The following is a 204,944-nucleotide window of genomic DNA, read 5'->3' as shown; positions in this document are numbered from 1 at the left end:
GTCCCCGCGGGGCCGACGGCGGCCGGAGCGCTCCCGCGCGCCGGGGGATTTCCTCCTCTTCCTCCTCCTCCTCCTCCTCCTCCTGCCCCTCTTCCTGCTGCCGGCCGAGCCCCGGAGCGAGCTGGGGCAGAGGCACCCGGCGGCGGCTCCCGGGGCGCAGGGCCCCCCGTCCCCCGCGCCCGCGCTCCGTCCGCGGGGCTGCAGCCGCCTTCACTCCTCCGTGGGGTCAGTGGCGCTTCCAGCCACCGCTGAGGCGCCTGGGCCGCAGCTCCCCGGCGGGCGGGCACCTACTAAAACTGCCTACCTGTCCGAAAGGTTATTTCTTTCTTTATTTTTTTAGGCGCAAGTAACTGTTCTTCTCATCTGCGGTTTTCTTAAAAAAAACCTGGAACACCCTCCCTCCCCCCTAAGTCGGGCTTAAATATATGCCAGCGGGCCCTGTAATAACCATGAAATCGAGCCACCTCCATGCCATCGGGGTTGCAATGTATGTGAAAATGCCAGCCCCGTCGAGGGTGGATGTGAAATCTGATCTTGCTTCGGCTTCAACCGAAAGACCAAAATGATTCATGCTTGACTGTGTCTCCCTGATATGTCTTATTTCGATTTTTTCCTGCTTCCTCCCTCTTGTCTCCTGGTGCACACTCATTCCAAGGGGTCCTTCAAACACTTGAGGAGTGTAAGAACAATGCTATATGCAGTATTTCCTTGAAGGTTTTATTACTAGGCTATCTAGAACGAAAACAAACGGCATTTCGCAAAACACCTCTTTAAAAGAAAAGCAGCCGGCCGTTGTTAGAAAAGGGGAGGTTACACGGCAAGCCACTGGTGCATTTAATATTATCCTCTCTTTCCTTCCGAGCCGCATGATATTTGGTCTTTATTTTGAGCAGTCGTTGTGAACGGCCGATTCCTGCCTGCAGTTTTAAGAAGTTTGCTCCCCAGGTGACGGACACCATTTTTGCTAGCTGGAGTGGCACCACCGGTTGCCCTCTGCCAGGTGTCTGCCACATCTGCCTGCAGGTGAAGGGAGCCAGCGCTTCGCAAAAAGGGCCGTGGGCTTGGGAAAGCCAGACCCCGGAGAACCAGGGAGAAGGCCTGTGACTGTGGAGCGCGAGAGAAGGAGGGATGGGAATAACGAGCGACGAGGGCTTGGAGGGAAGATTGAGGATGTGGAAGGAAGGGGTATAAAGCAGGCAGTAAGGAGGGGAAAGCGGACCAAGTGGTCACACGTCAGGAGAAACTGGAGGATGCTGGGAAAGGGAGCTGGCTGCAGGAAGCAGGTGGCTGATAGGGGACAGCATGAAGGTGGACCACACCTGGAGCAGCTGACTGCCTTTTCTAGGAAGTGAAAAGTAATAGGAAAGCAATCTGCTGGCTGTTCCCCTCACTGCAGGCGATAGGAGACGTACAGTGGAAGTCCGCCTCTGAACAGCAAACAAGGAAGCTTGCTTTTTTATGTGTGTGTTTAAGGTTGAATTTTGACCCCGAGCTGACGTCATGCAAATCAAGGGTTGACTGCTTCCCTCTAAAGGCAAAAGAAACCCAAGGAATCAGGTTAAAATGAAGAGTTAGTAATGTTTAAATATCCCCTGGTTTGGGGTGTAGGGAGTGGCTGACTCAGGGGTTTCAGAACCTGCTGTCACCTTTGCCAGGGGTGAGGAATAACCACGGCTGTTTATTCGCAGTACGCACTAGGCCCTTTATAAACCCGTGGAAGGACAGTCAGTCCCTGCTGCTGCCGCACCGTGCAGCCTAAGGACTTGCAAGATAGGATCATTAGGTGTTTCTTGGTATTATAATGTCACAGTGTCTCCAGGTTGGTTTAAAGCATGTAAGAGCATGTGGAGCGTACTACTGCAAAAGTTACAAAGCTATAGGCAATAGAGACTGGGGTTAGATAAGGGGCTGGCTGGGTGGAGCTGGTGAACAATGCACGAAAGTGCTTTTCTTTCACTGATCTTGGTTCAAATTAAGGTTAAATTCCAACGGGGGTGTGGTGTTTTTTTTTTTTTTTTTTTTCTCCAGGAAGAGGTTTTGAAGGGCATCATTTTCAGTTAAAAAAAAAAAAAGTCACAAAGAAAGATACATGTTAATACAAATGTAGCATTCCACAGAGGGGAGCTAAGAGCTGCTGGTGTCGCACCCACAGCTTTTATTCAGCCAAAGCCAGTTCAGCAGTTTCAGCACCTGGCAGGAGCAGGATTGATCCTGCTGTCAAGAAACGGCTGTAGAAAAAACAAGACCGCATACAAGCCACAGAGTCTATACAGAAAAAATGCTGATATATAGGAGTGGAAAATGGGATTATGAAAATAATACACAGAATTCAAGTAATTTTTACTAAAATGGCACAGTTCTTACTTTGTATGGCTTGGAAATCCATACCTTTACCCTTGGAAAAAAGACAAATTAAAATCTCATCTATGTGAGTATATAACAGAAGGAAATAGAATATGAATTTTGCTATTAAATTGACAAAATTTGGTGTTGTATCTAAAGGAAGAAGGCAACAAGGCTTCCAGCTAGCTACTCTGAGACCTGCTTTTGTTGGGGGGGGGGGGGGGGGAGGAAAAAAAAAAAAAAAAAAAGTTGGATCAGCTTCTTCACAAAGCAAACTTCATAGAATTTGTTTTGCAACCTGTCCATCATTAGTTTTCTGCTTTAGAGCCAATGTTCCAGGGCACTGTAAGAATGTGCAATAGATTCTGTGTCCTTCCAAAATCTGAAAGCAGTCATGCGGTCTCTCCTGTGATAAGAGCTCCCCAAAGTGCAGGGGCAAAGGTGGCACACATTTAATGCTGGCTTTTCTTTGGTATGACAAGAGCTCTTGAAAATCAAAGGGGAAATCTGTGGTCTTGATCCCATGAGATAGTACGAGTTTGCTATAAGGGAGCTCTTGGCTTTCAAAGGAGTCCACAGGACCTCCACCCACCCACTGCTCTCTAACTAGAGGGGTGCAGTCAGCTCCACCATGCTTAGGGCCATTCGTCATCCCTACGACTGCTTTTGTCTTTTAAGATATACAAGACATCAAAATATGTTATATGCCAGCACAAACTACCATTTCCCCCTTAGTAATAAGACTTGTCTGCCACATACACAGTACATCCTACAGAAACACAAAACCCCAGCCTTTCTTTTCTGAGCTTTGTCTCTTTTCCCCCATCAAAATAAAATATTTTGCCCCATAGGTAAAATGAGTGCTCTTAATATTGACCCTCAGTAGCTCCTCATTACCATAAGAAGGCTGCAGCACGGACTTAAGAATGATTGCTTGATGTGTCTTACATGGCTTTACAGTCCAAGGTAGCTGTGCTAGGTGTATTTCAACTGAAGTGTTAACATTCCTAGGAATACTTTGGTCAAAAACTACTGCTACTCCATGCCAGTCTACCTAAATAACATCTAAGTGTTGCAGAGCACACAGCTCTGATGATAGCATTGCTTAATCAAACAGCAGTAATCTAGGGTCCATCAGTGCCACAGCTGATGATTGAATGCAGCCATTACTGATGGACATGAAAGCTATGTTACGAGCTGGATACCCCTCTAGCTGTGAGGGGCAGACACTGTTGTCAGGCAGGGCAAAAAAACCTCAAGCTAATTCAAGGTTCAGCCTTGTCGATGTTGTGAAGTGCCTGCCAGGGAGGGTGGATGCTCAGTGCTGGCATTCAGCTCTGCAGTTCTGTTCTTGTGATATCCTTCCTTACATCTTTGAGTCCCGCTTTTGACCTTGTCCCTCTTAACCAGCATCGGTGCAGTGTTTCTCACCTCCTTTTCATGATCAGTACAGTATCACTCTTCCTGCTCAGCGGCTGTCATCCCTCGCTGCCAGCCCTGCCCGCCTCTTGGCACTGCTCCCTGTCATGCTCATGCCAAGAACAGCCTCACCCCCTCCCCGGGAGCGCAGCAATATTCCTGCCCATCAGATCTGCCCCCCCAAATCACTTCTTTCCATTGACATTCCACTAACCTCTACCCAGCCACTATTCTTACCATCCTTTGACTTAGCTCAGATTACAGTGTAATTAAAATCACCATGGAACACAACTAAACCAACAAGATTAACTACACAATCACTTCAGGGTTTTTCTGTAGCAGCCTTGCGAGACATCTACCTGGCTTCAGCAATGCTGACTATCAGATGGTTATGACAGGGATGTATTTCTTTCCATATTGGGCAAGACTCATGGTCCAGCAACAAAAATACAGGACACAGGCATCACCATTAATGAAGCAGAGTTTGCTGAAATGAGCTTCCTAACTCTATTTTACCATTTTTCTTTCAGCCCACTCTTTTGTTATAGTTTTCTGCCTCAGATAATTTTCTGTCTGGTCTCTTCCACATCCAGAAAATTTTAGGGAGGAATGGATCACACATACACGTACTCTGAGGGGCTGTCTAGGAGTGACGCTGAGCACGAGGTCCTGGGGTGATGCGGTGCCTTAGAGAACGAGCATGGTCCTTGGAATCAGGGAAGTACACGGTAAGGGCAGGGAGAGATCAGCTCCATATAGACCATGTCTGAGAGCAGGAAAGGAGTGTTGTGTCCAAGTCAAGCACCTGCATGCCCAAGAATTAGCAATGCCTTACTCTCTGAGCAATACCTGATAAGTGATATCAGAAACTCGCCCTGTTCAGTTTATCCAAGAGAAGATTAATGGTAATCTGTTCATGGCCCCCCATTATCAAAATGGGAAGGATCTGGGGTAGTAAATTGCTCTTTAAGTTCTCAGGAAAAAGAAGTGTAATGAGACCTACTGGTCTGAAGTTGAAAGAAGACAAAGACAGATTAGAAAACAAGTTCAATAACAGCAATAGATTCTCTATGGTGTCCTTAGTCAGGGATCTGTAATTCCCCACACATCTGTAGTTCCACCTGAAGGCCTGGGACCTGCTTTAGGTGTAACAGATGAAGGGGCGCTGGAATTAATGCAGTTCTGGTTGGCATCCAGCTTTCCTAGGGTGAGTGCACCAGAAAAGCAACAGTAAATCAAGGAGGAGGAGCCTGCCATGTAGTTTTTATATGTTGAACCATTCTATAGGATTTCTCACTTTTACAATGCACAATAACTTTCCAAGCCAAGGAAATCTTTTTCTTTGGATTGAACTATACTATATGCACATGTTATAATTACCATACATGGATATGGTAGCTAGCTAGATACATGTGTTGTATATGAATCACTTAGGTAAAAGAGTAACTGAATAGGAACTAAAGACACAATTTACAGGTTTTGCAAGTGGGGGGGGTGGGGTGGAAGGCGGGAACAGGACATGCCTATGACAGGTGGTGGTATATCTCCTACACATCCTGGGTCAAGAGGGTAATATGTGGTTCAGCCTGCCAGACCTCAGCTTGCTTTACTACTAGTGGAAAGCAATAGTCACAGCACCTAGTTAGACACCTGCAGCAGGTGGTTTTAGAAGTGCCATAAGAAGATAAAATGTCAATAGCACTGAAAAAAAAAAAAAAAGACTTTTAATGAGATAGTAGGTAGCAGGTCACTTGATAACGATGGTTGGCTCTATGGGAAATGAGGCTGCGTGAGGGTGAAGTTCTGGATGAAACACCTTATAACATGTAATGTTAGTCATTTGCAGACCAGATTTCAATGACTGGAAAATTACAAGGATAATGCCATTACTGAAAACCAGGGTGGATAGTTACAACAGGCAGTTGTGGATTTGCTATATAGGACTATTGAGAACAGTCCTGTGGGATTTCACAAAAACACACACCGACGAAAGCATATTTTCTTCAGGCACAGGCAGTTCAGATTTATAAGAGTCTTACTCTAGTGGCTGTTAGAGCTCTGGGGAAATAAAGTTATCATGAGCAGACAAGCAAAACGTGGAGGAAGCAGGGCATTTAGCTGCTTGAAAAGTAATTGAGCTGAGTTTCTCCATTATGTGATCAAAAAAGAGCAAAACTGTGAAGCTTTCTGGCCTTCATTCCAGCACATGCTATGGCAGTCGTTGCTGTATTCAAATGTTTGATGCTGTAGTTCTGCAGACACAAGCAGCCCCTCTCGCTCTCCACAGATATCCCTGCACATTGGCAGCACAACCCTTAGTCAAGCCTTTGTTTAACACAGAGTGCAGGGTGAGTTTGCGCATCTTTGCCCTTGCTTCTCCTGCACTTCAGGCTCTCAGGAGGTGAGCAAACTCTAGTCCAAAAGTACTGTAAGCGGGTGCAGTTAGTCCCACATGCAATGCCTTTGGGTCAGAATGGGGGAATCGCAGCCCAGCAGTGAGCCCTGCTCTGTGCAAAAGGCCAGACAGACAGACATCTCTGAATAGCGAATTCGTGAGGCAGATTTCACTCAGGACGCATCTACATTTGTGTTTTGTTTGTGTTAGGGGTGCACTTTAAAAGCCACTCTCCCAGCTGGCTCTGTTTTCTGTGCTTTGGTTCTGTGCTGTCCCAGAGCAGTCTCGATGCACTAAGATCCCACAGAAATGACACGAAACTGAGAGAGATGTGCTTCTACTGCCCGCTACCAGGCAGCCCACTGAATGTAGTCCAACAGGCAGATTCTGTAAATGGCTTGGGCTGAGATTTGATTGCCTGAATGAGACAGAGGTGACTTCAGGCACGCACAGGCATTAGTTGTTGTCAAGGGCGGGAATGGTATTAAAAACTTGCTTCCAGTCCTCTGTGGACACAGAGGCCAGTGGGTCCCTGTCTGCTGGGACCACACAGCCAGATGGTATCTCAAGACCCCGCAAGGATCTACAAAGCACGGTCACCCTCCACCCTTCCTCCCTCCACCCTTTCTGTCTTGACCTCTCCTTCCCCACTTGGCTCACCAGCACATGCAGCACCACCCCTCTTGGCCACAGCTGGTCTGATCAATATTTATTTGGCTGGTTTTTATGGGGACCTGCTGAATTAAGGAAGAACCTACCTCAGTATAGCAGATGTCTGGGCCCAAGTTGTCATACGGTCTGAAGGGCCAAGTGAGCATCCCTGCCTTGGTAGTGCATGCGTGTGCACCGCGCGAGGAATCCTGCACCCCTAGGGAAGGGGGAACATGGGTCTTCTAGTCAGCAGAAGGCATGGCTGCCTTCAGTTACTGCACACAATGCAGCTGCCCCCACAGGCTAATATCCCTTGGGGGAACAGTCGGTCCCCAAGACCACACTAACCTTTCTGAGCCCCATTCCCTATGACAGATCCCCTAGAAGTCTGCTCACTTTCACAGTATTGTCCCTGTATCTTTGGATGCCCTGAAACTCCACAGGTTCCCCTTTGCCTCCACGTGAGCCCCTCTTCCTTCTGCAAAGCTGAACATTGCTGCAACTGGCAAGAGAAAAAAAAAAAGAGGATGGTACAATTCAGTTTTGTTGACTCTCCTGGGAAGTTGTGACCGGTTCCAGAGATTTTTCCATGGCACAGTAGCGAAACATTAGTCTATAAAGCAGTCCAACAGGGGTATTATTTTTCTTAAAGACTACAAAATTCCTTTTGTACATATAAAATTTGTTGCTGATATGATTTTATAGCTTGACTTAAAGCAACTACTGAGCAAATAAAGGCACATTAAAATTTAAGCCACCGAATGACAACTTTGCTATAGACATGGCCCTTACCTTTATTCATACAGTGACAACTCATTATCTCAGACTAATAATGGAGACAGCCCAGCATGAATCCCTGAGAGCTGTAAATTAGCAAGGATTAGATCTCCCAGATGTTCCCAGTGGTCACCAGTCTGGCCCACTGAAAAGGCTGCAGCCCCTCAAGCTGTTTGTCACTACCTTCCTACACAGAGCTGCCACACATCAGCTGGGTGAACCAAGCCCTGCTCATTCTTTACTTGCTTGGACAGAAGCCGCCAAGACTTTCTAAACCAGAGAGCAGGAACCATTACAAATGTGATAAAGAGCTGTGGATGGCTAGAGGTAGCATTTCATGACTACACCTGAGCCAGAATAGTGCTTTGGCATCTTGGAGTGCTGACTGCACCAACAGAAGTGGTAAGATCTGCCTGGAAAATTCTCAGTCTACTTTAGTCAATTCTAATCAGGCCCAGAGTGAAGAAATACAACATGAAGTCAAATGCTCATTTAGGCATTTCTTTTACCAACTTAGGGATAAAGTACTATTATTGTTAATTTTCCTTTTAAATGTGTGTTGAGATTCATTGATGAAAATTGTAGAAGGGATCAGATCCTATTAAATTTAATTAAATATTTACTATTTTGATATCATAATTTGTGTCATATTTATTCCAAGAAAGCCTCAGTGATAGGACAACTGCCATTTCTACTGCTCAACCTGTGAGAAGTAGAGGGGATGCTGCCAATTTTCATATTGATTATACAGTGACCAAAACAGCTAAATGTTAATTAGAAATGTTGTTTTATTTGAAATTTAGAACCAGGGTAGCTTGCCCTATCAAACAACAATTTAGTGAAAAAAATGAACACAACCAAATTTCAACAAATTTCCTAGCCTTATGCTCACACACCAACCTTAACCCTAGTGAGACACCTACTCTCAAATATCACAACAGCCGTATCTTGCTTTGACTTTCATGAAGTTTTCAAGACTTCTATGTGTAAGCGAAGCAAAGTATTTCTGTCACTGCTTGTAACAACTTTTCCTCCTTTTCTACACCTGAAGCAGGCAAAGCTTGCAGACTGATGTGTTTTTGGGCTTCACCCAATTGCTTTCTGCTGTTCTGTTCAAAATCTAATTTCTATCTTGCACTTTCTCTGTTACGCTGCTTTAGCAACAAGAGGACAGTCCTGATTTGTGCCTTCCTTGTCTAATGGGAAGAAGGGTCCAATTCAAAGCTATGATTTATCTACATCTTTCACAGTTTGCTGATTTGAGCTCATAACCCTAGGCCCAAATTTTGGCGACCCATAGCTCCTTATCCATGCCCTGTACTGTGGATATGAAGCCCTGCATTTTTGAACTGTGGGTGAGGGTAGTGTCCTCTCCAGTGAGAATATGGCTGAGTGGTAGAGCTGGTCTGCCGTACCACAGTCATAGCTTGAAGTGTTTCATTTTCTGCACTGCCATTTTAAAACAAACTGATGTAACAAATATCACAGCTGATCACATTCCTAATCTTTATTCCTGCATCTCCCTCTCTTGCTTAACTCTACTGCTAACGTTTAGTAACCATCATCTTGTAATACTGATGGTCACCATGCACTGGTAGAATGTTAGGGGTGAGAGAGAAAATTTTCCCTATATAAAGTGGAAGAAACAAAGCTGATAATTTTATATAGCCTGTTAAAGCACCAAAGGGGGTGATATTAGTGCTGTGAGCATGTGCTGATGGAGACTTCCTACTGTTTGTTATTCTATTTCTAGTCTAGTGTACTTTCACAGAGGCTGCATATGAGTTGACTATGTTATGTGAATGAGCTAAATATCCAAGTGAAGATATTAACTTTTTGAAAAGCAGATTCTTACAGATATTTGAAGTCTTGCTTTTAAGCAAGATTTCAACTTCTAAACTGATATCTATATCAACTTAGATACCAGTAGCCTCATTTCTCATAGACTGATTTTTGAAAACAGTTTAACTCTTTGATCACAAAACTTGTGAAATAGTGGCACTACATGAGTGAAAGTCAAATGCTCATGAACGCAGTCCTGAGGCTTCAGACAATGAATCAGCATAGTACCAAAGTAGTTTTTCATTTTTGCATCTTAACCTTTTGATATTTTTTTCTTTTATAAGTTTGGTTCTGGAATTAGTTCTGCTAATACTTAGTTCATAAACAAATATATCACTTTCCAACCTTTGAATTCTTCAGTAAACCATTACATTTTTCAATTTTATGTGAAATATGGTGTGCATATTCATGCGTGAGTACTAATCATCGCAAACTCGTGTAATGTATTCTGCAAGGGTTATCATAACCTTGCTTTAGCACGGCCAATGGGAAGCAGTTGTGACCAATTCTCAGGTACATTGTTGTTTTACCATATAACAATGGATCTGCTTCTATCATGTTCAGAAGCCATCCAAATAATGATGAACTTCTATGAATGTGACACTGCATGGACCTTTGGCCCAAGGTAACCATGGAGGGAACATGACAAACTCCTCCTGATGACAGCCTCTCAGAAAGGAGTGTGACCCTTTGCAGCTGGTGACTGGCTGGGCAACACACCAAAGCATGCGCACAATTGTAACGGTGTGTTCCAGGACTTGCTGAACAGGGGTTCTCACAGGTTTTAGACAAAATATGGTGGTTTCAATTTATGCATTCTCAACTTTGTAAGTTTCAGTACAAGTTTCAGGTTGAAACTTATGAGAAAATAAAAGCTGGTTTTTTTTTTTAAAGAAAAAATTAGACTAAACGTTGTTGCTGCCAAGGGAAAGAAAAGAAAACCAACTCCAGGTCAAAGACAGCTTTTCCTTTTCCTTGAACTACTCTATTTTTTTCAGTTCAGTACACCTTTTCAACCTGTTTTCTTTATTGCCTGGCCCTGCACTCACCATCAGGGTTAGTACTCAGTCATCACAGTACATAGTATGACTAAGAGTAAAGCACTGCAGGACTTGGCCACCATTCCTGTATTTGATTAGTTTTACAACCAAGTCTTGGCTACCACCATGAAGCCCTAAATTCTGAAAACACTTCTGGCTTTGCATTTCTGATGCTTAGTTGAACAAAGTTACCAGGTAAATGTTACCTTAAAATTGATTAAGTTAATGGCAATATTTTACAATTAACAATAAAAAACCACACTCCAAACCCAACTTTTTTTTGCAGGCTATTTTAATAAAGGGATTATAAAATACAAAAGAGAGAGAGACAGGTAACCTGAGATGCAATTTTGGAATGCAAACTTTTAGTTCAAATGTGCAAGCTCAAACTTAACAAATGTTTAAAATATTTGAGTTTTTCAAATGGTGCCAAAATAAACCATGTCTTTTCTAAAGACTACATATTTAGCTAGGCACTGGCAATGTAAATCTTTCAACCATTTCAAGTATTTGTTTAAAAGCCTCCCAGAACACATGTGCTCCCAACAAAACTGAAGAATGAAATGTTTAGACCACTGAAGCTCAACAGCTGACTTACTTATAATCAACCTAATATGAGAACACCACTTTGGTTTTTTGGACTTGTGAATACATTTTATTTACCAATGCATGAGAAGAACAAACAGAGAAAGTCCAGTTCTGCAGACCTGATGTGAAATGGTACAGTGATAAGAGTCAGTACATGTAATGCTGCGATCATAGCAAGCACAGTGTCAGAGAAACTGCCGGTCAATGATTTCATGTGCCTCACAGTTTATTCATGCACGGGAAGAAAATCTTCTGAGGTACAAATTAAAAGAAAAAAGCCAACAAACCTAACAGCCTTCATCTGGAATTATTCTAAATGAAGAAAATAAAGGCACAGAGAAATCTTGACATTTAGATAGCAAGTTCATTTGTGTACGTGGATTAAAGATGTTACAACTCTTAATCACCTGATAAGAATATTTATAAAGCCATTTAATTTGAAAATTAAGGTATCTTGTAAGAAGTCCTATGATTCGGAATAATAAATAAATAAATAAATGTGCCTATGACAACATATTGACATTACTAAACTATTTCAATATGATAGCTTATTTATAAAAGCAGTTTTAGTATTCCCCTACATTAATGATTAACTAATGAATCTTACTTTCTTGTGGATATGTTTAAAGAGGAATCAAACCAACCTCATCTACAGGATTCCACTAACAAGACTGAGCTGGCTCTGAACTTTTCAAATATCAGCAGTTTTCCCAGCACTAGTACAGAAAACCATGCCACAAATTTTGGGCTGTGGGCTGAATGAAAAACAGTACTAAATGACTAAAGGTCTGCAGTTCTTTTCTGTTAAAGTTGATTTGTCACAATATTGTTAATTAGTGAGGGCTTAGGGAAGGCTTACTATGAATATAATTACAGTGCCGAAAAGCATTAATAACGCTCTTAGCCCGAGCCAACATGACGCTATTTACATATTTTACCCTGGCATATACCAGAAATGGCTCCCAATGCATAACGTGCTGCCGGATCATCAAGAGAAACACACAAAATCTCACAGGGGAAGGACGTTTCTGAGTATCTCAGTGCTCTTCAAGACAGCAGGGACACTAATTTGACCAGTAATTACAACCGTCACCATAAGCATTGCCTATGGTGAGCCACCTTTCATCATGAACTGCTGTTCCATCGGGAGGCAAATGAATTGCTGCTCCTGGTACATAATCTGATGCAATCTCATCCTTCTCATAAATTAGGACAGAAGAGACAATTGCATTTGTCTCCTGTATAGAATCAGGCTTCTTTTCACTTTCAGAGCTCTGTGCAGACATCAATCAGTTCTCAATGAATAAACTATATGATAAAAGCCAATTAACCCCTGTTATCATTATTGCCTATTTCTACTTGCCAGACCAGAATCCCTGCCCTTGTTACACTGAAAAGCAAAACTCAGACTGGGTTCAATGGGGCCAGAAATTCACCCGAGGGCACTAAAGGCTGGGCCTGCATTACCAGACCTGTGTGACTTTTGCTGTTCACTTCAGCTGGTGAAGAAGCGAAAGTGCTTTGACGTTAGTCACACAGATGCTTTTGCAAACTCCCCTGAGGACCCTAGGCACCTCTTCAGGGGCTGCATACCTTTTATGACTGTCACTAAGGGATTTGCCAAAGACCACACACCAAGTTGTTAGCAAGGAAGAGTGAGAACAACCGTTTCTGAATCTTCGCCTCTCAGCACAGTAAATTTCCCAAGGCCCTTTTCAAAGAAGACAAACAATTCTAGCTGAATTTTAAAAATTAAAACCTAATTTAAGTATGATTCAAAGTAATTTATCTACAGGATGATAAAACCCCCTAACTAAAAAGCTTACTGAATTTCAGGCTACTTGGTACAAGACATAAGACAGAGTCAGGAAGTATTTTTTCACCTTCGGTACAATGTGGCAAAAGTAAGATTATGAAGCAACTAATTTTACCGAATCCAGTATTACCCACAACCAGATGTATCTGACATCAAGCCTGCTAGATGGCTTTTGCCTGGGCAATCCTACTTTCCCAAACAAAGCTAGCAGACGCAAGAGGCTGGAGGTCAAACAGTCTTGCTGTACGAAGCCTGCACTCACAAGATTATTCGCTCAGAGGCAGAAAGACTTGGGGGAAGGTAAGGAGCTCTCGATACTCCTAGGAGAAGGAGGAACTTAGCACATTCATGCATGGAAAACAAGCCCTGATTTAGTAAACTTGCATTTCCAAAGTAGCAAACAAGCTTCCTCATCAAAGCTGCCAAGGAGTAAGAGGGAAGATCTTTACATCAAAAAATAAACAGTTCAAAGTTAGATTAAAACAATGGGTAAGAATAAATGTATCATTTTCACAGTGAAGGAAAGTTACCTTATTGTCCTACAGGAATCTTTGTCCCAAAGCCCATGTTGTTCAACTTAACTAAGAAATCACCTTGAAAAGGGCGTTAATTTGGAGATGGTGGTATTTCATATCATCATTTTCAGCATGGAGATGCTGATGATATTATAGTACTGCAAGTAGTAAAGATGAGCTGTGAGAAGAGATGGAACAGGAGCTCATGGTCACCAGGGAATGCATGCTAGAAGAACAGATGCCATTCAGTACCCATAAATGCAAACTACGCATTCAGAAAACAGTTCCGTCTGCATAGACCCTATGATGAACTCTGAGCTGAATATTATAACAGAGGAATGAGATCTAGAGTTGTTGTTATTATTACAGAAATATTAATTCCAAGAAATCAGCTGTCATAAAGCAAATCCAATGCTAAAAATCATTACAAATAGTATAGAGAATAAACCAGACATCATTATGAAAACTGTTAAAGTCACAATTTGTCTGTATCTTGAATACCGGGCACAAATCTGGTTGTATCTCAGTAAAAACACTGCAGAACTGGAAAAGAAATTGATTAGCATGACAAGACCAATTAAAAACACAAGACAGCTTCTTTACAAGAGACTAGGGCTCTTTCTGGAAAAGAGATGGTGGAGGAAGGATGCCAAATATGTAAAATTACAAGGGACATGGAAACAATATGAACAGGGAATGGTTGTTCGCTGTTTCTCTAATACAAAAACTAGGTGATAGCAAATGAATAGACTGGTTCATAACAAAGAAAAGGAAATACTTCTTCACTCAATGCATCATTAACTGCATAAGTCCTCGTGACAGGAACAAGTAGATACTAAAAGTTTAAATGGATTAAAAAATAGGTCATGAAAAAATGCTGCTAAATACAAAGACACTACCTCTGGCTCAGAAAGCCCCTAAATAACAAATTGCTGGGACACAATTTAGGAGAAAGGTCACTAGTACTGGCCTGACTTTATACCCTTTCCTAGGTGTCTTCTACTGGTTATTGAGAAAGGCAGTGTTTGGGCCAGTTGGACCTTTGGTCTAGCACAGTATGGTAGTCCTTACGTTCTCATCTTTATTCCTTCCTCACCACTTCATTAGAGCAGAAATGGCTCAACAGCACTGACAGCTCAGGAGATCTTGTCTCTCACTTAGTGCACTAAAGCTCAATGAGGAGAGTAGGAAGAAGAGCAGCTGAGTTGCCCAAGCGCTGGACAGCAGCACACGGGAGATGGTGAAGGGGCTGGGAGCTGGGGGGTGACAGTCCTCTGGTCTGGAAGCAGTAAACTTTCTTCCCACTGAATAGGTGTGGGGGAGAGACTCAGACTCACTGGCTATCTTAGGATTGACCAAAGGTCAAAAAGCAGCGCTTCAGAAGTTTCTAGAAGTGACTTGGGTAAATTTGGCTTGGAGGAATGCTACTTGTCTCCCTGCAAGGGATTAGGTTTGGGCAACTGAAACTAGGAGGAGGTTAGGTCTGCAGATGATGAAGGTTGAACATGGAAGTGCTTGAAAGGAAAAACAGGCATTGAAATGTCTCCCCTATCCAAAATGAAAATTTCATTTTCTTAAGCTAGACTGCCCTATCATGACATCTGTACAAGCAAACATTAAGAGGCAAGATAGCCTAACAACATTAAACACAAAGCAGAGTAGGCAAATGGAAGCCTTAGGAGCTACATCCACCCTGCCTGAGCTGGCTGGTCCTGGGAGTGGGCTTAAAGCCCACTGTGCTCCTGAGATTCATTAATGAATTTGGGCTGCTTATAGATTACAGGTGCCTTCTTGAGCAGGTTTATATGAGCACTGACCTGACCCTTCTGCTCACCTTTAGTCATGTGACAAAGACATACCGAATACAGGGAGATGTTTGGGTCACAAATATAACTCTAGGTCCAACTCTCCTGTGTCTGTAAGGTCTATAATGTCTATGTGCCCCAGATTTTCCTCCTCACCCCTCAATTTCTCCCCTGTCTGTAGGAGTCTATCTTTCAGCCTCTGAGTTCAGTCCCAGGGCACTTCGGGAGTACACAAAGCAGAGGGGTGGCAGTCTGGCCTCAAACCCAACCTAGACGGTACTGCCGCACTGCAAAGCAGTACAGTCTACAAGAGGTCTAGAAGAAGCAGGCAAAAAGTCTTGCAGGAAAGGGGTGAGGGAACCACCTTACACTGGAAAGGTGCATTTTGACTCTATAAGGTGGTTTCTGAATATTTGAGAGATTTTCCCTCATAGGAAAGGACAGAGGAGTGACTAAAAACAATACAGGAAACCTTCCCCACTGTCTGAGATATGGTACAATGTCACAAGGCTTTCATGTTGCAATTTATGAAGCTGTACCTCCAGTGAAACCTAACTGTACATTTCTTTTTAATGTACACTGAAAATGCCATGTACTAGCAGTAGCTATTCAATCACTGTAGAAAGCTGTTTATGTATCCTTCCTTTAGACGTAGCCACAGTCACTAGCTGCAATTCAATGGGCTATGAGTAAAGAGGAAAAAAATCTCCAATACACTAGCTAGAGATATTTCTTGAACGTGAACCTACTTTATCGATTAATATATTTAACATACAAATACTGGACTGTTTGCAGTCTCACAAAATAACATAAGGGATTTAAATTTTGAAACTGCTTTGCAGGATTCTGCACCTGAAGCCTGCAGTATTTGAAAACATGATCAAGCTGTGCCTTGCAGCAGACTACAGTCTAGTAACACCGAGAGGACAGACTGTTAAAATAAGCATCTACATAATTTTTCACAGTACACAGTGCCACAATGCATCTGCTTAAAAACAAATATATGTTTGCAGTGAAACATTTCAACAAATCACAGAACTCAGCAGCAAAGTAGTTAAACATTTATGATTTGATTTTATCTCAGCTTGGAATGTCGCTGGAGTGTCCCACTTCTAACAACTGTTTGCTAAGTTAAGGCTTTAGTGTTTACACAGTGCTGAATGAAGCAGCCTGGTCACCAGATGTGAATGCTTCCTTAGACTAGAGCTTTCAATCAGATCACGGTCCTAATGGTCCCTGCTCCAACCTTCTTCCTCAGGACGTCCACCAGCCTTTCCAACCTGAGAGGGGGTAGGGGAGAGGGAGAGGAGAGAAAAAAAAAGGAAGCTAAGTTAGGAATGTTCTGGCTGAAAGAGACAGTGTTTGCACTGAACCAAGCTGTCCTGGTGGTGGTCACGCTCAGAAACAAAGCACTACTGTAAAAGACAGACATTAAGGGAGAATGCAGACCACTTACAGAAAACTTTTTAACCTACAACCCAACCCATGTGCAGTCAGTGATATATATCAACTCACTTTTCTTTTGTAGTATATGTAGTATCTGAGGTCCCCGTAAGGCATTAACACAAAACCCTGTGCAGCAATCCTGTGGCACATACACACCTCGGTGTAGGCAGGACATTCAGTTCTTGCACTTTTTAAAATATGAGTGGTCCAATGCTCTTGCTAAATGTAACACTTAGCTGTTGTTTCCCCTTAAAAAATACTCTGCCCATTACGCAACAGATACCTTTATTGTCCAGCTTATAAATTTATGCCTAAAACCCCATGTGGTTTATGTCAAAAACTTTTTCAAAATACTCAACAAGCCAACTTCCTGAGGATGTGGATGATGATATTTTGAAGGTGGCCCGTATGATTATTATGTTGACACAACTACAGAAAAATTATCAGTCTAAATAAGTAGGACAGAGAGCCACCTAATCCTCTCTTAGTTTTAAGGCACAGGCTGTAAGCATGTCCAGCATCTCACTGGCTTAATTTGTTCTTTCCCTTTGTTAAAGTATGCAGGCAAATGCAAAGGGCTAAATTTGTTCAGTGTTTTCCATTTGCCCACACTTATCTTCAGCACTCTAGTAATCATGCATTCAAGCTATTTCTTCAATTTATCTGTATTTAATGGAATCCTTCAATAAAAGCTCTCCTACAAATAAACTAACTATATAAAAGCAGACACTGTGTAGTAAAACACTTTTAGAGCCATGTCCAGCATTTTATACACACAACTTTCATAATGGATAAAAAGAGTTGCAGGTTCAAATAGCTGTATTCACTGTTGCAAAGTTGACTATTTTTTCTTATCTGAAAAGACAGTTTTTTTTTTTTTTAATATATTATACAACATGAGGAATGCAGATAGGAAATAAAAATAACACAGCTTTATCAAAACTGCAAAATTCATTTTATCTCATGGATGCATTAGTACCTTCAGTGCAGGAAAACTAGTTAACACGTCTTGGATTTATTGCCACAAGTCATGACTAACGCACATGGTACGTACTGAAACACTCTTGTTTTCCAGGAACCAGCAAGCACCATGAAGCTACACCTTTCATTGTACTCACCAGGTGACTTAATTCTTGAAACGAGATTAAGAATTCACCACCCTAATGTAATTATCAGACACCAGGAAACGTACGTGGAAAGTTCAGCTGGTTCTAGCTGTTCCACAGGGACGCTAAAGGAGTGAAAGCACAGGTGAAAAACTACTGCTTAGCTACTCCTCTCCCTTCTGTTTTCCAAGTATTGCTTTTCCTTTCTAACCAACTAGTGCATTTTTCCTGGTTTTGTAACATACATCTACTGCACTTCTTCATCTTTATGGAGGCAGCACCCAGACAGTCATAATTCAGTGCAGTCTGTCCATGCAAGTATAAAGTCAGGGCTTCCACAAGTTATTTGCTCCTGAAAGTTTTCTCACAGTGGATAAATCAATGTTTTCTGGGTTCTAAGGGTTTTAACTCGGTTACTGATAGGTCATAGTTTCCCTGCCTCTTTTACTGAGAAGTTTCCCTGTTAAATCAGTTGTTAGTTCACGTGCAATTTCAGAAAGCAACGGCAGATCAGTCCTTACTTTTAACAGCACGTATGTTCAGAAGCCTTGCGGCTTTCTCAGCTACTTTATTACTGGAGGTCTCTTTCTCTCTCACACTAGCACCCTCTCCAATGTGCTTCAGAGACATAAAGCACAGAAGAAATGTTTCAAACTGTCTGGACAAACAGAAGGTTTGGGCTGCAAATTGTTTTCTGTGAGACAGCAGAAAATAGTAAAATCCGAGATCATGGCTCATTTAAATCACTGTTCAGTTAAAAAGAAATACTCCGTGGCTTATACAAGTGGGGGAAGAATGACTTCAATAATTGAGGTTTCTTTTGGGGAGACATAGGTCGGAGGTCACTGCTTACACACTGTCCTGCAATTGGCCTTAGATGTGCACCACTCTGTGACCAAGCAATGGCACTGCACACCAGAGCAGAACAAGTTAGCGAAGAGCTGCCCATGTTTGAAGAGAAATACCACTGGGATGAAAGTAGCTGTCTTCTGTTTAACCTTGAAACTGTCAGGCTTCATTGAAAATAATGAGGCTTAACAATCATAGCTTCTGCTTTTCAAATGAATGATGACTGAAATCATCAAAATGAGGTATCCCACACCAAATACAAACCATGCAGGGCTTATTTGCCTTTTGTTTCAGTCATGTGTGGATTTGCAAATTTATTTATTCTTTATTAGAAGAAAGAAAAAAAAAAGCAGCAGGAGATTAAGAAACCATACCTTTGAAAGAGATTTAAACAATAACGTAGAAGAGAAACTGTAACAGCTATTTATAAGATAAAATAACAGAGGGCAAAATTCACCCCTACACAGACACAAGACCCAATATACCACTGAAATCCCACTTAAGCCTGCAAAATAATGCTATGGGCTGAATCAGTGGCTAATAACTCTTGATACAGGCCTCAGGGGGCTTTTCGGAACGATAATCCTGGACTCTTTGTTCACCAAGGGCCCAACTCTACCATCCTGACTCACACTAAGCAACATTTTTCTTTGTGAGTAATAAAAGGCAGCTAACAAGGCTGGTTTTGTGTCAACGAGGTATACTACCTGCAAGGGGTGAGAGTGGCAGAATTGCCCCTTGTCGATAAGGCTCTGTACCCAGCCCAGCGGGATGCTGCAGGCAGCTCCTTTTGGAGGTTGAGCATTTTAATCTGCGGTAAACTGAAGGAATAGTCTTATACCTCAAGACCAAAGGTAACTTAAATTTCTAAACAGACAAATGGGAGGTGCTGGGAACTACCCTAAAAGTCTCAGTGTTTGCAGAGTTTTATTCAAAATATGGAAGACATTGACCTGAAGAAAGCAATGTTTATTACTTTGTGCAATCATGATATATCTGCCAGTATAATCTCACCATATTTTACTTAACTGAAAGCAGTACTGACTATGTTTGACTGTATCCTAAGACACAGATTTAACAAATGACATTTGTCTTTTTGCTTGTGAAGGAAACAGTCCTCATAGTATAAATTAGATGTGCAATATGACACTCTTCTCCTGAGATGTAAGCACAGACACTCATTGAATTTACATCTCATGAAGTAACCAAACTAGTCATTCAAGAAGAAAGTAATTAGGTTTGTATTTTAGGTCAGAGAGAAGAATGGTATGGCGGGTGACTCTGCTGCAGTGCTGAAGGTCCAAACGTGCAAGGACACACAGGCACCTTTAGGAATGTTCAACAAAGCCTCTTAAGGTCTCATGCCTCATTCTCACAGATTTCAATTTCTTGCTTAGAGATTTTGGAAATCCCAGTAGGCGACCTTTGCTATTTCTTGGTACTTATATAATTCTAGAAAAATCTGTCCCTTAACAAATAAATTCTCTCAGCAAATGCCACTTCAGCATTCTCTACACAACTACTGTATGTGTGCATGCAAAATGAGTACAAAATGACATATAAAATACAGGAGCAAACTATGTATTCAGATGGATAGGTACAACTTTGGTTTTATTTATACTGATTTGCACATACCCAAAGTAAAAAAGTCTTGTGTTTTTGGGGATAGATGGAGTTGCATAAACAAAAAGCACAAAGATGAGAGCTAAAAATATTCTTCATCTACACTACCTGCTTCTGTAATGCTCATCTCAGTGCTTCCATGAAATGGAAAAATACGCTTCCCCCCCCCAATTAGGAAAGGAACATCTGGTCCATCATTGTGAAGAGTCTTGAATTGCAGTGGCTTAACGCTTCCTCAATACAAATCTGGAATTGAGCAGGTGAATCTGTGTTTTAATAGAGAAATAAAAAGATTTCCTTGAGGGGCTTGCTGCTATGATATTACCAGTTTGAATATGTACTTTCAAAAGCGTTCCTAAGCTTTAAGAAGGTCCTTGTCTTCAGAGGAAGGCTGCCTAAACAAGAACGTTGCTAGGTGTGTCTTCCCCAAGACAAATTCTCAGCCATTCTCAACTCCTCTTCCAGTTATTTCAAACTGTGTTCTCTTACCACCTATGCATACATCTGACAAAATGCCTGTATGGAGTGTATGTTGTTATATGGAGTGGTCTTAAGTAGCTCCTGAACTGTTTGGCATTTTTTTTTGGCATCACTGCTTTGATTTTTAGCAAAGCCTTACAAAGCTTTACTCCCTTGAGTATAAATCATTTTGGTTTATGAATCAGTCTCCATAAAGCAGACTTAAAATCCTTACTGACAGAGAAGCTTGTTCCAGGACCCCAGAAGTGGGATGTATAGTTGCAAAAACGTTACCTACTGGTCTCTACTGCTGACTCTTATGCACATTTTTGGCTTGCTCTCCTTTCATGTATTCTGCTGAAGAAGTCTAGCTCTAAACTGTAGCTTGGGATCAGTAAAAACTCTGCAACTGCCTAAATCCACATAGATCAGTACATCCTCCCACACTGCTCCATCTCTGCCCAAAGGAACTCGCCCCAAAGAAGAGCAGTGGCCTTTATCCAGAAGTTCTGAATATGACAGTTATACAGTCACAGGGTGATCTTCCGGGGCATCATGCCCCACAAATAGTCAAAATGGATACCCAACTGAAAGAAAAAGGCATCCTTCAAGTAGCCTATGTCCTAATCTGCAAAGCAATATATAGACTAGCCGAAAACAATAGCTTCTACCTGCAGATGGAGGAGTTCAGCGATAAAAACAAAACCCTCCTGGGTTTTGAAATGCTATATAAAGGCTTATAAACCTAAACTATAACCCTTGGTTATCTTTCCAGTAGATAAGATTAGGCTCGGGCTATGAAGATGGCCTTACTTGTGTGATTTCTGACTTCTTGTGGAATGTGTTTTGCTAACACTAGTTCTCTTTAGAAACCAAGCATTTGAAAATATATTAGGTAAATAAAATGCATTGGACAAAAGCATTACAAGCAGTTTAGCAGTAGAGCTCAGTGAATGACTGTTCAGTGAGTGGTCATATAAACAAATTCACTTAATTTCGTCTCAGAATAAAAAAAACTCCTTTCCTTTCCCTCTCCTTTCCTTCAGTCTTCCTCTTGGATATATTTCATCAAAACCTAAATGGAGTGCTTGTTTTCAGGCATTTTCTCTAAAAGTCAAGGAAACAAATGACACAGAGAAGAGAGGCTGCTGTGATACTAGTCTTGCCCAGAAACCAGTCACTTGGATAGGATCATTTACTTAAGAGGCTGGAGGAAACTGGTTCAGCTCTATTATCTGTACGAGGGAAGTGGACCCCAGCTGCTTCCCTCTCGAGGGAGTAGCACTGTGCTAACACTGGCTGCTGGAGTGGCTTGTTCTCAGTATCAAATGTTGAGGCTGCTCCGATTGAATAAAATGCTTAAATATTCACTGGATCAAAGCATGGAATGTAAGGGTATGACCTCGCAGTGAGTGGCCTATCTACCATGCTACAGAGGCATCGCCCTCTTACCTCTGGGTGGTTCAGTGAATCTTTAATTGTTCTTACTCCTTAATTCAGGTATTATTTTTGCCCCCTCAAAAGTCTGCCTTTTGAACAATAATAATTTTTGATTGACTCACTAAAAAAACATTGCTGGTTGTATTTAATGGTCATATATACCAGTCTGTAACAATTCCTTCATAAATCATCACAGTGGTAAAGACTACATGTGATTCAGATGCACCAGGCTGCCTCTCTCTGCTTAACAAAGGTCCCTCTGCATCTTTTGGATTGGAGACTGGGCGTCTTTCTAAATGACACGCTGGAGTTCAGCAGTGGTTTTGAACCTGATGCAGGAATTGCTGAATAAAATTCGGTGCCTGGTGTTAGACAGGTGGCTGGACTGACTGGTATTAATGGTCCTTTCTGGTCTTAAAACACAAGACTTAGAGACTGATTTAGCAGCATCAGCGAGCTCTAAACCGTGGTAGACCACAGTGTTGAATCTAATCACTCCAGGCACTGCTGCCAATTCCTGCCTGCCCAACACTGTTTGTAATGTCACTCCAAAAAGTATGTTCCATTAAACTTACAGGCCTTAAATTTGGCAGGGCAAACCATTCTGCCTCTGAAAAGCACTGTCACAAAACAAGCATTCCTATTAAATCCCTTTCAGCGTCTTCTCAACCCAAAAGAGTAATTCTGTATATGATTAAACTTAGAAGTAAATACAGCCAGTTGGGCTCCTGACAGCAGACATATTTCAAAATAAACCTGGCTTACACAGGCCTTGGCTAAAATATTAAGCCTTTATCTGTGGTCCACAATAACTAATCTTGTCAAATTGTTTGCTCTCTACCTTCTGTTTGGAAGATTATGAGCTAGCTCACCATTACTATTCACCTTGTGCCATCACTAGCAGCAGGAAAAGTGAGTGGTAAACACAGTTGGTCTATTTTGATGGCATTTCACCTGACTTTGCATTGATGTAGATTGCTAAACAGTACAGGATAATACAAAATCAGGACTTTCCATCTATGCTGGATTCAATACCACCTTGCAAAAGGTATCGCTCCTTTGCTTTCGAATGCTTTCTCAGGACAGCTGACACTGATTGCCTAAAATAAACGAGCTTACGAGAAAGAAAAATAAACCCTGAAACAACTATGCTATAATCTCATCTGTATTTCAGTACACTGAGATCTACAACATGCTTATCGTACAGACCAGGCTCTTACTATTGGATGGACCATTCACATCTGAGCATGGCTGGTATTAAAGACTTAAAAAATTAACAACTGAGACAGAGGATATATTGGCATATTTAAGGCCAAATGACACTCATTAGATTATTTAATCAGATCACAGAATTTCACCTAATTACTCCAGCTTGAGTCCAACAGTTTATATGCCAATTTTATGCAAAGTTTACTACTTCTATTTGTGCAGCAAAAACCTTTTCTATATCTCCTTCCATAAGCTTGAACTACTTTTAGCACTGACACTTACTGTTTCCATGCATTTGGTGTCACAGCTGGTCTCTTTTTTAGGAGAAATCTTGACATCGAAGCCTACTCCTTACAGTGACAGCATTTACACAAAGTTTGTGCTGATATGAATAGGCAAGGGTCTCCTGGATTTTCTTGCCAAATACTTCCTGGAAGTCTCTGTCACCTGCTTAGGAAAAGCTAGCAGTTTTACCTTATGCTAATGTATCTTCCCCATAAAAAGTATTCTGCCATAGTATGTATTCATTTGAAGGGGGAAAAATATTATTTCCTATCAACTCCTGATGAACAATAGTCCTGCCCTTTGGTAATGACATTTGGTATCATCAGAGTGCCACAAATCAATCACAGGTAAGCTTATTCTGTCTCTGAACTGTTTCCCACCTTCTTCTTGAGAGCAAAACAATCTCAGAAAAGTGAATACTCTTTTCTTTGAATGCTCACAACATGCAGGGATGGTCAGAACTTTTAAGTAAAGTGTTTAAAAGGCAGACATCAGGTCTATTTTGCATTATGAGTATTATGTGGCAAAACAGCATACAGAGAAGTGAAACGACTTGCTGAAGCTCAACCAACCAAGAAGACTGAAAAGCCCCACATGTTTAATTTTATGTGGTCTTGAGCTGAACTGGGTTCCTCATGTGCACAAAAAAAAGAAGTATCCTGCAGAATTAGAGCCTAAAATGGCTGGATACAGAGCCCTTCTCTCTCAGCTTCTCAATCTGTGCTCTGAACCATGTCAGCTGGTAACAACTAGCCAGTTTTCTTATTCTTTATCCAGCTGAAACGTATTTCAGGAGACGGGAAAATAACCTGTTTTTTAGAGGATTTTGATGTGTTCTAAATCCTTCTTCAGGAATATTTAAAAGCAATGTCAAAAATCGATTATCTAAAATAGTATTTCAAATCTGCTCAAAACAAACAGCTAGATAGGATTCCTCATAGGAAAAATATTCAGGGTGCAGGACCAGCAGATTGATACACATTTATGGATCTGTAGAGAATGGGGTTACTAAGAGACTCTAACTTTAGAAGTATCTGTCTGAAATCACCACGTTACACCTTTCTGCATGTTTCAAACAAGCCTTCCTTGTAAGGCCAGGTCTGAACCTCTCAGCTGCCTATTCCAAGCCAGTCTCACCTCTTTCGGGCGCGTTCTGGTCGAGTCCTGTTTGCAATGAGTTTGTAAAATCGCAAATACTGAAGTACTACTCAGGCTGTTTCCCAAGTACATCCCATCAAAGCACAACTTTGGCAGACTCCTCTTGATATCATAAACAATAAAGACAACATGAGCTTTTTTCTTGATTCCACAAATATTTTACAAAACCTGATGCAGACTTGCTGGCTCTAGGCAGCTCTCAGTTACATTGCACCTCCCTGAGGCGGTTCCACCCTCGTGACCAAAAGTAATCTGGAGCTTGTGGAGAGAAAATTCCTTCCTATATACCATCATCAAATCCCTCCACTTTACATTAAAATAATTGTTTTTTACACAGGTTTGATGTATTTCAATAGATTTGCCTTCCTGGCATAATTGATGTGATACTGCCCAAGCTAGAACAACTTTTACATCACTGAGAGATCAAGTAACAAGGGAAATGGGTTTGGATATAAAAGGAAAGCATTTAATTAAGCTCCCACTTGTGATAAATCCTTTGTAACGGGCTCAGACTGGTAGGTGAACTCCCCGCCCTTCCTGTGAAATCCAGTGGTGCCCACAGACTTCTGATTTCAGGGCAACTCACACTTAGTCATACTTCTGAAAAGTATTTCCAGAAAAAATAAGAGCAGTCGTCCCTCAGTAGTGGACTAACAAAACATCCATGGATGAAACATCCTTTCCACTTCTTAACGTTTGTAATATATTATAGACGGATGTTAGCAACACGAAGCTTGTCTATTATGATGTTGCGATAGGGTCCCCTATGCAGGGATAAAACCAGAAGAGACGCCTAACTGCTCATTTATACACAAAAAAGTGTTTTTAAAATACCAGTTGAGACTTAGCATCACAGACCAAAGTGCATTCTACACATGCGTAGTGCTCCTTAAGATACTACATAGGTTTTTTACTAAATTGTCAGCCATTTCAGGGCATTAGGGTAAAAACAAGCCTTCCCACTTCTAAGCTTCAGGAACTTCTCTCCAGTAGCTGGCAGACAGAAAGTCTCTACCTGTCTCCTGCACCATTCTAGCCAGACATGTTCACATGAGATTTTTTTCCACTGGCCTTCTGGGCCTATTTTGCTCCATGTTCCTGCCATCCAACTGGGAATGAGCTTCTCCTCCTGCTCCTGGGAGGTGAGCAAATTCCCAAGCAAGGCTGACTCAGGAGAGAAGCAGTGGACCTTCAGCTCATTTTGAGGATGGTTTTAATTCTTCTGAACTGGTGAGCTTGCAGACTCAGGCCTTGGTGGCAATTCTGCCTGGAGGTGACATGAATGGGACTGATTGTAGGAGAAAAACTTTTTAATTTCTGCTGATGAAAGCACAAAAATTTGGCTTTACATCAACAGTCACTAAATTCTTCAAAAGCATAGAGTAAAATATTTTCCTCAGTGTTTAAAATTGGAGATCTGTGAAACATCTTTTGTATTGAGTTCACCTCTTAGATATCCCTTTTGTCAGATGTAGATGTGCATCTGTTACATCCTTCATATAATTTATGATTATCTTATCCAAGACTGAGGTGATAGAAATGGATATATTATGAGGCACAGAATGAAGTGCTAAATACAGCAATTTTATTATACACATCTCCAATACCTGCAGTGTCTTCCATTCAAAGGCTGAATTCTGACACTTTCTATGAGCAAAAATTCCGTAATCTGAAGCTGAAATGATAAAATTTGGTCCAAAAGATTTATGCCTTCCAACAACTCAGTGTTTAGATCTACATCCTTATACCCACATCACATACAGCAAAAATGTAGTATAGGAAAGCTGAGCAACTTGTCAATAAAACAGCAGTGGCAATGACGGGGTTAAAGCTGGTTTTAGCTCTCATACTTACAAATACAATTGATGCTGTCTTTCTACAAAATCTTGTTAAAAAAATTAAAAGTCTTATGGGAAAACCTGGCTATTAATTAATGACTCAGTATTAGATTAGAAATACGGACTGTAATTTTTTCCTCGGAGAACTAGCCCCTGCTTCAGTAAAGGTACACTTAACTTTAAGCAGTGGAAAACTTTAAATTATTTTAAGTTTGCTTAAAATTAAATACCTTGCTGGCCTAGTCAGTTATTTCTATTTGTTGCCGTAAAGAACTGTTCCAGCAATTCTCTAAAAGATTATACGTAATTCAGAAGCTTCAGAAAGTCTGGGCTTTCTTTCTGAGCTTCTGCACATACATTTACAGTCTTCAATCTTTTGCATATGTTAAGAAACAGTATGAGTATTAACAGAAAGAACCGCAAATTTATTTTTATTCCTTCAGCCAAGCCACAAATAAATGACTCTTGCAAACAACCCAAATACTATTTAGTAACGGCAATGTAAATGCCATGGACTTATTTTATTTGGATATAAAATATTAAAGTAAATGATTATTTGCTGTAACACTCGTTTTATCATCTTGGAAAAAAAAGCAAGTCTGAGAAAAAGTTTTTTGCTGTTCCTCAAGGATCACTCAATCTGCTGTTCAAAGTTATCTAATAATTTGTCATAGAATGGTTAACTATAAGCTTACAAATACTGTGTCAGCATGCTTCTTCCTATTGGGCAAACAACTTCAAAATCTAATTTGTTTGTGTTATTGGTCTTACTAAATATTAGTTTTTGCAAGTCTGGTTTACACCATTGATGTTAACTATGCCAACATTCTGATTTTGTTCTGAAGTATTCCACAACAAGCTGATATTATACAATACAAGCCCAAGAGCTAGCTGATCCAGTTTACTGAGTATACTTAGTGTATTTTGCTACTGATAAATCAATAAAACCATGTTGTAATCTACAAACTTCCATCTCTGTGAAGCGGCTATAAGCAAACTGTAAATGAACACACAGGTCAAAAACTGGGATGCTGTGATTATGTTGACTCTGAAAACATTTGACTTTCATAGAATACATTTTACTGTTTGAGAGAACGAACTTTCAGCACTGCTTATATTTTCGTGAAAGGCTGAGATGATAAATATTCAAATGACGATAAATATTTGTGTTTATATTGTAACTACCCATACTTTAAGAAAACAATATCTGCACTGCAATCCACAATTTACAGAGGTTAAGTAAATGTAAACCATAACTACACAAAGAAAATAAATACTTGACTAAGACGGTATGCTCAGTTTTGCATTCTTCATCCACGTGAAACTCCCTGCAGTCAATGGATATTTCGGATGTGTAAGGAATGCAGGAAAGGCTTATCTGTCATTCCCTTTGGTTGGGATTTTTTGTCTTCATTCTGTTACGTACACCACTGAACGTAATCCTGGCATTGATCATAAGCCATCAGATGCTAAAGGCCTCCCTATAATTCATGACACCCAAAATATCCATGAGAAGGATATGCCTTAATCTGCTCTGGCAATATCACACATTATAACTGTCTGAGACTGTCGGTACTGATATCACAAACTGCTCTATTAAGAGCCATCTTCAAATGAAAAGGAGACTTCAGAAGCTATTATGAATCATTAGTACTACAAAGGCTCTCAGCTGCAGTAATTCTGAACATCACCAAATTTGTCGTTCAGGACTCTGGTATTGAGAATGGGATCTGCAGCTCCACAGGTGCTCTGGACCGGCACATTCCTGCTCCAGACTGCACAGAGAGCACAGCAACACCTTGGCATGGGATTTACAACAACTAGTTTAAGAAGAAGGGTGCTCCTAAACTAGCCAAATAGGTTTTGTTTGTTTGTTTGTTTGTTTTTTTTTTTTTTTTTAAATCTCAGCCCCTTGCTTTAAGTGTCTTGCTCCAAGCTGTCCAGAGGTCCTCAAGCTGCCCTTCTCTAAAACTAACCTGAGGCCACTTGTTTCTTTTATGATGACAAAGATAACAGCAATGCTACCACTCCTCCTTTTTAAAACAAGTATAACAAATTATTCTGACTCTCAGCTAGAGCATTCAGCCAAGCTAAGGAAAACTTGGTTTTAATCCACATCTGTCACTTCTCAGGAGAGCAGTACACTCCAGAGCTGAAGAGTCTTCTCTACTTGTCTTTCTGAAGCTATGAATTTCTACAGAAGAAACATCTGAAATGTTATTAAACAGTGATTCTGTGGGTGGTGATGGAGGGCACTCACCTGGAAAATGGGAGATGGGTGTTCTGATACTGGCTCTGTATTTATGTTCAACAGGCATTGGATAAAACTGAGAAAAGCCCTAAAGGAAAGTGTCAGAACCAGGTCTCCATTCTTGGAGGTGAGTAGCCTACTCCCTGCTCTCTGATCTGAGAAGCCTGCATGATTTTCTGCTGTGTGGTACTCCTTCAAGGCAAGGAATACAGAGCATCCAGACCAAGCCTGCATGGCTAAAACATCCCTCTGAGATACAAGAGATATGAACCAGGATCTCCTCGGATGGAGAAGGAAACTCAGCTCTATTCCGTCTCACCCCAGAGGAGTTCCCCTGCTCCCAAACAACCACTTAGAAAATGGGTGGGGGTGCACAGATGCCGAGGAAGCTTTTGAAAAAAAATGTCTGAGGTCATGCTGTTCCGCACGGATTTCAGTGCAATGAGTGTGCATCACTCTGGTTCAGCACGTGCTTCTCCATTGGGTCTCCAAGGAATCCAGGCAGAAAAGACAAAAAGTCAATTGTTTTGTATTTTTATAGTCAAAAGTTTTCTGCTTGTGCTAACCCAAGTCCTCTCTTTGGTCCGGGAAGTTATTAGTATTAGTGGTACTAAGTTATCAGGCACCCCCTCTATCACAGCCTGCAAATTTTACCTGGACTGTTCAAAAATAAGGAAGTGAAGTGTCCTCCAATGAAGAGAATATAATCCAATGCAGAAAATACATTTCATTACAGCTTTGCAAAAGTGATATATTTCCTTTTGTACAGCACGAATAATACGTTAGCCTTACCAAGGGAAACAAGATCTTCCTAGTGATACAGAAATGCGGTATACCTACAACAGCCCAAAGAATATGCCACCAGTGACTGAATTTGTTCAGCTCACCTTAGATTTGAATACTAGTTCAATATTTTATTTTCTCCAGACCCAGAAAATTGATTTCACTCTAGATGTTGAATTTCTCTGAGGCTGCACATAACCTCACTGGCTTACTCAATTCTTTTATTGCAACAAACAGGTATCTCTACAAGACTTTTTAATTCATCATTTCACCATGCATATTAGTGCAGTCTGAGGGGAATTTGTCTGAGAGGAGTCACTGGCGTTAGTGCAGAATTCCAAGTATTTAAATAAATTCTGACCCTACTATGTACTGCATTCGGTTAGATCACACATGACTTTCTTCACACATTTCAATTACTCTTAATTCCTCACTGAATTCCTAAAGCAGACTACTTCCAAGCCTATTGCCCCTAAATCCAATAAATTCACACTGCCTGTTATTGCTACTCTAGTTAACAGTAATATTTTTGTATATGATATGATGTGATTGTTACTAGATTTTGTGTTTCAGACTTTCTCATGTTCCTATTCATGTCTTGCATGCCAAAGAAATTTTGCATCAGCTCTGCTGCACTCTACAGAATTCTTTGGGGTATGTGGTAGTTTTGCGTGTCTGGGAATCTTCCATCTGGCTAGTGTGGGTTTCCTAAACACCATAAAACCCCGCCCGTGGAGATTGTGTATCTCTTATGGGCCCCATGGAGCTTATAATCTGCTTTTAATCATTGCATGAGGCAGACAACACAGTCCTCATCAAGCAGTTTTTTCCATGTTTAATCTTCTTTAATAACTTTTGATCCAGTTCTGAACATCCAGAACTATTGCTAATTTTCATTGGTATCTTAGACTGCAACAAGAGTCATCCTCCTCAGCTCCCCATTTCCTTCCATACAATCTCTCATAACCATTCACTTCTGTGGCTTGCTATAGCAAGTAAAAGATCCTTAGCACTTTGCCCTCACTTGTTCATCTTTTGAATGTACCCACCAGCATCTGTTTCTCAGTAAACTACAGGTCATATCCTTAACTGGGACAAATGAATGCAACTCAGCGCGACAGAACTCAGTGTGACTGAGCTAAGTCGATTTGCTGTAACTAAGAAACTAGCTCTACATCTACATTTTTCAACAAGTCACCAGAACTTACTTTCCATTTCAAAATACCAGCACCAATTAAATTATTCCCTATATGATATTAAAAGATTACCAACTATTCAATCCCAGCAGAACTTCACAGCGGCAGGCAGCACAGTGGTTTTCATTAAAAGCAAAATCACTTTTGACATCTACTAAATTATTTACTGACACAAATCAGTGAAACTATTAATATCTATGAAGCTGTACTCCTAGCCTCCAGTAGTTGATCTGACATTCAGCAGAATACAGTTTTGAAAGTAAAAAAACCAAAACAGTCTAGTTTAATACGGAAGTCTGAACATCTAAATGTAACATCTTAACAAAGTAAGAAATCAAATGATATTTATTGTTTTGAAGGATGAAAATTAAAGGAACGTATCTCTCAAATTTAAAATAAAGCCAAGTGAGTTCTCTAACATTTGGTGGTTCCTCCAAAACAAATAGCTTTAAGTCCCGGTGAATGTACAACTTGTTTCTTTTGTGCAGTGCTTCTGCCTGCAATTTCTAATTAACTAGCTCCATTCTTATCTACAACGAGTGACTGAACGCATATAAGCTACAATGTATACTTCAACTAAATATCTGTAGGTGTGATTTTAAAAGGGAGATAACTAGTTAACAACATTTGCATGTTGCAAAGAGGCTAAATTAGTATAATAATTCAGAAATCTTGCTTTTAGCCTGTTCCCTGCATAGCTGTGCTGTACTGAATACAATCTGCACACTAAAGATATCATGTTTGCAGTTAAAAATCTCCAGAGACTTTAGACCCATACATAAAGATACTAATTTCACTCTTTTCTGAGACACTGACCTGTATCCTCATTTAAAAATGAACACCACATCTTTATGTTATTAAATCTTTGTTTTGATCTATTAGTATTCGCCCAAGTGCCATTTTATACAAGCCCGCACTGAATAGGCAAGGCTGGAGGTAACCATCTGCAGCTTTAGAGTCTGCGTTTGAATTGATGAAAAGAGCTTTGTGTTTTCATTGCCAAGTTTGATTCTTCCAGTCATTAGACATTCCCCTCAGATCGCATCAATGAAGCAGACTCTCTTACACCCATGTGTTAAATTCTCTTCTCCTCATGGTTTCCTTTGCCAGCTATACTCCAGAAGGACTACTGGGTCTTAGCCACATTCTTCCCACAGCTGTGTTAAAAAAGAGCATCAGAGCGTCTTCCCAAAATCCATATGTGTATCTGGTCAGTCCCCTGTCGGAGGGTCACCTCACATTGTGGTGTGATTATTCAAATATTCATTCTTGTTCTTGAACTGCACTGCTCAGATCATTCTGGGAAAGATTAGACCCTCCAGCCAGCACTGGAGAACGTCTTGGACGTTGATGTGAAACACACACAGCTCCCGTACTCGGAAGGCAGATTAGTTTTACTTGCACAAGAGGGGCACTCTAACAACCTAATAAATGCTTGCTTCTTATTTCTTTCCATTTTTTTGTATTCTTTTCAACTATGTCAAATGCTGGTAAGAACTGTTTGCTTTTGCTGTGTCATCGATCAACTTATTTATCAGCATCAGCTAAGAAACTAAGTGAACAACTACAAAAGCAGAGAAAGCATGTTCAGAAACGCTGCAGGGAAATCCAGGAGTACCCAAAAAAAGGGTGTGTTCCAGTAACAATGAAAGTTAGGTGGCCAAAAAAATCACACCTTAAGAGGTAAAGCAAATGGTACTAAGGGTAGTATTTCTTCTACGAGCGATAGTAATTTCCTTTGATAAAACTATCTGCTTATTCAGAAGATTGCTTAGTTTTCTTATGTATTCAATCCACTGAAATATTTTATGCAAATCTGTAACTCTCCTGACTTCCTTCTTAAAAGAAATAAACCCCAAATCGAGAGAAAAGGTCTCTTTAATAAACAGTTAAGGACAAATGAAGTAATAATTTCTGTTTTAGATTTGCTTTGTTCATAGTCAGAACTACCTTGACAAAGTGCACAAGCAGCATGTTTCTCACCATTTATGCTTATTTTCATACCTGTATATTTTAGCATTGCACCACTACGTATTGGATTTGTGTTTACTTTTAGAGGATTACATAGAAATTCTACACGTGCACCCTCCGCTGCCACCTTATACAGCTATGTAAGTGTGCAAGCGGGACTGCTCACATGCAGAGCGCTACACTTTACTGAGCTAGAATCATTAATTTGTGAGAAAAAATAGAAGCCCTCAACAGACAAACTGCATTAAAATTCACTCCAGCTGCAAAGCTGTTGCAGAAAAACAGAACATTTCCTGGAAAAAACACATCAAAAGTGGCCTCAACCTCTACTGATAATTGGCTAATATTGATCTGGTATTACATTATAACCTCCTCTGATCTCCGTGACATCAGTAGCCACTCCTCAATCCCAGAGGTTCCAGCAGGAAGGACAGTTTTAAAATGTCTTGCTTCCTCTGCTGGCAGAGGCATTAATTAATTCACAGGCTTTTCCAGCCACCTTCTCCAGGTCAGCCCCATTTCCCCGCTGGGGCTGCACCAGCTGGCTCCTGGCTTCTCTGGCAGGACAAACTTGCAGGGGGCCTGTGGCACTGTGCCAACACTCCTGGTGAATTCTGCACCGCTGCCCTAATTCTTTGTTTGTAACCATGAATTAGAAACATTAATTAAATATAGAAAACCATAGTCATAGCTGTTCTACAGAGTATAGGCTAAAAATATTAAGTATCGCACAGATCTTCATAATTTCCGATTGAATAAGTAGGTACTGCATATGTATGCGCATACGTGTATTTATTTACATACGCCACAGTTAAAATGTGTATTTGCTTTATAAACTAGAAAAGTGCTCTCTTAGAAGTCTAATGTGTGTCTTGTTAATGTTTCAAAATCAAAATAGATTCAAACAAATGCTGCTAAATCTGTGTGGTCACTCTCCGAACATCATTTTCTCTTGCACACCACCACCCCAGCTAGGATGGCGAATCACCTTCACAGGCAAGAGCACACAGTTGCAATTTATTACTCACACTGCAGAGAGTCAAAGTGAGATGTTCGCCCTACTTCAGTACAAACAGAATTTTACTATATCCAAGTTCACTATAAGCAGATTCCAACATATGCCCCTTCTGGTTCACAGCTGCTGTTTCATGTGGGATAAGATCCAGAAATTTTTTAGATGCTTTGTGTCCTGACGGAAAACACAGGACCACTATTCTGACTTGGATTTCACGTTTAGAAAGCAACAATTGCAGGTGGGTACACAAATGGCTGACATGATGGCAATGCTGTGAAGAAATTACATCTCTATTTCAAGCTCTGCATATGATGCCGAATGCAAACACTGATGTTTTTAAGAATATTAAAAAATTCTTTAGTGTTGCCAGAGAACAGATTAGCAAAGGCATAGTAAACGCCAGTAAATTACACGGTACGAAGATACAAAGTCCATCCTTTTTCAACATTATTTTAACTATTTTAATTATGTCCTTTCTTAATGAAGCTCATAATTATTTTCCTCTTCTGATTTTAAACTGTTGCTACATTATTCAGATATTTTACTGAATAATACTGAGAAACAACTTTATATAGCTGCCAAAAATACTTCCCTCATATGTCAGAATTCAATTTTACCTAAGCATTTAAAAGAAGTCAAGAAAACAGATGGTTTAGAACCCTATTTAGGCTACGAATCGTAGTGTCACATTTTAAATTACAACAAGCATCCTCTTAAGACAGTGCTAATAATTAATACTACTGTAATTAATACCAAGAAGCCTTTCAGTTGACAGGTTTATAAATTGTCAGTTCCTTTTTGAAATGTGGAACATCCTACATCTTTGAAATAAAAAACTAAGCTAACAAATGAGTTCCTGCCTAATTGCCAAACACTGATTTGTATGAAGCAGTTGAGGTTACAAAGAAATTGGGAATTCTCAGCCCGGTTTCCCTGCTGATGAGTACGAACTGTCTGTGTAGCTCTCCCAGAGGTGTCAGAGGAATCTCTATAGTGTCACACAAGGGTTCTTAGCTCAAAGTAAACACACTTTCCACAAACTCAGCTGCTTAATCTGTTTGCAGGTTGAATTATAAGATGGGGGTGGATGACTCCGGGTGCTGGGAAGACGCACAGAGCATTTCCACAGTTTCTTGGTAAAAAGGGCATGCTATTGTCGTCAAAAGACTTCACCCAATTGTTTAATTTTGCTATAGGCTCAGTGGTCTGATCTTAGCAATAATGAAAACTAACCTGACCAAAATTTTCCCAAGTAGTCGAGCATCTTAAATTGTGTAAATTCTTTTCACTATAGCAGTGCATCACCACCACTTTAATTCAGGTTGTGGCTGCACTTCTACACTAGCCATCCTGGTTACATGGGATTAAACAAGACTGTTTCACTAAAAAAAACACCCCAAACCAAAAAACAACCTTCACTCAAATATCTATGGTTAGTAAATGTCTATAAATAAAATGCAATGAAATAACAACTTTAAAGAATGTGCAGAAAGGTTTAACCAATATTCTCTTTATCAAGCTGTAATTATTTTTGGTAGGTTTATTTTTATCAAGTATGCACCTGCTGAAGTTTCAAATATATTGTAGTGTTCAGAATAAAGATTTGAATGATTCTCAAACAACCACTGGAGGTTTTAAAGAGATGACTGAAAATATGTATTTTCATATATATGTCTATCTTAACTATATTTTATGTAGTTACAAATAAATTAAAAATATAAAAATATAATTTGTCTTTTTAATAGGAGAACTCAGTATGTATTTTTTTAACCAGGAAGAACTCTTGTTAGGTCCTCGCAATATATTATAAGCCAATTTCTGGCTACTCTGGAAATATGCTGCAGACATTGAAGTTGAAGGCAAACATGGGAAGACGGGAAAATTTGCATCAGTTCAGCATCGACCACCTTGGAAGGGCGAGAGAGGGGTATTTTGCAGCTGATGAATGTAATGCAGAGATGAGAAGTGCCAGACTGTGAAGAGGCTCTGCCTACACGTTTGCCTACGTCCCAGCAATCAGACTTTCAAAGGCTTATGTGCTAGTAATAACAAACATGACAATAAGGACTTCAGTAGAGATGAACTTCAGGTTTTGGAGTTCAGTAACCTTTTAACAGGGAATCTTATGATGGGAAAGAGAATACAATCCCCGTTCACTGACTCAGAGACTTCCTGTTGGTTTCAGTGAGATTTCGAAGCCACCCCTAAACAACCCCACCAGCATTTACCACGGCATGAAACCTGCTAGATGTGTAACAGACCAAAAATGAGAACCTTAATATTCTAACGTGCAATTATAAAAGCAAATATTCTGTTGCCATAGGATTGCCATGGGGTAAAAAGACAGTGAAAACCATTCACAGGAGATGGAAACGCTTTCTCTGTGCCTTGCACATGTAGAAAGCAGTTTCCATAACAGTAATGACAGGCACACTGACTTGTGTAATACTATAAAACTGTTAACGTGATCGGCTTCACACTGAGTAGGTAATGAGCTGAACGGCGGACAAAGAAGGAATCGTTTTAAAGGACTTTTTCTGAGTACCGCCACACTTTCAGTCATTGACAAAATACCAAAAGAAACATAATTTCATTTGGTTTTCAACTGCACTTTTTCTGGAAAGAAGGCAAGTGACTTACTTCTGAACTTTTTCATTGGCCTCCTGTGAAGCCTCCAGGGCTTTCTGGAGCTTCAGCTCTGTGTCCTTTTGCTCTGACCGAGCTTGCTGCAGCTGAGCTGCCAGATCTTCAATCTGGCGATAGGTAAGGGTCACAACACCCTCCCTGCCTTGCAGTCCACCTTCAGAAGCATGGTTAAGCTCGTCCTTCAGACTCATTCCTTCAGACAAAGATTTGTATAAGCTGGGAAAACAAAATCATATGTGTTATTGAGTTTCAGTCTAAGGCTGAGCTGCAAGAACACTACACTCAGTTTAATTAATATTTTTAATATTACCATATACGGATCCACACGCACTAATACCAAAACAAGTTTTATTTCAAAAGTGACAGAGAACAAAAAGAACATCCTGTTTCCACAAGGCTCTTTTCTAGAAGTATGTAACAACTACCAGAATTTTAAAAAGTCAAAACACTATTCAACAAAAACTGAAAAGGCAGTATTTTTCAGCTGTAGCATCTTCCTGATCACCTTTGAGCTGCAGCAAAGAGTTGTTAGTGTGATTTACATGAAGTTGAATTAATCAGTGTAAGTTACTGACGTCTTATTAACTCGTGTTACACAGGACTCTCTTTTAGCAAGCAGATTCACCAACTACAGGGGGTTTATTTGCAAAATTGCAGATTTTTCAATATAATGAAAGGAATAAAAATGCTACAATGCAAAAATTAAAATAATTAAAGCAGCAGGATTACTTAGAAATATGGATGATTTCCACGTTAACCAATTCTAAAGGTCTTTTGTCAATATTTTTGTGAGAGGAAACTTAAAATATTACTTGATGCTGCTTTAAATAAGCTAGTAACACCTGTATAAGAATATACTGTGCCTTAAATAGCCTCTCTACAGTAGACAGGGATAGGCAACCTAGTGTCCTCAAGCATAATTTCTTGCAAGGTCCTCTCTGACCCACTGTTTTGGCTTCACTCAGGCAAAAAGTAGACATGTTTACCATCTATTTCACACTGAAGTGCCATGAATGTATATCCAACCCATTCAGTTTTATACGTGTTTTTCAAGTATATTCATAGAGATACCAAATCATAGAGCTCAAAAATAATACTCTTTCATTGTACAAACCAGAATACAATACTACATGCTTTGTATTTGTGTGCCAGAAAGTTCTGAACAAATCAAAGGGAGATCAGAAATTAAAAATGAATATGAATAGGGTCTTAAGGCAATAGATTCATGAAGCTAAAAGAAATAAATACGCCTGGATCAACTAACAATAGCTATGGATAATAAGCAAAAAGAAGGATATTAGACAGACAGGTTGCCTATAAATAATGAGAAGAAATTGGAAAAAGGAGAATAAAGATGATGATGCATCAAGTGAAAAATTCTCAATGAAGTCTGTTGACTGTGGAATTATTTCCCAAGGAATCAGTAGGTAGCCAGCTGCTTGAGTTATTAAAGTGCAGTGGTAGAAATCACATTAATAGCTGATTACTAGGGGAGGAGCCTGCACCAGTAAGCTCTCCATGGAATTATGATTGCTTCCCATCTCTTCATGGCCATAATTCATTGGTGAATTCTACACCAGTGGAAAATGACACTGGTAGTAGAAGAAATTAATGGAAGAGATTTATAACAAAAGTGATGGCAACAGGATATCATAGTGTGCAGTGTTTTTAAATAAATAATTGAAGTAATCTCAAAACAACTTCATGAATATCAGAAGCTGTTCATCCAATTGATGAACAGGACTCGAGACCATCCCTCTGACTGATGACCATGCAAATATCAAACCTTATTTCAGTGTGGATTTCTAGTAGCAGTGCGCACTGATTACAATACTCAAGACGCAGTCTGCATGACAGCTGCTAGCATGCAATAGCATATTTTCTTCCTTTCCAGTTTATTAAGGTGTTTGTATGGAAAACACCCTTTGTTCCAACAGCCCATAGAGGAAAATCATATACAAACTAAAATATAATATACATGGACAAGCAAAATGTGGATGAACTAACAGAAATCCAGGAACTAAAAGGTCAGAGAGCTGATATGTCATTACGCATACTACCTGCAGTTGTCTGAAAATAATGTGAAGAACCTTTTCAATTAAATGAAGACATATCGAAAATATAAATATTTATAAAGGGACATTAAAATCCCTAGAACAGACTCCTTAAAAATAAAATTACTTTAACAGTTGCACATAAAATTTACTGACTGAAGTTCCACTATGGTCCAGCATTGATCACCATGGAAAAATACAAAGGTATGCAAATAATGCTGAAAGCAGGTTACCGAAATACCACTGCTGCCTGCTTCTTAAACACCTAGCAAGATTAAAAGAAAAAAAAAAGACAGATGAGAAGCTAAACTGTTCAGTGACTATATGGGTCCCTGATTAAAAAAAAAAAAGAGGATAGCCTAAATATTTGAACTTGTTTACACCAGCTGAGAGGTTTTTTTGCAGAACATATGAAAAATACAGTCATTTACTTAGATTCTAAAATACTGGCCCTGTGTGGTGACTACGAGGCTTCTTCTCAAAGACTGGCCACGAACAATACAGTATGCAATACACTATCACATGTTTTAACTCATAATGATTGCATCTGAGTGATCAATAGATTCTGACACATATATATTTTGTAGCCAGTGTGATTCCTCCAGATAAAGGCACTGTGGCTGATAGATCTTTTAAATTTTTTTTTTCAAAAGCATGCAATTGCCAGATTTCCATCAATATGTGCTTTGCTAAAATACTTTTATTTAGTCCCTTTTGATACTTACTAATTTGAAATTCCTTCATTAATGTCCCGAAAATTATTTCTTCAAAGAATATTGATGCTATAAATAAAAAATAAATGGGAGTTCTAGGCCTGAAGAATGGGTCACAGAAGCATTCAGACAGTTCCTTGATTTAAGTAATTCACGTGTTCTTTACAGTAAGCCTTTTGCTTTACTATGGCAGCACGGTCCCTTTCTTGCTCCAGCTTGGGTCTGAGAGCTTCAAGGGCCCAACTTAACTGTGTCCAGGCAGAAGAAAAAGTCACATACATGTCACTTATGCAGCTCCTGCAGATAGCAAAAGGTTTCCTCAGCCCTCAAAGTCAGAGTGGCTTCAAGCCTGCTAAAAAATTTCACCAGTTGTAACTGCTCCCAGAAGGACTTGACTTTGGCTGAAAATCAACTGCATGAAGTGCTGCTCTTATAACACTTCTCTCCTTGCCAGGCATACTTTCGCTGCAAGGTGGGAAATGATTTTCCACCTGAAGCAACTACTGAACAACACAGAGAAACCTTCCACCTAAAGAAAGAAAAAAAACCCAGCAAAAAACAAACATTCCCTATCCATCCTCTCCTTCCTCCACCACCCCAGTGATAAACATAGCCAATGTTCCCAAAGGCATGTAGGTCTGACCTTGTTTTTCACCACAAATTTTTCTGACACTCAAGTTCTGGAGACCTCTCAGACCTCAGCCTGCGCTCAGGATGGCTTTGAAGAGGGTCCCTTCATACCGCCGAGTGCGCTCAAGGGCCAGGCAGCACTGGTACCTTGAAAATACTACCTCAAAGGGTCTCTTAGGAAACACTGCAATAAGACGATATTAAAAAAATCCCCATAAGACCTAGAAGGACTTTGCTGTTTTGCTCTAAAGTGGAGGATATAAAATGGTCAAGTTTGCACTACATGTGAGTCAGGAGCCTGACAGCTGGTAGACTGGTAACTAGATAGCATTGCCCTACCAAAGACAAATATTTTACTAGCCTTCCTTCATCTGCAATTACACGAGTTAAGAGGACGGTGTTTTCTCTTCAGTACAACCACCCAAACACCTCTCACTAATTTAACCGAAGGCAGCAGCTGTGTTAGACTGTGGCACACAGGCCACAGAACACGTTACAACAGTAGTGCGTGTTGTGCGTAATGCACAGTATGTCCTTTGCACTGCCACAGTCCATCACAGAGTGTCGCTCTCTCGTGTGGTGTGTACCCACGTGTTCTTAGTCTAGGATGAGCTGAGGCATCCTCTTTCTTTTCTAGCCTCTCACCAAATCCAATGATAAGCACTCATTGAACAGAGCCCACCACTGATTTTCTTCTCTGTGGTGGTTGGTGATATAACCTCAGGATTTTACAGGATAACGTATTGACAGATTAGCACTGATCATGCATGTCCATACCATCCAAACTCAATTACATGTGAATAGTGAGCAATGGGTTGAGTTTCAGCCTTCTCTCCTGAAACAATCTAAAGAAACCTGCTACCTGTATAAGGGTCCAGACAGTCTGGACACTAGATGATTCAAGCACAGGTTCATGATCTACGGTGAAAGCTTGAAATGACTAACATGCACCTTAGAACTTTGTTTTTTCAACAAACACTTTTTTCCTCCTTGGGCTTCCGTCTCCTAGTCTTTAAAAAAGAGCAATCACAATACTACCTTTGCAAGGTGCTCTGACCTTTGCTACTGAAAACAGACCCATCATTGTTGAAAGAGCTAAGTTAGATGCAGCACGGTCTGAATTTAGGACAAAACTAAACCCAGACAGTCTTCTGATGATGCCAAGCAACAAACATTTTCTTTTGGGCCTCATTTTCACTCTCCAGCACCACTGCAGTACCCACACCATTCCCCTGTGACTAGCTTGGGAGAGGTAGTAAGGACATGGGGCATATAATTTAATCATCTGAGCCTTTCTTGAAGTTGAAGGACTGCTGAGACGTGCTCTCAACCAGAAATAATCGGAAATCATATGTCCATTACAAACCCATCATTTATGGAGTTGCACAGTAATCAAATGTCTCCAGTTCACTTTATGCAGCCACTGGGCAAATCGTTCAGATAGCACAGCCTCACATGACAGCGATACACACACAACATCCAGCACCACTGATCAATCCTCACGTTCACCACATGATGAAATGGTCCGGGACCCCCATAAAATAGTTTCTGGATTAATAAAGTTTGGTTGAAACAGAGCAAAACATACATGATACCGATGAGTAGAAGGAAGCGTTTTTGAGATTTTTGCAGCTGTGGTACTATCCTCTTCAGCTAGATCCACAGACCCACAGTTAATAGCTTGTAGCTAAGAAATCCACCTGAATTTCCTGAGCACATGATGCACCTAGAGCTGGGGTCTCTGCTATCTCTAATTGATTAATTAGAGTCTGCAAGATGATAATTTAGCATTAGCTTTTTTCGCACATACATCAACTCTCAGATATAGTGCATCTGAGTTTACGGAAGAGACTACTGTAGATTTTATGCTTTAATCCTGAATATTACTTGATACATGTTAACATTAATGACACATCTTCACGGTTCCACAATGTACCTGCGTTAATTGCAAGACACAGATTCACAGGCTCTCAAACTTCTTCCACAAATGTTTTCAGTACAACAGCAACTATTGTGGATACTCTTCACAGTTTTACTAGACTACATGTTATTCCCAGAACCAAGGTTGCTGTAAAATGTTCCTGTCATGTTTTGACAGAGAACTGGCTGTGTTAGCATATTCTAACCTAAGCATTCACAGAGTACAACTATCCAGCCCTGAAGGTTTGCTTCTAACTAAGTAAAATTAATCTGAAATTTTAAAAGAAATTTATTTTGTAGGGTACTTTATCATACTAGGAGTTACAAGAAAGAATTTTGCTATCTTCTATCTGTTCTTTATTGCCAATTCATAGGATTTGGCCATTCTTCAATATTTGCCAATGGCTTTAGTTAACAAAATAACTTTAACTTAGTATTTGTAATACTGCAGTTATTCCCTACAGTAATAGATTGTTTAGGTTACACTGCAAATACAGAGGGAACCTTATCTATTAATCGAAGACAGAACTGGCATCAAGTCATCAAGAGTGACCTCAGTATTTGAATACAAAGGGTATTTAAGATGATGCCAGCAACTCCACGTTTTACCATGTATCACAAAACCCTGGTCACTTTCCCCGGGAAGCGCGAGCATCGTCGCAGGGGCAGAGCAGATCCTGGCTCCGCCATGGGCAGCAGGCAGGCAGGAGGGGCACGGCCGGCTCAAGGACAAGAGGTATTTTCACCTTCCCGGTCCCCGGGCTGAACCGGCAGCCCCTGCGCCTCTCCGCCAGCTGCTGGAGGCCACTCGCTTGACACGGATCACTGAAGGGGTGTGTACGTGGGTGGTGTAGAGCCAGTGACTCTGGCTGCGGCCCAGCAGGGAAATTGCCGATGTCAGGGATTTGCAGAAACACAATCTTAGTGGAAGAGAGACGGAGGATCTTGTCCTAAAGGTCATAGCGGCTTATTTTTTATACGTCTGGTTGGGTGCTAAAGTAATAGAGCTGGTGGTATACCAACGAACAGAGGTAGAAAACAGATGCAGCATGTATTACCTTTTTCCTTTTTTTGATGATCCTTGCCAAAAGCTTCATTCTGAACACTGTCTCTTACATGGAAACCAGGGTATTATGGCATAAATGAACATCAGGCCTTTTGAGCAGGCATTTCAGAATCAGCTCCTACAGCTCCACACACCTACCTGGTGTGGTCTGCCTGGTCTGGACTGCAACCCCTTCAGCTCCCATGGACTTGACAGTACCCGGTAAATTGCTGGCTTGAACCCTTACTCTCCAAAATGCCACCCATGGAAATCTTCCTTGATGACAAAGAATGTGCACAATCGAGAGTCAGGCATTTCTGCTAGGATTTTTAAATGACATCTCCTGTCACCCTAGTCTGAATTTAGATTTGCCTGCATAACTAACAAAATCTAATAGAGATGTCTTTGTTGGAAATTATGCATGAAGTTAAGGTTAATTTGGTTTGTGCCTTTAGTTTCCTTTGCAGCTTCTTACTGGTAAGGATAATGGCTTCTGACTTCCATTTTACATGGGTGACCTACACATAGACAATTTCATTTGAAATGAACAAAATCCTTCTGCAAAAAGTAGTAATACTAGCGAATCACTTCTTGCATTACATCAACCGCAGCAATTCAGATGAAACAAATAAGAATCCTGACCCTCAAAACTGAAACAGTCAGTGAAGTGTCCACTCAGTGCAAAGGGGTACTTTGTATATACATCCATATATACATCTATATAAAATAAATCTGATGATAGTACTCATATATATCATAACGCAGGCATCAGAATCACCTGAAAAGAAGCTCAATGTAATGACTATGTGCTGTTGACTTTTATTCTTGTCTCCAGGGAATAATGTTTACTTTGCTTTAAAATTTATATGAGTCATTTTGTTATGTGCCTTTTTTTAATTAGTCTGAAGGAAACAGTCATTTGAGAAAGACAGCGGAAATCAATTCTGATTCGATACTGATAGCTACTGTGCGATGTAAACTGTGTGTTCTTTCTAATTAAATGTAAACATGTGCAGTTCTAAAGTCCAGCAGTGATGACAACAACTACTAGAAAGGATTGCTTAAGCCCTGGTCAACTGATTCTTGTGAACCTTTTGTTCATACCGTAGGTGAGCTTGTGCAATCTGTCGCAGGGTGAACGCCAGTTGTAACTGACTTTATTTTAGGTCATCTTCAGAGAAAAGACTTGACAAGAATGTGGAGCGCTCTGTAATACCTCCAGTTACCCATTAACTATGTCCTCCTGATAGCTAATCAATAGCATTGCATGGAGCCAAACACACTGCACTGAACTGCCCCTCTTCCAAAAGCCAAGTCTTGGTAAATATTTAATGGCAGTAAAGGTGTTTTGACTCTTATCAATCTGATATGTTAAAGAACTCTTGAAAGAAACTTTATCTTGCTTCTCTCTGCATAAATAATTTGTTCAGTTACAATTTTAGTCCTATGCAAAAGCATTTAATTTAATGATCTAATGCTTTTAAGTCAAGGCTTTGGTCAGAGAAAATGTAGTTTCAATCTGCATGTCACAAAATAAAGAAAAATCAAAGTTTATTTCCTTGATAAAATGCCAACTAGAAATATACATCAAGGAACCCAGCCCTTTATACTGTAGTAGTAAATACTGTGCCAGACTTGCTCAAAACCTGTTATACAAGTGCACATTCGAGATTTTCTTACAAGGCTTCAGTTTCTGTAAAATTCTTAGCTCTCACATCAAGACGGTGTAGGATTTTTAGCCTCTTTTCACCACGGAAAAAAATGCCTCTAAAATAGTTACACTAAGATCCAGAGACTTTTTGTTCCCATACAATGAATATTCCCATCTTCAAGTCGGTATATTCTCAGCTAATGAGTTTTATTAAGCATTTTTCCATTTTTTTTATTTTTCTGTGCAAAGCAGCTTATCTAGATCACTAAACAGAGAAACACGTTTATCCTGATCCTTTAACATCTAGTGCGTATACTCCTCTGCTACAGCCAGGTAGGATCCAAATGTCTCCTTAGAGACTTAGGTAGGCTTATTCCATCCCTCTGTGCCAATGTCACAGGATGGAGGATGGAGGAGTCTCCTGACCTCCTCCCCCAGCACAGTATTCCAGCCTTCTCTGCATGATCCAATTTCACTATGAGCCTAAGTATTTTGAAGAAACTGATTCAGCAGTGGATCCAAGCTTTTTCTTGGAAAATAATCTGGGAATAAGAATTGATAGTGTTTCAGTTTCCAAAATGTGAATCACCATAAATGTTTTCCCAGAAGTATAAGCATCATTTTTTTTCCCCAGTGTTTAAATGGCCTCTTTAGTGCTCTTGATGCCATTCAATATATTTCAAAAATAAAGATCATGGGAATAATTCCCAAACACTGGCAGAGATAAACTGAACAGCCTGGAGTTTTCAAATCGCTTGTAATTGGCTCTGATGAAAACGGTGTTAATTAAAATCTTAAAGACATATAAATGAATCAAGCAGTAAAGCACATGGCACCATTCGGCAATGACCGGTTGAAGAAAGCCTGTTACTAATAACCTCAGAAAATATCTTGTACTTAATACAATGTTATCTTTATAAATCAGACATGATCGTGAACTTTATGGTTGTCCTGATTTGCTATTGTGATCACTTGGCTTAACTCCCCACTGAACCAGAAAAGCAAGAGACAAAGCTGTCTTGGACCTAGGGCTGGAAGCCAGCCCTGCCTTCCAGCATGGCCAGGAACATCCAGCTGAGTAGATGGAAGAGAAGAGTCTCTCCAGGAGAAGGCAATTAAAAGAAATAGAAAGAATGGAAACGTGTTTCAAAGATGGAATAACGAAATACATATGGAATTTGAGAGAGGGATGATCTCATGGATGAGCTGAGTAGCCCTAAAGCTAGAAACCCTCAGTGTGAGTGACCTGGGAAGGGGAACCACACAGGCCTCTGCCCTCTTGCCATTACTTTCTTGCTGAATGATTCAGCTGGTTAAAAATCTTTGAATGACTTTAAAAAAAACAACCAACCTTTTTTTTATGTGAGGATACTTCCCCCCCTGCCCCAGGAAAATAAAACAGAGTATTTGAACAGTTTTGTCTGATCTTTCTCAAAAGTGTTACTGAAAAGTATTGAGCAACTCTGACAAAAAGCAAACAAGGTGTCCTGTGCTCCCAGCAGATACCCAGCTGTGGTCACCAGTGTGCCAAGAAGTGAGGTACACTGATGAACTCTAGATGAGTGTGCCTAGCACATGCTTTCCCCACTTCTTGGTACTGTGCACACCAACACGTGCTACACTGCAATGGCTGGTGAGTCACTAGGAGGGCTGCATGTGCTGCAGTCTGAAAACCTTCCTCCAGATGCCCGTAATGTCTACTTTAAACCTATCATGGCTTCTCCCATACAAAAATGCAGTTGGTTTGGGGATTGCTATGCAGGTACACACTTAGCAAGTCACCTCCTGAAAGCCACTTAAATGACACAATGGCAACGTATTGCTACTCAGTAAGCCATGTCTTACCTAGCTGCTGCTGCCAAACCCTTATTCATATAAATCATACAGCTCCTTGGACAGTTAAGCGCTATGAAACAAGGCAGTTAAAATGATGGCTTAAATGATAAAGGGAACGCCTGGGAAATTTAATATAGGGGAAGTCTGCTTCCCTATTGTACCAATGCTTACTGAAGCAACTGGGCAGACTTGTCTGGGCCATTCTCCTTAACGCAAAACAAGGACGCAAGGGGAATGATTTAGTGGATTGGGGATCAGAGCTCTGTCTTGAATTCCCTCTTCTATTTCACGTCTTCTGTGTGGTACTGAGCAAGTCACAACATGCAAACCTCAGCCTGCCATGCTGAAACTGGGAGTAAAGTGCCTTTCCCTCGCTTTTTGTCTTCTTTAAATTCTAAGCTTTGGGGGCCCAGGATTGCTTCTTATTACCTACATGTGCCGCATCTGGAAACCTGAGGCCCTGACCTTGGTTCAGGTCTCAGTGCAGATTCTTATTCATGGAAAGACGCAAAAGAGCTAATTAACAGCATGCGTGTGTTGGCAATCCACATCAGCCTGGTTAACCTCAGCAGACAGATGCAGGTTTGGGACCTTTTTAGAAAAAACACAACAGTTTCTCACAAGGAGGCAGTTTCAGCCACCATTGCCAGCATGGGGCATAGGTAGTGACAGCAGCCTCCTGTGCTTTGTTGAGCTGCCATGACCACCAAGATCCCTGTTACCTGAGAAGATGTTCTTGGCTTCTCCCAGGCAAAAGGGGCCATCAGATGGATACAGCCCACCGACTGGAAGCCGAATCACACACCTCTTGAAAAGTGAGAGATTAGACAGGTGGCTGCCAGAGAAAAATCAGTGAAGAGAAAGCTCCAAAGTGTAGGGGTTGAAAGGGGCTGCAAACGGATGCTGAATTGATTTCTGTATCCTAAAACTTCTAAATCAGCTTCCCTCACCTCTCTCCTTCTTTACCCTCATGAGTTTTGACCATTGGGATACTGAAAGAAAATCTGTAAAAGAATAATATAGTTGTCCACTTTAATTTAGCTTGGGTGAAGAGGAAAACAACATTTTTAACTTTATGAAGCAGGAGTTCACAAGAAAAACCACAGCTTTTTCTTTTTGCCAGCATATCATTTCTCCATAACCAGCAGGTAAAAGTGAAATACTGTAGCAGGAAATGTATCGGTTGCACTGAACCAAAGAATTAATTATTTTCTCAGGACCTGACAAGGAAACTGAAGGAGTATGAAAGCTCTTGTGAAATCTAGCCAACACTGAATTCAACACTGTTCAATTCCTTATTTATTTTTTGAACAGGACAAGATAATTATTGGTATGAATAATGCCTACTGTGCTTAGACACATTCAACAGATACACTCTCCTCTGATAGGAGCAGTAACGTTGCTCAAGAGGGAGAACCAAATTCCCACATCACGATAGTCCTCATGCTACTGTCACAACTGTAGAAGTATAATAATATATGACTCTTTTGGTAAAGACAGTGGGGAAGAAGATCTAAATGGAAGAGTAAGTATTTCTGTATCTCCACCAAAGACCTTGGGATGGAAGTCCTTTTTACAGAATATGATTTAAACAAACAGAATGTGATGTTATATGAGCCTGGATAACATTAAGAAGCTGCCTAGCTCAGGAGCAAAAGAAAGATAAATCAGGTAATGTGAACCTTGTTACCCATCCTTCTTCCCACTCCTTTGGGTGAGGGACAAATTTGCAGCACTTCTCCTTCCTCTCTGGTGAAAGTTCCTCCCAGTTCAATCTCCTTTAATGGTAGTAGAAATCATTAGTGCATTTCCCATTGAGGACCAGGAGAAAGCCTAGTAAAAGAATGCCTTGCATTTATTTGCGTCAAGAAGCTAAAGGTTGTGGCCATCAGTAGGTGCTTACACTGTTCTGGGTGTCTGGTACAACGAAATACTTCCTGGAAATCTTACTGCTTCCTTCTGATCGCTGGGAGCGGAACACCAGAAGAGAAAGAATGCAAGAAAATAGTGCTTTATACATCCAAAAAGAGGGGCAAGAAGATAAAGTTCCTTCAAGAGTAAAAAGAAACAATAAAAATCTCGATGTTTGAAATTTTGGCCTTAACCTTGCTTACCTCAGTGACCATGGGATAGGTATGACACAAATCCTTCAGGGTAAATTTTGAATGCGATGTAGTTTTTACTTTAATGAGATATGTAAGATCAGAACCTATGAATCAAGCCTATGATATGCCCCTAAGTTATTTTTTCACGGACAGCGGGTGAGCGGATGTCATTCCTCTGTTTAATCAGGAGTTAAAGCGCGTACAGTAATTCCTTATTTTCACAATATTCCTTCTGACAAAGATAACAACCATAAGAATGGCTCCCAGCTGGCTAAACCTGACCTACAGGTTTTGTTAATAAAAAAATGCATGACTTAATTAATGAAACGGATCTATTAAGACTGTCCCCCAATCTACCACAGTGGCCCCACCTACAGCTGAACTTCACATGACCTATCTTATGCAAAAAGAATTGTAATAACTTGCACTGGAAGCTGTTATAGAGGAAAGGTTGCTATGAAGAAAAAATATGACTCAGAAACGCATATAATGCCCCTAGAGGAGAAAGCTTAGTATTTTCACTTTTACTTAATGTTTTCTTTTACAGTGAATAATTGAAACGATTTTGCTAAACTGCGTAAAATTATTTCATCAACAGTAATTACATTTGATCTATTAGCACCTGATACTATCTATTGTCTAAATTGCTTGCATTCAATCCATGAGTAATGTCAACAGTATTAACGTCCATTATGGAAGCATTACTTGAGTAAAAATCATTTTTAAGTGTTTGACATTCTTGTAACCTTCCTCCAGCATAATGTTCAAAAGAAGTATCATTATACCAACATCTCCTTGGATTTTTTTAAAGGCATGTCTTTACTTAAGTCTGCAAACTCAGGGTCTTTGAACTCACAAACAATTTACCTGTTTTGTTCTGGCAAGTATACATCTGTAGCAATCTACTCATTTTACATTCTTCTCTGTTCCCATCTAGCTGTCCCACACTAAATGGCTATCCAAACTCACCTCCAGCAACTTTGCCAGGCTCAACACCTCCTTCACTAAACCAGGTTTTTCCCCCCAGTCATAAAAGCTGCACTGTTACAAACAGAAAGAAGGAACTCTGCAACATTTCTACAATGAAATTATATATATATATTCATTAATTTGACCAAAACCCACCCCAAACAACCCCTCGCCCGAACTAATACAACAACTGGACTCACCTACCTGGAAAGCAGATACTGCTTTTCTCTCTTGCAGCCTCATCCTTATTTCAAAGGTTTCCAAATTCTTGCTGCCTTTCAGTAGAGGAAATATTATGAACTGTTTGAGATTACCTTCTCACTCAAAGCAATGAATGCCACAGTCTTCTCCAGAATAAAAAGCTACTTTCTCTCCTTGGAATAGTAACTACAGTAATTTTGAGGAAGCAGGAGAAACAGTTGGTCATTAAACATTAAATGTATTAATGGGGCACTCACAGTGTATGGTTCGTCTGGAAAAGGCAGTTTTGTACTCGCATTTCAGAAGGACTGCTGCAATACAATAGCTACTGTGATAAATTTAGGTTTACCCCATTTAATGTTTAGCAGAATCTAATAAAGAAAACTTAAATCGATGTATTTTCCAAAAAATGCATGAGTAGCACTATTCACACCTTACAGCTACGAGAATCGAGAGGCAAAGAAACATTCCAAAAGAGGCCCTTCTGATTTCCACTCCCCAAACGGAGATCGTTAGGACTTGGTGTTTACAAGTTTTAGGGACTTGCAACTCCAGACGAAAACAATGACAAATCAGAATATTCAAAGCAGAAGCCCCCACAACAACTTTAGCAGCACATATAAAATCATCTACTTCTCCAGACTCATCACTTGAAGTCCTGTTTGGTTCTCTGGAAACCTCAGACCTGAGTATATGGATGGAGCATTCCGCAGCGCTTTCTTGTTACATGCATTGTTGGAAATGGACCTTCTGAAAAGCTCAGAAAAATGAACCAAAAAAGAAGTGACACAGGCTATGTAGGATGCTGGCTTGCTTAATAAAAGTCTTTATGTGATTCCCTGGAGTAGATGGAAAAGTGATTAATATGAAGTTTGGTACCTTAGGAGATACAAAGAGAGACATAATTCCTATGGAGAGAAATTCTGTCTGCTCCTAAGATACTGTGAATCTGTTCTTTATAGTTTCCTTTCCTAGTGCTAGTTCTTCGTGATCTAAAATCATAACACTTTGATGAAGGCTTTGTGCATCTCCTTACCCTGAAGTTCTGACTCATTTAGGTGATTAGGTCAACTCCCTAAATTTTAAGAGGCAGAACAGTAACAGAGATAAAGTAACAGGACCACTTCAGAGCACACTTAAATCAATGGGAGAACTCTTAAGTCCGAGGTAAATGTATCTGTTCACAAGGAACTCCAGAAACGGAGACACTAAGAGAAACAGGCATGCTCACTACGTCCTGAGCTTTTAGTGTAGACCTTTGTCTTGTTTTGCCTACTCTGGGGAAAATGAGTTCATAGTTAAAAACCTACGCCTAGAGCTAGGGAGAATGCGACCCAGTTCAGATGTCATATGTAAGAGCAGAGCAGACGAAAGGATTGCTTAGATGGTGGACAAAAAACTTTGGGACACACAAACCAGATATTTTACAACAAATAAAAACAAAAGTCAGCTCGCCAGAATAACCAGAATCCAGAATCTGATGTACATTTATCGAAAGACAGTAACATCCTGCCTATGTTTATGATGAGTAAAATTCACTGGCTGTTCAAGCTGAAGCACAGGCAAGCCTTCAGAGGGAGACTATAGGAAAGAGAAATGGAGTATGACATTCTCTGAGTAACTATGGTGCGTGGGGGGGAAGAACTTCAGTTGCCAGCCCCATCAAGTCCTGACAAAAGGAATGCGAGAGCTGTTCCCAAGGTGAAAGAAGAGAGGCTGAACAATTTGGCTAATGGGATCACATTGAGCTAATGGGATCACCATGACTTGCTTTTCTTCTGTTGGTGTATGTCAAAACTCTGATCTGTTTTACAATACATTCTACAGCAGTAGGCTAAACTTTGAGGCATTTTTGAGAGAATTTACATATCTTCAGATTTTGAGACTTGTGTGGAAAGAGTCTACAGGGCAAGAACACTTCAAGTTCAGAGGTTTACAAATTGTGAGAGCTGTTTTTCCTCTGTCAGAGAAAGAAGAAAAAAGAAACAGAAGGCTTGAACTTGCTAACATCTTCTTAAACAGATGTTTATTGCTGCTGCCCTCACATAGACATGCAGAGGTTACAGACACCTCACATCTGCACAAACCCCCATTTGCTACCTCTCACAAGCTGGGCGTAGACAAGAGAATAAACCCAACTGCACTGTAACACCAAACTATACTATGGCACATTCATATTTGGCAAGCACTGACAACACTCAGGAACGCTGTAAGTAATATTACCAATTTCTAGAAGCTCTGGAAAACTTGCTTAATGATCTTGCTTATGGTACCCTGTAAGTATTCTAGAGATGCTCCTGGGTCAACCCATAGGGATTTAAAAATAAAATAGTACAGGTCAAAATGATCAAACTATGGTGCCTATAGTTAAACCATGCTCCAGTGAGTGACTGGCTTTCCAAAGGAGCACTTGCAGATCCCTTCCCAGCTCCCTAAGCGCAAACTCAGGTGCCTAAACTTACGTATCCAAGACTGAAAATTTTGGCCACACTGTTTAACAGGCAGATCTGCTGGGAGGCCTCTTGTAACCAGTTTTTTTTTTTTTTTTAAAGCCTCGTATTATTGGACAGATACTGGCCCAAGTCCAATCCACAACTGCAAATCCAAAGAAAGAGCTCAGAGCAAACCAGCAGCCTTATTAGCTTTTAAAGATTTCATTTTCAAGAACGCAAGACCCTTTATTGACTAATGAAAGGCTGGGTCCCCAAGCCCACAGACTGATGTTGCTTGGAACATATTTTAATAATTTTGGAGTGCTAGCAGCCATCTGTCTAAAGAGCTTTGATTGCATAAATGCACTCTGAACTGCAGCTTCTTCTGACTCCAAACCCTTTCCAAAAGCCAAAGGGAACCCACAGGCATGGAAACTTCAAGACAATTCAAGGCCTTGCGATGTGATAAGGCTGCTTTTATTATTTAGCACATCATTAGGTTTAACGACACCACAGATAACAGATACACTGAAAAGATACCATTGTCATCTCCTATCTTGTAACAGTAATATCCAACTGTGACTCCACTTTGTTTCTACCCAACACTTCTTACTATGTTATTTTAAAAGAATAGATAAATGAAATAAAAGGATTTCTTTTCCTGTTGCAAGCACCAGAAATACTAACAAAATAAATACATAACAAATAAATAACACAAAAGACAAATGAGCACTCTTTCTTTTTTTTCACTACTTACTTTGTTTTTAAAAAAAAGATACAGAAGACAAGCAAACAAATCCCAAATAAACTACTGTATTTATAGTTTAGGCTATTGGCTGTTGGGCAGATACTGTTTGCACGTACAAGTCTAGTTTAGCCAGCACTGAATACAAATTTACATTGAAAAGTGAGAGATCCCTTGCAGTTACAGCTTTTATGTTAACACTTATGAACAAATTTTATACAATTGCCATAATTATTTCCTTCTCTAACTCTTGAAACAATTTGGGCATCTCAAAGCTTATTTTGTGGTGATGCGTGTTTTCGTCCGGGTGTCTACTGAACGGTACAGACACATGTTATTAATCCTGAAAGCTTGTAAGAACCAACAATGTTGAGCATGAAGAAAAAAAAACTTAAATTATCAGAGCCAAGAAATTTCTCTCAAAAATGAATGCAGCAGCCTGAAGAAAGTGTCAAAACCTGCATAAATATAGCTCTCTTGATGACGGGAGACACACAATGGTGGATTCTGTGTGGTAGACCATGACTTTATTTGCTCCAATCAGCAGCACCCTCAGTAGGTTCAACCCTGAGGTTACAAGATTTGCAGGTTTCTCCTCCTCCTGAGATCTGATTCTTGGCTCTTGTTCACTCAGGACACAAGTCACCAGTCACCAGAAGAAAATTTTACTATCACACACTGCAATGTTGTCTTTTTCAATTTAGTAGCCTTCATACTAGCCTTCATACTAGCTAGCAGTGTGAAGAAAGTGAAAGAAACAAACAAACACAGCACTTCTGTGTTGCTCCTGAAAACATTTGTGGGTGGCCATGCTCTAATCTGTATCACTTGATACAGCTTGGGGAAGAGCTTCTTTAAACTCACTTTGCTGTCAAAGAAAATATACCAGTGATGATTCACTCAGCGTAACTCCCTCCCTCTCCTTCTGTGGCTTTTCCTTCCAAACTCACAGCCAGAAAAGCTTCTCTGCTAGTGAGAGAGCAGCTCCGTACCGCTGCTTAGATGCTTTCTTGGTGGTGTTAGGAAAAAACCCAAGTTGCTCTGTGCTCGTTCTCCTTCCTGTCATGACCATACAAGCTGCAGCTTATAAAAGCAAACTATTACTAATATGTTATGTTTTACTCAAATATTTGAGAGGCTCAGAATTGTGCAAATCCCAGCAGGCCCACTTCTTCACTGGAAAACTGTGGCTGAAGCTTCCAAGTCGGTCCCTACCCTCTCTAAAAATGACAGCCTTCACACCTACGCTGGAAGAATTACCTGTACCAGATGAGTAACACATCATTATGCAATGCTGGACACAATGTTAAAAACTTTCAGCTTCCAAAACACAAGACCTCTATCACTAGTTAGAAAAGCAGCTCGTGGATGGAATGTAAAACTGGAAAATTTTCCAGTAAAAGGCATCAGCATGACATGCATGTAGCAATTTAATAAAAGCTCTAACTTAAAAAAGCAACTGAATAAAGAAAATACCTTACTCAGCTTCTCTCTTTGTAAACACAACAGGTGGGTAGTCTTCTGGCTTGTGTTCTGCGACAGGCTGAGGACGTCTGCCACTTGAATTCCTAGATCCTTCCTAACAGAAGTTTTCCATTGACTCCACTGAAAGCAGGGTTAAGCTCAAAGTAAGAAAAGCGATGTTATGTCTAGCACTGGCTGAAAATTGCTCATGTGGAAAGTCTTCTCACCAAACAAATATTTTTTTATTGGGAGATGTAAATTCCAACACAAAAAATATGTTGGCTTCCTGTGGCAAATTTCTAAGTGAAAATTTTCCTTTCACCTTGACATTTCAACTTGAAATGCTATTTTGTTTCAGTTCTTCAGCTGAAGAGAACTGAACTGAAACACATCAAAATGACCATTTTTTATTATTGAATTGACATTTTAACATAAAAAAACATGTCTTGTGAAAAATCAACAAAAAAGAAATGCATTTAAAGTCCCCCAACAATGTTATTACTTTATTTCTAAATATCATATTCATAACAAAAGAAATTCCCTTTCATACAATATTTATAGCCAAATTCTTTTTTTGCAATTTTAGATTTTCTTTCAAACTTCTCATGGGAAAATTTGTCTTTCAAACAGCTCTGATTACACGCACAGTTTTCCTGTATTTCTTTAACTTGCTCTAGAGAGGGCTGCTTCTTATCCTGTATCTGTTTTCATCCCTTGTTTTAAATTAGGAGTACCTGTGTTTTCATAGTCATAGATCTCGAAAGGTGTTATGGAAAACAGTCAAACTTCTTATTCAGTTTATACAAATAAAGCAGCCAAAGCAGAGTTTAGATTCATCTATATTCATCCAGCATTTCAATGGCAGAATCAGAATATGTAGCCTCTGGTCACATACCCTTTCTACCAGATAACAGATTTCATAATCCTGCATATGCTCTTTATAGATTTTCCAATGTTTCTTTTGAGTCTGCTTACATTACACAGAATAGATATAAACTCTACTGTTGTCAATGTCCTATTTTTACAAGTATTTCTACAGGAGTAGAATATTTTGTATTACTAATCTACTCCAACCTATCATAGCAGTCAGTCAGTTGTTCACAGGTAGTTCTTCCAGAGACTCTAAACTTTCCTTCCAATAACTCCATTTTATTAGGCTTTAACAAATTTGAAAAACAGTTCCTAGAAGCCTCTAGCTATGTACTTATTCCAAAAAGCACAGAACAAAATTAGACTTCCTAGACTTTTCAGCTCACTGAGAAACCAAGGAAGTCATAACAGAAAACCACAGAGAGCCACGGTAAAAGAGAAGAGGAAGGAATCAGCCAGGCGAAGCAGAGCTGCTAACAGAGAGCTAGCAGGGCCATGTATACAGAGTCGTGAGACCATATCAGCATCCGATGGCAAGGAATTCCTTTCTGTCAAGCAAATCCCTCCTCTTTAAGAAGAGCAGAAACTCATCTGAAAAGGTCCACCATAGCAAAAACGACAAGGTAAACGTTGTTTTAGTTCATTTTACCCCACGACAGCACATAAGTACAGAAGAACTCTGCTCAAGTCTGATTAAATACAGTATAAGGAGTTGCGGAGTGCTTCTAGCTTTAATGTGCTTGGCACAACAAGTGACTGGTTGGTCCTCAACTAATCTTAAAAACTTGAGAAAGTTTGCCAGTATAACACACCCAATAACAGAAGCAGTAGCAGAATTAGCATAGTACACAGTACAAGTTAAAACTGCATCACAGAGTGTGTTAGGCACTTTGGTCCGTATTCATGCTGCCCATGTTACTCCTCAGACCTGCTGCTTAGTGTTTCTTATTGGCAAGGCAGCTCTGAAGGCCAAGTGCCAGCCCCTGGAAACATTAGGCACAAAGATTTCATAAAATGTAGGTCAGACCAATCCATGCCTGAGTCAACAGCAGCACAAGGCAATTTGAGTGTACTACATTCACCTCCATGCTGGTTACAGGGATGGTGTGGGGTGGCTTGTTATTCCACCAGACGGCTGGGATCTGTGACAGTTCAGTGCTTCCTCTCCCTCAAAGTTTTTATAAGTCACTAAAGCTGAGCAGGAAATTGTTTTTCCATGCTACAATTTTTTTTTCTCAGTGAGACGGGAAAATTTTCAAAATCATGTCAGGGCAAAAAGAGAAACATTCAAAAGTATTTTTTGTGTGTGTCTAAATGAATGAGAGACAGAGGAAGCTCGGAAAGCACTCTCTCTGATGCTAAGATATTCCATTGGGAGGCAAAAAAATCACACCCACCCCCACCAGGGTCAGATACTGCTTTGCCTTTTCATTGCCTGTCAAACAGGCACCATAAACACCAAGCCTATGGTATATACTGGAGTCCCTCTCTACCATCCCTCTTCTGTGGAAATGGTCAAATATTAACTGGAGTACAGATGCACGCTCCCAAGAAAGTTCCCTATCCACTGATTTAAAAAGTCAGTCTCTCTGACTTTATTATTGCTACAAAGTAGAGCAAATGCAGAAGGAGAGACAATAATCAATTCCAGGCTAGAGAACGAGAAGTCTGGGAACAGGGCAGGGGGGGAGAGGATAATGAATCCAATAAAGTGTGAAATACATAAGGATAACAAGGATAACAAGGTAGGGCTCTGCCTCCACCACTCACCTTCACCAAGACACTGTGAAATACAGCCATCTCAGTACTGCCAGTAAAACTTCATGCAGCTGCTTTGCCAAGCAGAGCAGCTTACTGATCTGTTTTTCCCCCTTCAGCTGGCTGATCCAGTTCATGAAACAGCCCCCAAACCCTGGACGTTTATCTTCTGTAACACTAACAAGCAATAAGGAGACAAGGCAAAAGAAGACAGAGGGGCTTACCCGTGGGAAGATGCTTACGGGACTACAGAGTGAGAAAGACCCGCCAACCTAAAATGCCAATTCTTTCGGGGTTGCAGCACCCCACTGCAAAGTGGCACAATAACAGAGGAGAAGCTTGAACCCGCAGATTCTAAATCCCAGGTCCAAATTACCAGGGTGTTGGCTCCCCTTGCCCCCACAAATTGACTAAAATTCACTGAAACCTCCACGGGTTGTTCAGAGAAGGTGTGGTTTTACCTAATCTGATTTAAAAGACAGTAAAGCCCCTTGCCCCCCATTTTTGACTAATTTCAGCACTCAGTTCAATAAACAAACAGGAAGAAAGCATGCACATTAAAAAAAAAAACCAACCAAACCACAAACAAGGGCTAGAGCTCCATTCTTTGCAGGTCTAAATCTCCCACAGAAATCAGCAGGACTTTCTATGTAGAGAATAAACTAAGAAATATAGTTTGGATAATACCTGAGGGTTTTTTTATAATAATGAAAGACAAACAAAAACCTTAGTGTTCCCTTACAGAGCCATTGTTTTCCATATGTTAGGCTGTATTGAATTGGAGTAGGTTAGGGTCCTTTACAAGAAGACATATCACACTGTCTCCCACTGTATAATAGATGCAAGCGCCTCATCTCTGATATAAAAGAGAATCGCTCCTCTGCTTGGAAGCGGGAAATTTAATTAGCTCAAGATTTATGTTTGATGTCAGGTGTCTGAAACTCCTGGACAAAATAGAAGTCACTGCTGCAAGGACAGAGAATACTTAAAACACAACTGCCATCTTCTCCCTGATCTCCCCAAAATCATTCTGCAAAAAGAACAGTAGGTTTACAGTGATATCATTATCCGGCCATTCTTAATGACTGTAATTATACCATGCTATGTCTAAAGCAACTAATACTGAAACAACAACAGCAACTGCCAGAATAGCAGCGAGCAGACAGGATGAAAAGAGCAGGAAAATGAGTCAATGGCCATAACTGAAAAAGCGAGATAAAAACCCAGTCACGCGAAAACCAGTTCTCTGATGTAAACTGCAGGGGCAGGTGCTCAAGGTGTCCTGCTATTGCTTTAGAGGAAGGACCAAGATCACCACTCCGCACTAGTGGTTGCAGCCTCACTAATCCCACTGTAAGGGGTTTCCAGTTCATTTGGACTGGGAAGCTGGATGTTAGAGCAGCCCAATCTTCTGCTACACATCATGTCCCCCTGAGAGAAATCTGGACTGGACAAATCTCTGAAAAAGACTGAGAGATGGCAGAACAAACAGGCTGAAATGTTTGAGCAGGGGTCAGTTAGAGAACAGAAGACTGAATATTTAGGCAGTTGTATTCTGATTTGCTACTGCAGTGGCTGTGAACCACATAGAATACAAGAAGAGGATGAATATTGACACATTAGGTAAAAATAATTAATAGCCCTTAAAACTGGAATGAGAGGAACAGTCTAACAGCAAGAATTACACTATTATATATCCATGCACAGAGTCCATGGAGCATGGTTGAAATGGTACCATGTGAGTATTACATTCCAGAACATCAGCCATGAAACTATAGAATGGAAGTAAATGAAACACACATCACTGTATTCACAGCTTGAATAGAAAACAGCCTTTTTTTTCCAGGACTGCAAATAATGCCTTGCAAAGCATCTTTCTTCATCTATTTCTCCTGTTACAGGGTGATTTAGTTCTGTAATTAAAATGAAAATTGAGATTGTCCCGGTGATTTGAGGAAATCATAAAAAACTTTCTTGATTCTCTTCTCTTTCACGTCTATCAATTTAGGTCTTTAAAAAGATGAACCTCCACATCATTTTACAAGAGACTTCATGGGAAAAATATATGGGGCTCCACAAAAACATTTTTTATTTAGACTGTTTGCTTGTGTCACTTAAACATGAATTCCAATTTAACTGAAGTATCAGGAGCATTGAAACTTTTAGATTGAAATTTTGTTAAACTTCTTCAGCAGTTTGTAACTTATAAAAGTGATACAACTGGTTAGGAAGCAAGAAAACAGTTGAGGAGCAAAGAAAACAGGGAGCAAAAGCTGACAGAGAAGCTATCCATATTAATTGAAAGTTTGATTCTAAAAAGATTTATTTCAGGTCATAGCACTTACTAGTACAAGCGGTCTCACTGAAGTTACTCTTCTATTTCATTATAGAAAACCACCACATAACTGTAAAATAAGCCATCTTTTTCTCCCATCCTTCCATGCAACGTGCAACTCCTGGGACTGTGACATTCATCTGGCATTAAAACTCTGTCTCTCCATGCTATTATCTTTCTGTCAGATCTTCATCTCAACTTCAGGAGAGTAAAAAATAATTCTAAATTAAATTTTATTTTAACATTGCAAGTTTTTTCAAATGCCTGTTCATTAGGAAATTTGCTGAGATAAATGTAAGTTTCTTCCCATTATGACTTCCAGCCTGCAGCTATTTCTGCACCTCACACGTTTCAACAGCAAATTGGAAGAACCTTTGCATAAAGATTTTTTGCAAAAAGTTTTCACGGTCCCTCCTCCCTTGTGAACATCAGACTTGGCAAATACATGGCTTTTAGAGAACTTGATTAAATCACAGAGGAGCCTCCTAAATTGTCATTGAAATAACTACTGAAACTTACTAAAAGCATGCCTAAATTTTACCTTAGAGCCTGGACATACCAATTCTTATCCTCAGCAGCTTTATTCAAAGGTGTGTGAACTAATGCAGATGTATATATCTTACACAGCTGGAGAGTAACCAATAATTTTATTGAATTGTCCTTCACTGCACCTGACCCCAATATGAAACCTATCAAAAACATACTTTTAAGTGAGGATAGTATTGTATTTTTATGTTGCTGTCTTATCTTTCTTTGCAATAGGGTTGACATGTTAGTGGTGCACCTTTTGCTGTACTAGTTAAAATTTGTTCAAATTATTTGTCTGTGAAAACTCCTGGTGCCAGAGCTTTTCAGTGAAGTACTGTAGACTTTAAAATAAAAATAATTGGGAAAATATATATATGTACTTCCCTATATAGAGAAATATTTCTCATACACAGCTGTGCTGTTTTAGGTAATATGTGAAAAATAAGCAGTATGCAATAGCATATGTCTATGTCAGCATTTTAACATGTAGGAGGAGTACACTTTGGAAGCATTATTAAAATAGAAGGAAACTGATTACAAAAATGGACAGACCACATAACTGAAAAATATGCAAATAAAAAACTTGTAATGATGTTCAAACAACAGAGCTATGTGAGAAAGAGGTAGTGGGATTAACACTCCCACATACTTCAAAACTGATTATTTGGATATAGCCTTCTTTGGTCACTGAGGATTTATGATTTGCATTAATCCTTAGCTTAAAGAGTACTATGTTGAAACAATTACATTAGTAAGCTAGAAACTCTATACTGCTCCTAACTGTTATGCAAATTTTCATTTCTGATATGTAATTTTGGGTTACTATCCAGAAAACATAATTTTCCTTTTGCGACATGACAGAGAAACAACACAAGAACAATCAGAAGCAGAGAACCTGCCCAACTTTATTCGGAGCCAATTTCCTCTTCCTTCTGTATCTGAACTAGATTCTTCCTCCTTTTCTTTTTCCTCCTTTTCACTTCTCTTTGCTTTTAAAGAAGTCTGGTATTGTTCTGGGATGTGCTTTCTTTTCAGAAAGTCAAAATTCAGGTGGAAATCAATGTTCCATCATTTATTCCCCAAAAGCTCATTTTAATTTTGGTTTGGGTCTTTCAGGCCTTCCATGAAACGCTGGTTTCAGCTAGGATTCTCTTTCCATTTCATCTGCAAAGAAGTATGGTTTACAACACAGACTTCTTTCACAGGTGGAGAAGAAAATTGAATGGCTTCAAACAGCAGCAGCTACCAGATCACAGAATTGTAGAATAATTCAGGTTGGAAGTGACCACTGGATGTCTCTAGTCCAACCAACCTCCCTCTCAAAGTGATATCAACTATGAGATCAGACCAGGTTACTCATGACTTTATCAAGTCAGGCACTGGAAATCTCCAAGGATGGAGATGGCAAAACTCCTCTGGGCAACCTGTTCCAATGACGGACAGCCCTCATGGTGAAAAAGTTTTCCCTTATAACCAGTCCGAAACTCTCTTGTTTCAATTTGAGTCTATTGTCTCTCACCCTCTTGTCATGCAGCACTGTGAAGAGCCTGCCCTTCTTGATAACCTCCTCATAGACATTGTCAGGCTGCTGTTAGGTTTCCCTGAAGCCACCAAAGAAAGAAAATTTTTTTTTCCTCCAGGCAGTACCCTCAGTCTCTATTTACAGTGTAAATGCTACAGCTTCCTCATCATACTGGTGGCCCTCTGTCAAACTTGCTCCAATTTATAGATGTCTTACTTTTACTGAGGACCCCAAACTTAGTATTCTAGATACCAGGAATCTTTCTCCTGGAGAAAAAAAAGGGGATTATTTTTTTTCCTGAAAGTCTCCACTTGTTTCCTTGCTTTGAAAATGCCTGTGTATGCATACAGTTGCACGTTCACACATACAGATATTCGGGACCTAAATATCTCTTCCCTGATCTTGTACAATAAAATGATATTTGGCTTTTTCTGGATTATACTAATGTTTGTGAAAGACAGATCAGTATAAAAATACATTTTAACGTTACTGTTTACGCATGTATGCATTCAAAAATTGTTAATATATGCACACAGTCATTACTTTTATGACCAAACCCCTAAGATGTGGTTGCACATTAAGGCATGCCTTTAGGTGTCCTTTGTACACTTTAACGTTAGCCTCTAGTATTTGGGTTTTTCTTAAAGTTGTTTCTCCTAAGTTAAAGGACGATGCAGAATTCTCAGTTAAAACAAGAAACAAAGAAAAAAAGTGTGACAAAATGCTTTTTCTAAGGCCAAGGAAGACCTAAGAGCAGAAAGAGAAGGCACCAAATGGAGCCAAAATTCCCAAGCCACTGTCATGCTGGCAGACAGAGACAAAAGAAGGTGTGAGAAGCTGGCACAGGGATGAGAGAACAGTAGGTGAAGGAAATGTGCGCCCTGCATAATAATGTGTCTCATTGCAGCTCCACAGTTCAGATGAGGAGTGGAGCATGTGCAGAAGCCTATATTTTGCTCACTGGGGAGCTCTGAAGTCCAAAAGAGAAATAACTCCACGGAAATGTAGTCTTGAACAACAAATCATCTAGCTAACTCACTTGGATCAATGCACCAAACTTCCACCTCAGTCCAAAACAGAGTGTCTGAAAAACACTCTCAGTGCTTACTCTAGATTATCACAGCATGTCAAACAGTAAAATGAAATAAAAAGACCCAGCAGTCATCTAAATAAGCATTCCTTAACTAGCTTCCACATACAAAACAGAGAGTAAATTTTCACTCATTTGGGATGGCCTGAGAAAAGCACTCTCTGCTTTGTCATTCATGATTATTGTGGCCATCCCATCCTTGGCCTAACAGTCCCCACAGCTTTATGCACACGTGGCATACATTCTTTTCTTCATCTCTCTCATTTGGCATGTGTTCAAAGTACTGCCACTCTGTTGGATGACAGAGGCTGCAGATGTTCATGTAACATAAGGGAAACGGCAACCAAAATGTTAAGTTGTTCATAAGAATCCTCATCATGGATTAATTTATAACCAAGGCAAAAGATAGGCCTGAGACCTCAAACATTGCTACTTATGCACTTATAGGAGTCCTTCTCGTTGCCTTTTACACCCCTCACCAGGTTCAATTCCAAGTGGCCTTTGGCTTTTCTAGCCATGTCTCTGTATGCTCAGTGTCTCCACACTGTGAGAGGCTGTGGAGTCTTCATCCATGGAGATATTCAAAACCCTTCTGGACGTGGTCCTGGGCAACTGCTCTCGGTGGCCCTGCTGGAGCAGGGGGGTTGGACAAGATGACCTCCAGAGCTCCCTTCTAATATCATTCAATCTCTGTGACACACAACCATGTGACTCTGAGGGTCCCCTTCAGAATGCATCAGAAAAAAAGGACATCCTCCAAGGACAGTGAGGGAGGAGATAAAATCTTTCACTTCTAATGTTCTAAATTAGTACATAACTTGCATAACTTAGTAGTGATACAATAGTTCTTGCCCCAGGGGATATTCAGATGAGCATTTCCACACCTTATGGCTAAACCCTGCAAATGCCATCATCAAACGTACAGGGAAATTCTGCCTGTTCAAATTAAAGGCTGTAAGTTAACAACATGGTACGTTCTAATGGTGATTCCTGCAAGTCATTATTGTTAATGTTTTTCAGATTGTTGAATGTTATATATTAGTGCAAACTTGATACACTATGTCAAAAATATAACTCAAAAGTCAATGAAAAATCTCCTGCAACGTGCAGAGACAAACACAAGCAAACTCTTAATTTCTGAAATATCAATACAAAAATTGCATTTCAGTTTTTAAATTATTCTACAAAATCCATTTAAGTGAGTAATAAGGGTACTACAATAAATTCTTTCTAGCTTGGTAAATCATACCATAATTTGTTCACACACTAAATGCTGACCAAGTTCATTAAAAGCAATAATCACAAATTGCTTGGGGTTTCTATTCACTATTAACAGGCTTTAAATAAATGCCTATGAGATTTAGGAACAAAAGTTGTTTTTGAAACTTCCCTCCAAGGTTTTAATAAACTTAATGAGAGGGGGAAACTCAAAAAGCCTCTAGAAACCTGAGTATTTTTCACTTGTAAATGCTGAAACACTGAAAACATATATAGTTTTGCTACTGCAAATGCTTTTTAGTCATAACTAACTAGTCCTCTTTATTCCCAATGAACATAATATTCACACTACATTTATTATTTACCTCTGCAGCCCACATCCCTCATCACAGACATTCAGCCTTCAGATTCACAATTTTCTGCTGTGTTGATGCCAATTCTCCTGCCTTTAACCTGCTGGCAGCTCTGTATGCCCTCTCACACAGGAGGTCAGGATGAAATGAGAGCTATAACCCCACATCACTCCATAAAACAACCTAACTCCTTCACTGGACCACACAGAGCTTTTCCTTAGGGACTAAAACCTACTGATCCATGCAAATGTTCAGTGCAGCCCACCTAAATTAATGAGAAAATGGCTATTTCCCTCATTCTACATACTGCTACAGAACGTAAGGAATTAAAACATACATATATTGGGGCTGAAAAAGAAAACAGTTTAGAATTACAGATTTTATTATTTTAAAATCTATGTTGATTAAGTTAGGTATGTGCAAACAACCAGGGAAGAAGCAAGCACTTATGTCAACTGGTTCTTTTGTCCTCGTGTTTTTAAGTGAGCGCATCACTATAACACAGCTTTCTCATTTTTATGAGAATCAACTGCCAGCAACCTTCCCCTTCCCTTAGAAGAAACCAACAGAAAATTTAGGCTATAAGAAAAGGGCTTGAATTTCAAAGAGATGGTTGGTGAGCAGTAAAGCAGAAACACAGGCCTTGATTCATTGATGTATTCACATTTCCAACAAATACCTATTTGATAAGGCCATTTCCTCACTCAGTCAGACACAGTACAGAAAATTTCTCCTATGAGTCACTGATTTATATTAGTATTAATTATTTTACCTGTAATAAACACGCAATGTCTGGATTTCTTCCTCTAATTTTTTGCACTGTTGAAAAGCAGCCTCTTTTTCTTGTTGCAAGGCTATCAATTCTGCCTGTGAAATGATAAACATATGATAAGCAATTTATTCAGAATATCCATATTGCTTTGAAAACGTAACAATCCTTTGTGCCTTCATTTCAGCCATGCTTTGTTATAATTACACATATAAAGTTATACTGTTTTGTAACGCTGCCTATTTAATTCTTATGAAAAATCCTTTCTTGTTGTAGCATTGCAATGGTTTCTATTTTTTTTTTCCCAGAGGAACGATGTTTTGAATGGCCTCGCCCACATATACGGTAAACTTCTTGAATGGCTAAGTTAAGACCTCTTCAGTTCAGCCAAGTGTTTGTCAGCAAACATATTTCACGTCAATGTAACGTTCCTATAGGGCAAAACTGTTGACCGACACATAGAGAGTGAAGCAAGGCACTCAGCCGTAAACTACCGCTGCACGACTCCTGGTCTGCACATGGCTCTCCGGCTGTTAAGCGCGGCTCCTGTGGTGGGAGCCGCTGGCTGGTGTGAGGGGCAGGAGAGCTGCCGGAGAACCCGCGCCCTGAGCAGCGGCAGGCGACGAGCCAGCAGGGACTGCCGAGACCGGCACTGCCGGCTCGCTCTGGGGTCTGGGTGCGTTCTCGCCCAGGATCTGGTTTATAGCGGAGTGAGGGAATCCCTGAGCGATCGCTGTCATCTCCCACCTGTGAACCTTCCCGGATGTTCCCTCTCCCGTTGTTTATTCACACCACCCTGTGAAGGGCTTGTGACTCACGGCCATTATGGAAATTGCAGCATGTGGCTTGTAAGTCAGGAAGGTAGCCAGCCCTGACATGGCCTTAGAGTTAAAGAGGAGGTAGGAGAAATAAGTACTCAGCTATATTTAATATGGCTCTATAGCTTAATCACCATTAATTTAAAAATGTCCAGTTTCAACAGCACTGCAGGACTCCCTTGAGGGCCCAGGTACCATATAAATTATCTTAAAATCAGCAGATGAATAATTGTTGTAACAACAAATAAGACCGGGCTTGCACAGCAATTCTTTGACACATGAGCCTGAGCATTGGGCTGCTTTCCAATGTTTTTAATTCGTGGAGTAAGTTATTAATTGTACAAATTGTAGAGCCCAAACCAAGAGGCACATGTGTGAGAAACGCTGACTGCGGATTCTGCCAACTCTTCAGGACAGCGTTGCGGAAAAGTTTTTTCGTAAATTAAAGACCTGTTACAGGAGCTATAAACACATGAAGGGAAACGCACAGAGTTCAGCCTCTAGCTCTGCCAACTCACTGTATAATCATGAACGACTGCCTGTATGCCTCAGAATCTCTCTCCTTAAACAGAGCTCCCACTTGCTTCTGTTTCCTGTTTGTCTCTTAAAACTGTAGGTCTTCAAGGCAGGTGTTTTACTGTTTACTGTCAACTCCCAGTCATCTATGGGCAATTTATTCTCCTGGTTGATTAATCATGTCCTGGATACATGGCTGACTCCTGGCAAATTTTATTAAACACCGCATTGCACAAATGCAGCGACACAACCAGTCTCTGCACCGTGCTGCTCAGTGCGTCATGTTGCACCCATGGTTTTGCATTGCCTGGGTACAGGACCCACCGCTGTAATTGCTCCTGCAACAGACATTCATAAACTTTTAACAGGAAGTTCCCTGAAAAATAAAAACCAACTTTCTTACTATACAGAGGGTTCCTTCAGCTTTGAAAGCAAAAAGCGTTAATGTTTAACCTGTGAGTGACAGTGTTTTAGAGCTTCTGATACTGAAAACAATGTACTGGATGCTGGCAAGCCCTAACTCCTGTCAGCAAGAGGTTAAAATCCTCTGCAGGTGAGCCTCTTGCCCAGTGCTGCTTGCTGCCTTGCAAGCAGAACTCACAGAACACAAGGATGTTAGCCAAACCAAGCTATTTTCTGTAATTATACTGTTCTGTAGGTGAAACAACATTCTTAAAAATTGGAAACACGCTTGAATCAAAGTAGGTGGTTTGTTCTAGAGGCCAATAATTAACATCCTTGCCAATTTTCAGTGTACTGTGAAGTGTGATTGAAACGGTAGACTGAAGGAAATGCTTGCAGCTGACACACCTACTCACGGAGAGATTAACGGCTAGTCTCTTTGGAGAACTATCATAAAAAATACACCTAGTGTTCCACTTGCTTTTCAGGACAAAAGTCAGAAGGCACTACAGCCTGAAAACTCTTATTTATGACAGTTTTTCAGCAGAGAAAACTGCATTAATTTGAGTCGGTTTGCATCTGGGTTTGCACCAGTAAAAATAACAGCAGAATCAAGTGCTTTGGAGTTAACAAAAAACAGCTACAAAAACTGAAGGAAAGAAAAGTAGACATTTGCTAACCTCCTCAGTAGCATGTAGTGGGGTTGATACTAGGGAGCTGCATGAGACCAACAAAAATTCTAGCACAGGAGTTTTTGTGCACAGCATGCAGCCGTGCAACAAAACAAACCATCATTCACAGGCCTGAAGAGTGGTAAACACAAATAAATGACTCAAACATCCTTCCAAAAGAGAGATGTCTTCCTAGACTAGAAGAAAGCAAGCAAAACAGTGCCCAACACAAAATTAAATTGCTAACTAAAATAATGGTGCCTGCACTACTATAAAACATTTGGAAGACTCCTAGAATGTCTATTGAAATCCATCCATAGTGCACATGGCAAAAATCCTACATGAGCTCACCTCTACTAATAACAATAGCTGCTTGGGAACTTTTTAACAAAATATTATTCCTTTGGAAAATGTCAAGCTGTGGAAATCAGAACTCTTCACAGAAATAGATCAGTTTTGATTATATTTTTTTGGAAGATAGGGTAAAAGAAGGAGCAACAAGAAGAAAAAGAATTGCACTCAGGTTCCTCTGGTGGAGGTTTTCCCTAAAAAGGTCAATTTAGAGGTAAGGTCGGTCACCACTTTGGTATAGGGGTCACCCTCAGTGAAGTTCCTGTTTAACCATGAAAGGGTATTCTGATCACTGGGATATGGTCTCTTTCTCACAATTTTGTTTTGCGCACAAGTTCCTGCACTTTCATATTTGGTTTAACTTGGATAGATCCTTCCCCCTTCTTTGTTCCCCCCATCCCACTTTCCTGTAAAAGACAATTCTCGTTTCTACACTTTCCCCATTTTGCATTTTAGCAAACAGTTACTTGTTGAAAACTTAAATTTTCCAATTAAATCTAAAAGCTAATTGCTACCTATCAAACTTAAAATAGCCAATCTTGACTAAGAAAATATCATTACTGATCCTTTTGCTGTTGCTTTTGTTTCAAAATATTTAAATGAACAATGCTATGTGCTTTGTTAACCCAAAGGCTGGAAAAACACAAAACTTAAGCAAAGGAAAACAGTGTAAAACTAGTTTTTATCTTTTCCTAATTCCTCTAGGGCAAACATGAGCACCCTCAACTCTAATCTAAATTGAAAGAAGAAAGAACACACAGCATCCTATGCTGTCAGGTTCCCTGTGGGTGAGAGATGTTTTTTATAATGCTTTTCAACATCCAGCAGAAGGAAAAAAACATTCAATGAACTCGAGTAACAAAGCTTCATAGCTTTATCTTTTTACTGATTTTTTTTCTCATGTATTTATAGAGAGCATATATATTTCCACCTATGTATATTTATGGAGAAGATATATTTCTCCTTCCTTACGTAGGCTAAACAACCAACCTTTTCTGTTACCTCTCAGTAAGCAGGCTCTCCATTCTGATCAATTCAAACCCATCTCTCATCAGTACTTTGCTAGCAATACCTCCTAACTCCAGTGGAAACACCTTACCTGATACATTCTTGCATCCATTTTGCTCACAGTCACACTCTGGTACCTGTCTGTTCTCCTGCCCACTGGTATTACCCAGCTAACACTGGAAATTCTTATTCATCCTGAAACGATGTTACCTTACACTTGGTACCACTGAATTCCACCCCACTGCTTTTATTTTTCCAGGACTTGAGGCCATTCCAATCTTTCTGCAAGACAGCTTGAACTTGCTTTGTATCAATAATATCTCCACTTTGTATTAATAACATATCCCAGCTCTGCATCATCAAGCAATTTTGTTGGTACGCTGTTGCTCTTCATGCCAAGGGTTCTCAAAGACAGCATTAAAGAAAACTGGTTCAGCACCAACTGGTGAGAAATTGGAGAGAAATTCCACTAGTGAAATCCTTGGACCTTAACGTTTCTCCTTTCAAAGCTGTTTGCTGTTGCCTTCCTGCTAACTAGTTCCTTATTGCCTTTGACTAATCCCTCATCTCTTTCATGGGTACATGACATTTTGCAGACAGACATGAGCTCAACATGCCCATCCTTCCAAACAAGAGATGCTAGGTGAACCCAGTTAACAGCAAGCAGCATTTCCCACATTAAGCTTGTGCCTGCTTGTAAAATAATAATATACACATTCTCCACCATAATTAATAATTTTCCATATGGCACCACATATAAGCTTATAAGCTTATGTGTCAGCTTATATTTAACAAGTTTCATTGTCTAAATAACCAGTTATCATACCAAAGAAGAATTCTTGCATGATCTTACTTGGGTGAAAGTTGTACTTCAATCCATTGTTGATGGATCCATGCTTTAAAAACATTTTCATTCCAAATTTACTCTGAAGCCTCACAAAAAAGACTAACTGGTCTACAATTATCAGAATTATGGTTTTTGCCCCTCTGAATATAGATGCTGCCTTTGTTAATTCCTTGTCATATTACACTGTACACAGCCTCATAGGATTTATTAAAGAACTTTACTACCATTCCTGCAATTTCAGGTACCAGCTCTTTCAGAATTGGGGATAGAAACCATCCATTATCCCAATCTGAGCACAATAATCTATTGAACAGCTATGATGTGCTCCATTTCCATACATTCACTTTTCTTAACCCCTGTCCTCATAGTTGACATCATCATTGCCCAATGCTAAGAGAAAAAAAAATAACACACTTTTGGACCTAATCCGGATTATCCTTGATCTCCATGCCATGCTCAGAGCGGTGGCACATTTCCTCTTTCCTTGTTTTCATTTCAGTCATTCCACTATTGTTTGTTCTAATTTCCTTTCCAAGGGCCGATTTAGCTTATAGCTAAATAGCTCTGGCAATTTTCATTTGTCTCTATATCTCCTGTTTTATAAGACGTAACTTTCTTGCTTAATAAGTATTCTTCTTGTAGACGACTTATTCTTACTTTATTCTTATTGAGATTATAATTAACCCGGTTAGAACTGACACCCTTCCCACCCAAAGCATTTTCACCCAGCTTGACTGAGATATTCGTCAACGTGCAAGTATTCCTTAACTTGGTAATAGTTGCTACCAACAGCTTGCTTTCTACTGATCCAGGATATTCCTATGGATTAGAAAAAGGCTGGATGAGAAGTCTGGAGGGTCTCAAAGGTCATTTCTGCAATTTATGGACTCAACCATTTACACTCAGTAGAGCTGTATATAATGGGGAAAGATGGCAATAAGATGTCTTTCTGCTCCTTTGGTCCTATGTTATCTGGCGTCTGAAATGGAATCTAGCCACAGACACACAACTGAGAATTGCTCCCATTTCTTGTGGGACAGAAGTACGTTTCTGCTGATATTAGCAGGCTAGCTGGACAGTAACAGATCAGGTGTCTTCTCAGGGCAGCAGGAGACTGGGAGGGAGAACAAAGGTTTCTTTCATTCTGAATTAGAATGAATAAGCAAGAAAAAAAAAATCTGGAAAATGTTTTCAAACCATTGAAGAATTATTTTTATTTTACACTATTTTTAATGCTTTTACATTTTACACATCATCTCAATAAGAGGAGTACGTACTGTGTGATAGAGCAGGTCATGTTGTGACACATTATGACATCCAACTTCTAACCATTCTGTTATTTTTACATTAGCAGCTGCTACTTAGCGCAGATTACAACAGCTCATCTTAGTTTCTATATCAAAGTGTCAACATATCAAACTGTTCCACCAACAACAGAAGCAGGTGACACATTGATCTAGAAAAGAATATAAGCACTTGTCTTATTAATTAGGGGATCAGAGGTTTTCAGGGTCAAGAAAAAGACTCCAGCTAACAGGAAGGGACTGAAAACGCCTAGCACTCTACTAATACACTAAGTGATCGCCTTGTTTTTTAAATCACAGTGCTAACGTGTCAAACTGTTTACAGTATTACAATACAAACAGGGGACACGTTGACCTAGAAAATTAGATAAAATGTTTCAACTTCCATTTAAGTATCAGCTACCCTTGACGGTTTTAAAAATGAAAAGTGAAAATTAGAACTGTACTGTAGTAATGTTATAAATTATTGACACATCATGAAACACATAATTAACAATAATAAATCCAAATTTAAAATGTAAAATTAAAACTTCAAGTGGAATTTTCGAAGTTTGAAAGGTAGTTTCAAATATTCACCAAATAACACTCCTGGGAGATAAAATTGAGTTGAAAAAGTTTGGAATACTAATGGAAATCATTAGAAGTGCATGAAAAGTTATTTCTCAATACATCGTTTTCTAATGGAAATAGTTTTTACTAAACCTATCTTTACTTAGAGTAAATCGAGCAACTGTATTACTGATCCCTGATGGATCTGCACTGCTGTGGAGGGTCAGTACAGCCAGCAAACTACCCTGAAGAACCTACCCTGAGGGTTGTTTTTGTGTGTGAATTTCAGGGTAACAGTGGCGGTGGTGGGAACTCTAACAGCCTTTAAGTTACAGCTTCCCCCAACACACCACCACAACCACACCCGGGTTGACATTCCCTCTGGGCACAAAGGAATGGGATCTCAACAGCAAACATGACCTTTATGAGTTTGCATCAGGATCAAACAATTAACCATAATAAGATTTTACTCTACAATCTAATGCTATTGTTGGTCAGAATAAATATCAGTTAATGAAACTTTTTTTTTTTTTTTTAATAAAAAGCATTGTTTCACTGGAACAATAATGTCCTGTGAAAATGCACTGGTTTAGATGGAAATATTTCTGAGGAATGTCAGGCAGAATTTCTGACAGAATAGAGAACGCCTCCCCAGCCATGTGATTAGGTTATTAGTTTTAGATGCAGAAACCTAATGTTAAGTCCCAGTCCCTTGCATTAACTCATTCTGGACATGGCAGACTCCCAACAGCGAGAATACTTCCCTGCTCTAAAGTCATGTGAATACCCATGTTTCTGGTGACTTCCATTGGTCTATGTCCTCTCTCTGCGACTGGCACAAATAATTTTTTTATTAAAATACTAAGTATGCGAAAATCAGATCCAGACAGAAGATGCATCATGGGAAAGGAGACTAACTCCACAGCCCAGTCATCGAAATGTTTGAGGGTGCCCAACTTGGATCAGGGAGCTGAAGTCAGGGTTTTCACATATAGGATGCAAATGCATCAACAATGGCTTTTTAGCATGTATAGGTGAATCTTTTTCAGTTACTTTACAAAGAATGTCTTAATGTTTTCTCTTATTGGAATTAAAAATGGTAATCCCATAATCTTGCTTTTATTCCAAAATGGAATTGTCATTTTCAAGAAGTGTTGTGCTGCAAGTCTACCTAATGCCACCTTCCCTAACTCAGTCTTTATGCTATCCCTGACTTAATATTTTTAGGGAGCTTTTCAGAAGACTTGTAAAAGATGTCGCTATCTGAGGTCCAGAATCTTGTCTTCATTACAACAACAAATTCCCCAGGAAGAATACATGATCATACCATAAGAATATTGCTTATATGGTCATTCATTTCTGAGAAGTCCTGTTGTGACTGGGATGACAGCAACAGACCACAACAAATATGCAGATTATGCAATCAGGGGAAAAAAAAAAAAAATCACCAAATAGCCTTTTACTGCTCTGTCAAAGAAAATGAAAGGATCCAATAGCATTTTTGCCTAGAATAGGTACATATCTGGTTCATTTTATTACAATAAGAGCAAACTTAATATCTACTAATTATCTTAAAGCAATACCAGTTGAACCATTATGCCTGAGATGTGAATGCCTCATTGTTGTACTGCATGGTCACATCACACTGGGAAGTGCACTGTACCAGCAGATTTTGACAAGCAGTTTACTCTTTCACCTAATGATGTGCCCAAATGAGCACACTTTACGGGCAGATTCAGTCCGTTATCACATTATGCAAGAAAGTGTCTATATGAAATGCTCATGATATTTTTCAGTGAGAATTAAGAATTTGCTCATCTACCCTCAGATACGATGTTGATACAAAGTTTCTTCATCATCTGCAGTATTATTTTGTAATATCCTACACTTCTTCCAAGCAATATACGGTATATTGAAATTGTAGGAGAAATTAGCTATTCAAAGGACAATCCGAGGCATGTGATGAGTATGTGAGACTAATACATGGAACCATGTTATTGTAAAGAATGATTCATGGAGTGAGGAAGATTAATTTGGAATTCTGCCCCTGAGAGGTTGACCCAAAACTGTAATTGACTTCCCAGGGCCAAGATTTCATTTATGGTTTCCATTTGTTTGAGTACATAGCTAAAAACCCCAGAGATACCATCATACATGCCTACTATGTGCATATGGATAACCACCTACAGATACCGCAAAGGTTATTTCAGGTAAGATATAACGTTAGTGACAACAAAAAGATTCCTGAAAACTTTCAAGGATGACAGCTCTAAAATACACAATCATAACTGCATTGGGCTTTGCACGTAAATAATGTCATGTGCAGAGATGCTGACCTTTTAGTAGGAGGGATTTTATTAAGAACACAAGCTGGAGGTGCTTTAAAACAGCAAGTAGTTAGGGGTCCATATATAATAGGTAGATACTTTAGACACTATTAAACCATGATGCACACTGTGAAAAGAAAATCAAAAGAAAACAAATGAAGGCTTTGTTTTAATAGAGAAGTAAAAAGCCACTCAACAGTTATTTTTGCATAGTAGCTATGGCTTTAGAATCTATATGAAAATAACAAAAGTTAATTCCTTTACTTCTCGGATTGAAGACTGCTTTCAGCTGTGGGCATGTGGAAAGGGTACACTTCTCCATGATCTGTAATTCAGGTTTGGCCTTGGCGACATCACAGACTTCATTTCTGATCTAAAAATTAGCTGGAAAAATGCAGTTTCAAATAAATAATGGAAAGACATCAGCAATACAGAGAAACTTATCTGAAGGGAAAATAAAGCACATTGTTTTGGGCATGGTGTATAGTGTTTATCTGAGGAAGCCTTCTTATGTCCCCCTTCACAGCTGCATAGGTAACTGGACTAGAAAACAGACACCTCCCTTCTAAGGCAGACCAGGTTATCAAATATAAGCTTAAAACAAAGAAGAAAAAAACTGTCTGATCTGCTTTAATAACAGACATGTTTCCCTCAACCGTGAGATGCCTGACTTGCTTCACACGCACCATGAAGACTATTACACTTTATAACAAACTTCACTGGCAACGTCCTTAGGGGAAATCAAGAAGGAAACAACCACATAGGCTGGAGTGAGCTGAAGAAGCCTTCCACGTGGTGTCTGAGACCTACTGGCAGATTACTCTGGGAAAGCTTTAAATGTCAGCACCCGCGATAAACCCGTTGTCCACGCAAATCACTTTGGCCACTTACGATATCAAGTCAGTATCTGCCACAAACAGCAAGTTGTCAGCACAGGAACCAAAAGGTAGTGTTGTAATGTTGCCTCAGAAGCTTTGCGGAAACAAAGACCCTATTCAATAAACACAACGTTCCCCTCAGCCCCAAAAGTGTCCTATCCAGTTCAGGGCGGAACTGAACTGGCAGAAGAACAGAAGAAAGTTTGTGTTACAGTCAGACATGTTTTATCTGTGCTGCAGCCAGAAACTCTGTGTGCTTTCAGGGCTCTCTGTCTGGTACATTTTCAGGATCTGCTAACAGACCCCAAACTGACCACAGCAGTCACCTCTCTATTGCTAAAAAGAACCAGCCAGAAACTATGCTCCAGCCTTGAGATCTACTGGCATGACCTGCCTTGTGTTACCGTGTCAAAAGCTCTCTTCTGTTCATCCCTAAAAGGAAGGGCTGCTAACACCGGATTGTCAAAGGGGAATAGGCCCTGGTACATAGTATTGTTCAAAGGCATTGTCTGGGAGAGCAGGTTAAAACCGTGCCAGGGAACTTTCTAACAAAAAGCATAGATGATTGCATGTCACTGTGCAAGCCCATGCCTTGTTTCTATTTTAGTTACTAGAGTAGGCACAGGTAATTGGTCTTGTCAACTAATAAGGGCTTAGCAAACTTGACCAAGACTGATAAACCCGACATATATGAGTTTGGCTGACAATTTGCTTCTCCCACTCCCAGTAGGCTGGTGAGGCATTCTTGACTGTTCAGCAGGTGTCACCCACAGCTCCACTCCAAGGACGGAGGAGTAATTCTTGCTGGGGTAAATCTTTCTAAACTTACTTCACTACTCAACCTCTATTGCAGATCCCCATTATTGTAAAGTCCTTGGCTTTGACTTTTGACCAGTCATTGACCATGCCCTTCCATTCCTGGTTGGACTTGGTTACCCTTTGCCTTCTCTGTTATGAGACATTCACTTATTACAGTTCCTTACCCCTGATTTCAGCGTGATGCCAGTCCAACTGAGACAACCTAGTCCAACTGAGACACTCTGCAACATTTCACAAGTCTCTTTTCCTTAAGCAAACATGTACGTTGAAATAACTCACGCTTCATAAAAGGAGCAGAAAAAAGCAGGCAAGGCAGTAACTTGAGCAAAAAAGGAGTGAACAATTTACGCTCCAAAGCTTATAACTGATGCTAAGTGATAATATACACCAAATTATAACCTTTCATGCGAAGAGACAGAATGACTGTTGCCTCTTGACAAACAGTACTTCTGCAGAAGGCAGCAGTGTCTAATCCCACTATCAGAATTAAACTACAGATCTTGCATAAAAGCCATGAGTCTGTACAGGATTATAAAAATGAATTGTCCCAATCACTTCAGTGGGAATGCTTCAGTCCATAACTCTTCCAGGATTTGGAAGGAAAGGCAGAGAAGAGCTTGAGTTAATATTTACTACTTCACCTTGTGGTCTTCACCTTACGGAAAATAAATTACTAGCAGGTATACACACTCAAATTTATCTGATATTTTCATACACACAGAAACTCAGAATCAAAGTGCTGAGTTCAACAGCAACTGTTACACTTAAGAAAAGAATAAATCATTATTGAATAAATGTATCCCTTAGCAGGAAAATTGGGAATAAGAAAGAATCCATGAGTATATGCCTCACACTGACATGTCCACACCTTAACTACCAAGACATTCCCAAAACCAACTTTGAACCTGGCAAGCCTGTTAGTACTTCTCCTTTGATATCTGAAGTTCTCATCAGACAATGCAGCAAGACAACTTGGGCTCCTTCTCTAGCTGGATTAATGTTGTGCCTAGCACTTTGGGGAAAAAAGACAAAGCTGCACACCTGCTCCTGAGGCTGGCTGCAGGCTTCACTACCTTGAGCCACTTGCACAACTGGGTGACTGTGAGTTTCTGAGACGCTGTGAACAAGCTATCATCATGTCTCCTGTGATGAGAGGATCCTCAACAGATAATTTAGAACAGTTTCACTTTCAATCTTGGCAATTCTAGATTTGTAAAAGGGATCGATTATAGTGAGTCTGAATAGCTGGTGCTGGTTTTGACCAGAACAACTCCCTGAATCTTGCTTTCTCCACAATCCTACTGCAATGCTTTCCACCCAAGTAGAACTCAGACTTAGGATTTAAAATGAAAGTAAGAAAAGTGAATAGAAGTGTTCATGAGAACATACATTTAAGTCTTTATAGGAACCATTTGTCTGATGGAAAAAGTACAGGAAAGGATTCAGTAGACAGCACCTTCCTATTGAATCAGTAGGGGATGTGCACCCCATGGACTGTTATGGACGCTATACTGTTGGATGAGATCTGTTGATATAGGTGAGTTACCTTCACTCAGGATTCAAAAGCATATTCTGATACTAAAGCTTTCTGGTCCTTTCTGCTAAAAATCTATTTACTAGATTTTATATGAGGTAATCACATTTCCCCCTACTGCATATCTATTTGATTAGATTCTATTAGATCTTTGCCTTGGGCAAAAGCATTCTTTCCACTTCCTACCTAAGTTTTGGTGCATAGTTGCAGAACTTGTCCAAATTTCTGTTGCAACTCACTCAGACTCAACCACATTTCAACTGGAAAAAAAGCTAGTTGCTGCATATCTGATAATTCTTGTAATCTTCAGAGGAAGGAAGAGGAAGGGAAGGGAATGAGAAGAGTGATACATTACCCACAGGCATTTTTCTTTAAAATCATAACTTGCAAAATGAAACAAAATAACCCACTGAAAAGATAAACATTTTTGTCAACTATCAAATGCTCCAGCAATTTTCCACAGTATAATCTAATGCAGAAGGTGTGGGGTTTTTCCTTTTATTTGTGCAAGAAAAAAGAAAACATTTCAATCACCAAAGATTGCTGTGTACAAAAATCATGTCCTGATAAACCCAGACAGTAAACACTTCTCTACATTACTATCTCACAGCTAGAATTTTAGCCAATGCATTGGTTTTACTTGTTCAAAGCATATCTTATCCTTTTTCACTGCACCTATTATACATTTCTTCACTTGAACACCTGTTGAACTAAACTTGTCTTGCCAGAATATTTTTAATTATGCAATCTGTATTCTGTCAATGGCAAGCACTTGGGTAGAATTTCTTATATACCTTTCAACATACCCAGCAGGCAATTAAGAACTCAGTGTACAGAAATATTTGCCAACTGAAATGTTAGTGAGACAAGTTTAATCAAGTGATCTTGACTAACTTTTAGCAAAGAATCACAATTTTTTTATCATCAGTTTACCGCTTCAAAATACCACTTTAAATGCTATTTCTTAGAAATTTTTATTGACTCAGTCATTCACACAATCTGCAATACATGCCTGACTTGCATAATACTTCAGGCAATAGTTCCATTAATACTTGAACACTTTCTTTTCATGGGTAGCATAATGAATGACAAATTTGTCTCCAGCTTTTAAGAAAATTCGGTTTTGCAGGGAAAATCCTGACCCATTGAAGCCAACAGAAGTTCACTGTTGACTTCAATGGGATTAACATTTCCCTGTATTTGTATACATGCATTCTCTCTATTTAGTGATGAGTATTCCAATTATATGTGTGCTGTACCCAAGGATAACACACAGAATAAGTCTAATTAAGAGAAATGTCTTTGACTACATGTTTGCTGACTGATAGTATAAATGTAGATATTTAGACAAGCTTTGTGCAGGACCCTCTCCGATTCTGTAATGCTAAAATGCTGAGATATTTGTGCAGTGCAAGGTGCCACCTGGCATTTACTTTTAAACTGACCAACGTATGCAGGTTTCAACAGAGGAAGGAAAAAAACACTGTCTGTGCAACAAATTTTGTGAAGGATCTGAACAGCAGTAATAGAATTCTTCAAACAACCACCACTTTCAGAATGATGACACCTTTTTTGGAAAGGGGTGTGGGGCTATTAAACTCATACCACAAATGGGGAAACCCATTACTTTCTTTTGCAGGCTGCTGGACTGGAAGCCCTATTGCATAGGCATGCTGCTGCGGATTGTAGCTGTTGTATGAAACTCCACAAAATGCTTTTGATCCATTTTATCTTGCAACTTAGCAAAGAAATGTTGCAATAAGAAACACCAACAAAGATCTGAAAAACTTAAGCTCTGGATTACCATATTGTGTTCTCCTGCTATTCAATGTGTCAGACAAAGGCAGTGGTGTTCAAAGTAGAAAAAGAAAAAGAAAAAAGAAACTGGTCACAGAAAGTGCAGAGCACAGAGTAAATAATATTCCTCCACATCCCTACTCTTTCATAGATTTGTTGTTAAAAGAGTTGCAGCAATTAGGCTTTTGTTAATTACCAGCTGTTGAAACAGATGTGTTGACTGTCCTTATTAGCCAACAGCTGGGACAGGAGAACAATTGATGCTGTCTAAAACCAACAGCCAGCTGCTTTGCAGTAATTATCTCCTATCGATAATACAGGTGATAAAGGCAGCAAAAAGGTTATGAGCTTCAATAACCAAGGTACTGTTATTGAATATCACTGGAATTTATGGTTAATTTTAGAAAATGAGTAGAACAATAAGTTGCTACATCTGCTTCCTATCTGCATTGTGTCAAGGTCAAGCAATATGCAAATAATAGGGAAAATACAATTAGAAAAGAAACCCACAAGTTTGGTTTGGATTTTTTTTTCTTAACCCTCTTGCTATATTGCAAATGCCTTGCTGATCTTTAAGGAATGCTTTCTCTTTCAGGTGACTATGACTAGATGTTATTCATCATTAACTGAGTTTCCCCATATGCCTTTCCTTTCATTCAAATTTACCATAAATGACTTTTTGGAATGTGCAGATGGCTATTCCTACCTGTTGGAAATTTTATTATACAATATGTAATAAGATATGATAAACAAATGATTAAAGGGGGGGGGGGCATCCCTCTAGAGAGTTCGGTTCTAGTCTCGGGCACGCCATCAGTTCTTAAGGAAATTCACTTCACTTCTTGGAATTCAGTTTCCCAAGTGCTAAAATGGGAGAACTATGTTTATCTTGATTGATCACTTTGTGATTGATGACTTTAACATACTATTTAAATGCAAAGTAATGCTTGCATAATACATTACTGTAACAGGAAAAAAAATGCATGCCTTTGTATTATTGATATACGTCAAAGGTTTGAAAATGAATAGTTCTTTTAAAGCATAGGGTCTGACTTCCACGAATGGGACCTACAAGCATAACTGCTAATATCTACATGGAATATATCAGCATAGGTAGTTGGATGGTTTGTATTTACTTTTGCTCCTGCTTTGATTTGTATTTTCTCATCTCCATACCCTATTAAAGTGCATTAAAAGAAAAGCAAAGCAGAGATTTTAAACCATTTCTATTAGCTGCTCAGTTCATCTCAAGCCAACAAAAGACATGTCTACAAGAATCTACAACCATGTCTGTTCACTAATTAGTCTGCACTTAAAGACATTGCCTTACTGAAAACAAGGATTAAGGCTAGTTGAATACTCTCCCTTTCATAGACCTCCCTTATGTCTCTGTTGGGTCATCATAAGCAGCTTGTTCTCTGAGCTTTAAGTAGGGAAGCTTGACAATCAGTTCTGGGCTCCTCAGTAGGCACTGGGACAATTAACAGGAGCTACCAACATTTTAAGGGACATATAAAGAAATCAACTAGCCAAAAAGTTTCAACAGGGATGGGTAAAAATGTATCATACTCCCACAGTAGCTATGTTTTAAGAAATATACACTGCAGGGTACATTATTTTTTATTTTGAAATAAAGCAAAACAATGTAATTCTCTGTTCCCACTTCAAAAGAAAAAACCACCTCTTTATAGCAAGAAAATTGACATGGATCCTTGTACACACATCCTCACATCTATTAACAGGAATCCACAGCACGCTATAAAAGAAACACAAGAACTTCAGCCTAGCTGTCAGTTTTCTACTTTTGGAAGAACGCTAAAAAAGATGGGAAAAGGAAAGGAGAAGTAATGGTTTTAAGCAACGGCTTTTCATATGCTTTTCATTCTTTCCTTATTTCTCCAGCTGCTTCTCTCTACCCTTGCAGTGTTTTCAGGCCATTACACTCGGTTTTGCCCTGGAAGGCAAAAACTCGGCTCTTTGCCTTTTGTTTGTCATCCATGAATGGGGGGGGGGGGGGGGGGGGCTTGGGGAGAGGGGGAAAGTGGTTTAGTTTTGGTCCCACTCCGCTTTGGTCTACCAATGGAAAGTTAACATTTAGAGAGTGCCAACGAGGAACTAATTTGAGCAATGGACAGTACAGGGCTCCTCTGCCTTGGGAAGCGATCTGAAGAAAGGTTTGTAGCCAGTGTGGAAAGATATTAACTAAATTCAGGATAGAAATCAGGAAATTCTTCAGAGCTGGTGTTGTGCATGGGTTTCTGTGGCAGAAACTACCCCCAAACAAGCAGGAACTTGAAGCCTCGAAGAAGAAAATGATGGTGAACATTGTTTCATGTCTGCCAAGACATACTCTAGGAAACTTTCAAACTGCAAGGGCCTCCTCTGCCTAAATCCTGCAGTTGGGATGACCAGTTAAAGCCTGTGAATTAGTCACAACTGGAAGTGTATCTCTGGAGAATTAACTACCAGCCCCTACTCTAAGAGCAGAAAAGCACCCCAGGGTGTGTACTGCGTGGCCACTGGCACACTGTCAAAGAGCTGAAAGTACCTGAACTTTGGTCTCATGTCTTGCAACAGTCTGAGTCTGGTAACACACAGCTTCACTAGACTCACCATCTAGTTACAGCAACGCTTCCCAGTTGAAAAACAGACCCAAGATCTGAATTAACACATGAATCAGACACATTCTGTCTGCTGAGCCCCTTGTGAACCTCTACCGCACCAGGGCCACAGCAAATCTGTCCCAGTGAATTTAATCCAATATATTGCAATGTCTCGGTATCTATCTTGCTAACAAAACCTACCATACATAACCAGGAACCAACACACAGTGCATTTCCCTTTGTATTTTGTCTTCAAATAAAACATCTAGAGACAACACAGGCCAGTTCCCTGAGAATGTAAAGTTGAAGACTGCTGCTTGGAATAAAACTTTTCTGATATGTCATAAAATCTTTGTAAATGTGACAATCAAGCGCTCAAGAAAATTCACCTGGCAACAGCTGCATTGAAACGAAGTTACTGCAGCAACAAGTAACGTCACGGTGTTAATAATTGACATGGAAAGAATGAAAAGGTGAGCAAGGGATAAAGAGGACAAAGGAAAGATTTCAGTATAAACTTCTGCTGGTAAGTAATCAATCAAAATTAACATTGAAAGAGTCGGTATGAACATTATATTGAAAACTGAAGTGAGCGTGATATGTTGGACTGCTGAATGGAGCTTGTAAAACTCCATTTTCTGCAGCCTGATTTGCAAAATTTGACAAACAAATCCCCCGCTGATTTGAATCTACTTTCATTCAATTCCCCCAAGAAACTAAAGCAAATGCAGTAACAGTGGCTTCTCATGTTTGCTGTATGCAGGAAAAGCACCCTGCAATTCCTGGTTCTACAGGTTAAGGCAGGAATTAGCAATGCAGTGGTAATGAATGAGTTTCTTGATTTACATAATCTAACAAAAGACCACACCCCTTGGAGGGAGGAACTACATCCTAGAGACACTGTTTAGAAGAAGCTGTTTCAGACGACTAAATTATCAACAGCCTCTGTTGAAATGGACTTCTGTCTTAATATTCACCACTACTACGGCTAGATGTCAAAGCGGCAGCAAAAACTTTCAAGAATACAAGTTAAAGTTAAATATTAAGAAATCAAGATTTTTTTCCTCAAATCATGTTTTTTCTGTATTCCACAATGTGACAGACTTTTGATTTTTATATTAAAAACTATAAATTATCACTGTTTCACTTATACCAGTATTGCTTTGCCCTTTGCCCAGAATCCTGGCAGCTGGTAAAATGTAACTGTTTTCTACAAAAGATACTCCCTAAATTTAATTCAAGTATCAGAGTTAATAAAATGAATAACTCATACACTAAAATCAAATACTCCAAAAGAGTGTACTCAGAAAATTAAGGAATTTGCAAGTTCAGCCCCCAAAGATGCTGTTTTTCAGTGAAGTTGGTAGCCTGTCTTGGTTTATGATTTGTGAAGATACACTGCACTCCCACCATTTCTCAAAGATGGAAATCCAGCTATGCTGCACCTCTTGAAGGGAAAGAAAGTACTAATTCATAACAGCTCTTAGGGATATATTAACAGCAGCTGAATGGAGACGCCATCAATAGGCCACGGTTTTCCAGAATATCAAATAAAACCTAGGAAAGAGTTAGTGATAACTTACGAAATGTAAATAACTAAAGATGAACTGTGACTGTCGAAATTATGTTATAGGAATATTTACAGTTCACTGGACTTAATTACATAGGGCCCAATACTGCTTCAACTGAAGTCAGTAAGAGTTGTCACAGTAAGTTCAGTAGGGGTGAGGGGTTTCTTTCTGGTCTACTCACTAACAAGTTGTCACTGTTGGCAAGAATTAATGAACTACTTATTTCCTACAAAGATTAATTAATTTTTCAGGCTTCAAGAAACTGATGCTGCTACACTCAGAGAACCATTATTTAATACTCAGACTGTCTGCTGAGGCTTCACGGTGTGACGCAAATTTAAAATACAACATATTATAAAACTTAGATTTCTTTTTAATTTACTGCACTGTGGTATTCTGAAAAATTCTGAGAACTTCATCCAGCATCTAGGTGATATATAACCTTTCGCAAAAAGTCTTACTTTTTACATCAAGCAGACTGCAGTTGAACTGCCAGTTTCTCTGAAAATAGGCCCTTTTATATATATATATATATATAAAAAAATTTCTATCTCTCCTAGATAAACTGCTAGCTCAGAGTCCATAATCAGCAATGGTTTTTCAACTCTAAGTAACCATGCCTTTGACTGAGTTACTACCAAACCCCATTGCTTGTCCTACTCTCTTCAAAAATCTTTATTTTACAGATTATTATTTTTAAGGATTTTTTGTAACCCTCCTTATATTATATTTTGGAGAGCTATGATCAGAATAATTGCTTCCTAGTAACTACAAATATCATCATCATTATCATAATTTAGCATTTAGGTTGGAATATTTGTTGCTACAAACACTGAAACTAACTGCTGGTATCTACAATAAACTTCACAGCTCAGTAAAAAACCCACAGTAAATAAATATTGATTGACAAATTCAAAGTACATTTGATAATAAAAGTATCTTGCTATTTAATTATTACTGCACTGAACCAAATTATTATTTTTAAAAAATATAACTTTTCAAAAGTTTGTAAAAAAATACAGTAATTTAAACTACCCATTCATAATCTTTCCTACAGCATATTTGTAACATACATATTTGCAGTTATTATTCCACAGGAAGAAAAATAAGTAAAACTATGAAGGAACAAAGATTAAATCAAGAATATTGACTAGAAAAATCTCCTATGCCAACACACATTTTAGGAATTTAATTTTATGAATAACATTTTGTTAATAAGGTAAGTAATGGCTTTACACTTAATATTTTTACATACAAGAAAGGGAAGGACAATGCTAGGGAACTTGTCTCAAGGTTAGCCTAATCTCCTAAACATGTATCTTAAAAAAGTAGATATCATTAGCAACTGATTAAGGAAAAAAATACACATACCCCTGGATTTTCAGGGAACACATCTTTACCCTGTTTCATTATAAACAATGAAGGACAAAAGTGAGACAACCTCTCATTGTTCAATGTGTTATCAAGCTTTTAACAGAAGCCCATTAAACACACCACATCTTGAGATGTTCTTGGCTCATTTAAAGTGGAAGGAGCCACTCTTTACCACCCAGAGTCACCTCCGTATCATTGCTGAAGGTATAACACATTTTTACCAAGATGATCTGGGGGACAGGACTACTAGCTCTCATCAGTGACTAACAAAGCAAATTAAGACCTAGTCCAAATTCAGTAGCTCAATTCAGAAACGCAACTTTAACACACCTGAGGTTTAAGATTTATTCTGAAGTACTGTTAAGTAGAGGAGAAACACAGTATTATGTACAGCTACATGTTAACACTGTATATATATGGGTGTTTAGGGCCACACACACCTAAACCCATCTGTGAGTGTACCTTTCCATACAGACCTATGTGTATAAATATATGCACAAATACTACACACAGAGGAATGATGCCATTTATCTCCCCTACTTTTAGCCACCTGAAGTTTAAGGGAACCAGGCACTTCCAAAGAACATTTCACCGATCTTCTGCATTTATCTTTAGGGAAGAACAACTGCCTTGCAGTGATATGTCCCCCTCTTTTGTATTGACTATATATAAATGGAGCCCTGACAAGTGGCAGCTAAAGCTGGGTGAGTGAACCCCTTCCTTGGCAGGACATTAATAAAGTCATGAAGTCAAGAACAGAGATATTAGGAAATGCCAGACGTAAGGTTACCAGTTCACATGCATCGTGATGCTTCTTTTACCTGCATGATCATTTTTTTCCCCAGACTTCTTTCTAGATGTTGCACAGGGTGGATCTATACCTGGGCATGAATCACCCCTGCCCAGTGAAAGAGCCCGGTACCTGTTTATTCCCGTTTCTTTTGTTGCAGCCATTGGAATGGGACTGCAGTAAGAGAGCAAACACTCCATATTTAGTGGAGCTGAATGCTGCTCAGCAGTTGTGGAATCTATCCTTCCTTTGGTCAAGGCACCTTAGCATGAATTAACTGAAAGTTTTCAGAGGGATTCATAGTATGTTACCCATTTTCTGACTGTGCAAGATAAATCCCTCATGTCTAATCAGCAGAAGTACCGTGAACTCACAGCTGCAACTGAAGTCAATGGGAGGTAGAACATAAACACTATATAATGTCTTCACATCAGACCTCAGATGAAATTACTGAAGGCTCCAACTTCACTGAAAACAATTAAGAGGAAAATTAAAATGTAAGTGGCTATCCACAGTTATCACAAGTGAGAAAGTTTATTTCCAGCATTTTCTGCCTGTCATCCATGACTGAAAAGAAGCAGATTTCGATCCATGAAACAACACATCAGTGAAAGAAGGGACTGTATGAACAAGACAGCCTACACCACACAAGTAGGAGGCTAATCTTCTCAGTTGGAAACTAGCTGGAGCAGCCAGGATATTAAATCAGCAACACAAGGGGAGGTTATTTGGAAGGCAAATGAGGTACATGCTCAAATTCAGCACCTAACGAGCAAGATGAACCAATGTAGCAAAGAATATAATGAAAAGAATCTCTTAAATTGTTTATGTATTGATCCTAGCAATCTGGGTAAGCAGCAAGAGGAAACTTATTGATGGGAATAAATTTTATATAACCAGCATTACTAAAATGTGGTGGACAACGGGCATGTTAAAATCTCTGATTAACAGGAAGGGTAAGAGAGGCAGTAAGGGAACAGGATACCTCCCCCCCCCATGCCATTATTCCTTTTAGACTGATCAATAACACAGGACCACAGCTCTTGAATACGTAGAGGTCAATATGCTAACTAACATAACTTAAGAAAGACTTGCTGGTCAGCAAATTAACTAGGGCACAGGACAAGTTTTTCTTCAGCATGTATCTATAATCTTTGGAAAGGAAATAATGATGCTATAGGGGACTTCAGTTTAGGACATGTATTCTGGGAGTCTTGTGCGGACAATTATAGACTAGTATTAAACACTTTCAAAACCCATATATTATTTCTGAGCATGAGGTAAACAATCTCATTATAACACAAGGGATGTTAATCACTGTACTGGAGATTGATAAATACCTAGAGATAAGTGATAATAAACGGATTCAATCCCACATGGGAAAAAACAACCAGAATCTTTATGTGCACAGAAACACTTGAACAAGTATACGCAGTACTTCAAAACTGGGAGAAAAAAGGATAGAAGAATATGATAGAAGACTGGGGACTCCTTTAAGGGTAGAAATAAAAAAATATCTGACCTCACAAGCAAGCAAAAGTAGAACTCCTTTTTCATGTAGAAAGTAAGTAAAGCAAATGTACGATAAAAAGTCACAAAACTACAGAGGAAAAAAGTACAAATACATCCTAAAAGGTAGAAGTTCTGAAGTGATGCCAATTGATAAGAGTAGCTAAAGGCATCAAGTAAAAATGCATCATTGGCAGGACTACAGATAATAAGGATTTCTCATTATGAGAGGAACAGTGAATGTGTAAGACCATTCCAAGTTTGGAATACCTATACCATAAACTGTAATGCAAAAAAACCCCAGGAATGTTCAGTACTTAAGCTGGTCTGTCTTTGGAAAAACCATGATATAGTTTTTGGATGATACAGTTACAGTTTATGTGGAATTAATAAACACTTTTCATTTTATTAGAAATCAAGGAGGGATAAGTTTTACATTTACAGATTCAGACAATTTTCACATTAGGCGTCGCTGGGTTGTTAGGGAAGATCCCTGTTAATCAATCTTAAAATACCAGGACATTCCCAAAGACTGGAAGAGCACTAATAATGTGTCAATATTTAAAAAAAGACTAGTGGGATTAAAACTGGGCCAAATAAGTGAAAACACTGGATTCAATTAATACAGATATTAATGAAAGAATGTAATTACTTCCAGTCAACACATTTTTGTGTAAAATAGGTCTTGCCAAACAAATCTGATTTCCTTCTTTGATTAGAAGCTGATGTTGTACAGAGATTTGTTAGGCTTTGACTTGTCAGACGTAACAGACTGATAAAAATAAAAATCACTACACACCATCAAGAAAAAAATTCTTAAGTGGGTTCAGAATGGGCTGACAGTTAAAAAACCACCAAACCCCCATGTTCCAAGAGGCAATTGTCACTGAGTAATACTAGAATACTAGTAAGGTTGCACAGGTATCAGTACTAGGCATACTCTTACTCAATGTATCCTTTGATTACTCAGAACCAGGTAGACATGGCTAGTAATGTTCATGAACAACTAAGCAAGTAAGTAAATAATGATGATGAAACAATGTTCTGGGCCACTTGGTAGCTAGGCATATTCAAATCAAGTGTATTTTAATAGAACTAAATGCAAAACTCTTAGTCTAAGAACGGCAAACACAGGCTATACTTACAGAAAGGGTAACCATATTCTAAAAAGCATTGGGACTTCAATACAAGGTGACAGTACAATGCTGTGGAAAAACTGGGAAAGTGCAATCTTTTGATGTATACACAGTAAAATATTATCTCCGTGAAGCAATTAAGGTGATTTTACTTTATATATGACACTAAGAAACAAGGATATAAAAATGCATATGCATCTGTGTCCACATTCTAAAACAAAATGATGTTAAAAACCTAGAGAAGATCCGGAAAAGAGCCATACCAGTAATGCAAGCACTAGAGAAAAAGGCACATAGTGAAAGAGCTTATTCTGTTCAGATTATAAAAAAGCCTAAGGATATGCCTACTCAGTAAAGATCTACAGAGATACATGTGCTAATTCTGAACAAGGTAAATCAAGTCCCAGGAATGGAACAGTTTTGTGTTGCTACTGATTCTCATTGTCCCTTGATAAATGGACAGAAAATACAGGATATGAAAGAATTTTTAATCTAGTTGAGTAAGGGTAACTGGAATCACTGAAACAAACTATCAAAGGGAAATGGTGGTGTCCCCACTTCTTGTAATTTTTACTTCAGACCTAGACACTTTTCCGGAAAGCAGGTTTAAACAAACATAAATTTCTGGGCTCAATACAGGGACAACTGGTGAAATCAATGATCTGTGATATTCAGAAGAACAATTAAATTACATAAAAATATCTTCTGGGCTTGGCATAACATGCTAGGAATTTATGAATGATAAATATTGTAAAAGATAAAGTCTTGTATGTCTCAAATAGGCATGCAACATTTGTGGGTACTTTTGACCTTAATTTCTTCATGCCTTGGTTTCCCCATGAAGCATGAAGAAAATACTCCTGCAAGAATACATTAAATCATTGTTTATTAAATTTTAGGTTCTTGTAACATTGAATACTACAGAAAATCCTCATGACGGTTACTCAAAATTCTGTTTTCGGGGAAAGGTTTGAACAGTATCCAGTAAACAAGGGATTGGCACACATAATGAACAAGGAAGATAAAAAAATATATTGATTGGCTGTTCTCTGGATACTGTGTGGAGCAGGAATGCTGTGAAATAAAGCACACATGATCCTGTAATGAAAAATGTTAACATACTGTTTCAGGGGAAAGGGGAGTAAATGAAGATGCTCGCTTCAGAAATGCCAGAACTGAGGTTAACTCTTGATTAACTGGCTACTTCAGTGTAGCTTTTTGCAGGTATAGCAAATAACACTGTACAGTTGTGCACATACACAATACTCATAATTATTGTCTAAATAACCGGCCTTCCTGAAAGGACAAATGTTCTGATGAATAACTTTACTGAAAGCAAAACCATTTGCTTGCCCTATCATGCACTTCTTAAATCCCCTGCAATTTGTCCACTTTGAATGCAATGCTTCTCCAGGGGCTACCAATGAGCTTTTCACATCTTGCTCATGTCATCCATTTTCCGCTTGATTAGTGGGGACCTGAAGTAATCTTTCTGCTTCACAGAACAACTAAAGCCAACATACACGAAAATACCAGTATCTTAGGTACAGCTCTTAGCATGGGACAAAGGTCTTTGGGGGATGTTCAGGCTCTTGTTGGCCCAATGAAGTGGCTGAGACAGATGAGGAAGAAACAAACATCCAGGCTGAAAAAAGGAAGGATAAGTTAGGAAAACAATGAGGGAAGACAAAAGAAAACATTTCTGAGAATGGGGAATAGAAGAAAGCTGCGTGATGTTGAAGTTATGGTGGAAGATGTGAGAAGAGAGAAGTAAAGACTTGTATGGAAACGTGGAAGAGAAGAATGCAAAGCTCAATGTACTTTTCAGACGTAGGTAAAAAGATGGAAGGAGCAGACCATAATATGAGAATAAAAATAAAGATAAATAGTTTTTCACATCCCATTTTCTTTTATGCAACAGAATTTCTGTGATTTTTTTATATTTAGTTTTTTTGAACTTTTCTGTTTTGAACTACTTGCATAAATGACACGTATCTGAAAAGTTTTTAATATTGAAATATTAAACAGATAATTCTTCTAAAGAGAAATAAGTGAAATTACTCTAAATATCAGAAAGTAAGACTCACTTCTCTTTAACTTTGTTAAAAATACAAAAAAATATTCTTTTATACTTTTTTCCAAGTCAGAAATGCCACTGAATGAATCGTTGACCACAAAAGTGAATGAGTTTAAAACTATGAGAGGTGGTTTTGGTGCCAGTATCTTTTCATCATTAACTTAATTCAAGTGCCACCTCTTTTAATGTTCACTACTCCCCCCAAAACTGCCAGAGATCAGTTGGTGTTCATGCTATTAAAAACTATTGAAAGGCATAGACTTTAATTTGATAAGTTAAAACCCCTTCAAGGCTTAATGTCATCACTTTAAATGTAGCATAAAAAGAGCAACAGAGAGAAATGATTGAAGCTATTCACCATGGCTGTACTACTCTTGATAGATTTAAAATTTGCAGTTCTGCTACTAGGTGCAGTATTTTGATATATAAAAGAAAAAAAGAAAAAAGTTTATATTGACATTCAAATGTTTGTAATTCCTTGGGCAAAAGGGTCTCTCCAAAAAACAGTATAAAAATCAAGGAAGTTCTTCTGTACCAGCAATACTAATGAAGCTCTGTCTGATACTGATCTTCACTCTCTCTCTCCACTTTCCTCCTACTACATTTCCTCATAATAACAACCTCATATTCCTTCCAATGTCCTCATAAAATTAACGGATTCTACCTATATCCTTTACAGATTTCTACTACAATACCTCCAGTTCACTCTACTTAACTTTTTTGGTCCATCATTTGGACAGTAGTGATATCTTGTTGCAGACCTGTCTCCTGCTAAACAGTAACGGCTACTGATAAAGTTCTCCTCGACTTTTCCTTCAGTGGGACATGAGCAGTTTCATGAAAACTCGCAGCTGAGTAGAAGAGAGAAACCCTGTTAGGGATCCAACCGTTATTCTTCTGTCAGATTTGGTTGAAAGTAGCTAAAAATCAGAAGGTGAAAACAAAGACTGCATAATCATATATCCCTTATTTTCTTAGGGAAACAAGGCTAAAAAAACTGCTTGCTAGATACTTCATACAAAATCCTTTCTCTTTTTTTTTCCATATTAAAATTAAAGTACATTCTCATGCAGTGTTCTCTTGAGAAATCATTTCTATCCAGAAAAGACTATGATCTAAAGACCACAGAGAGCTTCCAGTCACATTGGTACACAGGAAAAGAACAGAACAATAAAAGGTCATCAAGAAGATGAAGATGAGCCTCATATTTGCAAACCAGGACATTTTTAAATAGTTGTTTCCCATGGACTGTACATAAAATTGCTGCAAACACAGGCATAAACGTGGAGCATATGTGAACCTCTCTACCTCTTTTTGTTCTTGTTCAGAGTCTCTGACTGAAAAGTGAAAAAGGCAGATGGATTTTTGAGTTTTTAGAGTGAGTGGAAGACCCATAGCTTCTATAAATTAAGCATATATACCAGTAAAGACTTTGCAGGTGGCAACCTCTCCGAGAGGATCAGAGGCAGTAGCTGATGTATCAGGTGGTTAAGAATGCAACTTTCCCAGATCAAGTACCGAATGGAAAAATCAAATCCACTGCATGTTGTTTACTAATAAGAATTGCTTTGCAAATCTCAGATATTGACATATTTTAGAAGCAAGCCAAATAAACTGTTTGGCTTCCCTCTGCACCTTGAATAAGACCAGGTGAGACAACACCATGTGGTCCATGCACAACCAGATGCACTACTGCCTGACACTTGTACACTCTTCTGAGGATGTGACACCCCCTGGAAACACAGTAAGAGGTGGTGCTGAGGCTGACAAAAATGTATCCTACCTTTAAGATGCTTTCTTACCCCTGGATCAGAAGTGTGCAAAGTGACTAAAAGCAAGATGGTACAAGCAACGTTGCCAGCACACAGGCCTTGACCAAACTGAAGCGGGGGAATCCATGATATTTCAGTTGTAGCAAGATATGCAAGATCTATGGTATCAAATGCACTGTTGAGTAGGATGAAAAAAAAAAAAAAAGGCTGAGAGACTGTAGCTTCTGTATTTGTCCCTTTCTGGCTGTATTTTCTTAAGATGGAAGAGTTCCTCAATATTGATGCTATTCCAGTACAGGAACAGGAAAAGTGCGAAGTCCGGTAAATTTAGGAGGGATCCCAAGAACCTGCTTTGCAGACTCACTACAAAAGGCTGCACAAGCTCTTCTCAGGAGTCTATGTGAAAGTATTCCCAAGTAAGATGCTAGGTATCATGTGCTGGATTCAGTGCCACCCTAAAAATGCTATACAGCCTAGACCAGAGACAGCCAAATTATGGCTACTTGGTGTTTGCTCTGCTGTGTATCACAAAGGAAGATGATTCTGATACAATTTCTCAGTTTATCAGAGGTGCCTGATCTGGAGGCGACTGGCATGCTCCCAGTTTGCTCTGTCGAGTCATCACATTAGACCAACAGTATTAAAGTAACTGTGCTCCAGTTAGGCTACGTATCTCAGTTAAGGGGTTTCATGGTGTCCATCCCCATACACTGACCTTGAATCTGTCTATTAAGCTCACAATTCTAAAAAGAAAACAGTATAAGGGAGAAATCACCTGTGCTCCTCTATCAGCACTATATTTTCATTTGCTTTTTTTTCCTACATCCAGTAAACATAACTTGACCTATAATGAGTGATCCATAAAGAAAAACAAATATAATTATGAAGCAGAGGTATTTTTATAAACAGGAATGTCAGGTATGTCATCTGGAGTAGAAAGTAGAAGAGATGTTACATCAATTAAAAAAAAATAGAAAAAGCAGCTGAAGTTTTCTTAAAAAGCCAAAACTTTGTAAGACATGAACAAATTTTAAAGGTAATAATAAAAAAATTTGGAGCAGTAGTAAAAATATGCCTCTCATCAGATGAATATCTTAAATACTGACCCACAAATGATTTTAAAATTTCTAAGCAAGCACTGAAAACATGTGCTATCTCAGCTTGTCATTTTTTTTTAAACATTCAGTCTCCATTACCCAGTTTTCAAGAGATGTATATTTTACACCTAATTTAAGTCTATAACCCATTGCAGGACAAAGTATTTATGCGATAAAATGCAAACTAGCACATTACAGAAAGTTAATACACATCCAATACTAGGATTTTATGAAGCAAAACTACTCAGAAAAGAGCTGTAAAATGAGTTTCTTTTTTTCAGGGAGGATGGCAGAAGGGGGGCTGTGCCTGTTCTTTTTAATTTTTTTTTTTTAAATTGGAGTATTGATACACCTATTTCCAAATATTGAAATGAAATATTGTGTTGCAACAAAAATACCAATTTTTGCCCCAAAACCAACACTAAATTGATTTTTTTTTTTTTTGCTAGAAAATAAAATGGCAAAGATAAAAATTTAGCTTAATAGATTAGGAAAAAAAATACAGGCGTTATCTGATAGACTATAAAAATTTAAAAAAGTTCAAAATGTTTTCAGCTAGGCACAAAAATGCTGTTAATGATTAGCTGCATAACAAGAGATTTATCTATGTCTTTTTTTCCTTTCTTTTTTTTTTTTTCTGTGTGTGTTGCAAAGGCAACACAGCCATACTGCAGGTCTGTCTGTGCCATTCTTAGGCCACTTTCAGGCCGATTGAGAAAAGCTGGAAAGTAAACACAGGTGTTTTAAAACTGGAGCCGCTGTCATGGACAACCACAAACACCCTTAACTCTGATGTGGCAACGCCTCTTTCCCGCCCTCTCTTTTTTTAAAGCATTGCCCCAAAAGAACATGTCAAATGTTTCACCTTTCACCACCTCAAAATAACTTGGAGCTTATAGCATTGTTTGGCAAATCTCAAACAAAGAGATCATTTTTTCATTCCTTTTCAGACGTAGCCAACTCCAAATCAGTCACATAAAATAAAGAGCCACTCTATTTCTAATTATTTTATTTTCAGTGTCCACTGATTTACCTGCTAGCACCATGTTTCAAGTTGAACATTTCCTTCCTCAAATGTAATTCAGACTCCTTGTTTTCATGATTCAGGTTCAACTAAAAAGACAGCAAGGGGATTTTGCAATAACTAAACAAGAGATTTAATCCAGTGGATAAGAGGATAAATAAAAAGACATAACAACAACAAAAAAAAGCCACAAATCCCCCAAACCAAAAGAATAAACCTTGTTTTTTTGATTATTGTGCAAGAATATGTACAAAACTGAGAAAGTATTCGCTTGTAAATTAGCTGTTCCAGGAAACAGCACATCTTGTTTAACAGCCATGAAGTACTGACTAGCTAGAGAAAAAGTATGGAAAGCAAAAGTAGAACAAATCCCCAGAAATTATGTAGTCACTCTTCACTTATGCAGCTGATGTGTGTGTGTGTGTGTGTGTGTGTAAAGTAATATATTTACAAAAATGAAACAGCTACTGACAATGACAATTTAGTTCTGAAAAACTGGTGAACTAAACAGAGATGGTTACACTTGGACTGAAACTAACAGCCCCAGCAACACTCCTCGCCCCCAAATGCAAACTGGTTCATAATCTAAATATCAAAATCTAGATCCAGCAAAAAATCCTGAAGTTTTATATTCAAAGCAGCGCAACCCTCACACCTATATCAACAGCGAATGTATTGCAAACGTACAACATTGCTGAAAAGCTAACATGTCAAAATCCGGTCTTACTTATTGTAACGCATGATTTTTCCTGTCAGTCTCAGCCTTCAGATTCCAGAACGATTTTCTTTTTGACGTAGACGCTTACACACCCCGGTTTCAAAAACCAGACACCAGACTTACTGTGTGTCCTGTGCTCCAACTTAAACAAACACAAACGACTTCATAAGACAGACAGCGCTCATGCATACATTTATTTATGTTAGGACACAACCAGGATTTTTCTCTTCTCCAGATTTAGTCCGGTGTGGTAAAGAGACAGTATTATTTATCAAAGGACCTGTCTGAACAGCCCTGAGCCTCCTCATCCCCTATTAACTGCACTGGGTATTCAAAATAGTTCACAATCTCACAAAACAGGCCTCAAGAGATGACTTGCAAAATTGAACTTTACATTAAAAATCAGTAATTTTTATCTCCTTTAGGCCATTTTATCTTGTTTTTGACAAAGATTGTGAACTATTTTGTATACTTTTATATTAAAAGTCTAACCAATAATACATTTAAAGCTTTACTGAATGTAGGCAAGAGAACACAACTGTAATGAATGTAAAGCATCAAACTTCTGCCAGCAGCCAGCGTCACTCACAGCGCTGTGTGTTCCCTAACAAACACTTAAAAGAAATCACACACACAAGCACGCTTATTAACCTACGTATGTTAAGACTGCAACAAAAGCCATAAAGAGCAAGCGTATTTACTATTTCGCCTCATTTGTTGCTGTTTCTGTCCTCTGCATTAAGCACACATGACTTGAAAATCATATACTATTGAGACTATTACACATAATGGACAAATGAGACTGAACAATATTGTGTATAAATTAGCCTGTTCATTGGTTTGCATTAGAAATACTTTTCTCTTAAAATAGGAAGGATTTATGCTTGCCTATAACACAAAGCAATAGAGTTTAATCTATTCCATTAAAAAAAAAGTGCACTAGTACACTAATGGAGAAAACCATTAACATTCTGAGAGAAAAGCTTGTTGAAATAACCCTTTTTAAGTGCAAAAATTTCACCCCATACAAAGATGCAGCAATAATGGTGTTACTTACCTGCAGATCTGTGAAGTCTCAGAAAGTATGTTTTAATCTAATAAAATGAGTTAGGGGAACTTTATCAAACCACTAACTACCATTAAACAGCAAAGATAGATTTACCCCCTCAGCACTACAGTGACCTCCTGGTCAAAACCAAATTTCTCATTCCTCCAGTCATTTGTAGTCAAAATTATTACTCAGTCACAAAGGAGCTGATTTTTGAAGCAAGAAACTTGCATCCACATTTTGAGAGATAAGGGGCACTTTCAGCTGCATCTAACTTCAAGAGAAGTTGTGGACATTCAGCTTTGGGCATTTATTATTTGATGCAGCTCTGGCGAGCAACTTCTTTTTTTCTGTGTCTTAAAGAACCAGCAGGAGATATACAGTAAAACTGTAAAAAAAATACTAATAAGCTTTAACCATGAAAAATGAATTTTACTTAATGAAACAAATCAGGAAGCTGATTTTATCTTTTAAGAAATGGGGAAAAACCCCATAAGAAACAGACTGAAAACTGATCCCTGAAGTTTTACTCAGATGAATAATAGGTACTCACAGAAGTAGCCTCCTGTGTGAAGCTAACTGGATTAGGCCCCAATTTGTGAAAATGTTGTTTCTGGACTCAGACCTGCTATTCTAAGTTTCAGGCTGGAATGAAGTTTTCAGAGTGGAGCTCTTCAGTCCTAAAGATAGGGGTCAGAAGGGAAACAACGCAAGGGTGTGAAATACACTGTTGCTGCTACGTCAACTCTGCTTGGTAATTTTTCTCAAATTACCAAAGAAAGGAAATATGAAGTCTGATGTCACTTTCTTCAAACATAAACACATCTCAGCAAGACTGCTAGTCTCCTTCTCCTAAAGAATAACTGAAAAAACAAAAATATGAGAAGCAGACATTCCTTTGTGAGGACAAAGTTAATAAAACATTTTATTTGGGAAGTAGACATGATACAATTGGAGTTTGAAGGTGCACTTAGCTCTGTTCTAATATTTTAAATTTGACAACACTTGTCAAAAGATGTTAAAAATTGTTTTGTGGTCCAACAAGTCACTCAGCAAGGATAATTTTTAAGCAGCTTTTCTTTTTGTTTCAGTTAAAATTAAAATCCATGCTGTGTAATCCTTGGAGTCAATCTGTAATTAAGGGGATTTGAAGAGAGACCACGCACCGCATTAATGATAAAATTTAATATCTGTTTTAATACTCTAACATAGGAAAAAACCCTAAGCAACATACAAAAAGGCAATCATTTCCCTACTTTGTGTGAATGCAGCATATATACACCATTAAAATGTCTAGCAGCAATGCTGTATTTGATGTCAGCTTTTTGTTTATAGACCAAATGTTTCAGGATTTAGCATCTACAGAGCTTAAAACTGCATCTGCTTGAAAATTGGCACCCAGATTTAATAGGCTAGATAAACAGATTTTATTTTATCTAGTTTGGAAAATGAGTGTTTTCGTTGTTAACTGTTGTATAGCAATTCCAAACGGAAGGAGCTATCAGCAGCATTTCCAAGGTTTCAGTCACTCTCCTCCCAGTCACTCAGCCACCCTCTCCTCCAACATCTAAGACAATTACAGCTCAACTGTAAGAAATAGGAGCAGATAACCAATTAAAACCAATTCATTTTATGTGATAGTCTTAAATGCTTAAAAGTCTAACACAATACAAAAAAATGATAATGTTTGGCATACTAAGTCTCCTCTAGACTATATGCAAGGAAAGAGTTTGAAATCTGTGTCTCTTCAAAACGCAGCTTGTTGACACCAAGTAATGTATTCAAACCATTTACTCAGTTGTTTAACAGTGGAGAAAACACAGTTTCATTTTTGAACTAGAAACCCATACTAAATAGTTTCATCCTTTCAGAAGATGGGATGAAGGACTAAAGTACCAGGGCAATGAGGTATTTTATGATTCATTCCTTTTTTCCAAGTAACTCCATAAGAAGCATCGTTAAAGTAGAGGTGCTCTTAATGAGATTTTGGGTGGAAAGGTTTTGAAGGGATACAATGTTTTTCACTGAGAAACTATAATAGATTCTTTTAACGTGGACAGCAAAGATTTTTTCCTGTTAAAATGTCTTCTGGCCTGAGCTCTTCTGAAAGAACTATCAAAGCATCAATGTATTCTTACCAGATCTCATCGTATCATGCAAGATACCTAGTTTATGAAAACAAATTTGAACAGAATTTCTTCTGATCTCTGAATATTGTCATAACAGCCTACATGTGTGTATAACAGCCTAAGGCTTCACAGATTTGGGATCTAGTCCCATTAAAATCTAAGTGCATGTGGAACTCACAAGCTTCAAGATCAAAGCAAGAAAGGGTTAATTTCTTCTCAAAATTCAGATCCTAGAACAGTAACTGTTAATGTCAGCAGGACTGCTCTCCAGCAGTGACTGCTACATACATGCACAGAATCAGACCTAATCTACAAGATTAGCTTCAGTGTTTGAAAGCCTGGTCCAAATGATGCTTCTAATATAAAAAATAGTTTAAATGGTGTTGTTTTTTTAAAAAATAAGTTCTCTCGATTTTTCAAAATGTGTGGCCAAGATATTGTAAAGAAAGAACTCTATGCGCAAGTCACACCACCACCATCTTAATAACCCCTCCAGCATAGCAGGTATTTCTTTGATAAACAAACGAGCCTTGAAATAATCATCTTGACTGTGATCCACAAGGAAATGGCAAATTTATGAAACTGTATGGAAACTGAATATGTCTAGTAAAACTGGGAAAGATGACAACTGTTCTTCAGTGGAGAATCAGTTCTGGAGATGGCAAATCCAGTATGAACCAACACAGTTCAGAAAATGAAGTCCCAGAAGGGTTTCTTTATATATTGAGTCTAACTACAAAATGACATTTGGGTCTTTGAGTTTAATTTTAAATTGCAAATTCAGCTGCTTAGCAGCTTAACACAATCACCAATACACATTAATACCATGTTCAGGCAATGTGATATACACTTATTTACTATTACACAATAGCATTTGCTACTTCAGCTTCCTATCCAAAGTTTAAAGACAGCTCTTTTCTAATTTCACCTTTTTATTGCTTTTTCTTTGTAAGATATATTTATTTTACCACTAAGGAAGGCTGAATTTTGGAAGTAACAACGCAGCTGACTGAATTCTGGAGGCATAAGAAATTGAAGTTTTAATTGCAAACATACTTTACAGGAGAAATCAGACCTTCTTTGCGTGTTTTCAGTGAATAATTCATTTTTTGTGCAAGTGTAATAAGTAATTTTGATTCAGCTACATGACAGAGCTATGCATGCAGGGTTTCTAAATATAAAGATAAACCTAATATATGTTGAGTTGAAATCCTAATGCATTGATATACTTCTGTTGATGTGAAGCTTACTTTATAGCTTTCAAGTATTCAAATAATAAAAAACAAGGCTATTAACTGCATATGCCAAAATTCTATCTGTGCTTGTGTTAATCAGTAAAGATAATATTAACATACTTTCTGAATAGGTGGTACACCAGTGCACCTGCACAGATTTTTTATGGTCAAAGTCTGGAAACTCAGCATTACTGAATTATCAAATTTACTACTTGACCCCTAACGTATAGCTTGCCACTCTAAAGCTTACTCCTAGAGAAAAGCCAAAGTCCAGCTGCCAGTCCATAATCTCATGAGAAAAGCTGTGGAGATCTACTGGAAGACAGGTGAGGAATATTTTACTTCATAAAGCCCACTTTCATAGAAGAAAAATAAAAAGATCAAAATAAATCCAAGCCCATTCATTGCTTCTGCTCTTCAGGCAGTCTCCCAATGACCTGTGTATTGCTAGCGTAGAAATACACACCTACTGCACACAAGTACATCTCTTCCGCTTAGCAACCTCAGTATGTGAACAGCAGAGTCCACTTTTCTTTTACACCTCTGTATGGCCACATACGTGGAAGCCAAATAGGATTTTGCTCTTATTTATGGGGAAAAGAAAGGGATTTTCAAAAGCCTCTCAGTGATCTAGGAGCACCAGTGCCATAACATCAAAAATGCGTCTCTGCACCAGACCACATAAATAGATGGGAATTAAAAAGGACAGGCAAAACGAGTCCTGACTCCTCTGAGTAAGTCATTGCTAAGCACCAAGCTGCACTTTCTGGACATGGGCTCTTTTGACTTCATCTCATTCTAAAACCTAAAGTTGTTCACCTGGGAACAGAATAGGAGAGACTTTCAGATTACAGTACAAAGATAAATAAGAGCAAAGAGGTAGCACCTTGAGACTTCTGAATCAAGGCTAGTCTGCAGCCTTACAAGCATACTAAGACCTAATGTTTCAGCATCTTCCTTTACCTTGTGTCGTCCCCCCCCCCCTCCTTCATATGATCACTTGTATGCAAAATGCTAGGAAAGGGTTCTCCAATTCTGAACAGAAATTTGGATAAACTTAAACATACAAAGACCAAAGATTCCTTTTTAGTAAATACCTAAAATTCTGAAATATTTCTATTGATCCTTTACCCTATCCCTGGTTTCCTCTACCCAACATCTAAAGTAGATTCTATCAATTCTGAGAGACGTTTCAGATAAGGAGGTCATGGATGGGTCAGAGCAAGACCTTTGCTATTTAATGACCCTGTAGCTTGCCTTTTGCACAAGAGCGTAGGTTACTACCTTTTATACATTTTATTGTAGGACAAATAACTGACATGTCATCGTGCACTCAGGCTCGAGATTTTGTTTACAGTTGCTGCTCAAACAAGAGAGGTTCATTTTCCTGTGCAGCATAAAAAATGAAGGGTGTACAGTAAGACATTGAAAATATGACTGAAAATTAAGATTTAGCACACTTTCTCCCTGCATGTATGAATAACAGATTTCATATGGAGAAAGAAACAAGATTTCTGAAATAAAAAATAATACATAACAATGTCACTACTCCATTCATTAAATCTGATATCTTGTCTCCCGCATCATTTAATACTCAATATCTCTGAAAAAGGAAAAACTTGGCTAGATATTTTTGGTACTTCCTTTGTTTTATTATGGTACAATGCTGATAGATACTTTGAAAATTATGCCAGTGAAGATAAGGGATGCTATTATTAACAGAAACTAACGGTAGGGGCTTCTTTAAACATTGCAGAACAGTTACTATTTTACGTACAAAATGGCTTCAGATTTAGAATCTCTTAACTAAGTTGGGAAATATGTTTTATAGTATCAGAAAGTGGCAAGTAAAGGAAGGAGTCCTAGTTTTCTTATGGTAAGTCTGATACATTAGGCTTTGTGATTGTTTTACAATTAGATGAACATATGCCCATTGTTCGTGACCCATGTAATCCTGAAATGAAGCTCCATATTAGTGGGAAAGTGAAAGAATATTTTTTTATAGCTTTTTGAAGTGCAGCAATAGGACACCTCCTCAGATGTTAGAAAAGTTCATAGTAGCACTACTATTGACGTGTTATTGGGCAGAAGGAAGGAGAAATGAACCCATGACTGGGGTGATAAACTGTACCATAGCAGATGGCAATGAAGCTTATCATTACAGTTAAATAGAGTTTTTGTTTTTATAAGAACTCACCTTTCCATATAAGTAGCTTTTCTAACATGATTGTGGTTTCTACAGTATGTTTTGTTTTTGTATCAGATTCTGTAGTTCTAATTTACAAGATACTGATGAATTTCAGTGTATTTTAGAACACACCAATTTTTTATCATTGGTTTAAGGCATGGGTGTCACCTCTATGAAGATAAGGAGTGAAAAAGGAGGTAGCAGCCAGCTTTCTATCTGCCCACAGGATGCCTGCACAGGTTGTTCCTTCTTCTGCAACTTCAGAATGTTTATTTCAGGATATGTATTTCTAGAATACATCTATCTGAGATATAAATCATACAAATACAAAGTATTCTAGTTTCGAGGTCCTTTAACAGGGTTTAGACAAAAACCAAAAAATGCTGCAGAACATTTACAATTGAAACAAAGCATCCTTGAAACTGGAAGGCCAAGTGGCAGCATCACTGAGCAAGGAAGGAACTTCCAGGAAGTCACCCAGACGGCTGTCAAATGAATCAAGCATACAAAGTGGAATCTACCCTGTTAGAAGGAAAAACAGGTGCGAGAAAGTGCAAAGTATTTATAAAATGCTAAGTTAATATAATATGTGCAGATGCACAATTACAGAATGGTTAAATGAAAAACATGGATGAGAGGGCCTTGTCAACAGGAAGTTCATGGTCACAGAAGCCTATTACCATCAAAGAGATGATTCTTTGCATACCAAAAGCGAGGATGTGGAAGCAGCCTAGATGACCGTGAGACTGATAATCCAGATTTAGAATAAACTGAAACCAAAATATTGCATTCCAAGAACCTGCTGCATTCATCAGAAATAATACTTCTGCTAACTGGAAGTAGTAACACCGACTGACTTCATGGGAAGACAATCTCCACCTATGAAATGGAAACCAAAAAATAAAAGACTCAGCCAAAAGGTTTGAATGACCACATCATCCCCAATGACAAAGGGACATTTATGGTGTATACAAACAGTTTGTTGACGTTTAAGATTGTCAAGAGTAATCTGGTGCCAAGAGAGATTTGAAGGCTGTCAAATAAAAAGCAAGAGACCTCCAAGGAATTTTTAGTGGAGAAGATGAAAGCTGACATCAAACACAAAGTGTGAATGAGTAATGAATTCCTTAATGCTTAGAACTGAATCAAAGTTCAATAAATATATCTGCTTTGGTTAAGAGACGTTCAGCATCTGTTAACAGGGGAGAAGGAAGACTTATACTTCTCGGGCAAGGTGAACAAACTCTTTTAGCCAAGATGCTGTTTGCTCAGTCTATCAAGAAACACTCAGTGCATTCTTGTGCAGCTGTTTACAGGCAATACGAAGCATGCTAAAATTCCGTAAGACATACAGTGATCTAGACAGGCATAATTAATTAGACAGATACAACTCTTCTCAGGATCATTTTCTGGACAAATGTTCTGCCAATAAATGTTCACTCTTATCCATATATCACTTTGCTTTGAGACAATTCTGAAAGACTTGAGGTCGCAGTAAGTAACAAGCACCACTGCTTGGTCTTCTTTCATTTGAACAGAGTCCAAGAAATCCCGAGTAGCTGCTGTGCAGAGAACACTGTACACACAGGGCTGCTGTGCCAGACAGTGCTGTCAGCGAAGGGACAGCCTTACAGATACAGGAAGGTGGAATGGCCAGTGCAACTGAGGAAGCAAAGACGAGAACTTGGGTACATCTCTTTGTTTCCTTCAATTTTAAAAGGACCCAAGGCTTGAACGAGTTCAAAATTCTGGCCCACAGTGATGTCTTAGTGAACCAAGAACAGTACAAACAGCCCTGCCGCCTATACACACAGTCACTTAATGACAACACAAGCTGACCACTGAAAATCATGCAAGTACTAATGCTACCAAACATCATTTCACTTCTAACTCCCAGGTAGATGTTTCATATGAATCAGATTTATCAGACTCTGGAAGCCTGTGTTTCTAAAGAGACTCTGCACAACTTCACTCTCAGTGAAGGGCAAGTGTCTCATCTCATAATTTATGTCCCATGTTTTCCATCAGGGGAAAACATTGTACTATTTGCTTATGGCACATTAAAACAATTATTTTAACTTTCAACTCCCTATACACATTAAGATATTTTTGGTCAATGAATACAAATGCCTATCAGTGCTAAAATATTAATTACTAGATGGGAGGAGACCGTCACTAAGAACGTAGTTGTCACTTGTGAACAACTATTCTGTCTAGATCTGCATAACTAAATAAAGCCTTCCAGTCTGGATAGCTACAAACACCAATTAACAAAACTGGCCACTGAAAGTGATACTTGTAATTCAAATTTCTGAACTTACCTTTTTGACTCGTGATCAAATATATGTGCTAAATTAGTCACTTCCCACCTCTAGGGGATACACTTAAGCACACTATTACACTCCTAAATATATGACAGCAGATGAAGGAGAAATCCCTGGCTGAGGATCTCTGGACCTGAACTGACCAGAGGATCAGGTTATGACATCTGGCTCAAAGGAACAATTGGGTCTAAGGAAATTTCAAATGTCTGCTTTAAAGACCACTCAACCAGTGTTCACATTTTTTCCACTGGGATTGAGGAGGAATGTTGGTCACTGTAGGATTAAACGAGTTATTTTCTCCCTCTCCATACACACAGATAACTGGGTGGGTTGTCAGAAGTCTGTAGCAATAGCTTTTGGAGACACTGCAACTTAGGCAGAAAGGAATGCAGAAAATTAATATTGAAGTGGAACATCGACAGAATTATTTCTGCAGGAGTTGTACATGGCCTCATTTGAGTGTTCATTTATGCCATGATGCACCGACTTACAATGATATCCTCTGATACAGTAGTACTTAATACTGTACAGTACTATTTAATAACACCAGCCGTAAAGTGACTGATCTTACTTCTAGCATGGATAAAAGCTGAACAGACTTGGGTCTAACCTTAGTGACACCCTTTAAGACCTTGTGATTAACTGTTTTTGGGTGCAGCACAAGCAAAAGCTCTGTTCAATGCAATTAAGATTGCAACTGTATCTACTCTGTCTGAGAAAGTGTCTAGGAAGCAGCAACTGAAGAAAAATGTTTGTGCATTCTTATCCATATCCAGATTGTCAGCAGCATGTTCCAAGTTTTACCAGGTCTTTTATTTCCACCTCCACTATGTACTTAAAAGCAATTCAAGCATTCAAACTTCAGCAAACTTCCACTCTAAAAATTAATGGTGATCTCATGTGCTTTATAACAAGTTTTACTGACAGGGTAGCAAATTTGTCTTTCACATTGCCCAGGCACTTCAATGCTGCTTTAGAGTAGCTACTGGAGAGTGAAATGAACTCATTGTGGCTTTCTACAACCTGAACTGGACAACTCTTCTAAAAACAGAAGAAGAGAAGCAGTGACTTTCTTAGAAGAAACTGAACTAATGAAATGGCCTTTGTACAAAGTTAGAGATTGCAGCTTACTTTGATAAATCCTCTAGTATTTTATCCTCATGTAAGTTATTGGAAGAATAGCATGAAGAACCTTTCAGGATTAGTTGTAACATATCATTTGCTGGAGATAGCCTCCAAGAAGCCTGTTAACTATTTCCATTGCTCCTGAAACGTTCCTGTAGTTTCAGAAAGATAGATATGGATCATAAGTAAATGCAAGGGCACAGTGTAACTCCTCATACTGAGCAGTGGATCTGCAATCTACTTCTCCTCCCCTTCTCCTTCCAATGTGAAGCTGGCATCCCAGTCTTCAAACATACCTATAAATTCATTTGCAAATGTGATAGCAATCCCTTTTATAGGCAGCAGCACATGACATCCAAAATGAAAAGCATGACTGCTTTACAGTTAACTCCACAGAGTGAGATCTCAAGCTGAGCTTTCACAGGTTAATATCCTGTTAGATACAGAGGGAACAGTGCATACTGGCCAGAGGAATTCATAGCAAAATGTGAGAGAAACAGGTGGATTGTCCAACATATGAATATCGATGAGTTGCTTCATTAAAAAAACCCCAACCACTCTGAAGAAAGAACAATATTTTAAAGCATCTTTTACCAAACAATAACACCATACCAACAAGAAGATCAATAGCAAGTTTTAAACTCATTGCAGAGTAATGTCTAGTTACTTTGTAGCTAGAAACTGGAGAAAGGTGTAACACCCACTTCACCAGTGGACAATGCAGCTATTCATCTGTTAGCTATAAAATACTGGTAATCAGCAGCCGGTTTCTATCACTCACCCAGCACTGCAGTTGAAATGGCTGAAGTTGGCAGAGTCATCTTCTGGATGTGGCTGGGCCTTACCACATTCAAAACTTATGTTCTAGGTTTCTAATACTGATCTCTGTTGCCTCATGTAAAATGATTATGAAAGTATTGAAAGGCTTTTCTCTGAAAGTTTTCTAGGATGCAATTAATAACTATATTAAAATGTAAAATTGTATGCTGAACTGGAATTTGAATAGAAGAAATGAGATTGGAATCTCTCAGTTTCCCACCACTGGTTCAGGCACGTTTCCCTGGATTACAGAGCATTTCAAAAACGTGTGGCTCTGTCAGAAACAAATCAGAGGCTTTATAGCCATAAACCAGCTCTAAACTCATTAAAAATGAAGCTCTGAAACTTCAGCTCTGAAGCTCTAACATAAAAACATTGTTATAATTACTTAGGTTTTGCAGATAAGGGCCACAGTTACTATCTTCTGAAAGAAGCACTTTATTACACAGTCAACATTATATCCCTAATTAGTACGAATAGTCCATGCTTTTCAACAGCACCAAACATTTTAAACTTCATGTTAAATCTTTTCTTAATTTTTTTTAAGCTTTTATGACATCAGATTCTCCTGGGATCATGCTCTTCATGGATGATACATTGACTAGTCAGCTGGATTTGTTTTTGTGGTTGGCATTGTCAAAAATGGTTTCTACTCTAAGAATCTGGGAAATTCTGGGAATCAAAACAGACCTTAATACGATTTATGACAGGCATCAGGGAGTACTTAATTTAAGTCTTCTAGAGTGGCTTTTTCACAGGCATCGTCACTGGAACAACCATCAAACTGCTATACATGGTGGATTTCCTGTCCTTTACACAGTTCTTATGTGTCAGCAGAAAGCAGATGACATCAGATGCAATTGCTTTATGACACTACTGTAAATGAATTTCTGACAGCCCCTTCAGGTCACTTTCTTGTCTCTGACTCTGAATTTATGATATTCTTAATAAAACCATGGAAGCGTGTAGGATGAATTCTACAGAAAATCACAACTAAAAAGACTGGTTAGTCAGAAAAACATAACAAAACAAGCAATCATAACCAAAGATTAACATCTTAACAGCTCTGAAAGAGATTAATAACCTTTACAAGTTCTAATGACATCATACTTGGATGGAATAAACTCATTTAGTCACTAAAGGGCACTTGATTTTTGTATCATCATGAGACAGGTCTCCTCTCTATTTTCAGAGTATGGCTTGGCAGTAAAATTAGTATGTCACTCTGGTCTTTAAAGCAGATTAATAGCTGCTTTAAGAAGAATGTACCACCTAATTAGAAATTACAAAATGAATCAGGCCTGTGGAAAAAAAGTCACCTCTCCCTATGTTTCATTCAAATCCAGTTAAACATTTTCCATTAATTTTCACATTAACTTATTTGTTTCACAAGACTTATTTCCTATTCTTCTTCAACTGCGTAAACAGGACATTCACACTGGCAAAATCTTTATTTTTCTTTAGGAAAATGTATTACTTAAAATTCTGCATTTCAAAACTACACACCACAAAGCTAACAACAATAAAATGAACCACAACAAGATTTGGATATTAATGAAAAAATAGCAATTCTTCAACTTTTCTATGTTTAACTGAATCAGCTATTTCAATGTATTGTGGGAATACATTTATCAGAATCAGTAGAGACCAAATGTTAATTATGAAGGCCAAGCACAAATGAATAATATTACGTATAGACCCTGACACATTAGAACTGCAAAGCACTGCAGATCTTATTTTATGAAAATGTACTAAGAGTGCAAATGTATAGGCCCTTAGGAAGCAATTATCCCTAAAAGATTTAGCTATAATTCAATCTGAAATATTATAAGAGATTTTTAAAAATGGTTTTGAAAAGAAGAGGATTATTTTACTTTAACTATGGAAATAGGGGCCCACACGCTTCTCTGAATGACCTCTGTGCAGTTGTGGGCATTGCCTGGAGGGAAGATTTGAAATTGGCCTTTTTGTTCAATTAATACAATCCTCTATAACCAATAAGAATATTATAAAAATTAGGAGTACCAGTTTGGCATTGTGGGACTGAATGGCCCACATCATGATAAGGAATGTTCTATGCAATAAATACATTAAATATGGAAATTTTAGATCATGTACTACTAACATGTATGACAGGGATTAGTTAAGAAGAGCTATCTTACCAAAAACGTGCAGATGTTATATTGTACAATAAGATGAAATGGCACAGTACAGGTCTATACAGCACGCCTTACGTGTCATATGTTTTATTTGTCACATGATCCTCAGGTGTGACATGGGATCTAAAAGTGTAAAACCCAAAGTATGCAAGAGTTCTTACATCATCTTTGTGATTTCCACATCCTAGATCTGGCCAATTTACTGCCACCACACCTCTCCCCCAGTCACAATCTGTCTCTCTGCTGCTTTGCCTCACATAGGAGTCTTCAGGCTGCTAATGCCTCAAAGAAGGGTGGCAGTAGGCCTGTGAGCTAGTATAACTAAAAAGAAATCTGAAAGCTTGCAGCTTATCTTACCTATTAGACCATGCCATCAGTGGAATGAAATAGGTTTCTTGTGGATTGGTCTTACACTTTTTTGCTTTTGAGCAATTCACTATTGTGAGATGATTTTTAAAAAGTAAGAAAGAAACAATAGCTGTTGGGTTTTGTTGTTAAGTGTATTTCAGGACCCCACAGAGGTAATGATCTCATCTTTTATCACAAACTGTTATGCCATCCTTAATCTAGTTGATCCTGATTACTGTATTTTTATCCACTTAAGATTGCAAGTATCCTTGCACCACATCTGATGTTTACACTTCCGTTACTCCCCAAAGAAAATCTAAAGCAGATTGAATTCCTCATCTGCCACCTATCACCAGAATACATCTTTTGCCAAACTGAATCAGACAACATTAATTGAGAGAGTAGGGAAAATTTAAGATTTTTTTTTTTTTAAATTTCTTAACAGAAACTGTCCTGGATAGACGATGAATATCTGGACTCCTTCTGCAGGACAGGTGTCTACATCTGAATTAATAGTGCAAAGCGCAGTTCCCAGTTTGCACACGGAGGTGGTTAAAGTAAATGCAGGTCTCTGGATCATGGTGAAAAGAAAAATAGTTGTGTTAATATTTAACACTGCCCCACAGAGACAAACGGCCTGTTCTATTTCTCTGAAAATGGTCAGAGACCAGAGGGTGATCTGCAGCAGAGAGGAGGCAGGAGGGGATTCTTGTGCCTGTACATGCACTCTGCATGTAGCGCTTAATGATAGCTACTGAGTGCATACAAGAGGGTTTCAGAGGGGATGTGTGTGCCAAGACCCCACCGTGTGTTGTTACCTGTCAGGGGGCTCCGGCTGGATATTTTGCCGGCAGGGAGCTCTGTCGCCGATGGCAGCAGGAGCGCCCCAGCCAGCCGCTGCCAGGCCCAGAGCACCAGCCAAACGCACTTCTAAAGAAGTTGCTGACAGGACTTTCATCCCTACCAGCCCTTCCGTATTTTCTAGGCTGTAGCTACACCAAAAAGGGGTGATAAGCTTTTCATTTACATGAGTGCTTAGGTCAGGATGAGTGTTCATATGCCTTATATCAGAGCTAACTACTATTGCCAATATTTTATAGGGGTATTTTAAAGATTTCAAGGTCAAGAATTCAACTTGACCCATCAGCCTTTTAAAAAGTACTCCACTTTCCTCACTGTAGGCCCTGTCCTCACCGTAGGCCACAGTAATATGAACGGAGACAAACTCTACAGAGGTACAACATTAAAAAAAGTTCAACTTTACTAAAAACTGAAAAGCATTCCTTTTTTCCTCCCCAGACTCTCATCTCTAAAAGACTACGACCAATTAACCTCTAACTTAGAAAAATCAAAAAATGCCTGTGACAGCCAGAAATTAAATTCTTTAAAGATTAGGTGCTGGGAGAGCAATATCAGGCTTAGAATGAAATCCTAGTAACACTCTGAACTATTAAGTCACTTCTTGCTCTGAAAATATAATTATTCTGTAAGCATTATGTCAGGAAATATTAAATGTATAAAGTGTAGTTTCAATAAAACATTTCTGTTTTCTAACAGAAAGACTGTGCATAATATTTTCAATGACACAGAAAAAACAAGTCAGCATGCAATTAATGAAACACAATACTATGTTCAATAAGTAGCATGCTCGGCAAGCACTAACTTTTAGTGATACCAGATTCAAAACAATACTATAATTGTGGTAAGAAACAGCCCTGAATGTTTACAATCTCTATTTCTAGTCATCTGAGGATGGATTGCTTTCAGTATTGCACACCTGATTTTGTTAATATTCACCACAGATTCTGATGACAGTTATAAACCCATGGAACATACAGAATTTGTGTGGCACACAGTCTCTCTCTGTTTTACTCATCACACTTTTTTTTTACTGAGAAATGTCAAACTACACAAGGATTTACCTTTATTCCTATACTTTGCATTGGTCAAGTTGTTGCATGAATAATGATGTTTCCTGATTATAAAAGGAAAAAGGAGGGAGAAGAAAATCTGCCTACACAATGAGATACATTTGGATCTTACTGCCTAAATCAAACACAGTTTTAAAATGACAACACAGTATCAGCAGGGTAACTTCTGTATCTATATTCTCTCCACTACACATAAAAGAGATTTTTAAGAATATAGTGGCTGAATAAGTGTGCACAATGCTTGCACATCTTACCTGGTGTAGTCTCTTACTAGGGCTAGCGGTGAGATTGCTGGTTATGTAGCTATCAATTCCACTGACTTTACAATTTCCTCTTCTCAAAGCAGCAATAACCTGTCACTTTACACTGTCCTTTCTCTGACCCTCTCCCGCCTCTCTGCTCATTTTTATTCTTATTGACAAGACTTATTATTCCTCCTCCCAATTCCAACTAGCTACCCTTTTGCAAATAGTAGTATCAACTATGTGGTCACTAGTAGTATAGGTCAACAATGTTATTAATATAGCACACACCGCTGTGAGCAGATCAAACAGCCATGCTTTAAAATATTAGTTTTGCAAAGGTACCATGAGGCAAATAGTTGCAGTTTTCTTCATGTTATAAAATGTAATACTGCAAGGATGGACCCCAAGAATTTAGCGTTAATTACCAGCCCAATAATTTGGAGGATAAGGGTGTTTTTTTTCTTGTTGTTTTCATACACAAAATAAAATAAAACCGTAACAGAAGGGTGCTGTATCTGTGTTTAAAGAAGGGGTTGTTGGCAAACACCATAGCTCACTTCTGCCGAAATGTACACAACTGATATATGCAGCCCAGAAAGCTGGCACCAGGGGCTTACAACCTTAATTTGCCTGCAAGAAGAAATGGAGATTTACCTTCAGAGCACGTTCTTGATTGTTTTCAGCAGTCAGATGTCTCGTGTTGTTTGCTGAAGTCTGGTTCTGCTCTTTCAGATGATGAAGCTCCTGCTCCAGCCGTTTGCACTGCAACGAGGGAAGAATCCCATTAAGTAGAGGAGTGTGGGCACATTTTTTTCAACAAGCCAAATGAATTAACGTAAATAACCCCATCACCATTTCTGCAGTAGTGAATGCATCAGACAAAAGCAAGTTACAATCCCAGACCAGTACTAGAGCTACATTTTTTAAATGTGCATCATTATTCAGTTTCTTCCTGGTCCAACTGTATGCCAAAAAAATCTAAGTCTAGTATCAGATAAAGACATTTTGTGGAATGTTTTAAAAAGTCTTAAAAATGTCAGTTTGAATTTCTGCTCCTGGTTATGCCAATATAAGGCTAGATTTTGGCTTTTATGTATTAAGTAAGTGGATATAAAGGAAGCAATACATGCTTTTAGAAAAGCAAGCAAATGAAAGACCCTCCTCCCAAATCCAGGACCCAGCCTTTTATTATACATGTAATTTTTATACATGTATTTTTCACGCTAAGAGATTACTCTAATTCCCACACACCACATCTTGAAAGAAAGAAGTTTTAAGATTGTTTTGTTTAAATATTTAACTTAATAAAAAAGAATGAAAAATTTAACAATTGCTACTGTGTGCATACACACATATACTTACTGCTGTTACCTGAACATCTATTTCACACATTAAAGATCTGCAAGTTGTGAGCTAAATTATATTTCACTGGTTTTTATGGTAACCATAAGAGGTCCTGCCCAGTTACCTTGGTTTGAAGGAGTAATTAGCTGTCAGCAGACAGTTCATTATCTTATGAAAAAAATCAATGTTTAACAAAAAAAAGCAAACCAAAACAGACAAAGTACCAGGAAGACAGGAACAACTGTTAAAACTAGGGAAAACCATAGTATTAGCAGGAACATTTTAAAACAGTATATTACAAGCAAGTAGTTTGGATATCACCACCAAAACCCAAAGCTGATAGACTCTGTTGGAACAAAAGAATTAATTGATAAAAAGTATTTTAATAAATACTTTCTGAAAACACTAGTAAGAAAAGCATGAGAATCATGATATAATGCCTATGTAAGCATTGCTGTCTCAAATGAAAGATCTGGCAACATCAGACTCTTGTGCTGTCTTAGTGATTGTGGAAGACACAGAACTGAGCTTCCCATCAAGTGTATACAACCTATTCCTGAGCAATTCAGTACGTGGGACAAAGAAGCATGTCTCATGTCAACGCTAAAAAAAGAAAACTGTGAAACAGACAGCTGTATAAAAGTTATAACTGAGGTCTAAGTAGAATAAGGAGTACTAAACAATCTCAAGATAGAAATTTTAAAGACATACCAATACATACACTTCTTAAAACACAAATAAGTCCTTAACAATGTACTGCACATCAGGTATCCAGCACAGTATATAAAACAGAATTATTCAATCCTATACTTGAATGAGTTTTAAATAATTTTAGGTGCCCAACAGTACTATTAAAAAATTCAATTCACATATCTGTTGTTGTATTTCATGACTTTTGTTAGAAATCTGGGCTCATTTCTAATAGGATTACTTATTTTAAAGGCAGCAAATCTCTCTGGCCTAGTGCATTCTCTCAGTGTCTGTTGTAAAGTTCCTTAATGCACAGTTTCATTCTTAGTGCAAGAAAAAGAGAAAAAGACACTTTCCCATAAAAGAGAGAAATATGGAAAAAATGTTAAGATACATTTGATTGCAAATATTTTTACAGACTTGAGACATTTAATGTCTATGTTTATCTCACACACACACAAAAATCACAAATCACAGAATCACAGCTGTAATTCCTTTTCCATGTCCAGCATGAAAATTATGTGTCTGCAGACATGAAGGTGCTAATAAAACTATTGAAGAACTAAACCCAGATTCTGCATATTTTTTTCTCTAGCAGCTTTTTTTCTCTAGCATGCATGATCTAAAGACCATTTAAAACAATCAATCTACTACTTCAGGCATTATTATGACACTTCACACATTACATCATGTAAGTTCAGCAGGTCTCTCACTTTTCTGCTTTGCCAACACACTTCTTCAAAACAGTGCTTTGGAATTCCAGATTTGACAACAGCACAGGTTTCTTACAGTAAATATTATTAAAAAGGCCCAAATCTCTACCTTTAAAACATGAATTTATATTCATGCTATTCTACCAATTCCAAAAGAGAACTGAAAATATGCTAAGAGCAAAACCTAGCTACAGGAACATACGGAAAAAAATCTTGACGCACAGGGCAGGTTGCACAACTAAGGGCATGGGTGCAATCTTATTCTGCTCTCCACTCCTGTGAAGACAGGACTGAAATAAACAGCAGCAGTGGGACTCTGGTATCATGCACCATATAGAGCATGTATGATAAAGATGCAACACAAGTAACATAAAATGGATGGACCTCTCTACCAAGTCAACCTTGACATGATTACATTCACATCAATCTTGGTAGAATTTTGTAATTCATCTTTAATTTAATTTCCACTAAGAATGTTGATATCTGAAAAAAACCTAGGCATATTCAATATGCATACTGCTTGAATCTATTTTGAGGGTATCATTGAAAGAAATGGTGATCTAATTTGACCTTTGCACATAAGCATCTTAATATGTTGGGAACTATGTATTAACAGAAGATGTTCTGAATTATCAATCAAAATTTATTTATTCCTAGCTGTCTAGGAAGTAAAATCTTTAATTATCTTGTTTGTGAAAGTATTATAACAATACTCTTAAACGGCAACATAGCGTATGTCTTACTAAAATTTTGTGGTCTACAACACTTTGATACCTGAACTACTTCTAAAACATTAAAATAGCAGTCTAAAAGCAAGCACTCTTTTTCACAAGAGCATATGAAATTTCTGTGTAATCTTGCTGTAGAGAAAAGTTTTAAAAATAGAATTTAAAACAATGCAGTCCTTCTACTAATTTGAGCCAAAATTTTTTGAATTCTGTGTCATTGGTTGTTAGCAAGGTCCAGTAAAAATAGATGTTCTTTAAAAGAACATGTGTTTTTATTGGTTCACTCCAGGGCTCTAAAATGCCAACAGCTGCAAGCAAGAAACTGGATTTCCTTCTAAAAACATATATAAAAATACTTCTTGGAGCACAGCAAAGAGAAGACATCGTCCAATTCAGTACTGGCAAAAGGAAATGTTGGATGTATCCTTTTAAGAAAGCTGAAAGCTAAAGGAAGTGTTTAATTTTAAATAAGAATGTCTAAATCCTGTTATCCCAAACTTGTGAAAATTCATACTTGGGAAACCTTCAAACAGAATCCTCTTAAAGTCAGAGACAAAATATTTTGTGCAACACAGGTTGCCTAAACATCTGATCTGAGGTCTAATTATGCACTTAAATGGAAGTTCCCATGAATTTAACACTTTATGGAAGACGGTCTGTTAATTGAGAAAACCACTTCTCTATCTCACATACTTTGAGTACATCAAGGAATATGAGAGCAGTGTAGATGAATGTCAAAGACATGCCTTGATCAGAACGCTCCAGGCTTTGCTAAGTAAGGGATAGTAAAGCCTCAAAAATGGTAATGTCATTTTATGAAGGTTTCATACAAACAATCCACCAAGAACCAGCTTCATCTTGTGGTCTACTGTGTGCATTCAGAGTTCTGTAGACAGAGAGGCAATACTGAAGATACACGTCCCCACCCCCCGCAACCAGAAAAAGGTTTCCTCTCTTCTTCCAAACCCTCATGTTTGTTCTCTCTGAATGTATTTCACTCAAAAAGTCTCCTGCCTTACTTAGCCTCATTCAGGTGACAACCTCTTTACGCCTACTCCAAGTGTTCCTTGAGCAATCATCAGTGCCCAGCTGTACAGTTTTCACTACAACATCATCCATTCCCAGCAACAGGCACTCAATCCTCTCTTTAACCATATTTCCACAGTGCAACCCAGCTGCGCTCTTCTAAATGCACTCAGTCTTTCCAAACAAATACCTCTGTACCCAGCACAGGATATATCACAAGCAGCTAAGACACAAAATGAAAAGCAAAGCAGGTAACATACCAAGAGGATAAGAAGAGAGTCAGCCAGTAAAGAAAGGATAGACAGCAAGTACACCTGTTCTTTCCTCTCATCTTCTAATTCAAACCATTAGGCTACTGGTGAGCCTTTTTTAACGAGCATCAGCTAACATGATTCAGCAGAACAAGGATGTTTGTGAGAGGCAGCAGTTCAACCCGCAGTGGGTGCTGACCCCTTTCAGTGACAGTCCAGGTGGGAGGGTTGAGAATGCCACAGGGAAAATCCAGACAAACTGCAAAAAGTAGCACCTGCTAAAGGGGACACTGGTGGAAAGGTCAAGAAGTGAATCAGGAGAATATCACTAAGTCCTTGAGGCTTGCCCAGAAAGAGACACTTAAAAGATGGTCCTAGTTCCAGGTACACAAAAGGAGTAAAGATGGTTTACAATGAAATGAGTATTTCAGAAGATAGAAAAATCAATGCAGATAACCACTTAATAGTGTTTGGCCTTTACTAGAAAATGAGGTTGCATTAACATATCAAACATAACTTTAGCACTTGTATAAACAAATCATCTTTAACATGCTGTCAGCTTTTCAGCATTTTCTTCTTCAACTCATACCTATAACATGTTAACACAGTATTATAGTGCCTGCCATGTCTACACAGACTGATGAGTTATTTTTTGATCGTTACTTAACATGATTCTTCAGTGAGGTGTTCTGAAAGTAAAAAGGTAGAGACATTAACATAAAAGTAAAGAAAAATCTGCAAGCTATTGGAGAAATAACATTAGGAGGGACAAAGAGGGAATACAGCAAAGCATTAACATTGAGTGGAGCAACCCCCTGCCCCCAACCATTTGGTCCCTGTGCAGTTTGTTTAAATGAGACAACACCTATTCCCAGAGGCCTCATGCAGAAGCATATTTAACTGCTCTACTCAGGTCGATGAGACTGTTCATGTGCTTTCAAAGAGACATAAATGTTTTACTACATGGGTCCCTTGCTCTCATCTCACTGAACTAGATAGTAATGTCAGGTGCATTACTCATTTTCTATTTCAGCACAGATTTGACCCAGAGAAAGGGTACTGTGACACTCCTTGGCTGAGGAAGCAACAGCTAAAGTTGAATATAACAGAAAACCATAACACTTCCTTACTACAAATGCATTCTTGGTAGCTATTTAATCCCGTTACATCTATATTTGCTTTTAATATTACTGTATAGCATACAATGTTTTCCATCATTTTTCATTAAAAGGAATCCAAACTAACCCCTCCTGAACTTATGGCAATATGCTACGGAAAAAAAGAGTCAACACATTATGCCATTTATATGCTAGGAAAAAAAAATAATTGATTTGTCTCTGTTAATACAGATATGAGGGTCAAAGTCTAATGAAATAAATGTACTAGGACTAAGATGAGGCCAAATTCTGCACCATCTTCTGCAAATTCTTCTTTCCTGAATTCTGAATTACATTTGTCTCATCCAATTAGTACATACAAAAGATAGTATTTTATGAAAATATATTTGTTCATTTCGAGTCCTTGTCAAAACCCGCAATGCTTATAATCTTAAGAATAAGCATTGGCATAAACACACAAGACTCCACTGATGAGACTGCTGAAAAAAGGGACAGTATGTAGATGGAGGTACCACAACGCGCTTGCCCTGTTCTTGTACTCCTCCTGAAGCCTAGACTATTGGCTGAGTGGGGTTAGGGCAGTGAGGCAGGCGGATCTTTGGTCTGATCTGATCCCATCCAGTCAGTCTTATGTGGTCTCCCTAGTTTAATAACAGATCTTGTACATAACCACAGCCTCCCACCAATAGCTTCATTCTGTCATTAAATTCAAGGTAACATATTTTTATTGAAGTCAGACAAAAATCAAAAGTGAGTGCTTAGTCACTTACCATGGATCAGCTGGTGCATAGTTACTTGACTGCATATCAGGGCCTTCACTTTAAACAGTGAGTACTCTATCACATTCTGTGGACTTTTATGCATGAAGACCTTGCTGAACTAGGATCTCAATTACTGAAGTAGTAAGAAATAAAGCTAACCTAGTTCCTACTGAATAACTTGGGAAAATGGTTTATGTCCTCCAAATTATGGGAAAGTAGGAGTCCATCTGAATGGCAGATGAACTATTTTCCAACACGCATTTGTTCCTTTATGCATTTTAAACAAAATGCTCATCAGCAAAGTAAATGCCATTTTGTATCTTGATGGAAAATGCACAAATACCATTAAAAGATGAGCTTATGGGATACCAAGATCCTACTACTACACAGCATAATACTTGCAGAAGTGACAAATTGCAGAGACATTTTGAAATTAGTCAACATATATTCACTGCAATGAACAACTGAAGTACAGATAATTATTCTAGACACCAAACATGAAAAAGATGAAGAAACATGGCTACTTTTTCACCTGTTATATTTTTTAAGTCATCACCTGTGGAAAGGTGAATACAAGAAACAGCCATGTGAAGCAAACAAAACCAATTAAACTGATTCTTCTCTTAGTTTAGTATTTTGTTCGCCTTTTCTTAGTTTGTTTATAATGATCTGCGCTTCAGCGTAGCTCCCAGCTCAAAGATGCCGAATGGAATGCAAGTGTTCTCAGTTCAACAGCCCTTCTCTCCCCCTCCCCTCAATATTTTTTTTTTTTAACAGTCTGCCCCTTGTCCCAAATTCATCACGATTTCTGGAGAGGCAAACATCTTGCGCCACTTGGATGCTGCACAACTCTTTCCTTTGCAGACAAAAATAATACCAAAGTCATCCAGTCAAAACACAAACCAACCTTTGGTGTCACTGTGAATTATGTACTTTGAACTGCAGATGTTTGGAAGCACTTATATTTATATAAATAGATTTTATCCTTTTTCTTCTAAAATAATAATTTTAAAAGAAATAAAGAAATAAATGAGTTTCTACATAATAATCACTAGAAGTATTTTTCCATTAAATTAAAATTTTGAATTAAGGCTTTCTAACCTCTGAAAGAAAAGACTTTTCTTCAAAATTCTGGCAAACCATCAACAAATGTGTTTAAATGATTATTTATACAATGCCCAGCAGCTTAGAACTACTGGGATTTCAAGAAAGAGGAGTGCTTTTGTAGAGCTTAGGCCTCAGGAACATATGCGTCTTTAAAAATTTATATTCTATTAGTAAGAGAAACACTTAAATGTAAACACTTTTTTTTGCAGCAGTGCAATAGTGTCTTGCTCCATCAGAAGCCACAAAAAAAAAAGCATCAAAATCCAACTGAAACATTTTTGTCTTCCTTGTCACTATGAGCTTGTTGGAACCTGCAGCATTAAGGCAGATAATATGCTGTATATATGACTTAGTTTCCTCCTACCAGTCCTTTCCCTTTCTATTTCTGAACACTTCAAAATGCAGCAAAACAAGCTTTAATTTATTTTCATTTGAACAGTTGAAGGAACTGTAAGTGCACAGAAGGACATTCAGAAAATTCAGACAATAAAGTTTAACTGTTTCCACTTTTCATATTAACAGTCCTTACATGTGCAGCTATTCAACAGCACTGAGTAACCCTATGATACTCACCCACCCAACTCCATTCTCTATATATTCTTACACTTCTTTTCAGTGATGACATTTCAAAGATCAAGACAAGCTTGATCTACTTCTCAAAGAGCTCAGCACGCACAGACTTTCCTAATCAATGACACTCATTATAAAAAACATGCAATGAGAAGAGGAGAAAGGAAAACATGATGTTCTGGAGCTATATGTGATTCCCAGGTCATTCAAGCAAGGTTCTTGTGCTGGCTGTACCACTGGACTACTACAGCTTTGCTAACAGAAGGTTGCTGACAGACTCCTGATCTGCAGGAGGAAACAACAGCAGGAGCTGCTGAAGCCACATAACTGTGTCACCTTCAGAGTATCCTGTATCCATTGCATATAAGTTACCAATCTTACCTCATCTCTGATGCATGCTTTATAGTCATTTCTAATCTGAACATAAACCCAGTAACCTGGAGTCAAACATTTATTCATGAGGCTGTACCGGGCCTGAAATTAAGCAAAAATGCACTCAACTAACCTACCAGTGGTTTGGTTTTTTTTTTTTTTCTAATTGCCTGTCATATATAAATAAGTGACTTCTGTTTTACATGGAAGTCACATTATTAATTCAATTTTTTTAATTTCATTCCTATAAGTCTAATAAATAATGTATAAACTAAGCATGTAAGCTGATGAGTAGTATGCAAGGTTAGTATGCTTGCTCACACACATGCCCCACTGCAGAGTTGTAGAAACACTAGAAACTGGCACAGTACAATGAACTTCATATAATCTGCATGTTAGTGTGTTATATTCAAAAGCAAAGGAAATTACCAATACTCCCAAATAATTCAGCAAATGGAAAATACTAATTAAAATTTTATCATAAGAGGGAAAGATCATTCAACAGTCACAAGATTCTCTTTTAAAAGCAATGACAAGAAAAATTTAAAACAAGTAAATCTATATTAGCTAAATTCTAAATCACTGAATAAAGGTCTGTAAGTACAATAATTCTTAGACTAGGATCAGTTTCACTTTCAATGCATGGCAGCAATTCCAGCATACAGATTCAAGAGATGATTTCAGAGTAGAAACTTCTGCACAGAAAATAATTCAGAGTAACTAACCTCAACATCTTTAAAAACATTTAAAGAACAAAATAACACAACACCAAATCGGTCTTGGAATAAATTTGCCATTAAAGCAGGGCATGTATTAGTATACTACTTACAAGAGAACCAGGACTGAAATACCCTACTGACTACCTGAAATAATTTCTACCCTGGTTGAATAGTAGGAAGTACTGCAGCAAAGGTCCTAAAGCAGTCAGTCAGAGCAGCTGAATATTAAAATACTATTCTGATCTTCTTTTACTTAAGGTCTTAATATCCATTTTCCGAGTCAATGCAACTCCCACATACTCATTTACAAACTCTTTGCAAGGCAGCTCAGGTCATTCTAAACTCCAGTGCTGATTACTGTGCAATTCGTTAGCACACTGAGCTATAATATTATGAAATGGGCTACTGCAGTCACAATACTTAGTAAATGCAGATAACCTAATATACCACTGATTTTTGTCTTCAGGTAAATAGGGCCAGATTCCTCAGTAGCCAGCCACCTTTTCATCACATGGGCTCAAAAAACAATCACATTTTATTCCTGCAGATTCATAGATCCTACACACATTCTTTCTAACATGGAATTATAATCACAGAATCACAGAATGGTTGAGGTTGGAAGGGACCTCTGGAGGTTGTCTTTCCCAAACCTCTGGCTCCAGCAGGGCCACCTAAAGCCAGTTGCCCAGGACCGTGTCTAGATGGTGTAGGTAGTTAGGGTCTGGCGGCCGGAAGATATCGCGTTGTTGAGGAAGACTATAAAAGGACTATAAAAGATGATGTATTCCTAATAAAAGGAAGGAACACAAATTTCAGAAAGTCACGAACTTCATATTTCACTAGCTAGTTTACTTTTTTGTTTTATTTCACCTCCTTCATTGTTGAAAAGAGGAAACACAAGCCTTTCCTCTCCAGTTTCTCTAGTCTCTCCCTCCTTCAAACGCAGCATCTCTCCTCCTCTCTTTTGCATGGCAGAATGTACACATAGTCTACTTCTCAATTCTCATCTTGGCCTGTGTGAGGTCCATTCCACTGCACTGTCTCATTTTTGTCTACTTTTTTGCTTCATCTTGTTCCCATAAATATTCTCTTTATTATGTGATTCTTCTCAGTAACTCTTCTTTAATTATACAAGTGTTTGGTGATATAACTCCTGATAAACATTGTCTAATCACTTTTTCCAACACTTAAATGAAGCTAGTAAATAGGGCTTCCTTGTTTTATGGGATGAGAAATTAGCACAGAAAGTTTAAGAAGCTTAATCAACTGACAAGATCATGTCAGAATTGGGATTACTACACCTAAAACCTTTGTTTGACTGACTCGACCAAATGATACAGAGCTATTGCTTCCCGTGGCCACATGTTTTGCTGGCTCCTCAGAAAAGTAGTCAGCTCCATTACAACCAGATGGCCTGTGGCCAAGAGGCAGCTTGTCAAACATCTGACACAGCACACCGTGACAGATAGCTGACAATTGCTTTTGTTTAAAAGCATTTCCCCCACCCCCCATTGATACCCCGCAGTGTTGGTACGCAAAAAATATATACAGTAGAACGGAGGTAGCGAAGGTATGAAAGGTGTACAAAAATGAGAAATTTAAGAAAGAAACATTCACAGCCTAGATCTAGAAATCAGGAATCTGATTCTCAGATATATGCAAGGCACTCAGCTGCTGACAGTGATACGTTTTTAGAAAGTGTAACCTTGTTTAATTGAACATAACCAATATTAGTTGACAAGAAAACAAAATTTGGTAAACAATCTGTCATTCTAATGAGCTGGTTTTCAAATAATCTTCAATGGATTTTCTTAAAATCCATATGCAAACAAGACTATTGCCTAAACGTTAAGTTGGCATTTACTGCACAAAAGGAGAGGAATACTTCTGGTCCGATTTTAAATATCATCACATTATTCGAGAAAACAGTATCATGGATCACTGTATAGATGCCACAGTTTTTTAATCTCTTTATTCAGACATTGTATCATGGGATTGCAGGTGTTCCTCGTAGTACACACTATCTGTTTGTTCTGATAAATACCTTACTCTCAATTGAGACACCAGTTGATTAAATAGCAGTTCTTCAATTTTTTGTTGTGTAATGTGTTCTCCCAAAACTTCTTTAATGTGTAATAAAAGCTACTTTAAACTAGAGATTATAACAAACTAAACCAGCTAACTAGGTAGGTGAAAGCACAAAGTTCTGCAGATATGTCAGGGATGAGAAACACTTTTTGAATATATGACCTGTATGATAGTATTTTTTCTTTCTCCAAGGAAGCAACATGCTTTTTTAGGAACCTTCAATACTAAAGATCACAATAATTAATAGTGAAAGCAATATTAATATCAGTGTTTTGACAGTCTGAGAATAAGTGTGAAAATGGAGTAACATTATAAATCTTCAAATGTTAATGTGAAATCTGTTTCTCACCAATACAGAGATCTAGGTAACAGCAAATATATAAAATTTATATTTCAGACATCTTTTCAAATTTCCTCATATGAACTGAAAAGTGGAATAAAAATATTTTTTAAAAAATCAAGAAATTAATCAGCTTTACACAATCTTAAAATGAATCATAAATAGAAGACAAAGACACCCCACAAAGAAATGTTTAAGAAAGTAAACAAAAGCTCTGCAAAACTAAACCAAAACCACACATCTAGAAATTATGTATTGCTCAGCTTCAGTAATACTGAGAAACATCTGTATGATTTTGGTACATGAATAAGACTTTTCAAATATTAGTTGAATCTGAAGATTTTACCTCTGTAAAAAAAATTTAGGTTTAGCTTCACTGAAGTGTTTTACAGGGATCGATGTGACTAGCTACCCAAATAGATGCACACTTCTCAAGAGGATTGACCATGCAGCTTTGAATTAACAGCCACCTAAAATCTTTCAGATATGTTACTGAAAAGCAGAAATACTTAACCTAAATTCAGCTGCCTTCGACACATGCAATTACCAACATTTGCCTCATCCAACTCAAAGCTTCCTGGCAATTCCATCCCTCATGTGTAGAGGGTAGGACACCCAAAGCAGAAAAAAATTAAGAAAAACACCAAGATAGAAGAATGTTATGACAACTTCTGAAAGCAAGTGATGGGCCTGCCTGCCAAAACAAACAAAATGGGTAAAATGCATGACTACTGCTGAGAAGTGTCTGGATACCATAGAAGACAACACACACGACATAAAGAGAACATGTAACAAGACACACAGCTGCTGGCTAGCCCTACAGTAGAAAGCAGGCTGATATGACTGCTGATATTTAGCACAAGGGATTAACAAGGATTTTGCTGTTTCTTCTGGGAGGCTGGCAGTGGATGCTTTCATTTGCACAGTGAGACTTTCAAGACTAGTTTTGCAGACTGAGATTCAGTTAAAGTCCTAACATTTTGATTGTGAATGGGACCTCAAGCAATGAGGCTGAAAAAATGCTTGCAGATTAAGAAAGAATACTTTGTCTCAAAGCTATAGAAGATGAAGAAGGTAAACTCACAGAGAGGGCTGGTGTTCACTCCTGTCCTGAACACAACCCAGCAGAGCTCTTTCAGGCAAAAAAGAGTAAAATCTATTGTTTCCTAACATTACTGGAATCTGTAACACAGGCTCTGAGGTATGAAATTCCTCATCATGATTACAACATGACTTGGAAGGAAATCTTACCTGTTGGTGACAAGTCACCTCATGAGACAAGTGGGAGTAAAGTGTTCATAGCCATTCTTCTGATACAGAGCTTTACTCTCTTTTTTGGGTTTTATCTAAACTTTGGTAATACTTCTGCAGATAGCAGAGAAAGGTGTTACAGCTAATTAAGAAATAACTCAGCATAACTGAAAGATGACAAGTAACTGCAGCAGAACTTTGTTTAATAGATTTACATGTTTATAGCTGCTAATTCACTAACTAGAAGTAATGTTAAAACTCACCTGTCTCTCAAAAGTTAGTTATGCATTCTATGTTCTCAACAATATAAAGTACACATTCAGAAGCATCGCTGCTGATCATCCCGCATCAGTACATTACACTAATGAAATATCCTGTAGTTAGCCACTTGTTGTATTCTGTATTTCTGGTAACAACACCAGAATTGCAAAAAGTTCTCATACTTTTATGATTTAATACTGTTCTTCATCCACAGTTATTTTTTTTTCTTATAGCTAAAAGTATGATAATTTTTACACAATCACAACTTCTTAAGGGCCTTTAAGTATTTCTACATATTTGAATTGTGCCATTTTAAAAAGTATTTTCAATACAAAAGTAAACTATAAATCAGAGTATGATGTTTTGTGCTGCCTTTGTGTATACCCACAGCATACTCAACAATAAGTACTTTAAAAACACTACTGAAAAGAATGACAACAAAACATAAACATCAGAAAGCATTAACAAGTTCCCTGACAACAGCATTTTACAATCACATGTGGACGACACGCAATAGGAAAGCCTGTCCTTCATTTACAATGGAGGGTAATGGAAGCTAAATTTTTCTTGTTCTCAAGCAACTCGGCTTGAAAAATAATTAACAGTGAATAAACAGAACATGGAAAAGAGGGTAAATCCTAGATACTCACCATCTGAAGCACGAAACAGTAAAGCCATACAACAAACAAATGTAGGCATACTTGGTGAACGAGACATAGATAAGTTAATGCTACTGTGAAATCTTTCTTTCATAAAGAGAAAGTTGATAGATTTTCTTGTTCCGCTTTCTTTGCCAGGGCCACTACATACTTTAGACCAGAATATGTAAAATAATTTCATCAAGCCTGAGGACTTCCAGAAACTGATTAATGGCCTCACAACCAAAAAAAAGGTCACAATGACCAGTCCAAAGTATGAGGGAAAACTGCTCTTGTGGTAATTTTTACCTGTTCATTTAAAAACAATTAAAAATCTAGAAAGAAATTGAAGTAACAAAAATGTTTGTTAAGTCCTACATTTCAGTCACAATCATCTACCATTCTCTTGAAAATGAATAATCAGCTTATCATCATTACAATAATTTTTCCTTACATCCTCTGTTACTGCCAGACCTAAACTTCCTTACTCACCACCTCTCTTTACTGATTAACACACATGTTGAATCATAAGGATGACTGTGGAGGGTATTGCAATGCTAGAAGATAGATCAATATTTCACTTTAGGGACTCTGGGGGAAAAAAAAAAAAGAAGTCAACAAAAATCAGCTCTATTAATTCTTCTTAGTCCCATGTCCCACAACATTCTTAGCCAACTACTGATGTCACGGTACTGGCACGATCAGCAATATAGTTTGGCTGCTATTTTTTGAAGATATCTCCATTGCCAAATGAAATCCAAACTTTACATTCTATGTGTCATTTTACTTGTGATCTATGCTACTAGTTTGAAACCTATTTCCCCTTGAAGGAACCAAGTTCATTTATGTCTTGCAGACAGGTCCAAAATCTTCACCAGAAAAGCGTGCATATAAAGTAGTCTAAAATTTTCAAAGTAAAAGGGCTGAATAGAAACGTACTGGAATACTTTCTCCAAGAACACTGACAGCTTGTACTTTCATTAGCTATTTATTTTTTTAATAAATCTGATTCTCCTTCTTGAAGTAATCTCATTTTTATCCTTAATTTCATGTAATACACGAGCAGAGCTTTAATGTAACTAATTTTTAAAATATTTTCTTGGTTTAAATGGATTTTTTTACTTTGCACTGGGGGTGCAAATTGTAATTTCTCTCACCAGTCTCTACTTCTTATGCTTTGTTTTGCACCATGGAGTGCTATCTGAGAACATGAACTGGATTCCTTTTTTGATTAAAGCAAACTCAAATATGCACTCCAGGAATGCACATAGTGCATTCTGACACAAATGAACATTCAGTTCATAGGACTTGACTACAGCAAGTCCAAAGTAAAACTGAACCAACCAACCAAAACATAAAAAGTGCAACACACACACCCCCTGAAACATGTTAAGGTGGATGTCAGATGCTGAGAACTATTTCATACTCCAGATACATTCCTATTTGTTCACACTACCTGCTAACACATACATAGTCCCCCACAAAGTTGCAACTGTGAACATTCAAGAAGACGCAAGTGGGTAAAAGTAAGGAGGGAAATGAACACACAAGTTAGACATATTAACCTTTTCAGACTCCACATTAAATATAAATATGAAACATAAAAATCTTGTTTGTCATCTATCAAAAGAATTTTTATGCAAACTCATTTGGGTATCCCAAATAACAAGTATTTTTGCAAAAAGATTTCTTAGAAAGTTGCCTAAGAAAACTGGCTTTTAATATGAAACACACAGATGAATTTTTTTTTTAATTTATTTTTAAGAATATCAGAGACATTTTATCCAAAAGGTAAGCAAACTGAAATCTGATTCAAAACTCAGTACCCAACTTGAAACTGTGAAGCGTTAAGTACCATGGAAAACTTACTTTAGGTACCTCTACAATAGTTCTGGTACCTATAGAACTTATTGCATGCACAGTGATTCAGTTTCCTCTTCAGAGGTAATACTATTTGAATTCTGCTTGTATCACGTTGGACATTTCCTGTATGGGTTGTTGCTACTGAAACAGGTGATCAATAAGCATACAAAACATTTTTCCTCTCTTTCATCCTAGGGTTTTGACATTAAATATTTAAATTAATTCTAGAAATTGGTTTGGAAGTCTAAGCTGTGTGAACCTAGAGCTTAGCACCATGATAGATGAGTCAAATAGCAATTAATCAAACAAGCTTGCATGCAAATTTAGTGTCATTTTCAAAGGGGTGAGGAGTTTCTAGCTACTGAAGAGAAGATGAATGTTCAACTGGAAATTCATTAAAGTTTACAATTAAAGACACAAAGCTTGATCATGCCCTCAAATACTATGCAGACATGTATCTTCTGAATTCTGCACAACACACTGTTTGCAGAGGAACAACAGGTGATTTAACAATGCAAACAATGATGCGCCTCAGGGCATCATTCAGCCAAAACCTTATGGCAGTAAAAAGAAGAAATGTAGTATCAATTAAAAATTTGCTTCAGAAGTTCAAAAAGACAAACCGTAATCCCTCTCTTCAAGGAAACACTGCATTAACATTTACATATTTACTCATACTTAGCATTCACGGACTAAATACAAAAGTTCGGTATAAGAGCTCCTTAGGGTAATCTCCTTCAGATCGTCTTCTCCCTCCCACTAATGACCTACCAGCTGACCTGCACTCCCAGCTGTGAGAAGCATTAACTCAAAAACTACAAGACCTCATGCAACCAAAGCCTTGCTGAAGTCAAACTAAGGAATAAGCTGAAAAATACTCACTTTCACTAGTGAAATTCTGACTCCAGTGAAATCAAAGGGAGTTTCATGCCCTACTAACAAATACTTCCCCCTATAAACCAATCATGACCTCTGCTACATCAATGCAAGAGACCAAATGACACTACAGACACAGATGCGTAATGTCCCCAAATCTTCTATCCTCCTGTCTGAACATCTCACCTCTCCTCAGCTTTCTTAATGACTTGAGAACTGAGTTACATACGGTGATCAAAGAAAACAGAGCACCATGATGAAAGATTAAACAGGTGTTATTCTTTTGGGGAACATTCTACACAAATCAGAAAACCCAATATAAGACATCAAGAGGATTCTGTTTGGCCAGTTTCCTCTCTGTTTTAGTCTCCAGTGGACTAAAATTCCTACTTCAGAAGAAAAAAATACTTCACACATCTTCTGAACCTAGCCAAATATGGAAAATATTCACGCTCCAGCTAGCACAAATATATCCAAGGTAGAGAGTCAGGGCATACCTAATCACCTCAGAAAGTAAAGAATTATCATAATTTTTCAAGCTGGGTTTATTTTTAGAAGAACTAAGCAGCCAAGTAGGGAAGAACCTACCCTTTTGTGAGATGCAAAAGATTCTTGATGCTCTTCAGCTACAGCAGTCACTGGCTCTGTTTGGCACTTTGAAAATTCTGTAACTGCTGAGATTCACTTGGTTTATTCTGAGAAGCAGCAAAGACAACATGGATTTAACCATGTTCAGTATAACATGGACTTCCTAAAACACGGATTTAGTCAAACTTTCAAAGGATTATCTTGATTTAGGTACACAGGAAATGAAATGTGACATTATAAAGCACTGTTCCAGTGCAACACAATCAAACAGAACTAATATTGCTAATCACAACAGTTGCTTGTATAACTTGGCTTTTTGTGATCTTTCTTTAGGATCCTTTTACTCAGCATTACCTCCACAGAAGAGATGTCTGTGAGGTTTACCTGAAGCCACTGATGTGAATACCAATGAAACTGACAATCATTTCTTCAGCTCCTGTTTCTTTTCTCCCTGCAGTCACGGTGCAACTTTTAATGTTAAATCCCAAATTATTATTTTTTAAATCTATTCTATGTTTTATTCCATATCCCTATTGCTTTCTCTCGGGACTTGGACTAAATTTGCAAGGCAAAAGGGGCATCTTGCAGACAGCTCATCTCTCTGTTTAACCATCCTGCTGGCAAGTAATTTCCCCATGCCCATTCATCTGCCACCTCTCAGAGAAAAGCACTGCAAATGAGGGAAACAAGAACTTGCTGTTGCCTGCCCAAAGGAAACCAGCCATAAGAGTGAACCAGCATGGTCCTTGGATCCTCAAATTACAAAAAACATCCCCTTTACCTTCACTTCCCTCCTCAAAGAAGCCCGTTACCAAAATCATCAGTACCCCACAGCAGCTGCTTGGTTCACAAACAACTGTGAATACAGTGTCCTACCTTTTCTTTTCCTGTTCCCAAATATCAGTGGCAAAAGGGAAAAGGTAGTAGGGGAAGCATCCTGGCAGAGCATCTAGGAGGACACCGTCAAACGTGCTCCTGCCAACCAAGAACTCGATTGGTATCCTTAACCAGGAAGTGTCAAAGGGTACCAAAACACAGAGTGTAAAACTGAACTGCTAATTCAAATTACTAAAAATAACATCCCAAACTGTGGTTTGGGTTGCAAAGGGATCACACCTCTATCCTAAGATAAGAGAGTCATGAGGCATTGTAACCTTGTCACCTGAGTATTCCCAATTAAGGTCCCAAGATCTGTAAGTAATTTTTTTCATTTACATATGCTTTTATTGTTTTTATGCTTCATACAGCTCTTGGGTTTATTACTTCAATAAGACCTGTTCACTCATGTGTGCTGACAATGCCTTAATGCTCTGTGAATCACAGATAACAGAGCTCTACACCTTATTTGGTGTAAAAGCAGGGAAATTGCTTGAGCAGAATGCAAAAAAAAAAAAGTTACCAAGAAGCTGGCTTGTAAGTACAGACATTTATCAGTTATTAGTCATTAGTCGAAACTGATAATGATGGGCAGTCAAGCGTAGTGCTTCTCATCTTTGTTTTCAATGATGATAAAGTGCTCCCTGCTGCCAGACAGTGCTTCAAAATGGAGAAAGGTACTTAAACTTGCTTCAGATGAGCAACTGGGTGGATGCCAATTTTTTACATGAACAGTCATAAGCATGTTCCTGCACAGCAGGATGTGATCAAACTATTCAAAGCTGTAAAACCAGGTTTGCTTGCCAGTTATGTTATTGCTTCAAGATCAGTGTCTTACAGATGATACTTTGCCAGCCATGAAACCACTCTTTTTCCTTAACAACAAATTCTACACCTTTAATATTTAAAACTCCGTATAGAACTGACTGTTCCCAATTAAAAAAACATTTACAGAATGAAAGTTAGGACTGAAAATATACCAAACATGCAATCTCCTGAACTATAAGCCATCTCTTATTTAACTTTTAAAAATCACTTCCTTCAAGCTGTACCAATTTAAAGGTCCCCTTTCTTCTCTAAACCAGAAAAGTAATTGTAATGACTTACTCAAGTCCTCAGCTTCAGCTGCCAACCCTGTAATCATATTAACATTCCTGTCCACAAGGTGTGATGTGGTTAATAGGTGGTTGCTAGTTTGAGACATTGCACTGTATTGCCTCCTGCTGGAAAACACTTTAAAGTATTTTACGAAGATCAGAAAATGTGACTATGCCATATGTAATCTTTATTAAATGTCTGTCACTAATTGGATTGCTCAAGCAAGAAAGATCTTTTGAAGAAAGGCAGAACTGTAGTACAACTAACTGGACAAATAAGTTTTTTCCTTGAACGGGTTAAGACAAAACTGAAATTACAGACAAGAAACTGGCGTTTTATTTCTCATGACAGTCAGCATCTTTCTCCATTTTCCTTTCAGAGGATCAGTCATAAAACAGACTCAAGCTCCCCAGTATAACACAATATCTGTTCACTAACAAACATATCTTAGCAAATACAACCAAACAGTTGAGTTTGTTTTTTTAAGGGGGTTAGTACAGAAGAAGATGGATGTCAATGTTTAGCCACGCTTTAGTTGTTTGTTTTTTATTCACTTGAAAATACATACTAAAAGTAGTATCAAATATTTGAGTTTATACCATTTTATTTGTTTTCACAAATACAAAAAGTAGTTTGCATATTTGCTCAGCAATCTAGTGAATGATCTAAGATTACATACACATGCACAGCTCAATACAGTGATAGAAGTGCCTCTATCTGCTTCCTAGTAAGAAGTAACATTCATGTTTGAAATCACAAAAAAATATGCAGAGGTTCTTGGTTGTTATGGCTCAAAAAAAAAAAATTTCATGACCTTTCCAAGACATGGACAGTGCTCTTCATTTTTTGAAGAATAAAAAAATTATTCCAGTAAAATTCAAATATAAGAATCACAACTAGCTAACCACTGTCAAGTATGCTGCAATAGCAGTCCAGTTAAATGCAACTTAATAGTATAACTACTAGAAAAAGTATTGCAAAACTGCATTTCAAAGACTAGCTGAAAGTAATCTGTATTTACTTGGTCACAGGAAATGCACAGTTTATAGAATGTCCATTCTCTAGGAATGTAACCTATTCCTTACTTGAAATCAAAGCAATGTGTTTGAGCTGTGAAGGCTTTTGAGTTATTGTTTCTTATTGAGAAAAATCAGAAATCCTACAAGGAAAGCCCCAAAAGCTAGATACTACTTATATTCACTGTGGTCAATTGCCAAATACCAGGCTATTATGAAGAAAACCATAAAGAAGGATAACAGACGCAGCTTCATTAAACACAGTCAGTTCAAACCCTTATTATGATATAGGCAGTTCTCTGTCATATGGAACCAGTTATGGTGGTCACTCAAATGACATCACTGTCTCCAGCACCGAACAACAGCAAGCAGGAACACAGCAACATGCTGTTCACACGATGTGTCATGAAGCATTTAGCTTCCATTGCCCAGTGACCTCTGAACTTTAAAAACGCCTTTTCCAGAGGATAGCCACAGCATGCTAATGGTTTAGTCTATTTCTATTACTCTATTTCTGCTTTGTCTCAGCCTGTTCTCATCAATCCCTCCCTCATATTTGATGTCACCTCCACCAAAAAGAAAAAGATTTTAACTTGCAGATGTTATGAATGCCTGAGGCGACCTCAGATCTAACTTCCAATAATTTGCATTTGTTATGCTAAGCATATACATCCCCTGAATTATATCTAGTCCCTTTGTGGTCTAATGTAGGAATCCCTCTCCTATTGTTCTTGCTGTTAGCACTGTAATAACTATCGCTATTGCAATGTTAACAAAAGACTACTAATAATTCAAGTACGGTACGAATTCCCAAGGAATCATCAAGTAAGAAATGCAGGTTGAAATGATAGCTTCAATTCCAAGGACCTCTTTTCAAGATACAAGAGTTACAGCTGTAAAAGCATTACATGTGTGAAAACACAACACATGATCAATAGAGTTCTATTAATAATAATTAATTTAAAACAGTGGTATTATAAATTAAAAACGGTATCACGGTAGTACAGTTTCATACCAAATATTTAAATTTTCATTTGGTGGGGATTTATTATTTTATTAATTTATTTTTTCAACTGCACTATCTACTTAACATTACCTGTGCTTTTTACTGACAGGCCTAAAGATGGCTTTGCTAATTGTGGCACTTGAGCCATTACTACATAAAAAATAATTATCTTTATTAATTTCCAAGCTGATTACTTGAAAAAGATTATTCCTTAAACAGGCAGCTTAAAAATAAATTCAATTGTATTGGGTTTGCATGGCAAGGTTTTGGTAGCTGGGGGGGGAGGGGGGCTACAGGGGTGGCTTCTGTGAGAAGCTGCTAGAAGCTTCCCCTATGTCCCATGGAGCCAATGCCAGCTGGCTCCAAGATGGACATGTCGCTGGCCAAGACTGAGCCCAACAGCGATGGTGGTAGCGCCTCTGTGATAACATATTTAAGAAAAGAAAAAAGTTGCTGCGGCACAGAAACTGCAGCCGGAGAGAGAAGGGAGAACATGTGAGAGAAACAGCTCTGCAGACCCCCAGGTCGGTGAAGAAGGAGGGGGAGGAGGTGCTCCAGGTGCCGGAGCACAGATTCCCCTGCAGCCCATGATGAAGACCATGGTGAGGCAGGCTGTCCCCCTGCAGCCCATGGAGGTCCATGGTGGAGCAGATATCCACCTGCAGCCTGGGGAGGACCTCACGCTGGAGCAGGGGGATGCCCAAAGGAGGCTGTGACCCCATGGGAAGTCCGTGCTGGAGCAGTTCATGAAGAACTGTAGCCCATGGGAAGGGCTCGCGTTGGAGAAGTTCATGAAGGACTGTCTCCCGTGGGAGGGACCCCATGCTGGAGCAGTGGAAGAGTGTGAGGAGGAAGGAGCAGCAGAGACGTGTGATGAACTGACTGCAACCCACATTCCCCGTCCCGCTGTGCTTCTGTGGGGGAGGAGGTAGAGAATTCAGGAGTAAAGTTGTGCCCGGGAAGAAGGGAGAGGTGGGGGGAGAAGGTGTTTTTAAGATTTGGTTTTATTTTTCATTACCCTTCTCTGATTTGATAGGTAATAATTTAAATTAATTTCCCCAAATCGAGTCTGTTTTGCCTGTCATGGTAATTGGCAAATTACCCCAAATCTCCCTGTCCTTATCTCGACCCACGAGCCTTTCATTCTATTTTCTCTCCCCTGTTCAGCTGAGGGGAGGAGTGATAGAGCGGCTTCGGTGGGCACCTGGCATCCAGCCAGGGTCAACCCACCATATCAATTAAAATGTATATTAAAATGCCCTACAATGACATTCTTCTGACATTCATAAAGTTTTATTGTCCAAGTATGCCTGAAAGTCCACTTCAACAAAGAAGCAAAAACTGACAGAACAAAAATAAAAATATCAAAAGATCTTTCTCTTTTGCTGAAAGTGTTTCTCTTAAAAGCTGCTCACTCTTCAAATGCCCTGTGCAAAGAAGAAAGAACATACACTTTTGGCAGGACTGTTGGATGTTTCCCAGTAGCTATGCTGCTCATCATTATTATAAAAGCAAAAGAAAGTAGATTGAAAAAGTTAAGTTCCACCATTAACATCTTCCAATGTTAACATCCTTTGCAGTGCATACTGGATAGACACACAAAATATTTTAAGTACCAGGCAGATGGGACTTTCAAGGTTTAAGTAGGAGAGTATGCAAAAACAATGATTGCAAAAAAAGTGAAAATTACAGGGTCTGTGAAAGGGACTGTTTTACCAGGAGACTTCTCAATACAATATAAATTCAATCAACATTATCAATACCACTCAAGATCACAAACCTGACTTTAAATCTAATAGAAATCAGTTAGATATGCACTAACTTTGGTAACTCACGTTAAAAATCTAAATTTTCAATATTGGAAGGGTCAGATGAAATTTCTTGCCTGGGATGAATACATAACGAGTTTCATCCAGTCTAAAATCTTGTGTTTTCCCAGGAGATCTATCCCCTACTTGGACTGTTCCTCCCTACAGCCTGTTCCTATTGAGCTAAATCTAGGCTAAAATCCTGGAAAGAAAACTATGGGGGAAAAAAACCAAAACAACAGAAAAACTCTTCCATGAGATGGGAAAAGCAAGGAGACTCTCTTCAGGGTGAAGAGAATGAAGACAATATTGTTCTGTGAAAATAGGAAATTGCAGGGAATGAGTGATCTGAACAGAAAAAGGACCTCAGGGTCTTTCAAGTCACGTAGCAGAAGTGTAAGACTTGGAGAGTCAAGGACCACATGCTGATTTTTATCTCCTGAATGTAAGGCAACAAAGGGAGGAATTGCTTGTATTGTTGCATGTGGTACTGTTATCTTCCTTTAACGTATATTTCTGCCACTTATAACCCTTTACAAATCCTTGAGCCCCAGTTAACTGTCATCCAATGCATTATACCAATACAGCATATGGCAAAACTAAGCCCTTAATAGCTTTTTAGATTGGTCAATACACTGAAAACTACTTTGTTTTAAACAAGGAGACAGCTACTTATCAGGTGCAAAAAATATAAAAATAACTTTTCTCATGAAATGCATTGATGCCATTTCAATGGGCATTATTACCATGAAGAAACAGTTGATCATTAATCAGCCATTTACTACAAGGACTCTCTTTGAGATTTTCAACAGAGAAAAGTAAATGAAATAATTTTCTTCCCCAAAAGTAAAAAAAAAAAAAAAAAAAGAAGAAAGAAAGAAATTTGGTATTGAGTGATTATATACTTGTAGAGACTTACTTGAGACAAAGCAGCATCCCGTTGTTCTATTACTGCATTCATTTCCTCAGCTATTATTTTCTTTCTACGTTCTTTGGTCCTGTGTATTCGATTCAGAATTATAGCTCCATTCTTCAGTATATCTATCCCTGTGTCTGCATTGTTTATTCTGTTCAGTAATTCCTGTAATGTCTACCAACAGCATTATATGTTAGTCAGACATGAAGTTTTAATATATTTTATTTAATATAGGGTTTTAATTAATAGGCACATGTGAATTGTAAATTGACTGAGTGAAGTTATTGAATTTTCATATTGCAGCAAAGATGTACATTATTAGTGTGTCAATTCTTCTTTTTCCCACATCTTAGTTCTTGAAACCCACTCAATTGAACTTAAGCCTCTAAGATATAAGACTGACATCAAGAAATCTCCTCAGAGAATGGCTTACCATGTCATTTTCTTCAGGGTTAATATTTTCTAGCCTAGAAAAAAGGGACACAGAAAGCCTGATCAGTAGCATTTCCTTAGTGCAGCAAAATGAGTTCGCTTTTTAAATCTTTAGAACCTCAAGTAATTTCATTCTACTAGTCTTTAGAGTCAACCATGACACTGAACATATTAAAGTGCCACCTGCTCGACTCCATCTTTCAATAATGCTCCATATCTTCAGCACTGACTTCAGACTGTTAAGTTATTAATGTTTACTGCTATATATGACTACAAGGATCAATTGTTCATATGTGCTTAGATGAAGAAAGTTCCCCAGCGATAGAAATGACTGATGCTCTTATTTTATTTATTTCTGGGCTTACAACTTTTACCTGATGTATTTTTGTTGTTTTTACTGCACCCCAGATGAAACAGGACAGGACTTTTGTGGAGGTTTGATGGTTTTTTTTCATTTTAATGTAATTCTTTTTCTACCTCTCTCTTCCAAAATGAGGAAAAAACCCTAGTTGAAGTTTCCTTAAAAATATTTTCATTTTACATCTTGCATAAAATAGCAAGCTAAGCCAATTCTCTGCAAGGCCCTTATTTAATTCTGGAACAACCCCCCCAGCAGTTTCCTCCCTTTCTGTTTCAACAGAACATATATTGACCTGTCAAATACAAAGATGATATGAGGAATTTAGTAATACAACATTGAACATTGGCTGTGCAAAAGCAGTGAGTGATAGCACAAAAATCTAATAAATGGGATAGAACACATTTTATTTCACCTAAGGTTAGTTATATGGACAGCATATTATTTAAAACACTTATGTGTATTTTAAAATTGGAGAGACTCTTTTTCTGGAAAAATGAGCATATTAAAGTTATCTTACCACTCCATTGCTACTTAACAGTGACTTCTACTAAAAGTAGGTCTGTCACTAGCATATGATATTTTAAGACAGATATAGTTCCATTAAACATCTACTAAATAGTAACACACGCTTTTTGAACACTGCTGTGACAGGTGCTGCTCTGAAGCCAAGATTTTAGCTAGTAAACATCATAGAGCACTTGACAGCACACTAGCACCTTTTACATTAAAGCATTAGTTTTACCAGATAACAGTACATAAGGCATAGTAAATCAACCAGTACAGAAATTAATTCTTTAAGTAAAAAAGAAATAATTCAAAATGTACTACTAGTGTACAACAGCTGGTATATTCATATGGAATTCACAAGCAGTAAATACTCCAACATATACAGTCAGCACCAGGACAAAGCAAAACAAAGTAAGAGCTAACCTTTGCTGGGTTTGACTTGTATTCATAAAGTAACACAAATCATAAAATAACAAACATATTAGAAGTCCAAATTCTCAGAACTGGCTCCTTGACTTGGCTCCTTGTAGAGTTCGTGCTTTAGGTTTTTACATTGCTAAGTGCCACTTCATGTGGGACTTAAAAATGGATCTCCAGCTAGTTTGTATTCACAATGAAAGGAACGGTATTTGTCAAAGTAAATTGGCAGGACTGACCCGGCTTCTCCAGAGGACTTCTACCCTGCTAAAAGTGTGGGTCAACAAAATCACCCAGCCGACCAACAGGCTGGGTAAGCAAGACACCTTAGGGAGAAATGGGGGTGGGAAAAAGAACAGGAACTTCTACCGTAAGTGTAGCCCTTCAGCATACTACTGCCACAAGGCATCTGTCTGTAGGTGTACATACACCTCCTTAGGTGACAGTATTTTTTAGCAAGCAGCATTCAGAGCTGTGTATTTGCCCTGCTGCATCTCCCTGTGCTGTGCATAGGCAATAAGTGACCCTCAGATCTCTCATAATTTTAAACAGCAGTAACCAAGGATTCCTCTTCCCCCCATTTCTACACACGTTCTGCTAATGTAACCCTTAGGGCCAACAGAACTGAAAGAATTTTGGTTGTTACAGTTAAATAATGACAACAGAATTGCTCCAGCTGCTAATTTAAAGAAAGCATTAAAGCTTTTGATAAAGGTTGGCAGGCTGTTCAATATTGCCCTCTTGTAAAGATTTCTGATTGGAGTAAGTCCAAAGCAGATGGAAAGAGTGACCTGTGCTCTAAAACTTGACAAGTGTGGCACAAGTAGCCAATGTTCTTTAAAAAACGCCAAACCTCTATGTGCTCCACATCTGAGACAGAGAACTTGACCTTTTTAACAACCAGCATCAGAAAGAAAATATTAAGGGTGGTAATTGGAAAAGTTCCAAGATTCCAGAAGAAACTCCAAAATGAAATAAAATAAACCAAGTCCCTCATGGCTCATCCCATCATCTCTGCTCCTTCCAAAGGATTAGTGGAGTGGTGAGGTGAAGTCCAAAAAAATTTCCATTCAGCCACAGTAAACAACTACTTAGAATAAAGAGGCTGAGAAAAGTAATTTCTTCATAGGGTTGACTCTGCTTCTGAGAATGCAGCACCTCAATTCAACTCTTCTCAGTCACAGTCCTGGCTTGCTGCTCCCATTGCAAAATGCCAGACATCTAGGCAGAGATAGAAACGCGTGTCTTATGACCTCAGCTGAGATGTTACTGCAGTTCGTAAAGATGCCCAGTGTTCTGAAAAGCCTGAGTGCTGGAGCCAGACTGGTGTTCCAGCAGGAATCTTGGCTCCACTCAACCATTTCTTGTTTGCAAGGTGTATGGCTGCATGAATAAACATCCTGTAAGCTTAGAATAAGAAGACCCAAAGAAAAGCGGCTGAGCCTGTTGGAGGCAATCCTGCCTTCTTGGTTCTGTAATGCCCAAAGATTTCCAAAACAGCAAAGAACTTCCTTCAAAAAAAAAAAAAAAAGAACACAAACCCCTCCAAACCAATGATGACTACAGGAAATGTTTCCCTGTACCATATCATTGCTCTTTTTGGAAGAAATATCCCATTATCTAGAAGGTGCTGCCACATAGAGGACTGATATGGGTCAGGGAAGAGCTGTGGTCAGCTTCACCTTGGTCAGGTTACACAAATAGATGCAGTCACTGTGGGCTGAGGTAATACTGAAAATAAATTGGTGGAATGGAGCAAGACATCTTTGAAGTTTCTTACATTGTCCGATATGGCTTAAGACATTCCTATCACACTTGCAGTTTGACTGAATGGGTAGCAAAGTAAGGAAAGAGGCAGATATTAAAACATCTGATGCAGTGAAAATGATGATTACATGAACATAAAGAATGAGTTTTTCTCCCTTTCAAGGGATTACGTACAACAATTAATGCCCAGTAATTCATTACCATTAAGTACTTGGTGCATGAATGATTAACAAACTTTAACAAACTTTAAAGTGGGCACAAATGAAGCTTTTGGGCTCTCTACTTTTCTGGCTTTTGTCAATTAGGATTTTTCTTTTACTGCTATGACGACTAACACTAAAACAATAAAAATAAAAGCATGTAACATTTTTCAGAACCCTTCAGCAACATCTTTGTGCTCTATGGGAAACATAATCCTGCTTGGGATCTGCCTAAGGATTTTGTTCATGTCCAGGATGCCCTCAGTGACAGCTCACACAGCACCGAGGACATGAAAAACTTGGGTATGATTCTTCCCAACAAGCTGCCATTGCCACAGTCAGTCTCTGTAATGCAGAATGGGAGACCCTGGAAAATACTGGAACTATGATCTTAGAGTACACATGCAGCCTGGCAAGGACAATTCTTTTGAATTAAATTGGTTTTGTCCCCAGTCTTCTGTCCTGGTGTTGGCTGTCATGACAGCAAATATCACACAGAAGCCTGACCTGCACCCTTGAAGAATATACAGGAAAAGACACTAGCTACAGACAATGGCTCACTGGTTTAGGCAAAGAGTGATGTATATCAGGTATTGAACCAACAGTAGCTGGTTAGCCCATCGCAATTTTACCTGTGTTTGGTTGGTGTTCACAAGGAAATCTCCTATGCCAATTCTTAGAGTGTGAATGGCATCAGGGTATGAGGCCTCTCTATAAAGGATCAGAAAGAGCACCCAAGTGGATGGCAGCAACAACAATTGCTATTCTCTAAATGATAGCAATAAGGTATAATAGCTCAGCTCCAAGCTACCAGCCAAGGGAGTTACTGACCCTCTCCTTGGAGCAAGTACCCTTTTTGTCATTACCAGTGTATCCAGTGCCTTCTGCAATGACATTCATTTGGGGAAGGTAGCATGCATGTTCTCCAATAAATGGAGTTTCTTCCCTTTTTTCATCCTTTGGCTTAGAACTGAGTTGGTCTTCCAGTACACGAGTGAAACAGGCAGAAGGGGTTGAAGGGAAAACAAGTGATGTTGTTCTGAAGGATTCATGTGTGTCAAGCCCTGCCACATGTGTGTCTATGGATTCCACTGTAGAGGCAGGGTCGATCTGCTTGAGGGTAGGGAGGCTCTACAAAGAGAACTGGACAGGCTGGATCGATGGGCTGAGGCCAATCGTATGAAGCTCAACAAGGCCAAGTGCCGGGTCCTGCACTTCAGTCACGGCAACCCCATGCAGCGCTACAGGCTTGGGGAAGGGTGGCTGGAAAGCTGCCCAGCAGAGAAAGACCTGGGGGTGCTGGTTGACAGCCGGCTGAATATGAGCCAGCAGTGTGCCCAGGTGGCCAAGAAGGCCAATGGCATCCTAGCCCATATCAGAAATAGTGTGGCCAGCAGGAGCAGGGAGGGGATTGTCCCCCTGTACTCGGCACTGGTGAGGCCGCACCTTGAGTACTGTGTTCGGTTTTGGGCCCCTCACTACAGGAAAGGCATTGAGTTGCTGGAGCGTGTTCAGAGAAGGGCAACCAAGTTGGTGAGGGGCCTGGAGCACAAGTCTTATGAGGAGCGGCTGAGGGAACTGGGGTTGTTTAGCCTAGAGAAGAGGAGGCTGAGGGGAGACCTTATCGCTCTCTACAACTGCCTGAAGGGGGGTTGTAGTGAGGTGGGTGTTGGTCTCTTCTGTCAGGTGGCTGGAGATAGGACAAGAGGAAATGGCCTCAAGTTGAGGCAAGGGAGATTTAGGTTAGATGTTAGGAAAATTTTTTTTACTGAGAGGGTTGTCAAACATTGGAATGGGCTGCCCAGGGAAGTGGTTGAGTCACCATCCCTGGGGATATTCAAAAAGCAAGTGGACAGGGTACTTCAGGACATGGTTTAGTGGGCATGGTTGATGGTTGGACTCGATGATCTTGAAGGTCTTTTCCAACCTAAATGATTCTACGATTCTATGATTCTAAAAGCAGCAATATGCCTCTCACACACTTAATAACCTGTGATTTCTTCCAGAAACCCAAAAGTCATTGACTAGGTCTGTCGAGCAGAATAATTAATTTGCTGCAGGACTTGAGCGCTTTAACCCCAAAGATCTTGAGTTTACGCTGACAGCTTATACACAGTTTCATTTGATGTTTGGGGCCGTACAAAGCTTTCTTGCTTTCTTTATTCTTGGAACATTATAAAATTAGAAGAGTGACAGAACAAATTGGAAAGATCAGAGTAAGGCTCATAGTTCTGATGTCTCTTATGGGAATTTAACGCACATTTGTAATTTCCTCAGAGGCTGTTGCTCAAAGCAAGATTTCAGATGCACATACACCTACAATAGGTTCTGTAGAGATATTTACTCTAACAAATTGTGCACTAATTCTTGTGGGAATGGAATCTCCTAGTCTTGCTGTTGAGTCATACTTACAGGCTGTGACAAACTCTAGCAACTTGTAAATTCCAGAGTAATGGTGCACAAACTATGTGCAGAATATTGAAATTTATTTAGATAACATTCTCTGGCCTTACCTACAAAAATACCCAAAAGAACACGACTGGTTTTCTGCCATAAAGAGGAAAGAGTGTTCTTAGTAGAAACAATTATTTTAAAAGTAATCACCTGCCATTTAGTTAACTAACAACTGTACCTATTCAGTCTCCTACCTTGAAAAACTTCTCTGTTTGCTTTGTATTTCTCTTGGCAGAAAAATAGGAGAAATTTCTCAGCTGCTCTAAACTTTGGGGGACTACCATAGACGGTAACCAAGATGAACACAACTTGGATGGAGAAGGCAAATTGTAGCTTCAAAGCTGCCTATATTCCAAAGTGAGAAAAGAAACTGTTCTTGATCTTCCTCTCCTGACTTAACAGGTTTGTTTAACATGAAATTGCCTATTTCTGTTGTGTTAACATGGCATACATAAAATTCTATGAAGTATTAATTATACCCTTATTACCTTACAAACTGCTCCTATACTAAAGATAAGAAAAAAACCATGTATTTTTACTACGTCACCCACATCATTAGTAGAAATTTTGCTGAAGGAAATGTCTAGTGGGTTTAATGGCTTGATTGATTTCCTATACATTGCAACTTCTGACTGACATTCTGGTACTCCATGTCAAAAGATCCCTATAAAATGCAGCATTCTTCTTATTTATCCCTGAATAAATCAATACCAAAGCTTTTGATTATATTTTTAATTTTTGTGATCAAAATTATTCACCTTGCTCTCAGTCTCCAGAGAAAATACGGTCTTAAAGGATGGCTAACAAATTAACCAACAGCCAAGTAAGACTAACACTAGCCTGGTATGACATCATAGAGAAGTTTCTGCTAAGTTCTCCTATATAACCACTGTCAAGCAGTTTATGACAGTCACAGACTGACAGAACAGCCTTTTTGCACAGGGCAGGGAACGTATACTTACTCTTTGAGGGACTCTTCTAAACGCTGGACTCGTAGAAATGCTTCATCTCTCTCTTCATTGGCTAACCTAAGCCTTGCCATGACAGCCTCGTCACGTTCCCGTTGAGCAGAATAAACTTCTTCCACCAGAGCTGCAAAAGTAACCAGTGTGTTTAACAAACAAGTTTGACAGGGAAAGACACTATTAGATGCACTTACGTGGGCCTTTGCCAGCATCTCCTAAAATCAACATTTCTCCACTGACCTCAGATTACTCTGGATAAGGTCGATACTACTCTTCAAACACAACAATAAATTGCTGTTGATTGCTAAAATGAATACTTTAAGGAATAAAATAAAGCTATGTGTTTTAAAATTCACCCCTGTATAATCAAACAGGGAAAGGAAGTGATTTGCTTTGCATTCTGAATACTTGTTTAATGGGAAAGTAATTCTTAAAGCTCAGAATCATATGAGACACAAGTAGGTTTCTTCTAGGACATCGAGTTAAAAGTAACGATCCATTAAAACTACTTCTACCATCACACTGCTTCCTATCAGGGTGGCACACTGCTATTAAATATTAAAAATTCTAATATTTTCATAGTCTGTCTCTGGTATCACAAGAGTGGCACAGCTGGCATCTCTCCTTCTCTGCCAAGCCTTTATTTTATTGTGTAATATACTGGTATATTATCTGTTACGGCATACATGGACCTTGCAGCATTAGGTGCCAATAAACTAAGATTTACTGTCTATCCTTGGGAGCAAACTAACACCTTCAAGTCATTCCTCATCCTGAGCTTACATTTTCCCCCTGCCTCTCCCCTGTCAATATGTCTAACACCATCTCTGGCACACTGCCAGAATCCTTACCTCGACCCTGCCTCCACTAAAATCTTTATTCATACTTTCATCATTTCCCTCTGCAATACTACAAATCTCTCCTCATAGTCTTCATAAAACCCAGCAGTCAAAATGTCTAGGGACTTTCAGGATGCCATATTAAGACCGCTGTCACTCCAAGACAGAGGACTATATCCTCTCCGATTGCCACAGGCACCTCCAAAACACTCAGCTGAGGTCTGTAGGTTCCAGAATTCTCCATGCTCCCCTTCTAGTCTGCCAAGCTGGTGTTTAGCCACAGTCTCCTAACACCATACTACAGTCTCTTTCAAACTTTGGCATTTATTTCTCAAGAACCTTCTGTATTAAGCCTTTGCTGCTGGGTTTCCTTAACCCCTTCAGAACTCCTGCTCCTCTCTGAACCACTGCTTAAGTCATTAAGATCTCAAAGAAAGGCTTCCTTCCTCCTCACTTTAGCCTAAAGCTTTTATCCCAACACTCTTCAATTGACTTTGTTGCCTCTATGTCAGTTTACTCTTACTTCACCTTTGTACATTACTTTACAAAAAACTTCACGGTGTGATATAACACAGAACACCTTATGGTTCTTCACAGCATGGAACTATAGGAACATAGCAGTACATTTTGGTAGCAGACATATTGCTTGCACAAAATACACTTTATCGGTACCAAAAAAACCCCCAAACTCCCCAACCAACTGAAATACAAAAAGTGGTACGTTTCTGTACAGTTCACAAGCAGCTCAGATAACCAGGGATGTAAGACAAGTGAGAAGATGAACAGAAGAAGAGTCAGGAGAGATGAATTAGGAAGATGTTCAAGGTAGGAAGGCAATCCTCTTGTCCTCAAGCTGGAGAAAAGAGTGTTATTCAGGAGTAAGGAAGCATTTTTTGCAGGTCTAGCAAAAGGTTGCACAATAACAGCAGACTGGACGAAAGAAGACAGGGAAAGGCTAAACGTTATGTCTGGAAGTGCAGTCCCTCCTCTCACAAAAATCTGCAGTAGAGCTGCTAGCCTAGCCACCAGGCCAGAGGAGTACCAAGTTGCGTCCCAACAAAGAAAAAAAAAAAAAAAAAGAAGAAATTCAGCATCAGAAGCACAAATCTTGAAATGTACACAAAATTTAACAAACAAACAAACAAAATTTAATTCTCTTTGAGTATTTACTTGTTCCACAAGAATAGTGTCTTTTTTCTTAAAGATTGATTTCCTCTGTTCGCAACAAGAAAGCTTTGCTTGATGTGGAATGGAAAAACTAAGGCATGAGCAAAGCAGCTGCAAAACTGCATGTGCACAGATTGGTAGTCAGGAATAAGTTTGCAGCACTTGCAGAGGATAAGTCTGATATCTGCAAAGGTAGGTGGCTCCGCAAGAACAAGAACAAATTGTATGAGGTGGGGTGTGCATTTCAGCTCACCAGACTTCCACTTAGGTTGCTGAGATCTTTGATGGCAGGGAAACTAGTGCCTCAGCATTGACTGCCTGGGTAAACTACAATGCAACTGCTATGTCCCGGTCAGATCTGGAATACACAAGCAGTTTAATTCTGTATGGTAATTATTACCTATCTGTACCTTAATATATTTGTTTACCATAGTTTTTCCAGTAAATTATGTCAGTTTATCTAGCATCATGCCAGCTACACTGCACAGAGAACCCTCTCCATGTAGCTACAAGTGGAAACATTACGTAATTTTCATAATGAAAACAATTGCTGGAATGAGTAGAAAGCTGTCTAAAATAACCAAAGATTTGGCACTCATTACTGTTGTGGGGTTAATTATTTTCCAGATAAGTTAACTTCCTTCTAGTCTCTTTGAGCGCATCCCTTCTTCTGTCTCTTTATAACATTCCCACCTCAGCGTGGAAAACCACAATTTGCTGACTGCTACAATGGATCTTGAGCATACAAGTACACTTAGAGGGACTGTGTTTTGACACATCTAATTTCCTCTCTGTGTAACTATAACCAGTGGTAATAATGACTATACAGGCTTTTAAAAACCAGATTATTGCTTATTTGGCCTTAAACCAAAGTAATGTATATATAACAGTATGAAAACATTCAGAAAAAGAGAGAGTCCTCATCCAACTCATTTTAATGGTCTACAGAAGGCTAACTCACCTGATCCCTTTACCAGCCAAAGCTTCTGCTGAATTTAGTTCAGACATTTCTGTTATCCAACGCCTACATTTCTGGCTCTATTTAATATTTTACAAATTCCTTTTTTTAATACTATATGGAATATTTTAACAGTTACACAATTGCAGGTAGTCTGAAGTATGACATTGTTAACAATAACGTTCACCATTCAGATTGAGCTGTGGATGAGTCACAAGTAAACGTTCAGGACTGTAAGGATCATTGGATTCTTCAAATAAGCCACTGAAATACATACACCTTTGGGTTGCAACGTAGCAGCAAACCAAAACATTTTGTGTCATATTTAGGAAAGTATGTAATGTATAAGCTGTTCTATGAAAAGTATATGAGAGAGAGTGACATAAAAATTCTCCATATTAAAAAGACTAAAGAATATCCAGATTATCACCCCTATGCTTCTTAAAAATGCCAGGCAAAAATTAATTTAGAGCAACAAGTCAGGCTCCTAAGTCCGATTCAAGATATGGCATATCCAGCAAAATACTAGCCCCATACTGGCACACTGACTTGATGCCTGTTCCAATGAAAAAAGTGATCCAGCTACTTAGTCACCAACTGCTCTGGTCGACACCACAAGGTTTTTCTTGGAGACCTTCCAATGGCGCACCAACCAACCCCCATCCTGTTTATCTTGAGGCCTGACCAACAAGAAACACAAATTCTTATAGAACTTGTGTTTCAAGCAAGAAAATGACACACAAAAATGAAGTATGAATAGTCAAGCATTAAGCTAAAATGAATTGTGTCATTTACTAATTCATATACATATGACATTCAAGAGTTAAAATATTTAAATCCATAGTGCTAAATTAAGAAAAAAGGATTATTTTCCAATGCTTGCAAACATTGTAATATATACAAATATGATATTACTATTTAGTTGCACAAACTTTATTTGCTTTGGAATAATTTAATAACATCTTTCTCCTTGTAACTAAAACCCCTGCATACTCTAAAAGAGCTCTTTATTTTAAAAGAATCATTATGCTAAACTCATCAATTCTAAAACATTTTTAGTTTTTAGTAAAGAAAACAATTGTAAACAGAGAGCTTTTGTAAGGTAGATAGCTATTACAAAGTTCACTTAGAAAATCAATATAGCATTTTAGCTGGAATTTGCTCATTAAACACCCACAGCTCTAATGCAAATTATGATGGAATGAATAAAGCAAATACATATGCTTCTTTCTTTTTATTAAATGTAAAATCTACTGTTAATTGCATCTGGTATGTCATATAAACTTTTCTCCTTAACTATTAAATGGAAGCTTTTACAAAAGTCATTAGAGATTCTCTTTCTTTGACTTGTATAAATTTCAATATTTGTTCAGTAAAGGTTCACAGCAGTTAAATTACATTAACAAATATTATTAGCTACTATGTAAGCCAACTAAGTAAAATACTTATATTGCAGGTAAAACAAATCAATGGGTGTTTACAATAATATTTGGATATGTCCATTTTTAAACAAGCTTATCAAATATCATGTAATTCTTAGTCAAATGAGAGAGACTCAAAGTAGATTTTTTCTTCCCAAATACTCAAATTTGTTTAGTAAGCTAATTGTTTTCTAATATGGGCAAAAGTAAATATGAAGAAGATGAACCATACTGAGTATGAGTTTACTGAGTCAAAGCAGTGTACATATTTTCTTAGTTGAACCTGATTCTTTTGGCAAACCTATCTTCTACACTTTTTAAACTACCTTTAAAATACAGCAGTAGTAAGAAGGTGTGTTGGAAATCATTCTAGTTTAATCAGTGATTCATGATTTTCCAAACAACAAAACTTTGGGGGAAGGGAGAGAAGCACAGTTCCCAGGAAAAAAGTCTGTTTGTTGATTTCCTAGAGGTCATCTGTGTAAATAAAATAACTGAATAGGAGAGGGAAGAAAGAAGAAATTGTTAGGACTTAAAACATCTATGGTAGCAGAAGTCACTTCACGTTACTCATTAAAAAATGTAAAATCCAGAATACAGGCCAGACCTTATAAGGAAAAGATGAGATCACTACCCACACTATCTCAGAAGATACAGTAAATATTATAACACTCTAACAATTGGCTTTCAAGCTAAGTCAGTTTTACAGAAATAATAACAATATTTTGGAATTTGCAAGGTGTTTCACATTAAGATGTGATGAAATACTGCTTTTGGCTTTGGACTATGTGGAAAAAAAAGTGATTCAAGAAATAGTACATTTAAAATTTTGCTAATTGTTTTTGTAACAAGCACTAGTTATACTGATCAGTTACTTCCAAGGAAAAGACATGGTGAGAAAGTTTTTCCCTTAATAACAATGTATTGTTGCAGAAGGTCAGGGTTTTGCAGTTTAAGATTTAGTATTCAAGATCAGTGGTTGCTGAACAATAAGTGACTTGGGATTTTCTTTGGCATTGATTCTGGTACATTCAAAGTAATTTTGCTTGTTACTCACACCATTACAGCAAAAAGAAATACAAATGACGTGATAGGTTTTTACAGAAAAGGCTCTGAGCATCTTAAATATTCAAGAATTGACTGAAATAATAATAATTAATGACTCAAAAAAATTTTTTGATGCATGACTCAACTTCTGTTGCATACAGGTATACAGCTCTAACATAGGAGTGAATGTTGAACTCATGAGAAAAATGAAGCAAAGAATATTTTCTGTTTTATGCCTTTTGGAGATGTATATTATTCTGAAGGAAAAGTAGAAACATGAAAGAACTTGCTTGGCCAAGTCATACTTAGAAGTCAAGATTCCCGCAATGAGCTTCTTGTTTATCCTGCTCAGTTGCTTCCACGAAAAAACTATCAGCTGAAATTTATCCTACATAGAGGTTTAACCGAAGCTTTTTAGGGATTTTTGTTGTGTCTTCAGTTTGGATTTCTGAGTAGCAGCTACACAAATGTGAGGAATTAGGGAAGCGCACTGGATTTTCACTTTCATCAGTTCTCTCATTCCAGTCCACCATTGCTGGGTCTCTGTCTGTCTAATCACAGGAGGACTTGGAAACTATCCTTGCCATTTCCAGATGGGCCACTATGATTAAATTTTTATTTAACCATATGGATACATGCTTGTTCTCCTTAGAGAAATACAAACATGTATGTATTTGTTATCTAGTCATTTTAGGAATCAAAATTCTCTGAGACTTCTTTCTACTAGGTTTAATAACTGTGTTCATAATTCTTAAATAAGAAATCAGTCTTATCATAGCCCAATAAACAAACAAACAAAAAAAGATTTACTGCATTGCTATGAAAGCCTTTAAAATGTGTCATTAATTGGTCTCTGCACATACATGTTACAAAATGCGGATAATCCCTAGAAAATTTCAAAGCCTAAGGCCCTTACACAGTTCTCGTCCAGGTTAATGGCAAACTACCATGAGCTCCAGGGCTTACTGTTGACTTAAAAATAGTGCTGAAATATTCTATTACGAAACGGACAACTTAAGTTCCTAGCTTTTTTTTTGAAAGCTACCATTCATTTTCTTTCAGTTACGATGTATAACTGAAAAATAAAAGCAAAATAGTGATAAGAAGATCATAGGAAAACTACTTAGGAGTTTTCACTGGTCTATACCAGGAATTATAGACTACTAGTCATTTACACCCAAATGTGACTTTATAGATAAAGCAATCTGAACAAACACTGATAGAACACAGTGACTTCTTTATTGCTTTGTGTTTGTTGTATGTATTTAGTACATAGCATTCATCTGCTCCTACACTTCCAATGCTATAAACAGAGTGTTCTTAATAAAAGGCTAAAGTTGCTTAGTGGCAGCTCTGCATAGGGTTTTCTTTGTGTACTCAGATCCCAATTCAATTAAAAAAAAAAATAAAGTGGGAGAGAATAGGAGAGAGTATTATACACAGACCCCAAGGCAGTTCTTGTGAAAGCCAATCCCTGTACAATACTTAAGCCTCTGCTTCTAATACACTAAACACAGCTGACTTAAAAATTCAAACCATAATGCTGTTAAACTTTTTTTCAGTGAATAATTACTGATGCCTGAATATTTACTTTAGGGGGAAAAATATAAATGTTGCATTAAAGTTTGTGATTTATAATTTGACAGGTTAAATAAAAGGTTTTGTAATACCCCAAAAAGTAGATTATTTGCAGACCTTTTTATTCCTGAATAAACCCCAATTCTTTATGTTCATCTAGCACTGTAGTGGGGAAGAGAGAAGGGCCAGATTAATCCTAACAATATGCAGAAGATACTGGCTTGCTTTTCACATAAAAGCTCCACCCATAAATAGGTTAGGAATTTACATTTTAACCTATGCCAGTTCATTGTACATTGTACTTCAAAGAGCTGCATGCAACTTTTTGACAATTAACAATTCCAACAATCTGAAAGTAAAATTACATTGTTTCAAATCAAGCTGTTAAAAATTAAGCCAAGATGTTCTCAGTCACAAGAACACCACCTTGGGGTTTTTTTCCTGTCCTTTAGATGGTTTGTCTAGCTCCCCTAAAGAGGATTCAAATCCTACAGTTATTTTCAAAATTCTGTTATTTACCAGGAAATATTTTGAAAAAATATTCAGGAAATAGTTTTGCATAATGAAGCATTAATAGGACAAACCCCCTAAGAACTACAGAGACTATATATACAAATGAATTATGCACAGAAAACTGAGTTAGGGAAGTATATGCATTACCTACTTAAACTGTAAAATATCATTCATATTTAGGTTTATAAACACCAGGGTTGGGAACTATTGAGTTCTTTTGGCTAAAGCCCAATATTGGCCTTATTTCAGTTTAATTGGAAGAGGATCTTGAATTCATCTTCTCCATGAGATATCAGGAACCTGGATTTCTGTTTGTACCAAAGGTTAATAAGAAATGTGTCTGCAAAAGTCAAACAGCATTAAATACCAAAAACTGATTATTATTCTGCAGGAGTTGTTCTGTCATTCATAATCTCTCCATGCTCCAACCTTCCACAGCTAATCTTTAATGGATGACATGCAAGAAAAAAAAATAACATCTAAAAAGGCACTCGAAAATGAGCTTTGAAGAAATGGAAAATATTTTTCTTCTGTGCTGGAAGTTATTGCCACCCAAAGTTTATTACTGGCAAGATTACTTATTTCCTCTTACTTTATGGGATATTAAATCAAACTAACTCTAAGCTAATAGCCACTTGAATATTTTATTATTAACTATTGCATATGCATTCAGTAATTTTTTTTCAAGTTAATTTAGAAAAATTCAAATAATGTTCATGAACATTTCCATACCGTATTCAAGAATTCCGTAATACCACAAATGTTAATTCTCAACATTTTTGTAAAAACAGACCTGAAAAAGGGGACTTCATTGTAGGTATATTGCCATCGTTTCCCAGAGACTGAAAGCTGTATAACATATACAACAGTATTAGAAGTACTGCTTTCCCCTTTTTCCACACTATATTTCCTATCACCGCTTTGGTCTTTCAGAGAGCATCTGCAGAATGCTAATACAGTTTTCAGGCACTGAAGGTAGTGTGTAACACCTACCAGATCTAGCCAGTCTGGACTCAATCCACTTCCCGCTGAGTTGACTCTGATTTCAAGAAGTATTAAATTTTGGTAACATTACTATTAGATATTGGCACCCTCCCTCCCCTCTCCCCCCCCAGAATAGCCCTTGCTACAGCAAGATTTAAGGAGAAATATTTTTTATTATATTTTCGTTCACCTTGCTACAGCAAGATTTAAGGAGAAATTTTTTTTATTATATTTTCCTTCAGAATTATTCTTAGTCTCAATATATAGCACTGTGATACCAAGTAAAATATTCCAAGAGCCGAGGCTGTGATGCCAACTATGGTATATCTTGTTGCAGTAATGGTGGGGGTTACTGTTGAGAAGACCAGGGCTTTAGTATTTTTTCCAGTCTAGAAAGTCTACCACTATGCTCTACAATTCTCACTTACACTCAACCAGCTCTTTCCTCTAAAGTTCTTATACATCCCCTGTATAATTCTTCTATTAGAAAAAAATGAAGTCACTTATTATGCCCATCCAAAGTGAGATCTGTTCTCTCTGCTAGTTCTTTTGAAGACTTACTCCTTTGCAATGCCTCCATCCTCATCTTCCAGTCTGTCCTCAGAAGATGTGTGCTCTTTCCCCCTTTCCCCTCCCACAGAGTGCACCCATTCCCTTTTCTGTTCAACATATGAAAGTTCTGCAGTCCCACATCTCAAAATTTGTCTGTTCTTCATACCCAGTTCACATATGGTGTTCCCTTTTTTCCTTATATTATCCTAGCCTCTGTTCTTTTATGATGTGTTCTTCCCTTGATTTTCCCAATGTTGCCTCCACCTTTGTTCTCCTCTACATGATGAGGACTGAAACAATGGTACCTTCTGACATTGGCTTATAATGAGAGGAAATACAACAGAAGAATAATGAAGCAGCAGCAGGAACCTGTGGCAACTATGACCACCAGAAACAATAGTCTCTAATGCTTAAAAGCTTGCAACCAAAACTGTGAATTCCTGAGCCATAGCTACCTGACACAGAGATAGGAACCCAAGGAAGTTCTAAAAATCCATTTTCCAGGCTACTAAAATTTTAAAATAAACACCTTCTGAAAATAGGTTATTTACTGCACACAATTTTAAACATTCTCTTCCATCATGTATATCTTCTGTCTTAATCCTACTTTTTCTTATTCTCTTATGAAGCATTTCACAAATATATACTTTTTCTCTTCACTTCTTTGTCTGAACAAAGTAAAAATCATAAAGCAACAAGCATTGGGTTATTTGTTTCTGAAGACTGTTGTAGCTTCATTTTAAAATGGCCTTTGTCTTCAGCTTTTCTGTTCTTTCCATGGGATTTGTTTAGGTAAAACCCATCAATTAGAGGGTTAAATTTTAAAATAGAATTGTAATATTCCTCAAAGGAGATAACATTTTTATGGTGTACCTTTCTGATGTTTTTTACAATATAATTTTGTGGAGTCATTTTCTTATCATAAAGTCAGTACTAAGTAATAATAAAAATGCAAACACCCATATTTACAAGCTTCACTCTACCATGTGTTATACACTGCAGTAATTAAACATTAACTAGCAACATGAAATCACAGCAGCATGTGTTCTCCTTTCCTCAAAGGACTTAACACAAGGGGAAAAAGTTTTTCTTAAACACACTGAGTCTTCCTTATTAGGTTCTGCTTGTCCATTAGAACTTGCCCCAAGGCTTTTATGAGAGACAGACACATAGACCTCCACAAATTCAGTTTGGTTGACAACATTCCAGATTTCAAAACGTTCATCCAAACTTGGTAACATTCTTAGAACTGTAAGTCAGGAAGCAAAAAAACCATGAAATATTAACGATGCTTCCTTTTGGCAAACAGCTTAAGTAGTAAGGAGCCTCTTGCCCTCTCTCAGCATTTAAAGGATTTTATATTTCCTGAACTTGTAAAAGGAGAAAAAAGGGTATTTTTTTTAAAGGTCATCCTTATTACACATTGTATCTTTCATTAAAATTTGGCTTATTCTTCCTTTTAAAGTGGAATAACTATGTTAATTATTATATCCATATGCACGCCATACAATTTTGAAGAGAATATTATGCATAGGACATAGTTAGAAAGTTTAAACAGTAGTGTAGGAAAAAACAATACTAACAAATATTTCGACTGTATACATAAAAATGAAACTAAACATGTTTTTGACACACCTTTTGACACACACTTCTTTCCAGGTTTTAATGAGCAATGAACACCGATATCAAAGAGAATATTTCTCTATTATAGGTACAGAGGTAAAACACTGTACAAATATCCAGGAACAAACAGAAGACTTGGGATTCAACCCAAACAATTTGCATTAGCCTTCGGCTGCTGGATATAACTATGATACACAGTGCGGATTTTTTTTCTTCTGAAAATAAAGCAAGCAGTTTATGCAAAATGAAATAAGAATAAAATTATGCCTATATTTCAATTTGTTTCCTAATATGTAGATTAGATTTGCCTTGCCCTTCCTCCACCACAGAACATCTAGGAATTCTCTCTTCCATCTATAATATACACAGAATACTGTATTCTCAGGAGTTTGACATTAAGTGGAAAGTCAGCCATCTGTTTTTTCAGCTGGAGAGTTCATTTTCTGCTCCATTTTCCTGAAGACAGTTACTCCTCCCTTCATTACCAACATTTTGGGGACAGGCATTAGTATTATTAATACTATATGAAGTGTGTGTGGTCTATGAGGACACAATTTTACCTAGCTTACACTTTTTTTATAAACAAATGATATGATCAATTTATAAAAGCGCTCCCATTAATTCCTCAGAAAACCTCAGAGTATTTTTCATCCATTCGGTACACTTTACACACAGTTACTTTTCAATAATAAAAGTACTCAGTTTCATTACTTTAGAAATTTCCAAAATTGTAGAATACAAACTGTCTCCACTCTTCTGTGTCTGCCCAAAGAACAAGTAACAACCAATATAAGCATGCATTTACTTTCAGCTATAAACTTAAAAACCTTTCATTTTGGGAATTTGTATAAACTTCATTCACTGGAGACATACCATCATCAGACAAAAATTTATTATAACTACCAAAAGAACAGATTTTTCAAGAAAAGTGCATGTCTCTAGTTGAGGTGAATGTGCAACTATCACCATACACGGGGAGGGGGTAGTATTGCTCTGAACAAGCTAAAACAATAAGTGGTATTTGAACTGCTGGTTGAAAGGTAGAGGCACTGGTAATCATTATTTCCCCTTGTTTGTTCAGGACCTTCCAACAAAACAAACAACCTTTTTGTGATTGGATTGACATGGTGTTAACAATGCATTTAATGCCCAAATCAGTATGAATACAGGTAAAGCTCCTGCTAATACCAGTACCAGGATGTTAAAGCCACCTATTTTCTAAGCAACTCTAAACACATAAAAAAAAGTCAAATCTTCCCTCCTTTAGCAAATAAAGCTAACATTCACTAGGCCACGTCATATAGCAACCGCGGGTACTGTATGAGCCATACGGCCATCTGTTAAACGCTTGCCTACTGTACCTGCAATCTTTTCTGCAATCTTAGCTTCTGTAGCTCTCTCCTGCAGCTCTAAGTCCAGTTTTATTGTCTTCAGCTCCTTGTCCTTTTCAGACAGCTTATCTTGAAGCTGAATTGAACAAATGGACAGTAAGATTCTTATCTGGCTGAAACAGTCAACTAGCTCTTTTAACCACAACAAAATTTTAAATAATAGTTCCTTACACCCAAAATACAAACACTAAGCAATACAACAGAAGCTCAATTAATTATATTTATTTATTTAAAGGACAAATATTAAAAATATCTTTTTTATCATCTGCCCTATCTCACTCTGCAAGACAAGCAGCAATGTGTGTACCATTATTTTCACTTGGGATTCTCTTCTTCAGATATCACCAGCTGTGGTCCTTCTCACTAAGTTCAGAATTACATGGAATATAATGCAAGTAGTGTCTGCATAAATAGCCTATTTTCTTCCAAGAGTACTGACATCACAGCCTGAAGAGATTGTGGTGTAAATACGTAATTTTTCATGTGCATCGCCAGATAGAAAACTGTTATTCTTTTGCATGCTGAGGCCTTTCTTTTAACTGGGAATTCACTAAATCTGTTCTCGGACAAGCTCATCTGAGCCTGCCATTGAATATTCAATGACACTTCATGGAAAGACTATAGACTTTTCTGTTGTTTAGGTGCATGCAACTGCTACTAATGCTAGAAGCAATGCAATGTGCGAGTAGGATGGAATTTTTTTCCCCTCAACAAAGAGGAGGTATCAGGGCATATTCATTATCTGGACCACGTGTACAGAAGCATGACCTCCAGATTCTATTCATGAAATCCTGGCCTTGGTTTTGGTCCTCCTTCGTTTTCATCCATGGTGCAAGAACCTATGTCACCGATTAAAAAGGTCAAAGGGTAGGATGAAAGATTTTTTTAATTCCAGAGAAGCAGTTGTTAAACAGATACTAAGAATTCAAAATGACAAGAAAGCTATTGATTGGTGCACTAAAATAAATAACAAAACTAAATTAGGAACAGTTTAAAATGTATGTTTTGTAAGACAACCATAAAAGAGCAAATACTGTGATCTGAATATCTCAATTGTACCTTTTTATTTTTGGCCCTCAGAGTGTCCAATTCTTTTAAAAGGAATGCAGTTTCTGTTTTTCCACCTAAATCTGCAGCATCCTTCCATGAGGATACAAATTCAGGGAGTATCCTATTAGCCTTTCTTTCTATGGTGCTGTGTTTAGGAGAGGGGAAAAAAAAGAAAGAAAAATAATGCAAAACCAGTTCCTCTCCCCTCCCAAAACAAAATACACAGAAATAAATTATCAAAACTTGTTAACCATCGCAAATGTATTAAATAGCCAGTAAAAGCAATGTCCTTCTGTCACTTCTTAATTCTGTAATTCTGAAAAAAACCTGTAAATCTGGCAAAGTAAATAAATATACTACAGTACTAAGGCATAAAACAGATGAATATATATTGGCTATGAAGCCTATAAACAGAAAATGCTTAAGGGAAGCAAATATTGAAAACCTGTGCTTAAGACAGAGTGGCAAAGTAATGAAACATCTGGGGATCAAATTAATGTTCAGGTTGAAAAAACCAAATTCTTTGGTAGGATCGACAATTCCACATGAAGTGAAATAAGGATATCCAGAAGACAAGATCTAGGATTTCATCTTGAAGAAATCTGTAAAATGATGTTGTTATTCTAAATATAACTGACAACAGGAATTCCATACTGTATACCACTCACAGAGTTTTACAGTAACTTATTTAGTCATAGACAAGGAAAAATAAGACAAGATTCAATGGCCACAAAAATTCCATCTCAGGGTAAGACTTTTATAAAACTCCTTCACTATCTGTTGATACTCGCAGATAACTCACATCTAACTTGTAAGATGGCAGCAAAATCAGTAGATAAATGGATTAGAAGGGGGATTAGCAAATATTTTTAACATTTGCTTCCCTTAACTGTTTTCTGTTTATAGGCTTCATAGCCAATGAGTCATAAGGAGTAGCGACAGAAAAGCTATACCTTCTGAACTCCTATTTCTGCTGTATACCTTACTTTCATTATGTATAATTCACATTCTAGAAAGAAAAGGAAAGCTCTCTGTTGCTCCGAAGAGTCATTCTCTTAGGTAGACAGTTGTTTGTACTCAGCCACCCCTTTCTTCAGCTGCTTCCACTGGATTTATTTTCTCTATGGTTCTTTAAGAAGGAAGTTAAGATATTCTGCAGGCAAACTATGGTGCAACCTAAAGCACATCATACATAGACAGCAGGGAGATTCACATCAAAAAAAGTACTCACTTAGTGCATTACACTATATATGGGGGGGAAGAGCGCTTAAACTGCTTGTCTTCACTTTCCAGATGCTTCAAAGCCTATTTCATCTTTGCTCTGTCTAGCAAATTTCATTTAGTATTGTTTCAGACTGTGATAGATGCCTCTGGATACTACTGCCTAGACATTACAAACCTTGAGCTTTTTTTTGTGCATTTTCCATGTTCAGGATGTGCTTCCCATGAACAAGTTTGAATATACCTCATCATCATCTTTCAATCCCTCAAATGTTTTCTTCCTGATGTCTAAAGGAAAACTTGACAAGTCACAATGATGGTACACTAAGGCCATCATCTATAATGCAAATCACCACTGACTCAATATTTCCTGGGTCATTCTATATCAAGATATTTTCTCATGTTCTAATTGCAATCTATTTGGGGAAGTACAGATTTTGTGCAGTGTATATAGTATCTACCACACTGAGTTTTTGGCCTATAACTTTAGGATCCTACATGCAATATATTTGCAGACAAGACGGTTCAACATGCTGACTGCTGTGGGAGGTTAATCTTGGTGTTCAAGACCAGCCTGATTGCCAGTGTGAGTGGCACTGGTGAAAGGCAGGAGCAACAATCTTTGGCTGACTCTGTGCTGAGCTGTGCTTAAGCACTCAGGATTATATTGGCTTTTAGTACAGGATGCATTGCCCTACCAGCATATCTCAAGCCCTAATGCAAAAAAAAGCAAGAGATGGAACAGTACTATGGACTGGTTTGGGCCTAATGGGTCACCACTAGATCATACTAAAGGTAACAAAACCAGGTGTAGAATCTGCCAGACAACTGAAGAATTAGAGTATATTTTTCAAAAGTATGTCTTAGGGGTCTGCAGCCTTGATCCCATTTTCAAAAGCAAATCTATCATCTCAGCTAAGACTTGGGCTTCAGAATGCCTAATTCACTCAGAACTGGTAGGATGTTCCCTAGTCAGCTAGGTATACCTTCATATATTATGTCACATATAGCATGAGTGTATATGTTTCTTAAGACTGCAGTAGAGGGCCATAGAGGGAAATGAATGACAATAAATGACCAAAGTTAACGACAGAATAAAATCTTCAGAGTTTGTATTACACTTTTCAACCATATTTGCCCTTGTCCAGATTCCTGTCACAGACTGCCTACAAGGTATTACAGCTCCTCATCTTCACTCTTCCAGCTTCATCTGGACTTCACCCTGTTTTATTCCTGCTTCCTACTCATTCATCATACTTAGGGTACGCTGTGCCTGTTGTGTAAAGCCACAGATACTACTAGACTTTTAGATCATCTTTTCTAATTTTGTTCAGTATGCATTTTTAAAATTATCTGGAGAGATCAAAATCATTGAAATCCCTGCAGTGTGTTGCCATGATCATATTTTCTATCAGTGCCAGAGAATAAAGTGGTGAAGTGCTGCATTCCACAAGGAAAGATACGGTGAGTCTAAGTAAAAAGCTGACTTACTGATTTGCAGTTAGGAATTAAACTTTCCTATCTTTATCCAAAAATCCATATGCATATTGTCTATAATTTGAATCTAGAAAAACTATATATAGGGATATTTGTTTTTACCTTGATTCTTCAGGACTGAAATTACAATCATTTGGGGCTGCTCCTCTTTGACCGGTTACTGGCAAATCTGAAAGTTTCCATGCTTCAGCTTCTGCCGGGATGAAAAATTCTGGGTTTTTTTGAGAATTCTGATGAAGCTGAAACTCAACACAAAAGTCTTCTTTCTTCAGTTCCAGGATGCGTGTTTCTAATTGGAAATAGAAGCAAACACAGTTTTTCATCTGGAGAAAGAAGCACAAACTTGAGATTTCTCATTCGAAAATGGTTTGCTATATTCTTATTTGTAGCAGAAAGGAGAAAGTACTCTAGTTTCAGACTCCTCATCTCACTAAGGACTGAGAGCTGTGTTATCTAGAGCATGGATGTAGGTATTAGGACCTATTTACTGGATTTTTCTCATGGAAACCTGAAAAATTAATCACCATTTCCTAATCCCTCTTCCCCTTAAATGACTGCCTAAAATAATGCTGACCCTAGCAAATTATCTACCTATCTTTTGTAAAAATCAGCTCTACCCCAGCAAGACATGATGAATTTCTGCTGTAGACAGGGAAATTTGCAGGTTGTGAACTAGACTCTTACTTATATAGAGGTCTTTTTCAAATCCATTTTGGCTACAAAAGGAATATCAGCAAGCTGTAAAGAGCAACAACAAATTTAAGGCCCCATTATTCACTCCTGGAGAGTGTAAGGTACAGGCTCATACAAATAAAGAACTTGAAGAATGCAAAGCACAAATTGTGTCAAAGGGAAAAATTATCTGATTAATATGTTGATTGTGATAGTTAGTTCTCTTAAGCTTGGCCACTAGATATTTTTAAGACATATTTCTCATATCAAGGTATTTAAAAGAAAGCAAGATCTACATACCATGAATGTTCTTTCATAAAGTAAGAAAAATAAGTTTTAATTATAGAACTACATTAAAAAAATGAGGAGGAAGAAGCCTAAAAAAGATGCAAAGGGAAAGAAGTGCATATATTCTTCATTCTTTCATTTAGATTAGTAGTGAACAAACACTGGAGCTTTTGCTCCTTCAATAAAGTTAGCGTTTCCAAACATTTTGGATAAATTGTACGGTATATGTTCTTTGATCCAACTTGTTACTTCCTCTTAAAAAATAACAAGAAACTGTCTATACAGTTGCAATCATCTACAAATAGCCTGAAAATACACATCAATCAGTATCAAGGTGTCATGCTGCATGTAAGACACAAACCCACAGATTCCAAGTCAAAAATACTATAGACTGTCTCTAAAATCTGTTGCAATAGATTACTCTTTCCTTGAAGAAGGAAAGACACAGCCAATGGCACAGGAAACATCCCAAGGGCACAGAGAGATTACTTGTCGATTGGCTATAGTCAGTTTAACAAGTTCCCATTCAAAGCTATGTGTTACTACCTTGAGGAAAAAGTTATTGTACCCACTGAACACCTCTATTCTCCTTGTCTACTTCAGCATAAATCCACCTGAATCGACTCTCACTATTCCTCTAAACTAGAACCATTGATTTCTGTACTAGAGGAACAACAGTCAACAGCACATCAGAATCTTTGTTTCTGAGCAATAATAAACATGTGGGGACCATAACTTGATAAAACATTCATTAACAAGTATAACCAAACACTACTTTCAGTACTGTGATTGAAATGTGTTCCTCAGATCACTTCACAGCTAATGCAGAAACTGAACACAGCCTACAGCTACCTGGATTCTTTGAGCAAATGTATGCTGTTGTTCACCAGCTCAAAATCCTGCAGGGTTTTGAGCAGAGATTTCCTTTTAAGCGCTGCTGCATTTTAAAACTGGATTCAACCTTTTGCTCCACCTTACAGTATGTAGCGAGGATCTCTAAAGAAACAGGCATTAAAAAATTCACTATTTATACTCTAAGAACCTGCCCCAACTTGGGAGTGGCAACACATAAGGGCAAAATTTGGAATCCTCTCCAGTTAGTACTATCTGAAATCTAACCTAGTCCGAATTTCAATACTTGCAAAGCTTTTTATAGGGAGGCATACACTTAGTTGAGATATATTTCCCATTTGATTTATATTATAAGGAACTGCCCATCAAACATCATCCTGTCCACTTCTCCCATTTCAGATGCATTGATATGTGTATATATATATAGTTGCATATTACACTCTCACACACTGAAGGGGAAGTGCAACATTTCACTTGCCACAACTTTTCTTTCCCTTCTTCTTGAAGGCATCAACATTTTCTATAAGCCATATATATTTGAACTGCCTCAGGTGAAGTCTGTTGCATTCTGTAGAAGAATTCAAGCACAATGCATCTGTTGCAATAACCAGTAACTATTGCCATGAACCTTTTTTCTTTGTTTGGCATTACTGCACTCTCCTTTGATCCACACTATATGAAAGCTGGAGAAGAAAAACCTTCTCACTCCAGAATGCTAAGAAGATTACATGACATTAGCTACCAAAGTTACACTGGGACAAATCAAAAAAGGGATTCCATCCCTTTAGCATGAAAGTAATCAACTTAATAAGTTTTTCTTTTTTCACAGTTGCCATTTTTTGAATTTGCTGCTTTTAGTGCCATTACTAAAAAGAGTTCACAGAGCCATTGCAATTGGAAGGGACCACTGGAGATCATCCCTGCTCAAGCAGGGTCACCTACAGCAGGTTGCCCAGGACCACATCCAGACGGCTTTTGAATAGCTCCACAAGCAGAGACTTGACAACCGCTCTAGGCAGCCTGTGCCAGTGTTCGATCACCCTCATAGTAAAAAATTGTTGCCTTGAATTCAGATGGAATTTCATGTGTTTTAATCTGTGCTTGTTGACTCTTGTCCTGTCAACGGGTACTACCAAAAAGAGTCTGGCTTCTTCTTCTTCATTCCCTTCCATTAGATATCATTCATGTTGATAAGATCCACTCCCCCAAGCCTTCCCTTCTCGAGGCTCAGTCTCAGCCTTTCCTCATACATAAGATGCTCCAGTCCCTTTGTGGCTCTCTGCTGAACTTGCTCCAGTAAGTTCATCTCTTTCTTGTACTAGGGAGCTCAGAACTGGACTTGACACTCTAGATGTGACCTCATCAGTGCTGAGCAGAGAGAACAGATCACCTTCCTCGATCTGCTGGCAATGCTTTTCCTAATGCAGCCTGGGATGCTGTTGGCCATCCTTGCCATGAGGGCACATTGCTGGCTTATGCTCAATTTGCTGTCCACCGGGATCCTGATCCCTTTCTGTAGAGCTGCTTTCTAGCCAGTTGGTGCCCAGCATATACAGTTACATGGGATTATTCCTGGCCAGGTGCAGGGCTTCACATTTCCGCTTGCTGAACTTCATGAGGTTCCTCTCTGCCCCGTTCTCTAGCCTGTCGAGGTCCCTCTGAATGGCAGCATAACCCTCTGGTGTATCAGCTACTCCTCACAGTTTTGTATCATCATCAAACTTGCTGAGGGTATACTCTGCTCCCTCATCCAGATCATTAATGAAGACCATGAACAGGATTGGATCCATTTTGACTCTGGGAGTACACCACTAGTGACTTGCCTCCTAGTGGACTTTGTGTCCTACTGGACTGGACTGATCAATCACCATCTGGGTGCAGACATTCAGCCAGTTTTCAATCAACCTCACTGTTTACTTATTTAACCCATACTTTGCTTCTCTATTAGGATGTTATAGGATACAGAGTCCAAAGCCTTACTCAAATTCAAGGAAAACAACATCCTGCTTGATACATGCTTTATTTCCTGCTTGTCAGGATAGACCATTTTTAAGCTTGGATGAGGTAATCCTTCAATATCAACCAGCTCTCTTGGATCCCTCTTCTCTCCAGTACTGTATCCTATGGGATTCTTCCAAGCAGATCTCTGAGGAGGTCAAAGTTTATTCTCCTAAAGTCCACAGCTGAGGTCCTGCTTTTTGTCCTGCTCCCTCCTCTCAGGATCCTAAACTCCACCACCTCATGGTAACTGCAGTCAAGGCTGCCCCCCAACTTTGACATTTGACTTGTTTGTAAGTATCAGGTCAGCAGAGCACCTCTCCTTGTTGGCACCTCAATCATTTGTGTCAGGAAGTTGTCATCAGTAGACTCCAGAAATCTCCTAGACCACTTGTGCGCTGCTGTTGTCCTTCCAGCAGATTATCAGCGTTGTTGTAGTCCCCCATGAGGACCAGGACCTGTGAACATGAGGCTTCTTCCAGTTGTCTGGACAAGACCTCTCCTCTACTTCACCCAGTCCTCCTCCATGCTCTTCCCTCTTACTGGCAGGATCAAGGATAACACCACCGGGGTCCCCACACCCTTGACCATCACCCCCAGAGCCACATAGTCACATGTAATACTTCCCAGGTCACCCCAACAGTATCACTGGTGCCTATGTGGAAGAGCAGCAGGGGGTAACAGAGGGTCAGATGAGCCTCGGCAGCCTCTTTATAACTTCCTGAATATGAGCTCCCAAGAAGCAGCAAAGCTCTCTAGACAGGGCAAGTAAACAGACAGATTTTTTTTTTTTTTTTTTTTTTTTAAAAACAGAATGAAGTAAACATGTCTGCATGATGCGGTAAACATCTGCATTAGGAGCTGAACTTCAGGCTAAACCCTTAGGCCATGTCAAGATACAGATTTTATGCCTTCAACTGTAAGTTAGAGCAGCTGGAAAAAAAAGAATTTAGAATGGGACTAGACCTGTGTTGGCATTTATTAATGCTAATGCTGCTTCTTCAAGCAACTTACATTTGCAGCACACCTTTTCATCCAGATTCAACTCCCTCAAGCACATGGGTAAGACTAAGCAGCATCACAGCAAGCCTGTAAGTGGCATTCCTGGAAACGTTAGGTGAAACACAGAGGGTCTGTTTTTTTCCCTAGGGGCTTTGTAAGAGAGAAGATGATGGCAGCCTCCTCCACTCAGAATTGGAAGCGCTCTGCCCAAGGGCATTAAGGTTAGAGGTTTTTACTTGTTTAATAAAGCTGTAATGCATTTTTTTAGTCAATATGCTAAATTTGTCAGAAGAATACTTTGGGGAAGACATTTTGAACACTGTCAGATCAATGGGCATAGCAACTTCTTTATTTTTAAAACCACTTTATTCTGCATATAGCCCATGACCCCCCACCCCAAGTAATTTAGGCCTTGGTACCTGGTAGCTTGTCTTGCTGTTAAACTAAGTGGCAATATTAATCAATGCACTTCAGTGCTTTTCCTCATGCCTCCTACAAATTGTATTGTGCGCTAATTACCAATGCTGCAGAGACACACTGGGGAGTAAGTAGCATTTGCAATAATCAGGCTGCACAAGGAACATCAGAGAAAGCATAAAACTGCCTTGCAAGCTTTGCAAAAAGTGCTGTAGTTTTCATTAAGTGGTATCACCACCATTGATTCTGGTTCTTGAGTACACTAAACAACTTATTTTCCATATAAAATAGAACAAGTTCAGTAGCCCAGATTAATATTTCACTATAGGGAGAAGCTGAACAGCTGATCTTCTGTATGTATTTATCTTGAATGAATAGCTTGTTCACATTGAGGGGAAGAAAAGCAAATGTTAGGAAGAAGGAATATAAAGACACTAGAATTAAAGCTGGGAATTGATTGTGAGGGACGTAAGGGGAAGATAAGGCTGTCATGGCTTGAAATAGTAAAGGCAGAACAGAATTCAATGTTGTTAAGCTGGGAGTGGTTAAAAGTCAAGTAAAAGCATGGAGCCAAACACATTTTGCAGGCAGCCACTATTCCTCATAGCTTCTTCTTAGAAGCGGGGGATTGGCACCGAGATTAGGGAAAGCCCAGCATTAGAGAATCCTGTACTGACACTGATAATACAGAAAGAAGTGTTGAAGATGTAAGTGCACAGAAGATGTAAGTACACAGAAGGCGCAGATTCACCTGGAAGGCTAAGAAGGCAGTAGCTTCTCTTGTTATACCGCTCAGCATATTCAGCAGTCCCGTCATCCAGCAGAAGCTGGGTGGGCACCTCCTTCCCTGTTTATAGTCTTTCAGCACCCCACTAGCCACTCTGATCAGCTCAGAGGTTTGCAGGGGATCTCTGCAGAATAACAATAAAGGAAAACAAACAAAACACAACAGAACATGCATGCAGCACTGCAAAATACACAGTTGGCAACAGATCTGCCTGCAGATGAGTATGGGGACACTGGAAGCCCTTGGTGCTCCAAACCAGCTTCAAGTGTAATAGTGCTTACCATTTGCTACCTATAGCTTCCCAGTATTTGTTTTAAGCTGGTCTGTAGCACAAACAAAGCATTTTCTCATCTGTCTGCAAAAGACTGCATGAATGAACCCTTAGAGGGATGGCAGTAAGAAGCAGAAGAGGAAAAAAAGCAAAACCAGGAAGGAAGAGAATGAGCCATACACACACTGGGAGCATGAGCAAAGCTGACTGCAAACTCAGTAGCTTACTCTTCCTACGTGATGCTGCCAGATTAAAAACATTTTAAAAAATGCAGAACATTTGAGGAACTAACTGCAACCTCAATTACTAAAAGCTCCTAAAATTCAGTGATTGATAAACTCTAATTTACTGTTAATCATGTATTTTTTCTTCTCAGTCTAAAAACAACACAGCTTCAATTTCTATGTTTTTTGTGTGTGTGTGTTTGTACAATACCAAAAACTTTGAATTTCAAACACCAAGAGGGAATACTCACTATCTAACAAAACTATCAAAGCAGAGAGCCACCTTGCCCCTATACCAAACTAACCTATTCCCACTGGAATAAAAGGACACACTTACAACAGTTTAAAAATACTTGCTCTTGCCCCTAAGTGCAAACCACACATCTACTTCAACTTGCTGCAATAACTGTCAAGTGTGTAAGACCATTACTTGAGAACTTGACTTTCTTTTCATTTTCACTAGACTAATTGCTATTTTTTATTATTGACATTCAAATTATCTAGATTTTTTTGTAAGTTAATAATATTACAAACATTTCTGAAAACATAATTTCTGGGCAAGTGTGTATGACCATACACACACATCTGCAAGTGTTCTAACAAGTTGTTAGGACAAGACAGCTGCTGCATTAATAAAAAGCAGTTTTAATAGCTTCATGTGAAAAATGAATTATGAGATTGTCTTAAGTTCATAACATCTAATCCCACTGGACTTGAATTCTTAGATATATATATAATAAATAACTAGAAATTAAATATTTAAGTCTAATGAAAAACTTGAACCTGATAGCCACTAACTTTTCAAGCTATGCAAATGAAATTAGTACTATGGCTGAATATTCCTTCATGAGCTGAAAATGATGAGTCAGCCTTTTTGTCAAAGACAAACATTCATTCACTCAGCTGTATAACTACTGGAATGTCTACCAAACAGAATGACTGTGAAAGACTCAAGATTGCTCAACAGTTCACCCCTTATTTTCAGGATTTATGCCTTTTAATCATTCAGTGAGTGGGAAACCAAAATTAAAGGATTTTATAGGCATAAATATGCAAAGAAAGAAAATTAAGCTAGTGGAAGAAATCTGATCCTATTGCCTGCCACTAGTGGAAGGAAAAGAGTTGGTTTCAGTTTTATGCATTTTCAGAATGCCTGTTATTTCCTTTTTCATTTGTATTTGAGTTGACACAGATGCAACATACATGATTTACATGCATATCTCAAAGGTTGTTCATTATTTTTAACTTTTTCCTCACTGTTTTATCTTTCCCACAATCTGCAAACAAGTTTTTGGAGTTAATCCCAAGAAAAGATGCTGTATTTAATTTTCAAGAAGAAAGTAATGCCTGTTTCTGGAAAGCTATTACAAAAGCGCAGTCTACAAATATACATGTCAATATACATTTTTGCCCAAACAAATAAACAAGAAAAAGTGCAGCTATACTCATCTTTGGACTTACTACAGATTTACTTATGTTAGCAATTATTTATGCCCCTTCAGTGCAGTGTAGTATACCGAGAACCAATAAGCTGCAACCAACAGCAAATAGTTGTCCCTTCATGACAGACTTTTTCTAACATTTAAAGAAAACTGGGCACGCTTTAAGATGATTATTCAGTAGGACTCTAAGATCTGACTAAATCACTTCTGTAGCATGGCAGAATGGCAGTCATAAGAACCTGATAATAAGTGAAGGCTGAGCTCAGGAGTAGTTTTGTAATACAAAGCTAATTCCTTTTATTTCTCAGTGCTCTGCCCAGCCAAAATTCCACATATAGCCAGCCAAGCCCTTGGCAGTAACAAAGAGGAAATTGTCACCTAGATGCATTGTACTCAATGCCCTAACAATACATAACTGTGGGCCCTGCTGAGAGCACCATGGGTCAACACAGAAGAATAAGGACAATCAACTTACTTTTAAGTAATTCTTACTCAGAAGGGTCCTGGATCTTACACTGAGATGGGGTATCTGCTCTTATTTCAAGAAACAAATGATAGAGGTTCACTGAAATAAGCCTTGAAAACAACATTTTCTGGAAACTCTCACAGATGTAAGGGATGCATAAGCACTGTGATAGTAATTTTAAAGCCAACAAGATTGAGGCACACAGTAATGAAGTAACTGGATCGAGGTCATTGAGCAAGCCACGGCAGAAGTAAAGCTGCAAAAGCCCAAGGTGCTATATCCATGGGGTATCCTGGAGCCTGTGCTACCTCACTGGTGGCCCTTCCTGCTCCTGCCTCCTCCTCAGAGACCTCAAATTCTTCTCTCCTATCAGAGAGGCTTTAGCAACTAATCTCAATTGGACTTCAAGAAAAAAAAAATACCATTTTTACTTAGGAATGATAAAGTAACATTTATACAATCAAAAATATAAGAGAAATTTCAAATAACTAAATTGGTATCCTTCCACACTCCTTTATGATGATAGTTTTCCTTCACAATGACAGACTACAGTACTTCTGTATTAGAAGGCAGATGTGCAGTGTATAGTATATTCAAACTTCCTGTAACTTCAATAGTAGGCAGAAGAAATTAATTTTTTTTTTTTTACATTGACTACCTTTCTAATACAGAGAACTTCCAAACAATTAAAACTGTTTCAGAAGTCAGTCAGGTTAACAGAACAATACAATTCAAATGCTCGACCTCTGGCTACAGCTAAGCGTTTAAGTTGTCCAAAATCATGATCAGAGAGAACAACGTATTCTTATTGGAACTTTATTGAGAAAGTTCTCTGCAAATGAAGTAAGAATAACAGAAGTTATATTTTGCATTAATGTCTTAGTTTGCTATATATCCCATGACACACACACACACACACACGAGGCTTGAAAATATTTTGTCTGCTAAAATACAGACAAAACTCAGAAGTTTAATGGTTCATTTTTCTTAAAGGAATCTAAAGAGAACAGTGAATTCATTCCGTGTTAGCAATTTAAGCGAGGGGACATCTGTGTTACTTTGAATGCTTCTTTATTCACCTGTACTTGTGTGGAACCCTGGCAACACCCTTCATAAAGAAATAAATTGAGAAGGAGATTAAGAACAGTTGGAGTTATTCTGGCACAGGCAATTTTTTACAATTCTCCAAGAATTCTGATTATTTTAGTAATGATGTTTCCCTTGCCTGTGTCTCTCACTAAGTCTTTTGCCCTCCTATTTTGCATCTAAACAGCAATTGTGCATAAACTGGTGAATATTTAAAATAGAGCAATGCTTCTAAGTCTTAAAATACGTGGCCAATCATTTTGGTATTCACTGCAGTTAATCGTGATGCATTTATTAATGTGTAAATATCAGACATTTCCTTTGGCATTCCACTCTCCATTTGCAATTCATTAACATATTGTTATTTTAAAATATTAGTCTCTGAGAAGACACCAGATTTTCACTGGATCGGTCTCACACGTGAAAAAGCATTTTTATATTCCGAATGCATCAAAACAGCAGAATCTCTAGGCAGATAGTAAGCAGGATTCACTGAAACACAATGTTAGTTCTAATGGATGGATGATTGTGTTTGGTCTTTTGAAACTTTGAAGTATAGGTAAGTCTTGATCACACAAATTAATAAATCCTAAAGCTGGAGTTAACAATAACCATTACACCCAAATTCTGCAGCTTAGCCCAGCCAATTTTTCAAAAGGTCAGGTTGTGAACTGGAGAAGATCAGGGAGGTCCACCGCATAGCTTTGTTGCCAGGCATCTCTCGTCTGGATTGTTGCAGGCATTTATTAGTATTCGTCAGCAGACTCAACAAAGCAAACAAGAAATTCAAGCACGAATAATAAAATGAAATGCTGCTATATAACCCTTTGTCATTCAGCAAATATGGGACTTTTTAGCTACATTGTTCCTAAACCTGGGTTACTACTTTAATTTTTCTCCACAGTGCTGACTGAATGAGTATGCATGTGTGTTAAATGCAGAGCTCCCTTAACAACTGCAGGACTGCCATTTAATCTGTTGGTAGATGGACCATTTCCTGTGGGAACTCTAGCTATGATTTCCAGATCCACCAAATAAATCTCAGATTAAGATTCCAAATGAAACCTGCCTTTGGCAGATAAAAAATGTCAAGATGGATATAAACAGTAAAATTATAAATTATCTAGGTGTTGCACGATGACTTGATGTGCGTTTTTTGTTTACACTTTCCCCGATATCACAACTATACAAGGCATTCATCAAATGTCACACTTTCATAATATTGGAGGCATCATTAAAACTGTTTGGCTAAGGACCTTGAAGTGTTTAAGCAGTAGCTCAAAAGTATATTTGTGCAAAGTAGAAGAATAAATTTACATATCAGCAGCAGCTCATAAGGGATGGGTAAATATTCTGTTTATCTCTCATTGTAATTCAGGTTAGTTTAAATACAGGGTTTCAGGATATCATTACAGCCTATATGGAGTTATTACATAATTTCCAAACATAGTGTCTGCTAGAGTTTTACTAAGCGTGCTGTGTTTATGTTTTCTAAACCAGCTAAAAACAAAGTAAACCCTCCCACCCCATTTTTCTTTTGCTATTGTCATACCAGACAATTGCTTTTCACATATAACCCCTTCCATTATCTAAATCTTAATGATCCAGAACTCCCTTTTATCTAGACAGGGTCATGTTTCCTGATGCCCATTAATTATAGTGAAAATTGTCTTATCCAAATGTACTCAACTTCCCCTACCATAAACAAACAACTAAGGCTTTGCTGAAATAGAGTTCTAAACAAAATCCCAGAAAACCACAGCTTTAGAAGTGAAGAAAAATATTGTCATTTTAAGCGTCCGACATAAAAGAAAGGTCACTCTGCATAAAGTGCCAGCAAGACACCTTGCCCACGCATCCTTCACTCTGAGTAAGTGGTCTACTAAAGATGCAGGTGAACTTTCAGATAAGAGTCTCCAATAAACTCCCTGGAGAAGCTTTTTTTAATAAATTTTTTGTTTATGTCTTTGTTCTGAACTTAAGCTTCATTCTAGTTATTAAAATAGAAGCAAAGAAGGTTTCTAAAGAAGAAAATAACCAAATTCCTCTTGCACTTGTGCTAGGTCTTCTAAAGCTCTTTCTGAAGCACTACATAAAAATTACTGTGGTAATAAGTGTTGCTCTCCCTGAAGCACATTTCAAGACATTCTTAAGTTAGCTGCACTCATACTTTAAAAACTTAAGTGATTCAAAGTGCAATACTTCAAGGCGTGCATTCTCTCCATCTTTAGTGCTTGCAGTACTCGGTGCAGATAAGGCACTACACATTTTCAGTGTACTGTAAAGGGTCTAACAAAACGATATCCACAACACTCCAGTGAGTCAGGCAGATACTGGACACTTAATTGTGCTTCTGATGAGGAGTCTTTCTGCATGCAGCCTGGCCAGAAATGCACTGTATTTAACCATTCAAAATGGTCAAGGAAAGAAATGGGATGGAAAAAGGACAGATGAGAATCTATACACGTGAAAGGGTGATTATATTTACAGCAAAGACCAGACAGTATTTGATTTTTCAGTTATCATTAGCTCCTTTTTATCTTCAAAGTCACAGCACACTATTCCCTCTTTTTCCATGCAAAATGTTTTCTTCATCTTCCATACTTAGTGTTGCTCAACAGTTACTAGCCAGTCTTCCTATGTTTGACTCATGCAAGATCATCCTCTGAACCTCTCTTCTACCTCCTATACTGTGCAGAGAAACCTGCAACTACCCTTGCCACTTTGCAAGGGGATCTCTGACAGCTAGCACACAGTGAGTTCGATGCTGAAAGCACAGCACACATGGAATTCCGACACTAATCAATTGAGCCATGTGCGTGAAGAGGACTCTGCCTCTCTGCATATCACGCATATTCTTCTGCATACACACCCACGCAATATCCAGGTCTTCTTTCTTTCCCAGGTAAACAGCACTCCTTATTGCTAAAAGAGGGAAGGAGAGGAAGAACAGGCTTACAGTATCTCCTGTTGAGGCATGTAAAAGAAACAGACTTCAATATGACAAGTATCATTTATTCTGCTTCTACTACAGCCTTTGATGAAGGGCTTGAGATTTACTTTAGAGTGTTTACAGCTGTAATGTCCTGGAGAAAGGGGAGGCAGCACCTTTACAATTAGTTGCTTTTTGACCCAACTAGAGCATCAGGTGAAAAATCTTTACACCACCACCATACTCTCAAAGCTTTCTTTACCCCTTCATCTTTGTGTGTATGTGTGTTAGTGTGTGTTAAAGTCACACAATAATAATTCCAGTCAAAAAGTCCTTGTAATTACTATTACAAAACCAAACCTACAAAAAAGTACATTAAAATCATTACACAACTAGAAAAAAAAACTTACTACTTCTGATAAGTAGTCGACAAATAGATGGTGAGGAACAGGAATTTCATGTCTAGGAAGTCAGCAAAAAAATATGATTCATTTTACTTAACCTATGCATATGACTGTACATTGCCTCAATTACCATGAATGCAAAAGGGACGGCTAACAATTAATGGAATTTATAAATGGGAGTAAATAAATGCAAAAATATTTCTAGAGAGGTTTTATTGCCTGAATATTATTCACTACACAGCAAAAGAACTAAAGAGTATTTTTGTAAGCAATACAAACATATATACACACCATGACCATGACAACACAAAGCAAGCTATGGCCAGATTCTTAACAGTAAGCACCATGCGTTCATGCAAGACCAATGCATGCACAAACACACAATGCAATTAAGACAACTGTCTATGAGTAAGCTTATCACATGCACATGTGTCTGAGCAGCTATTTATACATAACTTGTTCATTAGGTTTGCATATCTGTTTTCCTCTTCTTTTTTTTCCTGAAGGGATCAGGACCGGAAAACAATAGCTCACCACCAGATAAAATACTTTTCAAATTTCCCTGCACAAGCTGATTCTGCAGTTCTGTTCCAATCTACATTATCACATCTCTTTAAAGATAGAGTCTCCTCTGAACTACAGTTTCCAGATATGCAATTTGAAGTATTTTTACAGGCCACACAAACATTCTTTTGAAGAATAGCAAGTTACAGTGAAAGTGTCTATATGGATTATAACTAAGAGTTGACATTGAATTCTTACAGGTGAAATTGGTTCATTGACTTACATTTCAATATGTGCTTCAAGTAGTGGTTTAAAAATACATATATATATATTTATTTCTATGCTTGAAAAATATAATAACCACCTTTTAAGGAAGCAAACCACTTTGCCATTAAAAATAATCCATCTATTACCTTGTTTCAGGAAATTCCAAATAATAATTATACAATGCTTTCCATTTTGGAGTCACCAAAATTATAATTTTGTTGTCAAAACAGACCAAACAGTACTTGCTATTCTAAGGCTTCACCTAATTTCTGCCCTGTCCTTAAAAATCCTAGATGCTCATGCTCAGAAGTATGACACAAGCTAAAACATTACAATACTGAAAGACTATATAATACAGAACAAGTATAACTGCACCCATTCAAACATGGTACATGATACAAGTCAAATGAGACACAAATTTATCTCCAGTATTTGCACACTCACCACTTTCCTATCCTGCTAACTCTTTTGGAAAATTGACATATCAAGTACTGAATGTATATGTAAGTATGAAAAGCACCTAATTTCAGGTTCCCTCTTGTGTCTTGTGTATTAATGTTTGTGCAGTTTTTGTCATGCATGTAAACCCTACTAAAGTAACAACTCCACCCAGGTGCAATGTGCTTCCTCCCACACAGCCACTGCAATGCAAAGATATGCACCTCTTTGCCAATATAAGTTTATTTTTATAATGGACTACCACCCTAGGCTTTCTAGCTTGGATCCTGAATGTTTTTCATTTGGAAATTACACAGTCTTCATTGGCCTGCTGCCAATGCTCTTGATTCATTTCTCTCTAAGAAAGCTTGAGAGAATGTAAAAACTACTATCCTCCTGTTAAAAACTAAGTGCTGCGGAGATAAACAGTACATTTAAATTAGATACAAACCCAAATTAATAAGCCTTGCACATAGACTGTTCTTTAACTCTTCCTAATATACCAGAACAGACAGACATATTCCATATATTCCAAACAACACGGAAAGTTAAAAAGAAAATCTCAACTATCAAACACTGCCTTTCTGTCAAGTATTTTATTTTATAACATCTATTAAAAGGTTACATATTATCCCACATAACTGCCATAAACCTACCACTTCTCTGTGCCTAACATTTTTGCTGTTTTTTTTAAATCCTCATTGCTTGACTGAATTTTCATCTAGTCAGCTGAATTTAATCTCAGACGTGCTTTAACATCCTTATTTTTTGACAAATAATTTAATCTCCAACATTTCAGTATGTTATAAAAGAAAAAAAAATCATTTTAGCGTTATTCCAGAAACTGCTTTTAAAATTCCAAGTTACAAGCAAGGAACTAGATAGAGTACAGTACCAGCTGCAAAAAGGAAAGATACCACAGATGACAAAGTGGAACACAAAATGGTACACACTTCAACACAGGCATTTAAATAGAAGATTGAACATTGCTTTGATTTAGTAGTTCAATGAGAAAATGCACCAGAATGTCTATCAAGGGTACACATTGAACATTATGTTGCTGTAGTTTATCTACTCACTTTATGATAAGAAAATGTAATTTAATTGTTAATACGCAAATAAAGATTCCAAGAAAAAAAAAAATTCCTCATCCAAACCAGTATGATGACTTCAGATTTAGCCATAATCCCTTTTTTTAACTTCCTTAGGAGTAAAAGCATAAAGAATTATTGGCTTATTAATGACTGATCTAAAAAAAGTGTACAATTTTACTTTTGTCTATACAACAATTTCTATTGGATACACAAATATGTAAGTGTTAGCTTGGATGAAATAGCTTTCTAAACAGCACAAAATATTAACTTAATGCATCAGAAAAATAATACACATTAAACTCAGTAACTAACCAGTTTTTAAAGTATCTGTGAGCAGCAGCAGAACGCCATTTCTTGCAGTTAGACAGAAAATATTTCACAGACAATCAGTTTATGGTATTCACTTGCCTACTTTGGAAAAGTTAACCTTTTGAACCATTCTTAGGGTATGCTGACCCCTAAAGGTCTAAAAATACTAAATCTGATTAAGCCATTACACATTTAAAGTATAAATTGTCAGATTACAATTCTCCACTAAAGTTACTCCACCATGACTACTTTTGTTTTCAGAGTATACGATTCAAAAACATTTTAAATTTCACTCAGTAATAGCTCAAAATTCCATGAATTAAAAGGGGTCTACAAGTAGTTTATTTTACACAATAATATAGACAGAAATTCCTTTACATATGTAAGAAATGCATCATCTTCAAGATGGAGTATTTCTTCTTTCTTCTAAACAACAGACTCTTCATGAGAAACTTGACATTTATTATCTTTTGAGAAATAATACATAGTATAAAATTCAAAAAAAGGAAATACACAAGATGCTATCAGGCTCTGATATAGGAGGCATCTTTGATGTTGACACACCTATTCAATTTTTTTAAATTTTTTTTTTCCATGTACACATAGCCACTTACTGGAAAAAAACCACTTTTGTGATGTACTGAAGGTCTCCTTGTGTCTTACCCTTTCTTTAATCTACACATTATCATCTAGTCACAAGCCAGTTCCTGGCAATTCTCTTCTGTAAAGTCAGTCAGTCACTAATGAGCTCTCAAGCTCAGTGCTTTTTTTTTTTTTTTTGAAGTTTCTGCCATGAAACATAGAAGAATGTATCTGAGAGCAAAATTTTGGTCAACCAAATAGAAAAAGATCCTTCCATCCTGATGGAGATGAAAACTCCATGAACCATGGAAGCTCCAAGTTAACCAAGGCCCCCTTTACCTCCAAGCCTACCTTACTGTCTACATTCAGTTGAGGTAATAACCAGAATCTCGTTAATATTAGTAGATGGCTTAATTATACTCTAGCCAGGTGCGAATAGCCAAGAAAGTTACTTTAAGACAGACTTCAGATTTGTTGTTAACCTATTAAGAAAAAAAGTTGGAAAATAGAGTGCAATGTACAGACTAAGAATTTAAATAAGATGTCTCAAAGTTATACAAAAACATTTTCAATAACTCAGAAAATAAAAATAAAGCTGATTATTTATATACCTGTTACCCCAAATGCTTCTAAGAGGCAGTGTGTGGTTGTGGGTTTGGTTGGTTGTTTTTTTTTTTTTCTTTTCTTCCGAAGTCAGTCATGTATCAGCAAGAACAACTACATTCCAGTCACTGCCTAGCACTGGTACAACACCTGAGGTTCCTTATTAATATCTTAAAAGTCCTTACCTTTTGACCAGTTCTCCATTTCTTCTTCTGAATTCGTTTGATCTGGCATTGAGTCCAGTTTTTGCTTGAAGATTTCAGAGCTAAAATAAAGCAAACTCTAGATAAATAAACTTGAAATAATATAACACACCGATATTTTGCCTTCATTTGACAGAAAATTTGCAAGACCTATGATTTAAAAATATTTATAGCACGACTTCAACAGTCAGTGCTACATTATATTTCTCAGTAAAATATTTTTTCTTCACACATCTAATTTTTATAATGTTTTGGTTCAGCTTTCTGTTGCATGTAACTCCTTCACTGAAAAATTTATTAGTTTGTCTTCTTGTTCTAGTCTCTGGTTTTGGAAGTACATGCTATTGAACACAGCCCAAATCACACTGAATGGTCTGCTAGAGGCAATGAAACTGCTTACTTTGGTAATTATTACAGATGGCGATACGCATTTCACTTTACAACATTCTTTCTCCTACTTTAATTTCCTGGATAAAATACAGGTAAAGTGACCCATGACCACTCCAACTCTGAATTTGCAGGTTTTTCTAAACAGCTAAATAATCCTTAATTACACAGTTGCAGTATTGCATATAATCAAAGATCTTCAAGAAACAGCCCTCAATACTCAAAATTAAGATCTACAGTAAAATGTTATGCTTATCAGGTAACATTTTGAGTGTTAAAATATATGCTGTCTTACACATTAAGAATTCAACTATATTCTATATCTCAAGGAGATCTAAATAAATTTGTAATCTTGCTAATATAGTAAGCTTACCACAAATTTTATTACTTACTCAAGCACCTCTTTTAAGATGTATTGTACAAAGGATGATTTTTCATCTTTAACTATGTAATAGGGCTTATTTTGTATGTTTTTCCTGCTATATTTTTTCTACGTTTATTAAAAAGATACACATGCCCCGAAGAGGCAGTGGCTAGATCATGAAAATACCCACAGAGTTGTCATTGTGCTGATAAATGGAAGAGTTAAAAAAAAAAATTAAGTACACATTTTAAAATTCAAGCATATTATACCAAGACATATGTTCTAACTAATAAAGCAGCAGCAGAAATTCTTTTCCTATAGAACATCAGAAAGGCAGATGTTTTCATTTTTATCTTTGAGATTATAAAAAAGTGTAATAATTGTGCAACCACTTAAGATTCAACACTAACATTTACATTAGGCATTCAAGAAATACATATTTAGCTCATATCTGTTGTTAACTATAAATGTGCACATTTTAACAAAAAAAAAGTATATGATTTGACATGCTTAGGTCTTAACAAAAAATAACAACTTCACCTCATATTGCAGAACACCGAGTTCCTTGCAAGAACCCCTCAAATGAAGCTGTATGCTTCTTTTTCAATTCTGTGTAACTGTGTTGATTTGGAGTTGGCAATCTTTTCCTAAGTTCCTCATTTACTTTTGGATTAGCTGAAAATATAGAAGGTTATTAATATCAAGAAATAGGTTTCTGTCAATGAAGCCATTTCCCTACATATTGCACAAAAAGGTTCATAATAATTGCAGTATTTTAATAAGATATTCATATAGCAAGACATGAAGAAAATACGGTATTTAATAACCTCTGGAGTATTTTAAAACATGTCTTAGGGCCTTAATGTGCCTAGTAATATACTATTTAAAACCATAATTTTATCCCTCCACAATATACAGTCATTCTTCCTCGCCATTTACCCAGCTAATGAATGCCAGCAATTAGTAAAATGTAATCCCATTGCACAATCATTTTAATGCTTTTAGCACTCAGAAAAGTAAACACCAAATTAATACTGCTCAAGCCATATCAGATCCTAGTTGGAAGCAAGCAATTATAGTTCAGCTCCTCAGGTGTAATTAAATGATTGGAATGATTTAGTTCCATAAATGCAAGTTAATTCATAAGCAAGCAACAAATATACTGGGAGTAATTACAAGAAACATTGACAGTCTAAGCAGGGCATGTGCCTTCATCTACCTGATGTAGGAAAATGCTGCCCTCTCCTGGAAATCATAAACTATGGCACAGGAATAACGAGACAGATGTCAAGAGGCTCATTTTACAGATTTTGCATAGGTGAAATATATTCTGCTAATTAATAGGAATTTTCTTGTTTACACATACAGAAAATAAAAACATTTTTGATATCAGATTAAGGCAAGCTATCGATCAAAGCCGAACCAAAAGACCTTTTGGGGCTCCCTAGGGTTTGCAGTATTCTTTCCTTATTATTAGAAATCAAAACATTAGCAAACAGAACAACAAAACTTTCCATACACTAAGTATGTAAATCGGTTGTTGTGACCACAAACGCTGCAATAGGTATCTAATGTATACACAAAACTTACATATCATTCAAGATGTATCTTTACAGTAGGTACTTCAAACATAAGGTATTTTTACAACCAAAACTTGTTGAACCATCATTATTCAGACAGTGTTAAACTTCGCCACATCAACAACAACCAGAAGCTGGCCATGACGGTTCTCCCAGGAGGAATCATCAGAAAAATTAAATACAGTTATTTTAAAGCTTTGCTTTAGTTCAATTTGAAGACAATCTGTTAATAATCAATCTGTCTAATAATCAAAAGAAATTAAAGCTGGAGATTAAAATAAATTATACTGGTAGACTGAGACAAAACTGAAAATACAAAATGAAACTGTAACCCAAAATCTAGAGTTAATTTTAAATCTAGAGTCAATTTCCTTATTCACTTACCTATTTATTCAAGCTGCGTTAGTGTTAAGACTACTACTTGAACATCATGAAAAGAAAGCTAAAAAAAATAATAATTGTCCTTATGTGTTGAATATAATATGCAATAGTTACATAAAATTCACACGAAATATTTAAGTATAAAACCACCTACAAATAGGAATATAAATTAACCGGTATCTTCTGACTAATGAAAGAAATCCCAGATCTACCTTTTTGGCCCTCTACAGAAACAACAAATGCTTCCCAGTGCTGCATATAGCAACATGGGAGAAAAATCATACACTGTGGTCAGTATGTGACTATTTTCCACCCAGAGAAACCAACTGTAAGAAAGCTCGATTCAGAAGCACCTGATCTCTGTAAAAGCCTGAAATTGTTCTTTACCAATAGTACTTTGGCATCAAAATATTTCTTTGTTCCAGATCTTGGTGTATTTCAAAACAAACCCAAGCGGTACATAAATACCTTCACTGTTACTTTACCTACTATGGAAATGAAGTAAGTTATTTTAAGATGTCATATTATTAAAAGTTTAAAATGTACAGCACATTTGCTTTGCCCTTTGATGTCACAGTCCTATTTTTCTATTCAAATCTTGTACACTGTAAGTTAATTGCTTTTGGAAACTACTTATTATTCATGTAAAAATTAATGTGCCAATGTGTTTAAATCCTTTTAAATGACCATTCATGCATCTTTCTTCTTTAAGTACCAATGAAATCTGTCAAAGATATCAATGCAAGATGGTCTTAGAGAAAGTTCTAATAAAGATTTTTTCTGCTAACATAAGATTTTCATTTTCGTCAACTTTACTTAAATTCCATTAATTTTTTAAGCTGCTTTTAATAAATTCACAAGTAAAAAAAATTTAGGCTCCATAGTCTGTCATTTGTGTTCCAGCTGACTTTATGAATATTAATAACAGTGTTATCCTGATTAAATAGGCTTCATATAAAATCCCTGTGAATCCTATAGCTCAGACATCTCATTTTTCCAACTCTTTATGAATTTGGATTCAGACATTAAACTGGAAAAAACCTTAAAAAACAGATTCAATGGTACATTTGTGTACCCTTAAGCAAAAAATTAGATGTTCTAAAGATTCAAATAATTAAAATTGATAGACTACATATTGAGATTTCAGGCTTTCTGTAAACATGCAACATATTTTAATGAAAATGTCAACACTTCACAGAATAAAGGATTAAGAATCTATTATAAAATAATAATAATAATGTCTGTCCTTCTCCTTACCTTAAACAACAGATGATATGATCTTAACTCTTCATATATGGAGTGCTGATTTGCATAAGTATTTCCTAAAGAGAAAGAAATTAGTAGATGCTTAATTACATAAGCATACACATGAAATACACAAACATTGTAGCTTAGCATGGGTGCCCAGTGAAAAACAGCATTAGCTTTTAATTGGTTTATACTTCAGCAAAAACCACCTTTTTCTAAAGAATGTCAAATTAAAGCACACAGGAAATTTTAACATTATCATACGAGACTCGTGCAGTCACAGTTTCAAACTGTCAACTTCTTTCCATGCTTATGTGTTTGAATTATTTACATCTACAACAGGTAAAAATGGAAAACAAAGCTCACCGCACTGCCTTCACTTTTTTATATAGTGCTAACTAAACTTACTACTTCCTCATTCATTCAGGGATATATTCTGCAAAGATGGCCATCAAAATATTTTGCCTTCCAGTACCTTGAAATATGAATGGATTTTAGGAGGAAAAAAACCCTAAACAAACTAATGGCTTATTCAAAAGGATGCCATTTCAGTCCCAGTTCTAATTACTCACCAGCACAAACACTTAATAGGAGTTAAATAAAAACAAGAGGTATATAAAAATAACATACATCTGGAAGGTAGAAAGCATACAGTGCTTTACTTGTGCAGTTCTGAATAGCTTTTATTACAGCTGTGGCAGTATTTCCACTTTCAGAGGAAAAAACCTCCAGAGTGTCTGCAGAACATATATTATACAAGGGAGCACCCCACAATAACACCAACTTTCAACCGTCTGAACGGTGATATTGACCCAAGGTATTTAGATTAGTGACAGTCTGCTGTAGCTGCCAACACCTTCCCTCGCTGGGCAGGAGATCTGGAAGTCCATTTTCTAAGCTGGAGTTCCCCACCCCAGGGAACCGAAAGGCTGTTGACACCCTCCCACATGGAGCCCCGATGACTGCAAAGCCCCGTTCCTTGGTCTTGCCTTGCCAAGTGTTGAAGACAACTACTGCATCATGGCCTTAGCCACCGTGACAGGACGCAAACATTTGCTGGTGTTGACAGAATTCACCTCTTCTTCACAAAAAGTCCTCAGGTCTTGGGAGAGTTTTTCCACAAGGAGGGCCACCCGCCTGCCGGGCCTCTGGTGGCACAAGAGGCCAGTTCCCCCCACTCCTTGGACCAGCACTGAGCCAGTCTTTGTTCCCCTTAATTATGCAGTTGACAGTTGGCATTGACAGTGCAGGGATGGAGCTATGTAAGAGAGGGAACACCATATACTTTACGGATAGGGAAATAAAGAACAAATTTTAGTATTATTTTCATAAGATTAATTAGATTACCAGGTTCTTCTAAAATATCCTGAAACGTTTTGCCTCAGGGCAAGCTAAACTAAAAACCTTAATTTAAGAGGGTACACCACATAAAAAAGTTACCTTCTAGAAGCATTTCCCTAGGGAACAGACAGACAGCTTTCTTAGCCCAGGTGGATGCCAAGTTTTGATGCAATGATACACTCCTCCACAAAAGTGTCCCATTTCCTCTCTACCTTAAGAAACTTTATGGCAAATCAGAAATCTAAGACAACCCAAAATAAGTTGAAGTTTCCTTTGGGCAGTTACAAAAATAGCAGTCAAAGAATAAATAAATAAATAAATAAATAAATGTCAATAAATAGCCACTTCAAATATTTGTCAAACGGGGAATAACACCCATCTGTTAGATACTTGAAAGCTGTGAAATGAAACGTACTTTGATATTTGATTACAGAGGTACTTATTTTATTGTATTCTATTATTTTTATATGCTTTTAAATACAAATAGTTCATGCAAAATATTCTGCTTCTTTTTAAAAGAATATAAAACATAGGCAAGCGGATTAACCCCGTAAGTGGATGAATGCAACATGAGTAGTACTTCAAATTTAAAACTCCAGCATTGCAACAAAGACTTCAAGATTTTGGTTTACAGAAGTAACTGCATTATCTGGAAGCTTGATAAAAACACCTTCCCAGAGGGCAGAGTCATGTAATAATCCCTGGCTTTTCTCCCTCTCCCCTACTGATTCTTGGCCCAAAAGGAGATGAGACATTTGCAGCTGGTTCCAACTAACCTGCATAAATCAGAAAAGACAAAGAGAACCAGGGCTCAGGCATTTTTACTCTGTTCCTGCAGCAGCTTCTTCACATTGTCATTAAAGAATTTGCATCTGATGCTTTTAATGATGGCATACACTAAGTCAAAGAGCATCATTCTCTATGTCATGCTTTTGACAAAGGCAAGAGAGAAGGTATAAAAATGCAGTTTCAACTGGTTTACAATAGGTTTTACCTATTCCTGAATTAAATTTAATTGGATAAAGGACATGTGCTTTTCTCTTTATTTTTTCTCCCTAATTTCTGCTATTAGTCCAGTGTCTTCCAGGCTCAGTTTTCTGTTTATGCATACCAGGAAGTGGTTTACATGCATATTAGATCACAGATAGACCCATATCTCCTTTTCTCCCCTCTGTTATATTCTCTTCCCCACCATTAACAACCAAAATAACTATCTTCGTCTGTATTTTATTTATTAAACAATCTTCAGCCTGCTCTGTTCTCTTCTTTCCCAGTTTTTAGCTGTCCTTTGTCCTCCATTTCTTTTCTTTTGCCTTAGTTTTGTCTTCTCTTTGACAATAAATGCCTTTTCCTTCTCCCCCTGCCCGCCACCTCTTTGAAATGTAAAGAAAACTGCAGAGGATCTTGTCAAAGACTGTGTCTCCTTTTTTTCCAGCTCTTTCTCATCTTGGTGTGCATTCTGTAAAACAGCTTTCTTTTGTGACACCTCCATTAACATTATTTTCACTCTGATAATGAAACTGTGATATGCTTTGGTCAAGTGTGGAACAACCAATTCATTTAGCCATCTTTCGGCTTTGTTGTAAGCACTTCACTGGTCTTATAACTCAATTATTATATATCAGGTAGGCAGCCAGATCTCCATTTCTAAACAGTTTACAACCAGACTGTGATTTCCATAGCCTTTAAGGATAAATACATATATTTTAAACTAGCTGTTGTCTTATCTGGAGCCAAAAGAATATTTAATAGAATATTTTAGTAGAATCAGCACTACATGGTGCTGAGTACTACCTGCATATTATGCTCTCTTGACAGTCTCATAGCCAGCAGACAATGGGAAGTGATTAATCCCCTCTATCTGGCACTTGTGAGATCACATCTGAAGGGCTGTATCCAGTCAGACCCTCTCATGGATATCCTGAAGCAAGTCCAGCAGAGAGCCATCAAAATTATTAGGGGTCGGCATCCCACGACTTATGAGGAATGTGAAAGGCTTGAGTTAGTTGGTTTTATGGAGAGAAGGCTAAAGGGGGGTTTTATTGGGTTTTAGCTGCCTTGTCAGCAAATACAGAGAAGACAGAGACAGATTCTTCTCTTGGAGACAAGTTGTAACACAGAAAACTCAGAGTTATTGGTAAGAGATTTTTCACAGTGAGGAAGGTCATTGGAACAAGTTGCTCAGAGAGGTTACAGAATCTCCGTTGCTGGAGGTGTGCAACGCTCATCTGGATATAGCAACCTGATCTAACTTTGGAGACGGCCCCGTTCTGAGCAGAGGTGTGAACTAGATGATACAGGTCACTTCCTGCCTACCTATTTTATTATTCTAAGGATTGCAATAAAACAAAACCACCAGAACTAGCATTCCTACAATACACTAAATTCTGGGCTGCTTTCTGCTATACAGGGTAGGACAGTAGAGCAGGGAAAAAAACCCAACACAAAACCACCCAGCAGTGAGGCACAACCAAAGATGACCCATGTGGCAGGCAGGCAGAATGCCAACAGGGAGGAAATGGTGCAACAGCAGCAGCAGCACAGCAGTTTGAGCACTACTTGTCTTGAGCACCCCATTTTTTCCAGTTTGCTACATCACTGGATGGTGTGGCATTAGGCCAAATGTCAAATGTTGGTTTGCACACCATCCTTCAGTAAACCAAAACTGGACCACTGATACAGATATTTCACCTGCCTTTCTGAAAGCATTTGCCTCAAGCCCCACAAAATCCACCCCCCTCCCAAACTTAAGTCACTGTGACCAAAGAGCTCCAAAGCTAACTATGGAAATGATTCAAGAAACATTTGAGACTACAGTGCTTATGTTTGAAAAATTCATTGTATAGCATATTCAATATCTTGAAATTCCCAAATCCCCAAATCATAATTTCTTTTATCACAGAAATAAGTTGCTAGCCTAGACTTTACCATAAAAGCAAAAATAAAGTCACAGAACATTATATGCCCATAAAAATGAGAAATGGTAACTTAGTGCCAGATTCATAAACCACTAGTGTAAGTAATAGCATTAAGCAGAAAAGATATTTCTCCCACCAAAAGCATTCCAATTTAATTGTTCAGCTGCCTTCACAGAAAAAAGGAAGATCAAACAGGGACTTAGTGAAGAAAAAGCAGCAACTAACCACACTGAAGCAGAAAAACTCAGTTTATCCAGCCAACTCACATTTTTCAAAGTCCCTTCAAATAGCGCCATTTTTCCTGACAGCAAATGCACTAAAAATAAAAAGCATAAAGGCTACAAACAGTGTGGATATTGGAGCCCGACCAAGAACTATCACAAGCACTGAACATGCGGAGGCCTGTGAGAAACGTGCCAACCTTTCAAGACCCAGTCCTGTGCGTGGGGACTGAGAGGGGCCCATCGGTCTCTTGCAGGGAAATACAGCCGCACTGGTTATGTTATCTGTCAGACTGTTTTGAACAGCATGAAAACACAAATGCACCTCTGCTTTTGCCGTAAACCAACATATCCAGTGCATTGGTTCTACACCAAATTATTTGTCCAGTCAAATTCAACAATATACACTTCAGCTGCTGAAGAGAATCACATGACCTGAAATTTCACAAGCTAAAAAGAGCAGAGAAATAGAACACTGACTCCAGATCAGCCAGATTTGTTCTTCATAAGAGAATTAACTAAGCTGTCATTTTCTTAGATGACTCTCTGAAGAGAAAGCTATCCTTGAACTAAAAGCATAATTTCTCCCTAAACTATGCTTGCACAGCAGTAAGAGCATTGAACATACAGTGTTGCTCAGGTGTGAACACAGACATACATTTTGACTCAATAAACATATAGTTCTCCTCAACTTCTGACTTTTTTTAAATCTAGCTAGTTTTTTAAAACTAGATCCATTACATAGTGCCTTCATTGACTATGAGTAGTAACTTCATCCCTGTTAAGTGAGAAGTGGAGGGAGTTACAGAGGAATGGCACACTTCAGGACATGTGTCCAAAGACGAGCAACAAAGCTGGTGAAGGGTCTAGAGCACAAGTTTTACAAGATGCAGCTCAGGGAACTGGGGTTGTTTAGCCTGGAGAAAAGGAGGCTGAGGGGAGACCTTATCATTCTCTACAACTACCTGAAAGGAGATTGTAGCAAGGTGGGGGTTGGTCTCTTCTCCCAAGTAACAAGTGATAGGACAAGAGAAAACCGCCTCAGGTTGCGCCAGGGGAGACTTATATTGGATATTAGGAAAAATGTCAAGCATTGGAACAGGCTCCCCGGGGAAGTGGTTGAGTCACCATCCCTAGAGGTATTTCAAGGATGTGTAGATGTGGCACTTAGGGACATGGTTTAGTGGTGAACTTGGCAGGGTTAGGTTTACAGTTGGACTTTATGATCTTAAAGGTCTTTTCCAACCCAAACAATTCTGATTATATGATCGTTACACTCTAACAACATTTCAGAGTGTTTTCAGCACCTACGCATTGGCTGTGTGCTTTACGTGCTTAACATGTATGATATATAACATGCCCTATCATGAGCTGTTGCTTATTTAGGTATGATTAGCAGGCTAGTGTTTTTAGAAACTTAATCCAGATGCTTCCCTGAAATTTACTGCTATATCAAAGAAACCTGAAGGCCAGTACAATTTAAAATAGCAAGCTACACATCCAGAAATGGTCTTGGACCATCAGAGAAGAATCAGATATTCTGAGGTGGGCCAGAGCTCAGTGAGAATCAGAGATGAGTCAGTGAAATTAAGTCTGTTGAGAATGTCCAGAATTTAATGGAAGCTAAAATCAACGAGGCTAAACCTGCAAACATTCAGCACCATGGAGTTGTTGCACTGCTTCCTGTTCTTGCACCAACAAAGGAAGGTACAAGATTAAAGGGGAGTCACCATTGACTCCGAGTCAGTGCCAGGCAGCTGGGAAGAAAAACTACAACATACACACACAAAAAAAAAAAGGGAAAAAAAGGGGCATTAGTTAAAGAAGTTTAGATCATCAGTCACATTATCACAGGCATTTCTGACAGTGGATCAATCTCCTTGCCAAATTTTAAGAAAGCAATGCAAAACATGACCCCATACCCACTTCCCAAACTGCTGCAATATTTTTGTTTACATGAGGGAAAACAATATATTTATCCTTTAACCCTAGTTTGGAAAATATCCCAAACCACCTCTCAGCTGAACTTACCAAAAAAAAAGTCATCTGCACCCAGTAGGAAGGAAATGCCTACTGTGAAAAAAAAAATCTCCATCTAAAATATTAGTTACAAACAATGGAAAACTCAAAGAAAAATGGTCTTCCAAAGAAAGGTGCAGGACAACTTTAAGCATAGGCAGAAAAATCAGATGGCCTGTAATGAAAGCTCTGTCATTTCTGTTCTTGACTATTTCATTGGTTGAACCAGTTTTGTTTTTTTTAAATATGCATTTGAATAAATAGATCATTCTTGCTCCTCAATCTTGTCATAATTTATGATATACAACACAGGGAATAAAGAAGTTGGACAGACTTTTTAAAAAAAACATTTACTGGGTTTTGAATAAAGACCATTTTAAACCCATTAAAGGTCATTTTAAGCACATTATTCAGCCAAAACCATGAAAGTAATTTACAGTGAAGAAGCCTTGAAGAATTCCTCCGAGAACATAACCTACAAAGAGGTACATATAAGTTGAGGGTTACACAACTGACAGAAAAAGTTCTTATTAGGGGTTCTGAGCCTTAAAATCAGATTCTTTCCACACAGACAAAAGGAAGAAAAATTTCTGGAAAAATTCAAGACTTAGGATTATCTAGCCAGTCTCAGAAAGATTATTCTCTTCAGTTTTTTGTAAAAAGAAACTGATGGATGTTCTCTTCTTTCTTGCAACCTCATCATAAATTCAGATATCTTGCATTCATTATTCCTTGATTCATCAAGCTACAGTAGTGTTTTCATTGCCAAAACTCTTGACACCAGGGTAAAAAAGAAGAAATTATGTGAGGTTGCAGAGAGCTGAGACAGCAGCTGAATCTTGGCCCCATACCAGTTATTCCTGGGTGGAGTGAATGAGTTCTAAATCCACTTACTAGACGAAGGAGGAAAATCCTTCCTTAGCACTTCTGAAACCCAGGCTTATATTGATGACTGCTTTCTTTTGCACATAATCGTGCTGAACACTTTGAGGCTTGTTTGTCAGATATTCTGGGCGTTACAAGTTGCACTGCTTGGCATCACTAAAAAATAAAAATAAAAAAAATCAAGACTTTATAGCTACAGAAGTATAGATAAAACACAAGATTAAAAAAGGGAAAATCTGGCCAACAGCTCAAACACTCAGAACAACTCTGAAGATATTCTTGGACATTGTGAAGCTGCAAGACTTGTAGACTCCAGAGTTTTACCTCCCCTTTCGAGTTGAAGGAGCATCTGACAAAGTTAGGTACATGAACCAGGATGGCTTCTGTGCCTAATCGTAGCACTAGAAAAACTCCTAAATAGCTTCCTATTTCACAGTCAAACCGGGAGCAAAGAAGAGGGAAAGTCTTCTGGAACATTTCTTAAAACACATTATGAATGAAGGCAACTTTGTTTTAATCTTGTGCTTTCATGACTCTCTGCTGTCAAAGGCAAATCTTAACATGTTCAGACTTCAATGTTAAAAAAAGGCGTAACTTTTCTGATAGTTACGCCATTTTGACACTGCTTTCCAAGTGGTCTTCAATATTCTTCTTTTAAGTTCTTCACAACTTTAAAGCCACAACATCTCATCAATTATTTCCATTTGTAAAAACTTGTGCCAGTAAGTCACAGCCCTCTTGTGTTTTCTTCTTAACTAAAGGTAGTATTTCACTGTACTCAGTTTTTCAGCTGGATTGCATCTGCTGAGCAGACTGGTTTGGAAAAAGAGGTATGACGGAAAGGTTGCAGTATTTGCCATAACTTAGCTTATTACAATATGTTGTTCTTGGCTGAAGAGAGTGAAGTGAGTTTAATTTACTCATCACACTGAACTTCACTGATATGTAAGATTATTTTTGTTTTTATCGAAGATACGCACTAAAAAAAAAGCTAAACCTCAGGAAAATGTAGTTTAGTACTTAAAAGGTTTTCTACAGTGCTTTCAGGACAGGTTGGAAAAACCACACCTACTCTCAGACATCCATTAATAGACACCTCCCTAGAAACCTGTTTCTCAAGACATTTGAGAAGTCCAGAGACCCTATGACTAGCAAACTCATGCTCCAATCACCTTATTTTTTTAATCAGATGAGATACAGTTTGGATGACATCAGATAATTTTTATGAACTCCTTTATAACTGGGGTTTAACTTTAGTCTAAACGAATTCTATAGCAACTGGAACAAAATTTTGCTTTTATTTACAGTATTGCACTCCTGTATTAGTAAACAGTGACACTTTTACAGAATTGTATTACACAGAATTACAGTAAAAAAAAAAAAGTCCATCACTGGGTTGTTTGTGTTACATGTGGGATTTTTAAGAGCTGCAGATGTACAGACAATTCTTAATTTCCCTGATCTCTTTAATGGACTGAATGGCTGTATTATTGGAAAGAAAGTGTAATATGTAATACTAAATGGGTTCTCAATAAAACAGCTGGTTTGATTTTTTTTTTTTTTGGTAACTTTTAAGATAAATTTGGAAGTGTATATTACACCAAGTAGAAAACAAGCTACTGGGCAGATACAACTGGAGAGGAACCTCAGTATGATAGCAGCATATGCTATTTTTAGTAAGTTTTCTCTCGTAAGTGCAAGGCTGTGAATGTTTGCCAAAAGAATTTTACATCCAGGAGGGTTTTTGAAATATGAAAGATACTTTTAAACTATGAAGAGAATTATAATTTTTTGCCTAATATTTAGTAACCTTCAGATACTGTAATTCCACTTCAGATCCTGGAAAAACATTCTGGAGACAAATATTAGTCTACCACTGGATAGTGAAGAGGAGGAACAAAATTACATTTCAAGGGGAAACTGTTTTAATTAGAGTTACCTTGTACACCTGCATAGCAGTCACCTTCAGTACAGTGTGAGAAAGTGTTACACCCCACAACTGTGTTTACTCTTGCTACCATCAAATTCTGAGTCCATAAAGCAAGAAGCTGAAGTTTGCTCTCAGTCATATTTATATCACCCTACATTTATGCTACCATAGTGCAGAAAACTAACTTAAATACCCTTAACTGGTTGACTATACATCCCAGGATAACAGTCTTGATATATCTATTGCACCTTAATCCGTAACATTTATGACAAAGGAATCATTCATGGGTGCTCCATTCTTTTATACTGTCTGGGTGCCACGGACGAACTAGTGGACTGGGTGCATGAAAGATCCTGAAAGAAATTCCATTGTACCAAAAACTGGAAGTTGAGTCTATTCTCACAGGGAGCTGCATTTCCATATCCGTCTTTCTGCAGTCTAATCGATCTTTGCCATTTGGAAAGAAAGCCTGATCGCAGGAGAGGCAGACGTCAGTGATCTGATCACCAGCCCGGCAAATGAAAGCTGCTGAGCTACTGCCTGTGCAGAAGCTTACCAAGTGCTGTACTAGAACTTCACACTTGTTAAACCATTTGGTACACAAAACCCTTTACGTTAAAGCCTACCTGACAAACCAAAGATCAGATCCTGACCCCGCCACAGTGGCCTTTCCTTTGCCAAAGCAGAACAAGTTACAAGCTTACAAACAAACTACAACTTCTGCAGAAAACAAAAGACCATTTGTAATCCTCAGCACTTGCCTAGCGAAGCTGTTCAGTGACACCAGATCAGCGCCCTAGGGCTGTTGAGTCACTACTCATTGCCACTACTCTCTGATGTGATCTAACTCAGGTAACAGTGGCAAGTTACTGACCTCAGTGACACTGGTACTTTGACAGAAGCCCAGAAAACCTGGAATCTGTAACAAGCAACAGATGTAGAACTCACTGTTTCTGTATAATAAGGGCAGCTGATCAAGACATGTTTTGGAAGCCAACACTTCTGAAAAATGTCCAGTTTGACAAAATACCTGTCAGGTCTAGTAACATTTTTTTGTGAAGTGGATGCCATGTCGAGAAGTCTATTTCTTATTGCCCTAGAACTCAAAAGCTCCAATACACTACCTTATGGAAAAACCTGTCACTGAATATTACAGCTTATTTATTAAATATTTGTGGTAGGATGAATGGCAGTCATTTCAGTTAGCTACCTACATGTTTCAAATCTCAGCTTGCAATTTGGTTACTTAGAGGTTGTCTCCTTCTTTAGTTCAGACTTACATAGAGAGTCAGCTGATGTACCTGAGACTGAGCCACCTCCCTGCAGAAAAAAATCATCAACAGCGTACATTCTCTGTGAGGACGTAGAATCCATTTTATTGTCCTGCCAAATCTGAAAAATAGTTAAACTTCTTTCTCTTCAAGACATACCAGAGATCCAATTCTGGATAAAATAAGCCTTCCTGACAGAAGATGCTCCTGATAGGAAGCAATTTATTACAGAAATGTATTCTTAAACCATGGGCTTCATCATCTGCATAGCATTTGGATCCCATCAACTACATCTCCAGCACACACAAGGCCTTTTGAACAGGGCAATCTAATTTCCCAATGTTACTGCAGCAATAGTTCTGTTCTCACCCACAGACCTCAAGCAAGTTTTGCATTAATCTCTTTTTAACAAAGACATGTTAATTTGGCTACAGGTATGTCCTGGTTTCGGAAACCAGGACAAGGTAATATCTGGGAGGATGCTGACAGTGTTAATACCTACTAACTCCTTTGAAAACCAAAAATACTCAAAGCTCTAACATTATAATGCAAGTAAAGAAGGTATAGTATGAAAGATTGTGCTTATCAGCTTCATTTTATTCACTTAGTATTTTCAGCAGTAGTAACGTGTTTTGCAAGTGAAGGATTTTCCACTTACTGACCACAGCATTCATCAGGACCATACTGTGATTTATATTGAGAATTCCAAGCCTTTATCTGATCTTACAAATAAATATAAAATACATAAAACAATTATCCTAGTGTAAAATTGAATTTTATCTCTCTGTAACCAGCTTTTGTCGACGCTACATATTTCTATGTTTGAATACAAGTCAAAATTAATAATAGGTATAATTTATTTTCTGACTTTTCATTATCTTGACATTTTAACAATTTTTTTTTTAACATACTCAGGCTTTAATTTTATCTAGGGCTTCAACCCCACAGTTCCTTTTTAGACACATACAACGTGTCTTTCAGAATAGCTGTTCAAGCCTGCTAAAAGAACATATTGGCCATTTAGCAGACCAGAAAACAGTATAAAGAAATAACAGGATTTTATAACAAGAGAAAAACACCAGATTAGGACAGAAAATGTAGCACTGCATGTAAATGACAGAAAAATATATTAGAAGAAATCACAAGTTACAGTGAAGAATTAGAAGTAGAAAGTAGAGTTCTGAAGTTGGTGGTTCTGGAAAATTATTAACACAGAGCTTAGGGTTTGTTTTGTGGTTTTGTTTTTTGAATAGCTGAAAAAGATAACCAAGGAAGTCTTTTTCCTATTAAAGGGCAGCCATGACTTTACGTGAATGCCATAGCATTAGCAGTTTAATATAGAGATTAGTCTAACCTGAACATAAGCCTTTCAGTGGTTCATGAAAAATCACTTTACCAAACAATTTTTTGGACTTAAATATAAATTATACAAATGCACCAACCTAATAGTTTACTTACTTTTCTTAGTGCAATTAACTAACATCACTTCAACTAACCATCCCAATGTTTTACTACCTTAGACATACATATGCCGACTTCAAAGAAAGTGAACTGCGTCTCGAGTTCTCACTACCACACAGGCCCAAGTATACTTTGTATGCAAGTGCTATGGATTACACAGAAAATTTGTTTTAAGGAAAGCAAAAGGCTCAGAATTAGAAGTCAGGGAGAAGAAGGGGAAAGGGCGGAGGAAAAAAAAAGACAAAAGGAAAAAAAAAGACAAAAGGAAAAAAAAAGACAAAAGGAAAAAAAAAGACAAAAGGAAAAAAAAAGACAAGATAAATTTCTTTTCTCCAAGGTGGCACATGTGCAACAAAAGCAAGGAGCCCAATTCAGCCACAGTACTTGTACACAAACACACATAGTAAAGCATGAAAAAAAATCCCAAAGAGACTTTGATGAATAAATACGAAGAATGGCACAGGTATATGGGCTGATAGCAAAATTGCCACTTCCCATACAGAGCAAGCAGAAGTCCATGACCATGGCTACTCTGCACAAAGCCAGACTGGCCACACCAGTGCCACATGAGCACTGGCAGTGGGATTCCTTCACGTCTGCAGCAAACAAAGCTGTTCACTGGGCCTTTGTGATTAGAGCAGGAATGTCATAACCATGGTGGTCTAGACTGCTACGAGTAAAAACAACACATCCCAAAATGAGTGGCCCTTGGTCTGAAGTGGCTGTGGTCAGGATGAGGCATGTTTAGGAAGTAGTCCCTCAAATACCTTGTGATAAACGCATGTGGAGAAAATAACACGAAAGAACACTGTAGTTAACTGAATAAAAGGTTAAAGAAAATAAACAATATTTTTGCAGCTTAGCATTTATTTGTGAACTGCTGGTGCAACTCAATGCTTGACAGAAAAGCTATGAGGCTTTTGGTAGCTTGACAAGGCAATCTACAAGCTTGAATGAAATGTTCAGCTTAAGGAATTAGAATAAATCTGATGACTGATGTGCTACTGAACGTGACAGACTGTCATCTGTTTTAAACAGGATCTCTGTAGGATGTACTGAAAGCAATTTTTTTCCATTACCTTAAACATACTAAGACTTTTTCCAATGAATTCTGGCTAATCTATTAAGACAAAAGATCTTTGCAAACTCTTGCCATTTCAATAAAATAATGAAATAACCATTTGGCTTATTTACATAATTAATTCATGCTGACACTGTACTTCTGTGATTAATTTACATCCAGTCCACAAAAGCATACAACAAAAACGATTACTCTTACTTCCCAAATTAACTATAAAACTATAAGATACAAGCAATAAGTGATTAAAGCAGCTTGTCTAAGCCCTATTCATAGAGTTTCATATAGAGAAATACCAAATTGCTTATCAGCTATCAAAGCAATTAAACACATCCTTAATTGAGCCAGGAAAACATTCTAGCAGTATCTTTTTCATATTATCAGCAGATTCTATACAAAAATAGATACAGGTGTTCTTCAATAGCTTTTTAAAAATCAAGAAAAAACTGATCAACAGAAGTCCTACAGTGAAACAGTACTGCAACAGATAGCTAGGGAAAGATTAAAAACCACAAACTCTAGTTTTAATCTGGCCAAATCCTAGAAAACAGTTGAAAATCCTAGCACATTATTTTAAATACATACACAGACACACTTATATAAATAACATAAAATAAGATAAAAACCTTTGGGAATATCCTTCCTCTATCAGATTGTAAATAGATCCTGTAGGAATTACTGACATGCTTTACCATCTCCTTATCCTAGAGATAATGACTCAAATCTGTCCTACAAACAAAAAGTAAGGAAAAAGGGATTTTGTGACATCCACCTGAAATCTGTGCCTTAGACATAAGGAACAGGCAAAACTGGTCATTGGTGGATAAAGAGCAGTAACATCAGTTTGAACCACACTGCATTTACAAAGCTGAACAGGGAAGCCAGCACAATTCCCCAGCTTGTACAATCTGCTTTCAAAGGGGAATAAGAATCAAACCACCACCAAAGTCATTCAACTTTCAGAAAAGCCTACATGTCACAGATGCACACCATTTAAGATATTTTAGCTGTTAGGTGAATTTCCCTCTTGGTTGGTTGATTTATGTTCAACTAAAATTTCATACCACACATCTCTAACAGAACAGTCCATACTGTTTAGCTCATAAATGTCAGTATTAGACCAATTTACCTTGCCAGTTTCCCTTACTGCTATACAAGAGTAGCACAATTAGTGATAATTAGCCCAGCAGGAAACCTGTTTCTAGGCATGGGCCAGATTGCAAGTATCTACCACATGTATTTTACAGCCAGAACAGAGAATTAGCATTTTGAAAGATGCTTTGCATTACAGCTAGTGAGCTTATGTGTCTCAACGAACGTTAAACACAGAATATTAAAGCTTTGTCCAATCCTGCTGCTAAGATGCAAATGTAAGCCATAAAAAGTTCAAGGACCTCAGTCAGAATAGTTTTGCATGTAAGACTGCAGTTGTCTAGGTGTCCCGCCTCCCCCCCATTTGCACTCAGAAACCACTCAGACCTCAGAAGACCAACAGACCTTTTTCAATCAGTTGCTGTGTTATAGCTGGTCAATACAGAAGATCACAAGCCTCTGCACAACCTGATGATTTGTTCTGTGTTTTGCAGGAGTTCTTTAAATGGGTCAGTTCCCATAATCTCCTTCCCAACTCAATGTAACCTGTTAACAAAAAACCCTATAGCAGTGGTGAAATCTCATGCTACAGGCAACTATCAATAGGTCTTTGAGGTACCCTATACTGTCAGGAGAAAAAAATCTATGACTTCTGCTTATATCAGAGTCAGAAATTAATCTGCTTCAGTTACCACCTGAGATCTTTTGGATCAAGAGAAAAGAAACCAAAGCCTAGAAGCTCTGATTCTTCCCAAAGGTTTTCACGATTGCTAGCTCTACATTTCTATCATCTTCCTTGGGTCAAAACATCAGACCTCACTACAACCTCTGCTATTCAACATGTGTTGTACTTCCCTGCTAAATGCTTCAGGCACTACATAAAATCTATCAAAAGAATCAGGTGCTGATACATAAGGAATGTTGAACACACACAGAGGTGGTCTCCACTTTCTTCAGGGCAACTGCCAAATTCAACTGATGCATCAAGCACAGAAAAATATTTATCACTCATCTTTTCATGATGTTCTCCATGTACTGGCAGGTGCAAGACTTGGTGTTTCTGTGTTTTGTTTTTTTAAAAACATTTTAAGGCCAAGTTTACAAAGGCTTGTCTTCCCCCCCCCCCTTTTAATGACCAGTAAACCCACCCTGTTGATTCTGCCATTCATTTCATGTTTCATACAAGATTATTAAGCTCCTCTTTTGCTTCTAAGGACAAACATTCATTGGAATGTAATTTTCTGGAGATTTGGTCTTTTCAGCTCTAACCTGTATTTCATTGAAAGCTTCACTGTCAAACTTTTCCTGAAAAAGCTCAACTCCTCTCCAAAGAATGGGTTCCTTTAACAAGATCATGAGCTAAAACTTTGTAACCATTCCCTAGAGGGGGGAAAAAGCTTATTTTTATAAACACTGAAGTATTTGTATTCTTCTACAGCTTCCTTTTTGTGCTAATATCACTGCCTCTGCTAGTAACTAAATAAAAATTCAAAGAACACAAAAACATGACCCTTCTAATGACGCCTCAAAATTAAATGGCGTGATCATTCTCAAACAAACCAAAGACGGCTTAAGATACATTGTTAATGCCAAATCTACATGCTGAAACTTCGTTGGTATGTGAAAAGTCACTGTGGTGACCAACTGCTGCATAGAAGTTAAATTTCTTCCAAATTATTAAAGAAAAGTTGGGAAGGGACAGAGCTGGCCCAAACTGGCCAAAGTGGTATTCCATACCATATAATGTCATGCTTAGCAACAGAAACTGGGGTAAAGCAAGAAGGGGGGGGTGCGTTTTGTCTTCTGAAGCAGCTGTTGCGCAGAGACTGACTGGGCATTGGTATGCTTGTGGGTGGGACATGGTGAGTGACTATTTGCATCTTTTTTGCATTTTTTTTCTTTCTTCTTTTTCCTTTGCTTATTAAAATGTCTTTGTCTTGCACCATGAGTTTTCTGCCTTCTGCTTTCCCTATTCTCTCCCCCATCCTGCTGAGGGTGGTGGCGAGCGAGCAGCTGTGCGGGTCCTTAGCTGCTGGCCAGGGTCAACCCACCAGGCGACTGTTTTTCTTTTCTCCCTCCAACGCACAAGGATGTTCATAGTTGTGGTTTGTGTTTGGTTGTTTTTTAAATGCACTGAAACAGTAACAAGCTGGAATACTGTCTAGAGCTCCCTCTCCAAAGTGCAACAAATACTTGGGTTTGAATGACTGGAGCGCTGTACTACAGTTTGCTATGTGCCATGTGAAAGAAAATCCCTAATTTTATTTTTGCAAACCATAAGCAAAAGTGACTACTAACCATTAAAACAAATAAAGCAAACCAAATTATACCATTCCAGCAGAATGCTAACTCAGTAATTTATTTTTGACAAATGCTTTCACAATCTCACTTTTAACCCCATTCCCTAACATCTGAACACCGGTTTCACGTGCATAATGAACAGCAGGCAGAAACACATTTCCAAAGATTATTCAGATTGCAACTTAGCTCAGCATTCATATAGTCATGAGACAAACCTGCAGGCTTTGAGAATGACTTCATTTTTCTTTTGGGATATAAGGTACTGTACAGGAGTGTTACTGCACAGAAATATTAGTCAGAGCAAGAACACCGGGGACCCACACCCCTCCCATTGTTTTGAAATGTAAACATTAAGTCACCTAGAATTTCAAATAAGAAATGCAGCGTACATGTTATAAAAATTGTGTACCTGTTACAATCACGGAATAATCCTAATCTGGCAGATTTTTCAAGTATATGTTTATTGGCAGAAACACAACAAAAAACCCCACAACAAAAATAAAAACTTACTACCTCTTCTTATTTCCAAAACATTATCCTCCTTTCTCCCTTTAAAATTAAGAACATTTTCAAATAAAATTAGCACCTTGCTATTTAGGAACTGTTCTCACACTATCTCGTCTATTCGACACTATCGTCGAAATTAGCGTATCTCTTCTACACACAAAACCGCATCAGATAAACTTATTTCTAAAGAAAGTTGTTGCAACTTGCACATTCTTCACAGTTTTACAAGCGGCCCATGCAGATATCAGCAAACCAAGCCCACTGTATCAGTTAGTTGAACTCCATAACACAGCACTGGGCTGAGGGTGTGGACACACACCATGCAAAATGGGGCATATGCAAGATTAGCTACCGCTGATTTTGAATTTATGAACTGCACTATTCAACAAATTTCAATACTCAAAAATATAGTTTCAAAAGGATCAGCAGTTAGCATTAGCGAGAAACAAAAAGACAAAACCAAATCCCAAAACTTACATTTGAAAAGCAAATTCTTCTGCCTTCTAAGTTTCTTAAGAGCTTCCTACAGACCCTGTTTTTGATGCTCTCAACCAAGATTTGCCTAACAACAAGCAGTTGACTCGGAAATTAAGTGTAGAGGGAAAACGCGTGGCATACCAGACGAGCTGTCATACTTGCCAGTGCTCTAGAACAGATCAGGGTATTTCACCCAATCACCTGGCCCCCACAAACACGGCAAAACTGTCCCTAAGCATCTCAGCACATGGTCACTGCCTTGACTTTCACAGCTAATACTAGACATTTAATTTTAAAACCGTGTTCATTTATTACATATGAATAAAACATATTACAGATACATGCTCAAGAAGCCCCTCCTGCCTGGCTCTCCCGATAGAGAGGCTGCAAGTACACCCAGCAGCCTTTTTAAAGCTGGCTGTTGGCACAGGGCTCCATCTACCGGTTTGGGATCCTGCACACCCAGGGGAAGAGCAGGTAGGAAAAAAAATTAAAATCTCAACAGCTATTTCACACCTCCATTTGCTAATAAGATCAGGATATTCAGAAAACATTACTGTTTCAGAAGAAAACAGTCAACCAAATACATGCACTCACACATGCTAGATGGAAACAGCTGTATGTATATGAATTTTTTTACTATCCTTTAATATCTGTAAAATGTATCTAAAAAACTGCTCTAAAGAACAAACATATAACTATACACTCCCAATCCAAATGTAAAGCTTTATTGCTCCTTCTTAAAGCAAGGAAATAAGCAAACACAGATAACTCAAAAAAATTAATGAAAATTAATTGCATAATATCTGCACAGGCATTAAAGGCATTTAAGGCATTAAAGGTGGTTGTCTTTTTCCTTAAAAAAGGGGATTTCTCAAACATACAGAAGCAAAAAAGTTTCAGTAGGAGACTGCCATCAGTTTTCATCAAGGGTATTTCTGCACTGTAGCAACTGCAGCTCATGCAGCTATAATATGTCTAACATTAAAGATTAATTTGGCAACTGCTGTCATATGCAGCATTTCTCAAACTGAGCCCTTGCCTTACTAACCCCACTCTACCTTCAATTCACATTTGGTACTGAAAAAGAGCAGTATCTTTTCCTCCCCAGGACCCTCTGTGCCCATCAGCCAAGCCTGCTGAGCTCAGGCTGCAGAAGAGAAGCTGGAACAGAAAGCAGCAGCAGTGCTACCACTTCTGTGCAGCAGTTCAGGTAGTTACCTGAGCTTGTTTTGAACAAGCTTACTGTGGTGCCTGCAGAGCAACAGCTGAGAAATTAGATAGTGCCTGCCCAAGCAGCAATCACATCTAGAGGTGGCAAGGGCCAACAAATGGCTGACTAGGCACCCCAATTCTTTTCTCCAAGGCCTGTCTAGCAAGATCAGCAGCTAACTTAAGACCTGGAGCAAGAAAAGACAGTGCAGGAAAAGGACAGCGAGCTCCACAACTCCTCCCGACATCTCTTCTTTAAACACCCTGCCCCACATTCAACACCATGTTGAAGGCAGCTAAATGGGGCTCAGTACTGTCAGAGGCACAAGAGCAATGGGGTCAGGGTAAGGGAACCATGGAACTATCCACATCCCTCACAACTGTACCTATACACAGGAAAATACGAGAATAATTCAGCCAGGAACACCTGCAAACAGCCAACAGATGGTCATAGCAAGAAGGCAGGAATGGAGCAAGGAGTAATAAAACCCAGGCACTATGGAATATCCTACAAAGCAGGGAGAACTGGTGAACAAGGACACCAGGGAATTCACGCAGTTCCTCCTGGGGCTCAGTTTTCCCAATTTAGCTTGTCGCCCTAAAATGACAGTTAAGAGACTAACGGACAAAGTCTCCTACAATGAACTTGCATAACACCACAGAATGAGAACAGAATGCTGCCTTTTTTCTTTTTTATTTTATCTTGAAGGAAAAGCAAAATTTAAACCTTGAAGGTGGCTTTTCACTTGCTAAGTTCAAATTTTAATCAAAATGCATTTTACAAATACAACTGAGCAGAACTATGGGGTTACTGATGTCTCTTTAAGAAACAAGGACATCAATGCAGGCTACACTTGAGAAGGATATAGGTGTGGAACTACATCCTTTTCCATCATACATAGTCAGATGCAAAGAGAAAAGTTTAACTTCAAGATTCCTGTGGTCTAATGAAAATAAATACCATTACAAACAGATCCAAGATACAGACTTATTAAATACTGTTTGTTTTTCTTCACATACAGATCATGGGAACTGAGATATTTAACTACTTCAAGACTAATTTTTATTCTACCTTAAACTGTTTACACTGTCAGCAAGCCCATGGTATCCTGACAACTAGCAGAGGAAAAAACAAAAAAGAAAAAAAAAAGTGGAAAAAAAGTCAACTAGCATCTGTGAAAACATATTTAAATTGTTATCTGAGTATTTGATTGTCCTACTTTGATTACACTGAGCAATTGAATGTCTATGATACTACCTTTATCACTCATCTAGTAATATTTGTGATAAAGAAATTCAAAATCAGAACACATTTTTGTAGCTCTACAAAAAGAGCTACAAAACATTCAACAATTCTTAAAATTGTGGTGGGTGTTTCACAGTGCCTCATTACAAGGAAGGTACCAAGAAGCAAATCGGTCATACAGTGCTTAAGTCAAACTTCAGACAAGGAAAACCACATGCTAATACTCTGCTGTAACAGAAAATGGAAGAAACTGCCTGTATCTGTGCACAAGTACAAGCACACTATAGAAAAACACAATGAAAAATCCTGCTCTGTTTCTTATGCTTGTATCTAAAAATTTGCATAACCAAGTTAACACATTCTCACCTACTGAGCACCTAATGTTGCAAAATTCTATAGAACCTGAAGTTTTATTTAACTGAATGTGACCAGAAGGACAACACATTGAGCAACAGAATCTTAAAGCAAGTCCAACTGTAAATCAAAGAAACTTGAAATTAAGAACTGTACTTGAGAAAACCAAATTGTGCCTTTCTAAAAGTAATACTAATAACTTTATTGTATCAATACTAATGATTTTATTATATGGTGGGTATAATTTAGGCAACTACAACCAGCATAAATGACAATATCCAGACAGGACACTGCATTAGATATGCATTTTCTTCACATTTCACCACCTAATCTCTCTCAGACAGGACTAGCTGTTTTTAAATAATTATATAACTATATGTCATAACATTATTAAGAGAAATGAATGCTTAAAAAAAGAACACACTTATTTTTGCATAACTTCTTTCAATAGCATTGAAGTGGCCACTGGAATTTCTTAGAATAATTTTCTAATTACACTCAGGTAGTATTCTCATTTCTCTAACTATGCTTAGCTACAAGCTGAGTTACCATTTTTCTTGGCAACTAGGCTTATCTTTTTGGCAGTCAATTAAGCTTCTAAAATGAAGTTAAATCTATAATACATAGGGAAAAACCAACATAACATAGTACAAACTGATATTTTATTTCCTATCAAATTTAATACGTAAGCACTAAGAATGGTTCCAATTCCTCACCTGTTGATACACAGAATTAACAAAGAGAGGGGGTCAAATATATATGTTTGGAAATAGTGTAGTGAAAGAAAGCTAAAGCAGAGCTGATTACTCCCAAAGGAAAACAAGCCAAGGACATCTAAAAAAAAGAAACAATGTTCACAATACAAATATCTATACATATTTAACTTTGTGCATTAAAAACTGAAACAACGCACAGTAATATTTTTAATTGTGTAAACACTCTGCAAAAAAGAAATAATACTTTTCATTTCCATATATGACAACTGCCATGCCTCAGAAAGCCCTATTCCCTTTCCGCAAGCCAATCTAAGCTTAGTACCATTCATTTGTTAAATTGGCAACTAACGACAATTTCTAGTTCTGTTCCCACCAACCGTAATACGTATGCACACAAAAGCATGAAGCAATTCTTCAGCACTAAATAGTCTCTTTACAAGTGGACATTTTTATTTATAAGCTAAAGTACAAGTCAACATAAATTACTAGATTTGCACATTTTAAAAACACCATTAAAAATTCAATCTGTCTGCTTCAAGTACAGCAATCTTTGATCCCATGTTAAAATTCTCTCACAGTGGAGCACCATACAGCATTTTCAGAACAGTTTCAATTCAGACACAACCCTGCTCTCATTCCACAAATCCTGATGGGAACTGCCACCCTCTCCCTCCAAAGAGCTAATCAATAACCAAGTATTTTAATCCTTCTCTGTCCTAATACTACATTACTGAAGCAGATTAGATTTTTCTAATTTATTTCACACTTAACATTTAAATTAGTGCATAGCTAGCTAGAATATTACTATTTAAATGAACGTATAACTTAAAGATCAAATTCTGTCTTCAACATATTTACATAAAAGGACAGAAAGGATAACATTTGTCTACCAGCATGTTATGTGGATCTCCTTAACTCAATTTACTATGGATTTCATGGTGCAAAAATTAATGCCCTCCAGGAACTGAACTCATTACCAATTATTTCTTCCAAACCCGCAGTGTAATCCCACGCTGCTGTGACCGATGGAAGTTTTGCCATTCACTTAAAGGGAAGTTGGATTTGTTCCTTGGTTTGCTACTCTAGCAAGTGATACTGAGCAAAATGACAGCATAGATTCCTGCTAATAAGGAAGATACTATGAACCAGTCTCATGTATTTTATTCCCTGCTAAAACTGAAAGCAACATATCGATGATAATTTTAACTACACATAAAGTCACCAACAGAATTATATGCCTTTTTCAACATGAATTTCCAGAATACTTTTCAGCAACAATAACCGCAAACAGCCTGTAGAGTCGCTCATGGACCCTACTCAGCCCTTCATCCCCTTCCCTACTCCAGAACCCACAGAAGCGTCCCTGCAAGTCATCTCGTGCACATGTATCACACCAAACTCGCAGCACACATACAAATAGCCTCCTACTAGGCACCTGACCCAATAAACTCCTTTTATACGCCTGTACAGAAAAGCACTGGTAAACAAAAAAAGAAAACAAGCTGTACATGTATTCCGGTGGCCAACAAAGTTGACCATAGGTGACAGGTGCCACAACTTTCGCTTTCAAAAAAAAAAAAGCTTTCAAAATAATTAACTGAATCACTGCATTTTAATTCCTCTGAAAAGCATGAAATAAATCTGACAACATCTTTGACAAGGCTCAGCCAAGTGTAATGGTGCACAATAAATAAAACAAGCTGTTTTCACATGTAGTTAATGTTCAGTAACATACAGAGGAAATCCATAAACACATACTGCATTATGATAGCTATCCACTGGCATTCAATTTAAATGATTATGTCTCTATTACTTGTACTTGGGACGATAAGCAATGCCTGTTTCACACTTCATACAAAAAGGCTCAAGAAATGCCATTTATTTGAGAGAATTGTAACTAACACACATGCACATTTAAAAAAAATATTATTTGATTCACTGATACTATGAAAACCAAAAATTATTCCCAGCAATATTTCATGTTGTGGTGGGTTGACCCTGGCTGGATGCCAGGTTCACACCAAAGCCACTCCATCACTTTCCTCCTCAACTGGACAGGGGAGAGAAAATAGAATGAAAGGCTCGTGGGTTGAGATAAGGACAGGGAGACATCACTCAACCAATTACCATCACAGGCAAAACAGACTCGAAATTAATTTAATTTATTACCAATCAAATCAGAGAAGGGTAATGAGAAATAAAACCAAATCTTAAGAACACCTTCCCCCTACCCCTCCCTTCTTCCCAGGCTTAACTTTACTCCTGGTTTTCTGTACCTCCTTCCTCCCAGCAGCACATGGGGATGGGGAATGGGGGCTGTGGTTAGTTCATCACATGTTGCCTCTGCTGCTCCTTCCTCCTCAGGGGCAGGACTCCTCACGCTCTTCCCCTGCTCCAGCGTGGGGTCCCTCCCACAGGAGACAGTCCTCCACAAACTTCTCTAACGTGAGTCTTTCCCATGAGCTGCAGTTCTTCATGAACTGCTCCGGCATGGGTCCCTTCCACTGGGTGCAGTCCTTCAGGAGCACATTGCTCCAGCGTGGGTCCCCCGTGGGGTCACAAGTCCTGCCACCAAACCTGCTCCAGTGTGGGTTTCTCTCTCAACAGGGCCACAGGTCCTGCCAGGAGCCTGCTCTAGCATGGGCTTCTCACGGGGTCACAGCCTCCTTCGGGCACATCCACCTGCTCCGCTACGGGGTCCTCCCCAGGCTGCAGGTGGATATCTGCTCCACCGTGGACCTCCATGGGCTTCAGGGGACAGCCTGCCTCACCATGGTCTTCCCCACGGGCTGCAGGGGAATCTCTGCTCTGGTGCCTGGAGCACCTCCTCCCCCTCCTTCTTCACTGACCTTGGTGTCTGCAGGGCTGTTTCTCTCACATATTCTCACTCCTCTCTCCGGCTGCAATTCCCATGGGTGTGTCCCGTCCCCCCCCCCTTCTTAAATATGTTATCACAGAGGCGCTGCTACCATCACTGATGGGCCTAGCCTTGGCCAAAGGCAGGTCCATCTTGGAGCCAGCTGGCATTGGCTCTATCACACATAGGGAAGCTTCTAGCAGCTTCTCACAGAAGTTACCCTGTAGCCCTGCTGCTACCAAAACCGTGCCACGCAATTTTACACATGTAAAATATTTTCAAAATTCTAATACGTAATGTTCTTTTATATAGCAAAGGCCACCACTTTGCAGAAACTGCCAGTTTGCATTTTAACCTGTCCTTAACAGACTCAAGTCCAAATCAAGAATTACTGTAGAAAACAGAAGCCTGCTGTTATGGTTTCTGTACCATGGCTCATGAGGCTAGCAGGGACCACACCAACCATCCTATCACTTAAAAAACTGGTGCCTCAAAGCAGCAGAGATTCACTTTAACAAATGAGCATACATACTGGTTCTTTCCGTAGCTGTATCTGCTCTGCAAATAAGTGTTCAAAACTGTTTCTGCTACCCATTCAAAATCATTTTCTTTTAAAAGGAAAAGGCAAAAGCCAGCAATCGTACTTTCAGGAATATCTGCCAGTTGCAACATTACCCTGTAGATAAATCCGTTAATAGACTGCAGTCCAGAAGGGTTGGTTGGTTGTTTTAAAAGTAAGTTTCAAAACATCTATTGCCCATATAGGATAACAGATGTAAAAGTGAAAAGAAGCCTCTGCATAGATTTGGGAGATCTGCACTAAAGCAAACATCAAGTCAGATCAGCAATTCATAGTTTAAAAACATTTCCCTATCTGCATGCTGCCATTAACATGCAGCATCTACTCTGCCATATGTTTAGCAGCCTAAAAAGTTTAAGAGGAGGTAGCAAAAAGATTTGTTAGGATATCTCTCAAGTTCACATTACTATTTTACACAAAAGTGTGACATTAGGCAGGATTCTCTCCCCCTTCACCCTCAGCTCACATGTACCTTCCTGCTTTCAATTCTAATGAGTAATTTAATGATTCTTTCCACAAAGAATTACAAACCCCATATTTTCTCCCCTCCCCTAACCCCTTCAAGCAAGCCCTGAAAACCTCCTTACATTTTTACTAACCTAGGCACCCTCAAAAACTAAACACCCCACAAATTGCAAAAAACTATACCTGGGCCACAGGGCATCAGTACTGTACTCCTATTTCTGCCAGTAATACAAAGTGTTGGGTTTGTCTCGCTGCAAGAGAAACAGTAAGCCTGACAACTGGTTTGTTTCTTACTGGTCAAGAAAAGAGGATAACACCACATTAGTGCATTTCTAATTTAGCATCATCTGGAATGACTTCTAACACGCAGGGAGATAGAATAGCAATGCAAAGAACAAAAGCAACATTTCCTTCTCCAAAAGGGACAAACTAATAATTAAAAGGGAAATGAAGTGAATCCAGAACAAAACAAAACAAAGGCAATAAGTCTAATCAGCTATCACATGAGAACTGGGGAACAGATTTTTAAAATTTCATTTGCTACCCACTACTATCGGACAGAGTAGCATAGTAGTTTCCATTACAAACCGTAGTGGGAATCAGGCCTTAAAGAACTTGTAGTATCACTGTATGAAAACCTGTCATAACTACAAAAAGGATATATACAGATGCCAGCAATAAGTAATCATTTACTAAATCTAAGACAGTATATAATCTTCCTGACTAAAAATCTGCTGGTTTGGTTTGAGCCTTATCAGTCTAGGTATCTAGAAGAAAACTACACAAAACATCTAACACTAGTGAAGAAAGTGCCAGGAGGTAAAATGGATATTCTGCTACCATACATCCTCTCCACAGGCAGATATACCAAGTCCTAGGAGGGCTATATCTCCCCGATAATGCTGTCACTCCCAGTGATCAGATGCAGCAGTGACTGCATAGCTTCAAAACTCCACCTCCTTCCCTCAAAACTTGCAGGAGCAGTTGTTCCTACTTTCTCAAATCCTGTACATAATTTTACCTCCCAGCCCTCCCTTCACTTTCCATACTGCAACCAGAACTGCAGTAACTTCTCCTTAGCTGGACGGGCACGACAACTTTATCACTTTCAAGAGCCTGAAATCAGTGCTGATCTCTGTACTGGTGATGCGCAGAAGAGCTCTTAGCTGCCACACTGGTGACGCTCACTGGTGTATACAGCTCAGTCTCACAAATCCCATACAGCTGAAGGACCTTGTCATAAATGACTACATTTTGCATACTTAAAAGCAAAACAGAAAAAACCCAGAACTACCACATAACACAGCATGTTTACTTTAACCGTTATAACTTAGTTTTAACTCTTGTTAAACTACACAAGATATTTAAGTTAGTGCCATGATATATGTAAATAAGCAAATAATCCAAAACAGGTGGTTTCAGGCTGAACCAAAGTTGTATATTCCCAGAGCAAAACTGGCCAAGAACAGATGCTCAAGGACAGGTACAAGAACAAGCCAAGCACATCACTGCATTTCCCTAGGACCCACAGGTCCCACAACCTCCAGAATTTGCAGCTCTGAGATCCGCTGAGCCAGAAGCACGTTGCTGTGGTTAACTGATTTTTCTTCCACAACTAAAGCACTGCAATTTAAGACAGTTCTAACAGCAGTTAGAAGGCCCTCGCTGAAATATTAAAAAAGAAACTATGCTGCTGCAGGGCACTATGAATTCCCAAACTCTGGGTGAGCAAACTCCTACAGCACCCAACTCTGACCAACCACCTCAGCCCCCTGAAGTTGTACCTAGACCCAGTTGTAGCTGTTCCACAGGCAAACTTTGGAGGGTGTGCTGTCTCAGATAAATACACACACTGAATGTTTTTCCTCCAAACTGCTCACACTGAGAAACCATAGCCTTTTTCCTTAAGCGAAACAGACCTTCACAAGACCATCAAGAAAGCAATTAGTGTAGAACTTAATTACATTAGGAGCTGAGGCATACAAGTCATTTGGACTTCCTAAGGAGCTTTTTTAAAAGTCGTTCTGTTCAAAAAAAAGCACAGATTGCAAACTTTATTTTGGCAAGTTTTTGGTGTGGGTTTTTTTTTTCTTTTTTTAAAATGTTTTACTACTCTTCCGAGTGCCCGACCCAGTTTGTTCTCACCTGACGCTAAAGATCCAGCACTGACCTCCTGAATTTGCTCGGGAGAGGTTTCACCTCAGATTCTCCAAGCCACCTTCCCAGCGCTGCCCTCCCTCCCGGGAGGCGGCAGCCTGTCCGTCCCGTCCCGTCCCTTCCCTCCCCTCCCCCTGAGCTGACAGCCTCTCAAACTCCGAGTCGGGCATCCCCGCACGGGAAACGTCCTTCCCCGCCTCTCCAGCTGCAGAGCGGGCGGTAGGTCGGGCGAGCCGGGGTCGCCCGGCGGCCACGGGGCAGGGGGAGGTAACGGCAAGCCAGCCAAGGGGCTGCGCCGGGGGCGGCTGCCGCGGCGCACGCGGCCGGTGAGCGGAGCGAGGGCCCGGCCGGCGACGGAGCAGGCCGCCGG

At 38.3% G+C, this 204,944-nt stretch overlaps 1 protein-coding gene across 1 annotated transcript; it reads right to left on the bottom strand.

Annotated features, from left to right (window-relative positions):
* Positions 1 to 15,927: 15,927 nt before the first annotated feature.
* On the bottom strand, positions 15,928 to 160,287 carry MIPOL1 (mirror-image polydactyly 1). The gene is made up of 12 exons (XM_010583990.1): positions 160,199 to 160,287; positions 157,370 to 157,401; positions 156,788 to 156,974; positions 153,977 to 154,112; positions 152,888 to 152,993; positions 140,842 to 140,971; positions 134,175 to 134,208; positions 133,745 to 133,915; positions 110,372 to 110,479; positions 64,678 to 64,772; positions 36,461 to 36,682; positions 15,928 to 16,471 (listed from the first exon to the last, which is right to left on the bottom strand). Exons 1-12 carry the CDS (start codon positions 160,285 to 160,287, stop codon positions 16,405 to 16,407), a joined length of 1,377 nt encoding a protein of 458 aa, XP_010582292.1. The 3' UTR covers positions 15,928 to 16,404.
* Positions 160,288 to 204,944: the final 44,657 nt, after the last annotated feature.

The sequence above is a fragment of the Haliaeetus leucocephalus genome, unplaced genomic scaffold (genome assembly GCF_000737465.1).
Source record: "Haliaeetus leucocephalus isolate CR32 unplaced genomic scaffold, Haliaeetus_leucocephalus-4.0 Scaffold932, whole genome shotgun sequence".
Lineage (NCBI taxonomy): Eukaryota > Metazoa > Chordata > Aves > Accipitriformes > Accipitridae > Haliaeetus > Haliaeetus leucocephalus.
The sequence above is the reverse complement of the archived record's forward strand: the minus strand, read 5'-3'. Positions and strand labels throughout refer to the sequence as shown.

Excerpts from the sequence above, each read along its gene's own strand:
- MIPOL1 (XM_010583990.1), bottom strand. The coding sequence starts at position 160,287 with ATGGATCCAATCCTGTTCATGGTCTTCATTAATGATCTGGATGAGGGA. Across the intron at positions 154,113-156,787 it reads TTCAGTCCTGAAGAATCAAG|CACCATAGAAAGAAAGGCTA; the intron begins GTAAAAACAAAT and ends TCCTAAACACAG. Across the intron at positions 110,480-133,744 it reads GGGATGCTGCTTTGTCTCAA|TGCAAACGGCTGGAGCAGGA; the intron begins GTAAGTCTCTAC and ends CCCTCGTTGCAG.